Source organism: Leucopleurus acutus (genome assembly GCF_964270905.1).
Source record: "Leucopleurus acutus genome assembly, chromosome: 1".
Lineage (NCBI taxonomy): Eukaryota > Metazoa > Chordata > Mammalia > Artiodactyla > Delphinidae > Leucopleurus > Leucopleurus acutus.
The window spans coordinates 122,065,325-122,353,682 of NC_139142.1; the positions used below are offsets into that span (position 1 = coordinate 122,065,325).

The following is a 288,358-nucleotide window of genomic DNA, read 5'->3' on the forward strand; positions in this document are numbered from 1 at the left end:
TTTGTGACATCCTTGTCTGGTTTTGGTATCAAGGTGATGGTGGCCTCGTAAAAGGAGTTTGGGAGTGTTCCTCCCTCTGCTATATTTTGGAAGAGTTTTAGAAGGATAGATGTTAGCTCTTCTCTAAATGTTTGGTAGAATTCACCTGTGAAGCCGTCTGGTCCTGGGCTTTTGTTTGTTGGAAGATTTTTAATCACAGTTTCAATTTCAGTGCTTGTGATTGGTCTGTTCACATTTTCTATTTCTTCCTGATTCAGTCTCAGAAGGTTGTGCATTTCTAAGAATTTGTCCATTTCTTCCAGGTTGTCCATTTTATTGGCATAGAGTTGCTTGTAGTAATCTCTCATGATCCTTTGTATTTCTGCAGTGTTAATTGTTAGTTCTCCTTTTTCATTTCTAATTCTATTGATTTGAGTCTTCTCCCTTTTTTTCTGGATGAGTCCGGCTAATGGTTTATCAATTCTGTTTGTCTTCTCAAAGAACCAGCTTTTAGTTTTATTGATCTTTGCTATCATTTCCTTCATTTCTTTTTCATTTATTTCTGATCTGATCTTTATGATTTCTTTCCTTCTGCTAACTTTGGGGTTTTTTTCTTCTTCTTTCTCTAATTGCTTTAGGTATAAGGTTAGGTTGTTTACTTGAGATGTTTCTTATTTCTTAAGGTAGGATTGTATTGCTATAAACCACCCTCTTAGAACTGCTTTTGCTGCATCCCATAGGTTTTGGGTTGTCCTGTTTTCATTGTCATTTGTTTCTAGGTAATTTTTTATTTCCTCTTTGATTTCTTCAGTGATCTCTTGGTTATTAAGTAGTGTCGTGTTTAACCTCCATGTGTTTTTACCTTTTACGGATTTTTTCCTGTAATTGACATGTAGTCTCATAGCGTTGTGGTCGGAAAAGATACTTGATATGATTTCAATTTTCTTAAATTTACCAAGGTTTGATTTGTGACCCAAGATATGATCTATCCTGGAGAATGTTCCATGAGCACTTGAGAAGAAAGTGTATCTGTTGTTTTGGATGGAATGTCCTATAAATATAAACTAAGTCCATCTTGTTTAATGTATCATTTAAAGCTTGTGTTTCCTTATTTATTTTCATTTTGGATGATCCGTCCATTGGTGAAAGTGGGGTGTTAAAGTCCCCTACTATGTATTAAAGTCCCTTACTATGATTGTGTTACTGTCAATTTCCCCTTTTATGGCTGTTAGTATTTGCCTTACGTATAGAGGTGCTCTTATGTTGGGTGCATAAATGTTTACAATTGTTACATCTTCTTCTTGGATTGATCCCTTGATCATTATGTAGTGTCCTTCTTTGTCTCTTGTAATACTCTTTGTTTTAAAGTCTATTTTGTCTGATATGAGAATTGCTACTCCAGCTTTCTTTTGATTTCCATTTGCATGGAATATCTTTTCCATCCCCTCACTTTCAGTCTGTATGTGTCCCTAGGTCTGAAGGTGGTCTCTTGTAGACGATATATATATGGGTCTTGTCTTTGTATCCATTCAGCCAGTCCATGTCTTTTGGTTGGAGCATTTAATCTATTTACATTAAAGGTAATTATTCATATGTATGTTTATATTACCATTTTCTTAATTGTTTTGGGTTTGTTATTGTAGGTCTCTTCCTTCTCTTGTGTTTCCTGCCCAGAGGAGTTCCTTTAGCATTTGTTGTAAAGCTGGTTTGGTGGTGCTGAATTCTCTTAGCTTTTGCCTGTCTGTAAAGGTTTTAATTTCTCCATCAAATCTGAATGAGATCCTTGCTCATAGATCCTTGTAATCTTGGTTGTAAGTTTTTCCCCTTCATCACTTTAAATATGTCCTGCCAGTCCCTTTTGGCTTGCAGAGTTTCTGCTGAAAGATCAGCTGTTAACCTTATGGGGATCCCCTTGTGTGTTATTTGTTGTTTTTCCTTGCTGCTTTTAATATTTTTTCTGTGTATTTAATTTTTGATAGCTTGATTAATATGTGTCTTGGCGTGTTTCTCCTTGGATTTATCCTGTATGGGACTCTCTGTGCTTCCTGGTCTTGATTAACTATTTCCTTTCCCGTATTAGGGAAGTTTTCAACTATAATCTCTTCAAATATTTTCTCAGTCCCTTTCTTTTTCTCTTCTTCTTCTGGGACCCCTATAATTCGAATGTTGGTGTGTTCAATGTTTCCCCAGAGGTCTCTGAGACTGTCCTCAATTATTTTTACTCTTTTTTCTTTATTCTGCTCTGCAGTAGTTATTTCCACTCTTTTATCTTCCAGGTCACTTATCCGTTCTTCTGCCTCAGTTACTCTGCTATTGATCCCTTCTAGAGAATTTTTAATTTCATTTATTGTGTTGTTCATCACTGTTTGTTTGCTCTTTAGTTCTTCTAGGTCCTTGTTAAACGTTTCTTTTATTTTCTCCATTCTATTTCCAAGATTTTGGATCATCTTTACTAACATTATTCTGAATTCTTTTTCAGGTAGACTGCCTATTTCCTCTTCATTTGTTAGGTCTGGTGGGCTTTTGCCTTGCTCCTTCACCTGCTGTGTGTTTCTCTGTCTTCTCATTTTGCTTAACTTACTGTGCTTGGGGTCTCCTTTTAGCAGCCTGCAGGTTCACAGTTTCCATTGTTTTTGGTGCCTGTCCCTAGTGGCTAAGGTTGGTTCAGTGGGTTGTTTGGCTTCCTGGTGGAGGGGACTAGTGCCTGTGTTCTGGTGGATGAGGCTAGATCTTGTCTTTCTGGTGGGCAGGTCCACGTCTGGTGGTATGTTTTGGGGTGTCTATGACCTTATTATGATTTTAGGCAGCTTCTCTGCTAATGGATGGGGTTGTGTTCCTGTCTTGCTAGTTGTTTGGCATAGGGTGTCCAGCACTGTAGTTTGCTGGTCTTTGAGTGGAGCTGGGTCTTGGTGTTGAGATGGAGATCTCTGGGAGATTTTCACCGTTTGATATTACATGGAGCTGGGAGGTCTCTTGTGGACCAACTTCCTGAACTTGGCTCTCCCACCTCAGAGGCACAGCCCTGACGCCTGGCTGGAGCACCAAGAGCCTGTCATCCACATGGCTCAGGATAAAAGGGAGAAAAAGAAAGAAAGAAACAAGAAGATAAAATAAAATAAAGTTATTAAAATAAAAAATAATTATTAAAAAAATTTTTAAGTAATAAAAAAAAAGAAAGAGAGCAACCAAACCGAAAAACAAATCCACCAATGATAACAAGTGCTAAAAACTATACTAGAAAAACCCAAAAAAACGGACAGACAGAACCCTAGGACAAATGGCAAAAGCAAAGCTATATAGACAAAATCACACACGGAAGCATACACATACACACTCACAAAAAAAGGGGAAAAAAATTATATATCGTTGTTTCCAAAGTCCACCTCCACAATTTGGGATGATTTGTTGTCTATTCAGGTATTCCACAGATGCAGCGTACATCACGTTGACTGTGGAGATTTAACCTGCTGCTCCTGAGGCTGCTGGGAGAGATTTCCCTTTCTCTTTGTTCGCACAGCTCCTGGGGTTCAGCTTTGGATTGGCCCCACCTCTGCGTGTAGGTCGCCTGAGGGTGTCTGTCCTTTCCTCAGACAGGACGGGGTTAAAGGAGCAGCTGATTCGGGGGCTCTGGCTCACTCAGGCTGGGGGGAGGGAGGGGTATGGAGTGCAGGGCGAGCCTGCGGTGGCAGAGGCCAGTGTCACGTTGCACCAGCCTGAGGCGCACTGTGTGTTCTCCTGGGGAAGTTGTCCCTGGATCACGGGACCCTGGCAGCGCCTGGCTGCACAGGCTTCCGGGAGGGGAGGTGTGGATAGTGACCTGTGCTTGCACACAGGCTTCTTGCTGGCTGCAGCAGCAGCCTTAGTGTCCCATGCTCGTCTCTGGGGTCTGCGCTGATAGCCGCGGCTTGCACCCATCTCTGGAGTTCCTTTAAGCGGCGCTCTTAATCTGCTCTCCTCGTGCACCAGGAAACAAAGAGGCAAGAAAAAGTCTCTTGCCTCTTCAGCAGCTCCAGACTTTTTCCCGGACTACCTCCCGGCCAGCCGTGGTGCACTAGCCCCCTTCAGTCTGTGTTCATGCAGCCAACCCCAGTCCTCTCCCTGGGATCCGACCTCCAAAGCCCGAGCCTCAGCTACCAGCCCCCACCCGTCCCAACGGGTGAGCAGACAAGCCTCTCGAGCTGGTGAGTGGTGGTCGGCACTGATCCTCTATGCGGGAATCTCTCTGCCTTGCCCTCTGCAGCCCTGTTGCTGCTCTCCTCCGTGGCTCCAAAGCTTCCCCCCTCTGCCACCTGTAGTCTCCGCCCGCGAAGGGCCTTCCCAATGTGTGGATACCTTTCCTTCTTCACAGCTCCCTCCCACTGGTGCAGGTCCCGTCCCTGTCTCTGTTTTTTCTTTTTTCTTTTGCCCTACCCAGGTATGTGGGGGAGTTTCTTGCCTTTTGGGAGGTCTGAGGTCTTCTGCCAGCATTCAGGAGGTGTTCTGTAGGAATTGTTCCACATGTAAATGTATTTCTGATGTATCTGTCAGGAGGAAGGTGATCTCTGTGTCTTACTCTTCCGCCATCTTGAAGCTCCCCCCTTCTGCCCATTTTTAAGTGGATTGTTTTTTTGATATTGAGTTATGTGAGCTGCTTGTATATTTTAGATATTGACCCCTTGTTGGTTATAGCATTTGCAAATATTTTGTCCCATTCCATAGGTGTCTTTTTGTTTTGATGATGGTTTCCTTTGCTGTGAAAAAGCTTTCAAGTCTGATTAGGCCTCATTTGTTTATTTTTGCTTTTATTTCTTTTGCCTTGGGAAACTGAGCTAAGAAAATTTTGCTATGATTTATGTCCAAGGATGTTTTGCCTATGTTCTCTTTTGGGAGTTTTATGGTGTCATGTCTTATATTTAGGTCTTTAAACCATTTGGAGTTTATTTTTGCATATGGTGTGAGAGAGTGTTCTGATTTCATTGATTTACATGTAGCTGTCCAGCTTTCCCAATACCAACTGTTGAAGAGGCTTTCTCCATTGTATGTTCTTGCCCCCTTTTTTGTAGGTAGGTGTGTGGGTTTATTTCTGGGCCTTCTATTCTGTTCCACTGAGCTATATATCTGTTTTTGTGCCAGTGCCACACTGTTTTGATTACTGTAGCTTTGTAGTATTGTCTGAAGTCTGGGAGGGTTATGCTTCCAGCTTTGTTCTTTTTCCTCAGGATTGCTTTGGCAGTTCTGGGTCTTCGTGGTTCCATATAAACTTTAGGATTATTTGTCCTAGTTCTTTGAAAAATGTCATAAGTATTTTGATAGGGATTGTTATCTAAGTCTGTAGATTGCTCTGGATAGTATGGCCATTTTAACAATATTAATTCTTCCAACCCAAGAGCATGGGATATCTTTCCATTTCTTTGAATCATCTTCAATTTCCTTTATCAATGTTTTATAGTTTTCAGCATATGGGTTTTTCATCTCCTTGGTTTTTTTTTTTAAAATAAATTTATTTATTTACTTATTTTTGGCTGCATTGGGTCTTCGTTTCTGTGCACGGGCTTTCTCTAGTTATGGCGAGTAGGGGCTACTCTTTGTTGAAGTGCACGGGCTTCTCACTGCAGTGGTTTCTCTTTGCTGCAGAGCATGGGCCCTAGAGTGCGCGGGCTTCAGTAGTTGTAGCACTTGGGCTCAGTAGTTGTGGCTCACGGGCTCTAGAGCACAGGATCAGTAGTTGTGGCACACGGGCTTAGCTGCTCTGCAGCATGTGGGATCTTCCTGGACCAGGGCTCGAACCCATGTCCCATGCACTGGCAGGTGGATTCTTAACCACTGCACCACCAGGGAAGCCCCTGTCCTTGCTTTTTTGAGGGGAGAATTTGCTGAGCTCTTCAGTCTGCCATATTAGAGGTCACAAGTTTACTCAAAAATAGTTTTATTGAGATACAATTCTCATAGCATACACTTCACCCATTTAAAGTATATAACTCAGTGTTTTTTAATATATTCACAGATATGTTAAACTATCAGCACAATTTTAAAACATTTTCATCATCTCAAAAAGAAACTCCTTGCTCTTTAGTTATTGCTCCCTATCCCCTCACTTCCTCTCTTCCTCCCAGCCCTGAGCAACCACCAATCTACTACATGTCATCTCTTTCCTTTTCTTAGTAAGCCTGGTTAGAGGCTTATCAATTTTATTGATCTTTAAAAAGAACCAGCTTTTGGTTTCACTGATTTTCTCTATTAATTTCCTGTCCTCAATTTCATTGATTTATGCTCTAATTTTTATTCTTTCTTTTCTTCTGCTTACTTTGTATTTAATTTTCTCTTCTTTTCTTAGTTTCCTAAAGTGGAAACTTAGAAGATTGATTTTAGGTCTTTCTTGTTTTCTAATACATGCATTCAATGCTATAAATTTCTCTTTAAGTACTGCTTTCCCTGCGTCCCAGAAATTTTAAGCTGTATATTCATTTATATTTACTTCAAAATATTTTAAAATTTCTCTAGCAATTTCTTCTTTGATACATGTGTTATTTAGAAGTGTGTTGTTTAATCTCCAAGTATTCTGGGATTTTCCAGCTATTTTTGTGTCACTGATTTCTAGTTTAATTCTATTCTTTTAAATTTTAAAGGTGTGTTTTATAGTCCCAAATGTGATCTACGTTGGTGTATGTGCTGTGGGTTTATTTATAAGACACTAACAAAAATCCTTTATATCCATATCTTTATTTGAACAATTTTCTATAATATCTAGGAGAATACAGCATTAGTGATGCACATTTACTAAGTACAACATTAGACAACTACAAATTTAGAGCATAAATGTCAATCTGATATTGTTTTGGTTTTCGTCTTAGCACTAGGTGATATCTGGTAAAAACCCATGTTTCAAAGGCTTTTGTTGATATGAGGTGTATTATTAACTTATTCTTTAAAATTCCATGTGAGATATGCTGGGGTAGGTTTAGTTTAAAAGTAGTATTGGTTGATAATGCGTTTCACTTCTCAGTACTTTTGCTTTGTTTTTTTTTTTTTTTTTTTTTTTTTTTTTTGGCAGTACGTGGGCCTCTCACTGTTGTGGACTCTCCCGTTGCGGAGCACAGGCTCCGGACGCGCAGGCTCAGCGGCCATGGCTCACGGGCCCAGCCGCTCCGCGGCATGTGGGATCTTCCCGGACCGGGACACAAACCCGCGTCCCCTGCATTGGCAGGTGGACTCTCAACCACTGCACCACCAGGGAAGCCCTACTTTTGATTTTTAATGGATGACTATTTTACCTAAGAACTTTTCAAGCATTAACTATATCATGTTTTTCTATGTAGATCAGAGTAGAATTTCTTTTCCAGATCCAACAAGGGAAAACATTTGAAAACTGCAATGGGCAATGTTCAATGTCATTGTAGTTAAAAGGCGTATCCATTTCACAGTAAGTTAACAATTAAAGTTAGTAATCAAAATACAATATATTAAATGTCATAAGCTCATTTCTGTGCAACACTGTTAGAGCAATTTAAATTTTCCAAGGACACATGAAAATCAACCTAACTCCAGTGTTCCACAAAAATACATAACTAGGAATCATAAATTATAACACACATACCCACATTTAAAGGAAAAATTCAGCATATGTTGGATAAAATTAAATGGCTCATGTAGAGAGCCTGAAATGTCGACCAAGTTTTTATAACATATAATGACAATATTTAAAACTACTGACTCTGAAAAATGCCATGAAAATGTACTGACCTACCAAGCACTGAATTGCACATACCAGATTCAACTCAAAAAACATTTTTCTTTCAAATACTTCAAGAAACATTACAATACTAAGGAAATGTTAGTCATTTTCAGACATCTTAATGAATCTAATAACACCCATTAAATTGAGCTAATGAACATTTTAGCTAAACCAAATTATAAAATTAAAAAAAATGTATAAAATGCATTTTGGCAGATATTTTACATAGTGCTTTTCAGTTCCTGATCTATTGAGAAATCTACTGTAACCTCAGGTTCACTTAATTTAGGGTAATACTGAATACAATGAATTAGAATTTATAGCACTCTTTCCTGTTTTCACTCCATCTTTGATATGGGTAAAGGGTTCTCAAAATTTTTTTTTAATGAATGTCCATGAAAGATTTTACAGTTATACCTTTTAGCTTTACTAAGCACAGGTCAGTTCAGTGGAAAACAAGCCATTTAAATATTACCAAGAATCTAACTTATCTCTATATTTCTTCCATATATTCATTTGCTTAAGTGTAACACAGAGCCCCCTAACCTCAGGAAACACTCTCTCAGACCACATTTCATTGGCTCTGAGATTGCTGCTGCCTCACAGTTCTAATACCTGTTTGGAAATGAGAGAAAAGAAAGGAAGGAGAAGTAACAGGAGGGGAGGGTCATGCAGAAAGGGAACGAAGGAAGAAAGGAGGCCACACCCACCCAAACCCTCACAACACCTTGAGAAACAGGGCAAGATATCCTTTCCAGGCAAGACATCCCCTTATAGAGGAGAAGTTCCAGAGAACTTAAGGCAGCTCTAGGAGGGAAGGGAGCAGGGGTTAAGGCGGCCCTCACAGCACAGCCTGAGAAGAAATCACAATGCACTTACCCATACACTGAGCCTCTCTAACACACATGCACACAGCACACCTCTTGGCTCCAAAGCCAACACTGGAAGCATGCACACACCGTCATGTTCAACTACACACTGACTTATGTATGGCCTGCCTGGGAGACAGCCCTCAGAAGGGACCCAGGGGCTTGGCCTGCAGCTGCAGGTTCTCTGCAGGCTGCACAGCTCACCTGGTGGCTCTGACAGTGACTCTGAGGTCTGTGTGTTGAGAGCGACCTTCCTCTTTCCTTTTGGGAGGCTCTCACCGCTTCTTGTCAGGCTGGGAGAGCTTGCTACTAATTAATGACCAAAACAGAGTACTGTACCCTCCAGGGGGGCACTGATTCATTACAAAAGCCAAACCTAGTTATAGCAGGTAACTACAACAAAGAGGAAACCACAAGGCACCCCAACTGATTAGCACCAAGAACTTGGTACCCATCATTTCCTCACCTCCCATATGCCAGTTGCCAACTGTGATAAGGAAAAGGAGCACCTCTTGCTGGACTGGGGCACCCCACAGGTACCAGGAGGAACAGAATGGAACCTCAGGACTTTCTAAAGTCTCCTGCCCCGCATGTGCCCTCAGTGCCACTGCTGCATATGGGAAGACAGCACAGCTGGAGGGCTGAGTGACCTCAGGCAAGTCACTGCCCTTATCTCTCTCTCAAATTATCATCAGCTAAGGACTGTAGTAGCTGCCCTTCTACCTTCTAGGGCTGCTGTGAGGACACAATGAGGTAACAGAGAAAGGCTGAAGTGAAGCATAGCCAGACACGAGGTACTGTCTCTACATTACCTTTCACCAGGAGAACTGAAGGGCCACACATGACATTTTGCTTTCTGTTTTATTCTAAATAGTTGAAGATACTGAAGACTCCGTGTGTGTGTGTAAGAAAGAGAGAGAGAGAGAGAGAGAGAGAGAGAGAGAGAGAGAGAGAGAGAATATGAGGACATCTCAGGATGGTGCCAGATGCCCTTTTACCTAGGGTTACCAGGGAAGTCATTTCTCACAACAATCACCATACTGAAATTCTAATAAAATATTTTCACGGCCTCTGCCACTGTTATTAAAAGATTTGATCTATATTATACATAATCACTTACTCAGAAAGAGACAACTCTCAATTATCCATTAAAATGAAGGAAATAATAAAGTAAATGAAACAAACTGGCCCGAATCCCCAAATCTCCTATCAGTTGGCTTTGGAATATATATTATTGTACTTTTGCAATTGATGAAAGAAGTGTCAGGTGCATTTTCACAACTTCCAAAGGAATAATGAAGCTACACTTCATGGAGTTTACCCCATACTCATCTTTCCCCTTCATTATAGTTACTCTCAGGCAGAGCAAAGCCTTAACCTAAGAAAAGCTACAAGAAGGAAAACTGCTTCTAAGTTTTCAGCTTTGCTTTCCAAGGTGTGAGCTGAGTTTCTCTGTACAGTGAGTGGGGAGGAGACTATTGAGAAGGGGCTATTAAAACAATGAACTGTTGCTTTCTCAAATAATTCTTTCTTTGAATTCCTATTGTATGTCATAGAGGAATTATGAAAAAGCAAATTAGTGATAATGCTAAAGATCGTACTGCAGAGAAGTGAGAACAGCAAGAACTCATGCAAAGAGTGGCCTGAAGGGAAGCCCCCAGGCAGGCCAGTGGGGCAACTGAGGACTGCCTTCACCCACAGCCTTCAAAAGAGTCAGAGCAGGTGAGTGGACAGGCGATGGGACACAGGATGTGGCTGAAGGAAGGGACAGAGTGAGCAGATAAATGAGTGGGTGGACGGACTGGAGGGCTGGTGCAGGTGTGTTTGAAGCTGGGTGAGAAAGTGTGGATGGACAAAGGGAAAGGTGAGCAGTCCTCAGAGGCCAAGGATACCCACAGTCAGCAGAATATTTCTGCATCCTCAAGAAAGTAGGACACAGAATGACTTACCAGGACTTGGGGTTCCCTGGTTGTAAGGTATTTCTGTTATGACTAAAGATCTTCAGACCACTAAGAGAAATTAATTCAGATCCGCTTCTGGGGTTCTAGATAGGCCTTGGAGGAAGTTGGAGCCCTGAAATATCATAATCTTTGTGTGGCCATCCCTGAACAGGAAAGACTCTGGCCCAGGTGTGGAACAGAGGCTCCAGCACTTAGCAGCAGAAAGATGGAAGACAGGAGAGAGAGAAAGGCCCAGACAAGACATGCTTCGGGATATGAGCTGTCTGCAGGAAAGATAAAGGGCTGCAGTGGCAGTGGAAGCTAGAGCGTGATCCTGAAGACCTGACAAGACTCAGGGTGTGTACGGGACATGCTACACAGGACTGAGCTGGGAAAGGGCCTGGGAGGATTTCTAGGTCTGACGGGGAGAGCCTACAATCATGGTGGCATTTTTTTGGAGCATCTCTCCCATCCAAGTCCCATCTATGTTCTTAAGACTCTGACAGATTCAGTACTAACCACGTGGTTTCAACAGTTCATTGAAAACCACATTGACAACCAGGGAAAATAGAGAAAATCGGATTGAGTTAGTATTTTTCTTGGTTTTGCAAATGAATAAATGTATCCAAACTGAATACAGCAGTGCACAATTCAATAAAAACTACCTAAACTCATTAACTTTGAAAAAGTATGTACATAAATCATGTACATTTAAGAAAGATTACAGCTACACAAACCTGGGATTTTACATTTTATTAATCCCTCAAAATTAACAGGCACCAAACACTAGTCTTTCCATTAGAGGGTAACCTTACTGAGTACCTGCATCTCATTTCTCTGTGGTTCAGGTACGGCGAGGAGAGAACTTCAGATGTGGAAGGGACCTTAAGAACCAGCTGTCTAACACTCTCACTGAATAAATGAGGAATTTGAGGCCCAAATAAGTTAACAGACAGAATTTATCTTTTAATAGCAATATTTATCACTGATTTGAAAATGTTTTACTTGCATTTATAATATTGCACATATTTTAATAAGATGTCTTTTTTATAGATCTAATAGTTAATTTATATAAATCTATGATTGTAATTCAGAACCAAAGTTTCTAAAGAAAGCTAAGAATTTGCTTTTGCACAACCTGAAACATTTATTGTATAAGATTTGTAGGAAAAATGGAGACTACGTTTAATTAGAATTTCAGAATGAAAACATATAGAATCTGGGTCTTATTAAACCAAATCCTCTGTAAAATTCAGCAATCTCCTTATACTTTTATATAGGTCAATGTATTTCTAATATGATGCTCTTTAAAGTATCTAGTGGCATTGAGAACATTTATAGAAGTTGCAAAGCCTAAAAAATGGAATCATAATTATTTATTATATACTTTCTTTTGCATAATTTATAAAATAATTAAGATTTCAAGACCTAAATCATGAATATTCTGACAATCCTCTCTAGATATTGACTGACATTAATTCTTAATAAATTAAGAAGAAAGAAAACCTGTCGAGGTTGAAAATATGCACTGCAGGAAGCAGATCTGATAACTAAAAATAGGTCACCTCACAGAACACTGTACCCTGATGTGATATGCGCCCAGGGAAAATCAATGAGCACATCAATGTAACACATCCTGAATAAAGGACATCAACATCAATAGCCACTTTGCCTAATCCTATCCCTAAATGTCAAACATTGTGTCATATTACTACATGACTTCCCAGTGTCTGCTACTTGTGCAGGTGAATCTGTAGCTATGTGCACATAATCCAGTTAAAACTGATCTGATTGAACTGTAAACAGAGTTGATAAAAGAGAAGCTTATTATTGTAGTGCCTAATATGAATATCGCTTACATTTTAAAGAACATAGTATGTAGCAGCAATTTAAAATGCTCAGTAAACTATGGTACAAACGGACTTCCATGCTCTATAGCAAACCAACATTCTCTTAGTATCTCTACATCATAGTGACACATAGAAGGGAGCTACTTGGCCAGTTACTTTACATATTGCCAGTTTATTTCTTTGTTCCAGTTGGACAGTAGCAACATAATTGATTCCTAAACTGGTATGATATGTACTCAGTGATGATTTTTCTTTCAATTCTTCTGGTTAGCACACAGGAGGTTCCTTATTGGTATCTTTCTAACAACAGCTCATATTCATATCTGGAATTTAGGTTTTTGATATCATTTAGATGCAGTGATAAGGATTTAAAATAAATGCTGGCAGCTGAAGACACATTTTTTTCCTTCCTTCCATCATTCACCTGCACGTCAACTGCAGATACCTAACTGATCAAGGATGAGTGTTGTTAAAAGGTAACACAGCACAAAGGAGCCTATCTTTCTTTCCAAGATGATGAAAAGTATTCTAGGGGGAGTTCCAGTCAATAACCCCTTGTTTGGGAGATAATAAGTACTATCTCTTTTAAAATGTGTTTTCAGTACCTCACTTGAAATAATGGGTTATTTCAGGCAAGTATTGTATTGTCAATATTTTCCTTGATATCACTTTCAGACCCGTGATATGAATCCCAGGCCCAGGCTGGCTGGAATCTGGATGGTTTCTAGTGCAAGGGAAGATGGGTTAAAAGGAAAGGTGACAGGAAAGATGTGTTTAGCATCCATGAGCAGCTGAGGAGAGTCTTTCCTGTCTCGTAAACGCATCTGAGAAGATTAAAAAAAGAAAAACAAAAAAACAGAGCATCAATTCTTTGAATCTATAAAGATTTTTTTTGACAAAATTCTACCCCAAATCCTCAACTAATGAAGAATATTTATATTTGTTTTAAAATCACTTCATTTTTCCAATAAGGTGTTATCAAGAAAGTTAATGCACTATAAAAATGAGATAAAATAATTATAATAAAAACTGCATTACCCTTCAATAAATTATAAAATTTCCATTCAAACAACTGTGTTGGTGAATCACAGCAAAAGAAAGCCTGGGAGATCTTACCTGTATAGTACGAATAAATGACACAGAGACTCTTTCTTCAAACTCGTTAACTGGAGTATACAAATTCAACACTTTGACAATCTGGGAGAAATAAAATGATCAAAGTCTTTAGCATATTATCAAATACATACATGCTGGGTACCTGTTATCTGGAAAACTAAAAGGATCTCTGCATACAGTTTTCAGTTCTACTCAGGGCTTGGTTAGGGCAAGAGGGGAGAGGGAGTGGTTCTGAAGGCACATTTACCTTTATTAGCTGAATTTTTAAAATAAGAATGTATTAATGTAATATTTTACACTTTAAGAAGCAACATAAATTTGAAAAAACATGAAAAATAAAAGTGCTCCCACCTGCATGCTCTCAATCTCTCAAAGTAACAATAGTTAACAGTGTCCTGTGTATTCAGCTAGTTACTTTCTATATGTATTCTATGTGTAATCTATGTAAGATTTCTATGTTTTGAGATAAGTGATGAACATTAAAAAATCCAAGAGTCAGCACAGAAATAACTAGGCAAAAGAAAAGTGGGTATGTTTATGCCTATGCCTTGCCTCATGCTGTGGCCATTGTTCTCAAATGCCCCTCCCATCTTTTCATTTCCTTAAATTCAATGCACAGCTAAATAAGACTTTCTCTGAATGATCAGTTATTGCCCCTCAGCACCATTTTGGAATCCTCCCTCTAGCTAATTAGTGCTGAGGGCTTAACTATCTCCCAATGGGCCAGCACCAGCCCTGGCCTCCCCTGAGCCCTGTGGCCAGCCGTGCTATAAGCTGGCCCTGCCAAAAAATGGGCAGCAGAAACCAAAGGAAACAGGGTGGGGCAGCCAACCACGCCAGGGGCCAGCCCCACCCACCACTAAGCCAACAGTAGTTCAGCCCTGCCACAACAGAAGGGCCTACACAGCCCACATAGGGGGTACCCCTAGACATACAGCTCTGGTGACCAGAGGGCAGCATGCTTCTGAGCCCCATAGGATGTTTCCTGCATAAGGCCACTTCTTTAAGATCGGGAAATGTATATGACCTACTTAATACACAGAAAAAAGACAGCAAACTGGAAAAATGAGAAGACAGAGCAATATGTTCCAAACAAAGGAACGAGACATACCTCAGAAAAAGTACTAATAAAAGTGGAGTTGAGCAATCTACAAGGTTATGATTATAAAGATGCTCAGTGAACTCAGGAGAAGAAGGGATGAACATAGTGAACTTCAACAAAGAGTTAGAAAATATAAAGAAGAACCAAAAGAGCTGAAGAATACAACAGTAGACTAAATTATACAGAGGAACGGATCAGTGAGCTGGAAGACAATAGTGGAAATCACTGAAACTAAACAACAAAAAAAGAATGAAAAAAAAATGAGGATGGTTTAAGAGACCTCTGGGACAACTTAAGTGCACTAATACTCACATTGTAGGGGTTCCAGAAGGAGAAGACAGAGAGAAAGGGACAGAGAACTTATTTGAAGAAATAATAGCTGGGAAAGGAAACAGACATCCAGATCCAGTAAGCACAGAGTCTCAAACAAGGTCAACCCAAAGAGGTCCACACCAAGACAGATTATAATTAAAATGGCAAAAATTTAAGATAAAGAGAAAATCTTAAAAGCATCAAGAGAAAAGCAACTAGTTACATAAAAAGGAACTCCCATAACAACATCAGCAGAAATTTTGCAGGCCAGAAGGGTGTGGGGTGATATATTCAAAGTAATGAAAGGAAAAAACCTATAACCAAGAATATTCTACCTGGCAAGGTTATCATTCATATTTGAAGGAGAGATAAAGAGTTTTACAGACAAGCAAAAGCTAAAGGAGTTCAGCACCATCAAACTAGCTTTATGTTTATATTTTTATTTTTTTAATGGGACTTCTCTAAGTGGAAAAGAAAAGGCCACAACTAGAAATATGAAAAGGGAGGGAAGAGGAAAGTTTAAGAGATAAAAGCCTACGTCAAGAAACAAGAAAAATCTCAAATAAACAATTTAACCTTATACCTAAAGGAACTAGAAAAAGAAGAACAAACAAAATCCAAAGTTAGTAGAAGGAAAAAAAATCAGAATGGACATGAATGAAATAGAGACTACAAAAACAACAGAATAAAAATCAATGAAACTAAGAGCTGGTCCTTTGAAAAGATAAACAAAATTGATAAACTATTAGCCACATTTATCAAGACAAAAAGAGAGAGGGCCCAAATACATAAAATCAGAAATGAAAGAGAGAAGTTACAACTGACATCACAGAAATACAAACGATCGTAAGACATTATTATGAATAATTATATGCCAATAAAATGGACAACCTAGAAGAAATGGATAAGTTCCTAGAAATGTACAGTCTCCCAAGACTGAATCAGGAAGAAATAGAAAATATGGACAAATTACAAGTAATTAAATCAAATCAGTAATCAAAAAACTCCCAACAAACAAATGTCTAGGACTAGATGGCTTCACAGGGGAATTCTGCCAAATATAAGAGTTAACACCTGAATCTACCCATCTCAATCTATTCCAAAAGAACAGAAGAGAAAGGAAAACTTCTGAACTCATTCTGCGAGTCCACATCACCCTGATACCAAAACCAGACAAAAATACCACAAAAAAGGAAATTATAGGTCAGTATCACTGATGAACATAGTTGTAGAAATCCTCAACAAAATATCTGCCAGTTGAATTTAACAGAACATTAAAAGAATCATACATCATGATCAAGTGGGAATTATCTCAGGGATGCAAGGATTTTACAATAACTACAAAACAATCAATGTGATACACCCCATTAGCAAATTGAAGACTGAAAATCATATGATCATCTCAATAGATGCAGAAAAAGCTTCTGACAAAACTCAACATCCATTTATGATAAAAACTCTCAACAAAGTGGGTATAGAGGGAACATACCTCAACATAATAAAACACATATATGACAAACCCACAGTCAACATCATACTCATGGTAAAATGGTGAAAGCATTTCCTCTAACAAAACAAGGATGCCCATTCTCACCACTTTTATTCAAAGTGGTATTGAAAATCCTAGCCACAGAAATTAGACAGGAAAAAAAAAGTAAAAGGAATCCAAATTGAAATGGAAGAAGTAAAACTGTCACTGTTTGCAGATGACAGGAAACTGTATATAGAAAATCCTAAAGATGCCACCAAGAAACTATTAGAACCAATAAATGAATTCAGTAAAGTTGCAGGATACAAAATTAATATACAGACAACTTTTGCATTTCTATACACTAATAATAAATTATCAGAACACAATCCCATTTATAATTGTACCAAAAAGAATAAAATACCTAGGAATAAATCTAAACAAGGAAGTGAAAGACCTGAACTTGGAAAACTATAAGACATTGATAAAAGAAAGTACAGGTGACACAAACCAATAGAAAGATATACCGGGTTCATAAAGTGGAAGAATTAATATGGTTAAAATGACCATATTACCCAAGGCAACTACATATTCAATGTAATCTCTATCAAAATACCAAAAGCATTTTTCAAAGAACAAATAATTCTAAAATTTGTATGGAAACACAAAAAACTGAGTAGCCAAAGCAATCTTGAGAAAGAAGTGCTAATACAAAGCTAGAGGTATCATGCTTCCTGATTTCAAACCATACTAAAAAGCTACAGTAATCAAAATAGTATGGTACTGGCACAAAAACTGACACATAGATTGATGGAAAAGGAAAGAGAACCCAGAAATAAACCTACTCTTTTACGGTCAATTAATCTACAGTAAGGGAGGCAAGAATATACAATGTGGAAAAGACAGTTTCTTCAGTAAACGGTGTTGTGAAAACTGGACAGCTATATGCAAAAGAATCAAACGAGACCATTTTTTCATACCACTTAGAAAAATAAACTCAAAATGGATTAAGGACTTAAATTTAAGACCTTAAACTCTTAGAAGAAAATACAAGCAGTACATTTTTGACACTGGTCTTAGCAATATTTTTTTGATCTGTCTCCTCAGGCAAGAGAAACAAAAGCAAAAATAAACAAATGGGACCACATCAAACTAAAAAACTTTTGCACAGTGAAAGAAATTATCCACAAAATGAAAAAGCAGCCTACTGAATGGAAGAACATATTTGCAAACAATATATCTAATAAGGGGTTAATATCCAAAATATACAAAGAATTCATATAACTCAAATCAAAAAAACAAATGACCTGATTAAAAAATGGGCAGAGGACCTCAACAGACATTTTTCCGAAGAAGACATACTGATGGGCAACAGGCAAATGAAAAAATGCTCAACATCACTAATCACCAGAGAAATACGAATCAAAACCACAATGAAGTACTACCTCATACTAGTCAGAATGGCTATTATCTAAAAGACAACAAATAGTAAGTGTCGGTGAGGAGGTGGAGAAAAGGGAATCCTCATGCACTGCTGGTGGGAATGTAAATTGGTGCAGCCACTATGGAAAACAGTATGGAGGTTGCTCAAAAAATTAAAAATACAACTATGATACAACCCAGCAATTCCACTTCTGGGTATTTTTCCAAAGACAACAAAAACACTAGTTTGAAAAGATATATGCACCCCTCTGTTCATTGCAGCATTATTTACAATAGCCAAGATATGGAAGCAATCTAAGTGTCTGTAGACAGACAAATGGATAAAGAAGACTGGTGTACACACACACACACACACACACACACACACACACACACACACACAAAGAATATCACTTAGTCATAAAAAAGAATGAAATATTGCCATTTGCAACACTATGAATGGACTTTGCAGACATTATGCTAAGTGAAATAAGTCAGACAATGACAAATACTATAAGAGCTCACTTATATGTGGAATCCAAAAAACAAAACAAAGAAACCAAAAAAATGAAAATATACTCACAGATACAGAGAACAAATGGGTGGTTGCCAGAGGGGAGGGGCATGGGGTATTAAAATAGGTGAAGGGGGTTAAGAGGTACAAACCTCCAGTTATAAAATAAATAAATAAAGCATGTGGATATAATCTACAATATAAGGAATATGGTTAATAATAGTGTAATAACTTTGTATGGGGACATATGATTGCTAGACTTATCTTGGTTATCATTTTATAATGTATGGAAATGTCAAATCACTGTGTAGTATACCTGAAACTAACATCATATTATACATCAGCTATATTTCAATTAAAAAAACACAATTATTTGTCTTAAAATAGAGAAGTCTAAAGAATCATTCAATTATTAAATAATATGGAAAATTCTTTTATGGAGTACAAACTCCATAGAATGTGTAGAATGTACACCCCCATGAAAACAGGGACTTTGTTTTGTTCATGGTTTTATCTTAGTGGCTAGAACATTATACAGAACAGTGTAGAGAGTGGATAAATAAGTACTGAATGTTGAATGTGCAGGACTGTGACTAGTACTGAAATATACTTTGTGGTAAAATCTCCCTTCTTCAAGATCTACAATGTTGATATATATCATCTCTGACACAGATGAAGTCAGCTCAGAGACAAAAGCAATAGCTAGAAGCCTTCTTTACTTCCCTAAATGTCACCGTTGATGAATGTTAACTTGTTTTTTAATAGGGAAAATCGCCTTACCTGGGCAGTAGTTAAAGCATTGCACATGGAACAAATGGCTTCTGCATCATCATCTGTTTTCTTTTTCACTTGCAAAAGCTGAGCAGCCTGAATGAGAGGTTCCAGGGTTTCCTTAGCCCCACTGTTCATCAGATTCTTGTCACGCAGCCATTCTTCTAGTTGACTGACATTGTACCTATGCCAGAAAAAGGGAGGTGATGCAAATTTACTGAATGTTATCATAAATGTCTTAATTTTTCTGTGCACGGCTTTGTCAGGAATTTCAGTGAAATTCTGTTTTTTAAATCATTAGCTGTGCTTAAAAATTTATTACTATACATAATCAGGAGGTTTATAATCATAATTATATAAGAGTAGGTATAATTCTAGAGACTATAATTCTCTTTAATGGGAGATAGAAATGTAGCCATTACAGCAAGTTATGAAATAAGATGTGCTAAAAACCAAAATAGAACACATAATATGGCTGTGTCCTTATTAAAGAGCCAAGCAGAAAACATTTTATAGCTTCTTACAACTTGAGAGGTGAGAATTGATAATCCTTTAAGTACTCTCTCTTCCTTAAGTCAGACTCCAAGCTAGTAGACATAATAACAAGACCCCCACATAGACCCTGTGCTCCGGCCCTCTTTAGGGAAGAGTCTGGGTGATGGAGGTAGTGGTCTGAGGAAGCTCAGGGATGAAGGCGAGAAGGGCAAGTGGGGGCCATGGGAAGAGACAAAGACCCAAAATATGAAGAGAGACATAGAAACTACACAGATGCGAGGTTTTAAGAGGTGGCCAACCAAGTGATAGTGGTTCGCAAATGAGATAAATGGACCCACAGTCAGGACTTAGTAATCAGGCAAAGAGGGGCTTCATAGGTATGAACAGAACTTGCAGAAAAATAAATTCTACGACCTGAGTAGAAAGCATTATCTTCTTACCACTACCTACAGTGGATGTGAGTAATGGAAAATTTGAAAAGAAAGCCAATGCTTCCTGAGATTAACTACAGGCTTTCATAGGAGAAATCCTTTTTCCCCCTCTTGGTGAATTTTCTAGCTGTTTTAAAATAAATTATTTGAAAAAAAATTCCATTATGCTAATAAGGTTATGCTGAGGAGCAGCTGGACAAAATTGAGCACAGCTTTCCTTAAAATAGAGAGGGGCGTATTTCAAACATCAGTAAAAGATCTATTAGACATGTTCTTGTTGCCATAGGTACAAAACAGTATTTTGTCAAAATAAATTTATAAGAGCAATCAAACATTAGCAATCTTCATTATAGTTTGATATTTTGTTATTGTACAATTAAAGCACACACAAAAGGAGAAGAAGCAGCTATCTCATCTTTATGTAGTTTTCATCATCTCCCCACTCCCTCAGATGAGTTATCAGGGCTTTCCTGGTGGCGTAGTGGTTAAGAATCCACCTGCCAATGCAGGGGACACGAGTTTGAGCCCTGGTCCGGGAAGATCCCACATGCCGCGGGGCAACTAAGCCTGTGCGTCACAACTACTGAGCCTGCGCTCTAGAGACCACGAGCCACAACTACTGAGCCCACGTGCCACAACTACTGAGCCTGTGCTCTAGAGCCCGCGAGCCATAACTACTGAGCCCACGTGCCACAACTACTGAAGCCCGCATGCCTAGTGCTCGTGCTCCACAAGAGAATCCACCACAATGAGAAGCCCACGCACCACAATGAAGAACAGCCCCCACAGCAACGAAGACCCAACACAGCCAAAAATAAATAAATAAAAATAAATAAAGTTCCCTTTAAAAAAACAAAAAACAAAAACGAGTTATCTTCACATGGAGCAGGGTTCCTAACAAGCAGTGGGTTGCAAGGCACAGCCAGGAGCAATCACGAATGAGAGTGGAGGGTCCAGCCAGAAAAGAGGAAGCAGCTCTGTGCCCAGTCTGCCCTTGCTGCTCGCCTGGCGGGGAGTGGGGGTGGGGGCAGTGGACATCAGGTACACTAGCCTCACACGAGCCCCGGCAAGCGGTTGGGCAGCATGAAAAGGCCATGGCAGCTGTTGGCATTCGCTCACCTGATCTGCATGCCTTTACTCCAGGAGCACATGTCCTTCCGGAGGAGGAGGTTGTTCAGTGTGACGGCCCCCACGATGTAGAACATCTGCTTGACCACCTGCTTGATCAGTTCGGGGTCCATGCCGTGCTGACACATGACTGAGTGGAAGGAGTTGAGCTGCCGCAGGATGGAGTCCAGTGTGTAGGTACCCTCATCAGCAATGCTGGAGGTTCGCTTTCTTAGCCCTGTGGGCTTCACCCCAGACACACCCTGAATGGTTTCATGCTCTAGCATTCCGGAGACTGCAAGAGAAGTTCAAGTGTCAGAAAAGAAGATCTGGAAGTAAACGTGTGCACACACACACAAAGACACAGACATACACACATTCAGTTTATGAAAATGATTTGAGTATCAATATAGAGGGAAAAAGAACTCAATAAAAGGGCTTCTGGATTTTAAACTTTAATGAAGGAATAATTCTTAAATTCAAAAAAATAGTAATAATTCTTAAATTCAAAAATTTACCATGAAATTAAGAACTCTTAATGGCCCATTTTCTGAAATATGAAGCCTTGTAATAGCACGTGTGAGGTATCTTGGGAGGGTTTTTGAGAGAGATGTACGGAGCAGTTAGGGAGAAGATAAAAATTCTCCAATAGGGCTTCCCTGGTGGCGCAGTGGTTGAGAGTCTGCCTGCTGATGCAGGGGACGCAGGTTCGTGCCCCGGTCCGGGAAGATCCCACATGCCGCGGAGCGGCTGGGCCCGTGAGCCATGGCCGCTGAGCCTGTGCATCCGGAGCCCGTGCTCCACAATGGGAGAGGCCACAACAGTGAGAGGCCCGCATACCACAAAAAAAAAGAAAAAGAAAAAAAAAATTCTCCAGTAATATCGAGCCCCAGAGGCAAACAAATCAAGTAGCAAGAAAGGCAGGAGACCAGGCAGTGGGCTTGGAGAAGACTTGGGAGAGGGCAGTTGTGTGGAGCTAGAGAGCTGGGCCCTTCCTTGCCCTGAGCTTCCCACGACAGTAGGGAGACCTCGGGCTGGCCTTAGCCTCCCAGGACTCAGTCTTCTCATCTGGGGCACTGCTGCTCCCTCTATTACGCTCTTGCAGCGTTTGGCTTATGCCTCCTCTAGGATGGTTTTGGGATGCCCACTCCCTGGACTGGAAGCCCCCTTGAGAGCAGGGGCCATTCCTGATTCATTGTCCTAGAGCTAAATGCAGCTTCCAAAGAACCTCATACTGACTCAAAACATTTGTTGTTGTAAAATCATTGGGAGATGCAGCTAGTGGCACATCTAAAGGTAAAATTTCTTATTTAGCCAATGAAACCAGGCAAAAGTAGAAGAGAATGAACTGAAGCTGACCTCTGCATCTGTGTTACCTCAAGCATTTTTGCTGACCTAGGTTGCTTTAAATTCATGACCTTTTAGGCATCAGCTGAAGAAACCACTGCCATCCCCCATGGCTTCCTCAGCCTTCTATGTTTCTAGTTGGTTAAAGGGGGGCCTGCAATAAAACATGGGACACTAGGAGCCCACAGAGGTGAGATGAAGTTGTAGAAATGTGGAAAACACATAGATGGGGAAAGAAAGGGTAACTGGTAGTAGCCTTAAGAGGCTGTTGATAATTTGCTTGACGATAATACAGTTTGGTAACTTAAAAAATTAAAAAAAAAAGTTCAATGCATTCAAAATTAGCAGCCTGCAATTTGTACATGCCTTCTAATTCCTATTACACACCTGCTACACATTCCAAAGGAATACAGGTAGAATGATACATAAATACACACCCAGAGTGAGTATACATATATAAAGATAGGTACATGAAATCACACATACGTAGAAACACACACACACACACACACACACACACATCAGTTTCTCATCCAATGAGAAACTGCTACTTTAAACCAAATTGCCTTTAACAATTCCATAGGGGTCATGAGATGTTCCACTCAGCATGGAGTGTCTGAGACCTGTTCTTGTTGCCATGGTACCTTCCCAGCCCTCTTACTGTAGCCTAATAGGCAAAGTACATACCCTCCCAAGCCTCCTTCATTTTAGATGGGTCCCTAGGAAGCTCAGTGTAGTAGTACGCTAGACCAAAGTTTAAAGTGTTTTTGAAAACTGGATGAGGTCTGAGGTCTACTGCTGGGTATAAAGCATGACCCAATCATAAGAGAGAGGCATTACACATTACACATTAGGAAGAACTATATACTGCCATTTCCATCATGTGGAAGCAGTGATTTTGAGGTACCCCAGTTCATCATGGCTGGGGTTCTGAGATTCCTCAGCTAATTTTGGGACTGAGTCTTACTACTTTCTGTTCTCCATATGAATACATGCTCCAACACATGTGCCACTGGTGGTCATCTATTGGCGGGCACATGAGGTAGACAGACCTGGATGTCATCAATATGCCCTGGCCTTACCGATCATTGGCTGAAGGATGTTCTCTAACACCCGCACGAGCTGCTGGTAGATCTGAATGGCCAAGTCACTTAGCACCTGTCGGTACTCGGCCAGGTCAAAATTGGTGAGGCAGTGTTCATTCTGGCGAGATGTGTTGTGTTTCATAAAGCCCTAGAGCCATAATGGAGAGTTAATGATACAGATGAAGTAAAATGTCTCCTGTTTAACTCTCTCATTTGATCGGCATCCTCATGCTCTTTTTTCCTTTCTCCAAAGAGTTCCCATTCCAACCTACACATAAATGCCAGGATACTCCTTCTCAAATTCTGTGTGTTTGTTTCCATCACGTCTCCCCTTCCACTTCTTACTAGCGTTTGAATAATCTAAACTTGGCAACCTAGCATTTAAGCTTTTCCACCAGCAATGTCAATGAAACAAGATGGGGGAACTTGATTTGAAAAAAAAACTAATGAGTGTTTTCACTTATGAAACAGCTGGTTCACTGCCAAGCACTTAATTATCTAAAGTAGTAATCTCTTAACTTCAGTTCATTAAATACAGCCCTGTTTATAAATACTACACTGGAAGGACGTAAGTAATCTTCTTAAAATTGATCAATTTCTACAGAGACTGGTGAATAAATAAAAAAATTCTCTTTACTATATTTTACTGTATCCACACATGATTCTCAGTCTGAGCTTAGAATGGAATCTTTTGGTGGTATTTGTTAAAATGGAAAGCCAACTGTACAGGCAGGTACTTCGTCAGGCACTGCCTGACAAAGACAATTGCCTACTTGATGGATTCTGCCCACACTCAAGCATCTGCCTCCCTGCAACCTACTTAACAACATGGTCTAGAACTGGGGACTGGAAGGACAGTTAATAGGCCTTCTGGAGGATTCTGTTCTGCTAGTCCCATCTGCTCAAGGACCATGTCTTGCTCATATTGCATTTCCCATCATCTGCCAGGACAGTCCTCTGCCCCTAGCCTGTGGGTGCTCAGAAAGTACTACTGCTCAGCTTCTCTGCCTGCCCTCCCGGCAAAGGATGCGGAGGTACGAAGGGCAGTGGTTATGGGCAGAGGCTCTTGGAGGTGGGCAGACCCAGAATCCTAGCTAAGCTCCTTATGACTGAGAGCACCTGGGCAAAGTGATGAACTTCTTTGAGCTTTAGTTTCCTCATCTGTAAAACTGGGTTATAATTCCTACCTCACTGAGATGTTAAACAAGAATTAAACAATATAATGTACAATAAATGCTGTCTGATACATACTAAGCAGCCCTTAATAAATGATAATTATTAATATATTACATAGTTTTGAAATATGAAGTCTATCAACCAACTGATGACCACATCACTATAAGCAAAAGCAAAAATATCTGTGGACGAATCTAAAGAGACATGTTTTACCTTGATCACCTTTAATGTATTACACAAGCCAAAACTGATTAATTTCTTTAAATAGCTCAATATTCATACATCAGTCCTTGAAAAGCCCATTTTCACATCTTAACAAAAAGTTTCAGTGCGATAACCATTCAATGACCAATGCTCATTTTATTTCTGCTGTGCTTTCTCATAATACAAACTCTCAGAGGGAAGAAACTATGTCACTTCCCAAGTCAGTTTTGTAAATAATGAACATCAAACAAAGCTATGAACTTCCAAGCCTCCTCTGAATTCAGGTTTCTAAATTAACAAATGGCTAAATAGTTTGTGCTTTAAATTTTTTTCCTTAAAAAGGTCAGAGAAAGTATAGCATGCTGGTTTTGTGATCAAGGCTTTCTCACCTCTTCTCCACTGTACTGCTTCAAACAGTGCAAAAATCGGCATGTGTTAGAAAGCCAGAAGGAGACAGTTTCAAAATCATCACCTCTTTTCTGAAAGAGAGAATAAGCCTAAATTAGCTTTTTCCTTAGGGAAATAATAGCCTGAAAAAACCAAACAGATACCAGAAGGCCCATTTCCTTCACTTACCATTAACAACAGTTATAAAAATAAATCACATTGCAGTTGTAAAGCCTCATATCGTTGCTAGAGAATTTCAACCACTGAGTTCACTGGTTGTTTGTTACTTTGCTTGGCAATTAGAAAATGCCATTAGAAAATGATGCCTGGTCATGCAATTGATATTTGCTTAGCAGTCCCTTTAAGCAGAAAACAATTCACCAAGGCACAGCTTACCCGAACTCACTTCCCTGAGGGTTACTGAAGGGAATCAGAAAGGACTAAAGGCACAAAAGGGAATTACAAATATTGTGAAGCACTGAAACCCAGATTAGGTTAAAAATCTTGTCAATGATAAGATAAAATTTCTGGCGAGCTAATGAGAAATGGAATGGAGGAAGCCCTGTGCAGAGCAGTGGAGAGTTTGGCTCTTCATCAGGTCTGCGCCACATGTCAAACCACCTCTGCAAAATCAAACCAGGGACACATGACAAATACACTTCAGTTTAAAAAGGGATGTGAAACAAATGCACATCCATTTAAAATGGTATCAAAAGGGTGCTGTGTTCAAGTATCTATTCCTTTTTAATCTTTAAACAATTTGGTACAATAATTAGTCAAATTAGATAAATTTGGAAGAATTTATCCAAATTTTCTCATCTTGCAAGTAAGATGAGAGGGAGAAAACTTTACGATTTGGCTTTGTTGTCTTTGTAGGAGTTGACTTAAGAAGTAGTAAAACTCGTAGTCTATCTAAATGTAATACAGCATCAATACACCAAAAATTAAATGAGTTACATTCAGAGGACATTCATCAGTTTTTGAATGTTAAATATTCAGAAACTCCACACTTTAGTAAGCACTGTAGAAAGTAACCACATAGACTATCTGTGCAGGAGGGACTGAGAACCGGCATTAAAAGTTATGACCAGGGGCTGGGGGAGGGTGTGTTTAATGGGTACAGAGTTTCAGATGGGGAAGATGAAAAAGTTCTGGGGAAGATGAAAAAGTTCTGGAGATGATGGTGGTGATGGTTATGCAACAGTATGAATGTACTTAATGCCAAAGAACTGAAAAATGGTTAAAACTAAGAATAATGTTCACTGTTTTTCTAGATTGTCAAGAGGATGATCATGCAAGTGACTCAGTGATTACTGAGTTATGCAGGGCTTTCTGTTCTATTATGTAACTTTGCTGCCTTTTCCAAGTCTTTCCTCTCTGATTAGTATCTGTGTGTTGCTTCTCACATGGAACCAGGCATTTAAGGTAACAAGGAAAATTATGAGATGAGCTGGAGAATAATGGGAAGAAAAGTCAGAAGAGAATTTTAAATGTTTTATCAAACATCTTTTTATATGAATGGGCTAGGTATTACTAAACTTACTTAATACCTATTTTAACTATAGCATCATATTCCCTGTATATATGAACTTCACTAGGTATTTTTAATTTAGTTCTAAGACCTCAAAGCAGAAAACTTCTATGACAAAACTGAATTTGCTTCACAATCAAATGCAAGTATATTGACTTAATTTTGATTACTGTTCAACCTGAGCCCTGTTTTGAAAGAAGGCACATAGACACTTTACAGAATGAATGTTTCCTACAATGGAAGGTATAGATTGAGACTAGAAAGTGGTCATAACTGGAAACTTAGCTCAAGTCTAAGGAAGGAAAAATACCTCTGTGCAGACTCTGTCATCATTAATATTCATTATGAGAATTTTGTTGCACATGAACTGACCTTTAATACTTTTTTGATGCTGTTTATTGTTGATGTTAGCAACGACCTTACTTTCTGATCATCATTCAGGTAGTCAGCGTGTCGAACACACATAAACAGGATATACGCTGGTAACCCTGGAATCAAATTGACTGCTACACCACGTGGCTTCAGTTCTAAAAAAGAAAAGAGGAAAAATAATCTTATATAACTTTGAAAGTCTTCACGAGGAATGCTTTTTGAGATACAAAAGCACAGCTCTCATGTAAGAGTTCAATCATTCAGGGTAAATAGGTCGTGTTTTTAGAAAAGCATATTTTAAAGGCTGACTAAGCGGAGAAATTCTTGAGGGTAGGAACATGTGAATCTTAGCTGCTTATACAACAACTCCCAAATGTCTATCTCCTGCCCTGACTTTTCCTTTGAATTCTAGGCTCATGTATCAAGTGGCTTTTGACATCTCTGCTCAGGCATGTCAAACTAAGCCCATCCCAAACTAAACTCTTCATTCCCTATGGAACCTGCTCTTCCAGGAGTTAGGTGGGTCCTAGCAAGTGTCCCTGCAGTGTGACTGACATCCATGATGTGGTCAGGATGCTGCTACAGCACTATACGCACAGCAGTCAAGGATGACTAAAGAAACCAGTGTGAATATTTAATAAATGAGTGACTAGCCTTTCCCACCACCGACATGTGTACCAGAAAGACCTTTTATCTCACGCAGGAAATACTTGCCCAGAATCAAGTTCTTAACAAGTTTTTGCTCATCCTCCTTCTTGTATTCCAGCATTCCTTGGAAATCCTTTTCTTTTCTGGGAATGTTGACTGGACGAATGGGCTCATCAATGATCTGTCCTGGGGATATGTTCTCCATTTGGCCCACTTCATCAGAAACAAAAAGAAGAAAAATGTCTTCCAGGTAGAAAAGATGAGAGGTTTCCATGTTCCTATAATTTTAAGTAAACTCTATAACAACAGAAGCTTGCCATATTTACCACTTAATTGTCCCTTCTTTCAGTATTTTTTCTGGTAAAACTGGGTGGATAGATTATAAAATTATATGGTAATGTCACTCTAACAACCACTAGTGCTTGGCTACTATGAACACCAAAGAATCTTACTAGATTCAAAAGCATTTTTTTTTGTAATAAGGTTTACTTTGTAATAAGATTAAATGTATCCAAAGTAAGTGGTTTAACTTCTTAGTTAACTAATCAGTATCAATCATAAATGTCTAAATATATTTCGACTTTAATTTACAGAAGGAAAAAACAATATTCTACAAAGAGGCAGCCAGACTATAAAAGATTCCCCTTTACCTTTAGCTCTATGAATCTGGTCATTAAAGAGAAAGAACATTTACTTTAAATGTATCATTGCAATCAGTTCAAACCACATCAAGATAGCTGGTAGAACCGAGTTTCTTCACACTAGTTGATGTGAAATGTATTATTTCTCACAAAGCCTTCATAAGGAAAAGGCTTGATGTTCTCCTGTCACCCCTCACTCCCAAAGAAATCATGAGCAGATAAAACAACCTGTATTTAATATGATTTCCTAAATATTATTCAGTTTTTTGTTTGTCTGTTTTTAGTAAAGTGCTAAAAGTCCCACCACAAAGCTGCAACCAGTAAAGTACAACTGCTGGCTAACAACCCTTTCAGATGTTAAAAATGATCACCACTGTTGATGGCAGCTGCCAGAGAAGAACTGAGGGTTAAGAAAAAGTCTCCAATTCCATCTCAAAATTGAGAATTGAGTGGGAAATTCAAGGGAAGGTAAAGGGAAACTTGAGTTATGATGGTGTTTGTGGAGCTATATGCTAGTAAGATTTTTAATTCTCTTATCTACAGGAAGGGGGGCAGTTAAGGAATCTATTTAGTGTTATACAGCAGAAACCAACACAACATTGTAAAGCAATTATACTCCAATAAGGATGTTAAAAAAAAAAAAGAAATCTATTTGGGTGTAGTTTAAGTTTGAGTTCAGAGACTGCTGGCAAACAAACAAAACGCAGATCAGATGCATTAGAAAGTTTAATCTTGCTGACTCCACAAGGTATCAGCCATGCTTCTCCTGTCACTCTGGGCAACTTCCGGTGTTAGTTCTGGGAAGCCAGTTCCACAGCATGAGGTTATCACAGAGAACACCAATACCTGCCAGTGCTCTTGCTCATGTGGCACAGAGCCTGGTGACACCTCGTCCACCTTATGCCGCAGCATCACACACCGGGACTATCAGCGCTGAAAATCACCACCATCCACCAACGTTATGATATCTAAAGAGCGATCACACTGTGATTGGACAAATCAGGGCTGTGGCCACCTCCCATAACCTAGCATTTCATATGCATGATGCAGTCCGGAACCGCAGGACTAACTGAATGCCTTGTATGCCTCTCTACAAGAGATAGGAGATTCAAACTATTTAGTTTTACATAAGTTATTTCTGGAGTTAGTTTAAACATGACAGCATGAGGATCTCAGGATCAGTACACAGCTGTGACCTTCACAGCTCCTGTATATATTCTGCATGTAAAACAAAATAATAAGATCCCTGCCATCTATGTTACTGGTTGCTTTAAGCTACAGAAACAATTCAACGAGGGGAAACTGGGAGAAAACAGATTCAACATACTAAGTTTATCAACAAATGCACACATTTGGACTCTGTATAACTCAAAAAGAATGTTTTAAACCTACTGATTTTATCATATCTAAGGTGCCACTGATTATGACATATAGTATTATTTTATATAACACTAAAGAAGGAAAAATATTGCCAGTTAAACTAAAACCCATCAACTTCTGTAAGATACATCCTAATTTCAGAGATGTTAAAATATGAAAAATTGTGCACCACAGAATTTATGAAATATGGTGAATATTTTAACTAAGAGATATTACGTTTTAAAAGAAAGCTTCACTTTTCTTTTGCAAAATCTCTAACGAAGATATTTTTGGTTCTGTACAAAAATGTCAGAGATAAAATTTGCCATACTTTCATTAAAATTTTACTCTGTCTTTGAATTCTTCCCAGAGATTAGAGTCTTCACAAAAACTCACAGGTAAAATATAGATGTCAGCTCAACATGACCTTGATTTATTTAACAAATCATATAATTAAAATAATCATATAATTAAAATGTCAACCCTTACATAGTATCAGGAAAATATAAAGCCTGAAAGAGAGAAGTCAGAATACCACCCAGTTTTTAAGAGACTCAGGGGACCTTGGGGGTCATTTAGTCGAATGCTCCATCTAATACAGCAATCTTCTAGGAAGATCTGAAGCAACATCTATTTCCATTTTCAAGTATAATAGATTCTTTATGCTTGAGAGAAAAACATTCCTGAACCTTTTTGTCCTAGAAATAGAAAGGAAATTGGAAAATTTTTTTTCCTCCCCTCACTTTGGTACAGGGAAGATCTTGATCTCAGGTTTAATTGAGAGTCAAATGAATTATTATAAGTAGAGAGGGTCTGTCGGAAAATATGACACAAAGAAGTCAGTGCTCTTCAGAAGGCTTGGGTTCTAGTCCCATTTTGGCCACTAAGTGGCTGAGACTTTGGAAGTCCCTTATGGTTTCTGGGCCTCAGCTCTGTTCTCCTATGAAATAATTAACTGATTTCTAGAATTCTTTCAGGTCTAAATTCCCCGACTCTATGAAAATTGAGATGGAACACCCACTCCTGGATTAAAATACAGCATAAAGCATATCAAATTTTGAAACACTCTCCATTTAGCCATATAATTTCTGCTAAAAATTATGTATGTTGACATTTAAAAAGCCTTCACTGGCTTCTAAAAATGTCTCCTTAATTAAGTGTAGCCCATAGGAGGAGGTAAGAGTCTTGCTATTTTAAACCAGAAGCATTTAAGTATATTATATTTAGAAAAGTATAAGAAAACTTTTAGATATTAGAAGGTGCTTTGCTGTACAAGGTTATCAGTGTTTTCTGTACACTGTGGGGATAAGGGGACAGGAGAAAAAGGTGTTGGAAAAGCGTGTTGTCTTTCTTCTCTGCCTTGGGGAGGGGAGGTACACTGCACTCAGCAAACGTTCAAGTCACATAAATCTATTTCATCTTATTCTGTAGATATGTATTATGTAACTCAACTTTTCTTAAGAATATCATAATGACTTTTTTGTTTAATCTATGAATTGCCTTCTCAAATGTACTTATAGATTTAAGAATATAGCTGGCAGGATAGTTTAACTGATGAGGTTGAATTCTGATTGATAATGGCTTAAAATTGCTCTAAGCTTTCTCTTTGAGTAAAATATACATATCAAAGAAAGCTAAGTAAAAATGTAAAATAATAAATGGCTTTTCTATTTATCAAAAGTTACTAACATATGGTAAAGAAACGATTAGGAGCTTAAAAAATAATCTTACAAGTTAATACCCTTAAAATCAGTTTCATTCAAGCGGATACTCTGCTGTCTAATTATCATCTCATGATATAATTAATGCAGAGTTAAGTGCAGAAAGGTTCTCTGAATAAAGATTTTTTTTTTTTTTGCAGTATGCGGGCCTCTCACTGCTGTGGCCTCTCCCGTTGCGGAGCACAGGCTCCGGACGTGCAGGCACAGCGGCCATGGCTCACGGGCCCAGCCGCTCCGTGGCATGTGGGATCTTCCCAGACCGGGGCACGAACCCGCGTCCCCTGCATCAGCAGGTGGACTCTCAACCACTGCGCCACCAGGGAAGCCCTGAATAAAGATTTTTAAAGTTCCACCAACAGACATATAGTCTGGGTCTGTGATTCAGAGGTTCAAAATTTTAATAAATGGAATGATTATGACAGGTCAGACAATATACTAGGTGCTGTGAAAACAAGAGGAAATAAGAGGTGGTCACCATGCTCAGGAAGTTCATAGTCCATTGAGGAAGGCAGTAATTCAAACAGAAAAACTGCTAAAAATATGACAGTGAAAACCACAAAAGATGGGAGGCAAATTGCAGTACACAGAGGGTAGAGCTGTAGGGTCTATCTGTGTGATCAGGAAAGGCTGCTCTTGAGCATGTGACATATAACTCTGGTCTCAAAGGATAAGCAGGACTTGACTAAGAGAAGCAAAAAGATCAAACAGATGGAACAGTTACGACAGGCCTGGCACGTTGGAGGAATGAGAGCCACACAGTTAATCATGGTAGATTCTTTTGAACATTCCCAGTGATGGGGAATCTTCACCCTTTGAGCAGAGCAAAAATTATTCAGAGTGACAATGACAAATAGACGGGCAGGCTGCACAGTATCATCTTTGGTCAAAATGGTAATAGCCTGCATAGGTCTGAAGGCAATTCCAAAGAGGGTCTCAGAATCTCTTGAACAATGAGATCATTGCTGGACTAAGCTGAGAATGTGGCTTTAGCCCTGTTCACTGCTATATCCCTGGCACCTACTTACTGAAGGAACAAACACTAACCCACAAGACAAGAATCATTTGTATATAATCATAACCGATATTTGATCACTTCTCAAGGTGTTTTCCCATCATCATATATAAATCATGAGATGTTTTCTAAAATCTTATTTCTTTATAATCATAATTCATTTTTTTCTTATTTACTTCTCTTTTTGTTCTCCATTAGATGTAAGTTCTTTGAGGACACAGACTCTGTCTTACTCATCTTAGTATCCCTAATACTAAGAATAACAGTAATAAAAATAAGTTGTATATAGGATTTACTGTGTGTCAGGAAATATACCAAATGCACTCCACAAATTAATTAATTTAACCCTTACAAACCGTGTCAGGTAGACACCATTATCATTCCCATTTAACAGGTGGGAACACTGAGGCATAGAGAGGTTCAGTAACTTGCCCAATATCAGATGACTAATAGTGGAAGAGGCAGTATTTAAACCCGAGAAGCTTAGCTACAGAATCCATGCTTTTAACCACTATGCAATACTGCCTAGCATAGTGCCTGGTCTATAGAAGACGGTCATTAGATGTTTGCTGAATGAATTCTCTCTTTGTAAATTATTACTACCACGAAAAGAACATTTTCCCCCACCTAGTAATGAAAATTTCCACTCCACGGAGGCCAGGTTTGCTGAACGTCATTTTTGTTATTGTCCCTAATATTCACACAAAAACCTTTTAAGCCACTAGTATTGCATATAAAACCAAGGTTCAGCAACTGTCATAGAAACATGTTTAAATACCTTCTAGTTCACCAATTTTTTTGGCAAATACTTTCAGTTGTTTTTTCAGTTTCCGGACAGTCTTATCTTGTTTTTCGAGTTGTTCCATCAAATCCTAAAGATCAAAATGAGAAATATAACAGAAAGACCAAAATAAACCTTCTAAAATGCACAGAAGGAGAGCAGACACAAAATTACAGAAACAGCACTTGTTAGTTTTACATAAAAGCTCCATGAAAGCTCATGGGTGGAGCCCCACCTGGCTAAAACTGGCAGGCAATGGGAAATGCAGCTATAATAAAAGCCAAATGTTAAAATATACAAGGCAGTAAACTCCTTTACAGCGTGATGGACAGCAGGTTCACTGTTGAGTCTTTTCCAGTAGACTCCACAACAATTAAAATGCTCGTAAAATGTACTGCTATTCCAGTAGCAAGTTTTTCTTTTAAAGGGGGAACAGGCAAAGTAAATTCTGATGAATGCACACAGTTTTTTGGGAAGTTTTAAGGATGGTTGAACTTAGGGGCTTTTGATTAACACCTATGTGTGTGAAGCACTGTCTCTATGAGTCCCACCCTTTGGAGAGGCTAAAACTAGTCCTGTAACTTAAGAAAAGTTAAGAAGTTTTGGGAATTAAAAGGTAAGTTAAAAAATAACGACAGTGGGGTGGGATAGGGAGGGTGGGAGGGAGATGCAAGAGGGAGGAGATATGGGGATGTATGTATATGTATAGCTGATTCACTTTGCTATAAAGCACAAACTAACACACCATTGTGAAGCAATTATACTCCAATAAAGGTGTTTTAAAAAAATAAATAACGACAGAAAACAGGACAGAGTGGTCTGCAACCCAAGTGGCAGGTTGGATAACATTCCCATAAAAATCTCCCAGGTGATATGAGTTTGTTTATAGAGAAAAAGGGATAATTCCACATGGTTTATGCAAAAAGAGAAAACAAAAGCAGTTCGTTCAAAGGTGGGGGGTTAAAAAAACTGTGATAATTGGCTCTCTAATCAAGAATTCTTTCAAATGACTGGCATAATTAAAAAATCGATAATTAAGAAGAAAAGTGGATAACAGCAGACTAGGAGCTTGGAAGGGAAATAAATCAGTGATTTAATAAGTGTGGTTGTTATTCAGGTTATGGATTAGAAAAGTTTTTATAAATACAAATATTCATTCATTTTCCAGTTTAGTTTAGACAAGGCTGATTTAGATACTAGACCAATGTTTCAAAAGGAACAGTTGCTAACATTTCAAAGCGTTCAGTTGTTTCTTGGATTTTACTTTATCTTTCAAATTTTGCTTCCATCACACTGTAAGCCTAGTGTTAATAACAAACTGAAGGTGACAATAGACGCAGGACATTGATAGAGGCGACATCACTGGCTAAAAGACAGCTGTGGGGAGAAAGGTTTTGTGACAGTTTTTGAAGAGACTTCCTGGGGCGGGGCAGGCAGCGGTGTGCTCTTCAGTTACAGAGGGCTAGAATTAGCAGGGAAGACGACAGAGAAGCACTCTGAGTTTACATACAATCATCCGTTTGTAAAGTGAAATCCGATATGATTGATACTTCTTAGGATCATCTGCATATAATTCCTCAAAATACTGAAAAAACAGGCACAATGGACATTTGTTTTTCTCTGCGAGGGGAATGCTACCTCTCAGCAAAATCAATTTTAAAATATTTTAAAACACAAATAATGAAACCACGTATACTCAAAAGGCTCTGATTTGTCACCTGCCATTGCCCTCTAATTTTTCTAATACAGATGATTCTGATTATATATACACAAATATATTTTCACATGCTCAGAGGAAACAGTCTATGTTAGCAGGTAAACAGAGCTGTGGTCCATATTCCCCAGATAAGGCTGTTATTTCAATTCTCAGACCTGCTCACAAGTTGCTGCACTTTCTTTGCTGCCAGTAGCAGTGGCAAGAGTGGGGAATTCCCTTAAAACAAAAGTGAGAATAATGGCAAAGTTGGAGCTCTTGTTTGAAGTTGGAAAGGCTGATGAGAAGCTGTGTGCCTTCCTTCCCTGAAAGGCAGCTTGCGGGTGGCCTGTGACGCTTGTCCACTAGAGGAGGGAGAAAAACCATTTCTGTGATTGTGTTGGGAGGTAGGTGGGTGGGAAGGATTTGCAGGGTAGTTTCTCAGAACACTAAGCCTAGGCCCACCGCTGCTTTAATATCTGCCCAAGTGTTTCCTAAAGAAATGCACAATTAAGATTGAGACACTATAATGACTGTGAAAAAGTACATCATCCCCTATCTGTAAGTTTGAATCCACTCTCCTGAGTAAGTAGTCAGCGAGGCAGAAGCAGCTGACCTACGAAGGGTTTTCCTAAAATTCAAACTCGTTAACTAGATTCTACCAGTTGAGAATTTGGGGGCTTAGTTTATGTTTGTATTAGCTATTAAAAATTGAGAAGAAAAGTAATACTGTGCATAAGGTTGAAAGGGAAATGCTTAACCAGCTTAGTGAAAAAACTCTGAGAATCTACCACCCAGAATCATCTTTATTTCATGGTTTCACCTTGTATTTTAAGATAATCATTTAAAAAGCACAGAATTTATATGCTGATCAATTATTATTATATTATTTAGTATATCAATTCTTAGACAATAAAGCATTGTTAGTTTAATTTAAGCAACAATATACTTGTGAGTAATAAAATGACATCTCAGAAATATTCCATGATTCAGAAGCACTTCCCCCACAAATTAGTGATATTTCAGGCCCTTTGAAAAGAGTCCAAACTCTGCCCTCACCCACCTTTCCCATTCCTACAATGTAGCCTCACCAGCAAGCTGTCCTCAGACGGAAGGACAGACTGGAAAAAGAATACCTTTGAGCTTTTTTTTTTTTTTTAGATTAATTAATTAGGCTGCATTGGGTCTTCCTTGCTGTGCGCGGGCTTTCTCTAGTTGCAGTGAGGGGGGCTACTCTTCACTGCGGTGTGCTGGCTTCTCATTGTGGTGGCTTCTCTTGTTGCGAAGCACAGGCTCTAGGTGCGCGGGCTTCAGTACCTGTGGCACGCAGGCTCAGGAGTTGTGGCTCTTGGGTTCTAGAGCACAGGCTCAGTAGTTGTGGCACACGGGCTTAGTTGCTCTGCGACATGTGGGATTTTCCCGGACCAGGGCTTGAGCCCGTGTCCCCTGCATTGGCAGGTGGATTCTTAACCACTGCGCCACCAGGGAAGTCCCATACCTTTAAGTTTTGCTTCAAATAATATAAAAGATGGTTGAATAGATGACACCAGAAAACTATTTGTAATGTAAATGATCACTAATGAAATAATGGAGGGATAATTCAGATTGTTAAATCTTCAGAGAAAATCCAAACTATTTTAGTACAGCTCATTAAAACCCTGAATTGAAGAAACAGAAACAGCGCTTCCCTGGTGGCGAAGTGGCTGGGAATCTGCCTGCCAATGCAGGGGACACAGGTTCGAGCCCTGGTCCGGGAAGATCCCACATGCCACAAAGCAACTAAGCCCATGCGCCACAACTACTAAGCCTGTGCTCTAGAGCCCGTGAACCACAACTACTGAGCCCATGTGCCATAACTACTGAAACCCTCACGCCTAGAGCCCATGCTCCATAACGGGAGAAGCCACCACCACAACGAGAAGCCTGCACACCGCAACGAAGACCCAACACAGCCAAAAATAAATAAATAAATAAACAAACAAACAAATTAATTAAAAATAACCCAAAACAGAAACAAATTACCACTAGCCCTAAACAGCTTTTCTCAAAACCAGACTGACACTACAATATAGATTTTATATAGAAGTATGGCATTGGGAGTTCCCTGGTCGGGTAACTGAGGAACTGAGATCCCACAAACCATGTGGTACAGCCAAAAATAAAAAAAAAAAAAAGTGGAATTATACTTTTTCAATGACTTTTACTTTAATAAATATGTTTATCAAACTTAAGTATAAATCTGTAATAAAAGTTATTTTGTGACTGAGAAACATTCTAGAAAATATTTTCTATAAAAGAAAGACGAACAGAAAGAAAAAAAGAGAAAAAGAACAAACTTGGACTCTGTGCCAGCACTCAGAATCTGGCAAGGGGAAAAAATCTCCTCATTCACTGCCCAAGTTCTGCTACAAAAGAATCACGAATGTATAAACTTGAATCCTGACGTTCCTCCTCCCTGACCTTGGAGCTCCAACCAAGGTCAACCTACAGCCCCACGTTGGTTCTGCCAACTGCCTTCCCTGACCCTAACTCTAACCCCGCTGTCTGCTAGAGACAGGGGCTGGGATGGCCACAGTGGTGCTTGGGGACCAAAGGTTGTGACAACTATATAACCTCCTCGATGGCAGAGAAGCTGCAGCTGACGTGGAGGAAGCTGAGTTCCTGAGGATATCAAAAGCCCAGCACACAGTCGGCCGATATCTTCCAGACCCTCCAAGTGAGGGCTGAGGACGCTGAGATGCACCAGAGCCTTCTGTGAGAAACAATCCGAGTACACGCCTTTTTCACTTCTACCAACACAGTCCTATTTTCCTTACTCTGTCCCTGATAGGGAAAGAGGGTAACAAGTGTGGGGCAGTGAGTGCTTCCCAGTCAGGAAAGACGTTTTGCTCAAAAAGCAAGGAAGGCTGCCCTGCAGGGCTAGGGCCTGCGTGCTGAGGAGTGTGGCCTGGCACCTCCCTTACCAGGTTCTCGTTGGTGAGCCGGGTGATCTCGTGCTGCAGGCTGGCCTCGATGCGGGCCTCTGGGGGCAGCTGCAGGTTCTGGGCCAGCAGCTGCTGCTGCCGGTTGTTCTCCTCCTTCAGGCTCTGGATCTCCCCGCGGAGGGCTTCGGCCTCATTCTCATGGCTCCTCTTCTGCGACTGCAGCTGGGATTCCAGGAGCCTGCGGAGAAGTCACACGAGTAGGAAAGGGAGGTGACACCAGAGTCCCTGCTTGAAGGGTACAAGACTCCACGCTCACTTGCAAGGGCAGAAAAGCAGGGATTCTGTAGTGACTGTGTAGCTTCTGACTTGATTAGAGTCTAGGAACTCAACCAAGGGCCAGAAATGGAAACAAATGTGCTCACATTTGTGTCTTTCTGAACTGTGGACCCTGCTACAAAGTTCTCAAAGGCCCCTAGAAACAGGAAAATTTTAGCTCTTTTAAAAGGTTCATGGGAAATGATGATCAATCAATCAATTAAAAATTGATCAATCAATTAAAAGACATAGGTTAAAGAACCTGGCTTACTACATTCACAAACTAGTATTAAAGTTGGCAAAGCTCGTACCTTCGTCACAAAATCACCGCACTATGGAGGGCAAGATTACAAATGCCCCGTCTAATTAAATATGTCTTGAAGACTTTCAGCATTACTAATTCCAGGCAGAGGGTGTGACCAGGGTCCCATTTTTACTTTCTACTTTTATCTCTGAAGGGCAGAAAGGCTGGAGTGCTGCTCTGAAATACATACAGATTTACCCAAATCCAGACAGATAGCTCTGAAATTTCATATATATATATATATAAAATTTGTCATTTTCTCTTTCCCCATACACTTCCTTATCAGTAACAGAATCCTAACAAGATATGGTTTTAGAACATCAATATTAGTGGGACCAACAAAGCAGCTACTGCTTCTCTGAGCAAACATACAAGTCAGCTGCACCGTGAGTAGTCTAGGGCAGGAGGATACTAGAGCGAACTGGCATCCTCCCTTCACCAGGCACCCCCATTTCTACATTCACCCCCTTTTCCAAAGCAAAGACAAAGTTATGGATAGGAATTAACTAACATGAAGAAAGAAAAGATGTTCTTTTATTCAAACCCCTTAGTTATCAAATGCTGGGAAACACTGATGCCATTGCAAGCAAACGGTTAGCAGCAGACTAAAAATATTTTAATGATTATAAAATTTCAAAAGGATTTGAACCAATAACACCACAAAGTTAATGACAATCGTTTGTGATTAGAACAAAGCAGAATAAGTAGAAGCCCCTCGAACAAAGAGTCTAAATATTTTAAAATTAAATATTTATATATTAATATTTAATATAAATATTAAAAATTAAATATTTCTAAATATTTAAAAAAATTCATCACTAAAATGGCATTTTTAAGAGATTTTAAGACACAAATCTCACTAGAGGAGATGAGTGTCTGTGTCAGAAAGGTGCTGCTGTTTCAATTTCATTTGCTTTCCCCTAAACATATTTAACATGTTGAGTTAGGGTGATTACTTTGAACTGTAGCAATGCAGGAAACCCTCTTTGTTTGCGGTTTCACAAATTGGAATTTCACAATAACCACACAGAATGCCAAATCGTGCACTTAACACTGCTTAACACTGCTGTTAGGCAGCATGATCATAATATATGAGAATGTAGACACATTGCCCAGGCACATATATCCTTTAAATTGATCATTATTCCAAACAAGAAACCACTAAGTAATAGGTATTAATCTCTCCTGCAGTAGTAGCTTGGGCTCCAGTTGAGAGGTTTGGAATTTCTTCCACTTTTAGTGAGATATTCACAAATTTTAGTGTCTGAAATTTACCCAGGAAGACACTTAATATAAGAAATACAGAAGTTAAAGTCCGGAGGCCACTGTTAGTAAGAAAAACAACAAATTAATAACATTCCATTTTGAGGAGACAAATATAACCTGTTGGCTTGTTTCAACCCTTCATAAACCAGCAGCAGCTCTCCATCCTCATTCAACTCATGGCCATCCATAGCAGATGATCTTCCATGCAAAAGGAACAATAATGCAAAACACAAAGCGATGGTAATGAGATGATGATGGTCAAGAGCAGCATGTGATATTTCAATATTTTGTTAAGTCAACAGGACTGTTTTTATTAATTACAGATGACTTTAAGATGTTACCACAAAAATCATTTTTGGTTAATTTTTTTAAAAAAATGGGTAACGTGTAACATCACACGTAAATGTGTAGAAATTAAAACAAAATAATCAACATCTAGAGCTACTTTTCCTGCAAAATAATAAATGACTGAAGAGGTAAGAAGGAGGTTCTATTTTTAACATTTTATTCAGCTAACAGAGTGATCTTTTTTTTTTTAACATCTTTATTGGGGTATAATTGCTTTACAATAGTGTGTTATTTTCTGCTTTATAACAAAGTGAATCAGCTATACATATACATATATCCCCATTATCTCCTCCCTCTTGCGGCTCCCTCCCACCCTCCCCCATCTCACCTCTCTAGGTGGTCACAAAGCACCGAGCTGATCTCCCTGTGCTATGTGGCTGCTTCCCACTTCAGCTAGCGGAGTGATCTTATATGTCACATATTATGTTAGAGACTAACCAAAATAGTCATATACATATAGAATGAAAATTTCAGCTACTGTCTTCATGTGGCAATTTTCATAATTCATTTCAAAATGAAGTTTTAAGTCTTCTGGGTAGGAATTTGTTTTAGCGTAATAAAATCTGATTTTGTATTTTTAAAATTATTTTTTAAAATTCTTATAGGAGTACCTTATAAGCCAGTATATGTCCAAAGTTCCCAGCTTTTATGACACAACTTTTAAAAGGTTTGTTGTGTCAAAAATTAATTTTAAGACCTGGGGAAACTTCTTTTTTACTAGAAGTGTGACACATTTTATTAAAAGTATGTAGAATTAACAAAACTGACAGAGTTGGTTATAGTTTTTTTTCTACTGAGGGTATAAAAATAATATTTTTGACTGTTTGTCAAGTGTCAGACACCATTCTACAACCTTCCACATGTATCATTTCATTTAGTTCTCCCAGTAACCCAATATATATCATTTGCCACACTGCAGAAGAAGACACTGAGGCTTAGATGTAAGATACCTGCAGGGGTTGCACAGTTGGCAAGTGGTGAAGGCCAGGGCTATGTGACTCCAGAGCCCAGGTTCTTACTTCTCCTACTAGACTTCTGTTTTGTTTGTTTGTTTGTTTATTTATGGCTGTGTTGGGTCTTTGTTGCTGCGCGCGGGCTTTCCCTAGTTGCGGCGAGCAGGGGCTACCCTTCGTTGCGGTGCGCGGGCTTCTCATTGTGGTGGCCTCTCCCATTTCAGAGCACGGGCTCTAGGCGCGTGGGCTTCAGCTGTTGTGGCTCACAGGCTCTAGAGCACAGGCTCCGTAGTTGTGGCACACGGGGTTAGTTGCTGCGCGGCATGTGGGGTCTTCCCAGACCAGGGCTGGAACCCATGTCCCCTCCATTGGCAGGCGGATTCTTAACCACTGTGCCACCAGGGAAGTCCCTAGACTTCTCTTGTTGATACGATGTTTACATAAAACAAATTTCAGACATTGCTCTTCTATTTTCCATCTACCATCTATCCCTAGAGAGTTGATTTATTTGCATGGTCTCAACTGTATTATTACATGCTGATGACTTCAATATTTACATCTCAGCCTACATATCTCTCCTGTTCCAGATCTATATTTTCAACTGCCTAATGAATTTCTCTCCTTGTATGTCTTCCTACCTCCTTAAATATTTGTAAATCTACTGATCATTTCCTGTACTTCCCCACATCCCAGACCCAGGATCACAAACTGGCATCACTATATCCAACCAAGTATCCATAGCAGACACTGCAAAGTTACCCTTCACGGTCCCCATCCCACACAGCCAACAAACTGCAAGGCTACACACCCCATCTTCTTATGTATCTTTCAAAGTGTCCCATTTTCTTCAATCCCAACTGTTACCAACTAAGTCAAAGTCACTATAATCAGTCATTCAATGATGGTGATAACCTCTTAACTGGTCTTTATGCTCTCAATCTTGTTCCACTACAATCTATTCTCTAACATAAAAGCCAGGGCTAGCTTTCTAAAATTCCAATCTCATCATATCATTCTCCTACTTAAAATCTTTCAGCAGCTTCCCTGGTGGTGCAGTGGTTAAGAATCCGCCTGCCAATGCAGGGGACACGGGTTCGAGCCCTGGTCCAGGAAGATCCCACATGCCACAGAGCAACTAAGCCCGCGAGCCACAACTACTGAAGCCTGCGCGCCTAGAGCCCGTGCTCCGCAACAAGAGAAGCCACCGCAATGAGAAGCCCATGCACGGCAACGAAGAGTAGCCCCTGCTCGCCATAACTAGAGAAAAGTCAGCGGGCAGCAACAAAGACCCAACGCAGACAAAAATAAAAATAAATAAATTTATTTTTTTAAAAAAATGACTTCCTTCCTGTCACTGGAGGGAAGTCCAAATTATCTTGGCTGTCTCCCCAACAGCCTATAAACTCTGTGAAAGGAAGGACTGTATTTATCTTGCTTACTGCTATATTCCCAGTGTGTGGCACAGGGCCTGGGATGAAGCAGGCATGCAATACATATCTGGTGACTGAATAGCTGAGTGGATGGATGAACAATGTAATATAGCTCTTTTTATACTAACACATCCTTAGCTATAAGATATGCTTACAACCTACATACATAAATTAAAATTTAAGTTTAACCAAATACTTTTATAAGCATTCTCCACTCTTGCCCATAAAAGAAGGTAATAAGTACCTTACATTTTGCATGGTAATATTCTTTAGTTTGTGAAGTATTTCTGTATACCAATCCTGACATTACGCATCAGGAGACCTAGATGTACACTGGTAAATCTCTGTTATCATCACTGGCTGTGTTCTTTTAAGCATGTAGTCTTTTAAGTTCAGAGTTCAATAGCATGAAGGCTCTTTGGGAAGCAGGAATCGTAGGAAGGCTGAGGAATTCCAGAAGTGAGCTGTGATACTCTAAGCTATAGGGAAAACTTTTAGGAAAGTTTGGTCATTTAGTGACTGCAAATCTATACTCTCAGCCCACCCAAGGCTCTTAAGACTGAGCTAAATGCCATCTACAACTTCACTCATGAGTAAATGAGATGAAACCAAGGTTAGAATTTTCTCAGAACACCTTAGGAAACGTGACAAAAACTTGGTCTCATATATCAGGGTCCCATCCTAGAAGTCATGGTACCCTTCTAGAATTACATGGCCAACACAGATGTGATTCCGCTACTTCATCACTTCTCTTCACACTAAATTTCAATTATTGAAAGCTGCAGCTGTCCCTACAAATTTTCACCATAACCATCCTGAATAACAAATGGAAGTGACTACCCAAGATAGTCCAAGCTGTATAGTAAGCAACTGGTTTTCTTCTCAAGGCTAAGACCCTAAATATACAGAAATATATTCCCTTAATGTAAAGAATATTTTCCTTTCCATCTCTCACCTCTTATAATAATATAAGGTAATGCTACCTTATATTATTATAAATGAGATTTTAACTGGGAATATATTGGAAACCTTGGATCCCCTTTGAAGGTCAGCTGATGTCTAACAAAACAACGCATAAATACTTGGACTTACTGTATAAGAGGCTGGCTTGAAGATTAAAGATCAATATGATTAAACCAAAATGAATAAAAGAAACATCAACTTACCTGTTTGTTTCTTTCAAACCGATATATGCTTGTGCTATTTCACCTTTATCTTTCATTTTTTGTACATCTTCTAAAAGTATTGTGGAATCTGTCATTGTATTCTGAAGGGGGAAAAGACACATTTCCACATTAAGTGTTAACTCTAAAGCTTTGGACCTCATACAACATTTTCTTTCCTCCAGAATAGGGGGTGTTCTACAACACCTCTGCCCCACCAGAGCGTCTGCCCTAGCCCCGGTACAACTACAGAGAGTGGGGCACAGGCAGTTAAGAGGAAGAGGCACCTCCAGTCCCTCTCTTGAGAATCCCTAACACTCTACTACAAAGGTGGTGTGATTCTAGAGTAAATAAAATCACTGATGGGCCACGTGTGTTTTACACTGTGTGTGTGTGTATACACACACACACACACACACACAGACACACACACACACACACACACAGTGTAAATATATATATATTCAGTGCCCTTGCCTGGTTATTATTCTAATGTTGTATATATACTTTAAAAAATATACATATAGATATAAACTATATAGAGCATTAAAACAATAACCAGGCAAGAACACCAAGTATTCAATGCAATGTACAAAGCTGTTCTTTCTTCTACTTCTGGACCAGTTATAACAAAACAGATACCCTAATAAACACGAAAAGTTTGACATAAAGCTCATTTTCCCATTAACAACTCAGTACAAAACAAGTGGTATTCAGATCATGTGTTTCAGCAAAATTAAATGTTTTTTTCCTCACATCTTTAGATATATATAAATGGGAAGGATTTAGCTCCTTGGAAGTATCTACCATCTGCTGTTACTCAATTCTTTTTTCCTCTGTTACAGTATAGCATGGTTCATAAGCTTTTGAAATAAACATCTGGCAGGTCAGAATTACTAACGATTTTGCATAGAAAGGACTTTTCTGCTAACATTTTTACTTCCTTTTTTATTTTTCTTTTTTGGTGTAATCTGTCTGACAACCAATGTAATTTCAAAATCTTGCTTCTACTCAGCCTCTCTCTCTCTCTCTCCTAAACCAGGGCAAGAATAGACAATAAGAACAACTGCTCTATAGCCTCTAAAGAATAATACTCTTTAGAACCCAAGAGCCTATTCTATTTGTCTAAATAGTATATGTCTGATGCTTTAGTCAACGTTTGCTCTAAAGCCAGATCTCACAGTGAAGTGGAGATTATAGAATACACTTCAAATATCATGATCTTAGAGACCAAGATAACTTTAATGTCAACTAGAGGCCTACAAATACTCGCTTTTGAATTCCAGTGTTTATAATAAAAAAAATCCTTTTTAAAAAAAAATCCCACTTTTATCCTAATGCTGTCCTTTTGTGAGTCTATAAATGCACACTTAGAGAAGACCAAATATAACCTGATAAGAGCTATTAACAAGAGCTTATGCTTTACTGATTTTAAAAATCTTTCCCATAAGCACCATATAGCATTTTTATAAATATTCTAGGTATGTTTCATAAATATTTTAGTACATATTTCATAGAAAATTTCTTTTTCTCTTTTATTGAAAGGCAGAAAATCTTTCTACTCTATAAAGGGCCATACTCAGATTTTTAAGTTTTAGACAGTAACTCAAAGAACCAGTTTCTATGTTAAATAACGCTGCATGTATTCTTTGACATCTGAGGACCTACATGATCTGGTTTTTAACTTTTAGTAAATTAGGTAAGTAGATCTAATGAACTCATCCAAAGGAAAGATAGTAGAAAGTAGCCAGTCCTTCCCTTATCCGGCCTATCATAGCTAAGAAGCAGGGGTTGGGCATGGGGTCAGACTTGGACTGCCAGCGCTAGGAAGTTCCTGACTCATTGCTCAAAGAGTCCCTGCCAAGACAGGACCAGAAGTTCTGAAAGGGTTGCGCCATGTAGGAAAATCCCACTCTTCCCAAGGGCATGCTCAGCTCCTCAGGCCCCTCCTCACCCTTGGCCAACAAACCCACAGCTGGTAGAAATGAGAGTATGGGAACGCTTGCACTTTGGAGTGTGCTCCGAGTTAAGGGCTTCCCTCCCCCGCTTGTGGATGGCCTGCCATAACTACCACTATGAGTCACAGACCTGACTACGAATTCAAAGGTCATGGAGGCCTCTCTGCGATCCAGACTGGAGCCTATGACATCCATTATTTTCCCACTGACTTCTCAAATAGCAGGGGGTCAAATAGGAAATTAATTTGTAAATATCAAAATAGACTTGTTGGCCAGAAAATATCAACTGCAAAACTGCGGGATACTTGTAAAAATCAGGATTAAATAGAAGTGTTTACTAAAAATTTAAAAAAATATATAATTACCTTGTCATCCTGAAAATCACAAGTCAGCAAGCACAAAAAACAAATGGAGAAAACAACAAACCCTTAGTTCCATAAATAAATTCCATCTTGAGTCCTCATCAAAACAGATAAAAGCTAACTGTGAAAACAACCAAGTTTGTTTCTCCTAAAACTAACTCTGTATGTAAATTACTATCCATGGAACTGGCATGAAGTGGACATTAATATATATTTATGTAATGGCAACTCTTAATTCTCAGGAACAGACTCTTGAAATTCTTTTGAGTTGGTTTGATTTTTCTAATTATAAAGTATTTGTGAGGGTATGAGGAAAATGAACCTCCTGTTAATGTATTATGGTAAAATTCTTATCCCAGGTCTGTGAGAGTTAACAGTAACGCCTTGGTAGGAGGTCATTTGTCCAAGTGAAGCCTCCCGGAACACTTGTGGAGGTGGAGCACATAAACTAGATGTGGCTGGCTGGGCTGGATCATCACCTGGCCCACGGGATATCACTTACCACTTGCTTGCAAAGGAGTTGTGAACTGATGTGTCCCTTGACTAGAAACGGAGTGGGATAAACAGTCCTGGGTTTGAAAGGGCTTAGTCAGTGTCCTGGGCATTTCTCCTAAGAGAAAACAAGCTGATGCTATGTGTAGGCTTGGAGCCTGGAGAGCAGGGACCTTGGTTAGACAGGGCCAGCCCATTAGGCGCTGGAGATAAGTTGTCACATGGGGTATGTGAGCTGGGTAGGTGACAGTGTGAGGTACCAGAGCTATGTGCTCTTGTGAGCTGGATTGTTTTTATACCCCTTGGTTCATTTTTCTTTTTCTTTCTATTGACTTTTACTAAAGTTTCTTGTTAGAATATTAGTTCATCACAGGGAACCAGGGAAAGGAATTCTAATTTTGGACTCTGTTCCAGCTAGCATGCAGAGGGAGGCTTGTTTCTTGAGGCCCAGTCCCAGGTGTGAGTTGTCGTTATCAAATACAAACGTTATGTGCCAGGTATGGTATCTTAACCACATGCAGAACTACCATTTCTTTTGTTCTTTTCTTTTTTTTTTAGAATTTGGAGGCTTTCAATATTCTTTTATTTTTATTTATTTATTTTTGGCTGTGTTGAGTCTTCGTTGCTGCAGGCGGGCTTTCTCTAATTGCCGCGAGCAGGGGCTACTCTTCGTTGCAGTGCACGGGCTTCTCATTACAGTGGCTTCTCTTGTTGTGGAGCTCGGGCTCTAGGTACGCAGGCTCAGTAGTTGTGGCACACGGGATTAGTTGCTCTGCGGCATGAGGGGTCTTCCTGGACCAGGGCTCGAACCCATGTCCCCTGCACTGGCAGGAGGATTCTTAACCACTGCACCACCAGGGAAGCCCCAGAACTACCATTTCTAAGAGAAGTGCTCTCAGATCTTTCAGGCATCCCATTCACTATATGTTATAGTCTTTTAAAAATGGAATTATATTGACATACAGTATCAGTTTCATTTGTACAACATAGTGATTTGATATTTTTATACATTATGAAATGATCACCAGGATAAGTCTAGTTACCATCTGTCACCATACGAGTTATTACAATATCATTGACTATATTCCCTATGATGTACATTACATCCCTGTGACTTATTTATTTTATAACTGGAAGTTTGTAACTCTAAATCCCCTTTATCTATGTCACCCAACCCTCTAACCCCCTCCCTTCTGGCAAACACTAGTTTGTTCTAGCTATGAGTCTGTTTCTGTTTTGTTTTTCAGATTTCACACATACTAAGTGAAATCATATGGTATGTGTCATTCTCTCTTTTTTTTTTCTTCATTCTCTGTCTTATAGTCATTTTTTATGTGGCAGGTCATGCAGCTGGGATACTTGATTGCCTAATTCTTGGTAACACTTTGCTTCATGAACATGGGCAGGGACAAAAACCAGGTTTTAAGATGATTATTCAGATTCCCCCCGATGTCAAATGACTAAAAGGTCCATTTCTCACCAACACATGGCAGTTGGATCTCAAGTTATCTGAGGTCAGGGAAGGCGTTCAAAGGGCCATCTATATGCTTCAGCCTGGGTCCCTTCTGTGGAATCACTAAACACAGCCCCTCCTAGCTGGGACAACTCCCACCATTAAACAGAACTAAGAGCAGAAATCACCTCCATGTCACTTCTACTCACTGATCTCATTTCTAACCTTTTCATGTGTTATCTTTCCTATCTTTAAACAGGCTATTTTCAACAAATAATTTAAAATTGTATTTAATGCCTTCCCACAGCAAGACAACTTATGGATTTTTGTATTTAATAGAATTGTATTTTTGATCAAAATTTATCATGACCAGATTACTAAAAAATGATTAATTTTAAAAGCCCTTTGCTCATGAGTGAGTGGTGAAACTTTGAAGAGCATTTGGGATATCATTTGCTTCTTGTTCACTCCAACTGGTATTTGCAACAGTTTTAAAACAACATTGAGATTTTTCCCCCAAAATGATGATATCCTCAATTAGACTAAAAATGCTCTTAAATGTTTGCTTTGTTATAAATTGGAGAGAGGGCTTCTCTGGTGGCACAGTGGTTGAGAGTCTGCCTGCCGATGCAGGGGACACGGGTTTGTGCCCCGGTCCGGGAGGATCCCGCATGCCGTGGGGCAGCTGGGCCCGTGGGCCATGGCCGCTGAGCCCGTGCATCCGGAGCCTGTGATCCGCAACAGGAGAGGCCACAGCAGTCAGAGGCCCGCGTACCGCAAAAATAAATAAATAAATAAATAAATAAGTTGGAGGGAAAGGGTATGAAGAAAGAGGCCAGTCCCCAAACACCCACCTGAGCCACTTGCTCATGCTTACCTTGGGTTGGATGGCCTCTTTCTGGCTCACCAGTTGAGACCTCAAGATGAGGACTTCCTCCTTGCGGACATCGAGCTCCTCACTCACAGAGGTCAGCTGCTCCATGAGGACACGGTAGGCTGGTGCACCTGGAGCGGTCACCTCGGGGGCACTTTTCTCACTAAGGGCCTTGCGTAACTCATTCAGCTCATTTTTCAGTTTTTTGTTTTCTGATTCTAGTTCTTGACGCTGTATGAATAGACAAAGAATAGTTCATCACTGTCATCCTCAACTTTACATTGCAATACCCATCCTTCCCTAAGATAGTAGAAGAATTCTGCTGGAAAAGATCGCCAGAGCTCCCATAGTGAATGGCTCCCCTGGTTCTACTGGGAACTCAGCTCTTAAAATTAAGAAAGTCAGCGTCAAGTGGAATTGAGCAAGGTGAATGGTAGTTTGCTTCATCAACCTAAATTCCAGAATCAAATTTATTCCAGGCCGCCCAGGGTGTGGTCACAGGCCTGAAGAGAAGGCTGAGTCCTAAGGGGTGAGTTTATCTCAGTACTAAGAAGCCCAGGTTTTCTTTATGGGCTAAATGGGTATGGGTAAATACAAGCACAAATATGAAGGTCCAAACGGTCAGGTTATTTCCAATGAATTGTTCAGCGAGCAGATCCCTGAAGTGTTGAGTAGTACCCTCTTATTTCTTTTGTAAAGGAGAGGGGAAAGACCACTGAAATTTTAGGCTTTTAACTTCTAATTTAAAAATTACATAGTATTTAAACTAATAAAATTCTCTATAGTGTTTCAATAACAACAAACAATATATTTTTGAAACTTCTTTCCTGTGTGACATGCTTGTGAAGCTGCTGGCGGAAGCCTTGAGAAGCAGGAGGAGAGGATGGGCGACCTCTTCCTTCAGTCATCTAGATGGACATACACATCCTTTACCATCTCCATACTATCACATACTACCAGCCATCCTCCCATCACCAGTTAGTGCTGCCCTTTGTAGGCTCTGCTCAACCAACGGCAGTGGAACCCAGAATAGAGATCTGCCGCTACACTCTATTTACTGACCCTAAAATACAAATGTCACAGGATACTGGTTGGGAAATAGTGAAGCAGACGGGCATTTAAAAGCACCATGCTGATTTATTTAGCACATGACATTAAGGCTTTATGATAGTGGAAGTGAGACACTTCCACACAAAGATAAAATATTTTACCATTTCTTCCAGAGAAGCAATCTTAGGTTTATATCACCATATTAGACCTTTCAACATGTTATAGTAAGACTAATTAAAGTCCTTTTTTTCCGCTAGTTTAAGAATGTATAACACTTTCTTTCATGAATTAGTCCATTCAAACGTGAAAATGAATGCTCCTTCCTATCCCCAGTCTCCTACCAACTGGTAATCAGATTTGTATTGCTATTTCTGAAAACGTATGAATGTCTTTACTTCGACACCTAAGCTCTGATGCCATGTTTCCCAAACTTTAATGTGCATCAGAATCACCCGGAGGATGGATGGCTTGGTGCCACCCCCACGGTTTCTGATTCAATAGGTTTGGTGTGAGGCCCGTAAATTTGCATTTCCATCAAATTACCAGGTCATGTTGATGCAGATGGCCCAGGGACCACATTTCGAGAAACACTGAGCTAATACTTGGGAACTGTCTTTCTCTACAAACACATAGTTTCAGTGGGGTCTGATGGTTAGAGCATGGGGTTTGGAGCTAGAGATACCAATGTTCAAATTCCATTCCTGTCAGTTTCTAGTGGGGTCATCTTAGGGAAGTTACTTATACTTCTTAGTGTCAATTGCTTCATCTATAAAATGGGAATTAAAATGCTTACTTGCAGGATGGTTGTTAAAAATTAAGGCTGATGTGTAAAGTGCTTGTATTTTAAAATGATGAAGATAATGACAGCAGCCAACATTTGTTGGGTCCTTATGATGTGCCAGGCACTATTCTAAGCAGTTTACATGAATTACTTCATATAATCCTCATGACAGTCCTATAAGATACACATTATCATTATTCATGCTTTATAGATGAGAAAACCAAGGCACAGAAAGGAGAATTTGCACACAGTCATACAGTGGCAGATCTAGCATTTGAACCCAGGCAGTCTGTTACCTGGGTCCGTGTCCTTTACTACCTTCTACAGCCTCAAATGGCAGCTACTGCTCCTGCTTCTGCTTAGACTGAACTCTAGCTTATATGAAAGAGAATTTTAAAAAGGGAATGACACAGGGCTACAACTAATGCCTGAATAAGCTTTAAGCTAGGGCCTCAGGTACCCTTAAGGATGTTCTCTGAGAGACAGAAGCTCCAAGCAGGTCTCTTGCCACAAGATATTCAAAGTCTTGGGCTGAAACTTCCCATTACCTTGAGTGACTCATATTCCAGTTCTGCACCTCTAATTTGTGGTCTTTCTTCTTCCTAGGGAAACACACAAAGTTAAAAACTTTATAAGTAAGTAGTTATATTTTAATTGTCACATTTTTACTCTTAGAATATTTCCTAACTCAGCAGAAAAGAGTGAGGAGAGTTAAGCCCTCACTACTTGAACCAAAACCTACTTGGTTAAAGTTAAAGTACTTCTGGGCTGAGTTGCCATTAAAGAAGAGACTGCAGAACTCAGTTTGCCATGGACCTAGGGTGGGAGAGCACTGCGCACCTTTGCCTTACTTCGGAGCACCTGCTCCTCCTTGCGGTCCAGCTCATCCTGCATCACCTGCTTCTCCTGCTCCAGCTCTGTGACCCGCTTCTGGAGCTTGAGGAACAATGACATGTCCAGAGGCACCTTCTTCTCGCTTGGCTCCTAAACCCCAGAAATCAGAAGATGGTCAAGATGGTTCGGAAGATGTACAAACCAATGAGAAAATGATGAACAGCTCAACAGAGAAACAGGCAAACTTATAGGAGAAATATAAATGGCCAAAGAATATACAACTAACACATCCAACCAGCTAATAAATGGAGAAATGCGAATTAAACAACAGCACGGTACCACTTTCCCCCTATCATACTGGCAAAGACTAGTAAGATTAATAAGGCCATGTGTTAGTAACAGTGTCTTATAAGATATTGGTGGAAGTTATAAGTAGGCCCTTTGGAAGGGCAAGTTAGCTGTGTTTATTAAAATTTAAGTCTGTATATTCTTTAACATAGGACAAACATAGCAATATATGTTTAAGAATTAATCCTGCACAAATACACAAGTACACAAAAATATATGGGGAAGATGTTCACTGTAATATTTTTTGTAACTGCAAAAAACTAAAAAGAACTCAAATGTTGGTCAATAGGAGAGTTGCTTAAATAAATTATGGTATAGCCAAACTATGAAGTATTTTATAGCTGTTAAAAATAATGAAGTAGATCTACATGAGTAGATAAATATGTTCTAGTTAAAAGTATTAAGTGAAATGAACAAGTTGCAGGATAGTGTCTCATTTTTCTTAAAAAAAACCAAAACCCAATACATGTGACTTTTAAGTATACCTAGCACATGGCATACAAATATCTAGAAGGCCATGGAGGTTATCTTAGAGAATGGGAGGTACTGTGGGAAAGTTTCATTTTCTACTTCACACATTTCTATATTTGAATTGTTTACAATGAGCATGTACTACTTTTGTAATTAGGAAAAATGATTTTTGAAAAGGTGAGATGCTGGCATAAATATATTGAGGTCAGAGAGAAAACTAAAAAACCAAAATATATACAGCCCCTAATAAACTGAAAGATAACCTAGTAGCATTTAAAATCATGTCAATTGGTTCTAAAACAGAGTCACAGGGAGAACTAGTAGGATAAATAAAGATACACTAACTAAAGCTAAGCAAAAGGAAATAACTAACCCCTATCCACCATCATAGAAATTCTGGAGGCTCCATAATTATTTTACTTTCTTTACTTTGGGTTTGAATTTTTAATGAGGTAAGAAGAGAAACAATTGTATCATTAGATTTTGAGAGGATAAAGGTCCTCTTTTTGTTAGAGAGAAAGAGAATGGTAACAACAACTTATTTAATTAAATGATGGAAGTATAATTCTTAACTGATCAGCAAATCTTATATTTCCAATTGTCAATTTTTAAAAAAATGTTTTTTCCTCATATAAAAGCAAAATAAGTTTAGGAAATAAGAAAAGTACAAAGAAGAGAACTGTAAGCATAATCTCATATCCAGAGAAAACCCACAATTTTTGTCCAGTCTTTTTTTTTAAATAAATTTAAAGAACTGGAATAATACTTTCATTATAATTTTGTACTGTCTTTAAAACTTAGCATTGTATTATAATCGTTTTCCAAATTTATAATATGATACTTGAAAGCACAATTTTTAATGGCTGTATTGACATGTGTACCATCATTTGCTTAGCTATTACCTTACTGGTGACCACTGGGGTTATTTCTAATTGTTTGCTATTGAAATATACTAAAATAAACAACCTAGTACATAAATATCTAAACATTAATGTTTTTAAGTCTATTAAATTGGTTGAGCCTGTTTATACTTCCATCAGCAGCCACCAGTTTGCCTGGAACAGCAATGACTGTTATTAAAAAAAATTGGCTCAGCTGGTAGACCAATAGTGGTTTTTCATTATTGTTTTAATTTATATTTCTTTGTTTTTTGATGAGGTGGAATAATTTTTATATTCATGAGCAATCTTTGATTTTTTGTGAATTCTTGGTAGTGCTAAGTTCAGTATTATTCCAGTTCTAAAAAGACACCTAAGAAGAATCAACTAAACTAAGAAGTGGGGCATTTATAGGCTGTCAGGGTCATTTATCTACAAACTAGTTAGACCTGGTCTTTTTCTTTCTGTCCACTTTAAAAAAAAAAAAAATTATTTATTTTTATTTATTTATTTATTTATTTATTTATTTTTGACTGTGTTGGGTCTTTGTTGCTGCATGAGGGCTTTCTCTAGTTGCAGCAAGCAGGGGCTACTCTTTGTTGTGGTGCATGGGCTTCTCATTGTGCTGGCTTCTCTTCTTGTGGAGCACAGGCTCTAGGTGCACAGGCTTCAGTAGTTGTGGCACACGGGCTCAGCAGTTGTGGCTCTCGGGCTCTAGAGCGCAGGCTCAGTAGTTGTGGCATACGGGCTCAGTGGCATGTGGGATCTTCCCAGACCAGGGCTCAAACCTGTGTCCCCTGCATTGGCAGGCATATTCTTAATCACTGAGCCACCAGGGAAGTCCATCTATCCACTTTTGCACTGCTCAGCGTAACGAAAAGTTTAGGTATATGACCTTCACCATAAAGTCTGTCCCGACTTAGTAGAACAGAGGTAGCATCTTCCCTGAGCATGAAATTACTACAGAATTTCATTCATACAAAAATTCATTTCTGGGGCTTCCCTGGTGGCGCAGTGGTTGAGAGTCCACCTGCCGATGCAGGGGACGTGGGTTCATGCCCCGGTCTGGGAGGATCCCACATGCCACGGAGCGGCTGGGCCCGTGAGCCATGGCTGCTGAGCCTGCGCGTCCGGAGCCTGTGCTCCGCAACAGGAGAGGCCGCAACAGTGAGAGGCCCGCGTACCACAAAAAAACCCCACAAAAAACAAACAACAACAACAAAAAAATTCATTTCTATACATCCCACAAATACTTATATTTTAGCTTATTTATAATGTAAACATTCTATCTTATGTAGTTTAATGTTTGTTCCTCTATTAATGGTGTATGTATTCCTGAAAACTTTTAACTATTTAAGCCTTTTTTCACACTATGATAGAAACCTTCATTCTATGAATGAATATAATATTTCATCATTGTACCTATAGATAGGAACATTTGACAACTGCAAAAATTGAGGCATAATGATAAGTAATTAAGAGAGCTCCAAATGGTGCCCATTCTTATCCCTAATGACACGTATAATCAAAGAGATATACCACATAAGCAAGAAGGAAGTTTGGGCCATCTGGCTCAGGGAAGTGTCTGGGGTTTTGTTTTGCTTTCTTTCCTTTGTTAGGACTTTGTCATCTAGGGCTTTTCCAAGAAAGTGAAGCTTTAAAACTAATCTAAAAAATAGCAACAGTCTCTCATTAGAGGAAAATCAGGAAGATAACAGAATTTGTTCACAAAATTACCACGACAGGCCTGGCAGTCATTCTGGAATTACTGCTGACAATAGCTGAGAAAGTTATGGTGACGCTTTCCCTGGATTTGACAGGTATGAGAAAGCTCGACAGCAATAGCAGAAGTGAGATAATTAGTTAATGGCTACTAAGAAAGGGGCATTACAGAGCGTGGAGAAGCAATGGTTCCAAAAAATAACCCCAAACCACGAAGATGCTGGAAGTGTGGGAGGGCTGCAAGGCAAGTGGAGCTGGCAGGTGAGTTCTTCAGAGAGAAACAGCAATGGAGGTGTCATTGTGTCTTGTGAACAAACAATCACAGGTTTCTGATTTGTGACTAGAGAGACATTAATCTTTTATTTTTACATCAAATTTTGCTATTATTACATGACTAAGGTCAGAATTCTGTTTCAAAACAATTTATTTGTTTTAATTTTTAAAAAATCAATTCATAAACAAGAGTGATCCCATTATTTTCCTTGCACTGGATTCTAAAAGAGCTACTTGGGAATATTACACATAGGAGTTGAAAGTTTTCCTTTAGTTTGAAAGGGGCAATTTGTAAACCTGGCCATTACAGAGGTAGTTGCAGGAAGAAATGCAAACCTGCAAGTCATAAGTAATTCGAAGTACAAAGTTATGTCCTGCACAATTTCCCTTCTGATAATCAATCTCTCTTTTTCTATTACTAGTGTAGATTTCCATCTTTCTGATCCTGGCCACACACAGTCAGAATTGTAGGGTGGTCACTGGAAGCCTGTTTATTAGAGCAAAAACCTCTGTTTATTGAACACTTACTATGTATCAACACTGCTACAAGTGTTTTATAAAAATTAACTCATTTAATCTTCAAAATATCACTATAAAGTAAGATAATAATAGCATTGCCACTTCACAGATGAGGAAACTGAAACACAGAGAGATTGAGGCTAAGGTTATAGACTCAGTCCCAAGGAGGAGAGTTACTGTAGTCTGTCCCATGGTAAAGACAACACTAACCAAAGCCAGCCACATCTCAGATGCATGCACTTAGTCACAAGAAACAAGCATGACTACTTGTCAACAGCCTTCCTCATTACTGAGAGAAGACTTCCAGTGTATGACCTACTGTTGGTGGTCAGTGCACATGACAGACACTAACAATAATCCAAGATCTGTAGGTGATTTCTGGAGCACAATTCACACTTCATTTTTCAAAAAAGATGAAAAATGTACCAAATCCCACTCTAATCTATCTCTTAACTTGAGAAAAGACTTGACAGAAAACAAGTGAGAATAGAAATGAAAAGGTTACCCCTCCCCTCAAATCTGTAAGAATCTGGAGAAAACTTGAAAAGAATAGAGACCCTGACAAAAACTGTTATTAGTAAAAATTAGGTAAAGCATATAAGAGTTTTGAGTTTAAAAATGTAATGCCCACTACTGGGCATATACCCAGAGAAAACCATAATTCAAAAAGACACAGGCACCCCAATGTTCATTGCAGCACTATTTACAATAGCCAGGTCATGGAATCAACCTAAATGCCCATCTACAGACAAACGGATAAAGAAGACGAATGGTACATATACACAATGGAATATTACTCAGCCATAAAAAGGAATGCAATCGGGTCATTTATAGAGATGTGGATGGACCTAGAGACTGTCATACAGAGTGAAGTAAGTCAGAAAGAGAAAAACAAATACTGTATATTAATGTATATACGTGGAATCTAGAAAAATGGTACAGATGAACCAGTTTGCAAGGCAGAAATAGAGACACAGATGTAGAGAACAAACATATGGACACGAAGACCAAGGGGGGAAAGCGCGGTGCGGGGGAGCGGGGGATGAATTGGGAGATTGGGATTGACATATATACACTAATATGTATAAAATGGATAACTAATAAGAACCTGCTGTATAAAAAAATAAATAAAATTCAAGAAAAAACAAAACAAAACAAAAAAAAAACCCAAAGAACTGTGAGCAATAATGAATTGCTGTAGTTTGAAACCACTAAAGTCAGGGATGGTTTGTTGCACAACAACAGGTAACTTGAACAACCTCTGTCCTGCTATATACAGGCCATACTGCTGTATCAATGTCCCCAGCCTAACGTTATCTGTAGACAGAAATGGGACTGGAGAACCGCAGTGTAGAACCCCTGAGTGCAAGGAGGTAGAGTGTGGAGCTCTGAACAGACAGGCCTCAGTTAGAATACTGGCTCTGCCACTTACAAGCTGTGACCTTGGGCCAGCAACTTAGCCCTCTCCTATGTATGAGTCCAATTATATGACACTTTTCTTTAAAAGGAACAGAATGAGATGGAGAAACTTTTCATCCCAAGTGGAACTAAGACAAGAAAGGAAAGAATTATTCAATTTTTTTCAGCTGTTCTGCCAGAAGCAGTCTATTTCTGACTTGGCCATTCTCACAGAATATGATACAAAAATAGAAGAGTTGTGCCTGAATTACCCATTACAGAAACTAATGTCATATTTGAAGAAGATCTGAGAATTGGTTTGGGAACGATCTAACTTAAAGTCACTGTACTCTTGGAGTTACAGTAACATGTCATTTTGATTTCAAACCATGTAACACAAAACACTAAGGCAGATTTATAAGCTGTTTTTCATGCATTTTTGTGGGAGAGAATTACATTGGTACAAACTATCAACCAACAGGCAGCAATTTTGCTAAACTCTTGGGCATTGGTATTTATAATATTCTAGGACAGAGGGCTTACCTTTCAAATAATTTACCTCAGTCTGAAATAAATTCATGATAGGCTATGTTTTTTGCACATAGAACACGTTAAGGTGTAAAAGGGAATTACAGAAGGGAAAATCTGATCCTCAAAATTACATTAAAAATGAAAATTAAAATGTTTATTGACAAAAAAATATATGCAATAAGTATGTATGTACACAGCTAATTAAGCACCTTTAAGTCACTTATGAAGAATAAACAGCATAAAACAAATGTTACATTTATGGACAAATGGGGTCCTCTCTGCAAAGAAAATGTTCTCTGTTAGTAACAGCATGGGCACATCTTACTTTTACTGATAGGTGTCTAAAATGTACCTCTGTCCTTGATGGAATGTCTTCAGTTTCTGCAATTTCAGAGCTAAAGGTGTATTCGGACTCATTGCTGCTGTGGGTGGAGTCTGTTCTCTTGTGTCCAGGCTTAGGTACATTCTGCAAGACAAATAAGCAGTTATAGTTAACACAACATAATTAAATAATTGAACTAGGCATAGTCAAGACAGCATCCACCTTAACTCAGTTCTAATCCTCACTCGCTGACTTAATGTTCTCATGCCCAAACGATCTGTTCCATGTTGTATTAACAAACTCTTACAAAAGGGTCACCTTCGGAGCTCCTCAAAGAATGAGAAAGATGCACCAGGAGGGCATGACAAGCACAGTCACAAAGCCAAATACTCAAACAAAAATCATCTGTGATTACTGGCAGAGTCCGCTTTTTAAAGTTGTGAGTGGCTAGTCGCACTGGGTGAAGCATAGGTATGATGCCTCAGCATCTAAGGACTGTAACTGACTTCCATGTTGCAATCAAATAAAACCTACCAAAAAGTTCATAGGATATATTTAATGATAGCATAATCATTTTACTGCACCGTATTTGGGCATAAATGGTAAAAAGAAAAAAAAAAAAGTCAGGGGAGGGGGGTTTCCACTTAGGCGACTACAATTTCTGTTAGTTTTATGCCTGAAGCTGAATCTCTGGAGTCAGCAGTGGGAAGGATGAATGTGCAGAAGAGGCAAGGAAGCTGCTCGAAGAATCCTGGGAAGATCCTTGGGTTATTAATTCAGGGAGTCCAGGTGACACTTTTATGGCATGTGGTACCTATGAACTAGTGTTCAGAAAGTTTGTGGGGAACAGAAAAGTTAAGCAATTGTAGTCCCTTCCTTTCTGTAGGAAAAGGGGTTAGAGAATGACTTGAAGGAAGAAGAGATAAAAAGGCTGGGTTTGGGCCCCTCACTCCTAGGGTGCCCCCAGCAGAAGACATGGAAATGTTCAGTGGCCTGGATTTTCTAGGGTTACAAATCCTGAGAGCTTCAGAAAGGCCTCCAAGAGCTTTGGGATCTGTCCAATTTCCTTTACTCCTTCCCAGGTGCAAGAAAAGAGCCAGAAGCCACAAAGGGCTTTTTGCCTCTTTCCTTCCAACATCCAGGCGTATAGAGAGCAGACCCATCTGTGCAACCACAAGGAAGCCAGCCCCCAGGGGCAGTTGAAAGCCCCTCAGCCCCGCCCAACCTGTATGTTCTATGTTCATTAGTGTAATTTTCTTCTTTTGTGTGTGTGATATCTTTGTCTGGTTTTGGTATCAGTGTGATGCTGGCCTCACAGAATGAGTTGGGAAACTGCTCCCTCTTCAATTTTTTGGAATAGTTTGAGAAGCATAGGTGTTAACTCTTCTTTAAATGTTTTTTGTTGGGAGTTTTTGACTGCTGATTCAATTTCATTTCTGATATTTGATCTGTTCATATTTTCTATTTCTTCCTGATTCAGTATTGGGATATTGTATGTTTCTAGGAATTTGTCCATTTCTTCGAGGTTGTTCATTTTATTGCCATGTAATTGTTTGTAGTAATCTCTTATGATACTGTGTATTTCTGTGGTGTTGCCTGTAACCGCTCCTCTTTCATTTCTGATTTTATTTATTTGGGTTCTCTCTTTTTGTCTTGATGAGTGTGGCTAAAAGTTTATCAATTTTTCTTATTTTTTTCAAAAGACCAGCTCTTAGTTTTGTTCATCTTTTAAACTGATTTTTAGTCTCTTTCATTTCCACTCTGATCTTTTTTTTTCTCCTTCTACTAATGTTGAGCTTTGTTTGCACTTTTTCTAGTTCCTTTAGGTGTAAGGTTAGATTGTCTATTTGAGACTTTTCTTGTTACCTGAGGTAGCATGTATTGCCATTAAACTTCCCTCTTAGAACTGTTTTTGCTGCAGTCCATAGATTTTAATCATTTTGTTTCCACTTTCATTTGTCTCCGGCTATTTTAAAAATTTCTTCTTTGGTTTCTTCAGTGACCTATTTGCTGTTTAGTAGTGGTTTGCTTAGCCTCCATGTGTTTGCTTTTTCAAGTTTTTTTTCTTGTAGTTGATTTCTAGTCTCACGGCATTGTGGTGGAAAAAGATGCTTGATATGATTTCAATCTTCTGGATGATCTGTCCTTTGATATGAGTGGGGTGTTAAAGTCCCCTACTATTATTGTGTCACTGTCAATCTCTTCCTTTATGTTTGTTAATATTTGCTGTATGTATTCAGGTGCTCCTATGTTGGGTGAACATATGTTTACAACTGTTATATTTTCTTGTTGGACTGATCCCTTTGTCATTATGTAATGTCCTTTTTTGTCTCTTGTTACAGTGTTTGTCTTAAAGTCTATTTTGTCTGACTCTTGCTACCCCAGCTGTGTTTCCATTTCCATGGAATACATTTTTCCATCCCCTCACTCTCAGTCTGTGTGTCTTTAGAACTGAAGTCTCTCACAGGTGTGTGTGTGTGTGTGTGTGTGTGTGTATTTGTCTTGTTTCTATCATCCATTCTGCCACTCTATGTCTTTTGATTAGAGCACTTAGTCCATTTACATTGAAAGTAATTATTGATAGGTATGTACTTACTGCCGTTTTGTTAGTTGTTTTCTGGTTGTTGTAGTTCTTTTTTGTTCCTTTCTTCTTTTGCTTTCTTCCCTTGTGATTTGATGACTTTCTTTAGTGTTATATTTGGATTACTTTCTTTTTGTGTGTGTGTGTGTGTGTGTGTATCTATAATATGTTTGTGGTTACAATGAAGTTCATAAAAACAACAATAAATGAGGTTCAATCACACATATATACATATACAAATATATTTAATTATTTAAATATGATGATCTCAAGTTCAAACGCATTTTAACAACCATGCATTCTCAGTCCCCTCCCCACGACTAGTGTTTTTGTCATCATATTTTACATCTTTTTGTTTTGTGTATCCCTTAACTACATACTGTGGATATAGGTTATTTTACTACTTTTTTGTCTTTCAGCCTTCCTACTAGATTTATATGTGATTGATCTACTACCAAAACTGTATGTTTACCTTTATCAGTGAGAGTTTCCCTTTCTAGTTGTGGCCTTTTCTCTCCTGCCTAGAGAAGTCCTTTTAACATTTCTTGTTAAAAGGTTTAGTGGTCCTGAATTCTTTAGCTTTTGCTTGTTTTATCTTTTTATCTTCCCTTCACATTGGAATGATAGCTTTGCTGGGTAGAGTATTCTTGGTTGTAGGTTTTTCCTTTTATCACTTTGAATATATCATGCCACTCCCTTCTGTTCTGCAAAGTTTCTGCTGAAAAGTCAGCTTACGGTCTCAAGGAAATTCTTTCTATGTAATTAGTTGCTTTTCTCTTGCTGCTTTTAAGATTCTCTCTTTATCTTTAATTTTTACCATTTAAATTATAATGTGTCTTGGTGTTGACCTCTTTGGGTTGACCTTGTTTGGGACTCTCTGTGCTTCCTGAACCTGGATGTCTGTTTTCTTTCCCAGGTTAGCGAAGTTTTCAGCTATTATTTCTTCAGATAACTTCTCTGCCCCCTTCTCTCTCTTCCCCTTCTGGGACCCCTATGAGAATGTTATTATGCTTGATGTTGTCCAAGAGGCCTCTCTCAAACTATCCTCATTTTTTAAAATTCTTTTTTCTCTTAGCTGTTCTGAATTGTTGATTTCTACTACTCTGTCTTGCCGTTCACCAATCCATTCCTCTGTATCATCTAACCTACTGTTGATTCCTTCTAGTGTATTTTTAAATTTCAGTTATTGTATTCCTTAATTCTGTTTGGTTCTTCTTTATATTTTCTCTTTGTTAAACTTATCACCATGTTCATTCGTTCTTTTCCCGAGTGCACTGAACACCTTTATGATCATTACCTTGAACTCTTTATTGGGTAGATTGCTTATCGCCACTTCGTTTAGTTCTTCTTCTGGGGTTTTGTCTTGTTCCTTTGTTTGGAATATATTCCTCTACCTACTCGTGTTGCTTACTGTTTGTGTTTATTTCTGTGCATTAGGTAGGTTGTTTAGGATTCCCAGTCTTGGAGAAGTGGCCTTATGAAGGAGACATCCTATGGGCCCCAGCAGCCCATCCTTTTAGTCACAAGATCTATATGCTCTGTGGGTGCCCCTATGGGGGCTGCATGGGCCCTTCTGCTGTGGTGGGGATCACTGCTTGGATGCACTGGTACATTGGGATGGCCCTCGGCCTGCTTGGCTTCCAGGTCCTACCTAGTGCAAAAACTGCCAGCCGGCTGGTGGTGGCTTTGGGTGCTGGTGTGGCAGAGGCTGCATGCATAGCCTGGGGGGTGTCTCAAGGCTGGTCCCAGGTTACTGATGGATGGGTCAGTGACCAGGGTGGCTGGATGGGGGGCTCATGGGGCTGGTGCCAGCTCACGTGTGAGCAGGTAAACCTCTGGCCCTAATAGGCTAGAGGGAGGACTCCAAAATGAAACTTGTCTGCAGCAGTGTCCTCATGGTTGGAGCTCCCCAAAATGCCTGCAGCCAATGTCTATGTCCCCAGGGTGAGCTCCAGTGGCCTCATGCCCTCTGGAAGGCTCTCCAAGGTTAGCAAGTGGGTCTGAACCAGGCTCCTTTCAAATTATTGCTTCTGCACTGGGTCTTGGACATGTGAGATTTTGTATATGCCCTTTAAGAGTGGAGTCTCTGTTTCCCACAGCCCTGTGGCTCTCTTGTACACAAGCCCCACTGCTTTCAAGTCCAGATGCCTGGGGACTTGTTTTCCTGGTGCAGGAACCCCAGGCTGGGGAGCCCGATGTGGGGCTCAGACCCCTTGTGCCTTGGGGAGAACCTCTGCAATTGTGTTTATCTTCCTGTTTGTGGGTCATTTATATGGGGTGTGGGTCTTGACTATACCGTGTCTCCACCCCTCCTACCCATCTTGTTGAGGTTCCCTTTTATATCTTTAGTTTCATAAAATAGTTTCTGCTAGTCTTCAGGTCATTCTTATATACAGCTGCTCTGTAAATAGTTATAATCTTGGCGTGCCTGTGGGAGGAGGTGAGCTCAGGGTCTTCCTACTCTGCCGTCTTGGCCACTCCCCTCCAAATTACCTTGTGCTTTATAACAGATATTTCAGAGCATTTCTGGCCATCTGTGCCATTAGGTTACGTTTAAAGCTGATAGCTGTAGGAACAAGATTGCTAGGGAACTCTTTGTTTCCTGATAGCAGGATAAGTAGAACAGGGAGGGTGCGCAGAACTATTAAAAGTTCAAAATGTACTTTGGCAGATGCAGAAGAGTCCTTGAAATAGATAAGACAATTTATTACAAATAGAGGCTGAATTTTCTTTTCTAGGACTATATCTTTGAAACTACAAAAACTATATAATACTTGATTATATAAATATTTGCTTTATAAGCAAATTTTATTTTAAGTCATTCAACACATAAAACAAAGTCCACCTACACTGACTTTATACTATCTTATAATCCAGTCTTCAAAGTGTTTGACTTTACAAAATATTTATGAAAAAAGTGATATGATTTCTGGGATGTGCTTTAAAACAATCCAATCCACTGGATGGAGTGGGATGGAGGGTAGAATGGGGGATAGAAATGTGTTGACCATTTTGGATTGAGTGATGGGTACATGGAGTACAGGGGGGTTCATTCTACTTTTCTATCTAGTTTTGCATATGTTTCAATTTTTTTTTTTTTTTTGCGGTACATGGGCCTCTCACTGTTGTGGCCTCTCCCGTTGTGGAGCACAGGCTCAGCGGCCATGGCTCACGGGCCTAGCCGCTCCGCGGCATGTGGGATCTTCCCGGACCGGGGCACGAACCTGTGTCCCCTGCATCGGCAGGCGGACTCTCAACCACTGCACCACCAGGGAAGCCCTCAAATTTTTATATATATAAAAAAATCAGAAGTATTTGACTCACAATCATCAAAGTCATCTCTTCCTTGAGGTCATCATATCGTTCTTCCAAGCGACTGAACTCATTCAGAAGGTTCTGATATCTCAGCCTTTCATCATTAAGATCGAGTTCCAGTTGTTTTGTTTCTTCTATTAACTTCTTTTCCATCGTCTCTGAAAGAAAGGAGAGGGAAAAGCATACCAAAGATGGCTCCACAGAATTCAAGAATACAAAGATGGACACTGACTTCCAGTTTCTTTGGGAGGGGTTCTACTTTTAGCACCACTATGATCTATGAAGAGTATTTTAGTGGAGGTAGGGAAAGAGAAAATACCATGACCAAAGAATAATTTATTAATAACAACAACCATCATCTATTGCATTGTTCCATGAACAGAACTAGTTCATTCATTGGTTACAGCACATCCTTCATAAACTTCCACTAGCCATCATCTAGTAACTAGAGTATACATTTTTTTATTATTCTGTTTCAGGCTATTCATAAAATTCTTTTGTCCCAAAAGTCAGAGACATTCCTCAAGCCTCTGGGGGAACGGCAACTTCTCAGCGGACCCAGCTGTACTGCTCTACAGAGTGTCTCCATTCATCTCAGTCCCCAGGTTCTGTCTTACAATTTCCCAACGCTGTGAGCTCCCTTGTCCTATTACTCCCACGATTCTAATCAGGTAAGATCCCCACACCTGGTCCTCTGTTGTTACCACTCCTATGTGCTGCTGGGGGACCTGACCTTTCCATTTACTCACCTCACTCTACTCTCTCTGTTGCCAGGGGCTGGCACTTAGATAGGACATCATCTGGAGGTCGGAGATTAGCCCTTGATTGCAAATCAAGCGCAGTAAAAAAGCCTTAAATCTCAGCTGCACGTTTTATCTCAATGAGCTGACCCAGTCACATTTATAAACATTAAGCTTCCTACCATTATGGCCCATTTTACCCTCATATTTTGTGGCTATATCTTAATCTGCCCTGCCTGCTTCTATTGCGTCACCATTTCTTTCTCTGTCAGCTCCATGAGGGCAAGGGCTGCCAAATGTCTTGTTACAACTGCCTCCCTGGTGTCCAATACAGTGTTTCCCTACCCTAGGGCTTTAATAATTTGTAAATAAATGAATGAAAGGACTTCTTCTCTTCTGTAAATTGCTTTTTATTCTCACAAGTTTGTGGAAGCTGCCCAAGGCTATCAACAAATTTTCCTTAGGCAAATCCACTGTTATTGTCTTTGTTCTTATCTTTCAGTATCAAATAACATTTTCTATTTTCCTTCAAGAATTCTCATCATTCTGGATTTTTCCACTGCATTCTGCATCCTAGCCTCCTTTTTTCCATGTTTTCAATGACTTTTCTCCTTCCCTCTTAATTTTCTTTTCTGGCTCCTTTTCTTCACCTTATCCCTTATTTATGGTTATCCTGTAAGGCTTAATTCCAGATTTTCTTCTCTTTTCTCTATAGTATTCCCTTTAACTGGGAGGAATGGGGCAGTATGGGGAAAACCACAGACAGCTCTCTCTTTCATCTCAATTTGCTTTCACATCATCTCTATCTGGAGGCCCCAGCTGACATCCAAATTTTAATACTCAAACAACTGACCTCGTTAATCTGCCTCATAAACAGAGACTTGTTCCCCTCAATTTCCTCATTACTAATAACACATTATTATTTTGATGACTCATCTCAAAACTTTAGAAAATTTTCAGAAACTTTAGAAAATTTTTACTCCTTTTTTGAATACCACATCAAAAATGATTATATATGATATACAATTCTTTTCATATATTTTCACTCTAATCAAATCTCTTCCTTTCTATTTCTATCACCAATTACTGTAGTTTAGATATATATTTTCTTAGCTCATGTTTATGTACCTGTGGATTCCTTGTAAATTATCACCATTTTAATTTATCTTACAAACAGCAAATGAAATAAATGTCCACATCTAGTGCCTTTTTTTTTTAAGGTGGCAAAAAGTGGTTGATCTTAGGAAAATAATATCCATTGGTTTAGCAAAATAAATAATATACACAGATGCATATACTCATATACATATTAGCTCAAGAATTGGTCCTAAAACAACAGGACTCCTATAAGCCATAAATCATACATATAGAACAATTTTTTAAAAAGTTACATGATACTGACTAATACGAATTGGTATTTGTACCTAGGGAGACCAGATTTACAAGTTCACCAACTAATTCAACCAAATATTTAGAGTGCCTGCCTCCAGAACTCTGCAAATTTACTGATGACAGTCTAAGCAAAGTTGTAACTTATAAACCTTTGGTCTGAGGTTGGTTGGAGTGCAGTAGGCTGGGCCCACATGAGGCTTACCTGTCATCTCCTTAGCCTGCTCCACGATAAGGTGATTGAGGGCCTCTTTTTCCTGCTTCAGCAGAGTATTTTCTTCCTTCAGATTTGATACCAACTATAAAATGAAACAATAAACTGAGATGGCTGCCACAGACAGAGGCAGCCGGATACTGAATACAAAGACCATACATACAGCAGTCACCGGGAGGCACTCCTTACTTCCACATCTCACTGCCTCACTTCTTTGCCGAGTTATATCTGGTCATCCTTCAAACTTGTTTTTAGCACTACCCTCCAGAAAGCTTTCCCAGAAACTCCCTCCAATTATATGTCTCTCCTTTGGGCTACTACAGGACCCTGAATATGCCTCTTTATAGCCCTTATAAATGATTTACTTTTACTTTCCTGATTGACTAGAAATTCTTGGAGGACAAAACTGACTTGCTGTTATTGTTTTACTTTGTACCTTGAGCATTTAGCAATTGCCTGGCACCTAGTAAGCATTTGCGCTTGAAGCAATGATAATGCCTTTTCACACCAACAACCTAATGCAACGTTTATGTGTACTCATGATTCAAGCAGAGAGATTACAGAGGTTAAGAAAAATATGAAAGTCATTTTGGTTTTGGAAATTCACTGAAGACCTTCCGAAGCTCCCTGCTCTCTGTCTTGAGAAAGAGAATTTCATTTTCATCTCCTTTCAAGAGTTTTGCAAGGTTGTAAACTTTTATTCCACATTTAAGCATTGACCTTACAACACTGTGAATACACTTAATGCCACAGAACTGTACACTTAAAACGATTAAAATGGTAAATTTTATGTTACATATAAGCATATTTTACCACAATAAAAAAATATTGACCTTTAACTTTCTATTTCCTGGTTGGATAAGGATTCTCAGGAAGCAAAAATCAAAACCAAAGGAAACTTTGCTAAGTTCATAATTTATACAGTTCACCTTTGGAATAGAATGTGTGCTTGTTATAAGTGAAATTTGAATTCCTTTCTCTAAGCATAAGTTCAAGGCACTCTTAAAGCAACAGCTTTACTAATAAAGAGAAAGTTTAGGAGTTCAGAGACAGAGAAAGCGGGCTCTCTGACTAAGGATCCCTGAAGAACAGGGAACTGAGATTACAGCACTGTGCCACTGCACAAGTCAGGCCAGAAGGTGTTCCTTCTGATGGTCCAGTGTCTTCCCTCTGTGCTGATAAGGTCTTAACGTCTGCTCTCAGTAGAAAGGTTGAGTTCTCTATGTGCTCTTGAGAGAGGCTGCTCTTTGTCAGAGTATGCAACCAATCACCTGTGGTGCTTTTTCAAAATACATGTGCCTGGTCCACACTCCCAGACCTTGGGCAGGTATCTTTTTAAAAACTCTCCAGCATATTCTGAAATACACTCCTGGTTAAGAACCACAGTTCTGCTGGACCTTCTAGTCTCCTTGGTCAGGCTAACTGGCAATGTAGCTTTGCAGACCACAAAGCTAGCTCTCACAGGGAAATTTTTTCATTCTTCCTCATTATCACACTCCATCTAAAAGAATTAATGGTAGTGCCTACAGCTATCCTTGTGAAGGCAGCAGATAATAAAACGAAAGGAGAAATCTGAATATGTTCAGGTATACTATTCTATCAGACGAGAAAGGTATGAACTTGACTTTGAAAAGGAAACGAGAATACTCCTACCAAGCTTAATTCTCTATAGTTTTGGAGGAATTTGGAAAGCTTCCAGGGACTCAGGAAATGGGGAAAAAAAGAGAGAGAGAGCACAAGAAAGAGAGATCTTAAACCTCAACAGTATCCCATTGGATACATATTTGAATTCTGAGAGAACAAGCTTGCTATGTCAAAGTAACATATTAATAGCACTGCTGTTTCCAGATCAGAGCCCAGATCTGCTATAGATATAGAAGGGATTATTTTATCAGGACCCTGAATACCATGGAAGGATTGCAACTTTATTAGCTACACTATCCTACCTGAATTGTGTCTAAGCTCCTTCGAGGTTCTTACTGTATAAGCTGCTGTTAAGGTTCAGAAGTCAGTAAGGAAAAAGCATATTGGGATTCTTGCCATAGTTACAGCCATCAGTCAACTCTGTTTTCATTTAAAGATGGTAATAATAGTGGAATCTCTGAAAACCTATTACTTTTTTCCAGTAAGCCTTATGTTGAGGTATCTTTACTTTGTTTAACCAATACATCTCATTACTGCTTGAGAACCTTAGTGTTTTCTGTATTTAATAAAGTTTTGATATAAGTTAATACAAATTTGTAGTGTGGAAGCACTGGTCAATCTGTAAGCATTTTCATTGTTGTTCTATCTGCATAGCAGCTCTTGGCTACGATCAGTGCGTAGACATTTGGATTTTTTCCTGTTGGACTTCTCAAAACAGTCTTAATGCAGGTTTCCATAAAGATCCCTACTATCAGCTACTGACAGTTCACTGTGATTTACTTCTTAATCATCTTTAACCTGCTGAAGAAAAAAGAGTCTACACTCCGCACAGATCTATTCATTCAAAGAAAAAGCGTGTATAGTAGGTTCTTGGCCATCACTTCTCTTCTTATAACACTGCTTTGCCTCTGTTCTTAGGAGAGTAAAAGGTTTTACTAAAAGACCAATAGGTACTCATCCAGCATATGGAACAGCTGCTTGGGGGAAACACTAATAATGAACAGTAAACCAACTGAAATGTGTGTTTACCTTCAATTGAAACCAATATTGAGCCACAAGGGCTGGGTCAAGATGACAGCACAACTCCTTTGTGGAAGGAGTAGATGGGGATATGAACATTAGCTCCTACCTGCTCAGTTTCTTGTTTGTATCTATCAGCACACTCTTCGATGGATTTTTTCTCACACTGAGTTTGTTCCAGGTCTTTCCGGAGCTTGGCAATTTCTTCCTGCAGACTGAGGACACGTCCAGTAGCAATCTTAGCTTCTTCCTCACTTAGTTGAAGACGTTCTAAGTCACTTCGTAGTTTCTCGGTCTCAGAGTTGTATATTCCTTCCAGATTGGTCAGTTTCTCCATGAGGCATTTGTAGTCTTTGTTCTTTAAACACACACATAAGTGACAAAAAGTAAATATACACACCACAAATGCATTTAGTGAGAAAACCATGCCTATTCATCGTATTCACGCTATATCATCATAGTGCTGATATAGTATCTAACCAAAATTACTAATGACAATATTTAAAATAACACCATCAGCACCCTCTTAGTGATACAAAGAGAGAATGGGCACAATTATTTCTGTTTTACATGATGAGCAACATAGATGTGATTTTCTCATAGTCACAAGGTGAGTTCCCACAGTAAATTCTCTTTCTTGATTCTTAATCCAGGAATAGGAAAATCTATACTTGCTTTTGAAAACAAATCAGTGTGCTACTGAAAGCCATGTGCCGGCTAGTGATGCATAAGAATGATAAAATGGCCTCAAAAATCACAAGTTTCTTACAAATCCCTTTGTTTACCATCTGGAAACTCCTCTTCCCACTCAGAAAACCTTTCTGATGAATCCTATTTCATTCTCTTTTCTGTTTTTCTTTGTCATCCTTAGTATTTATGTATTACTAACTACCTTTATATCATTTGCATGTGCTAAAATATTACTTGCTAACTATCTCTAAGAAATCAAACTTTTATCTCTGCAAATAGACTGCAGATTTCTCAGAAGCATGGACATTTTCCTGCTTCTTTTGCCATCTCAATGCTAAACAACTCATCTGTAAAAGGAACCATACACTATACACAAATGAATGATAATGATGAAAGAGCTTTGTAAAATATAAAGTACAATATGACTCTCGGTCCTAACTGTTTGGAGTGCTAGTAAACCTGTCTGTGTTCTCGAAAATAATTTCCTGCCTTGGTCCTTGCAATTATAATCTTACCTATGAGCTTGTCACTATTTCCACATTCATTAATGCCATTATTATTTTACTTTTTTTGCGAAGACTGAAAGGTAAAGTCAAGAGGGGACAATGCTGAAGATGACCCCAGTGGATTTTGTTAGGCATGCTGCACTTTCAGGACTCCTGTTTAAAACACACCTGTTCGTCAACTTTGCGCTGCAGCTGCATGATCTTGTTCTCCATGCCAATGTGGAGCTTCTTATAGCGCTCCACGGAGCGGGCCTCGATCTTGAGCTTCTTCAGCTCGCGCTTGGCCATCATCCGCCGGAAGCAGCACTGAAGGTAGATGATGGCGTGCGTACTCCTCTTGTAGTAGGTGCGAGCCAGCCAGCCCCGGACCCACTTCTGAATGATGACTGCTTTGTGCTCACGGAGTATCTGCAGAAGAGGGTAAGTGCAAGTAACGTCAGACCCTGGACTAGACTCAATACTCAACTCTATCAACCTATGGATGTCAGGCTGAGAACCCACACATTACCTAAAGGGAAAGACATAAAAGTTGAAGCAACAATGTATTATGTGGATTGTATTTATCACAAATATATGGAAGCACAAAATTATTTTGAAAGGTGATTGAAATGTAGTCTTTAAAAGGCAATTTGAGGGCTTCCCTGGTGGCGCAGTGGATAAGAATCTGCCTGCCAATGTGGGGGACACAGGTTTGATCCCTGGTCTGGGAAGATACCACATGCTGCAGAGCAACTAAGCCTGTGAGCCACAAATACTGAAGCGCGCGCGCCTAGAGCCCGTGCTCTGCAACGAGAGAAGCCACTGCAATGAGAAGTCTGCGGACCGCAACAAAGAGTAGCCCCCGCTCGCCGCAACTAGAGAAAGCCTGCATGCAGCAACGAAGACCCAACACAGCCAAAAACAAATAAATAAGATAAAGGTAAATTTTTAAAAAACTCAACTCATTTTATAAAAAAAGAGGAAATTTGAGAGACATATATAAAAATATGTATTATATCCACATGTCATATGTATGATTATATGTATATGTATGATGATAAATGGAGTATACAGATAGAAGCTGTCTAAATAAAAGGTACCAGATTACTAAATAGAAAACTAGTCTACAAAGAAAGAAAAAATGCATTAGGTTTCTTATTGCTATATGATTTCTATAAGCAACAGGTGATCCTTTAGAAAATAAGTAGAACTTGGTACCCTGTGAACTACGTGCTAGTAAAATAAGAGATTTACCCACTACCCTTACTGCTGATACCATGTCACTGTGCATTAGGTCTCTGCTTGAGGACATGGGGTATGGCCAGTAAGCAGGCTGTAGAAGACGACACTTGGGGTACTGCAAAGTTTATTACTGATTTATTGATTTTTTTCCCCAGCAACAAAAAAATGCCACTCTTGTTTGCCATATTTGAGGAATACCATTCTAGTGAGGATTTCCCATTGCTATTATAAATGCAGCACAAATCCATTTATGGGATTCAAAGGTAGTAGGGAGAGAACTTTAAAAGGAAAGCTAAAAAGAAGATAAACTAAAGTAAACAAATCTTAATTTTATATTGTATTTTCTTAAAAAAAAAGATATTGCCCTAAACTTATAAACAACTTATAACAATAAGATTGCCTTGCATTTCCCTGGTGGCACAGTGGCTAAGAATCCGCCTGCCAATGAGGGGGACACGGGTTTGATTTCTGCTCTGGGAAGATCCCACACGCCACGGAGCATCTAAGCCTGTGTGCCACAACTACTGAGCCTGTGCTCTAGAGCCCTCAGGCCACAACTACTGAAGCCTGTGTGCCCTGAAGCCCACGCGCTGCAAGTACTGAGCCCGCGTCCCACAACTACTGCAGCCCACTTGCCTAGAGCCCGTGCACCACAACGAAGAGTAGCTCCCGCTCGCTGCAACTAGAGAAAGCCCTCAGGCAGCAATGAAGACCCAATGTAGCCAAAAAAATAATAATAATAAAAATAAAATTTAAAAAATAAGATTGCCTTATGAGATGAATTTCTTGTCACTAATGACCATCAAGCAGAGATTGTGTAAACAGTTTCCAGGAATGATGGGGAAGAAGTTCTTAAATTTTAAGAACGGTTGAACTAGCAAACTAGCAAAACTTTGATGTCCTTTCAAGTCTACGATATTACAAAATAAGTCTTGTGTGATATAAATGTTTAAATGTATGCACTTGATTAAGTACTTATTAGTGATTATTATAAATGGAAACAATGTATCTTTTATGAAACTTTTTAAATGTAAAAAATCTCTGAAACAATCTATTCAGATAGGTAGCAGTTTAGTAAGATCATTAAAAGAACAGTTCCTATTTTTAGGTTATGTAGCTGAGAAAAACCATGAAAAACATATGCCATGCTAGAGGATACAATTAAGAAATAAGTCGTTGTGTTTAAAGCCAACAAATACAAAATAAACATAGGTGTTTAGGAGACCTTCATAGTATCTTCAGCCAACTCAAGGCTGTCCCTTTGGGATGTTTTCCTAATGCTAAGGCAGCCTTCAGTTCCCACTAAGTGCAGTCACCGTGCATCATGCCGCAGTGAGGCAGGGCATCCTGAGCTCTCACTCAACAACACAATCCCAAGGGAGCCACCTATCTTATCTGGATGACTAGTGACAAACTGGATAAGACTCAGTGATGGCAAAATGAAGGCTTTCAGACTTTAAAACTCAAGCAGCACACAGTGGCAAAGGTATTAATGCCAATATTCCTGTTCCATTTCCTTCTCCCCATGTAACTTCAGATACTGGTCCATTTCTCTAATTTCAGTCAAATGGAAACAGTATATAATTAGAGCTTCCATTCTCAATCTCATTTCCATCGGTGAGTCAGAGACATTAAATAACACTTGCTCTCACTTTAAGACCCCCAAAGCTTGGGGGAAGCTTGGATTGGAATCACAGCTAGAAGGATCACTAAGGGGGTACTACTGGCCTACACACGAGCCTGTCTCTAACCTGCCTCCCCTACTATGTCCAGTCACACTGGGAGCTAAGCTAGCTAGAGACTGCTACTGCTAAACCAAAGGCCTCACACGCCAGTTCAGATGTTCCTGAGGAGAGTAGTGAGGAAAACAGGAGGGTAACTGGTTTGGTATATCTAAAAGGTCAAGTTTAATAAGGCTTTTCCCTCCCTTGAAAGCTCATGCTTGAAGAGAAAGAACATCTGACTATAAACCAGGCGTGGGCAGAAAGACCTGGAGTAGCTAAGTCTTCAAATTTTCTTCAAAACACAGCTATTAAATATGCTCATTCAAACCTCATTAGCGTTCCATTTTTCTTTGTTATATAAAATTAATTCAAAATAAGAAAATAAAATAAATACATGAATAGGGCCTAGGGCACGCCCACATAATCACTGCCTGTGATTAGAGAAATGTTCTTCACATCACTCTACTAACAGTGATGCCCAGAGAGCTCCAAGATCCAGACTGTACTTTTGGCTTATTAGGGCTATATTCTAAAGAACAGACTCAAAACCTTGCCAAAATGAAAGAGGAAAAACTTTCATCGACTAGATCATATATTGTTAGAGGTGAGGACTAAGACTAATCTGGTGATCCACTATCTATAGCCATGATGATTATTGCTAGACATAAAGATTATTTGTCAAAAATTTCTAGAGCATAATACTCCAGTCAATACAACTTTGACCACATCGATGTTATATTTGATTTCATTTTTACCATGGTAAATTGTTCCAAGGTAGTTTCATTCTTAATCTGTTCATCTGCCATATACTGGGTCGGCCAAAAAGTTCGTTCGGGGCTTCCCTGGTGGCGCAGTGCTTGGGAGTCCGCCTGCCGATGCGGGGGCCGCGGGTTCGTGCCCCGGTCCGGGAGGATCCCACATGCCATGGAGCAGCTGGGCCCGTGGGCCATGGCCGCTGAGCCTGCACATCCGGAGCCTGCGCTCCACAACGGGAGAGGCCACAGCAGTGAGAGGCCCACGTACCGCAAAAAAAAAAAAAAAAAAAAAAAAATTCGTTTGGGTTTTCTGTAAGATGTTACAGAAAAACCCGAACGAACTTTTTGGTCTATCCAATATTTTTACCTATTCAAAGCTCACCATAGTCAGCTGAATAAAGGCCCCCAATACTAAGAATCTGTAAATATTACCTTATTTGGGAAAAGGGCCTTTGCAGATATGATTAAGATAAGGATCTCTAGATGGAGAGATTATCCTGGATTATCTGGGTGGGCCCTAAATCCATCACAAGTGTTCTCATAAGAGACAGACAAAAGAAGTGAAGTTAGACACAGAGAAGATGATGTGAAGATGGAATCAGAGACTGGAGTGATATGGCCACAATTATTAGGAATACTGGTGGCCACCAGCACTAGAAGAGGCAGGGAATGGGTTCTCCCCCATAGCTTCTGGAGGGAGAGCAGCCCTGCTGACACCTTAATTTCACAGTTCTTGCCTCCAGAACTGTGAGAAAATAAACTTCTGTTGTTTTAAGCTACCAAGTTGGTGGTAATTTATGACAGCAGCCACAGGAAACTAATATACTCACTTTTTTTTCAAATTACAGACAGGGGAAGAAAAAAGTAAATTTTCTTTTTCAACATCATGTTAATAAATATATGTGGCTTATTTAATATTTAAAAATGTATTTCAATTGTTGGTTGTCTCCATATGACTCCTACATCCATAGGAGCCCCTGTGGCACTTTGTACAGACGTGGAATTTGATTAACATTAATGGAATGAACAAACAAAGTTGAAAACAAGGCCTCACCTTGCGATACCTATTTCTGGCCAAGTAGCCTCGAAGGTAAGACTGAAGGACGATCGTGGCAGTCCGCCAGATCTTGTACCTCCGGCGGATTACATACATGCGCCAGTACTTCTGAATGATGGTTGCTGCCTTGGTTCTGCGCAGGAACTTAGCATAACTGGCCAGAGAAAGAGTGGTGCGTAGTCAGTAATCAGAAAAACCCATGAATACATTTTGTAGAGGCTGAAAGCACCAGTACCTTTGGCAGAATAAGTAGCACCTCCATTGTATTATTCTAATAACATACACGTTAAATCAACATTTATATTTCTTATATTTGTATAGTTATTTGATGATCCCCCAAATATCTGTGCATCCATTATCTCATTTGAGACTTACCTAACCCTGAAAAGTGGGATGTCCCATATTACTTGATTTTACAATACAGAAAGCGAAGGTCATAAAGGCTTATTCCTTCTAGGACTGTGCTCATTACCCCAGGCTATGTCCCCTTTACATAGCAGACGAGCTTACACAGTAATCCTGTGCTTACTTATCACCCAGCCTTCTTAGCTCTATCCATTGCTAATGCATGGATGTTTTTCCTTAATCTATCCATTTGGGCACAAGTTCTTTACCATTAATTCATGTCTTTTGATATCTCTAAATTAAAATTATCCTAATATGTAATCACACGTAAGTGTAACTAACTCTCTTCTACACCTTCTCAGCTAGCTGCTCCCCCAAACTCCTAAACAGAGTCATTATTAACTAGTTATATTCATGACTGTTCTAATTTACAGATGATTTCTTCAAGCCCATATAAATGTATAAAAAATAAATACTGAGGACATGAGTAGGCAGTAATTTGTAATTATTTTTTTGAGGTTCAATCTGAATCATTCACAAAGGTGAGTGAAATTGTATTCTATTTAACTGTCTTATGAGTTAATTCCTTGGACCTAAGAAGAGGTAAGGTGCTGTCTTCTCAGGTAGGGTGACCACTCAAAACTGTCCTAGTTTGGACAATCAATCAGATGAGCCCGCCAATCTTCGCTGCCCGTGAGCCAGAGTGGACATGCTGCCAGGAGACCTACCATCGGGCCTGGTGGCCTCGCACGTATCTCTGCACGGTGATGGCAGCCTTGCGCATGCGCAGGAACTTCTTCCGCAGCAGCCACCCTCGGATCGTCTTCTGGATCCGGATGCAGGCAGCCCTCAATTTGTCTGCCCTCAATTTTTCCAGATAGGCCACTTGACCGGCACGGAAAAAGATCTTTGTCTTCCCAAACTGGTATTTGTCCTTGTCCTATTTTTGGAAGAAACTGTATACTCAGAAGTAGAAATGATGACTAGATAAATGAATTTTAAAGAGAAAATATATGTCTAAAAGCAGAATCAGTAAAGGGATAAAACTATTAGCTAAAACTTGGGCTACATCACAATTAACTAATGGAGCCAGCTTTTTGATCCTATGCAAGTGGAGCAAATAGAAGGGACTTTAAGGAAAACTGCAGGTTAAGAGTTATTTTCCAGAATTATTCTACCTGGAATTATTATCTGAGGCCCAAAACTTGGTTGTGGGTTATAGGCAGCTACTATTTGCTTGTCTGTATTTTAAATATCTCAAGGAAATGGAGATGCTGACACTCCCTCTGACTGACCCAGGCTGTAAGAATTACATCGGGCTGTGTGTTCCATGAGAAAGCTGAAGGGACAAAAACACCAATATGAAGAAAAAGGCAGGAAGTAATGCACACAAAATAAAAACTAAAAGATAAAAAATCTTGCATATTCATGTTAAGAGTTAAGTTTCTCAACAGTTATCTCTTGGTTTTATCAACAGTAAATCTTCCTACAAATTTCAAAACTCCTTTTACAAAAATGTAATCATTTATGATGCTCATTGACTTCTGATTATAAACAAAGCTGAGCAGTAAACACAGATATATATGCATGCTATTTTTGGTCTATTATATTCCGATCCAGCTTATCTAGAAGCATGCAAGTTATTAACCATCTTATATCAAAAGAAGAGTAGAATTTATTTATAATAATCAATACTGTGATCTGAAATTCTAAGTGAAAACAGAGAAAAATCACTTTTCACTGTAAGCAAATATTTCCTATCTTGTACGTGAAAACAGAAAATCAGAAATCTCCACATATATCTAAAACTGTTTCAGTTTAAATCAATAAAGTTTGCAAAGGAGGCTAGCTGGAAGAGCTAGAAAGTGGTTCCCTCTCCCTGTCTCCTTCTCCCTGCCCCATTTCATCTCAGCTCTCTCTCCCTCGCCCCCAAGCCTACACTCCTTTACCTTGCGGCCCCAAGCGCAGGGGGGAGCAGTCTGGGGGAGGAGGCTTTCCCTACTTTCTGCTCTCCATTCCCTAGAAAGGACTTAGGCCAGATTCAAAATGTATCAGATTCTTTTACACATTACCAGGAAAGTGGCCTAAGTGCTTTCAAGAAAAATAAAGTTATTATCACCAAAGAAGAGATATTACATCTAGTTAATAGCTAATAATTATGACTAATTACTTCAAAGTGAGGTAATCCATCCAACCTAGTGTCAAATAAGTGAAAATATTCTTTAAACAGCATCTCATGAGTCTTAAATTCTCTACAACCTACATCAGTGGTTGTCAAAATGTAGTCCTCAAACCAGCATCGGCATCACCTGGGAACTTGTTAGAAATGCACATTATTGGACACGTGACACGTCCCAGACCTACCAAATCAGATGTTCTAGGGGTGGGGCCCAGCACTCTGAAGTTTAACAAGCCCTGAAGGTGACTCTGGTGCATTCTAAAGTCTGTGAACGCCTTAGCTTGGTATGCAAGTCTCTTCAAACACCAACCCACATTTCCTAACCAATTCCCTACTGTCCCATGCACCATTTTTTTTTTACTGCAAAAGCAAAAACAAAAATCCGACTCTAACTGCTTTTTGAGAAAACTATGCTTTTCTGCTCCTTGCTCCCTATTAGGATAGTCTCTTTCCACTTTATACAATCTTACCCACTCTTCAGGGCCTGACTCAAAATACATGTCTTCCATGAAATAGTTCCTCCTTCCCACAGCGGATGTGGCTTTGTCTTCCGTTGATTTCTTGTCTCACTCACTCAGCATTTGACAGACACTAAGGTATATTATACTTATCTTTAAAATGCATTAATTTCCAAGACACACTATGTCACCTGAGAACAAGACTTATTTTTCTTAATCACACAGCATCTGGCCTGGTGTCTGTCATAAGTAATTTTCAATAAAAATTTAGTACTTGGGGGCTTCCCTGGTGGCGCAGTGGTTGAGAGTCCGCCTGCCGATGCAGGGGACACAGGTTTGTGTTCCGGTCCGGGAAGACCCCACATGCCGCGGAGCGGCTGGGCCCGTGAGCCATGGTCGCTGAGCCTGCCGCGTCCAGAGCCTGTGCTCCGCAACGGGAGAGGCCACAACAGTGAGAGGCCCGCGTACCGCAAAAAAAATAAATGAATAAATAAAAAGAATGTGTCTCAAGTCTGGGTCCAGGCCTCACCATCCTGTATCTTGATACTGGACCATCATCTTTACTAGTCCTTCCATCGTAAAGACAGGGAGCCTTGACCTCCAAGACAGTGTGCCTCTCCACCTTTCCACCCCTGAATAACCCAGATTAGTAGTATATGGATATTCCTAGGACATTCACAGGTTACAATCACAAGGCCTTTGGCAAACATCTGTTCCGATAAAGGTAAGTGAAAAATCTTTCTTACCTTTATCAGTTTCTCTAAAACATTCTTGCATGTTTGTTTTCTCTCACTTAGCACATCTTTCTGCTTCATTAGGACACGGTAGCGGCTGAAAAATTCTTGGTAAGTCCACCTATAAAAAGAAACTCATGTCAGCTTATTTAAAGAAGCAGGAACCTCCCCCTTTAGGATCCCTTATATTTGAAAAATGTCAAGCCCACCGAGAGGGGAAACCTGCTGCGCTGATTCGGATGGTTTCCAGGACACCGCACGCTCTCAGCTGCTGTACTGCCCTCTTCTCATCAAACCTATGTGTAAAAATGGAAATCATTAATACACAAAGAAGCGTGGCTCTAGCCACAAACTACTTTCCTCAGTCCAGAGACTGGATTCTTTTGTAAAGAGCCAAATGGATAAATTAGAAAAAAAAAATTCAAAAGTTGGAACAGTGATCAGAATGGAAAACTCCATGTAAGAGAGGGGAACAGACCATTAGCAGTAAAAATACATACCACAAACTTATAAGAAATGCCATTAAACATATTAAAAAGCCCAAACTCCCCTGCACTGTGCCATGCTCATTACATGCCTTGGCCTGACTAGCTGTTCTCATAACTCTTTAGTTCACCATGCAGAGCTCCCCTGGAATAAAGACTGGCCAGCCCTGGAGATTTCTCTAACAAGAAGAACAAATTAAATATGCCCCATTCAGGTATTTTAAAAAAATTATTCGTGTTCTAAAAGCTATTCAACTCAGTGTATACATACTAAGCATTAATAGTGTCCATGTCAGTGAAAAATATTTTATATTATATCTTATGTGTATTTCACTCTAGATAAACGGCACCTTAATGTTAAATTGACACTAAAAGAAGAAGTAGCAAGGCCTGCTTCTTACGGGATGATGATTCCTCTTACTCCCCAGTTAAGCCCTGAGTAACCTATCTGAGGCTTCTGCTGCGCTATCTTCTCAAGTGTTTTATTGGTGATGGGAGATGCGGTTGGCTGACAGAAGGCAATGGCCCCTAGGGCTGTCCAGGAAAGTCACCCAGGGCGTGGCAGCTTCTTCCAGCTTCTCACTTCCTCCAGAAAGGGCTTCTTGGCAATGAGAAGAATACAACAGTCTTTGAGAAGTGCCCTGCAGTCTAAGGCCGACTCTCCAAGGGCAAGACTGGCATGGGTGTAGGTAAAGGAGCACGCACACACTGCGGAGTGGGAGTTATTACAGCCTTTGGTAAGTGTGCCTAATCTCTGACCCACAAATTCCACTTCTAGAAATACATTATTCTAAGGAGATAATCAGGCAAATATATAAAAATGTTTGGCAAAAGATGTTTATCATAGCCATAGGAATAACCCAAATGGCCATCAATAGGGAATAATTTAAAAGAATGGTGTTATGTGTATATAATGGGATATGACGTAGCCATTAAAATGATGATGTGGATTTGTACTTACTAACACGGAAAACACCCGTAAGTTGAAAGCAGATACAAAACAACAATTACAGCATGATCCCTTCCATTTTATTAATCTCTCTCTCTCTCTTTCTCTCTCTCTCTCTCTCTCTCTCTCTCACACACACACACACACACACACACACACACACACATATAGCAGGGAAGGAACGATCAAGAAGGATCTATGCCAGTCAATACTTTTTATCTCTCTGGGTATAATGAAATGCTCTTTCATTTATTTTTACACCACTTTATATTTCCTGGAAATTGTTTTTATAATGTGCATGCATTACTTTCAAAATTAGAGAAATATTTCCGTTTTGGAAAAAACTTCCTCTCGCAAATGGTATTTGACACAGGACAAGATGTTTGGTAAAAGTAGACATTCTCTGATAGTTTCAACAGCTGAAAAGTAGCAGGGATGATTGTGAGCCTTTGCCAAAGCAACCTTATCTCACCCAGCTCTGGTTTTAACTAAAGTCCAAAAAGATCTTGAAATGAAGTAAATTACAAATAGAAAATAGTACTAGAAATGTGTGGTTGATCTCAACTTTTAAAATCATCAGAAGGCCAACTACTAATTTGTTCTCACATTTTTTTTTTTTGGCCACGTCGTGAGGCTTTGTGGGATCTTAGTTCCCTGATCCGACCAAGGATGGAACCCGGGTCCCTGGCAGTGGAAGCGTGGAGTCCTAACCACTGGACCACCAGGGAATTCCCCGTTTTCACGTTCTTAAAAGGGAACAAAAACGGAAAAAGTTCTATTAACTAGTTGTTTCCCTCTACAAGACATGAAGGTTTACCTAAGTATTTTTTCTCTGCTGCTGGTTTGGCAATCCTTATGAGATATGGATACTTTAAATTCAGCACTTGAGAAATACTTACGTGAATGGGAACTTGAAGTCGTTAGGCTTAATACAGCGCACGTAGTGAGGGGTAGTGGCATTCAGGGTCTCCATAAGCAGGTGAAGGGAGTTTCGGAACTGCATGAAAAAGAGCAGAAAGGGGCATCAAGGTTTTGTCAAAGATGACATAAAACAACTGAAAATTTTCTTCAAATGACACTAGCGGAGATGACTTTGCCACCTGTGAACCTGACCAGCCCTCAACAGTGGAGCTGCTAGGGCTTTTGGTTCAAATTTGCTTAAACCCTACCATTTACATGCTCACTCTGCTAAACAGATATTCTCGCTCCTCCCACCACCACCACTGCCCCTGCCTCTTTAAAACAGACTTTATTTTCTTAGAGCAGTTTGAGGTTCACAGCAAACAGAAGGTAGCTTCAAACAGAAGGTAAAGAGATGTCCCCCATACCCCCTACCCTGGCAGAGGCATGGCCTCCTCCATTATCTACATTCTCCACCACAGCGGTACATGTGTTACAGCTGATGAACCTACTTAGACACATCATTATCACACATCATTATCATCATTACATTAGAGTTCATTCTTCCACCCACCCTTTTAATATAGATTTCTGTAGCTTTCTGTTGTACACTTAAAACTTTGACTAAAAATATAAGCTTGCTTTAAAGATATTAAGGTCATTTAATCATGTACAGTAGGAATTTTGCTGTATGATACTGAAAAAAGTAGCAGATGATTTAAAAGAGTATAGGAAATGGGGGGGGGGAAGAGGATGGAAGAGTACAGCCAGGGTGGGGTTACCTTTAGGGACATGGGCTCATACTGGGGGCTGTGGACCTGTGCCAGGCCCTGCTTCCTATCTGCTCAGGAAAACAAGCTGACTAGCACTCAGCCTCCTGCCCAAAGCCCCCAGCCCTAGTTCAGGCACTAAGCACGTGTGTCATGTTTCCCAGTCCCCTGGTGCATAAAACATCAAAGGAAGCAGAAGGCACGGTTCCTGGGCTGAAGGAGCTGTACAAATCCAGAGAGGAAACAGCCAGAGAACAAAACAAAGGCAGCAGTGGTTTGTGAGGGAGGATATGTACTGGAAGAATTAAAATGTAGAGAAAATTATTTTGGGAAACGCTTAAGCAGAGTTACGGGTCTATGTTAGGAGGGGAGAAGTATGAGTGGACAGTGTTCTGTGTTCTCACAGTGAAAGCTCCAGCCTCTCCTCACCTGAGGACCCCACCTGGGAGGCTGACAAAGGAAGACCTGAGGCTCCAGCTGAGCCAGAGGGGAAGTAGCACTGCAGCAGCGGCTCCCTGAACTCACCTGGTGCCCCACCGTTTTCTTGTGCTCTTTGGCCGCCTGGCCTGGTCTGCCTTTGGTGGGCTTTGCAGGAGTGCGGGTAAGGAGCGTGCGCCCTGAAGAGGTGGCTGAGCTTGGACTGATGGCCTTCTCGTCATCTTGAAATAATTCTGGTAGCATCTTAAACTGAGTCAAAAACAGTAAAAGGAAATCACACTCTAAACCCAAACTCAATTGGAAATCTTCACAGAAACACTATGATGATTTGCAATCCATAGTGATTCCCTTCCTTAAGTAACCCCTTTCAGAGTCACATTCCAGAAATAATCAGTATCTGTGTTAGAAGCCAAAAATGTGAGAGGGAGGTGACATCAATGCTACAAAAATATAGATGGAAAAAATGCAGTAATTCTACAACCTTATTTGGGGGAAAACAAAATCAAAACTACTCCACTGAGACTTGAAATCTTAATCCACAGGAAATGGCCGCTCTAACCATTTTACTGGTTTTAAACGATAATTATTTTATGAGCAACCTACTAATTGAAAGTCTTATTACATCAGTTCCACCAAAGTTTTATCATCATGCTTCATCTGTCTACCCAATAACTCAAATGGTGAGTACCAACTAAAAACTATCACTGAAAATCTCATCAGGAAGGGTGTCATGAACTAGTTCTACAATTTAATAAGATTTTAAAAAATCATGAATTAACAGTAATTTTTAGAAAGTAATGTGCATTACTGGGAAAAAAAGTAAAAGGAAACCCTGCCCGTATCCTGTAAGCTTTGCATGACTGCATAATTCCTGCAATCAATTTTGTGTTCTACCAGGTTAAGGAAATGAAAGGCTATTAAAAGCTCTGGTAGTTAATAAATGGGTGGATAGTATAATTTAATGTGGTTGGAAGACATTTTAAGGAACAAAAGAGACTTCAAACTAATCGACAGTAACATTTTGATATATGTACATATCTTTACAATAGTGAAACAGTCCACATACATAAGATAAATCCTTCTTATAAGTCAAAGTGTAACTGCAATAGCCAATTATTTATCTAATAAACTCAGAATATCTCCAGAAGCAATAATTTTCTTAAGAGAGTTCTTTCATTTAAAAACAAAATTAATTTCATTTGGTATAATGTATCTATCAATTATAAGGGTAATTTAGGATATAATTCATGATGTATATAACAAATTGTTATACATGACATACCAATAATGGTTGCTTGCTGCACAAATGAATGTATCCCTTGCTTTACGGAATACATATAGCTTGGTTAGCTACAAAGCAGGGCAGGGGGTGGGGGTAGGGGAACGTTTTACCATTATCTTGTATCACAAAAGGGAAAAATAAGAGTTCCTAATAGATTTGATTTGAAAACTCAGCACAGAGTTAAGATGTAAGGCTATTCGATAATAGGCCAAGGACTCTAGGATCTATCTGACACACTTCTGTCATTTCCAAGTAAATTGCTAGCTCTACATTAGCGCTGCCTACCTAAACTTTGTTTTTCTCTCTTCTGTGTGAAATAGTTAATAGAGCTGGGTTGAAATATCATATTCACCACCAGTGTTAGAATTTAACTGAAGTTCTACAATACCTACCAGAAAACTACTCAGTGTTGAGAGTTCAGAACACATACACACATATAGATGCATATATATGTCTTCCTCTTCATACAAGTTATAAATTTAAAATTCTCTACATTGAGTTTTCATTAAAAAAAAAAAGAGAACATTTCACATTGTCATATTAGAAACTACTCTACAATTTCTTCTTTAGGCAGTATTTCTGCTTCCTTGTGGGCCATTTTTCTCAGACTTCTTTCCTGGTTCTTCCTCAGGCCAGTCTCTAGGAGTTGGAATGCCTTACTCTCTACTATTTTTCACCTACTTGTTCTCCCTAAGCAATCTTATCCAGTCCTATTGCTTTAAATGCCATCTAGTTCTAAAGACTACCAAATTTATATCACTGACTCTGACTTTGCCTTTGACCTGCTGACTTTCATTTACAACTTCCTATACGACATGTCCACTTGACTATCTAATTGCCATCTCAGGTAAAACGTGTCCAAGATAAAACTCTTTTTTTTTTTTAATTGAAGCATAGCTGACCCACAATGTCATGCTAATTTCCACTGAACGGCAAAGCAACTCAGTTATACATATATATACATTCTTTTTTTTCATATTCTTTTCCATTATGGTTTATCAAAGGATACTGAATATAGTTCCCTGTGCTATACAGAGCGAGACCCCACTGTCTATCCATTCTATGTATAGTAGCTTACAGCTGCTAACCCCAACCTCCCACTCCATCCTTCCCCCAACCCCCCCCCCCCCGCCTTGGCAGCCATAAGTCTGTTCTCCATATCCATGAGTCCAAGACAGAACTCTTGATTCTTTCTCTTGAAGCCTGATCTTTTACAAGTCTTCACCTCAGTAAGTGGCAGCATTATCCATCCAGCATCTCAGGCCCAAAACATAGAAGTCATCTTCAATTTCTCTCCTTCTCTCACTCTCCATACTCAAACCATCAACAAGACCAGTCAACTCTACGCACAAATCATAAGCCATTTCCACTGCTATAATTTCAGTATCTCAGTCCACTATCTGTCCCCTAGATTACTACCCCCCTATCCCCAGCCCTCCCACCATATCTCCACACAGTAGCATATCATTCCCCATATGAAAACTGTTCAGACTTTCCACAGGAACAGGAATAAAATCTATACTCTTTGCCACACTTTCCTCCAGAAAGTGGCCCCTGTCTACCCATCCTACTCAGCTACCATGCTCCAGTCGTACTGGCCTTCTTTATGGACCTCAAACACAACCATCTTATACAGTCTCAGCACTCCTCTCAGCACTTGCTCTTCCACTGACACAGTTGTCTCCTATTATTCAGGGTACAGCCCAAATGTCACATCCTCAGAGAGGCCTTTCCTGACCACTGTGGCTAGTGGAGCACCTCACCTCTGCCCAAGCTTAGTCACTCTCTAGCTTGGTACTCTGTTTTACTTTTTTTTTTTTTTGCAGTACACGGGCCTCTCACCACTGTGGCCTCTCCCGTCGCAAAGCACAGGCTCCGGACGCACAGGCCCAGCGGCCATGGCTCACGGGCCCAGCTGCTTCGCAGCATGTGGTATCTTCCCGGACCAGGGCACAAACCCGTGTCCCCTGCATCAGCAGGCGGACTCTCAACCACTGCACCACCAGGGAAGCCCTGTTTTACTTTCTTTATAGCACTTACCACTTTATGATATGATATCATCTAAATATTTGGTTAAGTGGTTATTACCTAACTCCTCTGCCTATCTCATTTACCTGTTTACCTTGCTAAATCCCCAATTTTCTTAAATCATTCATTGAAAAATTTAGCCATTCCCCACTGACTGAGGAGGCCAACTTCATTTGAAGAGAGAAAGGCAGATAAACAGAAAGTCAAATATGTAAGTAGGTAGATATGCCTGGACATTCCATCTTGTTTCTTTGATCTGTCTATGCTTAAAACAGGGCTCTGAATTGCTTCAGACTGAACTTATATGTCTAGGAAAGAGTGTTAAAGAAGACAGAAGAATCCAAGTAACTGCTTCATAAAGATGTGGGAAATCATCTCAGTAACAACAACAACAACATTATTCACTAAGAGCTTTTTACACATGAAGCACTGCTCTAAGAGATTAATACAACCTATTTAATCTTCATAACAACCTCTGAAAGTAGATACTATCATGATTCTATTTTACAGATGAGAGATTTGAGGCATAAACTCAGTAGATGAACTGTGCTTCCCTTCATCAATTAGCAACATGGAAAGTAGGGGATATAACTCTTTTTAATGACATTTAGTAGAGTTGCAATTTAGTAGTATTTCATCGAGCTGCAATTTACTTATGTGCTTCTTGTTATTTGATGTAGCAACAGATTTCTTTATGGTGGGAAAACATAAATTAAGACACCTTCTGTTAAGTTTTTTTATACCTTAATTCCTTTTAAAGTGGCTAGAAGCTGCAAAATGAAAGAAAGAAAAAAAAAAAGACAAAACACATACACACAAACAGAACCCCACACTGTATTACCACAAAAATAATTCTGTTGAAAACACATAACACAAATACTGATCTTCTAAAATTAGTACTTCCAAGAGGACAAGTCAACACTAGGTTACACTTGCTTCCTATCAGGTGTAGAAAAATTAAAACATAAAGTTCATACCCTTGGGTTGGGTTTCTGCTGACTGGGAGCAGTGTAGGCCTTTAAGCTATGTAAACCTCAACCACCTCCACCCAGCTGCAACAGTGCTATATAGACTGGCAGTCACTCCAAATGATTCCTCAGAATGCACAGCTACTTTCTGGAAATTAAGGAGCCACGAGCCAGTCAGAAAAGTTAGGTCAGAAAAAAGACACCGAAGATTATGGGTGCCTGGGGAATGAGAACCTGTGAATGTTCTGTGTCAGCTAAATTATTTAGACTAGTAACACTAGAATTCCAGGGTTTTCATCAGTATTCATAAACTAAAATGATTTATAATCTTTAACTGAATCAGGGATTGGCACTGTGAGAGAATTTTCTCTTATACATCATTCTTATAAGGTATAAAGCGTTAATGTCCAGGCTTAAGAGGATAAATGAAAAAATGATTTTTTCTACAGACATTTAAGACTATAGACTCATTCTTTTCTGAGGGTTAAAACTGGAATTTGGTCCTTACATCATCTTTCTATTATCAAAATAATTGAAAGTAAAAGTTTTTATTCCAAAAACAAGAGTCAAAATGTTCATATAGGGGCTTCCCTGGTGGCGCAGTGGTTGAGAGCCCGCCTGCCAATGCAGGGAACGCGGGTTCGTGCCCCGGTCCGGGAAGATCCCACATGCCGCGGAGCGGCTGGGCCCGTGAGCCATGGCCGCCGAGCCTGTGCGTCCGGAGCCTATGCTCCGCAACGGAGAGGCCACGACAGTGAGAGGCCCGCGTACCGCAAAAAAAAAAAAAAAAAAAAAAGGTTCATACAACATTCCATTGAAGTTAAAACGATTTTGTTAGAATAAACCAGAAAAACAAAAAGTGCTGGTCAGAAATCCAGAAGAATTCACATGAATATTTTTAGTCTTTCACTGAATATTTGAATATTTACTTTATTAAATGTAAGCAACCAGCTTTCTGGTTTGCTCCCTACAGGATGAAAGTGAGCCGTGCCCCCCTCCCCATACTTTCCTGAAGAGAGTCAAAGGGTAGAGGTTGGGATCAACCTCAGAGAGCCATCATAGTTCTTTGCAATCTGGAATATTCTGCTCCCACTAGAAAGCAGTGTTTCTGGTATCTATACCTAAGAAGAATAATTTCAAAGTGCTTTGGACCATACCTGAAAATTGCACTCAATGATCCAGAGGTCAATCTTTATTTGGATGGAATGCTTAAGGCCATGTCTCTAGCGTATCCCTTCAAAATGACACAGCCAAAAACAACAACAACAACAAAATGTTTTCTCTCATGGTCTCTCACAAAGGCACAGGAGAGCCTATAACTGCCGTGGAGGCAAAAATTTCACATAAAACACCACCGCATAGTGGTTAGGAGTGCAGACTCTGAGCTCAACAGCCTGGGTTTTATCAATAATTTGGCTTGAAAACTTACTAGCTATGAAGTTTCCGTGCCTCAGTTCCCTCATCTGTAAAATGGGAGTAATGATAATATCACCTCATCATAGGATTAGGTGGGTTAACACTTGTAAGGCATTTAAAGAACAGGACCTGACACATGTATTGATAAATAGAAAACTAACAGTAAAGCTGATTTTGTTAGAACAATTATTATTACTGTTAAAAAGCGAATGCTTAAATAAGAAACATTTTAATGAATATATCCTTATTGGAGAAAGCCTATACATGGTTACCTTGCTTGATTTAAGAACTTTAATTTGTTCTTCAAAAACAGTGTCTTTATTCTTTTCCAGAAAGCCTTCACACTGGTATTCCACCTGAAAACACATGGGAAAATCTCCTTAGCTAATAAACTTTTGAATAGATATGATTGTCATCAACAACAAAAATATTTATTAGGCTCAGGCTATGTGATGGGCTATCAGTGAAGTGTTATCATTAGTTTTATTCTAAGAAACTAGTACCATTCTTAGTAAGAAGCATGTTAACTCTAGAGTAAAACTCCCCAAATATTGTTTTTCCTAGGGAAGAGTGGCAGTGCTGATTAACTGTGATCTAAGATCATCCCAGTTCATGGGTAAGCAGACTCATAAGAAGCTGTTCTCTTCTCTCATGCAGGCCAAAGAGAACTCCTCCAAGGCTGACCCACTGTATTTCCTTCAAACCTAGCTCACCGTCCCGCAGGAGTAAGTCTCCTCTGGGAGAGAAGAGATAAAAGCTGGAGAGAGGGTCAGAAGGAACAAATGGCTGTCTGGCAGAAAGTTGAAGTGGCGACAATGGATGTAGATGGAGGCTGGGTAAACACTGTATGATCCGGTAAGTAGAACTACGTGAGAATGGACTCTCCCTGCTTCTAGAAGACGTCAGCCATCTACCACTCAGGGTCCCCAGCCTGTACCACAAAGCCGTTAGGCGGCCCTGAAGCCATTCCAAGGTCTCCAGCTAGGAGCAGGACAGACTCGGAAAACCCTCCTAAAGGGTTCCTAAAGGGGACCATGGGGAGCTTACCAGAAGGCCACCCCACAACCTCCTGGAAATATAAACTAGTGTCATAGCTCCAGATTTTCTGAGTAGACTACAGAAACTGTGAAGCAGCAAGTCTGCATGCCTCATTAGTAGGGACCCACTGAATCAATCACAGAGGGTGACACACGCCCACAGTTTCTATTCTGAAACCGTTGGGTTTCAGAACCCAGAATCTTTTAGCAGAATCTGAGGCAGCAATCTGTAATCAAACATATTAACATTTCTACATTGAAATATATAAATATCCAGCCTAACTGGGATAAATAAAGACTATAAATAACCTCATGTTAGTTCAGGTCAAAAATCAGGCTTAGCCACTAAATGAATTATGAAAAGACATGGATTTCAGAGTTTCTTGGATTTCAGAATTATAGATAGAGGACTGTAAACATGTATTTATTTCTTAATATAATCCCATTTAGGTTAAAGAAAGAGAAAACCAATAAGCCAACACTTAAGCTTACTTTTCCTAAACGGAGCTAAAGAAAGCAAGCTCAGCAAAGAAAAAAATGCTATCTATTGACTATTGATTTTTTTTCCTCTTTGAGCTTAAGTATTCAAAAAGAAAAGAGATAATAAAACTTCCTTACTTTGTCAGCAAAATGCTGGATGATGAAAGCTTTGTTTGATAGACGGGGCTTCTCAAAGAGCGCACATTTGTTCAAATGTGTGTTGTACAATTTTTGGGCCCAAGTGTCATCTGTGCCTTTAGGCATCTACATTCAGGGGGAAAAAAAGAAAGAAAACAGGTGAAAATTGTTATGAGACGCTTCTGATGCATCAACCAAGAGACCATGTTTTGGCTTTCCTAACAACTTTTACATCCAGTTTAGGAACTCATTCCTTCCACATTTCTCTCTTAGAGGCCCCAAACCAATGACTAATGAAAAGCTATGACTGACACCTTCAGCAACTCAACCTGCCTATACCAGAGGTCATCAAATAAATATTCGATATGCTTTTAAAGCAACAAAAGCCTCACAGATGAAAGATGAAATATCATGACTATCATGTATTTTTAAAAATTTGTTAAATAAAAATAACATTTGCACACAGTGGGCCATTTATATAATTCAGAAAGGTATAAAATAGAGAATAGTCTCCTCTCACCATTTCCACCAATTTCTTTATCTTTCTGTCTTTAAAGGCATGGACACAAATAGGATTATTCTATAAACTCCTTGCATTTTTTTTTCTTCTTAACAATAGCATTCTTGTATTTATGGCCACTAGGTTGATACTGATTTTTTGTTATTATGAAAACTGCCACAATGGCTCCTTTTACACAAAAAGCTTGAATACTTTTATAAGTATATTCATAGGGTAAATTCTCAGCAGTTCCACGGCTGGGTCAAAAGGTATGTGTATTTAAAATCTTCACAAATATTGTCAAATTTCCTCAAAAATACGTTGTACTAACTCATGCCCTTCATCAAGAGTATATATGCAATAAATGTCAATCTGGTGGACTTCCCTGGGGGTCCAGTGGTTGAGACTTGGCCTTCCAATGTAGGGGGTGCGGGTTCGATCCCTGGCTGGGGAGCTAAGATCCCACATGCCTTGTGGCCAAAAAATCAAAACATAAAACAGAAGCAATACTGTAACAAATTCAATAAAGACTTTAAAAATGGTCCACACCAAAAACATCGTTAAGGGGCTTCCCTGGTGGCAGAGTGCTTGAGAGTCCACCTGCCGATGCAGGGAACACGGGTTTGTGCCCCAGTCCGGGAGGATCCCACATGCCACGGAGCAGCTGGGCCCATGAGCCATGGCCGCTGAGCCTGCGCTTCCGGAGCCTGTGCTCCGCAACGGGAGAGGCCACAGCAGTGAGAGGCCCGCGTACCGCCAAAAAAAAAAAAAGTCGTTGAAAAAAATATCAATTTGGTATTATCAAATTTAAACTCATTTGATAGGTAAAAAGCAGTATCCCATTTTTGTTTTGATTTACATTTAATTTAATTTCAAGCAAGGTTGAGCACCTTTACATGCATTCTTTTTGTTTACTGAAGTACAGTTGACATATAATATTATATTAGTTTCAGTACAATATAGTGATTCAATATTTTTATAGATTATACTCCATGTGAAGTTATTATAAAATATTGGCTATATTCCCTGTGCTGTACATAACATCCTTGTATCTCTTATTTATCTTATAACTAGTAGTTTGTTCCTCTTAATCCCGCCTTCACCTATCTTGCCCTTCCCCCTAACCATCTTCGCAATGGTAACCACTAGTTTGTTCTCTAGTATCTGTGAGGCTCTTTTTGTTTTGTTACATTCACTTGTTTGTTTTATTTTTTAGATTCTACATATACGTGAAAAGATACAGTATTTGTCTTTGCATTCTTAATGTTGCAGGAAATCTGGATGCTTAGGAGGATCAACCTACGTTAAGTGGTAATTTATGGCATATAAATTAAAGAGCAACTAAGAGAGAGGATAGGTTATTTGTCTAGGATAACTCAGTTAGCAGTAAAGCTGGGGATCTGATATACTTTCCACATGCTGCATCTTCAAATATTAAAGCTAAAACTCCCTCTCCACCATATATATCAGTACTAAAGAACAACTAGTCAATTTTAAAATTATGGATATTTAGAACTGTTATTCAAAATGCCTTTTGTATAATTTCTTGCATTTCTTTAACTATACCATACCACTGAACAGAAAGTACCAAATATAAGCATATCAATAACAAAAGTGGCTAAAATTGGTAGTAGTTGTATCTAATGCCAATGAGAAGGGAGATTCTCCTGGTTTCAAATGTATTTTGAACTCTTTGGGTCTAGTGACCCTTCAGAATGCAAGTTAGGGTGACCTCCACTTGTTGCCACCATGGCACCTCATGGTGTACTAGTGAATCTCTGCTTAAACCCATTTACCATTTGACCTTGATGTATCAATTTTCATACACTAAGTACATCAGAAGATCATACTTACCCTGCATTCCTCATCCAGCAAATCTAGAATGCCCAGTTTAGATTCTATAAGATTAATGCAAGGCTGATTATCATAAAAATCTATGAGTGTCCATGGAATTTGTTCTTTCATATATTCCTCTTGTTCTAATTTGAAGACATGCTGAAATGAAAAAGAAAAAGCTGGCATTACTGCATCATTGTCATAAATAATGTTAGTCAAGAAACATTTATAAAAGGACACCAACATAATTTGAGATAGTCAATGGCTTCTAGCAACCATCTTGGAGAAGCATGATTTACATGCAGAGAACAAAATGAGAAAGCAAATATAAACCACAGACAGTAAAGCCTCAGCAATATAGGATTTTCGGCAAACAAGAAAATCTAAGTATGTGAATACTTAAATAGCTGATAAATATGGCAGTCTTTTTGATTTTTTGATATACATCCCAAACTGCACTATATACTTTTTGGTCCCTTAAATTATTGCACAGTGTTGCTGACCACATGGACACAGAAATGCCTTAGCTAGCCTTGAACGACTATGCAGAGAGGATGCCCTCCAGACTACTGAAACATTCTGGGTGATGCTTACAGCATAACAAAGTAATTCTCTTAAGGGACTGTGGTGTTGAAGTTCATGTGTCTCAGAATTAGATTAACAGTTGGTCTTTTGTGTCTGCCTTGATTATCCTCCACAGTCAGGGAATCTACGGCTCACTTTTCTGGCTTCTACATCCAAATCTGCAAGCAGCTGCAACCACTATGAATCCATTGCTATTTCTGCTAAATGCTTCTCATCTCCATTGAGAAGCAATGGCTGAAGCATTTAGCAGAAATATGTACTGACTGCCTATCCTAGGCCAGTCACTGCATACCATTAGCAAAATAGACATGGGCTCTGCCCTCATGGACTTTGAAGACTAGTGGGAGAAACAGAAATCAAGTATTCACAAGAAATGTAATTACAAACTGTAATAATGTTCCAGAGGAAAATAATGGCAAGCTATGAGAGCAGGAGTCCTTATCCAGTTTGGATACAGGGTGGCGAGGGAAGGCTTCCTTGAGGAAGGGCTGTGTGATCTGAGTTCTTCAGTGAAAGGTAGTTAAGTTGGTCCAGGAGGGAAGGGCAATCCAACCACTGCTGCAGCTCCTGCTTCAAGCTGCACAGCCAATGAAGCCAACCCATAAATTCTAGTCTCTACAGATGCTAATGACCTCTACTCATTTGTTCTTGGAGGGTTCTGCTTTCTTTCTTGTCTCCTTTGTCACCTTGGTTCATCTCACACATCTTGCAACTTTTCTGGGAAGATAAGCCCTCTGTGGCTATTACCAGACAACATATATTTCCTAGAACCCAAAACCCCATGAAACTTAGGGGTTACCAAGATTTCTGATGCTTTACTCTCCTCACGCATCTGGAACTTTTCCACTTTATTCTACACTTATTATAATACTGCTCTTGGCTCATTTACAGCATTTATAGTCTAACCAGCTGCAAAAGCTTTAGTTAAAAAAAACAATGACAACCAAACCTGTCATCCATATGAATATTTATGTCATGTTAATTAGAAAGCAAATTTCTTCTGTTCTTTTGATTAATGAGAAGGCAAATAGGGCACCATGTGTCAGCAAGATGCCCTGTCTGATGGTACCAATAATTTCCAAAACAATGAGCCCTATCTTTTTTTAAATTCATTAATTTACATGCAGTGCAGTTTCCACATTGACAACAAAAACACTGCTCCAAACTTTAGAGCCTGTTTCTCATACAAGTCTCTACGTTTAGTTTGGCAAAATCCATGGGGCCTCAAAAATTTTCAATTCTCAATTGCCAAAATGACAGGTGGGCATGAGGTTCAATATGGCAAGAGATCCTTGGTGGATAAGGTAATGCCTCCAAGCACTAAACCTGCCAATCACCACGTTTCTGCTGCCCACTGCCCTACCCACAGCCCCTGCTGAGGCAGCAGCCCTAAGCACCAAATTCTTTACTGTGAGACCCCATGCTCCTAGTCACAGCTAGTCAAGTGCCAGAGATCTCTGATGAACGAATGAACTGGGTTAATCAAATTCTGTTTCTCGGGTATAAAAACTAGGAAACAGGCAATTAACAGTGGAAGCTGATGCTGAAAGAAGTCAAGATGAATGAGAGTTAAACAAGTTAAGAGGATGGGAGCATTCCAACCACTGCTTGGTTCACAGGAAGTGTGAGGTGAGTGAGGAAGCAGAAACCTTGACAAAATATATACAGAACAGAAGAAAAATATATGCCATCTGATAAGAGGGAGTGGAGCAGTTGTGCAGAGAGAGGCTAGGATGCAGTGTGTGTGTGTGTGTGTGTGTGTGTGTGTGTGTGAGAGAGAGAGAGAGAGAGAGAGGAGAAAGAGATGGATAGAGACAGAAAGAGGGAAAGAGAAAGGAGAGAGTCAGAAACACACATGCAGAGATATGAGGTCCTTGAGAAATAAACAAATTAGCCAGTCCTTAATAAGGCTGGCACTGGTTCCTTATACTTCTAGTCACCTTGTGCCAAAAGATACTGGGAGAGAACAGAAGGCTGTACAACTGATTAAAATATTAAGAAACTCAGGAAAACCTTGAGAAAAAATAAAGCTCAATTTAGTCTCTGATAGGTTTTTATTAATGTTCCTTATGCAGAGATGCAAAATACACCAGTCATATTCTTGTAGAAACAGTCATAAGCCTAAGATTTTAAGATCACCTCTACATTATTTCACTGTACTAAGTAGCTTAATTTGCTAAATAAAGGTGGTCCAAATTTTTATCAAAGTACATGCAATATTTTTTGAAAATGAAATAGTTTAAAGGTTTTACGATGACGAGCAACAATCCTTTGTCCTATCCCTCCCCAACCCCAGTCTCATTCCCTGGAAGTGACCGTTTTTAACTCCCTCAGCTATTTCTTCTAATATTTACCTCTAAAGAATATGCTTACCAGTTATTTTTTTATTTATTCATTTGAAACAGTATCTATTGATTTATTGATATATATATATATATAGAAAAGAGAATATGTCCTGGCTTTCTTGTTCTGACCTCTTGCTAATACAGCAAGTAAGAGTTAAGACAGTCATAACTCCACATATAGATAGCCTCAGGAACGACCAACTGAAGGATATCCCTGGGATCAAAGTTTTACACCCCCTATATTACTACTTAACACACTTTCGGCTTCCCTCTCTCAATTTATTTGGACCAAGTTTTCACTATTCTCAGACAGCAATCCAAGGATGACCTTGAATCCAATCTGGACCATAAACATCTTTCCAAGGTTGCAGCATTTATTAATCCTAAATTCCTCAGCAGTTTAGCTGTTTTAAACCATAGATAATAATTGTAATTCACAACTTCATTTCCAGAACCAAACTTTAAACACATACTAGGAATTCGAGAGAATAATTTTTGGTAGAACATTATTCAAGCAAGAAAATTCTTACCATATTGAATTGCTGCTGTAGTTTTTCATTTGCATAATTTATGCAGAACTGTTCAAAACTATTTATCTCAAATGTTTCAAATCTGTAAAACCAAAAATAATATGGGAAGAGGAGAAAAAGGAAGAAATAACTTTAAAAAAATATTCAAAATGTGCAAATCAGAAAGAAAGAAAAAGGAAATTCCTCAACATTGTGAAACTTTCTTTCCACATCAGTGAAGATAAATAAGGGTTTTTAACTCAGTAACATGAAATATGTACCCAGCAGATAAGCATCAGCCAGGTGGCAGAGAGATTTTTTAAAGGCTGCAGCCTATGGACGTGTCTAACAGTATATGCTTTGGACGGCATATTCATCCTCAAGTAGGGAACAATGAGAATTACGATAAAGCCATTGCTCTTGTCAGGTCACAGATGCACAGTGTCTATATACACACAGAAAGGAACGGGGAATAGAAATTTCATACAGTCTTTTGAAAAACTGAACCAGATAATGAAAAAGGCATCGTACAGCGCAAATGTACAGGAAGGGTTTTAACATTAAAGAAAGGTACCCAGAGAAGGCAAACTAGCAAATGAAATTAGACTTTAAAAAATTCTCTTCTAATTTTCCCTTCTCCTCACCAGTAGGAAACATAATCAAATACCCACTTAGAGTTACTAAATAGTCTCTAGAAAGAAACGCTCAGACCACTAAGCCAAACACACTTACCCATAAATGTCCAGCACGCCGATAAAAGAGTGCTGTTTGACAGCAGAATGGAGAACCTGATTGACATGATCTACAATCCAGTTAAAGAGCTTGGCATAGATGTGCTTGGCCAGTGCATCGCGGGCATTCGTGGCCTGCAGCTTGGAGATGGGCTTGATGTATGTCTCTGCGGCAGTAGCCAGCTTCCGATGGCAGAGCCAGTGACACATCTCCTCAAAGTCCACAGCCATGAGGTCACAGAAGATGCTGAGAGGTTCATGCCTGGGCTGCCAAAAGAGAATGGGTTATTTCCTAGGACCAGATCAATTAAGCAAAAATTTACTAAAAAATACTAACAAAGAGGGAACAATTAAAACCCCACAATTTCTTTGTTATAACGAACACCAAGATCACCTGAAGCTGATCAATGATAATCACAATCATCCATCAAACCAGCATCTAGGCAGCACTTTGTAATCTCTTCTAGGGCTCATTTTAAAAATTACCTCTTCCTTTGTTTCCTGAGAGTACTTGTTTGGATCTCTCTTCAGGCACATTCAGTCAGTCAGTCAGTCAGTCAGTCAGAAAATGAGTCAGCTTGTCTACAAATGTTTACTGAGCGTCTATTATATTCCAGCAAACAAAAACAGACATGTACCCTGTCCTCCTAGAACTTAGAGTCACCAGGGGAAATAGGTGTTAACTAAATGATTGCTCCCTAAAATTAAAATTACTACAAAGGAGGACACTATACTAAGATGCCATGTGAAAGGAGAATGCCCTATTGAGGGAGGCAGGAGACAGGGCCTTGAGAAATGGAGTTGAGATCTGAAGGATGAGAAGGTGTTAACTCGGTGAAAGGGTCTTCCAAACTGAGGGGACATCTGGTAGAGAAGTCGTGTGGTGGGAGGGAAACCAGAGATGTGAGGGATTGAAGCTGAGTGAGGGAGAAAATATATGAGATGAAGCCAGAGGCTATACTATGGCTGGTCTTTCCGCTAAGAGCAATGGGGGCCCATGGTGGGGGTACTGAAGGGTTATAAACAGTTAACCTGATGGTTATTTGTGTGACTTCTTAGACTATAATCTCTAATCTAAGCATCCCCTGTATCACCTACAGGGATCCCTGTATCCCCTACAGCTGTCTTCCACAGGCTTTGCATGAGTAGGCATTCAATAAATACTTGTTTAATTTAACCCATGTTAGTGCATTATATTTTTCAACATCTTCACTCACACGTTTCAACTGCATCTGATAACATTCCTGGGGAATAGGTAGGGTGAACACTCTTATCTCTAATTTACAAATGAGGAAATAAGATCCAAGAGAATAGTTTGTTGAAAATCACACAACCACGGATTTCCCTGGTGGTCCAGTGGCTAAGGCTCCACGCTCCCAATGCAGGAGGCTCAGGTTTGATCCCTTGTCAGGGAACTAGACTTCGCATGCCGCAAGTACAGATCCCGCATGCCACAACTAAGACCCGGCATAGCCAAATAAATAAATAAATATTTTAAAAAAAATATCACACAACAAGTTTATGTCAGAATTGCCATTAGAACCTGGGTCTCCTGACAGCCTCATCCCCTGACCCTTCCCACTGAAGCAGTCCCTTCCTTCTTTCATCTCCCCTCCTCCCAAGTAATCACTTCAGATACAAATCACCACCATTACCAACAACATGGATCAACTCCCTTAAATAAGCAGCTTATTTCATTCATTTATATACATGAATGGTGTGACACCATTTAGAAGCGGATCAGCACTCTCTAAACATTCTATTAGATCAACGTTGTTAACTGTTTTGTTCAAATTTTCTATAACTTAACTAATTTTTGGACTTCTTTACCTATCAATAATTTAGAGAGGTCAGTAATATCCCACTATGATGGATTTGTCTTTTTTTTTAACATCTTTATTGGAGTATAATTGCTTTACAATGGTGTGTCAGTTTCTGCTTTATAACAAAGTGAATCAATTATACATATACATATGTGCCCAAATCTCTTCCCTCTTGCGTCTCCCTCCCTCCCACTCTCCCTATTCCACCCCTCTAGGTGGTCACAAAGCACTGAGCTGATCTCCCTGGGCTATGTGGGGATGTGGCATATATACAAAATGGAATATTACTCAGCCATAAAAAGGAACGGAACTGAGTTACTTGTAGTGAGGTGGATGGACCTAGAGACTGTCATACAGAGTGAAGTCAGTCAGAAAGAGAAAAACAAATACCGTATGCCAACACATACACATGGAATCTAAAAAAAAAAAAAAAGAAAGAAAATGGTCAGAAGAACCTAGGGGCAAGACGGGAAGTAAGATGCAGAGCTACTAGAGAATGGACTTGAGGATACGGGGAGGGGGAAGGGTAAGCTGTGACAAAGTGAGAGAGTGACATGGACATATATACACTACCAAATGTAAAATAGATAGGTAGTGGGAAGCAGCCGCATAGCACAGGGAGATCATCTCGGTGCTCTGTGACCACCTAGAGGGGTGGGATAGCGAGGGTGGGAGGGAGGGAGATGCAAGAGGGAAGAGATATGGGGACATATGTATATGTATAACTGATTCGCTTTGTTATAAAGCAGAAACTGACACACCATTGTAAAGCAATTATACTCTAACAAAGATGTTAAAAAATATATAAAAAAATAATGATAGTGAAGATGATCCAGGACCTCGGAAAAAGAATGGAGGCAAAGATCGAGAAGATGTAAGAAGTGTTTAACAAAGACCTAGAAGAATTAAAGAATAAACAAACAGAGATGAACAATACAATAACTGAATTGAAAACTACATTAGAAGGAATCAATAGCAGAATAACTGAGGCAGAAGAACAGATAAGTGACCTGGAAGACATAATGGTGGAATTCACTGTTGCAGAACAGAATCAAGAAAAAAGAATGAAAAGAAATGAAGACAGCCTAAGAGACATCTGAGACAACATTAAACACAACAACATTCTCATTACAGGGGTCCCAAAAGGGGAAGAGAGAGAGCAAGAACCCGAGAAAATATTTGAAGAGATTAGAGTCGAAAACTTCCCAAACATGGGAAAGGAAATAGCCACCCAAGTCCAGGAAGCACAGAGAGTCCCATACAGGATAAACCCAAGGAGAAACACGCTGAGACACATAGTAATCAAATTGGCAAAAATTAAAGACAAAGAAAAATTATTGAAAGCAGCAAGGGAAAAACGACAAATAACATACAAGGGAACTCCCATAAGGAGTTCAGAAACTCAGCAGAAACTCTACAAGCCAGAAGGGAGTGGCATGACATATTTAAAGTGATGAAACGGAAGAAACTACAACCAAGATGACTCTACCCGGCAAGGATCTCGTTCAGATTCGATGGAGAAATCAAAAGCTTTACAGACAAACATAAGGTAAGAGAATTCAGCAACCACGAAACCACCTCTACAACAAATGCTAAAGGAACTTCTCTAAGTGGGAAACACAAGAGAAGAAAAGGACCTACAAAAACAAACCCAAAACAATTAAGAAAATGGTAATAGGAACATACATATCGATAATTACCTTAAAAGTGAATGGATTAAATGCTCCAACCAAAAGACAGAGGCTTGCTGAATGAATACAAAAACAAGACCCATATATATGCTGTCTACAAGAGACCCACTTCAGACCTAGGGACACATACAGACTGAAAGTTAGGGGATGGAAAAAGATATTCCATGCAAACGGAAATCAAAAGAAAGCTGGAGTAGCAATACTTATATCAGATAAAACAGACTTTAAAATAAAGAATGTTACAAGAGACAAGGAAGGACACTACATAATGATCAAGGGATCAATCCAAGAGGAAGATATAACAATTATAAATATATATGCACCCAACATAGGAGCACCTCAATACATAAGGCAACTGCTAACAGCTATAAAAGAGGAAATTGACAGTAACACAATAATAGTGGGGGACTTTAACACCTCACTTACACCAATGGACAGATCATCCCGACCAAAAATTAATAAGGAAACAGAAGCTTTAAATGACACAATAGACCAGATAGATTTAATCGATATTTATAGGACATTCCATCCAAAACCAGCAGATTACACTTTCTTCTCAAGTGTGCACAGAATATTCTCCAGGATTGATCACATCTTGGGTCACAAGTCAAGCCTAAGTAAATTTAAGAAAACTGAAATCATATCAAGCATCTTTTCTGGCCACAACGCTATGAGATTAGAAATCAATTACAGGGAAAAAAACATCAAAAACACAAACAAGTGGAGGCTAACCAATACTTTACTAAATAACTAAGAGATCACTGAAGAAATCAAAGAGGAAATCAAAAACTACCTAGAGACAAATGACAAAGAAAACATGACGATCCAAAACCTATGGGATGCAGCAAAAGCAGTTCTAAGAGGGGAGTTTATAGCAATATAATCCTACCTCAAGAAACAACAAACATCTCAAATAAACAATCTAACCTTACACCTAAAGGAACTACAGAAAGAAGAACAAACAAAACCCAAAGTTATTAGAAGGAAAGAAATCATAAATATCAGAGCAGAAATAAATGAAATAGAAACAAAGAAAACAATAGCAAAGATCAATAAAACTAAAAACTGGTTCTTTGAGGAGATAAACCAAATTGATAAACCATTAGCCAGACTCATCAAGAAAAAGAGGGAGAGGACTCAAATCATTAAAATTAGAAATGAAAAAGGAGAAGTTACAACAGACACTACAGAGATACAAAGCATCCTAAGAGACTACTACAAGCAACTCTATGCCAATAAAATGGACAACCTGGAATAAACAGACAAATTCTGACAGAGGTATAACCTTCCAAGACTGAACCAGGAAGAAATAGAAAATATGAACAGACCAATCACAAGTAATGAAATGGAAACTGTGATTAAAAATCTTCCAACAAAGTCCAGGACCAGATGGCTTCACAGGTGTATTCTATCAAACATTTAGAGAAGAGCTAAAACTCATCCTTTTCAAACTCTTCCAAAAAATTGCAGAGGAAGGAACACTCCCAAACTCATTCTATGAGACCACCATCACCCTGATACCAAAAGCAGACAAAGATACTATAAAAAAAAAGGAAATTACAGACCAATATCACTGATGAATACAGATGCAAAAATCCTCAACAAAATACTAGCAAACAGAACCCAACAACACATTAAAAGGATCATACACCATGATCAAGTGGGACTTATCCCAGGGACGCAAGGACTCTTCAATGTACAGAAATCAATCAATGTGATACACCATATTAACAAATTGAAAACTAAAAACATGATCATCTCAACAGATGCAGAAAAAGCTTTTGACAAAATTCAACACCCATTTATGATAAAAACTCTCCAGAAAGTAGGTATAGAGGGAACCTACCTCAACATAATAAAGGCCATATAGAACAAACACACAGCAAACATCATTCTCTATGGTGAAAAACTGAAAGCATTTCCTCTCAGATCAGGAACAAGACAAGGATGTCCACTCTCACCACTATTATTCAACATAGCTTTGGAAGTCCTAGCCACAGCAATCAGAGAAGAGAAATAAATAAAAGGAATACAAACTGGAAAAGAAGAAGTAACACTGTCACTGATTGCAGATGACATGATACTATAGGTAGAGAAAAAGATGCCACCAGAAAACTACTAGAGCTAATCAATGAATTTGGTAAAGTTGCAGGATACAAAATTAATGCACAGAAATCTCTTGCATTCCTATATACTAATGATGAAAAATCTGAAAGAGAAATTAAGGAAACACTCCCATTTTTAACAAAAAGAATAGAATACCTAGGAATAAACCTACCTAGGGAGGCAAAAGACCTGTATGCAGAAAATTATACGACACTGATGAAAGAAATTAAAGATGATACCAACAGATGGAGAGATATACCGTGTTCTTGGATTGGAATAATCAACACTGTGAAAATGACTATACTACCCAAAGCGATCTACAGATTCAGTGTAATCCCCATCAAATTACCAATGGCATTTTTTACAGAACTAGAACAAAAAAATCTTAAAATTTGTATGGAGACACAAAAGACCCCGAATAGCCAAAGCAGTCTTGAGGGAAAAAAACAGAGCTGGAGGAATAAGGCTCCCAGACTTCAGACTATACTACAAAGCTACAGTAATCAAGATAATATAGTACTGGCACAAAAACAGAAATATAGATCAATGGAATAGGATAGAAAGCCCAGAGATAAACCCACGCATCTATGGTCAACTAATCTATGACAAAGGAGGCAAGGATATACAATGGAGAAAAGACAGCCTCTTCAATAAGTGGTGCTGGGAGAACTGGACAGCTACATGTAAAAGAATGATATTAGAACACTCCCTAACCCCATACACAAAAATAAACTCAAAATGGATTAGAGACCTAAATGTAAGACCTGACACTATAAACTCTTAGAGGAAAACATAGGAAGAACACTCTTTGACATAAATCACAGCAAGATCTTTTTTGGTCCACCTCCTAGAGTAATGGAAATAAAAACAAAAATAAACAAATGGGACCTAATGAAACTTAAAAGTTTTTGTACAGCAAAGGAAACTACAAACAAGACCAAAAGACAACCCTCAGAATGGAAGAAAATATTTGCAAACAAATCAACAGAGAAAGGATTAATCTCCAAAATATATAAAGAGCTCACACAGCTCAATATTAAAAAAATAAACAACCCAATCCAAAAGTGGGCAGAAGACCTAAATAGACATTTCTCCAAAGAAGACAAACAGATGGCCAAGAAGCACATAAAAAGCTGCTCAACATCACTAATTATTAGAGAAATGCAAATCAAATCTACAATGAGGTATCACCTCACACCAGTTAGAATGGGCATCATCAGAAAATCTACAAAAAACAAATGCTGGAGAGGGTGTTGAGAAAAGGGAACCCTCTTGTACTGTTGGTGGGAATGTAAATTGATACAGCTACAATGGAGAACAGTATGGAGGTTCCTTAAAAAACTAAAAATAGAATTACCATATGACCCAGCAATCCCACTACTGGGCATACACCCTGAGAAAACCATAATTCAAAAAGACACATGTACCCCAATGTTCATTGTAGCACTATTTACAATAGCCAGGACATGGAAGCAACCTAAATGCCCATCGACAGATGAATGGATAAAGAAGATGTGGTACATATATACAATGGAATATTACTCAGCCATAAAAAAGAACGAAATTGGGTCATTTGTAGAGACGTGGATGGATCTAGAGACTGTCATACAGAGTGAAGTAAGTCAGAAAGAGAAAAACAAATGTCATATATTAACACATATATGTGGAACCTAGATCAATGGTACAGATGAACCAGTATGCAAGGCAGAAATTGAGACACAGATGCAGAGAACAAATGTATGGACACCAAGGAGGCAAAGTGGCAGGTGTGTGTGTGTGTGTGTGTGTGTGTGTGTGTGTGTGTGTGTGTGATGAACTGGGAGATTGAGATTGACATGTATACACTGATATGTATAAAATGGATGACTAATAAGAACCTGCTGTGTAAATAAACAAATAAAATTCAAAATAAAAATACATAGTGACTCTATCTCCAGTATTGCTTTTGGCCTCAAAGTCTTTTTTGTCCAGTATCAATACAGGTCTGCCAGTTTTTTTCTAGCTATTATGGTGTGTGTTTTCTAAACCTTTTACTTTCGAACTATCTGTACCTTTATGTTTTAGGAATGCGTCTTTCAAAAGTACATACCTGAATTCTAAAACCAGTCTGACAGTCCATATTAGCTGAAACACTGGTTCATTTGTAATTATTTCTACCTTCTTTTGTGCCTTTACTTGTCCCACCTTTTCTAAAATTTTCTCTACCTCTCTTGCTATGTTTGGATTATTTTTTTCAGTTAATTTTTCTCTCTACTAGTTTGAAAGGTTTACCTTCTGTTTCTATTTTTATGATAGAAGCATTAAGTTACATTAGTTAACTTAGTGTACTTAACTAACACAAACTCCAAACACTCCATCCTAATCTATAAGCTTTGTTATCCAGTACTTTAGTTCCATCTTTTTGGGGGGAAGGAGGGGCTGGTGATTCACTTTATTTTTTTAAAACTTTTTATTTTGAACTAATTTCAGACTAACAGAAAAGTTGCAAGAAGAGTACTAAGAATTCCCTTCACCCAGATTCCCTAAATATTAATATTTTACCGAGTTTGCTTGCATCATTCTCTTTCTCACTCTTTCACGTACATATACATACATGTTATTTTTTCAGAAGCTTTTGAGAGCATGTTACAAACATGATGCCCTTTTGGTTCTAAATATTTCACTGTTCATTTCCTAAAATCCAAAGACATTATCTTATAAAACTATAGTATAGTGAGTAAAATCAGGAAATTAGCAATGATACAACCCTATTACCTAGCCTGCAGATCTAATTCAAATTTTGCTGATTGACCTAATAATGTCCTGTGAGGGCGGGCTTGGGGGGGGCCACATTTCTGTGGTCCAGGATCCAATCTACGTTTATACATTGAATTTAGTCATCTTGTTTCATTAATCACCTTTAATTTGAATAGCTCTTCACTCTTTTTTTTTGTCTTTTGAGAACTTGACATTTTAGAAGAATAGTATATCTCTCAGTTTGGGTCTGTATTATGTTGCCTCAGATTTGGGCCATGCCTTTTTGGCCGGAATGCTAGAGAAGTGATGTGGCACCCTCCTCAGGGTGCTGCATCAGAACTCATGTGATGCTGACTGGTTGCTTGGTTAAGGGAGTATCTGCCAGGTTTCTCCACTACCTTTCCCTCTGTAATGAATAAGTATTTTGTGGCCCAATACACTAGTCATTATTATTATTCTTTTAATTAATCAAATTTTATCTACATTTGCCCATACTTTACTAGTTTATTTATTTTTAAAAACATTTTATTTATATATGGCTGCATTGGGTCTTCGCTGCTATGTGTGGGCCCTCTCCAGTTGTGGCGAGCCGAGGCCACTCCCTGCCACAGTGCGTGGGCCTCTCATTGTGGTGCCCTCTCCCGTTGCAAAGCATGGGCTCTAGGTGCACGGGCTTCAGTAGTTGTGGCTCATGGGCCTAGCTGCTCTGTGGCATGTGGGATCTTCCCGGACCAGGGCTCAAACCTGTGTCCCCTGCATTGGCAGGCAGATTCCCAACCACTGCGCCACCAGGGAAGCCCTTTACTAGTTTATTGATTCACCATTTCTTCTGGAATTTTAGATCTTGTATCTGGATCCCTTTCCTTCTGCCTAAACTATGTCTTTTAATATTTCCTTTAGTGAGGGCCTATTGGTGACAAATTCTCACAAGTTTCTATTTGTCTGAAAACACCTCTGTTTTTTTCCTCATTGTAGAAAGGTATCTTTACTGGATATACAGTTCTAAGTTAGTAGTTATTTACTCTAGAACACTGATGATAGTCCCCTGTTTTCTGGCTCCTACTACTGCAGTTGGGAAGTGAGCTATCAGTTTAATTGCTACTTCAAGAGTAGTATGTCTTATTTCTCTCCTGTTTTAAGATTTTTCTCTTCGCCTGTGGTAGCATTACAGTGTGCCTAGGTGTGGATTTCTTTTTATTTATCCTAACTGGGATTTTTTGGCCTTTCCAAATCTGTGGTGTAGTGTCATTTTCACAAGTTCTGAAATTTGTTAGTAATTACCTCTTCAAACATTATGTCTGTCTCATTCTCTTCTTTGTCTCCCTTAGGAATTCTCATTATATTAAAATTAGATTTTATTACTCCATCCTTTGTCTCTTTTAACTATTGTTAAGGGTTCCAGCTTGGGGCCCATGCTGCATTTTGCACCATTTCTTCACTTCTGTCTTCCAGCTCATCACTTCCCTACTCAGTTGTGTCAAATATGCTGTTAATTTCTTTCAGCATTATTAGTAGGTTTGACGCCGCTCTCTGTTGTTTCACCTAACTCTATTTTGTTTTATCATGGGATTTGAGATTTTTGACTGTGAGCCAATATTTCTTGTAACTTTTCTTCTGGGACTCTGTTGAGTCCTGGATTGAAGGTGGATTTGCATTTGCTTCTGTCAGGCATCCAGGGCACTACCAATCCAGGCCCAATTTAAACTAAGTTTTGTGTATGTGGCTTTTGAGGACCATCCAGGAACTATGAAATCAGACTGGGAAGTATGTGTGAGGGTCAGTTTATTGTTATAAATTTTTAGGGAACTCTGTCTTCCCCCTCCACTTAGCTTTGAGACTTGCTTTTTCTTTGTACTCTTGGAGAGTGTGGTGAGCAAATTCCTCATTTAGGGTCTCAGCTTTAGCCAGGAGTTTTCCTTCCTGTTCCCCTGTTTATACGAGTCCTAGGCTTTGTTTTTTTTGTCTTCTGCACCCCATTTGATTATGAAAACCGAAGCTCAACGTCACTGGGTTCAGCAACGCCCTCCAAGTGAGTCTTAGTTTCAGAGTTCTGCTTCATTCCCTGAGTTCCTGTTTTCACTCAGTTTATGGCCTCTGAGAAGTTCTTATGTATTTATTAAAAATATTTTAAAATATAATTTATCCAGCATGAAGCTCAATCAGAGCAACCAGTCCAAAACTGCTAGAAAAGAAAGTCTCTTTCATTTTACAGATGAGCAAACTGAGGTTCAGAAAAGCTAAGCATCCCAAAACATAGAGAGTAAATAGTAAAGTTGGGATTGAACCCAGGCAGAGACACTGAAACACGTATTTCAAAACTGAAGTCTAATTTACCCAAATTTAAGTCACATGAATTAATCTACATGTAGATTTGCAAATATCAACTTGGGTGTCCTAAGAGTGAAACATAAATCTCAAAATTGTTTCCTATTATACTCCTTGAGGAAGCAGGATGGAAAAAGAATTATATTAAAACTGCCTCCATTTTAATAAAGTTAAAAATACCTAATAAATATATACTGTCTATGTCGTGTGTGTAAGTGTGAGTATGTGTGTGTGTGTGATCTTTGATGGTGGTGATCAGAAAATACCACAAATCACAAATGCCTAATGAGAACAATCTAAGACTGTCACGTTTTGTTACAGTTTAAACAAATGAACTGAATTTTAATTCTCAGTGTGTAGTTATCACTATGTGCGGAAGAACATATAAATCATAGTGAAGACGCCCTATCTCCCCAGCCATCTAATTCTTCTTCCCAGGAGTAACCACTTTTAACCGTTTCTTCAGTAACTTTTAAACCATATTACATTTCCACAGCTGAGGAGACAAATGAACTTACCAATTCTGCTACGTGAGCCATGGGCCAAATGAGCCCTTCTCTCTAGTCTCACCAATCCAACTTTTACATCTAATATTTCCCACTGCTGTTTATATGGCTCAGACATATATCCAAGTTCTCTCCTCCCCTCCCTCCGCGCCCCCCACCCCAATCACTGTGCACCAGGGATCTGAATCCACTTTTCTTTGTTTACAATTCAAGATTCTACTCTGCATAGTGTATCTGTCTAATAATTACCTCTGTGATAGTTACTAATGTTAGTTAATAGAGAGACTTCAAACACATTGTTTCCATAAAGAATCAACAAAACTAAAATATAAATCAACTGTCATCACAGGAAGCTTGCTCTGAACTTACAGGGATTGTGCAGCTGTCTGAATCTCGAGACATAAATCCAACATTGCCTAAGTGAAGGATGCCAGCAAGTATTCGGAAAATTCCCATCTGATAAGATTCACTAATTCCTGAAACAGCAGAGTAAATGAACAAGTGATCAATTTCAGAACAGGAACTAAACAATTATAGCACACAATTTTAAGCCCATCTTTAACCCTTGAATGATGCCAGATGTTGTACATATTATAATGTGTCATAGTTAACAACACTTTCATCTTTGTTGACATTAACACATAATGCGCTTTAGCATTATGGTTGAGAGCATGGGCTGTGGAATGAGACAGACCTCAGCTTGAGGCCTGGCTCTGCTCCTGACCTGCCATCTCACATTGGCAGGTAACTTCACCCTTCTATCCTTCTGTTTTCTCATTTCAGATACAGGGACAATAGGGACTATCTCAAAGGGAGTGTGTAAACATTAAATAAGAAAATGCACATAGTAAACTTAACACACTATGTGACACATGGTAGGTGCTAAATAAACTATCACCATCATTGTCACACACTGAATTTAAGTATCTCATTAACATTATTACCTTTTCTATTTATCTTTACTCCAAATGCAAGTTGTAGCCCAATAAGGCTGTTTTAAGTCAGATTATTTAATTACTTCTTCTAACTACAGACCAACTATAAGTCAAGGAGACCCCAAGATTAGAAGTGCTCAGGCTGGTGTTGCACCCCAGCCTGATGAGCGAGTATCTAAACACAGCATTAGAGCAGGACCTGAAGGATCAGGCAGGATGAGAAAGCCCGACAGCCCTTGGTATTTTACCAGCTCGGGCTTCATTTTTCAGTAACGTAAGATTTTTCCAGAATATTACATATAAATTATATTTGAGTAAAAATAGTAAAATGATTTCCAAATATGTAACTATATACAGAGTAAGTGACAGTTCATCTTACAAGGAATGTTTCTGCCATCTCCTGAATTATGGCTTTTTCAAATTTGCAATTTTCTATTTACAAACAGAGTTAGCCCCGGAAGTAAAGCAGTGTTTCTCAAACTATAATATGCATATGAATCACCAATGGATCTGGTTAAAATGCAGAGTCTGGTTTAGTAGGTCTGAGACAGGGTCTGAGACTCTAAATTTTTGCAAGCTCCATAGTGGTCCTGGACCATACTCTGATTAGCAATGCTTTTAAATTAAATTAACTCACCTCAGGTTACTCCTCAAAGTACCAATATATGACTTTAGAATTATTCATATTCTGAAGCTTTTAAATAAATAATTCAACACTAAAAGTTATATAAGTACATTTCTAAAGGTCAATTTATTTATATGTAGATCCAATATTTTTTTTAATCCAGAAACAAGACAGTGACATGAGCTATTTCAGAAACAGAATAAACTACATGTAATACAGTATTTTGTCACCAAGCCAGCTCAACCACATTTCCAGGCCACAAAAGACACCCAAATCGAAAAAACAAACACAAAAAAATCCTATAAAACATGAGTTTCTGTATAGAAACCCACTTCATTTGGCTCTAGCTTTCAGATTTTGTAAAAATTTAAGTAAACAGTCCCACATCCCCTGATGCCCTCAATGTATGTTTTTTTAATAAACTTATTTATTTTATTTTTGGCTGCACTGGGTCTTTGTTGCTGCGCATGGGCTTTCTCTAGTTGTGGCGAGTGGGGGCTACTCTTCGTTGCGGTGTGCGGGCTTCTCATTATGGTGGCTTCTCTTGTTGCGGAGCACGGGCTCTAGGTGTGTGGGCTTCAGTAGTTGCAGCACGCGGGCTCAGTAGTTGTGGCGCATGGGCTTAGTTGCTCCGTGGCATGTGGGATCTTTCCAGCCCAAGCCTCGAACCTGTGTCCCCAGCATTGACAGGCGGATTCTTAACCACTGCGCCACCAGGGAAGCCCCTGAATGTATGTTTTAAATAGCTTTACTGAGGAATAATTTGCATACCATAAAATTTATCCATTTTAAATATGCAATTCAATGGTTTTTAGTAAATTTACAGAGTTGTGCAACCATCACCATAACCTAATTTCAGTACAGTCCCCATCACCTCCAAGAGAACACTTTACTCATTTGCTGTCCAACTGTGTTTTATAAAGAATCTAAAAATAAATTAAAAACAAAACACCAAAAATGAATGTTAAATCTCTCAACAATTCTCACTACTTAATATGAAGCTAAGCCAATATTCCAATCAAAGGTTGCTCGAGTCAAAAAGCTATTGCTTCTAAAAATTCAAGAATAAGATTACATACCTAGCAAAGTGCAGGCCTGCCTGGTTTGTGCCATCTCCTTGGCATCATCTACTCCTTCAATCACAGGACTGCCACCTTGCTTCGTGTAATGAAAGTTATTTGCGTCTCCTGCAATTAAGGAAAATTTTTTGAAAGGTGTGCAGTCTATGAAAAGGCCTTGACTTCTACCCTTATGTCCACTCTGAATTAGAGGCAGTGACAGCACAATTAAGTGTATAGAGTCTGAAATTCAACTTCCTGTGTTTTTAGTTATATTTTAATACAAGACTCAAAATTAAATAATGGAGTGAAATGTTTGTAGAATTTGTGAAATGAATAGTCCTTTCCTAAAGGTTTTATTCCAATCTACAGGCTAGGATAATTTCTTCAAACACTTTACTCCCTTCTTCATGGAGTTCCACCTATGGAACCTCATAGATTTCCACCACGTAAACTCCTTTACATTTTTTTTCCTTTTAATCAAGGCAAATTTCAAACATATACAAAAGTACAGAAACTAGTATAATGAGCCCTTGTGTACTCATCACTCATCTTAAACAAGTATCAACTCAAGGCCAATCTTGTTCCATTTATACAGCCACTCACCACTTCCTCATCCCATGAGTTATCTTGAAGCCAACTGTAGGCCTCTGATCATTTCATCCATAAATATTTCAGTATGAGATAATCTCCTTTTTAAGAAGTAAATTTGTGAACTCAGAAATTAACGTAAGATAATACCAGCACAATAAATCTAGTGCCATATTCATACCTAATCGCAGCATTTTAAATTCAGGTAACTTTGCTGAGGCACAAAGCTGATAGAAGATATGATAGTTTCTCTCCTCTTCTGCCTTTGAAAAAAGAAGAGTTTTCAATTACAGCATTTTAATCTAAAACCCAGAAAATTCAATCATAAAAATAAAAATTTAATTATCTCATTTGATGAAATAAACTGTCCTCTCCCAAATTTCCTAATACATATCTATGATTATTAAACCTTGTGATTCATTAGCTATGTGCATCTGTGTGAGTGTGTATCTGTTGGTCACATTCAAAATAATATACCTGATAGTAATGCTTTTTGAACTAGTGAACAGCTTGCTCTATGGCACTGTCATAAGAGATCAGTGCCTCTGGGGGAAGCTAAAACCTTTTTATTTTTTTCCTGCAACACTCAATATTTTCTCACAGTATTTTCTTAGATTCATGGTCTTCCTAAGACTTTTGACTAGAAAAAAAAAATCCCATTTTTGCCATATCTACTGTAGCTGTTTGTAAGAAATCCACAAATGCACTACATCATCCATATCATTTCAGTTTATATATTTAAAAATAAATTAAAAATTTTTTAAATAGAAAATAAATCATGTACAATGCTAAGATCATTTCTTACTATTTTCTGACAGTCTTTTTCCACACATATACTTTAAAAATACAGTTGTAATCATATTGTTTATACAATATTATTATACTCTATTGTCATATCCTTGAATTCTGCAGTGTATTCAGTTAACTGAAGAATAGAGCAAGTAAGGCCAAGGTCAGGTTTGATGCCCAACAGGGGCTGGTGTCTGGTAAAGAAAACTTAGTTTTCTGTGTTTAGTGCACAGAATACACTAAACAAATTAACAATATACCAATGACCACAAGCATGAATAGGCAAGAGGTCAGGGGTTTCAGTACACAGACAACTAGAAAATCAGGGGGATCTGCAGAAGTGCTTTGGTCATCTTTGTACACGAAGGACAATATCAAGTATGCGCTTTCTGACTGTTTGACTCACTCTGATATAACCAAACACCCACAATATTATATAGCCCTGTGGGTTGGGGAACAGCTAGAATTGCTTCAATGTTTCTAGGCAAGACAATAAGGATTAGGCCTTAACACTCTGTCTTAAGCACTACTAGCCTCTGGTCACCATACCCATTTTCCCTTTAATCGTCTACCTATCAATCAAATCTGTACTGTTTAGACTCAATCTTCTCTTAGATCTACATATATTTCCCCCACTGTTTCCTCTGGCTACTAAACATTTTTTTTTGGACCTATTCAAGTATATATACATGTGTGCACAGTAACACAGCTCTGCATGTATCTAGATATTAGAACAATGGAGGAGGGTGACTATTCCTTTGCTATACAAATCAGGTATTACATTTAGGTAGCCACAAATCAGGCACACCCCCAAAGTCAAAGCCAGGGTAGCTCTAGGCTGCCCAAACTCATGACTCTCAGTATGTCCCAGACAGTTTCAAAGCCTTAAGACACTTGTGCAATGGAAATTGTAGACTCTGCTACATGGCGGTGCCAGGGCTATTTGAACCTCAATATGGTGAGCATCTAGTTAAGGGACTACAGGAACCCCATCTCAGCATGCAGTGGGTCACCAGGAGTCCTGTATGGGGAGTTTTCCAATGATAAGTCCACATTCCCTGAGTATACCTATAAACATGTAAATGCACACCTGCCAGTGCTGTAATGTGTAGTACTTCCCATTTACAAATAAAAAAGGAGTAAGTTCCCTGGTGAGGATTCTGGGCTTCCACTGCCGTGGCCTGGGTTTAGTCCTCGTTGCGGAACTGAGATCCCGCCCCCCGAAAAGGAGTAAGTGCATATGTGCAAATGCAAGTCTGGCACTGATCCATACACTTGAGTGTGTTCTCTGACAGTAGTTCACAACTGAGTTGTGAAGATCTTTTAACCCTCATTATTCTATCTAAACAGTATCACATTCTGAGAGAAGAAGGAGGGAAGAAGGACAAGGATAATTATTTTTTTCTTGAACTGAGTTTAAACTGTAACTCACTGAAGCATAGACCAATGTCTTCCCTATCAACTGGGAAATGTGACAGACGAGCCTAAACTAATAGCGTCTCTTCTTAACTAAGCTTTTCCTACAAGCATTTGGAGGAAACAGTCAAAACCATTAAACCTAAATCAGTGCCCAGTCCCAAAGACTATTAGTCTAAGGGGTACCCTCTGATAGGCACTGTTTTACATGTTCCAGTCCAAGTGTGGTTTGCAGTAATATTGCAGTAATATTGTCATAACATGCTCAAGAACATCTGGGAATAAAATGCACACCAACAAACACGAGCTCTGGAATTTTATGGCAATCTATATGTATACCTGCCCAGCTTACCTGGAACACCACTCTGGATTTCTCTAAAAGGTAAGTTCTCATATTGGCACCAATGATTCGATGTCTCTTATCAAAACCAATCTCAATGTACTTCCCAAAACGGCTGCTATTATCATTCCTGGTTGTCTTAGCATTTCCGATTGACTAAGAGACAAAGGGAAAACAATAAGGTTTTAGAAGTGCAATTCATGCCCTGACATTTACAGATTTGTTCAGGGAGAGAAAGAATACAAGCCTTTAAAATTGATTCTTTTAAAAACAGAACCAGTTTTGCCCCTGCAGGCACAACTGTATGCTTTGCTCACTGCACAACCACACAGGTATACACTAATAGTCCGTATCGGCCTTGTTATTCTCGCACAAATTATTTTCAGAAACAGCAGACTCGAGCCCAGTGCCTGGGAGGTCTTCATCCACCATTTGTGGTATGGAACATACTCATTCATGTCAACAAAGGAAAAGAACGGATGGGACCAGGGGCTGCCTAGGCACATGCCCTCTTAGTTAAATAACAGGGTTTGGTTTCTTGAAAAACTTAGTCTGTTTTATGTAAATAAGCTGGTTAAGACAAATTAATATTTTCCTGGAAATATTGCTTTGGTGTTCAGGGTCTCTTTAGCCAGTAGGCCCAGCTGGACTGCTTATTAGTGGAGTGTTAGTAATTACCCACTTAATTCAAAGCCATTTTCAGAAACCAGAGACAGTAAAATTTGGCTTTGGATTTTGATAGTTGTATCTAACTTGCAAGACATCTGCTAAAGAATGCAGAGAATGTAACTTTCTGCTAAATTTTTCATATAATCCTAAAAATTTAAATTGAATATGCATTGCTTTCTGATTTAGGTAACATGCATCTATAAATTTTTCTTTCAAAGCAAAGCAAAAAACATGCTGTAGTTAGAAAAGCAAGTGTTAACATACTGCATAAATTAAATGCTTAATAAGATAATTTCATACAATTAATATCTTTCACTGCGCAAAGCCTGTGACTATTAGGATTAGTATATTGAAACCACAGCAGAGAGAAAGATATGAAAATGCTCTGGAGCATTAAGAAAGCAATACAAAAAAAAAAAGGCAATACAAACACAAGTGATGAAAACAGTAGTAACAGAGCCATAAAAGTCAACACATTAGATTCCCTGATCAATCAAAGAAAACATATTTTCACTCTCTGAAATATAAGACATGTATTACCCTATTCTGTTTTGGCAATCAGAACACTGCTAACTTTCAGATTAACATTATAGATTGAAAGAATAGTTGGAAGCTATTTTCCCAGCAAAACTTGATATTACAAAAAGCACAACAGAAAGTCTCCATATATTCCCATTATTTTTATTTTGTTTAGAAAATAAATGTGAAATTTTCTTTCAGCACAACATATTCTGTCAAAGAGCAGATGAAGGGTTACATGTAGTAGCAGTGGCAGCAGCAGTAATAATTACTGAGTGTTTACCAGGCACTGTCCTAAGCACTTTCCCCCAGCAACTAAGCAAGTTAGGGGAGGGTGGTCCACAGCTTCTCCTCCCTCCCAGACTCTTATCCCAACCTCCATATGTCATCCCCCTGCCCCAATCTACTTACAGTGGGGATCAGAGTGGCCAACCTGCCAAGATAATACTACACTCTGTGAGAAGAAGAAGTGAGTAGGCCAGAGTTGAAACAGACCCTTTTGTCTTTGAGTACAAGGTATATAAACATATAGCAAAGAATGGTAGAAGGAGTAAATGAAATAGAAGTCTGAAGATCTGGGTATCACACCAGGGCCTACCACTAACTTGCCATCATTTAATCCTCTAAAGAGCATTAGTGAACCCAGGTGTAAACTGACTGGAATAGATGAGCTCTAGGGTCCCTTTCAAAAATAAAACTCTATGATTCTAAGCCTTTAATCCAATATGGAAAGAAGGTTCTGTATATAAATGATGTTTATTCATTTATTTTGTTCATTCCCCCAATTGCGCCCTCTGCCTTATAAGTACTATATTTATAACAGCCTCCCTAATGCTATTTTCATTTCAATCAGCAAGAAACTGTTAAAGGAAAGAAGTTTTGTGGTCTTGATTTTACTACTGATTTCAGAGAAATGGTGAGTGAATTATTCTTCTTTACTAAATGGAGATGAAAATCTTCAACTACAGTTATTGAAGAGGAAGTAGAACTATTAAGACCCAGTGTGGGGCCTTCCCTGGTGGTGCAGAGGTTAAGAATCCGCCTGCCAATGCAGGGGACATGGGTTTGATCCCTGGTCTGGGAAGATCCCACGTGCCGCAGAGCAACTAAGCCCGTGCGCCACAACTACGGAGCCTGCGCTCTAGAGCCCGCGAGCCACAACTACTGAGCCCACGAGCCACAACTACTGAAGCCCGTGTGCCTAGAACCCGTGCCCTGCAACAAGAGAAGCCAACGCAATGAGAAGCCCGTGCACCGCAACGAAGAGTAGCCCCCACTCACTGCAACTAGAGAAAGCCCGCGCACAGGAACAAAGACCCAACACAGCCAAAAATAAATTAATTAATTAAAATTAAAAAAAAAAAAAGACCCAGTGTGCCCCCAACATCTTCCCTGTCCCCATCTTAGGATGAAAATTTCTAGGAAGAGAGGATGAAAAGGAAAATGTCATAAAATTGAGTAAAAGAGAATCATTTATTTCACTGTACATTATTCGTATTTTGCAAAAGGAGCCTATGACGAGGATGAGGAGCTTGCTTTCTAAAGGATAATGTGCAAATCCCATAAGCCACTGGGCTGTGATGTTCAAGGTGTGGGATGCTCGTGATCACTGGAGACCCAGACATTCCTTTCTTGACATCACAGTAAAGGGCTCTGATATAGAGACATAATCTTTTCTTTTTTTTTTAACATCTTTATTGGAGTATAATTGCTTTACAATGGTGTGCTAGTTTCTGCTTTATATCAAAGTGAATCTGTTATACATATACATATGTTCCCATATCTCTTCCCTCTTGCGTCTCCCTCCCTCCCACCCTCCCTATCCCACCCCTCTAGGTGGTCACAAAGCACCGAGCTGATCTCCCTGTGCTATGCGGCTGCTTCCCACTAGCTATCTACCTTACGTTTGGTAGTGTATATATGTCCATGCCTCCAGAGACATAATCTTGAGGCAGGTTTAAAAGCTACAAATTTTCTAGGCCACATATTCAATATTTTACCTATATTTTCTTCCTGTAACTGGAAACCCTTTGTCACCATTCTTCAGCCCTACATTCCATTTTAATCTTTCAAGTTGGGATGCCCTCATTTGTAGCTGTTGAAAATTAGTTCTCTCTTTAACAAATTTTCTAAATCCAAATTCCTGCAGAGAAACTAAGTAATATAGCGTGAAGTAGCTAAGTATAACTACTGTCTTTAAAAAAAATTTTTTTCTTAAATTTTTTTAAAAAGTATAACTGCTGTCTTTATCTTTTTTTGTTCATCCTAGCAAACAGGGTAAATTCCTTATAACTGCATATTAAAAAGTAGTATCTGTAGTCATTCCAAATTTTTAATATCACTCCTACTAACACAACTCAAATCTGCGTTGTAGAAAAAACAGCATAGCTAGTTTTTGAACGAGACTATAGCAAGGTCATAAAATAGTTCATTCAACTTGACGTATTCCAGAGTTATGTTATTATATGGTCTAGGCCTAGGAGAAATGGGATTTCCTGATGCGTTCATAATCAAGACTCTGGGATCTTCTAACATTAGGGACTAAGAATGGCCTAAACTACTGCCAAATACCAAGAATTTGTTGCTATGATCAAAAACAGTCAAAATAATTGTAGAAAGCCAAGCCCTGTTGTTTTCTGAACCGAAATCAGAAACTGGCTATACAGATTATATTTTCGCAATATTAACACAAGTGGGATTCACCTCTATATCTGTAGCTTAAATTCTTTCAAAATCTTAATATTTGCTTAAAATCTTTACTACTCTCTTTTGGCATAAGCATCTGTTTTCTCCTGTCTGTGTTACTTCAGAAAACATTTCCAGTTCTCTTTCCATAGGTCACCCAGCCCAGGAGGCTCTTAACTTCCCCAGCATCTCTTATTTTCTTAATCCCAAGAACAGAAGTCATGCTGCACTAGAGGGCAGCCCTGTGGGCAAGGGGTCACAGCATACTATTCTGAAGTGTCACACACAGCACTGCACACCAGGCACAATTACCTCTGGACTGATCAGTGCGAAAACCACTTGCACAACAGGTGCACCAAGCCAGTCCTAAACGCCATCTGTGTTTGGGTGACATGTAAGGCTTGACAAAGGAAAAAAACAGGAATAAAGAATGCTGACTTGGGTTTTTATTAAGAAAGGTTTGTTTCTGCATGTCCAAAGTAATTTCTCTCCATTTATTGAGACTTATTTTCTCCATTTAATGGCAATACTTACAAAAATGTAACTTTCCTAAAATCATACTAATACACAAATAATTCTCTAATTACAAATCCTAAAATACTCAAATTCTCACACAAAAAGGTCTGTTTTCTTTGGCATGAGCATGTCTACTTTGTATACATAGTCCACTTTTGAAAGGATATCCTTTCATAGATCTTCCTTTTCCAAGAATTTATATTATTGAATTTCTTTTTCTAAACTAAAGCTGTGTGATATGCTTGACAGAAACAAGCAGAAAAATGCTTTCAAGACTATGATTTAAGTTTATAGTTCATATCTGGAAAAATGTAAAAACTTATAGCTAAACAGGTTGGACTAAGTACAGAAAATGAAATGCGGGCAGAGGAATAATGAAACTCATTCATGCTTGAGCATAGTGAATCCTGTATTTTAGAAAGAGTTTAAATAAGCTCAGGATTGTGGGAAAAGGAGTAATTTATACTTCCAGTACAAGGAGCAATAGATACAAGTCAATTAACTGGGAGAAAAGAAACTTTAGGAAATGAAGTGCCATTGCCAGCTACTTGGAGGCAACGATCCAATGGTAGGTTCAAAATGCAGGTTTATGGAATAAAGTAGCTTCCTCTATAGCTAGACTTTACTCAAAATGTCTACCTTACTGAATTTTTACTTTTCCTAGATCTCTCACTAACATCCAGAAAAGTATTTTCCTACTATTACTGGTTGAGAGATCCTAGACTTTCTGACATGTGCTGTATCAATCAATTTTTTGAGCCTGTTTCTTAATGAGAGAATATAGTAAGAACGCCATGGCCTTACCTCCATGATGGGGTTGGATGCCAACACCTTTTCCTCAACATTGGCTTCACTGGCGGAACCACTTACAGTTGCAAAGTATCGCATGGCATACTTAGCTGAAACTGTTTTTCCTGCCCCAGACTCTCCACTTACGATGATGGACTGATTTCGTTCATCTCTGTAAAACAAAGAAGAGTAACTGACAGTGCTGCTCACTTTTGAATGTGATTAACATGATTTTCTCTGTATTCTCATCAATGAGCCATGGAGAGTTCCTGCTCGTTCACACATGCAAAAATGTGGGAAGGAACCTAAGAATGACATTTCCTAATAAAAACAACTACTTATAAATTAACAATGAACAGAGAGGGAGAAGAAATATCAGGCATTAAATTAGCGAGCATCACATCTAAGGATGAATCTGTAATAGTCTCTGAATTTTTTGTGTGTACATATCTGAAACACTTTATTCCTAGAGAATTATTTTTGTCTATTAGAGTACTGTTGTCAACCACCTTTAGAAGAGACAGGAGTTACAGCAAACAAATTTAGAAGAAAATACTACTTAATTGGAAAAAAAATTATCTACTAGCTAACTGTCCACAGTGTCTCCCACAAACTCCAGCTCTTACTAAAGTACCCTCATTACCAGAGAAGAAATGGTTCATTTGTTGGCTGATTCATTCAAATATGTTAGAACTCAAAGACTACCAACTGGACTTCCCTGGTGGCACAGTGGTTAAGAATCCACCTGCCAATGCAGGGAACACGGGTTCGAGCCCTGGTCCGGGAAGATCCCACATGCCACGGAGCAGCGAAGCCCATGCACCACAACTACTGAAGCCCAAGTGCCTAGAGCCCGTGCTTTGCAACAAAAGAAGCCACTGCAATGAGAAGCCCGCGCATCAAAGAGTAGCCCTGCTCGCTGCAACTAGAGAAAGCCTGCATGCAGCAATGAAGACCCAATGCAGCTAAACAAATTAATTAATTAATTAAAAAAACAAAGACTATCTACTATTACATCTTTAATTCATTCATACAATGACTCAAAACTCTAGTTGAAGAACTTGCTCATAAGACCATCATTTCCTTGAGGATGAGGACCTATGTCACCATATCGTTAATATCCAGCAACTAGTCCAGAGTCTGACACATCACAAGCGCTCAGTAAATGTGTATTGATTATAAGTAAATAAAACTTTAATAACCAACCTAGCCTAGGAATAAATCTGCTTTGGCTACGATTTCGACTGGGAAAGAAGCAGGAAACTTCCACTTCCTGAGATGAAACCAGCAGTCAGCTTCAATCCATCAAATTAACTGAACAAGTACATAAAGGTAGTAACATTTATTTTTTTTGTTTTGTGGTACGCGGGCCCCTTTCACTGTTGTGGCCTCTCCCATTGCACACGCTCCGTTCGCACAGGCTCAGCGGCCATGGCTCACGGGCCCAGCCGCTCCGCGGCATGTGGGATCCTCCCAGACCGGGGCACAAACCCGTGTCCCCTGCATCGGCAGGCAGACTCTCAACTACTGCGCCACCAGGGAAGCCCGGTAGTAACATTTTTGCCCTTAATTTATGGAGAGACAAGATGAGTTCAAAGGTTTTTAGGCCACAAGATTATGAGGTTATTTCACTATAGAAGACGATCTTTTTATCTTTTAAAAGAAATTTATTTATCCAACAAACATTTAGCAAACACCTACTACGTGGCAAACATTGTGCTAAATACTAGGGATACAAGTTTAAAAAGCCATGATCTGCATCCTCAAGTGGTTGAGGGTCTAAGAGGAAAGACAAACTAATAATTAAAGATTATAATACATGGGATGGGGTACTGAGAGAAGGAAGAGGTGATCAGGGAAGGCATCCTGGAGATGACACCTCAGCAAAGTCTAGAAAGATGAGTAAGAGAAAGCAAGCAAGGGAAAAGTAAGTTAGGAAGGAAACATTCCAGGAAAAGGAGACAACATAAATGAAGGCTCAGATGCATGAGAAATTAGGAAACATCAGATAATTTAATTTGACTAGAACATGAAGTAATGACAGATAAGGTTGCAGAGGTTAACGAGAAATGGATCATAAAGATCTTAAATGAGATGTTAAGGAATCTGAAGTTTACCTAAAGGTCACCGACTGTTACTGCAGGGTTTTAAACAGAAAATAAACAATCTAATTAGTAAAAATGCTCTGGCAGCAATGTGGATATGGGTGGCAGAGGTCCAGATGAAAAGATATGAAAGTCTGAACAAAGACTGTGGTGGCCATGACCGAGAGAGGCAGATGGGTTTAAGAGACATCAAAGTGATAGAATCAAAAGTACCTGCAATAAGTTTCCAAAGTAGAAAGATTTTTCTACGGTAAAGGCTGTTTTTTCGTTGAGAAAGTGTGGTCACTGTATTATTTTACAAACTGAAAAATACAATAGGAGTACCCAACTCAGGCCTGATTAAGTACATTCACATCACACTACCAGCACCTGTAAGCAGCCTGTTCAGATACTCTGACTCCCATACTGTGGGGAAAATCAGGAGGACCTAGGTGACACAAGGAATGTTTAATACTTATAGTAAAGGCTTGCATGTAACCCTCATTTTTATAAAACATCCTTGAACCTCATACTATCTCATTCCCTTTTTATTTGAACTTCTAGACTCAACTGGATATTCCCACTGCCTCTGTTCATATATGCCTGATTTCAAGATAAATCACTCAAAAACAAAAACAAAAAAACCCAAACAGTTCTCATTGTGGGGCCAATGTCCCTTTTTTTTTCGTCATTTAGAATATTTTAATGTTCTCAGAATTGATTTCTTTGATACATTAATCAAGGACAGTATCATCATTCTTTGGATTCCCTTCCAAAATATAACTAGAAAAATGATCTCTTCCTAATTCCTGCATGATCAGTTCTGTCACTACACCCTGTGTGATAGCTACCTTGACAAAATTCTCCCAGCATTTCTTCCAATAATAAACAAGGTGAAGAGGCTTCCGCTAGTCTGACAAAAAGGAATTATTAGTGGGAACTGCTATCCTAAACTATACTGCCTTTGAAATACCATTTCAAGTCTTTATGACAAAATATTACGTCAAAAAAACTGAAGCATTCATTATGTAGTAGCCCTATCCTATACCATGGGAAAGAAGAGAACTGTTAAAGGAGAAAAGGTTGAGGATTATTCAAATGAATCACACAGATTTGTACAAATACACACATATACACATTGATGTCAAGCACATACCAGATACATTTTCTCTTCCAGGATTTACGATCCTGGATCCATATGATCAACAATTTTTAAGGGACTTTATTATTTATTACATTTCCCTGACTTCAGCAGAGGCTTCCCTTCTTCTTGAAGCCTAGTAGAGCATTCCAATATATAAATAAGTACGACTTTTCCATTACATAAATTTCTCTGAGTCAGGCTCTGGTCTTCAATCTGTCATTTACCAATTTCATGACTTTGAGCAATTGCATGCCCTCTCTGGGTCACAGTTTCCCTCATTTTTAAGATTAAGTAGCATCTAAAGTCTTTCTCAATTCTAAAGAACTATAACTTAAAAGTTAAACTAACTCCAGAGTTGATTTTTCAGATGTTGGATGGGCCATAGCCTGTAGTCTAAGCCAGGTAAACTCAAGTACAATTGGAATAGGACACGCTTACAGATGCTCAGATGGGCTTGAAGGGCTGGACTTGAAATGGGCAAACATTTCTTCTCCGTAGGACCCCTGAATCTGAGATGGCCAAAATCAATAAAGGGCTACAAAGAGAAAAAATGTAAATTCCATCCCCCTGCTTTTAAATTAAGAACAGGAAACAGAAATCTTTATAAAGTAAGTACAGTAGTCTTTAAAACGTTTTTCAGTCATATGTGGCTACAGGAAGAAATGCCAAAAAGAGACAAGAGCAGAGACAGGTAGAAGTGGGGAGCCAACTAGAGACACAGAAGGGAGAAGGGTAATACATAATAAAGACGTGCAAAGGGAAAAACAAGAAAAGTATAATAGAGATGCGGAGAAAATAGACAAAAACACCAGGGATAAAAAATTTTTTGGTTTTAACGTGAATATCAGAGTCTACCCTACTCTATTTATTTGAGCTGTAAGCTTTAGATTGTTACATCTATGTAAATAATAATTCATTATTCTTCAAAATTTTGATTAGCTGGTCAGCCACTATTCACAATTCTTCAGGTTTCTTGTCCTTATAAGAACCTTCTTTTACTTTTGGGATGTAGATATCACTTCAAGGACCTGATAAAACCAAGTGAAGGAACAGAGATTCACCACTCTTCCTCAAGGACAGATCAATCTGGAGCATCCTAAGGATGCAGGAACTGAAAATTTATGATTTCTGGCTTGGCCAGTCCTCTCAAGGGCCCCCACAATGATCCTAAATAGCCTGTGTACTGGGTGCCCCGAAGCAGAGGTGAACTCTTGTGGCCTGTTTCACTCAATGTTGCTTCCAGAGGCTATAATGTGAACGAAAAGCCACTACCTAAAAATACTGCTTCATTCATTCATGCAACAAATATGTAATGAGTAGCCACAATGTGCCAAACACTTTATGAAGATAAAAGACTCTAGGGTCATAGCTTATTGAGAGAGACTGAAAAGTACGGTTTAAATACAGTGGAGTAATTACAAGAAAAGAGGCCTATCCAGGATATTATGAAAGCATGGAGAAGGGGTATAGAACTAGTGGAAGATGTGAGGAAGAGCTGTCAGGAAATGCTTTCTAGAGAAGGTGATGCCTGAATTGACTCTTATACAATAATTAGGAGAAAACTAGGTTGTATGGGGAAAAGGCAATAGGAATTAAACTATGGAGAGGTACCTGAAACCCCAGGAAATAAATTATTCAAGGATAGACTATCTACTCTGGGTTGATGAAAGAGAGAGATGTTACACTTGAGTCTATATTCCTTCTATCTATATATGTATTTGGTTTGTCCAGCCTTTCCTTAGATTATATCTAGTAAGATTCATTTCATATCAGTTATATTATTTTATACATTTTCCTTCTGAACTTTACCCTTTAAAAATGTAATCTCTCTAGGTTATGGTGCTCATATCTTCCAAGACCATCATCTTGTCCTCTGTAAACTTAATGAGCATACCTTCCATTCACATCCAGGTTGTTAATGAGGAAACTAAGTAATGCCAGCCTCAGACCTGACTCATGCAGGACCCACTTTACTATATCCACACACCTCAATGTTGACTCTCTCATAACCATCCACTGGGTGTTGCCATGTACCTTGGTTAAGTGTACAAGCACCTAGGTCTAATTTTTAGCTTATAAGGGAACATGTTCTCATGAAACAAAATCTAGAGTTTTATTTTCTTGCAGGCACTCAATCTAATTGCTTCTCCTTTATCTGATCCCTTGCTAAAAAGGAAAATTATTAAGTTAGTGTAATATAATGCTTTCTTCCAACATTGTGTATTTACTGTGATGTGGCTTTCACTTGAGACTCTAATCCTTATTTCTCTTGTTAGAGAGGTGCTAAGTTTTTCTACATTTTTATCACTTGTCAAACCTCAAGCTGCTCAGCTCTGTTTTTCCAAGATTTCTGCTCTTGATCAAAATCCCAAGAAGAAAAGATTTACACTCTAAAGTGGATACTAGACAATGAGTTCACAAGACAATGTGCAGTATTAGTTTTTAAGTATAAATATTTACCATAAGACTGTGCTGGCACACTGATGAAAGCTGTGCTAGAGAGGTAGAGAGATTATTCAGGAAATGAAAATAAGCGTTTCCTGGAGATACACCAAATTCCTGCTGAGAAGTCTGTCACATGACTATCAGACCTTCTCATGTCAATCTGACTTTTCTGTTCCATCAGTATAGAGCCTATGAAATTAATATAAAGATTCCATAACAAAAATAGCCAATTTTTTCCAGTTATACATATTCTTTTTTTAATATTCTTTTCCATTATGGTTTATCATAGGGTATTGAATATAGTGCCCTGTGCTATACAGTAGGACCCTGTTGTTTATCTATCCTATATGTAAAAGCTTACAGCTGCTAACCTCAACCTCCCACTCACTCCCTCCCCCAACCCCTCCCCCTTGGCAACCACCAGTCTGTTCTCTATGTCTATGATTCTGTTTCTGTTTCATAGATAAGTTCATTTGTGTCATATTTTAGATTCCACATATAAGTGATATCATATGGTATTTGTCTTTCTCTCAGAAATAGCCAATTTTATTTGTTTGTAACTTTTATAGACTCATATACTTACTGTACTTTATTCCTACTACAAAATTATTGGGTAGATAGTTCTCAGTAAGTCCCAAATTCACATAGTAAAGAATTCTGAAGAGGAATCATTTATCAGGAACTGAGGTGGTCTCAAAGCAAAACTTGAGTGGGATCATGAAGAATAACTAGAAACCAGGCAGATAACGGAGCATGGAGAAGGATATTCTAGGCTAAATAAAAGGTACAGAAATAAAAGTATGCAATGTTAGTCTGAGGGAATAGATTAATATTGTGATAATATTGTGTTAGAATAGGGTCATATAGTTGGAAGTAAGAAAATTAAACAACAAAGAAGAAAGGCTCTGTAGCCTCAGAGCTTGATTCATATCTCAGCTCCCAGATACTATCTATTAGCATGATAGTCTGAAAGTTACTTTCCTCAGTCTCCTCATTTGTAAAGCAGGGGTGATGATGTCTGCTCCCAGGGGTATAATGAAGATTAGAGGTAACATGCCTGACATCATGCTTGGCACACAGTATACCTCTAAACATGCTAGCTGCTAACTAATAGAAGTTAATTCACCTTTATATATCATACATAAAATTCCTTATCAGGTAGCATGTCTACTTGCCTAAGTAGGAATACTTGGTACCACATGGCAGGTGAGTCACAATTGGCAACAGGAGAGATTTTATAATCTATAACAGCCAGCATCTACTTGGCCAATGGACCTTAGAAGAGTGAAGCATTCAGAGTCTGCCTAAACAAATGCAAGAAGGGGCCACCCTAAGGAAAGGCCTAGCAAGAGAGTCAGGAAGAATAAAACCCGATGAGAGGCTAAAATGAACAGAAAGAGAATGCAGACATGAGACTCCATGATGATGAAGACCGTGATGACAGTAACAGCTTATATTTAAACAGTGTTTCTCAAAGTGCTTTTTATGTTTATCATCTAATGTAATTTTCACCTCTGAAGTAAGCATGATAAATATTATCTTTTCTTCATTGGGGGAAACAATAACACAGAGAGGTCAGATGGCTTATCCAAGTTTAGAGTAGAGGTGGGTTGTTATACTCCACATATCTTAGTTTCCAGAGGAAAAGTCTATACTATGCTCCTTCTGCTTTACTACAAGCTCCTTATCATAGCCTGCCCTCCACTAGAGAGAGTATAAGACTTATGCATTAGTGCCCATGAAACTGAAAGGTAACAAGTGTGTACAACAGAATGCCTTAAATGTAAAGCTAGACCATCTAGTGCAAGTGTTCTATTTTATAGGTGATAAAACTGAGGCCCTGGGAGACCAGAAGATTTAAGCTTATACAGTTATTTACTGATGGAGCTGTGACTAGTATAGATATCTCTTCCATTACACTAAGGTTATGACTATAACTCTCTAATTTATTTCAAGAAAACTCATAAATGAAACTTAATCGATCAAATTTATTTGCTCTACCATTAACAAGGGAGGAAAAAAATACCAAATCAAAGCAATCAATATTACTTGGTTTTAAGGAAACAAAAAGAAAAAAAAAAAACACTGATGTTTTAAGAAATATAATATTGTGATTTAGTTAACAGAGAGCAGTGAGTTTCAGCATGAGAAAAGACTGGCAAGAATATGAGGCAAGTTTATTCCTAGATATTTTATTCATAAAGACATACATATCACCTTTTTCCCCAAGATGTGGACAAAACCATCTCATTATCTAGGCCTTTGCTCCACTGTGTATCTGGGTCACATTGTATATTTTGCTGCCATAGCTTCATTAAAAGCAATTCGGAAGAGCAATAAATAAATACAAAAATGTATATGCACAAGGTTATTTACTGTAGCACCGTTTGCAATTGCAAAATGTTGAAAACAATCTAAGTGATCATATATGGGAGAGTGGTTGAATAAATTCATTAAGTGGTGGGGAAGAAAGGAACCAACCTAAGTAACTTTGGAAACTGGCACTTTATATTACATAAGGCTAAAGACAAAATGAATTGGACGCAAATGTACTTGAGTGGTAAATTTGCTTTTCACAGGGATATGGGTTAGCGTTTCTGATACAAAGAGTATTCCAGGATTGAGCAAACAAGTAAATAAACTATGGATAATGAGAGCCAGGGTTTTCAAGGTCAAAAAAAAAGTTAAAAGAAGGAAAAAGAAATCAAGAATAAAAATTGTGGTGTTGAACTGGATTTGGAGGTATCAGTGTGAACTTATGGTTTTTAATATATATATTAAATATACAAATAGGTATGTGCGTGTGTATGTGTGTAAAAAAGTGCAAAGTCTTTCCTACTTAGAGAAAGGTAAATTAAAACAACACTAGGGGCTTCCCTGGTGGCGCAGTGGTTGAGAGTCCACCTGCCGATGCAGGGGACATGGGTTCGGGCCCCGGTCCGGGAAGATCCCACATGCCACGGAGTGGCTAGGCCCGTGAGCCATGGCCGCTGAGCCTGCGCGTCCGGAGCCTGTGCTCCGCAACGGGAGAGGCCACAACAGTGAGAGGCCCGCGTACCGCAAAAGAAAAAAAAAACAACACCAGGATGCCATTTCTCACTTGTCAGACTATTTTTCTATGCATGCACAGTTTTGCATTACATTATATTATCAAGAGTATAATCTAGTCTTGAAAATAGCTTTTTTTCTCCCATTCTCCACTCTCAAAATAGTAGGGTTCCCCGATTAACATCAAAGACATTTCCCTGATGCTGTTCAGGATCCCTGACGCCCCAGCATCTGCTAACCTTAAAACTCACACTTTCCTTGAGATTTAATTCTACCAGATACAGACAGATTTCTTTCAGCACTTAGGCCTTTTAGTTCTGGTCTGCCACTCACTAGCTGAATGACATTGGGCAAGTCACTTAATACCTACAAACCTTGATCCACTCATCTGTAAAACATAACATCTGTCCTTGCATGGTCACAGAATTACAACGAGATTCCAAAGGCAGTTTTTAAAAACTATATGTCCTTTTACAAATATTAGGTTACTTTAATAATAATGCAGGCCAGGGACTTCCCTGGCAGTCCAGTGGTTAAGACTCCGCATCTCCACTGCAAGGGGCGTGGGTTAGATCCCTGGTCAGGGAACTAAGATCCCACATGCCACACAGCATGGCCAAAAAAGAAAAATGCAGGCCATCTGAGACAAATCAATCAAAGCTGTTTAATGAATAATTTACTAGTCGTTATTCACTGTATTTTAAATATCTGTGACTCAGCAAAGAAGAAATAATCACATCTAATAAAAGTCATGAAATAATAAATAGCGCTTCCACCAACCTGGCCATTTGCTTGTAAGCTTCTTCAGCTACTGCAAAGATATGTGGATCCATATCACCCATGTTCTGACCGCTGTATGCATTGATAATATCTTCTCCATAAATAGGCAGCTGCTCATAAGGATTTATAGCTACTAGGACTATACCTGGGAGAAAGGTAAAAAAAAAGCAAAAGAAGAAGTCAGTAATATCCTCAGGGGCATATCAAACTTGGGAAAGTGAGAATCATAGTTAATATTAACTCAATTTCAGTTAATATTGAACTAACAAATTGTTAAGGGTCAAAATATATCATAGCCTTTGCCTCTGAACCCATTATACCTAGTCCTAACTAAAACACCATTTACGAACTAGACTAGGTGATTTAAAATAATAAAAACGGTGGCAATGTTGAAAGGACTTCAAATATTTTTGTAATATTTAAACCAAAAATTCCACTTCTAGAAATTTATCCAAATGAAATAATCATAGATTCACATAAAGGTTTTTTTTTTTTTGAAATAAAGATGTTTATCATAATGTTATTCATAACAGTGAAAAGTGGAAACAAAGTATATAATAAAGGGAGAGTGGTTTATGTACAGCACAGGGAACTATATTCAATATCCTGTGATAAACCTTAATGCAAAAGGATGAAAAAAATATATATATGTGTACAACTGAGTCACTTCGCTGTATAGCAAAAACTAAACACAACACTGTGAATCAACTATACATCAATAAAATTTTTTTTAAAAAGGGAGAGTGGTTTAATACGTATTATTATATCCATGTAACAGACTATTGAGCTACCACCACAAATCATGTTTATAAAAAACATTGTGTCATAGGAAAACATGACACAAAACTATATATAGACTGATTCCAATTTTATATCTATTTATACTCTCTCACATATACACACAGGATATAAGACATCATAATACTGGTTATTTTTCAGTGGTAATTACATGTAATTCTTTTTCATTTTTTATACTTTTTTTGGTATTTCCTTAAATTTTACAGCAAGTATATATTAACTTAATAAAGTCATTCATTCAACAAATATTTGACTACAGCTAGCTTTCAAGTCATTACTAAGTGCTATATTTATAACAGTAAACAAACAAAAAGACAAATCTAAATGGAGTATAACCTTTAAAAATTGTGGGGACTTCCCTGGTGGCGGCGCAGTGGTTAAGAATCCACCTGCGAATGCCGGGGACACGGGTTCCATCCCTGGTCCGGAAAGATCCCACATGCCGTGGAGCAACTAAGCCTATGGGCCACAACTACTGAGCCTGTGCTCTAGAGCCTGTAAGCCACAACAACTGAGCCCACGGGCCACAACTACTGAAGCCCTTGTGCCTCAAGTTTGTGTTCTGCAAGAAGAGAAGCCACCACAATGAGAAGCCCGCACACCACAACAAAGAGTAGCCCCTGTTTGCCACAACTGGAGAAAGCCCATGTCAGCAACAAAGACCCAATACAGCCAAAAAAAGCAAAACAAAACAAAAAGTGTATCACTGTACTGTACACCTGTAAGTTATATGACATTGTACATCAATTATATTTCAATAAAAAATTTTTTAACAAAAGGAAAAAAATTTGCTCTTATGAACCTTATATTCTAGAGGGAAATTCAGACAATAAAATAAGTAAGAAAAATATATATCATAGGTTAGACAGTAGTAAGGAAAAGGGGGGAAAATTAAACAGAGAAGGAAGATAGACAACTAGGAGAAGAAAAGATAGGGCGGACAGGAAAGGCTTCACTGAGAAGGTAGCATATGTGCAAGAAAAATGAAAATTGAGAAAAAGAAATATTCAGTTAATAGGTAGGGAAGAAAAAGCAAATATCAAGGATATAAAAGGTATAAATTCTTTTAAGAAGAAAATATACCTGTTCCTTTCCAAAACAGGAGCGTAATGAAGAAATGCTGAGTGCTGAGTTGGGTACACCAAGCAAAGAGACTTAGAAGGAAATGAATGGAAATCCCAGACCTGGGTCTCAGCAGAGAATGATTAGTGAAAGAAGGATAAGAAGTCAGTAGAGAAAGAAGAGCTGGGGACATGGGAGAAAATAAGAATTGTCCCCATGCACAATATTTCCATGGCCCTGTCCATTAGAGAAAAGAATTCACAGTTCACTCAGACAGCAACGCACACTCACCACAATATGTATAAATAAGTTTGGAATCAATAAAGCGGACTCTGAGATTGTGGAGTACAGCAGGCTCGTGAAGATAGCTGAGGGCTGTGAGGTCATTTTCACCCACAAGTATGTCAGGGTTTCTTAAGTGAGGCAGCTCCTTCGTCTTTGGATCTAGACGATATTCCAAATCCTGAAAATGCACAAGATATAGCATCTAGATAAATAATGACAATAAACCCAAAACAGGCACATACATTTTGCTTATTTCCTATTCCTGATTTGCTTCTCAACTATTAAATGCATTCTTTTCCTGGCACCTTCCAAAACCACAGAAACTGGTGGAAATGGCAAAAAAAAATGAGTCTTTGATTTCACTAGATGTATTAACTCATATTAACAATTTTTGATAATACACTTTGAAAAGTCAAAGCCTAGAATTTTTTTTACCTAGTTACTAGACCAGAGTTTTTAATCTTTAGTTAAATAAGCTTTTTATTTTTCCTCTTCACCTATTATAAGTGACAGACAGCATAAAAGAGTGGTAAGAGCTTGGCTCTAGAGCCAGATCAACCCAGGTTCAAATCCTAAAACTGGTACTTACTTCTTTTGTGGTCTTGGGTATATTATTTAACCTAAATCTTTCATTTGTAAAATGGGCATAATGGAAGTAGCTCATAGGGGTGTGGTAAAAATTAAGTGAGACAGTGCCTGGTATGTGCTAAGTACTTGGGAACTCCTGAACCCTGAGAGGTCCAAGAATCCCCTAAAATTAGGTGTTAACACTGTGTGTGTATGAACATATGTGTAAATATACACATGTATGTGTATTTTTTAAAAAACACAGTCCATAGTTTTTATTCAACTTTTAATGAGGTGCTTGGGCCCCCAAATTAAGAAGTACTACTCACTTTAAAGCCAAGGGAATATGGCTTTATGGCAAAGCCAAGCATGGAGGTTGTTACTCAACTACGTATTAAGGACAAACAACACACGACACATGAAAAGGAAAAAAAATGGCAATATAATTGCAGAGAGGGACAAGCTGATTTTGTAAAAAGACTTTTGTTAATACTAAAGAGATATATAGAGGTCAAATGTTCAAATCAGGTTGGAATGACTGCAAAATGGGGAGGAAATTTTTACAATCTGCCCCTCGACCTCTCTCTGCCTGTTTATTTGGGTATAATAATAAAACTTTTCCAAAGCAGACTGGTCCTTGCATTGGCTCCTGCCATACAAAAAAGCCACTTCTGACTGTGTGATCTCAGGTAGACTGCTTAATGTCTTGGCTTCCTTATTTGGAAAATGGTTATAATACCACCTGTGAACCCACAGGATTGCTGTGAGAATTAACATAAGAAAATATAGGGACTCCCCTGGTGGTCCAGTGGTTAAGACTCTGCCCTTCCACTGCAGGGGGCACGGGTTCAATCCCTGGTTGGGGAACTAAGATCCCACATGCACGGCCAAAAAAGAAGAAGAAAATATAGCCTAAGGTACCTAACGTCGTGCCTCACAGAGTGGATGATCAATGAATGTTGAATAAATTAATTCCTTAGTTAGCAGTCAAGGCTCTCAATTCTTCCCTGCCTTCTTTCTGAATAAACTCCTTGTCTCTGTTTTGCTCTCCTAAAATTCATCCTCCATACTGCCAACAGTGAGTCCTTTCTAAAACACAAACCTGGCACCCTTCTTCTGTTTAAAAACACTACAATCCCCATAGCATACCAGTTGAAGTCCAAGAGTTTCAGCATGAACACCAGGCCCTCTGTGATCTGGTTCCCACCTCCATCCTCTTGCCAGTCCTGTACCCTCACTTCACATCTCAACAACATGGAACTTGTGCAGTTCCCCAAACACACATCACTGTACAAGCCTCCCTGCCTTTGTCCATGCTTTTCTAGATCCCTGAAATGCACTCCTCCTTGTCTACTCATTCTTTAGACAATGCCTCTCTGACCCTTAACCTTCACCAGTCCCTCTGGCCACGACCCACTCTGTTCTATTTTTGTTTCTTGTTTATATTTATTATATCATGTGTCACACTATTCATAAGTATATGTACTTTTCCTACCTGACATTAATGTCAGACAGCATATCTTTTGCCACCTCTTAACATGGTATATAGCAGGTACCTTAACACACAAGCCTTGAATTAGTACACACACCTTTCTAAATCTCTGCTCCAGTCAACTTGTGATATTCACTATCTCCAAAATATATTCCAATCCTCACAAAGTCTACTCCCTTCTCTTTGTTAATCCAAATTCTATCTAGTCAAAATTTTTCCTTCTCTTTGAAGCCTTCCTTGAAGCAGCCCACAGTGATGCTTCCCTCTATTGGGATCCGAAAGTCCTCACTGTCTTTACAGTACAGCAGAGTGGTAATGAGCACAGACCAGAAAGGCAATCTCCTGGCTTTAAGTCCCAGCTTCATCCCTTAATGCGTGTATAACCTGGAGCAAGTCCCAAACTCTCTGAGCCTCAGGTTCTTCATCCATAAAGTGGTAAAGATAATAGCCCAACCTCACAGGACTGTTATGAGGATTAAGTGAGTTATAGCATATAAAGCACTTAGAACTATGCCTGTACATAGTAAGTGCTCAATATATATTAACAGTCAGGACAGCATTATTCACTTGGCAGTTAATCATAAGCTTATCTTTTGACATCTTAATATTGCTGTGTTGAACTACTTTTTATATCCTGTATTTTCCTGGCTAGATTATAACTTGTTTAGAGGAAATTAACGTCACAAAGGTTTTTAAGAAAAAAGTGTGACATGCCCTGTTAAATGCAGTGGAGAGATTAAAAAGGGTAGAACTAAGACTCCACTCATGCAGTGAATGCAGATGGGAAAGAGATACAACTGCTTTTAAGTTTTTCTAGCCACTAGCAAAGTATTTTATATAACAGCTTCTAAGTAAATATTTTTCTAATACCTAGTTCCAGCAAATATCATATCTCAAACTGGCTCCTTAAATGTTGCTTTCTTAGTTAATGTGAATAATTTTAATAGTATCCTAAACAAAATACAGATAAACAGGAATATCTTTGGGAGGATTAGATGTGAATCTAAACCAGGTCATAATAAATTCATGAATCAAAATAATGGATTTTTAAAAGTACCTGCTATTTTCACTAAGCCATTGGGATAGAAAATTGAGTTTGCCATTTTGCTATTTTTATCAATTAAGTAAGTGAAAATATTATATTAATTCAAAATTTAATTTCCACGTGAAGTTAAGCATGTCACAGCAAATTTACACTTTTGAATTTCCTTCACTTTATGCCAATAACAACAAATAAAAGCAAAATTCTTACCTTTCCATCCTCAAGGTGAAGCAGGAGGACTTTATCTCCTGGCTTATAATCTTTGAGCAACTCTGCTGACTTCCAAACTTCCTCGGGATCAGGTATCCAAACCCTGGCAAACTAGAAGACAAAAAGAAAAAAAAAATTTAAACCAGCAAATCAAGCATTCTTGACCTGTGCTAAACATGAGGAGATTTTCAACTAAATCTGGAAAGAAGCACCTTTGTGTTTTGTCAAAAGCAAGCTCCAGCTCAGATTTCCACAAGTATTTTGGAAACAGTAATGAGTAGGTACTTTGCCAAAGGTTAGATTTCCAAGAGCTAGGTGTTAACAACACTTACAGATAGTAGACAGAGGCTAAGGCCCTTACACTCACCAGAGACAAGATATTTAAATAGCAAACATCACTCTCACAACCAACTTCCCCTTTATCCTATCTCTATCTCTGGGGAAGGTATCCAAAGAGAAACAGGTCAGAAGTCAGTCTATTATTACCACTGTCTTTTTATGATTCTTTTCCATCTTAACCAATGAGATCGGTAGCTCTGCAGAAACAACTATACCAGAACTGGGTCAGTCTGGAAGGTATATATAACTTAGATGTTGAGACGGAGAGCAAGCTCAACTTGACAATGCCCCTTCCTATTGCCTCTATCACCTCCAACCCTACTTTCCACTCTCCCCTTAGACCCCCAGTGAAAATACACATGGCAGCCCTGAGGAAGAGGACTAAGCTTGTTCAGCCACATCCAGTGTGAAGACTGGGAAGGAAGACAAGAAGGCAAGGTCCCAAGATCCCATGAAAAACCTAGAAATGGGATGTGGCAGCAAGAGTCAGGGAGGAATCAGAAATAGGGCTGGACACACCTACCCACTGAGTCTGCTCAGGTACCTGGTGAAACGGTAGCAGTTAGCGACAGATAACCCAAGCCAAAGTGAACCAGCCGCGACAGAGCTCCCAGCAAGACAAGGGAGGGTCCAGTGTCACATAACAGCTCTGTCACCAGCTGTCTCCACTAGCTAATAGAGGGTGTGACTTTCCTGCAATGCTCCCCATTCCCTTTTTTACTCATGCTGCTCTAGTTTTACCCCTCGTTACCTTGTGAGTCCCTCAAATATCTCACTTATGATTCCTCAGACCTTATTTTAGTTATTTATGGATCTGTCCACCTCCTACACTAGGCTGCATGCTCCTTAAGCCATCTTTGAGCCCCCTAGAGGTTGGCTCAGCTCCTTGCCCACAGTTCGTGGGGCATTTGTCTTGATTTTATGTAAGACAGAGGTAGGACAAGGGAAGGAAACAAAGTCAGGAGAATGGGGATGAGAGGTAGCAAAGGCAAACATCACAGACCCACCTCAGGATTTTTCCTGAAGCCACAAAGCACAGCTGAGATGGGGTAGGAGTCAGAGACTCAGGGAAGAGATTCATGGAGTAGTAGGCAAAGAAAGGGTAAACACTGATGTAGGAACTGTAGGAGAAGGACAAACAAGGATTTGGGATCTGAGGTGACTAAAGCCACAAAAACTGTAGGAGATGAAGAAGAGAGAAAAAGGCTTAAAATAGATACACTAAAATATAAACACACATCAAAGATTTATGACAATTCAAAGGTACCCCTAATTAGAAAGGAGAGTAAGGGCAAAAATGGGGATGGGCTAAATCTTATGGAAACAGTCAAAATCTGAGAAAAGAATGCTAGCACAGATTTAAGTTGCATAGTAGCTTTCAAGGAAAATAAAAACCATCTGTTCTTCTACAATACAATTTATGATGAGGTAATTCTGACCGAGTCTAATGGGAAAGCACTGGAAAGGTGGGTTCAGGGGACATGCCTGCGCTGGTATGTGCAGAGAGGGGAACCAAACAACACTGGTTCAGCCTAACATGGCTTCTCAGGGATTACACCCATCCTGTGTGCGTAAGGAGGTAGCAGGCATTTTTCTTACTGTATCCTACCACAAGGACAACACTCAAGAGGTCCTTGATTAATGCAGATGACTCACTGGAAGTTTTGCTAACGTGCATTTTGTCAGTCAAGGAACCCTAAAGTATGGGCACCAAGAGTAATTGTTTCTGATCCCTCAGACACTTTGGGAACAAGACTGACAGCACTAACAGTAAATGACCAGTCCCTGAATCCCCAAAACTCTGACCCATGTGATTCTCTCTCCTTCCCCAAACTCCCACACACATAATTTGCTTTTCATACAGCACATGTGCACATCTTTCCTAGCTCCCCTATTAAATCATAAGCAGCTTGGCAACATGGAATCTGCTTGGTTCATTTTTGATACCCCATTGTGAATGTTCACAAAAAATGAATGCTTTATGTGACAATTCAAACAAGCCTATAATAAAAACTAAGTGTCCCTCTAGGCTATGAACTGAAGCAGAAGAAAATTCCCAAATCATCAACACCCCTTCCTCTGAACCCTGACATTAACACTGACACTCCATATGGTTACTAAGTAATTCACATAACCCTTAAGGCATGTTTTTGAGGTAGAAAATTCTATGGAATTTTCTATTCCTACTATGCTAAAGCACATAATGGGCTTCCAGAAATTACACACACACACACACACACACACACACAAATATCTGTTGAATGAAAGAGTGATATAATGAACTCCCATATACCCACCACTTAGTTCAGAAATAGAACATTACTCCTCAGTGGGATATATTCTTAAACATTTCATTTTCTCTCCATTTTCAATCACTACTGCCATTGTCTGGTCATGCCAATCTATGTGTTTGCAGTATCCTGAATAAGCCCTGCTGCCTTACATTTGCTTTGCCGATTTCCTCCTTCTGAAACACAACCCCTCCCCCTTTCAGATAGCAGACTCCTATGTATTCTTCACATCTGTGTTAAAGTACCTCCTTCTCTAAGAAGACTTTCCTGACTTATCATCATCATTTGGCACTCTGTTCTCAATGTCCTCATTACCTCATACAATCTTCCTCTAGAATCCTTATCCCACTAAATGATGACTTTGCTTGCCTATCTCACTCGGTAGACTGTAGGTTCCTTGAGAGGAGGGGTGCATCTTATTCATCTCTGTCTCTTCAGCACTTAACACAGGGCCTGCCTAATAATTTCTTAATAAACTTTTGTTATATGAATGTTCCTGGCCTTAGACATTATGCTCTAAGAGGGTAGATTAAAAGAAATATTGGCCAGAGGCTCCCAGAATCTCCTGAAAGGGTCTATAATTTCCAGAAGTAGAGAAAGATGAAGGTGACATTGGAGAGTTGAGTTATACAGGAAATCTTGGTGTGACAGAAGGAAAAAGAGCCAGACATGAAAGGAGTACAGAAGTAATGAAACATCCTTTCCTCCCCCCACCGCAAACCTCCATCCCTTCATAATTCATGTATTTAGAATAGAAGCTATACCTCACTTCCAGAACAGAGAGCCCCACTTCCAATCCCACCACAAATTCTTTACTTAGAAGGCAAAGAGGTGCTGTGACCACCACTTCTACCAGCCATCTCCTGGAGCAGCAAAGGGGAGAACAGATGGGAAGAAAGGTAGGCCAAGGGGTTAGAGCAGGGAAAGAGGGTCACACTAAAATGGCGGAAGGAGAAAAGATCGGCTGGAGTGAATACAAGGTGCGTTCTGAGTAGGGCTGGAAGTAAAGAGCAAAAGTGTCCTGTGCCCCTACTGCGGCTTTTTAACAGATACAAGCAGACCTCATTTTATTGTGCTCTGCTTTATTGTACTTTGCAGATATGGCTTTTATACAAATTGAAGGTTTGTGGCAACCCTGTTTCAGGCAAGTCTACTGGTGCCATTTTCCAACAGGATTTGCTGACTTCATCTCTGTGTCACATTTTGATAATTCTCACAATATTTGAAACTTTTTCATTATTGTTATATTTGTTATGGTGATCTGTGATCTTTGATGATACTATTGTAATTGTTTTGCGGTGTCGTGAACCACACCCACATAAGATGACGAACCTAAATGATAACGTTGTGTTGTGTTCTGACTGCTCCACCAACTACTGGCTCTTTGCCTGTCTCTTCCTCTCCTTGGGCCTCCCTATTCTCAGAGACACAACAATATTGGTATTAGGCCAATTAATAACCTTATAATGGCCTCTAAGCATTCAAGTGAAAGGAAGAGTTGCAGGCCTCTCACTTTAAGTCAAAAGCTAGAAATGATTAAGCTTAGTGAGGATGGTGCATCAAAAGCTGAGATAGGCTGAGAGCACTTACACCAAATAGTTGGCCAAGTTGTGAATGCAAAGAAAAAGTTCTTGAAGGAAATTAAAAGTGCTACTCCAATGAACACGCAAATGATAAGAAAGAGCAACAGCCTTACTGCTGATATGGAGAAAGTTTTAGTGTCTGGAAGGCAGATCAAACCAGACACATTCCCTTAAGCCAAAGCCAAATCCAGAGCAAGGCTCTAACTCTCTTCAATTACATGAAGCCTGAGAGAGGTGAGGAAGCTGAAGAAAAATGTGAAGCTAGCAGAGGCTGGTTCATGAGGTTGAAGGAAAGAAGCCGTCTCCATCACATGAGTGCAAGGTGAAGCAGCAAGGGCTGATGTAGAAGCTGCAGAAAGTTATCCTGAAGATCTAGCTAAGATAATGAAGGTGGCTACACTAAACAACAGATTTTCAGTGTAGACAAAACAGCCTTATTTTGGAAGAAGATGCCATCTAGGACTTTCATAGCTAAAGAAAAGTCAACGCTTGGCTTCAAAGCTTCAAAGGACAGGCTGACTCTCTTGTTAGAGGCCAGTGGAGATGGTGATTTGAATCTGAAGCCAGTGCTCACTTACCATTCCCCAAAACCTAGGGTCCTTAAGAATTATGCTAAAACTACTCTGCCTATGCTCTATAAATGGAACAAAGCTTGGATGACAGCACACCTGTTGACAACATGGTTTACTGAATATTTTAAGCCGACTGTTGAGACCAATTGCTCAGGAAAAAAAAAGATTCCTTTCAAAATATTATTGCTCATTGACAAGGCACCTGGCCATCCAAGACCTCTGATGGGGATGTAAAACAAGATTAATATTGTTTTCATAACTATTAACACAACATTCATTCTGCAGCTCACAGATGAGGAGTCATTTTGACTTTCAAGTCTTATTCTTTAAGAAATACTTTTTTTTTTTTTTTGCGGTATGCGGGCCACTCACTATTGTGGCCTCTCCCGTTGCGGAGCACAGGCTCCGGAAGCACAGGCTCAGTGGCCATGGCTCACGGGCCCAGCCGCTCCGCGGCATGTGGGATCCTCCCAGACCGGGGCACGAACCCATGTCCCCTGCATCAGCAGGCGGACTCTCAACCACTGCACCACCAGGGAAGCCCAAGAAATACTTTTTTTTTTTTAAAGAAATTTATTTATTTATTTATTTTTGGCTGCGTTGGGTCTTTGTTGCTGCATGCAGGCTTTGTCTACTTGTGTCAAGCAGGGGCTACTCTTTGTTGCGGTGCACGGGTACCTCATTGTGGTGGCTTCTCTTATTGTGGGGCATGGGCTCTAGGTGCACAGGCTTCAGTAGTTGTGGCACGTGGGCTCAGTAGTTGTGGCTTGTGGGCTCTAGCGCGCAGGCTCAGTATTTGTGGCACACGGGCTTAGTTGCTCCATGGCATGTGGGATCTTCCTGGACTGGGGCTCGAACCCATGTCCCCTGCATTGGCAGGTGGATTCTTAACCACTGAGTCACCAGGAAAGTCCCAAGAAATACTTTTTTTATTCTTTAAGAAATACTTTTCATTGCCATAGACAGTGATTCCTCTAATGGAACTGGGCAAAGTAACTGAACCATTATGGAAAGGAGTCACCATTCTAGATGCCATTAAGGACATTTGTGATTCATGAGAATAGGTCAAATACCAACATTAACAGGAGTTTAAAAGAAGTTGATTCCAGCCCTCATGGATGTTTTTGAGGAGTTCAAGACTTCAGTGGAGGAAGTAATTACAGATGTGGTAGAAATGGCAAGAGAACTAGCATTAGAAGTGGAGCCTGAAGTTGTGACTGAATTAGGGCAACCTCATGATATAACTTTAATGGATGAGGAGTTGCTTGCTTCCTGTGGAGAAGCAAAGAAAGTATTTTTTTTGAGAGAGAAATCTACTCCTGGTGAAGATGGCTGAAATTACAACAAAAGATTTAAACTTAGTTGATAAAGCAGCAGGGTTTGAGAGGATTGACTCCAATTTTGAAAGAAGTTCTGTGGGTAAAGCACTATAAACCAGTACTGCATGATACAGAGAAATAGTTCACGAAAGGAAGAGTCAATCGATGTGGCAGATTTCACTGTTGTCTTATGAAATTGCCACAGCCATTCCAACCTTCAATAACCATTACCCTGATCAGCAAGCAGCCATCAACATCGAGGCAAGACCCTCAACCAGCAAAAAGATTATGACCCACTGAAGGCTTAGATGATGGTTAGCATTTTTTAGCAATAAAGTAATTTTTAATTAGGTATTGTACATTGTTTTTTTTAGACATAATGCTATTGCATACTTAATAGACTACAGTATAGTGTAAACATAACTTTTATTATGCACTGGGAAACCAAAAAATTATTGTGACTCCCTTTATTGCGATATTCACTTTATTGTGGTGGTCCAGAACTGAACCCACAATATCTCCAAGGTATGCCCGTGCCAAGGCTTAGACCTTACAAGTACTAGAACTGGTGGGCTTCCCCGGTGGCGCAGTGGTTGACAGTCCGCCTGCCGATGCAGGGGACACGGGTTCGTGCCCCGGTCCAGGAAGATCCCACATGCCGCGGAGCGGCTGGGCCCGTGAGCCATGGCTGCTGAGCCTGCGCGTCCAGAGCCTGTGCTCCGCAACGGGAGAGGCCACAACAGTGAGAGGCCAGCGTACCACAAAAAAAAAAAAAAAAAAAGGTAGTAGAGCTGGGATCTAAATCTATGTCTACACTACAAGCCAAACATTCTTTCCCTTCCACCTCCCTTCTCCCTAGTAAAAACAGTAGATTTCAGAAAGAAGAAACTGCCCTCTCCCACTCCAAAATTGTTCCCTTTTGTGTTGTAATGTAAACTGCTATTAGACTGGTCCATGTCATCAGGTAAGACTTAAGACTGTCTCATCTTGGGACTTCCCTGGTGGCACAGTGGCTAAAATTCTGCCTGCCAATGCAGGGAACCTGGTCCGGGAAGATCCCACATGCCGTGGAGCAACTAAGCCCATGCGCCACAACTACTGAGCCTGCGCTCTAGAGCCTGCAAGCCACAACTACTGAGCCTGCGTGCTGCAACTACTATTGAAGCCCACACCCCTAGAGCTTGTACTCCGCAACAAGAGAAGCCACTGCATTGAGAAGCCTGCACACCACAACGAAGAGTAGCCCCCGTTCACAGCAACAAGAGAAAGCCCACACGCAGTAACAAAGACCCAACACAGCCAAAAACAAATAAATAAAATATTGAATTACTTTGAAAAATCATTTTAAATAAATTGGGATAAAACATTCACATAACTATTAAAATCCTTAATGACTTGGGATAAAACATTCACATAACCTCTAGAGCCCTGTATTATTTGGCACCTCCTCCAGAAGGTTTTGGAGAACCAGCCTCATCTCATGACAGTCCCTACGCTATCCCCTTTCTTCACCCCACCAAGGGCCATCTGCACTGGTTTTCCTTCAACCGCTTAAACAATTCATGCTACCTCAAGCCTCAAGACCTTCTCTCATGCTTTCTCTTGGCCTGGAACCCTTAGCTTCACTGGTTATGTGACTGATTCCTACTTAACCTTTCACATCTCAGCTTAAGTATCTGTTATTTGAAAAGACCCTCCCTGACCTCTCCATCTAAATTAAGCCCTGTTGCTAATGCTTTCTCACATAATCCTGTATTTTTTCTTCACTGTAAAGACCACGAAGACAGGGACTGGGTCTATTTTGCTCAAAACTGATGCCCAGAGCTAAACATATTGTCTTATCTATAACAGGTGTCTGATAAGTACCTACTGAATAAATGAATTGCCTGTTTCATCACATCTAAGACACCATCAATAATAAGATACATTCCTAATGTGAAAACCATTGTAAATGTTAGAATTCAATAAATATGACAGGTTATTATTGTACACATTGTTCTTACCCACATCTCTGACTCTATATCTCTGCATTTTTCCCCTTTTTCTGCTACTTTTTCAAATTTGTCTAAAAAAAATTTATACCCTTTCTTAAATGAGGCAGAATTTTATTTAATTTAAAAAAAAATTTTAATTTATTTATTTTTGGCTGCGTTGGGTCTTGTTGCTGCATGTGGGCTTTCTCTAGTTGCGGCAAGCGGAGGCTACTCTTAGTTGTGGTGCGCGGGCTTCTCAATGCAGTGGCTTCTCTTGTTGTGAAGCATGGGCTCTAAGAACGCGGGCTTCAGAAGTTGTGACACACGGGCTCAGTAGTTGTGACTCGCGGGCTCTAGAGTGCAGGCTCAGTAGTTGTGGGGCATAGGCTTATCTGTTCCACGTCATGTGAGATCTTCCCGAACCAGGGATGGAACCCGTGTCCCCTGCATTCGTAGGTAGATTCTTAACCACTGCGTCACCAGGGAAGTCCCAAGGCAGAATTTTAAAAATAAAACAACCCACTTAACAAAACCCAGTTTAAGTGTTCTGACCTCTAGAAAGCCTTCCTTGACCATTAAGTTAAGGTAGGGGCTCCTGCTTGGACCTTCCATAATTTCTGGGTTTTATCTCTATGCACTTTTCACATTCCACTGTAATTATCTTCCCACAGGCCTGTCTTTTTAACTAGATTGTGACCTCCTTGAGGACAGGATCTATGATATACCCATTGGCATCATACTCATACCTGGCCCAATGCTTAGCAAAGTAGATGCCAGGAGATGTCAGTTGAATGAATGAATAACTGAATAGACGAGTCTTTAGGAGTCATAGAACTTCCACAGATTTGAAATATGAGAAATGGTACACTAAAACACAAAGCCAGTCATGGCAGAAGCCATAGAACTGAAAATAATTTCATTAGCTACCAGTGCAAGCATGAGTCACTCACACTTAAAAATACAAAAGGCTGGCTTGCCCAAATGAAATACCATTTCCCAACAGGAAGTTACTTTAAAGATAAGGAACAGAACATGAAGAGCCTCTGTGTTAGTAAGAGATATTCATATTTATATCTTATGTGCTAACTATCTCTCTGTCCATAGCTTGGGTAGACTTTTGATCAACAGAATTCCCTTAAAAACTGAACAAAACTCACAGTTTCTACTTTGTAGCATTAATATTTTTAATTGCATATACAACAGGCTAGGTTAATAATACAAGGTTGCGGTGTTCGTTTGATATATTGAAAGTTCAACTAGGTGTGTGATGAGCACCAAGGAGGCAGGTGCCCCCAGAGATACCCTAAGGGAAGAGAACCACAGAAGAAGTGCTGCTGGACTCAGGCCAGCTGCTGGCCATGCTTGCACCTTGATCATGGTGAGACAATTACTAGAAAACCAAGAAGCAGAAATCATTAGATATTGAGGTTATGAAACTCTAACTCAGCAATTCCCAAACTTCTAGAGACCAAGAGTACACTCTTCTTCCCTCAACTGTGACAGCCTTAAGGTGCTAAAGAGCAGTACTGAACTGACAAGAGCATCCGAATCAGCATCAGTAGCACTGAACTGACAGGGGCTGGGGGTTCTCAACAGGACTGACAGAAATTGACTGGACAATGGGGATATGAGAAAGCTCAAATTCAACTGCTGCTCTATTTTAGGATGTAAAAATCTCCTAGTTTATGAAATAAAGGACATTGGTTCTTAAGAAAGAGTTACTCCAGCTGCATATGCTGAGAGAATATTTTGAAAGACAAATGCAGCACAAGAAGCAGAGGCTGTAAAAGAACTGAGGCCTCAGCTTTTTCCTCAGACGTCAAGCTGGGGTCCTGGCACTGATGTGACCACACCCTTCTAGCTGATCAAAATGGATTTCCCTGGAAATAAAAATTTTATTCTGTCTGTGATGACTGAGGAGGACATTACTTCTTTCTATCCCTTTATAGTGGCTTCTCACTCTTACAAAAATTTTATGAGTCTATGTGCTTCTTCTTAATACATAAAAAATTAAAATTTTTAAATATTGCAAAATTATCACACCTAAAATTGCTTTCCTTTTTTATTATTATACATAGAATTAGTTTTCCCTCACTCATTTTTCCTAATTTTCTTAGTTATTTAAGCTTCTATTACGGACAATTTCATAAGTTATTTTAGCATGCTTCATACAAAACAGATCCTGCTTTGCTATCTCACTCTACAGCCTTCATAAAAGCTACTCTAAATTTATTTCATTTTCAATCTGTATCTGGGATAATCAGCTTCTTCTATTTACTACCCACAGTATAAAAAGTACTTCCTTTTATTTGACCTAATTACTTCTTTGAGGCTTCAGAAGATGCCCCCGAGTTCTTATGTATACAGTGAATAAGTCCACGTTGCCCTCTTCTTGTGTTTCACAGCTTTCTGAGATTTCACCACATAAAAAGTTCATTCTTTATCCTTTCAGATTGAAGAGTCCAATTTTTTTGAACAGTGCCTTATTCTTGCTTATTTTTAATCTCTCTGAATTTCAATTTTCTCACTTACAAAATAAAGCAATTAGACAATAGAGAATTTAGAGTCAAGGTTAAGCACACCGGCTTTGGAGTCAGACAGATCCAGTGGCTCAATACTTCAACTGGGTTGGAAGACTTGGAGCAAATTACCCAACTTCCTTCCTCAGTGACCTCACCATATAAAACTAATTACTAATAATACTCACATCAAAAGTTGTCAGCAAAAAAATGAGCTAAAATTTAAAGACCTTTACATTATATTGTCACCATCCCTATTCCACCCCAACCCCAGATTTAAGCACCTCATTTGGCTTAACCTAAATTCCTTCACTAGAGTCTACAATGTACTGTGCAGTCTGGTCCCTGCCCTTGGGTTTCACATCACCTCATTGGGGTCTTCTCCCTTCCTCTGAGCTGACTGTGCCAGCCTTCTCTTGTTCCTAGAACACCCCAACTCTTTCTGACTTCAAGGCTGTTACTGTGCCCTCTGCTGAGAGCATCCTCCACTCAACCCCCAACTCTTCTTACAGCTGGCTCCTTAGTCTTCTGGTCTCACTTTAGATGTCTCCTTTGCAGAAAGGTCCTCCCTGGCCACCCTATAAATTGATTTGTTTACTTGATTATCTGTCTCCCCAACTAGTCTGAAAGCCCTGTAAAAGCAGGGACCACCACTAATTCTAGAACCTAGAACAACGCCTGGCAAGTAATCAATAAATATGTGTGGATAAAAGTGGTTAGCATACTGTCTATATGGCTGAAAAAATAGGTCAGGACCAGGATGTGAAAGACCTCACATCACATGTTAAGCAGTTTGGCCTTTATACTGCAGAAGATAGGGATTCATCAAAGGCCTGTAAGCAGGGTAATGAGTGACCAGATGTTTCTAATAGCCTAGTTCTAATCAGCAGTTCCTTAATCACAGTCAAAAGCATATCTTGTACCACTTCTGCTTGTTATTAGTTGTTCTTCCCCCAAGTTGTGTGTATACTACTGTCACTCACATTTTAAATGTAAACAAAGTTTATCTAATATACACAATGCTTCCAAAATGTCATTCATATTAGGCAAATGGGGTCTGCAATGGAGGGATTGGGAGTCATCTTTGCCTAAAAGCAGGGGCTGGGAGGGTGGTCCAGTTTGTATTATTTCATGAATGCTGGGAGCTAGAGGAAAAATTCTTACCCTGGAAGCAAGAGCCTTGGGAGTAAGTTCAGTGGCAGGGGCAAGGGGAGGGACACTTAAATGAGCTATAGCTTTGAGAGAGCAAATGAGCAAGACACCTTGCAGGCTGGTTGAATCACCTAAGGAAAAGAACCCTGCTAGCCTGCTTCTTAATGAAAGCACTAACCCTGGGCTCCAGGCCATTTCCCTAACCCATCCGCCCCTCTTTTTTAAAAGAAATGTCCTTTTACCTGAATTTTAGCTGGGGAAAGCAGTGGAAAAAGTTGCCCTAGGCTTTATATTTGGAAAAAAAAGGCTGGCTCAAAAGATGTTTAAGAAAAATTTAAAACTTGTGGGTGGCAAAATACATCATGAACAAAGTCAAAATACAAATTGGCTCCCCAAAAATTTTGTAGCAAACTAATTCCCTTATCATATAAAGAGCTCTTACAAATTAATAAGAAAAAGACAAATAACCCTGTAGCAAAATAGGCAAAAGAAAACAGGCAACTCTCAGAAGCATCATTAAAAAAAATTAAACGTAAGGTGTCCAATTCACTAATAGTTAAAGAAATGCAAATGCACAATTTAAAATAATGTGTACTGGATTTGAAAAGATTTAAAGAGTTGATAATAACATGTGTGGGGAAGAAAGTGGACCATTAAGCATTTTCACATATTGGTGATAGGATAAGCAGGCACAACCTTTTTGGACAGCAATTTGGTAATTTCTTTTACAATGTAAAATGTATACTTCAGGGATGCATACCAAACTGGGATGCAGGCAGACTTCTGACTTTGTATTTTATGTATTTCTATATTGTACATTTCTTGATAAGTATTAGTTTTATAATAAAACCAAAAGTTTTAAAAATATGCACATCCTTGACTCATAACATCTTTAGGAGATTTTCCCACGAAATACTAGAAAATACAAATAATTATTTCCAAAAATGTTCTGTAGCATTGTTTGCAAAAGTGAAAACTTAGAAATCAAAATGGTTAATATATATCTACATTAATATAAAGGTTAATATAACTATAGTAATATATAGTTAAAAATTTATGGTATATCTAGATAATGGAATATTAAAAAAAACAATAATAATAAGGTAGGTCTATATGTACTGATGTGGAAAGCTACTGTTGATTGGAAACGGTAAGATGCAAAATAGCATAATTTTATGATTCTATTTTTGTTTAATATATATTCATATATCCATATAATATGGTAGCTTGACAGTCAACAGGTTTTCATTTATGGTTTACACTCTTGTGAACAATGCTTAAAGTCTGTCATTAGAACATTCATCCTTCTGCCCAATCATGAATGAGTGACACCCTCTGTGAGACCTCTCTGGGGAAGGGAGACCACAGCTGGGCAGTGGGGCGGGCAGTGGGGCTGGCCGTGCCTTGGACTCCATCTCAGTGTGGCTTTCTTCCTCTCCGTTAGTCTACGTGTATCCTAAAGAGATTTAAGAAAATGTTTCTTTGTAGGAGAGAGCTGTGAAAAAAAAGCCACCTGTTTGCACGTGTGATAGAAGTGAAGCTTATGTAAAGAGGTCTCTGAAAGTGACTGTTCTAACCATATGCTATCTCCTCTATCCCAATCCTCACAACCCTGCCCAGCTTTGTTCCACAAAGTCACAGGTCCCTGCCCTCCTCTCAAGCTTTCTCTCTGACCACACCTCCCCTCACTTTTTTGTGCTCCAACTCCACTGGTCTTTTTCATTTTCTCAAAAGTTCCAGACTCTCCCTACCATGAGACTTCTCACAATCTGTGCCCTCTGCTTGGAACTCTCCTCCCCTCCCCTCATTAACAGCTTGGCTTCTTTCAAACCTCAGCTTGGCCTACACTCTTTCTGAGAAGCTCCCCTGACTGATTACCTCCTGTTGCTCTGTGTGTCTTCACAGCAATGTGAAACCTCCCCTTTTGGGTGCTTAGCACAGTTATTTGTCTCTCTCCTCCCACTAAGCTCCATCCTGTCTATTTTTACTCACTGTTGCACGTCTACCACCCAGAACAGTGCCTGGCACATGAATGAACAGTATGTGTATATGAATGTATGATTATGGATAATATATTAAACACACCATATAAAAAGTTACCACCAGCTATGAACAAGTAGAATTTGAAATTCACTTACACTGGAAGTACCATTTACACTGGAATCCTCCAAAAATGAATACTTAATGTATAAGCCTAACAATATATGCACAAGACTTACATGAGGAAAACCACAAAACTCTGATTAATGAAATCAAAGAAGAACTAAATAAGTAGAAAGATATTCCATGTTCATGATTAGGAAGACTCAATACTGTCAAGATGTCAGCTCTTCCCAACTTGACTTATAGATTCAGTGAAATCCCAATCAAAAGCCCAGCCAGTTATTTTATGGATATCTACAAAGTGATTCTAAAGTTTACAGGGAGAGGCAAAAGACCCAGAAGAGCCAACACAATACTGAAGAAGAACAAAGTTGGAGGACTGACATTATCTGACTTAAGAATTACTATAAAGCTACAGTAATAAAAAAGAGTGGGGTATTGGTGAAAGAAAAGACAAATGGATCAATGGAACAGAATAGAGAGGCCAGAAGTAGATCCACATAAATGTAGTCAACTGACCTTTGACAAAGGAACAAAGACAGTATAATGGAGCAAAAATAGTCTTGTCAATAAATGGCACTGGGGACTTCCCTGGTGGTGCAGTGGTTAAGAATCCGCCTGCCAATGTAGGGGACATGGGTTTGAGCCCTGGTCCAGGAAGATCCCACATGCCGCGGAGCAACTAAGTCCGTGTGCCACAACTACTGAGCCTGTGCTCTAGAGCCTGCGAACCACAACTACTGAGCCCACACGTCCAGAGCTGGTGCTCCACAACAAGAAAAGCCACTACAATGAGAAACCTGGGAACTTCAATGAAGAGTAGCCCCTGGGCTTCCCTGGTGGTGCAGTGGTTGAGAGTCTGCCTGCTGATGCAGGGGACACGGGTTTGTGCCCCGGTCCGGGAAGATCCCACATGCCGCGGAGCGGCTGGGCCCGTGAGCCATGGCCGCTGAGCCTGCGCATCTGGAGCCTGTGCTCCACAATGGGAGAGACCACAACAGTGAGAGGCCCGCATACTGCAAAAAAAAAAAAAAAAAAAAAGATATCAATGAGCTATCACTACACACCTATTAGAATGTCCAAAATTTGGAACACTGACAACACCAAATGTTAGCAAGGATATGGAGCAACAGGAACTCTCATTCACTGCTGGTGGGAATCAAAATGGTAGTGCAACTTTAGAAGAAAGCCTGGTGGTTTCTTACAAAACTAAATATACTCTTACCATATGATCCAGCAATTGCACTCTGTGGTATTTACCCAAATGAGCTGAAAACTTATGTCCACATAAAAACCTACACAAAGATGTTTATAGCAGCTTTATTCATAATTGCCAAAACTTGAAAGCAACCAAGATGTCCTTCAGTAGGTGAATGGGTAAATAAACTGGTATATCTCTAGATAATGGAATATTATTCAGCACTAAAAAGAAATGAGCTATCAAACCATGAAAAGGCATAAGGAATCTGAAAAGACTACATACTGTATGATTCCAACTAGATGACATTCTGGAAAAGGCAAAACTCCAGGTACACACAATAAAAAGATCTGTGGTTGCCAGGGATGGGGGTGGGGAGAGATGAACAGGCAGAGCATAGAAGATATTAAGGGCAGTTTAAGAAAAAACAACCAACCAACCAACCAAAAAACCCAAACTCTGTAATGATACCATAATGATAGCTATATGTCATTATTTACTTATCTAAATCCAAAGTATGTACAGCACTGAGAACGAACCACAGTGTAAACTGTGAACTTTGGGTTATTATAAAGTATCAGTGTAGATTCTTCAACTATAACAAATGTACCACCTTAGTGGGAGATGCTGATAATGGGGAAGGCTGTGCATGTGTGAGGGTAGGGGGTATATGAGAAATCTCTGTACCTCCCACTCAATTTTGCTATGAACCCTAACCTGCTCTAAAAAAAAAAAATGTCTTAAAAAAAAGGTTACCCACTTTGTTCAAATTTGTCATTTACATAAACGAGGTCTATCTTTTCATATCAATCACAGTGTTGGCTCTAATAGTTAATTGGGATTATGACAGGAAAAGAAATTGGTTCCTTTAATTTTCTACAGCATGTTTATTTTACTTTTCATGTGAGAAGAAATAAGAACTAAATACTAATCACCATGGAAATTTAATTGTTTAACAACTACAGAGTCTTTACCTAAAACTCAAGGAACCTCCACTATATCATCTATAATTTGATCTATTTATATTCAGCTTTTAACCTACCCAGGAAACACCTGCAGAATTTAGGAAATCCCCTCTTTCAAACCCCATAGAGAGTGTGAAATTTCAGAACCAGAAGAGAGGTTAAAGCTCATTTGGCCCAAACATCTCATTCACAAGGAAATGTAAAGTTCCAAGGGCAATATATCTAGACCGCAAAGCTGGCTCAACCCAGGCCCAGCACCAGACCCAGGAAGCCTTGAGCCCAAGTCCTAAGGCTCTTTCTGGCTCCCTCTGCCTCTCTCCCATCAACTTCCTCTCTGAGTCAGAGTTAACAGATCTGTAAGAAATTGTACAGCAGCACAGAGGGCAAGAGGAAAGCAAAATCAAGACTCAACTAAAATTCTTTCATTATTGCACAACTGGTTTCCTACACTTTTTCCCTAGTAAACAGTTATTGGAGACTGTTGTATAAGAAGTCCCACAAGAAAACTTTTTCCTTCATATCATCTCCCCTTAACTTCAACCCTCCAGCACAATGAAAATCTACACAGCTACAAAGTGACAAATCATAGCTTCCTTAACATATAACTAAATCCATTTATCCAATAGTATTTGTTTACTCAACAAGTATTTACTGAGGACCGACTTTGTACGAGGCACAGATCTAGGTCCTGGGATATAGCATCTGCACTGGTAGCTAGGCTTATGCTTGGGTTGCCTTATACCTATCCACTTGGGAGTACTGGACGGTCTGCAAGAGCCATGGCATTTGTGCTATGGACCACACTGTACACACTCATTGAATTAAGAATCTTCATAATCATGCCCACTGACTGGCTTCAGAGGTCGAGACCAGCACTAGATTTAAGAACATTTATCTTGAAAAATGGTACAGATGAACCAGTTTGCAAGGCAGAAATAGAGACACAGATGTAGAGAACAAAGGTATGGACACCAAGGGGGGAAAGGGGGGGTGGGATGAATTGGGAGATTGGGATTAACATATATACACTAATATGTATAAAATAGATAACTAAGGAGAACCTGCTGTATAGCACAGGGAACTCTACTTCACTTCGCTGTACAGTAGAAACTCACAAAACATTGCAAAACAACTATACCCCAATTGAAAAGTAAATAAATAAATAAATAAATTCACATGTAAAAAAAAAAAGCTGGTGTGCCTACAATTCATGATTGCATATTGCTGTAATGGATGCTAGGGTTATCCTTGCTGGAGATTTTGGGGAATGGTCTCTAGCAATAAAAAATAATGTTGAATGCAACTATGGATTACCTGGCGATTCTACAAGATTTTCTGTTTGGTTCCACAAATGTTTATTATGTGTATATTCTATTCCATGCACTGTTCCAAGAACTGTGGAAACAAAGATGAGTAAGATATTGGCCTTCCCCTCAAGGGTCTGCTGATGAGATGGACACAGACATGGTCACACTGATGTGGTAAGGGTGGTGGTGGAGGTATGCACAAGGTGACAACACAGGAGCCCAGTGGAGGCAAACCTCACTCATCTTGGGCAAAGGAATGGAGCACACAGAGGCTTCCTGAAGGAGGGGACACCTGAATAGGAGGCAGTAGGACAAAAAGGAATTACCTAGGCAAATGGGGGAAGCGTGTTCCAGACAGAGACAACATGAGTAAAGGCATGAAGATGTGAAGCAGAATGAAATACGTGTGAGGAATAATGAGCAGTTTAGAATCATTATAACAAGAAATGAGAGGACACCAGAGAGATACCCAGAGCTCACGCCTGGCACATAATAGGTGTTCAATAAATACCTGTTGATGAAAGAATTGGCTAGAGCTTTCATCAAAAAAAAAAAGTGGGGGGGGACTTCCCTGGTGGCGCAGTGGTTGAAAGTCTGCCTGCCGATGCAGGGGACACGGGTTCGTGCCCCGGTCTGGGAAGATCCCACATGCTGCGGAGCGGCTGGGCCTGTGAGCCATGGCCGCTGAGCCTGCGCGTCCGCAGCCTGTGCTCCGCAACGGGAGAGGCCACAACAGTGAGAGGCCCGCGTACCGCAAAAAAAACAAAAACAAACACAAACAAAAAAAAAGGTATGATTATATAGTTATGCATGTTGGGCAAATTCTGTATATTCATTTTGTTAGTAGAAACAGAATATAATGCATCAGTAGAATTATAAGAAAATGAGGCAGTCAGCAAGAATATGGCTCACTCAGCATGATACTTGGAGCTGCAGGCATAATAAAGAGAAAGTGGCTGCATAGTTGTGATATTCTTATGACCACAAGAGAGGGAAGAGCTGGGGTGGTGTCTGTACAGAAGATATGGGCTGAGATCATATGGAGAAAGATAAGAGGGGGATGCTCAGGATCTGTGAGCTTGAAAGCTTCTTGGATATGGCAACCATGTCTTTTTTCTCCCACTGGCCTAGATAAGCCCACATAAATAAATCAAGTGTCTGTAACTCTACCCGTCCTTCCTCATGGCATCACATGGAGGAAACCCTGAACTAGGAAGGAACAGAACTCATATTATTCCTGATGGTTATTTTTTTTTGTTTTTGTTTTCCTTTTTGCGGTACGCGGGCCTCTCACTGCTGTGGCCTTTCCCGTTGCGGAGCACAGGATCCGGATGCGCAGGCCCAGCGACCATGGCTCACAGGACCAGCCGCTCCGCGGTATATGGGATCTTCCCGGACCGGTGCACAAACCCGTGTCCCCTGCATCGGCAGGCGGACTCTCAACCACTGCACCACCAGGGAAGCCCTGCTGGTGGTTTTTTGAGTGGGCTTCAGGCCTTTGCTGCTGTTGAAGAGGCAAGAGAATACCCAGAGCTGGGAGAAAAGGAAGTTAACACAACCTATACTCTAACAATTCCATATCGAAAACAATAGGAACTCTGGGCCAGAACAGATTTTCTATAAGTATAAGAAAACAGAAGCAATGAGGTTAAGGGGCAGAAGATACCATAACTACTGGTCATAAGTTCTAAAAATCTTTCATCACTCTTACATCAAATACAACTCAACAGGACTTCCCTGGTGGTCCAGTGGTTAAGACTCCGTGCTCCCAATGCAGGGGATGCAGGTTTGATCCCTGGTCGGGGAACTAAGATCCCACATGCTGCATGGCATGGCCAAAAAATAAAATAAAAAATAAAAATAAAATAGAGGAAAAAAACAACTCAACAAGGTGAAATTTAACCTTTTGATATCTCTAACACTGACTTTCTGTTCACAGTATATCTTTTTTTATTTTTTGTTTTTTACTTAAAAAGGGGGCTGTGCATGTGTGTGGGGAGGGGTATATGAGAACTCTCTACTTTCTGTTCAATTTTGCTGTGAATCTAAAACTGTTCTAAAATGTAAAATCTGTTTTTTAAAAAAACATGACAGGACTTCCCTGGTGGCTGAGTGGTTAAGAATCCGCCTGCCAATGCTGGGGACATGGGTTCAAGCCCTGGTCCAGGAAGATCCCACATGCCACAGGGCAACTAAGCCCATGCACCACAACTACTGAGGCTGTGCTCTAGAGACCGCGAGCCACAACTACTGAAGCCCACGCGCCTAGTGCCTGTACTCCACAACAAAAGAAGCCACCGCAATGAGAAGCCCACACACTGCAATGAAGAGCAGACCCGGCTCTCCACAACTAGAGAAAGCCCGCGCGCAGCAACGAAAACCCAATGCAGCCAAAATTAAATAAATTTAAAATTTAAAAAAACAAAAAACAAAAACATGACACAGTCCATTAGTATAGAAGTTGAAGCAGCTCAAGGCTGGGAGCCTAAGGCCCAGGCTCCTAATCCCTGGCCCTGAATTGTGACTCTGACCCCTGACACCCTTGGACCACCTACCTGTTTTTATTCCTCCAGGTATCTAAGGGCCTATAATTGGGGTCAGATGATTACAAGAATCTGAGACTCACTTAAGCTCATTCAAGTGAAGAACAGGAAGAGCATACAGTATTAAGAATACAGGGGAAACAAAAGGATAAGGAACTAAAGAAGGGCTGAGTCTCACAGAGGCCAAAACTGACACATAGTGTTGATTCCAAGGCAGACTCAGGAAGCTCAGTGGTAGGGATTTGTTGGCCTTTCTGATGTACCACTGTTAATGGCGTCATTATTGCCCATGTGTCTACATCACTCTTGTCTAGTTTATCTTTTTTATTCTCCTCTTCAGTTGTGATTTCCAAAACAGAACATCTGAAGGGCTCAGTTAAATCCTACTGCCTCTATTTAGACTGAACTTTTGAAACTAGGCAACATCATATGACCCTAGTTGGCCTATGAATGAGCTATCCTTGGGTCAGGTCCTCCCCTGGTCTAGTCAGCTTGGCCGGAGAGGCTGGGTCATGTGTTTCCTCAGCAGGAGTCCTAGAGGGTGAGGACAGTTGCCCTTAGAAGGAACTGTGGGTATGGCAAGCACTGTGAATTCATTTATGGTACACTGATGATGGCAATGCTTTGGCAGAAGTCTCAGGCGTAGAAGATGGAAAAAGTGACACCTGGGTGGTAGTAGAGACTTAGCAATAAAAAAGTTTGTGTGTGAGGCCTTTAGCAGTCAAGACACACCTAGACATTTCTGAAAAATCCATTCCTAGCACTCAGCACTCCTTCCCCACCCATTCCAATCCCATAATTTAGAAAAACATCTGCCCCCACTCTCCAGTATCCTAGGTTCTGAAGGCATTTTAATCGAGCAAATGACCTTAAAAGACGCAATGGCAAGGATGTGAAGTTCCATTCCTAAACCAGATGAACTTTTCCTTAGTTTATGGCAGTGTCCACACCCTTATCGTAGCCCTAACTGTGGTTCTTCAACTTTTATCGTTATAGTAATTTGGAAAAACAGTCAGGTCTGTATGGCTAATGTCACACTATAGAAGTGAGTAGTTCTGACCAAAAGCCTTGCTTCTGGTGGTCCTAATCCCTTCCTAAAGTAATTACAAGCAGCCCTCTCCCAATCAGGAAGCAACCAGAGCTCCGGAAGTCTCCCTAAGAAATCAGTCGGCACTAGAGAGACCACTTTCTTTATTCCTCCTCAAAGATTTGTTAGTATACACAGGAATTTTGAGCTCTGACACACGAATAAGTGTGTCAGGTAGAAGGTAGCTAGTCTTTGAAGCTCCATTTTAAGGAAAAATAAATTGATTAGATTCATTCACTAAACGAACAAATAACTATACAAGCAGAATCAAAACTATTCTGGGACAACTGTAGAAAGTTGAACATTTTATATTTTATACCTGTGCCTTGCTTTCACACATTACATTTTTCTCAAAAGTATAGTTGAGTTAGATGCAAAGAAGTGTAACACAAGAGGCCCTGGGTATTTGGGTAGCTACAATAGAACACATGTGCACAAACACACACGCCCCTTTTAAAAAAATAATAATGTAAACCTGTTCCAACAGCCAGGGAGGGAGGAGGTAGATATTTAGGGGTAAAACACTGTACCCTTCTAATTCTTTTTATTACCAGAAAAAAAAGGGGCAGGAGATGAACTTTAACCCTGACCATTGTTTCAGTTTTCACAGGCTTTTGCAGATGTAAATATTTCAAAGTGATCATTATATGAGATGACATAGAATACAGAGTGCATTTTTATGTTCCTAAATTAATAAAACAATTTTGTAGACAGAATCAAAAATTGCAGGTATTTTCTTATTCTCCCCAATATTTTCTGATTTAATATTGTCTTTTTTAAATTGAATAAACTATTCTTTTGAGTGATCATAATAAGCAAAGAGACTGAGTTGAATAATTACAGATCTTTCATACCTAAGTACCTGTCACTAAAAATTATCCTCGTTTCTAATAGGTCTTCAGTGGACACAGAAGTTCCTAATACTTTAAATTACTCTGCCTCTACTAATGATCTGTACATGATAGTGCACTAATCTTTAAAAGAGAATAAAATATAAGAGTTTGTCATGTGAAAAACGATTGTCAGATGATGAATCATTTCATTGTCAAAAAATGTTTTGGATATTAGATTTGAACAAAGTAGAGCACATTCACAAATACTCCTGGAATAAAGGGGACTCCTGGAGACGTCAAGTTATCCATCACATGAGTTAAGTCGCCTGTTTAAGAGAAGTCAGTTGATCTCTCCATGAAACCTCTGATTAGATCATGAGATACTGAATTCTCACAAAACAAGGTCTATTTTTAGAAATTCCTACCCTGGGTTGTACTGATCAATGTTACTGAAATGAAATAAAAACATAAATTAGCATAATCTTTACACTTTTTTTTTAGATTTATTAAGTAACCTCCTCCATGGATACTAACTGTACATGTTTCTACTATACAAACAATTTTACACACTACAGCTAGGAAGTGAAGTGGATGGACTATTTTTAAAACAACAACAAAAAAACACTTTTGGTAGAAAAAGCCCCACAACTTTAATGGAGAAGAATAAAGATTTTTAAACTACCCCCCTGCTTTTTTTTTTACCATTATGGTAATGCTAAATCATCAAATTTCTTAAGTCATTCCTATAACAACAATAAAACCTATTTGTCTGCTCTGCATGTTGTCCTTGTGAAATCACTATAGCAAATCTTTTACGCTGAACTGAAGTTGGGTGAGGTAAGGTAACTAAGATGGCATGTCTAGTTAAATGGTGGAGCCAGGATTTGACCCAAGATTGTCTAGTCCCAACTTTACCTCTCTCTGTATTACACTGTGCTGTTAGGAGCTTTCTTATTCAAACCTCAGCTCAAATGTCACCATCTCAGAGAGGTCATCCTTTTACATTAGCAGTTTTATTATTTTCTTCATTTTTTTAAAGAGATTGGCTCCATTAATAAATTATGAGAGGCTTTTCCAGCTGGAAAAAAAAAAAGGTTTTTGCTATTTTTTCAAAGAGCAACTTAGGTGAAATTCTTCTAAAACAGGAGAAAAAAAAAAAAAGAAATGAAACAGAATTATACTTTCTCCTTGTCATTCACTGAAAGGCTAAGAGGAGTGGGGGCCGATTCCAAAGGTCAAGTGTGCACACCTAACCACCATCATGCTCCCTGGAGTCATCAGATGCTTACAATCAAGGCTCTGTGGAAGATTCCCCACAAATAGCCCTTTAGGCATGTGGGTGAAGCAGATATTCAGAGTTTGAAATGTCAGCATGGGGAATGTGGGCTTTCTTAAGAAAGTAATGAATTAGTATTTGTGTTACGTATGAATACTTCTTAAATATCTATTCAGAAGACTCTGTGATAGTTTTTACCTCAATATTAAAAATGCAGGGGCTCTCAGAGAGGAGAAATAGATTATACGACACAAAACTATCTATCTGAGCCATGTATGGGCCAGTGTGCTAAAATGGGTTTTACACTATGGCTTTTCTTGGTTTCAATTTTGCATTACTCTTCACCATCATTCTTGGGTTTCCAGACCCTGTATAAGGTGTTTATTCCTCTCTGATTAAAGAAATTAACTTGTACAGCAAGAGCTCTCAACACCTCTGATCCACTTCGCTCCCAACCTCCCAATTACCAAACAGCCTGATGAGATGACCTATCTGGAGTCCATCTTTGGGTTCCAGTAGCACTGGATAATCAGGCAATAAGAAAACTAAGAAGAAAACTTCTTAACCTTGGATGAGGCCTTTGAATATCTCTCAATTCAATGGTCATGTGTTTCTCAATTCTTAACTTCCAAGTAGCCCTTCTTCTAGAGCAAAAAATCCCCCACTTTACTAAATTCTCCAGTTTAAAAAAAAGTAAGGGGTTGAAAGAATAATGGATCAGGTGGCTGGACTTGTTACATGATATCTACTAGGACTCAAAACATCAAGGGAGAAAGTAAAAAAAGAGAAGCATATTTTTGTAATCTTTCCTGTGCATTCTCATATAGCAGTTTATAAATATATGTAGCTGATAACTGTAAATAATGAGTTCTCGGAAACCACATTCTACAATGGAGAGCTGTAAAGCAGTTCATATTTTCCTAAAAGAGCAATGTTACAACTGAGGTTTGGGTCCCCGAGGCTTAGGTAGCATACTAGTCGTAGATATGATCCAAGAAATGCCAAAAAGCAATATGCAAAATTATAAAACTGTGAAGCAATTTCAAATATTAAAATTATGCTGCTGGTCCGAGTCCTAGGTTTTAAAACAATACAAATTGATTATACAAATATTCTACTATAAAGCACATAGAAAAAGCATACTCTGACATAATACATATTTGATTTGAAATCTGTATGTTTACATTAAACATATAAATATGAGCGAAATGATAAAATGACTAAGGTTTGCCTTAAAATACTCCTCCAGAAAGAAAAAATGTTTGGAGAGGGAAGAGAAGAAGCAATATGTGCAAAATGCTAAGATCTGATGATGCTGTGTGCTTAGGGGTTTGTTTTACTATTCTCTTTACATTGTGTATGTTTAAAAACTTTTCATAACAAAAAGTTTAAGAATCTAACCTAAAAGTCATAAATTAATTACTACTTATAATTAGTAATATTTATTTAACAATTTCTCTTACCTTATTAAAACTTAGAAAAAATTTTCTTTGGGGAAAAATGAGATAGATCGGTAACAACTGCCCCTGGGGAGAGGCACTGACCCAAGTTTCCCACAGCAAGCAGTTGTCAACAGTGCAACTGACTTGAGAGCCCTCCCCCAACCTTTGAGATGGTGTGCTCATGCATTATTAAAACAAAGTGTAAAAGCGTAACTGCAGAGAATGAAGTTAGACTTTAACCTTACACCGCGTATAAAAATTAACTCAAAATGGATCAAAGATCTAAATGTAAAAGCTACAACTATAAAACTTTTGGAAGAAAGCATAGGGGAAAATCTTCCTGACACTAGATTTGTCAATGATTTCTTGGCTCTGACACCAAAATCACAGGCAGCAAAAGAAAAAGAACAGATAAATCGGACTACATTAAAATTAAAAATCTGTGCATCAAAGTACACAATCAAGAGTGAAAAGGCAGGGACTTCCCTAGTGGTCCAGTGGTCAAGACTCCACGCTTCCATTGCAGGGGGCACGGGTTTGATTCCTAGTCTGGGAACTAAGATCCCACATGCTGTGAGGTGTGGCCAAGCGTGAAAGGCAACCCAGAGAATGGGAGAAAATATTTGCAAATCATGTATCTGATAAGGGGCTAATATCCAGAATATATAAGGAACTCCTACAATTCAACAACAACAACAAAAACAACCAATCTGATTAAAAATGGGCAAAGGATTTTTCTCCAAAAAAGGTATACAAATGGCCAGCAACATTAATCATTAGGGAGATGCAAATGAAAACCACAATGAGATACTTGCCTAACCTCTCAAAAAAACCCAGAAAATAACAACTGTTAAAGAAGATGTAAAGAAATAGATGTTGGGAATGTAAAATGGTACAGCTGCTGTGGAAAACAAGATGGCAGTTCTTAAAAAAAACAATAGAGAATTGACATCCAATCCAGCAATTCCACTTCTTGGTATATACCCAAAAAGAATTGAAAGCAGGTTTAGAGATATATGTACACCCATACTCACAGCAGCATTATACATAACATCCAAAACGTAGAACCAATCCAAGTATCCATCAACAGATGAATGGGTAAACAAAATGCAGTAGAATAGTTCCCCCTTATCCGTGGGGGATACATTCCAAGACCCCCAGAGGATGCCTGAAACTCTGAATAGTACCAAACTCTTATACACACTATTTTTTTCCTATACATACATACTTATGATAAAGTAACTTATAATTTAGGCAAAGTAAGAGAATATCTGAATTGCCAGCATCACTATTCTTGTGCTTTGGGCCATTATTAAGTAAAATAAGGGTGACTTAAACACAAGCACTGTGATACCAGGACAGTTGATCTGAACCAAGAGGGCTACTAAGTAACTAACAGGTGGGATATGCTGGACAAAGGACATCAAATATGATTCATGTCCTGGGCAGGAAGGAGCAGGATGGTGCAAGATTTTATCACATTATTCAGAACAGTGCACAATTTAAAACTTATGAAGACTTTTCATATCCAAGAAATCTCTCCCAAATCTAATATCAGGAATTTTCCATTTAATATTTTTGGACTGTGGTTGATCACAGGCAACTGAAGCTGAAAATGAAATTACAGATAAGGGGGGACTACTATATATACATTTAGCGAAATATTATTCAGCTCTGGAAGGGAAGGAAATCCTGACACACGCTACAACAAGGATGAACCTTGAGGACATTATACTAAATGAAATAAGCCAGTCACAAAAAAGACAAATACTGTAATTCCCCTTATATGAGATACCCAGAGTAGCCAAATTCATAGACAGAAAGTAGAAGAGTGGCTGCCATGGAGCTGGAAGGAGGAGGGAATGGGGAGCTGTTGTTTAATGTGTACAGAGTTCTAGTTTTGCAAGATGAAAAGTGTTCCAAAGATTAGTTACACAATATGAATGTACGTAATACTGTTGAACTGTATACTTACAAATGGTTAAGATGGGAATCTTTATTTTATTAAAAATTTTAAAAATTAAAGTGTACACCTGTATTTTAAATGTTTATTAAATGCCCAAATACATAGTCATTTCAAAAAAGCACATCACCAAAGATGACCTGTGATACCTACATTGGATCTTTGTTGTCAGACTATTCCTATAGAGTTGAAATAAGAGGAACTTAGTAACATTAATTAGAACTTAGTTACTGAGATACTGAAGGGATCTGTTGCATAGCAAATTAATTTAATGGGTTTACAGATTTTAATAGGTTTCTGATGTTTTCTATCTTAAGTTTTAGGGTCTTCAAAACCAGTAAGATAGATTTTAAGAAAAAACTACATTTCCACTTACATCATAATATCTGGTCCCCATGGCACTGTACCAACCCTAAATCACTAAAGCCAGCTTTAGCTCAGGGAACTCTGCCAGGGGTAGCACCTTAAGACAGAGAGTGAACACTAAGTCATGTACTTTCTATTGGATTCTCTAAAGTACAATGACTCAGGCTCCAAGTGTCAGAAGATGTAGTCTCATGCTAATGAAAACAAAGCTATTTACTGTTAGAACCCCTTTTATCCAAGTACCTCAAAGTGTTTGGCAAACATTAATCAAATAGAAATTAACACATAGCCTCAAGACATGAAGGCACTGGGCTTTCAAAAACTCATACAAAAAGCCTCTAGGTTCAACTAGCAATTTACAGAGGAACACCTTAAACTACACTATGGCAACATAATCAGCAAAAACCAGACTGTAGGATATTCTATAGGACAAATGACCCAGTTTCTTCAACAAATAAATTTCAAGGAAATAAAAAAAAAAGAAAGAAAGAAAAAGAAAAGAAAAGAGAAGGAGAGGGAACATATAGATTAAGAGAGACTAAAAGAAATATCAACCAGTTGTAGTACCAGAACCTTGATTCAATTTATGATACAATTGGAAATGCAAATACCGATTTCACATTTGATGACATTAAAAAAATTTTATTAATTTTTTTGAATAATAATGATATTATGGAGATTGTATGTATGTTTGTGTGTGTGTATATATGTGTGTGTGTGTATATGTGTGTGTGTGTGTGTGTGTATATATATATATATATTTTTTTTTTTTTTAAGTGCTTGTGTTAGAGATGCTGTGTCAGGGATCCCCAAGACCGCTCCCAGGTTCAGTGATATCCTAGGATGGTTCACAGGACTCAGTCTATACCATACTCATAGCTAAGATTTATTACAACAAAAGGATACCAAGCAAAATCAGCAAAAGGAAAAGGTACATGGGGTGATGTCTACAGGAAACCAGGTGAGAGCTTCCAAGAGTTTTCTCCCAGTGGAGTCACACAGGATGCGCTGAATTTCTCCCAGGAACAAGTTGTGACAATAGGGTCTACAAGAGAAGCTCATTAGAGACTTGGTACCCAAGGTTTTATTGGGGGCTGGTTACAGAGGCCCACTCTGTCTAGCACGTTCCAAGATTCCAGTTTCCCAGAAGGAAAGCAGGTGTTCAGCATAAACGATATTATTTGTACACAAAGCTTAAGCACAGTGCACCACTATCAGTTAAGACAGTGAGAACCCTCCCAAAATCCAAGTTCCCAGTTGCTAGCCAAGGGCCAAACCTGTAAGCAAGCCTTTCAAAGAACAACAGTCAGGCCTAATATGGTAATTCTTTTCTGCACATACTGAAATATTTGGAATAAAATGACAGTACATCTGAGATTTGCTTCAAAATAATATGGAAGAGGGCTTCCCTGACGGCGCAGTGGTTGAGAGTCCACCTGCCAATGCAGGGGACACAGGTTCGTGCCCCAGTCTGGGAAGGGCCCGTGAGCCATGGCCGCTGAGCCTGCGCGTCCGGAGCCTATGCTCCGCAAAGAGAGAGGCCACAACAGTGAGAGGCCCGTGTACCCCCCCAAAAATAATAATAATAATATGGAAGAGCAGAAGTGGGTGGGGGTAGAAGACTGGCCATGAGTTGATATTGTTAAAGATGGAGGATGGGTACATGGGAACTTATTGTACTGTTTTTTCTACTTTAGTACATGTTTTAGATTTTTCCATCAATGGAAAGCTATTTTGTTTGCTTTTAATCATAGGAGAAAACTCAGAACCATCAACAGGGCTATGGGCATGTGGGGATAAGAACTGAAGCTTGTAGAACCCTTGGGCTGCTACCACGGTTTGAGGGGAGAGAGGTTGTCCCAGGCCATGTGTGAATAGGCTGTGAACCTTGGCACTCGAGAGTCATTTAACATGCTCTGGAAGAAAGGGACAGAAAGAGCAGCCTCTTGTCCAAGGCAAACTGTATCTCAAAGCCAACAGTTTGACAGTGATTTGACTGTACCCACAGATTAAGTGACCGACAAATGATCTTAAACAATTTATAGTGTTTTGCTAATCAGATTTATTATACTTTGCGTCATTAATTGCTGAACCATAAAATAAATATGTAGCCACTCTTTTCCAAAGCCCATTAACAAAGACTGGAGAATGCTTCCATTTAAAAAATGTGTTCTTTAGCACTGAAACATGCAACTCACACAACACTGTACTCAGGAAAACATTAGACTCAGAGCATCTACAACCTTGGCAAGAAGTTCCAAACACTAGACATACTGAGCATTCTGACTCACTGCTATACGGCCTCCATAGACCCCATTAAATTTTGGTTTACTTAGCTGGGTATACAGGAGGTAGGGAGAAATATGAGTAAAAGTATATACTTTTTCCTCTGAAGCTTAAAATAATCTGATTTTAATAATAAATTATTTGTAACAAAAATATAACAAAACCATGTTTTTGCTTGTCTTATATAAGGTTGGAAAGAACAACTAAAAGCCAAAGGATGAACTACCAGCATAACAAGCTTCGCTGCCTGGCCCCTTGCTCTAACACCCCACGATATGATAGCTCAACCTGTAATAGATGGAGACAAATGAGGCAGGGAGGACCAGCCCAAACCAGGAATAAAGACTCATACATTTTTCCTGTCTTATATGAAGAAAACATGTGATCATCACTGAGCAGTGCCATTCTTGGTTTCCAAACAAAAAGCATTTTCTTTTGTTTTTGGCGGTACACAGGCCTCTCACTGTTGTGGCCTCTCCCGTTGCGGAGCACAGGCTCCGGATGCGCAGGCTCAGCGGCCATGGCTAACGGGCCCAGCCGCTCCACGGCATGTGGAATCTTCCCGGACTGGGGCACAAACCCACGTCCCCTGCATCGGCAGGCGGACTCTCAACCACTGCGCCACCAGGGAAGCCTTGAAACATCTTTGTTTATACTACTTAAAGAAAGAAAAGACTTGTTTTTTTCTGATTACAAAAAAGTATGCTGATTACAAAAATCCAAATATTATAGATATAGATAAATTAGAAAGTGAAGGTCTCCCATAATCACACCTGTAGAAATAACTGCTTTCAATAATCTCAACAGTCTAGTATAAATTCTTCCAGAACGTAGGCATACACATGCACACATATGTGCACACATATATACTTCTACACTTTTTTTTGACTTAACAATGTATCCTGGACATCTATCCATATCAATACAAAATGTTAATTATCTTTTTTAATAGCAGTCATGAAAATATCTATATACATAAGCTAAAATTGAATTTTAAAAAATTCACAAGATAAATAGACTCTAATAAGATGAAAAGCACTTCAGAGTCTATTAACAACAGAGTGAGGAGGAAATGGAAAGTGGAGCCTGTGATTACACTGTATCACTTATACATAAGATCTAAATCTAATACTGCTGCTGTTGCAGCCCCTCCATATCTGCCTACAGTGCTTTTACAAATGCCTTCTCACTCTGTACCAGAAACAAGGCTGCATCTACAGAAATGTGTGATCAGTAAGGCCAGTCATGTCCCAAACGTATAGTGAGAGAAAAGAGAGACTGTCAAGCTTGATGATCAACAAATGAACATGAATAGGAGTTTGCATGTGCCAGCCTCCATTTAAATTATAATTCTCGGACTTCCCTCATGGTGCAGTGGTTAAGAATCCGCCTGCCAATGCGGGGGATGTGGGTTCGAGCCCTGGTCTGGGAAGATCCCACATGCAGCGGAGCAACTAAGCGCCACAACCACTGAGCCTGCACTCTAGAGCCCGCGAGCCACAACCACTGAGCCCACGTGCCACAACTACTGAAGCCCACGCACCTAGAGCCCGAGCTCCACAATAAGAGAAGCCACGGCAATGAGAAGCCCGCGCACCACAATGAAGAGTAGCCCCCACTCACCCCAACTAGAGAAAGCCCGCACACAGCAACGAAGACCCAACGCAGCCAAAAATCAATTAATTAATTATTTTTAATTTATTTTTAAATTAAAAAAATAAAGTATGATTCTTTGCGCCATTGGTAAAAAAATATTTTGGTTTATTTCTTTAGTTACACAAAAAATCAGTCTTCCTTTATGATTAACTTTTAAAAAGATGCTCATAAGAGGCATTCCCTTGGAAGTCTCAGCAAATGACAAAATTTAAGTAAGAGCAATTCCTCAGTGGAAAATGTTACTACCATGTTCATCTATGATATGGTCAAATTTTCTTAATTTTCTAACTACTTTTCTCCACAAGAGTTCTCTTTATTTTCTCACCTGTATTCCCTTCCTTGCCTACCTCTACTTTAAATTTTCATACCAAACGGACAGACTTACCAAACATCTTAACACCGCTGGATAATCTAAAATTTCAAGCATTGAGCTAAGCGTATGTTTGGTATGGCTTCACCATAAACTTCATATAAGAGTTGAGAGACCAAGTGAAATGAACCCCAGAGTTGAAGGAGCTTTTAATGCTTGCCAGGAATTCTTCTAGGCCTTCACCGGCTGCTGCGGCTGCTGCTGCTTGTTTGCCTTTTTGTTTTTGATTTTTTTTTTTTTTTTTTTTTGGTACGCGGGCCTCTCACTGTTGTGGCCTCTCCTGTTGTGGAGCACAGGCTCCGGATGCGCAGGCTCAGCGGCCATGGCTCACGGGCCCAGCCGCTCCGTGGCATGTGGGATCTTCCCAGACCAGGGCACGAACCCATGTCCCCTGCGCCACCAGGGAAGCCCTTCTTTGCCTTTTTAATATCTTGTTCTCCTCTTCCCCCACTGGAATTCAAGAACATGGAACTACAGGACAGCCTAGAGACAACCCTGGCTGGAAGACTGGTATGGTCTTTACACACTCATCTTTTAACTGATGTCTTCCACCCGCTCATTTTCTCTCATATCCAGCTTTTCCCTTATTATTGAAACTTCAGTCCTTGCCCCTGTCATGTTCAGGTGGCTAAGCCTGAAGAAAGCAAGACTTTAAAAAGCCATAGGTAATGTGGGAAAGGACTCACAAGGTAGCCAGAGAACCTATAAATTATGACTAAGACTAGTTTATATGACATTACTGCTGATATTGTGCAATGTCAAAAGCTTGATGAGAATTCACATTTTGCCTCTTGGATTCTGTCATATTCCCATGTTATTTATGCATAAATTTGTACAAATTTGTATTTGTACAAATTGAAAAAAATCTCCCAAATTTATATTAATTTATTCACATTAAAGCTGCTACATCTTGTTTAAGTTAGGAATGCTTTCAACTACAAGGAACAGAAAAGTCTGACTAAATAGACTTTAATAATGTATGAAGAGTCCAGAGAAGGTTACCTCAGGGTTGTTCTGACAGCTCAGTAATACCACTAAGAACCCAGACTCCATCTTTCTGTGGTTGCCACCTCCGCTTGTTAACTTTCCATTCTCAGGCTTGTTATCTCATGATTGCAATTTTGCTGCCACAAGTCCATACAGCATATTCCACACTTATGAATGGAAGAAAGAAGATGTGCAACCAAACTGTTCTCTTGCTTCTGTTCCTTTTATCTGAAAAGCAATCCCCACCTCCCCACCCCCGTAGAGGCCCTCCAGAAGATTTCTGATTATATCACATTAACCAAAGCTGAATCACACAGCTAGCTCTAACTACAACGAAAGTTAGAAAAAGGAGTATCTGTCTTTCAAACCTTTATACTGGCAAGAGAAACAGGGTTGGGACTAGCTCTTGAGATTTAACCAGTAGTTTATGACACATGTCTATATGATTCATAAAGTGCTAGTTATGCTGGCTAATTACAACTGGGTGCAGGACCTTTAAGAGCCCTGGTTTAGAATAAGTTCCTCTTTCTAGCAGGAAAAAAAGGTTGAGAATGCTGATGAAGGAGACATTAAAAAGGGCCTGGTATGAAAGCTACAGCTATGTCAGATGCTGCTGACAATGCTGAATTGTAGATGGATTATAACTGAAAGAGTATTTCTAGCCAAGTCCTATCTAGAATGAAGGGAGAATTGTATTCATGTATATAACTTAGGTCCTGAAACCTAGAAGCTTTAAAAGTACGATAAGTAGAGAACTACCTAGGGCTATGATTTCTCTTTTAACAAAATGAATTCTTACAAATCACTTGAAATACACAAGCCAATAATACCAGCTGAAGAGTTAATATTAATGGGCTCCATTATGATGTGCCAAGTACTGAGCTAAGTGCTTTACATATATACTTATATATAAAACCTCCAAGCTGCCCTGTGAGTGGGTACATTTACTATTTGCCTATAGTCACACAGGAAGAAGCTCAACATAACACTGGACACCATACTTTTAACCATGTCACGTTACTGAACAAATACTATTTGTTCTCAGTATTTCCCGTTCACTATATGTATTTGTTATTTAATTCATTCAGATTCATAAAGCTTAACTCTTGTTTATATATTTAAATAGCCTTTTCTCTACTTCCTTTTCATAATGTATCTGATTCACACAAATCCTAAAGTGGCAAAGCTGTTTCAATAACATCACATCTTTCCAAAACGCAGAGTCAAATCATCCAAACCTTTTGTAGCTAGTTTGAGAAAGCTTAGATAAAAACTACAACTAACCTGACAAAACAACCAACCAAAAAAAAAGATATCACAACACAATGTACAAACAAAAGTAGAAACATAACTATATATCTCTATTAGCCCTGTTTGTCTGACCCCTCCTCCGTTTCATCTACTCTTGAGTATGCTACCTCTATAGCACAATGGCCAATATTACTTGTAGATGAGTCATTGGTTCCCTGAGTTATTGGGCTGTTTCCTTTCCCAGACGTAATAATGCTTGCCCCGCACATACATGGTAACACATATTTGGGCAAGCATACCCAAATCTCTCAGTCTCAAACCATCCTTTCCTCAGCTTTTTTTTACATTTGTATGGTATGTATGTATGTATGTATTTTTCTTTACATCTTTGTTATTACACTACCAAAAATGAAGCTCTGGAACACACATAAAATCTTGAACATGTTTTCAGCAACACAACAAAATCTAGATCTTTTTATCTGTTAAAAAAACCCTGCAAACCACATGTTATATGTTAATTTCCTCTTATTCTCTTTTTACCTACTATTAAAATTAGAAGTGGATTAAACTTTCTAGTTTGCTCAAAGGCAGTGTCCTCAAAGGATAGGTCACAGGATGGAAGCTTCTACTGATTATAAGATGTTGGGTTGGAAAACCAAGATAATCAATCGCATGGGAAAAGGTCGTCCTACTTATCTCTCAACCTGGTTTTCCCTAACTCTGGCTTTCTCAGTCCAATAATCCCTCTTTCCTTAACTATTTGGAAGAAAAAAAAAGAAAGAACCTTATAATAGCAAGATCAGCTGATAGAAACAATGATGGGAACACACATAGCCTCTTCTTCCCTCCAATAACCTAGCAGGCAACCTGACCTGGTATTTGCCACCCTACTTGTACACACAAATGTTTGCTTGCTAGGTCAGCTGTATTTAAACTAAAATATGACAGATATAAATAAGACAATAAAATAGAGGCCATTTTTAGATTCTGACAAAGCCTAAGTTCATGAACTGCTCCCTTGAAAACTGTCACTGAAGGCAAAAAGAGAGCCTCAACAGAAAATAAGAGAAAATTACTACATGGCCTGAATGATTCATGTTGAAATCAGAACCACCAAATGAGGACTGTAAGATGATGCATCAATAGCTTAAAATGGTCTCAAGTGAACAATCTGTGCCATTCTCCTTCTCTAGTCCTTGGGGAGTGGAGGGGGGGAAGAGCAGGAAAAAAAAAGCTCTAAGGTCTTTTAATGAGACTGTATTCCATTAATTATTTGAGGCAGTTTTTGTTTCACTGGAATTAATTAACATGACCCTTCTTCTTTAAGCTCCAGCTGCATCTGATGTTACTATGCTATGACAGTGAAGAATGAAAACCAAAGGACAACTGGCTACTTACGGAATTAAAGTGGAAAGCATGCACAGAGGTAGTTCTGGCGCTCTGGCTGAGACTCTGTGTCTATGTATTGACCACATTCTGAATAAACTCAACCTATATACTTTCTTATAAAACCTTAACTGCTGCCCAAGAGGAGCAGTTTGCAAGCTGGAATCATGTGTAGTGACACTATTTTACCCATATATATTTTACAATAATTAATTTGGCCTCTACTCATTCAGACTTATTAAATTTCACCAGTCTATGATAGTTACCTTAGAAAATCCTTAAAAACAACCAATAGATACGCAACCCAAATAAGAATATAGGAGATGTTTAACCTTAAGAAAAACATTATTTCAAGAATCTAGGTTTAATGTACAAAATGGCATAGATTACAACTGACTCTTACAGATTTGTTAAATTGGTACTAACGTTCTTTTAAATGACCCCACCACATAGATTTTCATAAACTCAAATGAGACAGCCCAATCCTTACTCTAAACAGTTAAACTGCACGCTACACATTTTGTCCGGATCCTTGTTAAACACACCGTAGTGGGAGCCCTGGCTCCAAGAGACAAACTGGACCTTGAGGACTCCAGCAGGCAATGACCGAGGAGGCAACTTTGCACGGTCCGCAAATTACTCCAATTTTCCTGAGTATAAGGCACTGTTCCTGACACAGACTCAGAAAACTCTTGGACCCAAAGAGGTGCCACCTCTGCCCCCAGGGGACCGAACATCTTCTGAAGAACCAGGCCCTAAGAACCCCTGGCCAGTTTCCCAGACATATTTCAGCTGGAAGCTCATTGTAAGAAACATGTATTTACAGTATTTGTAAACCAGGGGTGCCTATTTGAAATACATTAACAAAAAGACTCCTTTTCAGGGTTTTCAAGATCTCATGTCTCATGGATTATTTCCCAAGTTACTTGGTAAATGTGTTTTTTTTTAAATAACTGCCTCTGCTATATTTCTTTCCCCTCTAGCCTAAGTCAACTTTTTCATTTCTAAAGCCAGCAGTTTCTGAGCAACCAGGCTATCCTGCCATTAAATATGGATGCAGGAGCTTGACAAATCCCAAATAGCTTTTACCAGTCAGAGATAGTCTCCTCGACTAACAAGAACAGGCAGGTATGTAAATGTGTTCATTATAATACAACTTATCCTACTGTATGGTTTCCAAAATACTAGAGAAGGAAGGGATCCAGTGTCCTCTCAGGTTGGAGCTAACCTACCGCTTGATTGCCTTGGCACTCTGATTAATAATCTTGATCTATCTAACTCTAGTCTGGAGAATTTCCTTCTAGACAGCTGTTGTGGCTGACACACTCTGAGACCAAATATGCAGTTACATTTAAGGACTTATTCCTGAGTGCTTTGATATCCCTGTATTCTTTTTAGTCCTTCTAAGCTCTAACTAGATTAATCTTCTTAATATTGATATGATAATCACCAAGTTTCTGTACCAATATTGTTATCATAGAAAAATGCGATGTTTTGTGATTATAGTCAGATTCATTAACAACTACAATTCGTTTCTTTTCAAAGGAACACACAAAGGCTTTTGGTTCTCTTCAGTTAAACTGTCAAAAAGTTGGACGTACTTATCATAGGGGATTGGTTGAATAACATATGACTAATTCATGCAATATAATACTCTGAAGCATTAAAAACACAGTGTAGAAGAGTATGTATTGGTACAGGAAAATGTTCACATATACTCCTTAGAGAAAAAATCTTGCTACAAACTAGTACGCACAAAATAAATCATTTTGCTAAAGAAAATATACACAGGAAAATGAGCAGACTTACATCAAATATTAAAAGTATCTAAGGATAGAGGTATTACATGCAATTTTTTCCTTTTGTATTTCTGAATTTCCAAAGGTTCTGCACTGAACATTATTTTTACTTTTTTTTTTTTTTTTTTGCAGCACGGTGTGGCCTGTGGTATCTTATTTCCCCGGCCCGTGATTGAACCAGGGCCCCCCGCATGGAAGCACAGAGTCTTAACCACTGAACCACCAGGGAAGTCCCTATTTTTACCGCTTTTTAAAAACTTTATTTTAAAAAAAAAAAAAGCTCCCAAAGTAATTTTGCAAGTCATTTCTTATACTATTTCACACCTATTATTAGTAAAGGTAATGGAATATCTTTCACCATAGAAGACTCTCAATTAAGTTTTAATATAAGAGAGGCAGTTTTTCCAGTTGCCTTTAAAAATAGCAAAAAGATTTACTGGGTCACTACCAAGTGCCAGGTCTTCTCACATATTCTATTAAAAGTAACACATTAAGGACAGCCAGGAAAAAAAAAGTGGCTGAAAATATGTCTACAGTAATGTCATCTTACAATTTTAAAAAGACTCACCACCACCACTCAACAAATAGTTCAATTCCATTAACTCTTATTGAGCGTTTCCTAGGTGGCAAGAGGGAAGCATGGTGAACAAAGTCCAGAGTCAAGCAACACTGGAACACAGTCTCCAGCAGCAAGGTTGCTTCAGCGTCTGAGAGTGGGCTTCCACAGACCACCTGTATCAGAATCCCTTATGGCGCACTGGTTAAAAACAGATTCGTGGGACTCTCAAAACCACTGGCTAAATTTCTGGAGGAAAGACCCAGGAATTTACATTTTAAAAAGTATTCCAGTTGATTGCTATATATAGTAAAGTCTGAGAACTCCCAGTGCTGCAAAAGATCAAGTCAAGAGATTACAGTTAGAGAGATCACAAGTCTTGAATGTCAGGCTAAGGAATAAGTTAATTCTATAGTAGACACTTGGAGGTGGCGGGCGACGGGGGGGGGGTGGGGGGGGGGGGTGGAGACTAGCCAGGGGTTTTGAGCTGGAGAGCAGCATGTTAAGATCTGTGCTTTGCCCAGAGATAAACCCACGAACCTATGGTCAACTAATCCATGACAAAGGAGGCAAAGATATACAATGGAGAAAAGTCAGTCTCTTCAGTAAGTGGTGCTGGGAAAAATGGACAGCTACATGTAAAAGAATGATTTTAGAACACTCCCTAACACCATACACAAAAATAAACTCAAAATGGATTGAAGACCACACACTATAAAACTGTAATGTAAAACTAAAAACCACACCACACACATAAAAACTAAATGTAAGGCCACACACTATAAAACTCTTAGAGGAAAACATAGGAAAAACACTCTATGACATAAATCACAACAAGATCCTTTTTGACCCACCTCCTAGACAAATGGAAATAAAAACAATAATAAACAAATGGGACCTAATGAAACTTAAAAGCTTTTGCACAGCAAAGGAAACCATAAACAAGATGAAAAGACAACCCTCAGAATGGGAGAAAATATTTGCAAACGAAGCAACTGACAAAGGATTAACCTCCAAAATATACAAACAGCTCATGCAGCTCAATATCAAAAACAAACAAACAAAAAAACCAAATCCAAAAATAGGCAGATGATCTAAATAGACATTTCTCCAAAGAAGACATACAGATTGCCAACGAACACATGAAAGGATGCTCAACATCACTAATCATTAGAGAAATGCAAATCAAAACTACAATGAGGTATCATCTCACACCAGTCAGAATGGCCATCATCAAAAAATCTACAAACAATAAATGCTGGAGAGGGTGTGGAGAAAAAGGAACCCTCTTGCACTGTTGGTGGAAATGTAAATTGATACAGCCACTGTGGAGAACAGTATGGAGGTTCCTTAAAAACCTAAAACTAGAACTACCATATGACCCAGCAATCCCACTACTGGGCATATACCCTGAGAAAACCGTAATTCAAAGAGTCATGGGCTTCCCTGGTGGCGCAGTGGTTGAGAGTCCGCCTGCCAATGCAGGGGACATGGTTCGTGCCCCGGTCTGGGAAGATCCCACATGCTGCGGAGCGGCTGGGCCCGTGAGCCATGGCCACTGAGCCTGTGCGTCCGGAGCCTGTGCTCCGCAACGGGAGAGGCCACAACAGTGAGAGGCCCGCGTACTGCCAAAAAAAAAAAAAAAGACACAGACATAGAGAATGGACTTGAGGACCTGGGAAGGGAGAAGGGTAAGCTGGGACGAAGTGACAGAGTGGCACTGACATACATACACCACCAAATGTAAAATAGCTAGCTAGTGGGAAGCGGCCGCATAGCACAGGGAGATCAGCTCGGTGCTTTGTGACCACCTAGAGGGGTGGGATAGGGAGGGTGGGAGGGAGACGCAAGAGGGAAGGGATGGCGGATATATGTACACATATAGCTGATTCACTTCGTCATAGAGCAGAAACTAACACAACATTGTAAAGCAATTATACTGCAATAAAGATGTTTAAAAAAAAAAAAAAGATCTGTGCTTTCAGTCAGTACTGCTTGTTACAGCATGAGCTGAAAAAGAGAACTGGAAGCACTGGAGAACCCAGGACAGTGATCTATAATAATGCCTCAAAACTGACCAAGGGAAGAATGAAGTGGTTACCATCTCTGGTGCCAAAAAGAGGGGTGGGAGGAGGAAGCTCATGAAGAGTTATTGATGAATAAATAAGATGATGTGAATGCCGAAATGTTAAATCCCAAAAATATAGATACGGAGCGGAAAATTTAGAGAAAACTTACCAATGGTACTTTATGTCATTTAATTAATGCATTCATTCAATCATGGACTTGTTACTAGACGAAACCCTGGTCTAGATGTTGGTTCAAAAAACAGATGAGAGGGGCTTCCCTAGTGGCGCAGTGGTTGAGAATCTGCCTGCCAATGCAGGGGACACGGGTTCGAGCCCTGGTCTGGGAGGATCCCACATGCCGCGGAGCAACTAGGCCTGTGAGCCACAACTACTGAGCCTGCACATCTGGAGCCTGTGCTCCGCAACAAGAGAGGCCGCAATAGTGAGAGGCCCATGCACCGCGATGAAGAGTGGCCCCCCGCTTGTCACAAATAGAGAAAGCCCTCACACAGAAACGAAAACCCAACACAGCAAAAATAAATTAATTAATAAACTCCTACCCCCAACATCTTCTTAAAAAAAAAACCGATGAGAACCATTAAATTACATGCTTTAAATGCATGAATTGTATTGTATGTGAAATACACATCTAAAATAAAGTTATTAAAACAAAACAAACAAGATATTTCCCCTGTCCTTAAGGGGCTCAGAGAAGCACAAGGAGATAAACAACTGCAATGCAGTGTAGTAAGTGTCAGGACACAGGGGCATCTTAGGCAGAATGGGTCTGGGGGAACTAATTCACGAACAGGAGTAGAGAAAACCAGGCAAGGGGAATGCTGCAATGTGGCAAAAAGGCACCCTGGAGAGCTTTTGACTTAAAGTGAAGACCTGAATGCCTGGAGGGAAACACAAAAGATGAGGCAGGTCCAAGGTGAAGGTAGGTCAGGAAGAGCCCTATGCATTGCAGCCTCACTGCTCGGAGGCATGGCCCTCAATCCAGCAGCACTGGCATCACCGGGAAGTTGTTAGAAATACAGTCTTGGGGCTCCATCACAGATCCCCATCAGAATCTCCACTTTAACAAGATTCCCAGGTGATTCAGATGGACACCAAAGTTTAGGAAGCACTACATTAATAAATTTATTCTCAAGACAAAATTCAATGGGGAATCACTGAGGAATTTCAAGCCAGAGAGTGACATGATCAAATATGTGCATTACATAAAGATCACTCTGGTAGCAGAACGAAAAACAGATCACAGGAGGTAAGACCAAAAATTGCTTAGGAAGCTGTTTAGGGAGCCAGGAAAGAATTAATAAGGGTCCAAATAGAGTGAAAATAATACCAGGAAATGGAAACTGATCAGTTAGGGTACAGGGGTGGGAATGCGGGAGGGGAAGTAAATCAAGAAAATTTCTAAGTTTTGGTTTGGGTTAATGCTTTAGATGTTGATGCTATTCACCAGACAAGGAAAGCAAATAAAAACAACAATCAGAATAGTGAACATTTCTTAAATATGTACCAGGCATTCTTTTTTAAAAAAAAATATTTATTTATTTATTTGTTTATTTATTTATTTGGCTAGACCAGGTCTTAGCTGCAGCAGACAGAATCTTCATTGCCGCGTGTGGGATCTTTTAGTTGCGGCATGTGGGATCTAATTCCCTGACCAGGGATCAAACCTGGGCCCTCTGCATTGGGAGCTCAGAATCTTAACCACTGGACCACTAGGGAAGTCCCTGTACCAGGCATTCTTATAAGTGCTTTGCATGAACTATCTCATTTAATCCTCAAAACAACCCTATGAAGTAGGTATTACTGTTATCCCATCATATAGATGAGAAAACTAAGACAGAGAAATTAAGTAGCACAGAGAAATTAAGTAGCATGAAGAGGGAGTAAATGACAATTTCAATTTTAATTACACTAGGTTTGAGGTGCTTGTAAAGGTGTCCATAGGCAGTTGTCTGTAAGGATCTCAGTTTGTAAGGACAGCAAGTAGGTCAGAAACAGATATGGAAATCATCAGCACAGGGTTGGTCCTGACTCATCAGGAGCAGATCAGGCCACAGTGGGAGAAAGTGTAGGTCAAGGACACAGCCTAGGAGCACCAATCTCTAAGAGGCAATAAGAGGTAGCTAAGTTTATACAGAAGACAAAGCAGCCGGACAGAACGGAGAATGATAGCCATAACTGAACAGCAACAATACTAACAGCTAACATTTATAAGTGCGTAGTATTATGTATGTTTTATATATTAAACAATTCAGTCATTATTAAAACCACATGAGGTAGATATTATTATCCCCATTATAAAAATGAGGAAATTGAGGCATAGAGAGATTAAGTGGCTTTGTTAAGGTCACAGAGAAAGTGAATAGCGAAGCCAGGATTCGAACCAGAATTCAAGTGTAGAGTTCATGCCTTGACAGCTATAATGCACTGCCTGATTTTCGGGTACTGTGAGAGGTGGAAGCCTCTCTGTTCCGGAAGGAACAATTGTAACAAAGTCCTCTGAACAGTATCTGGTCTACAGTAAGGCCTCAGTAAATATTAGCCATTATTATTTGTTAATTATACTGCCATGGAATCATGCATTTATGCTAGTCACAGCTTTTAGAAGAAAGCAAATGAAAACTAAATAAGGTAAAAAATCTTAGGTTTTAGTGGAGGAAGAAAAGCAAAGAACTACCAAGGATGCTAAGGCTTCGACTCAGTTTCCTACGTCTTCAATACCTAAACTTCCACACAATCAACGTTTAACCACATTTCTGGCTACCAGTCCTTAAGGAGGGCTGCTGTGCACAGCAATGCCTGCAGGCCTCACAAACCTCAAAACACCTTCTGGGAGCTACGAACATTCCATTCTATGGCACTGTCTTTAGCACTGGTGTGTTTTGTTCCATCTTAATTGCTTTAAAGCAGGTAGTTGATACTGAAGGTCCCTCAGGTTCTTGACTGCCCACTGAAGGAAAACTCATCCTCTGACCACTCCGGACAAATGGTAGTTTGTTCTAATTAGAAGGGTATGTTGTCTATAATGAAATAACATATTTTCAGGTAATTTTCAAGTTAAAATTATATTGTTTATATGCTTAAGCCAGTAGTTTTAGGGACTTCCCTGGAGGCGCTATGGTTAAGAATCCACCTGCCAATGGGGTCGAACCCAGGGATCATGGGTTCGATCCCTGGTTTCACTGGGTTTGACCCTCCCGGTCCAGAAAGATCCCACATGCTGCACAGCAACTAAGCCCATGCACCACAACTACTGAGCCTGCGCTCTAGAGCCCGCAAGCCACAACCACTGAGCTCGTGTGCCACAACTACTGAAGCCCGTGCATCTAGAGCCGGTGCTCCGCAACAAAGAGAAGCCACTGCAAGGGGAAGCCCACGCACTACAATGAAGACCCAACACAGACAGCCAAAATAAAATAAAATAAAATAAAAATACTAATGCTTTTAAAAAAAAAAAGACTAGCTTCACAGATTTTTTTCTCTTTTTACAAATCTTTTTAGGGCAGTCAAGATGGCAGTGTGGGAAGACACAGAGTATGTGTCTCCCCACAACTAGGGTGCCTGCCGGACGCTGGTGGGGGACCTCAACACCCAAGGAGACAAGAGGAACCCCCAAGCAAACTGGTAGGACGTGGCGGGACTGAGGAGGGAGGAGAAGTGGAGGCCGGACAGGACCAGCACCCCTGAGGGTGGCTGAGAGTGGGGAGGGGTTCCCACGCCTGGAGGGTCCCTCAGGGGCTCAGATCAGGGAGCATTTCCCCTGCGCAATCAGCCGGGTAAGTCTGCCAAGCTCTCGGGCCAGGTCCTACGCCCTCAGAGGCCCCTCCAGGCCGCGTTGGTCCTGGGGGCGTAGGAGGGAGGCCAGGGGAGAAAAGGAGAGGCACAAAGGAGGGGGCCTCCAGGACGGGAGGAGCAGGAGAGGGCTGTACTCCCAGGCGGGGTCCCCTGGCCTCTGAGACCAGAGGCAGAGGCACGCCTGGGCCCCTTCTGTTCCTTGAGCCTAAGTCCCACCCCCCACCCCTCCCAGGGCCTTTTCCAGCCCTGTGGGTCCTAAGCATATGCCCCGCCCACTGCACAAACCCCACCCCTGCTTAGGCCCCGACCTCCACAGACAAGGCCTTTTCCACCTTTTTATTTTTCTCTCCTCCTCTTTTTTACTATTGTGGTTCTGTTTTACCTTCCAGTTGTTGTTTCATCTGTATTTTTACTTTTATATTCTTTCTAAAATATCTGTTAGTTTCCTAGTCTAATTTTATTTTTTACTTTGTTGTCATTCTTTTTTTTTTGCCACCCTGTGCAACTTGTGGGATCTTGGTTCATGAGCCGAGGGTTGGGCTGAAGCGTCTGTGGTGGGAGCTCCAAGTCCGAACCACTGGACTAACAGAGAACCTCAGACTGCAGGGAATATTTATTGGACTGAGGTCTCCCAGAGGTCAGCATCTCGGCACCAAGACCCAGCTCTACTCAACAGCCTACAAACTCCAGTGCTGGTAGCCTCAGGCCAAACAACCAGTAAGACAGGAACACAATCCCACGCATAAAAAAAAAAAAAAATGAGACGGCAAAAAAATATGTCACAGATGAAGAAGCAAGGTAAAATCCTTCCTACAAGGCCAAATAAATGAAGAGGAAATAGGCAAGCTACCTGAAAAAGAATTCAGAGTAATGATAGTAAAGATGATCCAGAATCTCAGAAGTAGAATGGAGGCACGGATTAAGAAAATACAAGAAATGTTTAACAAAGATCTAGAAGAACTAAAGAACAAACCAATAACAGAATAACTGAGTAACAGAATAACTGAGGCAGAAGAACAAAGTGAGCTGGAAGACAAAATGGTGGAAACAACTGCCAAGGAGCAGAGTAAAGAAAAAAAGAATGAAAAGAATGAAGACAATATCAGAGACCTCTGGGACAACACTAAACGCAGAAGCAGAAGAGAAAAAGAAAGGGTCTGAGAAAATATTTGAAGAGATTATAGGGGAAAACTTCCCTAACATGGGAAAGGAAAGTCACCCAAGTGCAGGAAGCACAGAGTCCCATACAGGATAAACCCTAGGAGAAACACACTGAGACACATATTAATCAAATTAACAAAAATTAAATTCAAAGAAAAAATATTAAAAGCAGAAAGGGAAAAACAAAAAATAACATACAAAGGAATCCCTGTAAGGTTATCAGTTGATTTTTGCAGAAACTCTGCAGGCCACAAGGGAGTAGCAGGATACACCTGAAGTGATGAAAGAGAAAAACCTACAATGAAGATTTCTCTACCGAGCAAGAATCGCATACAGGTTTTTTTTTTTTTTTTTTTGCGGTACACGGGCCTCTCACTGTTGTGGCCTCTTCCACTGCAGAGCACAGGCTCCAGATGCGCGGGCTCAGCGGCCATGGCTCACGGGCCCAGTCGCTCCGCGGCATGTGGGATCTTCCCGGACTGGGGCACGAACCCGTGTCCCCTGCATCAGCAGGCGGACTCTCAACCACTACGCCACCAGGGAAGCCTTCTCATACAGATTTGATGGAGAAATCAAAAGCTTTTCAGACAAGCAAAAGCTAAGAGAATTCAGCCACTACAAAATCAGCTTTACAACAAACGCTAAACAAACTCCTCTAGGAGGGAAACACAAGAGAAGAAAAAGACCCACAAAAACAATCCCAAAACAATTAAGAAAATGTTAATAGGAACATACATATCAATAATAACCTTGAATGTAAATGGATTAAATGTCCCAACCAAAAGACAACAAACTGGCTGAATGGATACAAAAATAAGACCCATATATATGCTGTCTACAAGAGACCCACTTCAAACCTAGGGACACATACAGACTGAAAGTGAAGGGATGGAAAAAGATATTCCAGGCAAATGGAAATCAAAAGCTGGAGTAGCAATACTCGTATCAGATAAAATAGACTTTTATCCATTGGACAGATCATCCAAACAAAATAAATATGGAAACAAGCTTTAAATGACACAATAAACCAGACACATTTAATTGATATTTATAGAACATTCCACCTGAAAGTGGCAGAATACACTTTCTTCTCAAGTGCACATTGAACACTCTCCAGGATAGATCATATCTGGGGTCACAAATCAAGCTTTGGAAAATTTAAGAAAATTGAAATTGTATCAAGAGTTTTTTCTGACCACAATGCTATGAGACTGGATATAAATTACAGGAAAAAAAAACTGAAAAACACACAAATACATGGAGGCTAAACAGTGCACTACTAAAAAACCAAGAGATCACTGAAGAAATCAAAGAAATTTAAAATATTCATAGAAACAAATGACAATGAAAACATGACAACCCAAAACCGACGACAGACAGCAAAAGCAGTTCTAAGAGGGAAGTTTACAGCAATTCAATCTCACCTCAAGAAACAAAAAAATCTCAAATAAACAATCTAACCCTACTCCTAAAGCAAACTTGAGAAATAAGAACAAAGAAAACCCAAAGTCAGTAGAAGGAAAGAAATCATAAAAATCAGAGCAGAAATAAATGAACTAGAAATGAAGAAAACAACAGCAAAGATAATAAAACTAAAAGCCGGATCTTTGAGAAGATAAACAAATTTGACAAACCCTTAGCCAGACTCATCAAGAAAATAAGGGAGAGGATGCAAATCAATAAAATTAGATATGTAAAAGGTGAAATCACAACTGACACTGCAGAAATACAAAGGATTATAAGAGACTACTACAAACAACTATATGCCGATAAAACAGACAACCACGATGAAATGGATAAATTCTTGGAAAGGTACAATTTTCCAAGACCGAACCAGGAAGAATTAGAAAATATAAACAGACCTATCACAAGTAATGAAATTGAAACTGTAATTAGAAATCTTCCAACAAACAAAAGTCCAGGACCAGATGGCTTCACAGGTGAATTCTACCAAACATTTAGAGAAGAGCTAACTCCAATCCTTCTCAAACTCTTCCAAAAAATTGCAGAGGGAGGAACACTCCCAAATTCATTCTACGAAGCCACAATCACCCTGATACCAAAACCACAAAAAGATATCACAAAAAAAGAAAATTATAGACCAATATCACTGATGAACATAGGCGCAAAAATCCTGAACAAAATACTAGCAAACAGAATCCAATGGCACATTAAAAGGATCATACACCATGATCAAGTGGGATTTATCCCAGGGATGCAAGGATTCCTCAATATATGCAAATCAATCAATGTGATACACCACATTAACAAAGTAAGGAATAAAAACCGTATGATTATCTCAATAGATGCAGAAAAAGTTCTTGACAAAATTCAACACCCATTTATGATAAAAACTCGCCAGAAAATGGACATAGAGAGAAACTACCTCAATATAATAAAGGTCATATATGACAAACCCACAGCAAACATCATACTCAATGGTGAAAAACTGAAAGCATTTCCACTAAGATCAGGAACAAGACAAGGATGTCCACTCTCGCCACTCCTATTCAACATAGTTTTGGAAGTCCTAACCACATCAATCAGAGAAGAAAGAGAAATAAAAGGAATCCACATTGGAAAAGAAGAAGTAAAACTGTCATTGTTTGCAGATGCCATGAAATTATACATAGAAAATCCACCAGAAAACTACCAGAACTAATCAATGAATTTGGTAAGGTTGCAGGATACAAAATTAATGCACAAAAACCTCTGGCATTCCTATACACTAACAATGAAAAATCAGAAAGAGAAATTAAGGAAATAATCCCATTTATCATTGCAACAAAAAGAATAAAATACCTAGGAATAAACCTACCTAAGGAGGCAAAAGACTTGTACTCAGAAAACTATAAAACACTGATGAAAGATATCAAAGATGACATAAAGAGATGGAAAGATATATCATTTCTTGGATTGGAAGAATCAATATTGTCAAAATGACTATACTACCCAAAGCAATCTACAGATTCAATGCAATCCCTATCAAACTATCAATGGCATTTTTCACAGAATTAGGACAAAAAATTTTACAATTCATATGGAAACACAAAAGACCCCGAATAGCCAAAGCAATCTTGAGAAAGAAAAATGAAGCTGAAAGAATCAGGCTCCCCAACTTCAAACTATACTACAAAGCTACAGTAATCAAGACAGTAAGGTACTGGCACAAAAACAGAAATATAGATAATGGTACAGGATAGAAAGCCCAGAGATAAACCCACGCACGTATGGGCACCTAATTTACAACAAAGGAGGCAAGAACATACAATGGAGAAAAGACAGCCTCTTCAATAAGTGGTGCTAGGAAAACTGGACAGCTACAAATAAAAGAATGAAATTTGAACACTACCTAACACCATACACAAAAATAAACTCCAAATGGATTAAAGACCTAAATGTAAAACCAGACATTATGAAACTCTTAGAGGAAAACATAGGAAAAGCATTCTATGACATAAACCACAGCAAGATCTTTTTTGACCCACCTCCTAAAGTAATGAAAATTTAAAAATAAAATAAGTAAATGGGGCCTAATGAAACTTAAGCGCTTTTGCTCAGCAAAGGAAACCATAAATAGATGAAAAGACAACCCTTAGAATGGGAAAAATATTTGCAAATGAAACAATGGACAGAGGATTAATCTCCAAAATATACAAACAGCTCATGAAGCTCAATATCAAAAAAACAAACAATCCAATTTAAAAATGCGTGGAAGGGCTTCCCTGGTGGCGCAGTGGTTGAGTCCGCCTGCCGATGCAGGGGACACGGGTTCGTGCCCCGGTCCGGGAAGATGCCACATGCCACGGAGCAGCTAGGCCCATGAGCCACGGTCGCTGAGCCTGGACGTCCAGAGCCTGTGCTCTGCAATGAGAGAGGCCACAACAGTGAGAGGCCCGCGTACCGCAAAAAAAAAAAAAAAAAAAAAAAAAATGCATGGAAGACCTAAATAGACATTTCACCAAGGAAGACATACAGATGGCCAAGATGCACATGAAAAGATGCTCAACATCACTAATTACTACAGAAATGCAAATCAAAACTACAATGAGGTATTACCTCACACTGGTCAGAATGGCCATTAGCAAAATATCTAGAAACAATAAATGCTGGAAAGGGTGTGGTGAAAAGGGAACCCTCCTGCACTGTTGGTGGGAATGTAAATTGATATAACCACTAGGGAGAACACTATTGAGGTTCCTTAAAAATCTAAAAATAGAACTACCATATGACCCAGCAATCCCACTACTGGGCATATACCCTGAGAAAACCATAATTCAAAAAGAGACATGGGGGTTTCCCTGGTGGCGCAGTGGTTGAGAGTCTGCCTGCCGATGCAGGGGACATGGGTTCGTGCCCCGGTCCGGGAAGATCCCACATGCTGCGGAGCGGCTAGGCATGTAAGCCATTGCCGCTGAGCCTGAGCATCTGGAGCCTGTGCTCCGCAACGGGAAAGGCCACAACAGTGAAAGGCCCGTGCACCGCAAAAAAAAAAAAAAAAAAAAAAGAGACATGTACCACAATGTTCATTGCAGCTCTATTCACAATTGCCAAGACACGGAAGCAACCTAAGTGTCCATCAACAGATGAATGGATAAAGAATATGTGGCACATATATACAATGGAATATTACTCAGCCATAAAAGGAAACGAAACTGAGTTATCTGTAGTGAGATGGATGGACCTAGAGTCTGTCATACAGAGTGAAGTAAGTCAGAAAAACAAATACCGTATGCTAACGCATATATATGGAATCTAAAAAAAAAACAATGGTACTGATGAACCTAGTGGCAGCACAGGAATAAAGACGTAGACATAGAGAATGGACTTGAGGATATGGGGTGGGCAAGGGGAAGCTGGGGTAAAGTGAGAGTAGCAGCGACATACATACACTACCAAATGTAAAACAGTTAGCTAGTGGGAAGCAGCAGCATAGCACAGGCAGATCAGCTTGGTGCTTTGCAATGACCTAGAGGGGTGGGATAGGAAGGGTAGGAGGGAGGTTCAAGAGGGAGGTGATATGGGGATATATGTATGCATACAGCTGATTCACTTTGCTGTACAACAGAAACTAGCACAGTATTGTGAAGCAATTATACTCCAATAAAGATCTGTAAAAGTAAATAAATAAATTTTAAAAATAAACATAACCAAATAATGATGATGATTAAAAAAATAAAATTAAAATCTTTCTAATTCAATTATACTTTCTGGCCCAGATTCACCCAAGATCAAGGAGAAACAGTGAATAAGAGCAACAATAAGGAAAACTGTCAGAAAAAGGAAATAGTTTAGATTTCCAAAAGGTTAAGTTTTTGAAATAAACGTATATAGTTCTACTCTTATAGGATTTTTCAAAGCAGAATAAAGGTACTGGATGGCAGAATGCATCTCACAGAAGTGGGACATCTGGTCATCCTAGCCCTGAAGCAATGTACATAAAAAGTGCTATTTTTAAAATGAAATAAATGTGAATACCCTACCTTGCATAATTGTAAATGCGAACCCTTGCCAGGGAAATGTGGAATCTATAATTGACTAAAGCTGACTAATCCAAGCAAAGATTTATGTACAATAAATGCTCATCATAGTACTTTTCTTATTACAGTGAAAATGCCCAACGGTAAATAAATTATGGTACACCCAGATGATGGAATATTATGCAGCCACTAAAAACATTTTCAGTGAATATTTTATAGGACTTCCTTGGTGGTCAGTAGTTAAGACTCCGCACTCCTAATGTAGGGGGCGCAGGTTCAATCCTTGGTAGGGAACTACAATCCCACATGCCGCATGGCGCAGCCTAAAAAAAATTTTTTTCATTTAAAAAAAAAGAATATTCTATAACATAAAAATTATCACAATACATATTAAGCTTAAAAATCATAAAAATTAACATTATGAATATAGATAAAAGACTTGAAGTAAATTAATCGTTGAAAATAATCATCTCTGGATGGCAGTTTTTTTTAAATTTTCTTCCTTTACATGTTTCTTTTTTATTTTTTAAATTTTATTTATTTATTTTTGGCTGTGTTGGGTCTTTGTTGCTGCATGCAGGCTTTCTCTAGTTGTGGCGAGTGGGGGCTACTCTTTGTTGTGGTATGCAGGCTTCTCATTGCGGTGGCTTCTCTTGTGGAGCACAGGCTCTAGGTGCGTGGGCTTAGTAGTTGCAGCATGTGGGCTCAGTAGTTGTGGCTCACGGGCTCTAGAGCGCAGGCTCAGTAATTGTGGCACACAGGCTTAGTTGCCCTGCGGCATGTGGGATCTTCCCGGACCAGGGCTCAAACCTGTGTCCCCTGCATTGGCAGGCCGATTCTTAACCACTGCGCCACCAGGGAAGCCCCCTTTTTATGTTTCAGTATTCTCCAAATTGTCTACAATATATCATTCCTATAAGCAGAAGAGATATTACTGAAAAGGCAATTTAAAAAAAAATTTTTTTTTTAATTTTTTGGCTGCGTTGGGTCTTCGTTGCTGTGCGTGGGCTTTCTCTAGTTGGGGCGAGCAGGGCTACCCTTCGTTGCGGTGCGCGGGCTTCTCACTGCGGTGGCCTCTCTTGTTGTGGAGCATGGGTTCTACAGCGCGGGCTCAGTAGTTGTGGCAAACGGGCCCAGTTGCTCCGCGGCATGTGGGAACTTCCTGGATCAGGGATCGAACCCCTCTCCCCTGCATTGTCAGGTTGACCCTTAACCAATGCGCCACCAGGGAAGTTCCCTGAAAAGGCAATTTTTAAAAAGTTTTTCCAATTAATCTCCATTTTTATTTTTAACTCTTTCCCACTTTTTCTTACCCTAATCTAAGTCTTAAGGTCTAGGGTAGTGGTTCTCAAGCAGGGGCAGGGGGAAGGGGGACTGCTCCCCAGGGAACATTTGGCAGTCTGTAGACAATACGGATTGGCTGTCACAACTAGGGGTGGGGGATGCTACTGGATCTAGCAGATAAAGGTTAGAGATGAGGCTAAATATCCTACAACATGCAGGACAAGCCCCCAGAAAAAAAGAATAGTGCAGAGGTTGAGAAATCTTGGTTAGAATGAAGAAAATGAGTATAAGCAGGAAGATTGGGTTAAAATACAATATTAACTCTAGTGGGGTTTAACTTTCCATTTCTAAAATAAGATTTAACAAATACACATTCTGAATTGATGAAAGTTTAGTCCAGGTTTTGACCCAAATTTCTTATTATTAAGATATACTTTTCCTAATTTTATGGAAAGTATCTCTAGCAGTTCTGCTCCCAAACTGAGCATGATGCTTATCAAACTAGAAGATTTTTTTCAGCTTGAGCATAGAGAGACCAAATCTGTTTAAACGTTTTTTAAGTACTGCTATAATAATGTTTTAAAGTGAGCTCATATCCTTAAGGGAATAGCTGATTCTCTTATTGTAATCACTCCAGTATGATAAGATGAAAAACTAAGTTCTAACTAGTCTAGTCTAACTAGTCAAAACCAGTCTAACACAAAAGTGTTTGTTTGAAACACATACACACTCACATACACAGAAAATGATTTATGTAAACTCACACAAAATTACTTCTATTTGGTGATGTCAGATTCAGGGAATGGTAACAAAGCAAGAATACAAAGCTTTGAGGAAATGAAGTACCCTCCTCAATCTAAATTACTAAATAATTCACTCCATAAGAAATTTGGTTATAACAAAGCACAAGAGAGCATTAGGAGTGGGTACATGAACTACAGTCAGTAGTACAGGATCAAGAAGTAGATGACATGGTGGAAAGGAAGAGAGCAAAAAAAAGATTAGAACACTGTAGATGAATAATGGATGATCTGAACAGTCAAAAGGGGGAAATAAGAAATTTTGCAACTTATCCTTGGGTGAAAATGGGGTAAGAGAATAATGTTTGCATACAAGGATGTGAAGAAAATAAAGGAAAATAAAATGCTGAGGAAATATGGCAGAAAGAGATCAGAAGGAAAGGTTACATAGGGTTCAGAGCCCCCTAAATAAGACTGAATAAAAAAGACTGAATAAAAAATACTGATATGCTTTTTTTGTTTTAGTTGAAGTACAGTTGATTTACAATATTGTGCTAGTTTCAGGTGTACAGCAAAGTGATTCAGTTCTATTTTTTTTTCCAGATTATTTTCCATTATAGGTTGTTATAAATATAATTCCCGTGCTATGCAATAAATCCTTGCTGCTTACCTATTTTATATATAGTAGTGTGTATCCGTTAATCCCATACTCCTAATTTATCTGCCCCTCATATGCTTTTATCAACATTTGCACTTGATTCTCCATGGCCTTTTTTTTTTTAATTAAAAATGATTCTCTAGGGGAAAGATATCCAATGTCCTCCTAGGCAAAACCCTCCTATTCATCTTCTCAAAAATCAGAAAAGGAGAGGCAGAACTCAGTCACTTTGTCACTTTTGGTGACTGATTCATAGTGGACATTGGTTGAGGGTAGCTGTTTTGTTCTGTCTCTCTAGCACTATTCCTTCTGATGGGGAACAGCTTTCAGCCACCCTACCAGGTCTGAGTAGGCCTATCAGTCAGGATGCCCCATCCTCCCTCTGGCCTCTGAGATGAGCAAGACTGGACTGCTCACGGTCTCCCTCCCACCACCTACTCGGCACACAACCACAAGCAAGGACAACCAGAATTCCTCTACCAGGCTCTCCTCCTCCAGGCCCAGAGCTAGACCATGTGGTCTGCAGGTGCCACTGACCCTGAAAAGAGCTGTCCTGAGGATGAAAGCAATATTAAATAGCAGTCTGACACGAAAGCCAGTGACAGAGAGCCCCAGAGGTACCATGTCAGAGTCTTGAATCTAGCCATGCCTGGGCTTTCAGAGCATCTAAGCAAATAAAATGCTTTTTGGCTTTGAGTTGGGTTTCCATCACTTCCAACTAAAACAGCTCTGGCTGGTAATTGTTTAACACTGTCAAAGAGAGGTTCGGAAAGTCGGTGTATCAGAACTATGATCCATGAATTAGCCAGACCCTTTCTGTTTATCTACCACATCTTAGCTGATATCATAACTCGAGATAGTGAGTTTCATATGTGTAAAACAACAGCTAGAGTAGAAATTCATTTTAAATGACATATTTATTTATTTAAAGAACTAACAAGTATCCTTACTAAACTGGGATTTGATGTTATAAACTTCTAATCTTGGTGTTAAATAAATACTTCGCCATTTTCCCACTTCACCTTCATCTTTCTGAAGGGTCTGTCCTTTTAATCTGTCTAGCCTCTTCACTGCCCTGATCATTTTATTTCTCCCATTCTGAAATTCCTTCAGAATGTATTTATCAAGAGGAAACCCAAGACTTCTCTGGTGGCGCAGTGGTTAAGAATCTGCCTGCCAATGCAGGGGACATGGGTTTGAGCCCTGGTCCGGGAAGATCCCACATGCCGCGGAGCAACTAAGCCCGTGCACCACAACTACTGAACCTGCGCTCTAGAGCCCGCGAGCCACAACTACTGAGCCCATGTGCCACAACTACTGAGCTCATGTGCCACAACTACTACCCGTGTGGCTAGGGCCCGTGCTCCACAACAAGAGAAGCCACCAGAGTGAGAAGCCCACGCACCACAACGAAGAGTAGCCCCCACTAGTCGCAACTAGAGAAAGCCCACGTGCCGCAACGAAGACCCAAAGCAGACAAAAATAAATATACAAAAAAAAAAAAAAAAGAGGAAACTCCAACCACATACACAGGATTCCTGGCCAGGACAATGCATGTTTTTGTGTGAGTGACTAAAGAGAGACAAAACTTGTCTTTTTTTTATGTCCCATCTCCCTCCAGTCCAGCACTGTGCTCACATTTTTTTTTTTTTTAACTTTTCGGCCGTGCCGTGTGGCATGTGGGATCTTAGTTCCCCGACCAGGGATCGAACCCCCGCTCCCTGCAGTGGAAGGGCAGAGTCTTAATCATAATCACTGGACCGCCAGGGAAGTCCCTGTGCTCACATTTTTGAACACGGCCCGACATTGGGCCAAAGGAGGTAGATAGACGATCTTCATGAACACTTAGGAGTGGATAACGCACTTTTTCCTTGATTTCAACCAAGTTTGCAGCCATTATTTTGAAACTAAAGCATAATTACATCATCCCTAAGTTCTATAATTGGCAAAAAGCCTCTTTGGTACATGGAGATGTTTAAGGCAAATGGCAGCTGGTTAAGGAGACTTTCAACTGAGAAGGGCTTTGAAGCGAAGTGGAGACTGTCTGAGGCATGAAGAAACCGGGGATAAGTTTCTGCAAAGTTTTAAAATCTCTATCAGCACGAACCCAGATGGACATTACTACCAAGGTAGATGAGGCAGGAGAACTGTTAAAGGGCAGAATTGACTAAAGGGCATTTTAGCACACTAAGGACCTAAGGAAACAAGGCATCAAAAGCAGACACCATTAGTAAAGGTAAGGTGGTAAGTGTGTGAAGAAAAGATTAAATAAATCACTTAAACTCCTTTCCAACTACTCCCACTTCCCACTGTCAGTGAAACTCCATGGGAGTCACACCCAAGGTCAAGTCTCTATATTCAGTTATCAATATTGGTTGAGCTAAGGTGGAATCATAACATACACTTTTGAAAACAAACAACTCTTTCCTCTGCCCCAGCGGGCAAGCCAACTCCAGTAAACTCTCTGAATAAGCTGGGGAAGAGAAGGAGCTAAGCACCAACGAACTTTTGAGTGTGATAGAAATGTTCTATATCTTGTTTGTGATGGTGATTACATGACAGAATATATTTATCAAAATTCATTAAACTGTACACTTAAAATTAGTGATTTTTAAAAATATTTATTTATTTGGCTGCACCAGGTCTTAGTTGTGGCATATGGGGTTTTGGCTGTGGTACACGGGATCTAGTTCCCTGACCAGGGATCGAACCCAGGCCCCCTGCATTGGGAGCATGGAGTCTTAACCACTGGACCACCAGGGAAGTCCCAAAATGAGTGAATTTTATTAAATGTAAATTATACCTCAATAAAGTTGATTAGAGAGAGACAGAGATACAGAGGCAGGAGCCAGAGGGAAGGGAGAGGACAACCTCCCCAGGTAGACAAATGGAGAAAGTCTGCGAAAACTACTGTAGGACAGGACACTCCTGGTGGGGTGGAGTGGTGTCGCCCACACATTATTTCACCTAGGGCCAGACCTCATTCCATAGATCAGCCAGGAGTTTATACTTCTGATAATACCTCACAGTTTGTTAGGAATTACCTAAAGTGGAGACAGATAAATCCAATCCATCCTCTAGTGGGCCATGTGCCCCTAGATTCTCCTGACGGAGGCAAAATTCATGATAAAGTGAAGAACACAAAAGCTAAATTACCCTCCTCTCCCACAGTCTCCTATAGGAAAGTTATCCCCCCCACTCCACCTCAACCTTTTGGAGGTTGAAGTTAAATCCCCGGAACCCCATTCAGACCTTCCTCCAGTATCCCCTTACTTCAAAAAGCTAAAAGCACCAGGAAGAATTAACCTGTTTATGTGGCAGTAGCAACTCTCATTAAAATTATAACTTTTTTGTAATCTTTTAGCCACTGGGCAATACACCGAACTGTCACACTTCAAGAAACAGTAACAAATTTCAAGAGGAGATCACAACCATTCTGCTTTGCTCAAACAGTCTAAAGAAGTATTTCTGAGCCACTTACAAATTCCAGAGTCAGCAAAAATTCATGATATAATGAGAATTAACTTCCAGTTTCCAAAGCTAGAGCCACTGGTGTTAACTTACACTATTCCCTCTCCTTCTCTTCCTGTATCTACTCCATCACAGAGACCTGTCTCTCACACTTTCTGCCTGCACTTCAATCTGCCAGACTTTCATCACTTTCCATTTTGTTTCCTACAACATTTTCCTTGGTCTCCCTGGCTCCCAGCTCTCTTCTCTATTACTCACCCTGTTCATCATGCCTGAAAATGTGCTTACTTGTTTAACCACTCCATTACACCCTGCTTCATTCCTACAAGTGGACTAATCATCCCAAACCATTATTTTCTGTTTCTCTCCTGTTTAAATATTTTTTAATCCATCCAACAAATATTTAATGAACAGCTACTATGTGGAAGACATTGTGATAGGCTCTACAGGAGGTAAACAAACCCTGACCAGCATCTCAAGGGGCTTACAGTATTGTGGGAGTGGCTTACATATATACAGATAACTATAATAAGATAGAAATGTGTACAGGTCATTAAGACAGAACTGTCAGCTGGATGTCAAGTAAAATCAGAATTGGTAAAGAAAAAGTAGAATATGAGACAAAGAAAAAGCTACAGAGGTTTCCAGCATGAGGGACTAGGAAAATAGCAGAGCCATTAACAGGCCAAAGGACATCAGGAAGAAATACAGATAGAAGGAGCATGACAGGAGATTTAAGAAAAGTGAATGTACTTGCCAAAGCCCAAATCAGGGAACATGATCAGAGATTTCTGTTCTGCTTTAAGAGGCTGGAAGCAGTCTAAGAAATGCAATTTCAACACCAAAATATTAGAATTTCCAGGATTGATGATTTAAAGGGACAATGGCATAGAATATAAAATTGGGACTATCCCAGAAAAAATCTAGTCCATGCAGCTTCAGTAGGTATGAGGAAATATGGTGGGAAAGGAAGATTACAGATATACAATCTACTGGCCTAATAGTTGTTTCATCTAAGGAAAGTGTACTTGGCTTCTGGAGTGAGGGTTTTAGACTGTTTCTGTACTGTTAGAAAATTCAGCATCCTGACATACTATGGGACTCCTAATTAAACTTCAGGTAATCTTGGCCATTCTACAGCATTTATGTGGTACCCATGGTGTCTGGGAACTTCATGTGAGGATGACTAGGATGCCATTTTATTGCTATTGGTGATCCATCCAGGTCTAATTAATAAACCCTGCTCCACAAATGTTGAATCCTTTGAAGGTGCTGAAAGTAGCTACAAGTGATGTCATCATTCAGACACCCACTGGAAAGTCAAGACCAGCAAATATTTTCAAAACCAGAAACAATAAGATGTCACAACCACCTTCAATTCTTTCAGGAACGAGTCAGGTGGATCTAAAAATAAATCAACACACAACTCTGTGATTATACTAAAAACCTTTGAATTGTACATTTTAAATTGGTGAATTGTACATTATGTGAATTATACCTCAATAAAGCTATTATTTTAACAATCAACAAACATGTTTTAACCAAAATGTTAGTTTCCAGAAATGTTATATCCTAGTAACCCAGCTATTGCCTTTAAAATGTTTATACTGCTGGAAAAATTTACAAAAGGGAAGCCCTGCTAAATTGCTGTGACAAAACCATTATCATTTTAGCTAAAAAGAATAAACTGAATGGTCTTTTGTCTTTCACTGTAATAGGAGCTGATTTCTATCACACATCAAAATCTGCCTTTAAGCTCTGAATGACATTTTGAAAAGGGCACTTTTCAAATTTAACCACTATGTTGAATACCATAATCATGGCATGTCACTATTATATCTTTCCTTGTAGTCTACCCCCAGAACTTCCTTCCCTATAATCCTCTGCAAGGGGAAAATCCTTGTGTTTATATACAATTTTTTTAAAATTTTATTTATTTATTTTATTTTTGGCTGTGCTGAGTCTTCGTTGCTGCATGCGGGCTTTCTCTAGTTGTGGCGAGCGGGGACTACTCTTCATTGCAGTGTGTGGGCTTTTCATTGCGGTGGCTTCTCTTGTTGCGGAGCACGGGCTCTAGGTGCACGGGCTTCAGTAGTTGTGGCACACGGGTTCAGTAGTTGTGGCACGTGGGCTCACTAGTTGTGGCACGTGGGCTCAGTAGTTGTGGCACACAGGCTTAGTTGCTCCACCATGTGGGATCTTCCTAGACCAGGGCTCAAACCTGTGTCCCTTGCATTGGTAGGCGGATTCTTAACCACTGCACCACCAGGAAAGTCTAATCCTTGTGTTTAATATCCATTTATATTACCTCTAATGATTTCCCTCGTCCTCTAAAAATCACTACCCAAGCTTTTATCTCTAGAATCATTCCAACCTTCTCATGTCCCAACCTCTTCCCTAACTTCTACAAATAAATACCATACCAGCTGTCTGCCTGCTGCTGAGGTAACAGCAGGTTATTTATGCCCTTGAAGATTCAAAGTGGGCCAAGAATATAAGAAGCAGGCTGTAAACCCTTCGAGGGAAAGGAATGTGTCTTGTTTACGTTAGAACCTCTCAACATTAAGCAGAGTACCTGGCACCCAGGAGGTGCTCAATAAATATTTTTGTCCGCCATTAAGCTAAGGTCCATTCACAAAAAGAATGAGCCAACAAACAAACCAAGTAACCAGATTATCCTTAGGTATAAATGCATTTAGGAGAAGGCGACTTAAGCTCAACTTCCCTACTGATGTCTAAACCAGTTTGTCTTTACAATGACTAGAGGGTGAATTTTAAAACAGATTGTGATTATGACCAAAGCCCACCCCAAACCTTACAATTTTAAAAATCACAGAATTTTTTAAATTTTTTTCTTGCCAATTATTTTGGGAGAAAAAAGCAGACCCAAAACCCAAGAGCAACGTATTATCCAACCAGTGTCTAGTTAAGCAGCCTACAATTAGTCAGGCAGCTGAAGGATGGACTCCTTAGGCAGTGAAGAATGGGGTCTATACAAAGTAACTAAGGAATATTTACAGACCATATCTCTTCTTGTGAAAATGACTCTGATATTTCTTAGTACCCACCTCATATGTTTATTATGAGGATTAAATGAGTTAATATTTGTAAAGCACTTAAAACTGTACCTGGCACATAGTTAACTTTATATAAATGTTTGTTTATAAAGTAACTTTGGATCAATTTCCAATTGCATTCAATCATACATTAGGTATCTACAATGCCTAAAGAATTACCAGGTTTAGAGAGAAGTTTCATTGTGCAGTCCTCAAATCTGAAGCTGGAAAGAGAGAGGTCCCAGGAAATGTTTCATGCAAACTCATTTCATGGTTGAAGAAATATACCTCATATTTGTAGAGAAATTCACAGGTTACGAAAAGCATTCCCATGTATTATTGTTTGATCCTCACAACAACAACCTTGTAAGAGATGTAGGGCAGGTATAATTAACTCCATTTACAGATGAGGAAACTAAAGCACAGAGAGGTTAAGTGATTTGCCCAAGGTCACACAGTAAGTGAAAAGGCCCCGGCTAGAATCAAGGGCTAGACTCCAGTTCTCTTGATGGCGGGTCCAGACCTCTTCCTTCTATAACATGCTGCAACTTGAGCCCTGGGCTTACTTGGGTCATATTTGGAAGCAGTGATTCTGAGACCATAAATGTAGACTTGGCCTCAGATGCAAACTCAAAAAGTTAAGGTTAATTCTGTTAACTGGAATTAGAGGTAATTAATAGCTGGCAAAACATCTACCTACACAGGAGTGATAGTATAAAATGCCATGACTACACACAGTCACAAAGGGCACCACACACTGTCTTGAAGGGACAGTTCTCCAAAATATGCCATTCAGAGATTACCAGCCCCAGAGAATACTGCTGTCAGTATAAGAAGGAAAGGCTGCCACTTCCCTTAAACAAAACCCAGAAGGAAAAGGCTCACCCCAGAGGATGGTGAAGACATGGAGCCTAACAAGGCTCTAAGGGATTACATGCAGATTGCAAACTCCCAGCGACAAATGAGTACCGACCACCCCAGTGAGTCAGCTCGCATTTATTCGTCTGCATCTTCCCCAGGGGCTCTCCACCCCAGGGTAGCAATCTGAAACCGGGCACCTAAAGGTGAAAATCGACTGGCGACCTTTTGCAAGATTCCATACCTCACAGAAAGGTTGGGTGGCGGTAGAAGTGGCACCGCATACCAACACCAGACGTTATTTTAAGTGCGTGTCCCCAGGGGAGGGACCGACCATCTAATCTGTCAGATCTAGGATCTCCCACCAGCCAGGATTTTTCCTAAAGCAAGACGGAGGGCTGAGCAATCCTGCCCCAGGCTCGCCCTACTAAAGCCACACAGACCCGCTTTCCACTTAGAAACCCGCACTGCTCCCAGGCCAAGAAGGGTGGCAGGGGCCACAGAGGCACCCCGAGGCAGGCCTCCCTCCGCCGCCTTAACCATCAACGCCCGAACAAGGAAGGTGCCTCTGCGGGCGACCGGCGGGCAAGGCAGAGGATTTCAAAATGCCCGGAAAGGGGGTGGTGCCGGAGGGGCCGGACTGGGTCCCCGCGCCCCGGCCCCTCCCCGGCCTGACAGCTGGCGGCGCCGGGCCGCGCGGCCCCCTCCCCAAGGCGCGGCTCCTGGGGCGCCTTACCTTTGTGTAGAGCTCCGACGCGGCCATGGCGGGCCCCGCGGCGCCGACGCCCCCCGCCTGTGCGGAGGCCGCACCTCTTCTGGGCGGCTGCCCGCGCCGACTAGGAAACGCCGGGGCTGCAGCCGGCAGGGAGCAGGGCAGGGCCAGGCAGGGCGGGCCGCTCCGGGCGGGGCGGGGTGGGGTGGGGCGTCTCAGCCGCGGGCGGCCAGCGGGGGCCTCGCCATCACTCCCGGGCTCGCCGCGAGCAGTGTCGCGCGCTCGGCGTGCCCGGGGTCCTCGGGGTCGCCGCCGCTGCCAACCCTACAGCCCGTGATGCTGCTGCCGCCGCCGCCGCCGCCGCCGCCGCCCTCACCCTGTGCATTGTGGGAGCGGGAGGAGGCTGCGCTCCAGCGCTGCAACCGCGGCTGCTCCGGGTTCTCTCGGGCTCACGCTGCCTCCCATCGGCTGCGGGCACCGGGCATCATCAGCCTGTCAGCCAGCGTTGCCGCTGCCTCCTCCCGCGCTGCCGAGACCCAGAAGCCCGCCCCAGGACACCCACTGGCCGCACACCGCCCCCGGGATGCCCCAGGCCCCAAGCGAGCCCTGGACCGTGCAGAATAGCCCAGCCCCCGAGAGGGGCAGCGATAGCGGTGTCACTCAGGGTGTCCAGGTAAATGGGAGTCTGCAGGCTGCTTTTCCTGTGCTTCCAAACATTGGTAGGGAAAGGATAGGGGGAGAAGCTTCTTGGAAGGCCATGGAATAACCTAGAATTCCAGAAGAGCCTTATTAGCAGTACACGTCTGGGAGTGAGCGAGGACGGATAATCTGAAAGAATCACCAAGGTCACCCTGAACACCTCGGCATCTGCCGTAGGGTCGTTTCGTGAAGCCAGAGCGTAGGGGCCTGTTTTAAGCTACAGAAATTTAAGTGCACCTGGTAACAAGATGCCCCCAGGGGGCGGCCCTAGAGCCTCCTTCTATCCTAGGCCTGCGCCTTCGGAACGGTGCCACTCACCTTCTGCCCCAGCCCTCTTTCTCTATCTAATCGCTGTTATCCTTGCACTTCAAGCCCAAGAATGTGATCTTTCCACCCCACCCTGATGCCGTCTTCACCCTCTACCTCTTCCCCACCCACACTTTCATTCCAGTTTAGCTAATCTCCATTTTTTCATCCCAGCCTCTTTAGTGTGCTCATCTTTCCTTATTTCTTTGAACTCTAAGTGGTGCCCAGTGCCAGTCATGGGACTCTGGGATGGTTTTTATCAAAACTGTCTCTCAAGGCTGGCCCCCTTCGTAGTGTGTGTATCCTGCGTGTATATTTGAAGGAAGATCATTGATGAGGGGGACACTTGGGGCCAGTCCTCACTCCCTGGAACTCAGGCCTCTCCTCCCCTTGCTCACTGCCCACAGTCTCCTCAGACATGCCAGAGGTAATAGCTACAGAGTCCTGCATAATGCTCTGTACCTTCCAATTCTGAAAGTAAATCTCTTTCATCTTTTTGGATACCACCCTTTCTTTAAAAGAGAAACCTGTGCAGCTATCAGCAGTACACCAGAAAAGGCACTGGATTGAGATTTAAGAGCTTCTTTGTGCCTTGTGTAAGGTGGTAACCACTCTGTTTTCTCACCCTCCAGCTAGTACCTACCTCCTAGGACTGTTGAGAAATGCTGAGTATGCCGATGAAGCGGTGCAGGGTGTATCACCCCAGGGGACGCTGCTTTGGTATATTGACTATTTTGAGTTGGGGGCACTTGGAAAACATCAAATACAAGAAAAATAATGACCTTCCTTCTTTTTCTTAAAAGCAGAAGATGAAATTCCTATATGAAAGATGTCCTCCCTAATATCAGAAGGAAAGTACCGTTCTTATCATCAAGGAGAGAAGTTAAGACCAAGAGAATTCTAAACAAACAGACCTTGTTAAAATAGTTCTTATCTTCCTTTAGCCTCGCCACATTGTTAAGTCACTTGTCCACAATTGCTTCTCTTTGTTCAACCCAATATAAAAGCTAATAAGTTTTGCCATTTATTTGGGTCTTCATTTCCTTATGAAGGCTCCTGTATCATGTAAAACAATATGAATTAGTATGCTTTTCTTGCATTAATCTATTTTTGTCAGTTTAATTTTTAGGCCCAACCAGGGACCCTAGGAGGGTGGAGGAAAACATTTTCTTCCCCTAAACTGAGAAAAAATTAAAACGGTATTGTGTTACAGGTGTCAGCAAAGTTTTTTGGTTTGGTTTGTTTTGTTTTCCCTAGTGACAGAGGGAAGAAAAGACACTAGAATTATTCTCTTCTAATACCTGAACACATGCATTCAACCACTCAAATATTTGGCCCATGGTAGGAGGAAGGTAATAAGGATGAGGAAAGGGAGAAGGGTTTTCTGCCCTGGACTTTACGTTATCTCCTTCAGAAGAGCAGACTTAAAAGCTAGAAGAGGGCTTCCCTGGTGGCGCAGTGGTTGGGAGTCCGCCTGCCGATGCAGGGGACGTGGGTTCGTGCCCTCCGGGAGGATCCCACATGCCGCAGAGCGGCTGGGCCCGTGAGCCATGGCCACTGTGCCTGCGCGTCCGGAGCCTGTGCTGCGCAACAGGAGAGGCCACAGCAGTGAGAGGCCCATGTACAGCAAAAAAAAAAGCTGGAAGAAACAACTAGGAAGCCCTGATGGCTGACCTCCCTACCTTAACCATGTATATTCACAGTCCCAAGCACTCTGTCATTGGTAAACTGGGGAAACCAGCAATAGGACCAACTTCTGAGGGTTTAAGATTTCCCCCTCCGAAAAAGTAGCCAGAGTATATTGTATATTATTTTAAATTGATAATGTTTTCAATTATTGCTTTATAAGTGGGAATATTTTCATGTAGGTTGTTTTCCAAATAAAAACAGTGTCCAAATTATTGTGAACAATCCCTTTCCTCTAAAGTATTCATGGATATTACTTTTTTCAACAAATATTGAGAGCTACATTGTACCAGAAACTCTTCTACATGTTGAGGATTCGAGAGTAAACAAAACAAATAAAATCCCTGACCCCACGAAGCTTACATTTTAGTCTGGAAGATAGACAATTATAAAGTTAGAAGGTGAAGGTGATAAGTGTATTAATTTGCTAGGGCCGCAATAAAGTACCATGACCTGGGTGTTTTAGACAGTAATGTACTAGGTGATCTGGAGGCTAGAAGTCCCAGAACAAAGTGTTGGGAGGGTTAGTTCCTTTTGGGAGCTGGAAGGGGGAATCTGCTCCATGCCTCTCTCCTACATCGTAAAGGTTTGCTAGCAATCTTTGGCGTTCCTTGGCTTCGGCTGCATCACCCCAATCTCTGTCTTCATCTTCACGTGGTGTTCTCCCTGTGTGCATGTGTGCTTCTGTGTCCAAATTTCCCCTTTTTCTAAGGACACAGTCATATTGGATTAGGGTCCACCCTAGTGCCTTGATCTTAACTTGATCATCTACACAGACCCTATTTCCAAATAAAGTCTCATTCACAGGTAGTGGAGGTTAGGACTTCAACATGTTTTAGGGGGACACAATTCAACACATAACAATGTACAATGGAGAAAAACTAAATAGGGAAGAGAGAGAAAAACTAAAAAGCAATTTTTAGTAGGGTGGTTATTGCTTTATTCAAATTGAAGAAAAAATCTATTGAGGGTCTATCATGTGGTAGCACTGAAGACAATAAAGATGGAGATGAATGAAATATGGTCCTTGGCCTGGGGGAACTCACTGCAAGGAGTGGCTGCAAGGGTAGGAGAAGGGGCAGTCCATGCTGCATGGTCATATAAAGCAGTAATTCTAATTCTGTAAGACTGGCGTAATTCTAGAGGCCAGAGGCAAAGTACTGTGTTACTGGTTATAGTACATTCATTGGCATTTGCGTATCCCAATATTTAACGTTTCGGAGGACTAGCCATGGGCATAGGCGACATTTGGGTGGGAACCCCAAATAGCTCATCAGGAGATCCAAATGATGATATGGAGTTGAGGAGGGGTCATTTATCATTGCAAGATATATAAAGGAACAGCCAGAGGGAACTAGGCTCTGAAGCAGAAAAAGCAGAGTGAAGAAGAGAGGAAGACTGACCTAAAATACTTGAAATTTGGAAGGCAGACAGGTACTCCCAGATCCCCACCCCTTCAATTCCCTAGCTCCAGCCAGTTATCCTCACTCCCTCTCACTTGGGAGCTTAGGCCTAGCCACACTTTATGTCTCCCCAGGCAAGGAGGATAAAAAGGACAGTACTTAACTCAAACGGTACAATTATTTTTATTCCCAGTACCTATTACTCTAATTCTAGATTCTAATCTTGGGTTTCCTAAAATATCTCTCATCTCTGGCCCTTTGTTCCCAGTTTTCTAGCTTGTGTGCTGACCACCTGCTATTGGAGCAGCCTCTGCACCTAGCTCCTTCTATCAGTTGATTGTTCTAGATCGTGAAATACTTTCTGCTCAAATCCATAGCACTCATGTGCTTTATACTGCCTCGATCTTCCAGAATTACTGGATTGTAAGTACTTATTAGCTACTCTCATCCCATACCTCCCGCAACCACTGACACACAGCTCCCTTCCATGAGGTAGTGGTGGAAGCCCCTCAGTAGTGAAAATGACTTAGAATCAAATGACCTAGATGCTAGTCCCAGTGCTAACCTGGGGCAAGCCTCTTAGCCAATATGAGCCTTGCTTTTTGTTTTTTTTTTTCTTTTGGCCACGCCACAGGGCTTGTTGGATCTCAGTTCCCCGACCAGGGATTGAATCTGGGCCACAGCAGTGAAAACCTGGAATCCTAACCACTAGGCCACCAGGGAACCCCCTGTTTTGTCTTTTAATAAATTTTGTTTTAGACAGTTTTAGATTTATAGAAAAACTGCAAAGATACTACAGAGTTTCCATATACCCTGTGCAATGGCCTGAATGTTTATGCCGCCACCCCCAAATTCATATGTTGAAACCCTAACCCTAAGGGAATGATAGTAGGAGGTGGGGCCTTTGGGAGGTGATTAAGTCATGAGGGTGGAGCCCTCATGAATGAGATTAGTGCCTTTTATAAAAGAGACCCCCCAAAGATCTCACACCCCTCTGCCATGTAACGATACAGTGAGAAAACAGTCATGTATGAGGAAGTCAGCTCTCACCAGACACTGAATATGTTGGCACCTTAATCTTGGGCTTCCTAGCCTCCACAACTGTAAGAAATTCTATTGTTTATAAGCCACTCGGTAGTTTATGGTATTTTTTTACAGCAGCCTGAACAGATTAAAACACCCAGAAATCAGTTTGCCTTATTGGCTTCTTACATTCGTATGGTAGGTTTGTTACAATTACTGAACTGATGTTGATATAGTATCATTAACTAAAACCTATGTTTATTCAGGTTTCCTTAGTTTTCTTTAGTTTTTACCTCATGTCCTTTTTTGTTCCAGGATCCCTCCAGGATGCCACATTACATTTAGTCATTATGTCTCATTCAGATCTTCTTGGCTGACAGTTTCTGCCTTTCCTAGTTTTTGATGACAAGGATATTTTTCATGAATTTTGAGTAGTACCAGTCATGTATTTTGTAGAATGTCCCTCAGTTGGGATTTGTCTTGATTAGACTGGGGTTATAGGTTTTTGTGAGGAAGACCACAGAGGTAAAATGCTATTTTCACCACATTATATCAAGGGTCATAGTAGCAACATGACAACACCGTTGACGTAACATCATGATTGATATTGACCTTGATCATCTGGCTCAGGAAGTGTCAAGTTTTTTTCACTGTAAAGCTATTCTTTTCCCCTGTCGTAGGCTAAATTGTGTCCCCTCAAAATTCATATGTTGAAGTTCTAATCCCCAATAACTCAAAACATAACTGTATTTTAAGATAGTGTCTTTAAAGAGGTAGTTAAGTTAAAATGAGGTCAATTGGACCTTAATTCAATATGACTGGTTTCCTTAGGAAAACAGATTAGGATACAGACATATATACAAGGGGAAGACTGTGTGAGGACACAGGGAGTAGTTAGCCAACTGTCAGCCAAGGAGAGAGACCTCAGAAGAAACCAAAATAGATGACACATCGGTTTTGGACTTCTAGCCTCCAGAATTGTGAGAAAATAAATTTCTGTTGTTTAAGCCACCCAGTCTATGGTATTTTGTCATCGCAGCCCTAGCAAACTAATTCGGGCCCCTTTCCATACACTTGAACACAGTCACCATATGCAGCCCACACTTAAGGAGTGGAGAGTTGTTCTCCAACTCATTGAGGAGAGTACCTCCATAAACTTGGAATTCTTCTATGTGGGCAATTTGTCTCATCTCCCCCACTTATTCATTCATTCATTTATATCAGTATAGACTCATGGATATTTATTTTACACTTTGCATTATAATTGACTTTTTTTTTTGGCTGCACCATGCGGCACGTGGGATCCTAGTTTCCCGACTGGGGATCGAACTCATGTCCCCTGCATTGGAAGGTGATTCTTAACCACTGGACCACCAGGGAAGTCCCTGCATTATAATCTAATACTGCTTTATTTTGCTGCTCAAATTGTTCAAGCTTTGGCCGTTGGGAGATTTCAGTTGGTACCTGTGTCCGTTTGACATACCGCCCCATCATTTTGTGTGTTTTGTTTTTTTATTTTTCAAGCACTTTCTTTTTAGCACTACAAGATTCTATCTTGTCTATTCCTTGCCACAGTCCTAGAATCAGCCATTTCTCCAGGGAGTCCTGGTTCATTTCATTGGAGAATGATATTAGAAGCTATGATCTGGGCCTTGTTGCTACTGGGGTATCATTGCTTCTAGGCCCTCTCAGCCACAGAGCAAGCAATTATGTGTACACTAACCTGTGTATGTACACATATCTAAAAATATTTCTGATGTAGCTCTCTATATTAAATCAAACAAGAATTCATACTGATGTCTCCAACTCTGTATCTATTACCACATAGATTTCTTGCCTTGTCCCCTAGCTCACCTGTAAACTCTACCAGTGTGAGAAACCTGAGCCTTTTTTTTTTTAAACAAGCAAAAACCAGACAACATATATGTGTATTGTTGTTGAGGGGTTCAAATCAGATAAATGAGAACGTGTACTGGAAACTCGACAGTGCTCCACAATTTTAAGATATTATTAATCAAATTCTCAGTCCTATCTCTCCTCACATATTCACTCCCTGCCTTTGACTGCCTGGTTGTGCCATGTTGCAGGATCCAATGGAAGCTGAATAAAAACTGAGTGACTTCTAAAAGAGCATTTTGATGGGTCAGCCAGAAATGATGAATAGTTCAAAGAATAGCACTGTGTCAATTTATTGACTTACTTGGGTATACTACCGCTGTATAGTTTAAGATCCTCTTTTAATGCTTCCAGGCATGTCAAATCAAAATGAGTAAGGAAATCATAAGCTCCATGAAGTTCTTGCACCCTCAAGTAGACAACATTGCAATGCTGTATTGCAGAAGCACACCGGAAGGTATAATGGCCTCTATCATATTTGTGCCTGTCTGTCATCTTTTCTCTATTTGGGGGAATTTTCTACACTAGTCCTGCCTCCTGATAGTTGCAAATTCCCTCCTCTTTTGCAGCTTGGATGCAGTCATATGACCTAAGCCACAAAGATCAGATTCATCTGCACAAGACTTAGGTGACAGAAGTGAGAAACATGGAGAAACAGGCTCTGCCCAGAACTTCCATTTGCCACTGAAGGTAGTAGCAGAGGTAGCCAAGTTTGTAGGACAACAGTGGTCACATCAAAGTCGGGCTCCTGGCTTTCAGTGGTTGGTGGCAGGAGTGGTAGCAGCAGCAGCGGTAGCAGCAGCAGCATCCACATCAGGCCATTGCTGTAGCACGTTTCTGGGGTTGTTCCTAGATTTACATCAAGACTGTTTCTCCAGCCTTTCTAACAATTTTGTAAGTGACCTGATATCTTTCAGTGAATCCATTTTTGCCTAAATGAGCCAGTTATGAATTTGTGATTAAGAACCCTGACCATTATAGAGTGGTATATGGGATGAATGTGGTGAATGGGAATGGCTATATCTCAAGGGTATAGTTTCTTTCAGAAAATATTTATTGGGCACTTAAAACGGCCAGGCACTAGGCTAAGTGCTGGAGCAAAATAAGATAATTTTCCTGGAAGAAAGGATAAATGAACTCAATTAGAATGTATTGTGATTAAGTGCTAAAACAGTGTTATATGGAAATGGTTATTGTGTCTCAGAAAATGGAATAATTAACAATGATGTAGGGGAGGGGAATATTCAGTTTTCACAAAGGTATGTTTGAATTAAGTTCTAATATATAACTAGGAATGTATCAATAGATATCACGAACTAAGACAAAGCAAGCCACAGACTGGAGAAAGATGTTCATGACACATAAAACTATCCATGAAATTTTTAAAAAATAAAGAACTTCCACTTCTAGGGAAGTTCCCACTTCTGGGGAATATGACATAAGACACTGGCAAAAGGCAATGGTTGCCTTGTATGCAATCTAGAAAATAATGGATTCAGTTCAGGAGGAGCAGCTGAGTCCCAAGATGACGACTATGCATTAGGATAAGAAATCAACAAGGTCGGGCTGAAGCAAGGAGACCTGCCTACAGGGGAGTTTTCTGGAGTAAAAGGATGACTCTATAGAATACTTCATGTGATGGGAGACATTAAAATAATTGTGGTTATGATAGAGGCCAAAAGGATGAAGAGAAAAAATAATCAGAAACACCAAGAAAAACAAAAAGCGATTTAAAAAATGAAATCATAGTATACACTGTGATCTGCAGTGAACTATATCAATCTATAAAGCTAAGAGGACTATTAATAATGATTATAAAATAGAATGCAAGTGTTATCAACCTTAATAAGGTAAGAACACAGACGACAAAGGCCAAGAGAAGGGAGGAGAGTCAAAAGGAAGGATAGTGGTGTTAATATTGTCATATTACACACTAGAGAGACAAGAAATACTGTTGACAGCCAATGGGATAAGAAATAATGGTGAAAATATATTAGACATTGTAAAGGAAGCCTATAGAGGAATCAAAAGTAGTGATATGATCCTAGAAAGAGGGTGGGAGGGAAGGGAGGTGGGAAATATAAGCTTAATCCTCATTTATCAGTCTTGAAAACTATTAATTTATGTTTAAAATTAAGAAATTAAGCAACAGTGGTATAAACATACTATTGAGAGGCATGGAGGCAACTACCAGAAGAAACACCAAACAGCTTGAATGTCTCCAGTGGTAGAGGAGCTAAACTTGGTGGTAGAGGCATATTTTGTGATTCTTAGCTTTTCACCACGTCCTTCTGTACTACTTGACTTTAGAATCATTACAAGTATACTTCTACCTTTTAAAAAAGTGAAGAGGAGCAGGAAAAGAAATCTAATAATTTAATTTAGAACCAGGTTTTGGTTCTACCATTCTTTTCCACATTTTTACCCCAAGATTGATGCCCCACAGAAGGCATTTGCTCCATTCAGTTCTCCTTAAAAAAATTTAAATTTAAATTTTAAAAAACCTTGTGAATTCAAACAATGATCCCAACGAAACCACTTTTAAATTTCTAGATCCTTTCTGGATCTGTTAAGTACATACATGCTTTTACAAAGCTATAAAGGGTCCCTGGGGCTCAAAGCTCTACCCTCTTCTCTTCATACCCTCCAGGAAAATGACCTCAACCCCCCTCTCTTACAAGTAAGACTAAGGTCATTCAGTGACCACTCTACTCTAGTATCCCTTTCCCCCACCTGCACTCTAGTCATTCATCCTCTGTTTAGAAGACATGCCAAGGCTAATCTCCTCACGCATGCTCTCAACCCCAGCTCTTGCCCTCTTGCCTCTTCTATCTCTTTGGTTTTTCTCCCATGCTTTTGTTTTGCCTATCTGTAACCAAACTCAAATCTTTCCTACATTTAAAAGCAAAGCCAAAGACTGTATCTTCTTTTATGTACCTCAGAAATTCTCAAAAAATCACATCCTCTCCACTAACTCACCTTTAATCACTTATTGTTCCATTTCTGTCCCTCTGTACCAGGCCCATGCACACCTCTACTGAAACTGCTCTCTCCAAATGATCAGTGATACCAACTTCCAGTGGTCTTTTCTCAGGTGCCACTCTTCATTCTGCTGCACTCTACTCTGTAGACGACCATCCTCTTATTGAAGTTTTTCCTCCCTTTGCTTCTGTAGAACCAATCTCCCATAGGAATGTGAATATACTGCAAACAGCTGGCAATACTGTAACAGAATATACCCAGGATATTCTACTGAAGAAGTGAAAGGTTTGTGTTCTGTAACTTGTTAAGTGTGGTGTGACAGAAAGCTGCGCACTGGTGTGTCTGCTTCTGATCTTTATCCTAAAAATATGGCTGCCCTATAGTGATCATTTTTACAGTAACTCAAGCAACTGGCACCTTACATCTATAGACAAAGTCATTAGGAATGTTAGCTTGTATAGTTGCAGGAAAGTGAGAGTCTACAAGACACTAATCAGCCCAAGTTATTGGTAATGGGGCAATAAAGAGCCTCAGAAACCAGATGCAGAATGTTTGCAAGGTTGTGATCACAAGCAAGAGTAGAGAAGCAGTGAACATTTAATACATCCTTGCCATGGAAAATCAGGCGCACCAATTTCAGTGATGTGAGGTTTATGAGAGCAAAGCTCCTTGACATTTCTCCTCATGCAGAGAAACAGAGTATAAAGGCCTACTGCAACAAAGGAAAGGTTAGACGTGACTGAATGCAGAATCATCATCTCTCTGCATCCATAACCTTAATCTGGTTTCTCACTTAATTTCCAACCCAATATTCCATTTCACTTTATTCATTCAACAAGCATGTAGTATGTATAAGCTGTTTCTAGGTGCTAGGGATGCAATAACGAATCAGACTTCATCTAAGGAAGTTAAATTTGATCCGACTTCAGAATGAAAAAGAGCTAGCCAAACTATGAAACAGGGGAAGTGTTTAATGGAAAAGAAACATGTTCAACAGGGGCAAAAGGATCTTGGATGTATGATTTCAGAATGGAAATGGGATGGGGCAGTGGGAATGGGTGGGACTGCAGCACGCACAAGGGAGCAGGAGTAGAAAGTTATGTGTTAGGGCTTCCCTGGTGGCGCAGTGGTCGAGAGTCCGCCTGCCGATGCAGGGGACACGGGTTCATGCCGCGGAGCGGCTGGGCCCGTGAGCCATGGCCGCTGAGCCTGTGCGTCCGGAGCCTGTGCTCCGCAACGGGAGAGGCCGCAACAGTGAGAGGCCCGCATACCGCAAAAAAAGAAAAAGAAAGAAAGTTACGTGTTAGAACTATAGCAGTTGTCCAGGTAAGAAATAGTGGCTTTGGGTATGGTGCCAGCAGGGAAGAGAAATGGACAAATTCAGTTTATTTTGGTGGGTGTTGGTCACAGCCTCTGAGGAATAAAGGATAACTTCTAACGTTGGCTCAAGTACTCAAGTGGGCAAGTGCACAGAGGTGTATTTACTGAGTCGAAGGCTGGAGGAAAGGACAGTGTTATGCAGGAAAATCAAGTTCCTTCGCATGCCCTGATCTCCAACCAAACTTCCTTATACAGAGCCACATTTTCCCAACTCCTTGCCTATTTGAAAATAACAGCCCTCCACCTAAAATGCTTCTTTCTCCCTTTCCCTCCACCAATGCCTACAGCAACCCATCTCTCAAAACTACCTCTAAAATTTCCCTAATTTACCACTCATCCCATTTATCCCCTAAATTTAATAATGCATTCCTCTAGACTTCCTGGAACTTTATTATTCCTATTTCTCTTAAGGAATGTAATACTTCCACCTTGCATTATCTATCCATCTATCTAAATGCACACACACACATACAGTTGACCCTTAAACAACACGGGTTTGAATTGTGCTGGACCACTTAGAGGTGGAATTTTTCACTAAATACACACTACAATATTACACGATCTGTGACTGGCCGAATCTGTGGATGCAGAACCACAGATAAGGGGGGCAGACTGTAAGTTATACACAAAATTTCAACTGCGCCCAGGGTTGGCACCCCTAACCCCCCATATTGTTCAAGGGTCAACTGTATGTATATAAAATTTCTCAGAATGTCTCATCCATCTTTCTATTTCTGACAGTATTGTACTAGAGTGTTTTATACCTGAGATGGAAAAGACTCACAATCTGCAAGCATTTCATGTAACCTAAATTACAAAGCCTTTACAAATATAAGTTAGGCTGCTAAGACCTCATAAACAAACACTATGTAAATTAAAACAAAATTTAAGACTACAATAGTCAAATTCTTTCTGCATATTGTAGTAGCTGAAATCTAAAGGGATCAACTTCAGAAAATACACTGAAAAACAATATAACACTTAAATGAGACAAAAACTGCAAATCGAATCAATAGAAATTAAGTAGATCAATTTATTTTTGTGTATTTCACAAGTATAATTTTGGAAGGGCTATTTAACAAATTTCAGCATTAACTGCCAACTCTATAGACATGTTCAACAAAAAAGGCATTTACTCTTGGCCCTTTTAATACAGGCAAGTGTCCTACTGCATCACAAATAAAAGATGCAGTAACAGATCTGAGGGTATATTAAAGAAATTAGATTTTTCTTTCAAATGCTGTTTAGTTGATAAATAACAAAATACAAACATAATTAATGGCTGTCGTGACCATCAGTGATTTCCAGAATAAAACCTATAGGCCTACATGCTTTAAAAGGCAGAAACTAGTAAAACAGTATTAAAATCAGTGTTTTTATCCTTAGATTAACAATCCCAGAATGAGACTTCTTTGATCCCAATTTTACAAGGTGTGGTGTGATGTCAGGGGGAGAAGAGATATGGGGGAAGACTAGCAGTGCATGCTGAATTGCAGTTGGGACGGTGGCTCAAACTTGTCATTATCCAGATGAGGACAGTGTTTTAGAAAATTTTAAATGGGTCCTTAATTGTGTTATATTGAGAAGGGTATTAAAGGATTGATCATTCATCAGTCCTAAATACCATTTAACAGATGCCATCAGGCGGCTTAAGAAATAAGCAGGGATGAGAGGGGGGAGAAGTGAAGTAAAATGAGGTGAAAAAGGAAAATGAAAAATGGAAGAAATGTGTCTGAATGTTGGGGAATGTAAAAAGGCCACCACAGAAACTGCTTAAGTTGCCATTCAGACATGCTCTTCCTATTGGATACTTGCCCCTGGATCACCAAACACCAAGTTTAGAGCACAATTCAAGTAGAGATCTTATTTCAGCACTGATAAAACTTCACTAATTTGGATTGAGAAAGAATACATGTCTGATTTAGTAAAAAGTATCAATAAACATCCAGAGGTATAGTTTTGTTACATTAAGTAAAAACAGCAACAAATTCCAAGTGAAGTAACAACAAGTAGAGGGCTTGATGAATAGTTAACACTTATTTTTAGGTGAGCAGCAAAGGAATATTGAATAACTTGTAAATAGACTGCAAAAATGCTCCTTTCAGTTCCTCAAAACAATCCAACAGTCCTTACTATCCCAACATGCCAATAATTGTTTTAGTCAGATGTAACCTTTAAAAATGAAATGTTTCTCAGAACTGTATTATCAAATAGGAGCTACTGGACATAAAACAGATAACTGAGTTCAGACTTCAGCATTTTCATGAAGTATTTATCTCCAACTTGTTTACTCCAACATTCATTTATAATAAGAAAGACAATGATTAAAACTGGCCATTTCTCAAACCACAATTCTGAAACCACAGAAATGTTTGATTAAGCCCACCTTGGTCAAAAATCTTCATTCAAGCAATGGTGAAACAGCCTGCAAATATGTCTTCAATTAACTGAGCTTTGAAGCAGAACAAAAACAGAAAAATGTAAAACCTCTATCCCAAGCACCAATAATGGAGGCTAAGCAATTATACCTACAAGTCCTAAATGACAGGTCTTTTCTGATGGAAAATCCTGAGATTTCTATTACTGTGACTTTACAGAAGGCAGGTTGGTTTAATGAGGAAATTTACTTTTAATAAAAAGACAATCAACAATGTTTTATTTTGGGCACTTACTCAGTATTTCACAGATCCTCAACAAGTTTTGAGGTAGGTTAATACTAGCATTGTATTTTACAAATGAAAACTCAGGCAGAGATTACATCACTTGTCACAAACCATAGCAGGAGTCCTACCATAATCAGTAACATGGTCTGATCTTTGAGATTAATCTCTGATGTGTGTGTGTGAATTTAATGGTGATAGCTTGCAAATAGTCATAAAAACAAAACAAAACAAAACCACTAGATATTCTACTTTGGGCTATTTTGTAATTCTTAAATAATCCTACAATGATTATATATACTTTGGAATAACCTACATACTCCTGTTAGAAATCTATTTATATATAACTAATCCTTATAATAACCAATTAACACATTATCGATTTTGTTGTTTTCTGTCTTTTGGGGTGGGTGAAGCACGAAGATAATCAGCAAGTTTTCCTCAGAGAGCTAGGCAGCCTTTAAGTGCAGGTACTATGCTCAAGGCACCATCTATGGTGATTTGGGGTCATAGGAAAGCAGGTATACAAATGGAGCCAAGATCCAGAAAAGATGCCTGGATCCAAAAGAGGGGAAGGCCCTGCACGAGTCAAAGATGAAGAAAAATATACTGTCATCTCAGGCTACATATCCTCAGCATCATGGGAAGAGCTCCTAAAATACCAGCAAATTTGTCCCAGTTAAGTCTGTTAATTAAAGTTCTTACTAACTAGATAAACCATAAGTATTGTATTTTATTAAAGTGACATCTATAGAAACAAAATATCTAAGTATTTATTATGAATATGTTCCACCTATCATGTAAATTCCTCTAATTGTCACAAGCCTAATTCACCTAGCTCATTATATTACTTAAAATTCAGCTCATCCTGACTAGGTTCCTGGGCCAATCTTCTCAAATATTTGTTTCATTATAAATTTCCTTTTATTTAAACAATTGTCAATTCTTAACAATACAGGATTAAGAGTGGTTAATTAACTACTGAGAAATATTATAAGGAAAATATCATTATTGTGTTAGAATATACAGCATTCAATAGAGCAAATTTCAAGAGTAAAGATATAGACACCTATGTTTCTGAAGAGACTGAACGGCACAGCCCAACACAATTTGAGTCAAAGAAGCAAGAAAAAAAGAAGGGAGGGGCCACAGGAGGCAAAGTATTTTATTCTAGTGTCCCCAAAATTGACTATGGAAGTAAAAAGTTTCTACATTAAAAAAGTTTATATAAATTACATGAATTGTAATTTTCATAAAAGTCAAAATGAAATGTTCTGCATAGGACAAAAGATATGCCTAAGCAACATATCATATTTGCACAAGGCCACTGAATGTCATGGATATGAGGAACAAATGAAAAAGCTTAAGTCTATGGCAGACTGAGCAAAGATTTCAGTTTGGTATTCTATAACCCCAAGACTGTAAACTACTCTTACTATGCAAAAGCTCTAATGACACACAGGGTTTTGTGTAGGAACTCTTGTGCTTCTGGTTGGCACATCATCTACTCTTTAATATGTGAAATTAATACAGACAGTTGTGAGAGGTTGTGCAAAACTACTGTATTTACAAAAATGGCACAAAAGTGAATTCAACAGTCGATGCACATGCACACTTCATTCACATCTTCAACAACAAAAGGTATTCTAACACTACAGAACTGAATAAGAATACTCTTCAACAGCAGCTGTTAAGAACTAGAGTCACATAAGTTACACCAGAATGGGCAAATATTGCCCAAGTAAAATTCTATTGTTAAAGCTGAGACAGATTTAAGGCCATTCAAGTTCAAGCACAGGATACAAATCTTTTGAAGCCCCATCTATTTATGTTTGAAATATGTGACCTTTCTTCTAACTTGTGGTCTTAAACTTGTTTTACAAAATTCAAAAGGAAAATACAGAAGAAATCAATACAATAAAGGTTACATTAAATAAGAGTAACATACAAAGCTATAATTAAGATGAATTAAAGAAAGCCAAAACATTAAAACTGTAAAACTTGCTTGTTACTTGTTGGAACCAGTCCTACACTAGGAGTTAGGTAATATATACAATTATTTTCAAGTAGATTACTTTACATTGCTCTAACATGTTCTTTTCATCAGTGCACTGTTAAACTAATCAAAACTCTACACATGTATATTCCCTTACACACACACTACCACTACCTGCAAAGCCATAACTCTCCAACGACTTAGTGAGTGAAAGGAAATAAAAAGTGGAGAAGTAACATATTAAGGAGAAATAATGGGAATTAGAAGATTCATGCAGTTCAGCTCTTTTAATCAGCCAGCCAGCTTGCTAGCAACAAGAGATGGTTTCCGTTGAGGAAGGTCCTGTGGAGTGGGAATGTGGTCACCAGTGACGTCTGTCTTATCCGGAGCTGCAGTAGGAAGTTGCTTGTTCTTCATTTTTGCTTTAGCCATGTTGTAATCCCCAGAATCAAAATATTTTTGCTACAAGAAAAAAAAAAAATTCAGACTAGAGTTTAAAAAGCTTTCATATGCAATTACACTGGTTTAAGATATAGATGTGACCCTGTACTGTCAAAATAAAATAAACCTAAAAGTTTTTAAACAAAAACATCAACTACACGAAATAGTTATGACTCTACAGTGAGTTCTATCACAAGTCAACAGCTGAGAAGTCAGGCAAGAACCCTTTCTTCAGGCTTACATATATCATTCTAGTTCCAGTATGGAACCCTCAATATTGACATCAACTTCCATATCAATCTATCTGGGAGCTAATAGCCCTGGACTTAAAGAGTGGGACACAAGCCTTTCACTTACTAATGGAAAAACCAGCATGAATTTCTTGTTTAAATGATTTTGAAAATAAAAACACACATTCCACCAACTTGCATTTGGGATGTTACCCACCTCCAATCAAGCTTACAATTATTAAAACTATTATTTATAGTTGCTGGTACTCTGTCATCTAAGATGAACTGTTCTGTAAGGATTTAAACCATTTATTTGAATTAGAGCAGTTCACTAACATAAAAATTAAGGTTAAAATATAAATGCTTAGGGTAATAAAAGAAATGAACTAATTAGAAATTAATTATCACTTAAAATACACAACCCTATCCTATACCACCATTTTTCACCTAAGACACTTAAGTACAACAATCGCTCTTATTAGTTGGAGATGGATGCAGTAACAACCACACCATTTATCACTGAAATATAAATTGTGGAGCTAAAGATCAACCTTAATATAGACAACCTACATGAGTTAGTCTGTTCCGAGGTAAAAACAGATGAATTTGCCTGGGTTATAACTTTCACCTATCATGTTTAGCCTACCTTTAGTGAGTGCCTGCAATACTACACGAGGCACTGTGTGAACCATGAAGAGAGATATAAAGATGGACAACAGTCAAGTAAATCCACTGTTACAGTTTTAAATACATGAGGTGCTATGGTTACTCAAAGGAGGGGAACCTAACCTTTGCCTATAGCATAGACAAGAATCCAGATACGAGATGAGGGCTTGGACAAAGGATGGAGGAAATATAAATATTCTCTTTGAGACTTCAGGGGTAACTCAAGTGGTAAATCAAGGAGCTAGGCACTCACAGCTTAGTTTAAGATTGCTGAATGGCCTGAAAAAAAAGGTCTCACTGGCTGCCTCCCTCCAGTGACTATTCTTTTATAAGCATCTGGCCTTAGGCCAGAGTCTAAAGTTAGAAATTGCTTTTCATGTGTCACTATACATAGAGTAGGAAACTTGGACCAGGCCTTTCTAAGACTTGCTGCAGCTTCATTTCTGCATGTTTTAAAATAAGTGTAGTGAAAAAAAAACACCTCAGAACTTCTGATGTACTATATTATATTAGAGAGCTACTTCTGAAGTTTAGTAGCCTCTAAAAGAGAAAGTAGACTGCCAAATTTCTTAGAGTCAAAAGCACAAAATGAGAACTTTAACACATAGTGCAAATTTTAGGCAGAGTTTCCCCAATGTAATAAAGTCTGTTTCTAATGTTACCTATTTTATAGTAAACAAAGGTTCATCACAAGGGGATCACACTTATCTGTAGATTAGGCTACTATGCTTGAGGAAAAGGAATTAAATTTATTTAGTGTGGTGAGAGGAAAACTAAACTCAATGCTTAATAATTATAACTGCTCTAGGTAGAGGAATGAACTAGATCAATGTTTCTCATATTGGAAAAGATACAGTTCAAGAAGGCAATATTACTTGTCTTTAACAATTTTTAAATTTTGTATAAGTGAAAATTTTAAAAATTAACATATTCTGTACCATCTAGATGATACTCTTATGAGAGCCTTTTCCCACTTCAATTTAAGGGCCACACTTACATCCATATTTATAATTGCATTGACAGTAATGGATCACCAAAGTGACAATACTTAATTTTAAGGTCATGTTTCTTAAAACTGGACCCTCAGTTTTCTTGGGACTTCACAAACTCCACAAATATGAAAAAACGTGGGCCAGACTGCTGCTTGATATCCCTCACACGTCATATTGTTAAAAGCCTAAAAATAGGTATCCGAATAAATAACATTAACAAGTACAATAAAACAGAAAGGGACCTAAAATACATGATATCTAACCAACCCTCTCAAATGAACAAGAAACTGTTTAAAGATACTAAGATAACTTGTCAGTTTGCTATTACGACAGAGGAAAACTAAAACCCTGTGATCCAGACATTTTTTTTTAAAAAAACTCTTTTAACATAGTAAGAAATTATATAGTTGAATATAACATTTCATTTCCCTAATATAAAAGTGCTTATTCACTGACATTTTGGTAAAATACAGAATCATTCAAGAGCTCCCATCTCAAATTCTATATAAATTTCTTGATTCAAGTGGCATATTCTTATTGACAACTATTTACATCTATAACACCAACGCCAAGATACAATGTATATAAATTCTAACTTGAAGATACTTAGTCATAAATCGTTGAAGCTAGAAAAATGACAAAGTCAACAGCCCAAATGTTGGAGGAAAGGCTGTTAGCATAAGTTATACTGAAGATTAGCAAAGGAAAAAAAGTTTCCTAAACACTAACAGTCAAATCCCAAATCCAAATAATAATAATCAAAGAAAATTACATAATTCCATACTAAAACCACATCTGATGGGATGACTTCAAAATGAGACTTGGTACAGATACATTTTACACAGAATGCATAACATGTTTCTCAATGCTGCTTTTTTCTATTTATCCTGTATATTATGGTCTTTGCTTTTCAAATGACCACATAATGTTCTACTTTGTTGACTTATCACAATTTATTTACTATATCTCTGCTGTTGAATAATGATGCTGCTTTTTATTATAGTTAAAGCTACAATAAAATAATTGTTCTAATTCATACTCCATTGATTTCTATCCTGGATAAACATTTTTTTGTGTTTCATAACAATATTTCCTCTGCTAAAATCCTTTATCTAGGGCACCTTAATGTTTTCCTTGTGTATTTGAAAAACCATTTTATGTATTACGAATATTAACTAACATTTTTATAATAATTTCCCCACCATATTACTTTTCATGGATCAAGGATTTTATTTTTATGTTTTGGTATAATCCTTCTTTGTCATTCTATTATTTCAAAGCTGTGGATGTCATTCTTTCATGCTATATAAAAACATCATTCTATATTTTGCCACTTTTAAAAGTAATCTGTTAAACTAAAATTAATGTTAAAATATTCTTTTGGTAGAAAGACAATTAGTGTATGACATCACTTATATGTGGAATCTAAAATCATCAAACTCATAGAAAACAGAGTAGAACAGTGGTTGCCAGGGGCTGAGTGGTGGGGGAAATGGGGAGATGCTGGTGAATGGGTGCAAACTTTCAATTCTAAGATAAGTTAAGTTCCAGGGATCTAATAAATGGACAACATGGTGTTAACTACAGTTAACAATATTGGACTGTATATTTGGAAGTTGCTATGAGAGTCAAGCTTTAACGTTCTCACCATAACAAGAAGAAAATGGTAATTATGTGAGGTAAAAGATGTGTTAGCTAACCTTATTATGGTAAGCATTTAGCAATATGTACATGTATCAAATCATCACACTGTACACCTTAAAGTTACATAATATTTTACATCAGTTATAACTCAATAAAGCTGAAAAAAATATTCCCTTGCAATTTGGTTTATTTGAGAAAATAATCCACATGTAACTATAGCCAACATATATACTTATCAATGCACACACATCTGGTGGTAAAGAGCTATATACACAGACACCCATTTCACAATCTCTTTCGGCACAATGAGTTCACAGGACTTAAAACATATGAAGATTTACACATGAGAACTTACCCCTTTCTGCAATCGTTTCCTTAAAAAATCTGAACCTCCAGGCTTCTGTCCCAGATGAGGATACCTTGCTTTTAATTTTGCTTCTTCAGCTTTCTCTGGACTAGTCACTTTGTCTTCCATTTCCTGAAATAATTTTAAATAAATTACTTGTCTATTACAATTCAGTTATTTTAGATAATTCCACCTTTTAAATATCTGGATTCTGGTTTTAGTTGTCAAATACCAAATAATGCAGCAACAGACTAAGAAATCAAGCACAGAGGCTTTTAAAACATCTCTGTCTTGTTTTTCAAATGATCCATGTGACAGCTCTATTATAGCTGTGATACATGTATAACACCCCACACACTGGATAAAAATATCAAGATAGCTCAGCTCTGAAGTCTTGCTTGCCATTACTTTCCAGTCATGTATAATACATTTATAGTTAGTCACCTTCTATGGAACTCATCAGCTCTTTGCCCATATTTAGAGAACCATCTTAATACTGTTAAAATAAAAAAGAGCTTTTTGACCTCCTGTTTATTCAAAATCATATTTAATTGAAAGCTGAGAATCTTTAATAGAAATTAACAGCAGCTTACTTACCATCATATTTTCCTTGAATAATGCAGAAGACCTTGTTATTTTTAAAGGAGAGAAACATCATCTCTGTCAATCTTTACATCTGTATATTTTATTGCCTAATTTCTACCCATATTTAATGGAAAACAGTTTTCATGCCAAAGATCCCATCTTTAATGCATCAAAAATATGTTTTCTGACCAAGGACTATCAATACCTTAAGCCTATTCACTTTTTTTTTTTTAACATCTTTATTGGGGTATAATTGCTTTACAATGGTGTGTTAGTTTCTGCTTTATAACAAAGTGAATCAGTCATACATAAACATATGTTCCCATATGTCTTCCCTGTTGCGTCTCCCTCCCTCCCACCCTCCCTATCCCACCCCTCCAGGCTGTCACAAAGCACCAAGCCAATATCCCTGTGCCATGCGGCTGCTTCCCACTAGCTATCTACCTTACTACGTTTGTTAGTGTGTATATGCCCATGACTCTCGCCCTGTCACAGCTCACCCTTCCCCCTCCCCATAACCTCAAGTCCGTTCTCTAGGAGGTCTGCGTCTTTATTCCTGCTTTACCCCTAGGTTCTTCATGAAGCCTATTCACTTTTAACACCAGTCTTGATATAGCTTACTTTCTTCCATATATATATATATTATATATATATATATATATATATTATATATATATATATATATAGGCTGTGCCACACGGCACGTGGGATCTTAGTTCCCCAACCAGGGATGGAACCTGTGCCCCCTGCAGTGGAAGCGGGGAGTCTTAACCACTGGACTGAGGGGAAGTCCCCAAGAGTAATATTTTATAGGGAAGCAGTGTTTACCACTTCATGGCAAGTAGTGCAGAAGAAAGAATGAATCAAGAAAAATAGAGCTGCCTTGATAGGGGAGGCTGGGCAATGGCAAGGCATACTTTTTAGCTAATGGACTCACTTCTGCACACCAGCTCAGCAAAATTACACACCTCTGCATATCTTGATTCTTCCAGGTTATTTATGCATAGTCAAAAAGCAGAAATGTTATCCATAAATGCCAAGCCTACTGTTCTTACACAGCAGCAAGTAATCATTTATTAATCTAGGAACTCAAGAAACAACTTCATATAATTTTTGCATATATCTTCCTCAAAAGTATTTTCATACATGTTTTATAATCAACTTTATTCACCCTATAGATTGTCAATATTTTTTTCCATCTTCAAAAGCTTCCTCATGTGTTGTTACCTTTTCTCATTTTTAGTCTTAGAGGATTTTGAGAAAAAAGCTGCTGCTGCTGTCAAATATACCCTTTCTATGGGGCTTCTTTTATGTGTATGCTTCCTTCTGCTTCAAGTGTTCTACTCTCTTCTTATGCTGCAGTTTCATGCGTCTACATATTTTGATTTTCATTCTTTTTACAGTGGCTGCATCATTCACTCGATGTACAAAAAACTCAACTATGTGTGCGCAGCCAGAGATAGAGACTCTAAATAGTATCGGTGATTCTGCCAGTCATTCCATTCAAAAAGGGTAGCTCAAGTGTGAGGTTTATGACGCAATCCTGCATTCCCAGGAGAGTCTCAATCCCAGAGTATGTCTCTTTCAGAGTGTAAGTGTATCAACATGCTGTTTATCATTCCAGTGTTTAAAAACTCGGCCCCTGTAACAGGAGTCAACTACCTCAGCTGGCAATCAACTGAAGAACCAGCTCGGCCATCTGTTCAAACGCTAGACAAAAAAGTGACTACCACTTGACCTACTGAGAATTGACGGGGCAGTCTCTAATGTGATCATGACTTCACTGGGTTTTTCAAGGGTGATTTCAGTTATATGTGATTTTTTGCCTTACTAACTTTAGAACCTAACCCCTATACAAGATATGACTACATTGTATTAATCAGATAAGCTGGAGAAATAATATAAATTTAAGGTTCCCAGTTTAGTATAAGACAGTGCGCTGGGTCACCACAGAGGCTTCACTTCGCTACTACAGCCCCAGGGTATCCATAGTGGTTAATTTATAAGTGGACTTGGGAGGGACCTCCTCTTGGGTTCCACTATACAAATGTTTTTTAAATTGGCTGACGTTAAATTTGGACACTGGTTGAAAAGGACTCCAACCCAATTATAGCCTTTCAGTCCCAGCACCTTCAAATTAAAGGATGTTAACAGAGTCCTACATTTCCACTAAAACCATCCAGCTTTCTTAGGCTTGGGAAATGAGACCACTCTACTTCTTTGATTTGAATTATCAGTTCTCTGTATCTAAGAAAGATTCCTTAAAATTTCTAGTATGGGGTAGCAACTTTCCCTAATTTCCAGCGTTTCTGGAGATTTCTCCATTTTATATACGAGGGGAAAAAAGTTGTGCACAATATGCCATCTTATCTGGCACTCCCCTATTTTCTTAATAAGGAACACATTTATGTATATATTTACATATAATATTGAATTAAATGAAACAGTTTAATTAAATTGCAACAGTTTACTATCGAAAAATATTTTGGGCAAAACAGCACCTACAGCTGAAAATATTATTTAGATTTACAATAAATTTGTAATATGTCCTAGAAAAACAAACCAATTCTTGGACTTCCTGGCCAAATACATAGCACAATGGCAAGTCCCTGCTAGGTGTAACTTGGCAGTTGGATTCAGGATTTCAGCTACATTTAACAACAAAAGGGTGGAAAATATGACCTAAGCTACATTTTTTAAATGTAGTCAGTACCATCAAGACACATACAATACTTTTAATGGATCATACAGAAACATTCTTAAACCTTCTGCAAATGTATACAGTTCTAGGGCTTATTGATAAGCAAGTTCAAATGCCTGGATGTTCACCAATGATCTGACACGGGTACAGTTTGCTTGTGGAGTATTAATAACATGTCAGGTGGTGGACTGTGTCCATGGGCATTCAGCCCACACTCACCCTTCTCTAAACACTCCTCTGAATCACCACAGTTAGAATAAGCCTGAAAGCACATTTCTCAGACTGAATTCCTATAAGGTTCTGCCAATGGTACCTACAACAAATTAAAAGGCATGGGAAAAAGAATCCATTTTATTCCTGGTGATGCCACACAATGTGCAGACAGCAGTAGCTCCTGTGTGTTCCTGCAGAAGGGCATCAAGCGCATGATTAGGGTCTATTGTAGCAGCTACATGAGATGGGGCAGAGGATGCTGGGTTCAGAATAGTGCTCACTCTTGCAGTGTCAAAGGTTTTTTTGCAATCCCTCACCTCTGGAAACATCATCTTCCCATTTCTGCTACTCTATCCTTTCAAATAATTTGTAACCTAACCCCCTAAATCATATCCCTTTCTGTCTGAAATACCCAAATTGATTTCTATTCTCCAGAGCAGGACATTAACTGACAAAATCAGGTAAAATAAGCAATTTACTGAAATAGTTCCTAGAAAGTATTTGTGTAATTTAAAAGAAAGGAGATAATATGTATAGCAGTATGTATATATGTAAACTGCCAATTAAAATTAAAGGAATAAACTGTTGTATAACTTTTGCTAGAACTATTACAAATAAAAAGAGATCACCAGGATGGTCCTGGCAGGATTTTGGGTGACTGGGGTGGACACAGGGCTAAGAGGGAGAAGTGACCTGAGAGTCTACTCCAGATGCCTGACTTTGGAGTTTGAAGAGGTCTTATGTTGTGAGAATTTCATTTCACAGTGATTTAAAATAAAAAGCTGCAATAGAAATTTTTTTTAAAAAAGGCAATTTATCCCTACAGTCACGTTAAAAAATGCAAAGAAGCACACAAAATTTGGTGTGATTGCATGTTTCTGAACATCCTTCAAAGGAATTTCTGAACATTTATTCCAGCTAGAATGAAAATACATCCCTCAAAAGGTCTGAGATAAAGAAGGAAAAAGCAAACAAGAAATTGGTATGTATGTATGTATACTGAACAAGTCACTTTTCTATTTTTCCCCAGCTTTATTGAAATATAATTGACACACTTTCCTAATTTTAATGTCTTAATATGTGAGGTTAAAAAAGGACAGAACAAAAATATACAACAGTTTTTTAAAGTTTAAGTGTTCTATGTTTCTGTCTCATTTACAAAAAGATTTATGATATTAATTTTACACTTTGCTTAGTTGAAGAGGCTTGATAAAATTTCAGGGGGAATCAATTTAATAACAAAATAAAGTATATAACTTCCAAACTAATAGTGGGGGTAAAATGGAAGAAGAAAATCAGTCAATTGAAAAAAACAAGGGGGGGGAGGGGGGGAGGAGGACAAGAAATGGAAAAAAAAAAAAAAGACCAAAAAGCTTTATTAGGAATGCAGAAGATCTAATGTTTATGTCTCTAATAAGAAAGCCTCAAAATAAATAAATCAACAAAATTATAGGGAGCAACTGATAGGCCTATCAGCATAGGAGAGTTCAACAGACCTTCCTCATATTGGTATGTGAAAAAGACAAAGTAGTCAACATACTTGATTTTAATTCTGCATCCAACAATTAGGGAATACATATTCTTCTCAAGGACAAATGGAAAAACTGACTAAATATTAGGCCATAAAGCAAGTCTTAACCATTTCCATCCAGGCCACAATCTATGACTGCAATTCAGAAAGTTAAAAGTCAATTATTTCAAACTGTATATATCCCTGCCATTTGGAAATTAAAGTACATTACTAAATAATTCATGGTTAAAAAAGGAATCATAGGAATAAAAAAAATTACTTGGAACTCACTAATAATAAAAATTCTACACATACCAAATTTGTGGGATACAAGTGTCCCTTAAGGGCTTATATTAAAGAAAATTAAAACTCAATGAGCTATGCATCCAACTTGAGAAGTTAGACAAAGAACGGAACCCAAAGAAAACAGGAGAAAATAAAAAGCAGAAATTAATGAAATAAAAAAGAAAGATACAATAGAAAGGATCAACAAAGATGGGAAATGACATGCTTAACCAAGAAGAAAGTATTTTTAAAAATTCAAATCTGGTTTTGAATCTTTACTCTCCAAGAGGCCTTTGTGTTACACAGAAATTTTACTAGTTTTTAGAAATAGATGCTGGAATATGAGTGACTTCATTTAGCTAAGTGGTTTCTATGCTGATAATAGCTTTGGGAAGAGGGGGGAAAAAGCATCATTAGAATTCTGGAACTTTTACTCTAGGCTACAAACTAGGAAAGCAGAAATCCAGGATACTGCAACAGAGATGTATGCTTATGATGTACAAAAAACAAAAACTTAAAAACAATATTTTAAGTGATAGGTATTCTCCTGGCAATAACATATGCCCCAAAATAATCTTCGTTGTATACTCTACAATTAGCACAGGGCCTAATATTTATTAACGTTAGGCACTTGCATTTTTGTGAATCATTCTATTGAAATATACTAGCTAAGCTTTCTGTAAGTAGGAGGAGTATAAGGTATAAAAGCATATATATACACATATATAAACATACATATATTCAAATAATTAAGGATTATTTTGTAGTCTGTCATGGAATTGATAGTAAGTTTGAATGATTAATACCACTTTTTGGTCTTCAGCAGGGAAGTTACACAACTACATCAGCAAATAAAAATCTGACCGCTCTAAGTAAATTCTCAATCTGCTCAGCAATATGTTCATTGATGCACTGATTGATGAATAAGATTAATGAAAGCCAACAAATCCTTTGGTATAGTGTCAGGAAGGGATCAATACTGTTATCAACCTCTGTGGAAAAATTCTGTAGTTCTATTAAGTCCTTGCTGCTTGCCCAGTCCCCGGCATTTAATTGGTGTTCAATAAAAGTCTACTGAATGAACAAATACAATGTACTCCAACTGTTTTTTAAAAGTTAAGAAACTTTCTAAACGCGTGATAGTTTCACCAACAGCTTATCTTTGGAATATTTCATGTTTAGTAGACACTATAAATTCAGGAATAGAAGTTGTTAAGTATTGAAGTCTTGCACAAACAACAGGCAAGCCTAAACACCGTTGCTATCTCAGCAATTTACTATACAACAAATGAAAGAGCCTTTTTTTTTTGAAAGACATTTTAAAACTTTTCTGAGGTTTACTTCTAGATTGTTAAGAATCAATGGTTGCACAACAAACCAGAGGAGCAGGTTGTGCTCCAAACTGAATATATCTTAAGCCTTTTGGTTACCAAAAGTACTGTCAAAACAGTCTCAGAAAAGGCCAATATTAACCACGATTTTTTAAAAACTGGGAAAATGGGACAGCAATTTATATCCACTCTTTACTGATGACATAATGAAGTAATTTAAACAGTAGTTCTCTTCCTCTTCCACCAGTCACAAAAGCACCAAGCATACCTTTTAAACTGACAAAGATATTTAAGTTGAAAGCTCTACTTGAGTTAGCCTTTCCCAAGACACCTTACTAACTTAATTTGATGAATTTTGTAATAAAATCTCTAGAAAACCTGTTTTCTAGAGAACCTGCTATTAAGATCTTCTCTAAGAAAAAGTTAAAAGCCATATATATGAAAAAATACATATAAACATCCTTCTACTTTCATTCAGATTTCTTAAGTGGGTCTAAGCTAAGGTTTTTTATATTACCATGGTCTATCCCTCTCTTTTTTTAACTGCAGTACTAGTATCGTCATTTGTATTGACATAGTGCTTTGGCAATAGTTTCAACTGAAAAGTTTGGAGAAAAATTCATTCAACCAACATTTTCAGAACAATGCCAGGCACTATCCTAGGTGCCATGGGAGAAAAAATAAATAAAGCAGAGTCCTGAGTTTAAGATGCTCACAATGAAAACAGAACTATGTGTTTTAAGGCTCCACATGTCCCTTTTCACCCCCAGGATCAGACTGCATGCCTGTCTCAGCTAAGTATTATTCAAAGTGGATGATGGATCCACGAGGTCTCTGCTAAAATAATGTTTACTTTTCACTTCGGTGATAATCTAAAGAAAAATATAAGCATATCTTAGGGCATCTGAATTGTCATCTTATATTTAAGCAGTCCTATGGTGCTTGGGTGTCTGAGCTTTCATTTACTACTCCATTTGTCCAAATAATGAGAAAACTACAGAGCTGAATTTAAAATGTAAATGATCTACCTAAGACTACAGTTAAATGACCATACAGCTAACTCTTAAAAAAGGGAGAACTGAGGGATCATATGGTCTAAGGGAGTGTTAACTTGCCAACCTCAAAAGGCTCCTGCACTTTAACAATTGCTACCATAGTCTCAATACACTGGAAATTCAGTTTCAGCAAAACACCATGTGACAGTGAATTAATAATTTAGAATGTTTTTGTCTGTATTTAGTTTGTTTTAGATTTAGAGTGGTGTAAGAGAGATAAGAGTTTATACTTATATTTACGTTTGTAATATTTAATTAGTATCGCAATAAAAAATAGTGGCCTATAGTTTTCTTCTCTTAACAAGGGTGCACATACTACTCAGGTAGATAAATAGTGACTTAGCTCTTACTCTATGCCAGGCTCATCATCTCTTTACCTTAGTTTTTCAGAAGCAATAGGCTGACGTACCATAAAACTATAAAGGTATTTTAGTTGACTACTTTGGCTTTAATTCAAAGGTCAATTGAGTACAAAAACAATAATCCAATTTTTTTAGGTCATCTAACTATTCTTCCAAATACAAGAAACAGGTGATTTGGCTCACAGGAACACAGAAGTGACTCTGCACATTTTCCTCATGTTTAGGGATGGTATCCATGCTACGGGCACTTAACATCTACAGCCAAACCTTAATTCAAGAAGGGACATTTTATTACTAACCTCACACAGCAGCCCTAAAACCAAAAGACCTGAATTAAAATTTTAATGTAGACACAAAAAGAACACATTGAAGATAGCCTTAAACTTGTTAAGAGACATAAATATTAGGCTCTCCCAAGTGAAAGCATTTACAATGCAGAAATCAACACTCCACGCTTTGGCAACATATTAACAAATCTCATAAAAGAAAATTACATAGCACATTATTGTGCGCCAGAAGTCAAAAGTGAGGTTGACTTTAGTGTTTAGGACAAGACAGCACAGACATGGGTTTGCTGTTTTATCTGGGCTCCTAAATCCTAAGCAATAATGAACATCACGATAAACATTTTACAACAAATATTTAATATTACTATTATGACTGTAATTCTCAAATGATATATAGCATATATACTTTTTTTTTTGCCCCCAAGCTCGATTTTTAGCAAAGTGTGAAAAATACCCAACATAGTTTACATCGGAATATTCTCGAATAAGGTAGTGACTTGGCCTATTATTTGTTATTGCTTTTTTCTCCAGTTACTTTACAAGTAATATCATAACAGAACCATCCAATTCAGGGAAAGTTAACATGGTAAACAACACATGGAATGGGTTTAAAACACTAATCCAATTTTCAGCCTGATTAGGAGCATGGTTGTAACCTAAAGCAGAAGCCCTTACAAAATCCAAGTATTAGACCAAATCTCATTTATGACAATGCCCTCTGACTCTTTAAATAATTATGGTTATTTAGAAGCAAGCACTAGCCTAGACAAATATAAAGCCTTTATATCCATAATCTGAATCACACCGATCCGTGGCCTATTTCCCTACATCAGCAAGGTATTACAAGTGAGTTTACAAAATGTTCCCATGTTTCCACGAAACACGTGATCAAGTCAGCTGGCAAAAAAAAAATTTAAATTCCAACCTTTCGAGTTTTAGTCAAGCACCATAGGCGAATCCCACTGGCACACATTTCGGAGCACACGCTGCGCCAAAGCGGTAAGTTATCCACCACATTTAAGCTTCACAACAACTGTATCCAGCAAGGACTATTATTTTACAGATGAGAAGACTGAAGCTTGAACAGTTTAGTAACTGAACAAAGTTACACGGCTAACAATGACTGGACCTGAAATTCCAACCCAGGTCTAAGTCACCGCCCCAACACGAGATACCGCCTTTAGAGTTAAGAACACGCAGACAATACGAGCAGTTGGACAGTTAGTTCTTCAAGGGAAAAATAAAGGTTCATGAGCCAAGTGTAGCCCACGGAAAAACTTAGGCTCCACGCATAAGGACCAAGTCACGGGCTCTTGTGTACAGTTGAGTATTAAGGGAAACCCCGACACACCCAGGCGCTAAAGGAACGTTTCAGCCAGGACGCTGAGAACCTCCAACTCGCACCACGCCGGCGCTAACTACCCGAGCTCCTGCGGGCGGCCGGTTCCGGAGTGTGTGGCCTTGCCAGGTGAGGAAGAGCGGCACACCGGCTCTGCACCGGCGCCGGGCTGGCTCCGGCTGCGCCCCTTCGCCCGCGGTGGCACCAGGCCGCCGCCAGGCCCGGCCCCCGGCAGCGACGGCCCCGGGCCTTGCGGGCTCCCCGGCCCGCTCCACGGGCACACTCACCTTCTGCTCCTCCGCGGAGGCTGCCTCGGGGACTTCCGCGGACATACTGCTCCCTCTGCGGACAAAACGCCGGGAAGAGAAGCAATTACCGGGTGGCCAAGGCCGCCCGCCCGCCCGCCGCGCAGCCTCAAGCCCACCCCGCTCCCCGAGCGCCCGCCCGGGCCGTCTCTGCCCGCAAAAATGGCCGCCGCCTTATGACGACACGCAGCCCCGCCGCGCCCGGAGGGCGGCCACCACTACGGCCCGCCGCCGGCCCGCCGCCCCTTCGGCCCGCCGCCCCTTCCCCGCCGCGCCCTCGCCTACCTTAGCCCGCTTCTCCCGCTCTGCGACGCCCAAGCACTTCCTTCTTTCCTTCAAAGGTCGCGGCTCGCGCCTCACCTCACATCCGTCCGCCGAACGCTTCCTGGGAATTGTAGTTTATGAGTGGAGCCGCTTCTCCCCGCCCTTACCTACCTAGTCTGGTCCCTTCGGTTCCAGGAGCGTTCCTCTTTTCACTTCCCCAGGCTCGCCTGGTTCCGCTCTTCTCCTGGCTCTCCGCGCTGCGGCCATACATACTTTCTTTTGGGCGCCCCATAGCTCTGTGCTCCACAAGTCTCTCCCCACTCTGCTTCGCCTTCTTAACCCTATTTTTCACATCTTCAATACTACGTCATCGCCTCGGGCTTTTACTGAGACCCTACTAGGTCAGATCCACCTCTTAAATGCTGTCACATCTCTGCATAGTTCGACAATGCACGCTTTATCATTAGACAGTATTTGTTGTGATTACTTTATGTCACCTTTCCTGTTTAGATAAGCCACATCAGGGCAGGGACCTCGTCCATATTTGCTTATGTTTTGTTCCCAGAGCCCAGAAATTCCTAGATAGTTAATAAATATCTGATGAAGGAATTCAGCTTCTACTCATTTGTCAACTCCCAGGGGTCCACTCCCACAAATTTACTCAAACTGCTGGCACCAAACTCCTCCAATGATTTTTTTTAATAAATTTATTTATTTTAGTTTTGGCTGCGTTGGATCTTCATTGCTGCACACAGGCTTTCTCTAGTTGCAGTGAGCGGGGGCTACTCTTTGCTGCGGTGCACAGGCTTCTCATTGCAGTGGCTTCTCTTGTTGGGGAGCACAGGCTCTAGGCACGTGAGCTTCAGCAGTTGTGGCACACGGGCTCTAGAGTGCAGGCTCCGTAGTTGTGGCACACGGGCTTAGTTGCTCCGTGGCATGTGGGATCTTCCTGGACCAGGGCTCGAACCCATGGTCCCCGCATTGGCAGGTGGATTCTTAACCACTGTGCCACCGGGGAGGTCCCTCAATGACTTTCTTAACTGCCAAATCCGTTGGCTTTACATTGAATCCTTATTCTACTTGACATCTGAATAGATACAGGCAGTATGTGGTGGTTCCAATGAAGCATCTCTCAGAAACTTGGAAATAAGATTGCCCTCTAAAAGTTAAACTAGTAAAAAGCAACAGATGATGAATGCAGTTCTGTGGGAATTTGGAAACCATAAAAACTCAACCAGGTTGTCCTACGTAGACTCTCAGGCAGGAAAAATTGCACTGGGATTGCAACTTGAAAAACAAAAAGTACACTCCTTTTGGAGAAAGAAAAGAAGGGGTTTGTCAGGCAAGGGAGCATTTAAAATACAAGGGTTCAAGAGACTGAGCTCTTTCTTTGACAAGTATATGCCTTGGGAGTGACTTAAGCTGGGCCAGCTGAGAAACTTCATAAGATCAACTAAATATTTGTTCTCATTTCATACTCACAAAGTAACCTACTGAAAATTTGCCTTTCTTTTATGCAGACCTACAGGGAGAAGGCAGAATGCACTAGTCAGGCTAACTTAAGCATCTAACAGTTTTATTTTTATTGAGTTGACATTCTGGTATATATCCTACATCAATGTATTTGTGAGCTAAAATCTGATAGATGCACATATATAGAAAATCAGTATATGTAACCTTAGATAGAGAGAATCTGTTCCTGAAAGATACTGACACTCACATGAGGGAAAGTTTGGATTTCTGGGAGGCAGATTTTGGTCAATGGAGAATCCACAAAGGCCAATGTCCCACTGTGGGGACTGTCTGAGAAGCCATCCTTCCCCAAGTAATATTCCTTTTTGCATCATCAACCATGTACCTTAATGTTTAAAATTACACAGCGATCACCAATTCCCTGTTTCTCAAAACTTTCTTCCCTTGATGTTTAGGATACCACTCCCTTATTCTCTCTTACTTCTCTGGTCATTGCTTCGCTGAGTCTTTACCTGCCTCTTAATGGGAGGATTTTAACAATTCTGTCCTTGGATCCCCTTCTCTTCCAGTTTTATACTTTCTGAGAAATCATTTCCATCCTCATAGTTTCAACTGCCATTTATATATTCTAGATCAGTGCTGTCCAAGAGAACTTTCTGTGATGATGGAAATATTCTGTATCTGTGCTAGCCAATACAGTAGCCAGTAGCCATATATGAATAATGAGCATCTGAAATGTGACTGGCACAACTAAGTGAATTTTCAATTTTATTTAATTAAATTAAATTAGCTACAAGGATTAGAATCACTGAGAGACCCTAGTGACAGAGATTCGCATTAAGTCTGGGGCAAAGTCAAAGAACTGATGTTTAGCCAAAGCTCCCCCTGGTGATTCTGGTGCATACACGCACAAAAGATTTTTCAGGCTTGGAACTAGGTAGGTATATAAAAGTTTTAAAAAGATCAGGGGTCTTTTTGAGGTTTAGGTGCCCTAGCTCAAGGGTTTGTAGGAGTGAGTAAAGGAGATGAGAAGTCACACCCCATCCATTCCTCAAACAGCTGAGTGAGGAAGTCTACCTGCATCATTGCTGATATTGTAGCAAATATCAAGAACTGAATACCTTTTTTTTAATTGAAGTATAGTTGAGTTACAATGTTGTGTTAGTTTCAGGTGTACAGCAAAGTGATGCATATATATATATATATTTTTATATATGTTCTTTTATATATATATATATATAAAAATATGTTCTTTTTCAGATTCTTTTCCATTATAGGTTATTATAAGATATTGAATATAGTTCCCTGTGGTATACAGTAGGTCCTTGTTGTTTATCTACTTTATATATAGTAGCTTGTATCTATTAATCCCAAACTCCTAATTTATCCCTATTCCCTTTCCCGTTTGGTAACAAGTTTGTTTTCTAATTCTGTGAGTCTGTTTCTGTTTTGTAAATAAGTTCATTTGTATCATTTTTTTTTAGATTCCACATATAAGTGATATCATATGATATTTGTCTTTCTAAAAACAGAATACATTTTTGATGAAAGGGAGAGACTGGAAGATCAATGCAGAGAAACCAAGTTAGATAACAGAGTGCCAAAAAACCCTGAGTATAAATGGTGATGTCTGTGAGAAAACTCAGGGAACATTACCTGAATAAGTAAGTCAGAGAACTGTAAAAAAACAAAAAAAAAGTTTTAACAACTTGAGTGTTGGAAGTGGAACTTAGAGAGTGGAGGATGCCACTTCTCTAGGGACTTAGTGAGACAAGAGAACGTTATACGAACTGGAAAGGCTGGAATAGGAAATTTTTGAATGAATTAAAAAGAATGATGAACGGTGGGGTCTGGAAGAGATGTTTAAAACTTTAAACATTTAAATCTCATAAAATATTTGCCACAATATGTTTCTAAAACTTCTCACAACTGTATTTGCATGCCTCCTGACAGTATACTAAGTTGAAGGGCCTCTGAGTTGCTTTAGGACATTCCTTCCTAAAGTCTTTTATTTTTTAATCAAAATATTTTCCCCCCTAATGATTAATAGGCATTGCCTTATTATATAATCTCATTACACAGCAAATTAACTTTTTGCCAAGAATATTGATGAAAAGTATATTTTGATGCCAGGCCACAATTAGTAGTAGAAAAAAGAAAAAAGGGGTGAAATGTCAGTGTAGTAGAGTGGAAAAGAGAAGATTTAACCTAGATTTGAATCCTGGCTCTTCAGCTTACTGACCATGGGACCTTGGGCAAGTACTTCAAGTGTCCTTTTTCTTTCATTGTAGACTATAGCCATACTCTCTCTGAATCATGGCTTTAAGTATTAAATAACATATAAATTGTTTACAATGCCTGGCACACAGTAGGCATTCATATGTTCCCCGCCTCTTCCAACAGTGTTCAAGTTTAAGACATATATCTCTCACAGATAATCCATGGTGGACTACAATGAGCTGATTCCAATGTCACACAGAGACAGTCTTAGGGATTGAGAGTGAATTCCTACCATGATGAAAAGCCTACTTCCCATCTAGACTGATACTGTGTTCCCAGGTCTAGTAGATCATGTGGAGTGTCATATACTAAAATTTTAAGAGCCACCACATCTGTAAAGTGATAGCTAGAAAGGTGGATTGAAGGAGGGACTTTCACATTTACTTTACATAACTATGTACTGTAAAAAAGTTTTATAGTAAACATGTATTGCATAAATTAAAAAATTAAAAAAATTAAATTTAAAAACAAATCATTGCTTCACTCACGAACTGACTAGGAAGAGTGGGGATCCCAAGGATGAAGTTTTTGAAGGAGAAATTGCTTCCTTTCTCTAACCCTCTGGGAATGAGAGAGAACTGGTGGGGTAAAATGACAGGAGAGGGAACCTTCTGTTGGGTGCCTTGCAGCCAGTCCCCATTGTCACCACTTCTTATTAATATTTTTCATTCTCTTCTGATAAGAAAGTCTCCAAGGACTTTCCGGAGGTTACTTGTGTCCTGGGGTTCCTTTTAAAAAGAAGTTATCACTCATTTTGTTAGTCTGCAAAACTGCCAAGTGAGCCTGCAGTAAGTGAGATCTCTATTATCTGTCACAGGTAGCAGTGTTGGTTGTCTTTACCTGCAAGCCAACTCTCAGTGTAGTGACATAATCTGTGAGTACGAAGAGGAGCCACACAGGAAGTGTGGTAAAGTCTCCGCCTATGACAAAAGAAGGGTAGAAAAAGAACCATTATGATAGAGATAGTGCCAGGGCAAGTGAGAGCAGACAGATGCTGGGTCACCATACCTCACTGGGAAAAAGAACACAGACAAAAAAGGCCTTAAGAAGTAGATGGACAAAATGTCAGCACTTGTTTCCCTTGCACAAACTTGCTAGGAAAAGCACAAGATGCATCCAGCTGCTTCACTCATTTTCTGGAAATTTTCTTTAAAATGCCCAGAAACGTGGAAAACCAGGTACTAGAAATAATTCTAGAAAGATTGCAGTGTCGTATCCACATAAAAAGACACCTGCATACACATACATCATTAATTTTTGGTTAAAGCAGCAATAACATTTTTTTAAATTAAATAAAGGCATTTTGATGTTTTAAATACTTGGTATTTTCTGAGTTTTATATAAAATTATCAATATTGACTTTTGTCAAATATATATAAAAAGTCTATTGGGATTGACATATACACACTACTATATATAAAATAACTAATAAGGACTTACTGTATAGCACAGGGAACTCTGCCATACTCTGTAATGGCCTGTATAGGAAAAGAATCTAAAAAGAGTGGATATATGTGTATGTATAACTGAATCACTTTGCTGTACACCTCAAACTAACATTGTAAATCAACCGTACGCCAATAAAACTTTTTTTAGAAGTCTAGATACATGTATTGAAATACATATTCCAATAATTAGATGACACTTTAAGAAGACACGTTAATGATACTCTCACCCCATTTTCTCAATCACACAGAGCCAGAAAGGTCAGTTCCATCAGATACCATTAGAGCTAGGACTATAATCCAAACCTTATGGGTCCTAATTCCATGTTGATACCACACACCTAAAGATTAAAAACAAACCTTTATAAATTTGTGTCACTGAAAACTTTTTTTTCGTGGAGTGTAAATAGACTTTTCTCTTTAAGCTGGTGTTTCAAAAGGACTTTATAAGAGGCTTCTTGCTGACCACCCCACAGCCTGCAGGTATACACTCTTATATGCCTTGTATAGTCTATCCATTAGCTGAGTGCCAAAGTAAAGACCTTCCCATCTCCCAAATTCCAGACTGCTCACTTGGTTCTAGACTCCCAGGTCTCCTGGGTCTGGCCTACTTGAACTGTATGTATTTTCTAAACTGCGTTCACGGCTTTGTGTGAGCATTCCCAGTATTTGTGCCTTGTTAACTGATCTGCTGTTGCCCACTGTCCCTGTACAAAGATCTAAAACCACTCCTCTTTCTGAGGGGGATGGATGGGAAGACTTTTGATGCGCTCAATCATGTTCCTTTACTCAGTGTTTTCCCAGTTGCCAAATGCCTTCCATGTGACTGTGAATGAGAAAGTGATAAATTGGTACAAGGCTCAAGATATCTCTCCCCTCTTATCAGCTGTAAAGCTAGAATAGAAACTGTCTGATCGGTACCAGAAATTCACTCAATCATATAAATGTCTCATCTAAAAATAAAAGCCAAATACACATTTCTTTGTTTCTTGCATATATTTACAATATAAATACTAATTTGTTTTCAAAGTACATATTCTTTTAACAATTTGCAAAAGTTATCTAGAATGGGACAGCAATTTAACGTAAAGCCTTTGTAGTAGTGATTAAGGAAAAAATAGAACTGTTTTGGGGATGAGGGATTCTAGAAGGAATATGAATGGGCATGATGATCTGAACTTGCTAAGGGAATGTGAAGCAGCTTACTCCGCGTTGCACTGCCGATACAGCATGTTAAAGGACTATTGTGTGAGACAGCAACCGGGATGGGGTGTTGTAAAAACTAAACCTGGGAGATATAAAAAGTACACATGCTTGCATAGTGCGTTAATCTTGAAAGAAGCTCAACATTTCATTCTCATTTTCAATAACTTAAATGAATAGTACTTAAAACACATCACACAAAATTAAAAGACTTGTGCATATATTTCAGATTTCAATATTAATGTCAAAAATACATAGTATGATTTTACATAGGATTTGTGCTACATTAGAACACTAAAGACAAACATCACTTGAGTAGTAAGGAAAACATTAAATATTAAATAACTGAGAAACGAAACGTGTAAACGCTAATCTAACTGTGGCGGGGGTGGGGGGATGGGGGGTGGTTTGCTCTTGCAACAAGTCCAGTGAAGTGGTTTCGACAGTACAAAAAGGGTTAGGACATGAGTGTTTCCAGTCTCCTTGGAATATGTGGATCTCAACCCAGGAATCCTTTCATAAAAACTGGTCCAGGATAACAGGAGAGGACCCACTCTCCTGCTTGTTAATTTGGTACACTCCCTTCTACGCTATTTTTTACTTTCAAACTTGGGTACTGAGCAAATACTTTAAATTGTCACTCTTTATCAACATCTTGGTGAAAACTGAGGGTTTGTTGGCGATTCAGTGTAAGATTTGAGTTCATATGCAGCACCGCTATCAACTTCCATCGACTTTCTAGAGAACAGGAGCCGTACATCTCTATGGAGGTAGATCTTTCCAGATTTAGAACTCTGGAACCTAAACAAAGAAACAACAAAATGATGCTTCATTTCAGGGAATTAGTGTTTAAAACAAACAAACCTGAGTAATTAAATTTTGAAAGCAGGAAGGATTAGTCTTGCTACAATATTAACAGTGCCTCTTTAACAAGATATTTAAAGTCTTATATTGCCAAAGCACTTGCTGCTATTTCAGTGCCTCTCCCTCACTATCCCTAAACATTCCATACTCCCTTTCCCCTCTTACAATGACAGAGGTGCTTCTTTTTGTAAATCTGGGTTTCACATGCAATCTGACTCTACATCCCTGACACCACAGCACATGCACCTTTCCTTACCTGTAGTATGCACTTTCAGTTCACGTCAGCCAATTACACTACATTTGGGCATCTTCTAGCTACAAAGAATGACCCATTTCACACAACTTGCCCTCCTACAATTTTGAGTACATTAAAATGGATTCCACACTTGGAAAGTCACCACAGAAAACTATCAAGTTTTGAGACAATCACAGGATGAGAAAGGACTGCTACCACCAGTAGTGGCTAGCTAAATAAAACCTAATCATCATTAGAAACCAAGAGGAAAGTTAGCAGTGAAATGAAAATGGTTACCAAAGCTGTATATGGAACTGTTTCTATCCTCTGCTAACAGCTTACAGCATAATACAGGGGGTTGGAGGCTTTAATCACATAAACTTAACTGGCAGATAGTCAAACATACCCTTTAGTGTTAATTTCTCTAGTTTTCCCTTTGCATAGCAGAAATATCTGGGTTTGTGGATTTTATTCCCAAATTAACTGAAAAATCTGGTGGTCAGTTGTATATATTAAAGCAGACCTCAGACTGGCTCACTCTTTGATTCTTTCTGCAGTTTTTCACCTTCTCAATCTGAAGAAGAACATGGTGAGCTTTGGGAATTATGCCATGCCTTCTAAAGCAGTTTCTTTACAGCATTTAAGGTATCTAATCATTATGTGGAGATGACAAAAGCTGGGATAGTTGACTTTTTGGCGAATGTTGGTTATATATGGCTAAGGCTGTTGTAACAGATTGAAGTTACCTCCTCCTGATGAATAGGGCTCCTTGGAGTAAGCAGTTAAGCTAAGATGAATTACTGTCACTGATGTGATTGAGGACTTCTTATGAACAACATCAGAAAATTATTATTAGGAATAGAGTTACAGGCAAAGGGCTACTGAGTTCTCTTCTAAGCAATACACTTGCTCATTGATCTTAAGAACTACACTAGGATTTCAGGGCTAAAAACCTTACCCTATGATGCTGGAAGCATGGACCTCAAGAGCAAACAAATGGTTTCTCACAACCTAGAGCTATTAGCTGGGTAGTAAAAGTCTGAGGAAAATATATTTCTAATGGAATCACCAGAATATAAGCTGTATAAGAACAGAGATTTTGTCCCTGCTGTTTCCAAGAGTCTAGAAGCATGCCGGACACATCAATGTTTGTTGAATAAATGAATGAATAAATGAAAGTTAAGAATTTCCCTGTCCAACTCAGCAGCCACAAGCCACATGTGGCTACTGAGCACCTGAAATGTGGCTAGTTCAAACTGAGTACAGCAAAGGAATGTAAATATCTCATTAATAATTTTTATATAGATTACATATTCCAATTATAACACTTGAATATGTTAGGTTAAATAAAATATATTAAACCTCTGCTTCTTATTACTTTTTTTAATGTGGCTACTAGAAAATATAGAACTATATATATGGCTCATATTATAATTCTATTGGACAGCATGGGTTTAGACAACTGTGTTTCATTTCCCCCAGATATATTAGCATTGTTTTGCTATAACATAGTTTCCATTACACAGCTATAAATGAAAACTCCCCTAATTCAACAAGTAGTAATGACTGAAGGAAGATATGCCATGTGTTTTCTGCATCCTGGCATATCATAAAGAGTGTCGAAGTTAAGCAAATTCCAAGGGGTACTCGTCTAGTTAGAATGACAGTTTTTAAAAATAAACTAAAAATTTTAGAGTTTTCTTCTAAAGTAACGTATTTTCATATTCATTTGAAACATTACCTCAGATGTATGAGGTAGCGTAATAACCGTTCTTCTGTATGTCGGATGTTCTCTTTATTAACACTTCTCTTCATTTCTTGTTTAACAGGTACAGAAAAAGTTCTTTGTCGTAGGAATGTCTGATGATTGGCTGGCATATCTCGTAAGTCATATATCACAACAAACATCTTCACCACAGTCTTATTAGGATTAAATAAGGTCTGAAGAAACAATATAGAAATTATTCTTTAAAAACAGTGATTTGTTCATTTGATTCAAAATGATTGTGCCAATAATAAAATAGGCTTTTCAATAATAAATTAATCCCAGTGGATATAATTCAGTTTGGGGGAATAAAGTTAATAAAATTTCAGAAGTTTATGAAATGATATTCAATATTTTTTAATGGTTCAATTAGATTTTTTATTTACAGAAATAAAAGAAACAAAAACTCCTGTAACAAATCAAAATCTTTAGTCACAAATGTCATATTAATAATAGATAATACATAACATTTACTCTTGTTCATATTTTAAGAAATGGTTCCATTAGATTAAGCAAAATACACCTTCACTGAATTAAAGCATTCCAGTTCAACTACTTCAAACACTAGCTTTATTAAAATAAGTCAACTGAAAAATGCTCAAAATAGAATTTTAGTTTTCCTCACATTTTAATAGTGAATAAATAGAATTTTTTTAAATAAAAAAATAAAATCTTGGTAAAACTAGACTTTGATATGATGTTTCAGGTACATATGGTTATTATAAAATTTAAAATATATTCTCAAAAAAGAGAATTTTTCTTGTTTGGAAATTTTTCCAAGTTTAGAAAATAAAGTTCATTATTATTAGTTACAAAGTAGGCTAAGTAATACTTCATGTTCTCACAGTTGGATTCATTTCAAACACTGCAGTGACACTAGACTTTTTTTTTAATCATCATCAATATCATAATAGACTGAAATTAAATTCAGTTGCTACTTGGCCATTAATAACTGAAGGAATATTATTTTTTAAAGTACTAATTTTTAAACAAAATTCCAAGCTGCTGATTTGACTTTAACCAAATTACCAACACATCAATAGGTAACTTGGTGCCCATGCTTTCAGAAGCTCATCCGTGGCACTGGACATCACTCACTGAATCAAAATGAGAAATATATCAATATTATGATCCAATTTTTGAAATCTAGTGAGTCTTAAGATTAAGGCTAATAATACATTTAACAACCACAACAACTAGCAAGCCAGGAGTTCAAGCCATGTTTATACATAATTAAATTTATACAAGGAATGAAAGACATATCCAAATTTCAGATTTAAAATAGCCAGTAGAGTTGGGAGTCTTCAAACAAGGGGTAAATGTGCTGCCTCTGGGTTTCTGCCTCATTATTATGACACCTGATAGCTAGCTTTCCAGTGACCCACACTTTCACAAGCACTACAGAGCCAGAGGCAAGAGATCAGAAGATGATCACTCTTTTAGTTCAAGAAATACATTCAACATAAAAATCTTACTTTAAAATGCAGTGATTTTTCCTTGGTAAAATTTATACATATGTACATACTGCAATACATACATGCATATATATTGCCTAGTACTATGTTTCATTCCTGTGTGATACGAAATAAACAAATGTACAGACTCTTCGCTATACTGGAACAACGAAGATGAGTAAAAGTGGTCCTTCGAAGCACTGATCACACTGAAGCCAAAGGTCATCAAAAGGCTTGCTGGATTAGACCAGATCCTTAGTGTGAGGAACTCAACTAGACTCTTTTTTTTTTTTTTAATTTCAGCTTTATTGAGGTACAGTTGACAAATCTCAGCTAGACTCCTTCCAAGAGTTGCAAGAGCCAACACTGTAATAGACTTGCGCGCTTACAGGATTATCCTGGGTCTGACTTGGAGATGAACTCAATCACAAACTGGCCTTGATATAAAATTACTCTTCTGAGAACCCTAGATCAAGGATGATGAAGGATTACTGCTCTGGGCTAGAAAAGTTCTCCTAAGCCAAAACTAGATCTACACCTAGACCAAAAGGAAAGAGGCATTCTTTGCCCTGACATCTGTCGGACTGCATTTCTGCTTTGTGTAACCGTCTCATTAAATCAATTTTAGAAATTATTACAGTAGGGATAATATAATTTTGCTTCCCATGTTTCCCTGACAAAGCAATACTAATATTTGGGGTCTCCTTTTACATAGGTCAATCTCAGTCCGGCTTATTATATTAAGTAGAAGGTACTGGTAATCTAAATTCTAATTATACTGAAAATAGCTCTATTTAAATTATGTTAACTGTCATACACTATTTTTCTAAAGCATTCACCTTGATTAGCTTATTAATGCTTTCCTTTTATGGAGGTCCCCAAATGGTCATTCCTGAGGCAGAGCAGGGAAACTCCAAACAAAGCTGCAGCCCCACTGTTACTTACCAAAGTTGTTGCAGCAGCAGTAGCAGGAGAAAGGGCTAAGTTCTATATGTATGTGAGAGAATGATTATTGCAATTGTAGGCTATAAAACACATACCACTTGTATTGTTCCTGAAGGAGGTACTCGATAACCCCTTTTACCAAGGGACTCTAAAGTAATCACACCCTTGAAATAAAAGAAGACAAACTGAGTACAAACTGATGCATATATATACATAAAAGACTAAAATAAGAATAATAAATCATGTAATTACTAACATTTCAGAATTGTATTTGTACGGAAAAACATTCACATTGAATTAATAGAGATACATTCTATGAATATGAAATAGTGAGGATCCCACCTCACTAGGAAACAATTTACTGTTCTTTCAAGAGATGCTTCAATAAACAATACATAACATCAATGACCATACTGCTTGAAATTAATATTAAGATATAAGATATAGAAGTGAGAAGTTCTTTAACTAAAAAGGAAATAAAGGGAGATGACAGGATTATTCTCTTGTACCATGTGGGAGCAGGGAAATGAAGCAAAACAATTTATTGGTCTTTGGACATACAGAAACTCAGGAATGAGGACTGATCCTAAGTCTTTCCCAAAAATGAAGTCAATTCTTCAGTCAGAAAGTTGAGTTGTTATATACATATATGGACTTCTGACTAGAGACAGACCAGCATCATCAGCATCACCTGTGAACTTGTTAGAAATGCATAATTTCTGGCTTCTCCCCAGACCTACCAAATCAAATCTGCATTTTAACAAGATTCCCCAGATGATATCATATGTACATTAAAGTTTGAGAGGCACTGCCATATTATATAAAATAGTTTTCTGAGAAAGATGCTGTAATCACTGCAGAAGTTGAAACAATGACGAACAGTATAAATTAAAACACGGGAAGCTAAGACTGAATGTGTGAAAGTTTCTAGATAACCAGGATGACCAAATTACTACAGGTGGTGACTGTGATACTTAATTCTTAGGTGGCTTTAAGAAACAAATGCTGATTCATTTAACTGGGTGAATAGTTTTCTTTTGAGTAGTTAAGTAGAATAATTGCATGCTCTACAACTCATATCCCATCATTTTACACTGTACCTGCCAAAATGTGTCAACCTTATGTAAAAGTAAATATAAAACAGGACTGTCCCATCAGGCAACATTTGTTGGGTTTGAAAGACAGACCAGGGGAGGCGGTGGGGGGTAGAAAGCAGTGGACAAAGGTAAAAGGGAAGGCCAGACTCTAATATGTGAATACCTAATCTCCAAGTGAACAGCAATTGACAATCAGAATATTAAATTAATACGTTAATAATGGGAAATGTTCATGGAAATGGGCACTGAAAAGACATATGTGGTTCTTAACAAATATGATTACATGGTCATTTAAAGCATGAAAACAGCATATCAACAAACTGCATCCCTAACCAACACAATAATGAAGTTTTAATAATTTTTCTCTTACAATCTTCTCTACATGAAAAAATGCTATGGTATATAATGCTCCTCTTCTTCCTAGTTCCAGAAAGAAAAAGCAGAATATATCTAAATAATAGCTACCTTTCTAATCACATTGCTCCAGGCAATATATTACTGTTTTTCCTTGCCATCCTCCGCTAAATATATATAAGAAAACTGGTGAGGGAAAATCTACTACCAAGCCTACACTTACTTCCTTTAACACAATACAACTCTAATAGATTTTAGAACATAATAACAGTAACTAAATCAATTTATAAAGAAAGAATATGGATAAAACCCCTCAAAGTTTAAGGCAACACTTTACAACAATAATTTCTAAGCAATATAAGACTAGTATTGGCAATGGCAAGTTAGGAATTTTGAAGGGATTGGGAAAGTATTTGGAATTTTATTTGTATTATTATTAAATTTATTATTTTTTTTAAATTTCATTATTTTAATTGGTTGGCATATTAATATTTCCACCTAGAAAGTTACTGTATTTAACATAAAGAAGAAAAATACATTTTCTTCTGGCATTTTAGGATGGAATAGGTAGATTAAGATGAACTAAATTTGGTCAAAATCTTACACAAAAAATTCTCAAGTGACTGGGGAATAGAGAATATGCAAAGCTAAGTAAAACTGAAGGAGGTATATCTTAATTTCGTTAATTATAAATAGAAGAAAATATATAAAATATATAGTGCTGTTAATATGATCATAAAGCAAGTCATACCATGAATTTGCCACGGGCAAAACTGCTTTAGACCTTTCTGCCTGGTTCCACCGTGCAATAGTTTCTAAACAGTGAAATGTTGCCATATTACGTAACACTTGGAGAACATTTTTACTACTGACATAGGATTGGAGAGAGACATTTGTATGGCTTTGAGCTAGTCTAAAAGGAATTATTTAATGAAAAGCCCTGTACTATCTCTACTCCACAAAGACAGAATTCTCTGTGCTAAAATTCCCTTGCAAGTCATTTGTATAATTTGTCATGAGAGGTCCCAAGGTTATTATTAGAGTAACAAATAGGGGTTTGGTGTCTCAGCTCCACTGGTCTGTGATATGTACTATCTTATCAAAACATGATCAGACCTTTGAAAACGACTAAACTACCAAAATACAAATAACACTCCCTACCGAATAAGATTAATTTGATTAATTTACAGTAGGAAAGATCCGTGGTCTAAGATTTGGACTGGGTCATTTGTAAAGGGAACCCATTCCTAATGAGTAAAAACAATTACATATTGGAAAATTTATTAAAGAATATTATCAGAGAAAAGTAAGAAAAAGATTCTTAAAGGATAGACTAACTTAACCTAATTTAGACTCTTTTCAATATTTATTCAAAATCTGTGATCATTTGTGTGTGCTTTCTGGAGACAGAGTGATAAAATCCTTTATCTCTCTTTTTTAAAATTTAATTTAATTAATTAATTTTTTATACAGCAGGTTCTTATTAGTTATCTATTTTGTATATATTAGTGTATATATGTCAATCCCAATCTCCTAGTTCATCCCACCCCCTGACCCCCACTTTCCCCCTAAATCCTTTATCTCTTAATCCTTATTTTTTTAGATGTCAACCAAGGTCAAGAATTAATGTTATTTTGCTTCTTTAAAGCATAGTTCAAATTACCTCTTGCTCATGAATTTCACTCAAAGATAGTTTTTTGAGCTGACTTTCATCCAATTCACTCTTTTACTTGTTTCTAACTCATCCTAATGGTCATCAGGGACTCTGTACACTAATGACCTCAGACCTTATCTTTCCATTCTTTATTACCATGTGCCAATAGAATATCTGAAACTAATGAGACTTCTTGATGTCCCAGTAAAGCAGAATGGCCATCTTTATAGCTATATCCTTTTTTTTTTTTTTTGCGGTACACGGGCCTCTCACTGTTGTGGCCTCTCCCGTTGTGGAGCACAGGCTCCGGACGCGCAGGCTCAGCGGCCATGGCTCACGGGCCCAGCCGCTCCGTGGCATGTGGGATCTTCCCGGACCGGGGCACGAACCCATGTCCCCTGCATCGGCAGGCGGACTCTCAACCACTGCGCCACCAGGGAAGCCCTATAGCTATATTCTAATATTGTAAGCATTCCAGTAAGATACACATTTTTTCTGGTATTGAGCTTATCTCAATGATATTTTCCATTTTATTAATTATCTAAAATTAACAGTTATTTTTTCAAAATTATACTGGAAAGTGGATACATCTTACTATGGTAAATGAGTAACAAGTGGTATATGTGATAACTGGGTAGGCTTGTGAAGAACTGGGCCTCTGTTTTTTATAACAACCACTGTTATGCACCTTTACAATTATGACCCACAAGTGTTATTATTATTGAAAAAAGAAAACTTTGAATAAATGACACCACTGTGCTTTTTAGATCAAAGTATGAAACACCAATCAGACTCTTGATTAAAATTTCACCCTTAGAATGGAATAAGGCTTAGCAACCTTCTGTGAACAAACTACATCAATAATGAGTAGACTGCATTTAGGTCCCTAAAAAACTGTAACTTCTCTTCCTCTGTTGTTTCTCAATTATGCAGAATTTGCTTTTCATAGTTTTTATTAATAACAAAAGACATTGCTGCTAATGTCCTTGAGGAACCTAGAAGGTGGGGGAGAGGGATATTAGAAAGGAAGCAACTGGGTCAGGAGATAAGTTAGGAAATTCAAGTAGCAAGACCAGAGCTGTATATTTCTATGCCTACTGCAATTTGTATTTCTCAAAGTAAGACCTAACATAAAAACCCAGATCTGACTCCGTATTTTATACCATCAATGTAAACTTCTTACAGACTTGCACTGCTAGCCACTAACTTGTCTTTTGGAAAAGGGCTGATAGTAATCACACACCAGGACTTGGTATCATTTTTGCAGTTGAGGGCTTATTTCATCCTCAAATCCACTGGAATAAAAGATGGGAAAGATAAACTTATAGGATCCTAAGGCTCAAGACAGTGCTCTTATTCCTTTTAGCTATTTTACTCTCCACTAAAACATTGGCATGGAGTCAGAAATAGCTAGTATTCTAAAGAACCCTAGGATTGGAAAAAGAATGGTCCAAAGACAAACCAAACAGGAGAAAGGGGGTGAAAGGGCATCACAAAAGCTGTACGTCACCAAATCTTTACCTAAACTCTACTGAGATGAGGATCATAGTGAAGGCAACACTGTTAGGACTAGAGTGCCCAGTAAGCACTTGAGAATCTGCGTGAACTCAGCAAGATATGGAATCACAGTGTCACTAATCAATATTTTATCATTTTTTCATATTACATAGAAACAAGTAAATTTTCAACACAATCCTCAAATGTAATAGAGGATATCTGTTATTAGAGCTTGCTCAGAAAGAAGTTGTGAGGTGTTATTTTGGCATATTCATCTCTATGCAGCCTTCAATCCCCTCTTAGGAAATGCTTTATATTTTCAAGCACCAAAGTAGTACTAAATCTCTTTAAACTTAAAGGTATTTGTCATTAAGATGGTTGATTTTAGCAGAAGAAGACAATTAAAAATACTTGCCATATAAGGAGAGGGAGCATTATCATCAGAAACACTGTAGAATGACACTTCAACTGGAAGAGTCAAATGAGTGGGGCAGAAAACACCACTTGCCCCTACCTCGGCAGTAAAGCCATCAACAATGCCGAGAGGATCTAAACGATAGTTCAAGACAGACTCCTGGAAGGCAAAATAAAAGAATTTTTAAGAAATAAAATTTAAAAGTTAACACATTCATTCCTTCTTTCTATTTAAAGAAATATGTTAGTATGCTTTCTGGCACTAGAAAAGTGGTCACTGCCATTGCCATGCCCTCATTTCAAATGTTCATCTGACCTGAAATCAACCCCCTCCCAAATCAATCTTCTACCATCTTACAAAGTTTGGCCTCCTTACTATTCCAACCCACACTGAACTATCTTTGAACTTCACCATTATTTTTTTTTCACCATTATTTTGATATAATCGTTTAATGAGTTATTCTTATCTCTGTAAAGAAAGTATGCTCTACCAGAGCAGGTATAATATCAGAAATTTTCTTATTCCTCAGAGTATATTTCTACTGTTAGCCACAGAGAAGCACTTGAAAACTTGTTAACAGGTCATATACAGAAGTTCCATCAAAACAGAAAGCCAAGTACTCATAACTTTAACTGAAAAACAACTGCCTCTTAAAAATTGTTGTTGGATGTGACATATGTTTTATTGTTTAGTTTAATTTAAAAAACAGTAAATACACATTGGGAAAAAATTTAAAAGTACATAAATACAAACAACAGAGAAGCTCCTTATCCATCTCTCCCAAGCTCATTTGCTGAGGAAACCACTTTTAACAATTTAGTGTTTATCTTTCCAGGTATGAGAAACATGTTAAACCTTTCACAAGCTCTCCTTCCTATACATATATCAACATATATATGCATACATCAAGAAATGTGAGTAACATTTCTTTGATTCAGTAATTCTTTGAAAAGAAACACTCCAAGCCCTCATGAGTCTAAATTTGAAAGTGGCATCAGCAATTCTCAAGTCCCGTGTCAAAAAGACCAGACCAAGAGACCTATGTTACAACGAGCCTTCTATATCTCCCTCCTGCCCTGCAATCAATCCAATCCATACCCTGCTGATGGGACCTCTCAGTCTCACAGCCTCAGCTCTCTCAACACCAGAAACCTAGCTCAGACCCTCATAACCTCTCCTCTGAACAAATGCAATACCCTCTAATTAGTTATTCCACCTTTAGTGTATCATCTGTATTACTGCCAGAGTTTTTCTTTAAAAAAAAAAAAAAAGTCTTACGTTACCCACCAGGTTAAAAACTTTGTGTTTCTTGATGTCCACAGGATGAAGTCAAATATTCACAGCATGGTATGTAAGGCCCACCCTACATCTCTTACCACAGCTCTCCTCACTTGCACGCAGTCTTATACTCCAGTTCTGGATGATGCTTTTCAATATCACCATGCTCTTTTACTACTTTTACACATATGCCTTTGCACATGTAGCTCCCTTTGTCTAGAATCCCTTGACACGTCTCACACAATTTACTTGGCAAATTCCTACTCAACTTTTGCAACTAAGCTCAAATGACAGCTCCTTAGTAAAACTTTCCCAGTCCCTTAGCAGAGAGAACAAATATATGGAGACTGAGAAAATTTCTATTACAGTGCTAATTACTTCGGTTTATAGATTATTTATATGTCCAACTTCTCCAGCAGACTGTAAACTTCTCTAAGGCAGGCAGTTTATTATTTAGCTTTATATTCCTAGCATATAACATGACACATAGTAGGTACTCAATGTTTCTTAAATAAGAAAAATGTTCTAAGGATGTATGAAAATTTCAGAAAAAGAGCACAAAAATGCTAATGGATAAGGCCAATGATCCAATGTAGTCTATGACTTTATTCAGATTTTTGTGACTTTAAACGAATATATTGTACTAGCATGCATGCTAGGTCCTACTGAGTGCAAAACTACAAGAAAAGGAAATAAAAGGCATACAAATTACCAAGTAAGAAATAAAACTGTCCCTATTTGTAGATGATGTGGGAATCTACATACAAAAATCCGCCCCCTCCAAATCAATAAAATTAATAAGCAAGTTGAGCAAGGTCATAGGTGATTATATATGTTTATACACACATACATATATATATATATACACACACACACACACACATACATATAAAAACACTTATATATATATGTATATTTTTAGCCCCAACTCTCAGCATGCAGGATCTTAGTTCCCCAACCAGGGATCCAACCCATGCCCCCTACAGTGGAAGCATGGAGTCCTAACCACTGGGCTGCCACGGAATTCCCTAAAATCACAGTTGGGAATGTAAATTGGTACAACCACTGTGGAGAACAGTCTGGAGGTTCCTTAAAAAACAAAAAATAGAAGTACCATGTGCCCCAGCAATCCTACTCCTAGGCATACACCCAGAGAAAACCATAATTCAAAAAGATAAGTGCACCCCAATGTTCATTGCAGCACCATTTACAATAGCCAGGACATGGAAGCAACCTAAATGTCCACTGACAGGGGAATGGATAAAAAAGATGTGGTACATATGTACAATGGACTATTACTCAGCCATTAAAAAGAATGAAATAATGCCATTTGCAGTGACATGGATGGACCTAGAGATTGTCACACTGAGTGAAGTAAGTCAGACAGAGAAAGATAAATATCATGTGATATCGCTTATGTGTGGATTCTAAAAAAAGGGTACAAATGAACTTATCTACAAAATAGAAGTACAGTTACAGACGTAGAAAACAAACTTATGGTTACTGGGGGGTAAAGCGGGGGTAGGGATAAATTGGGAGACTGGGATTGACAATATACACACTACTATATATAAAAGAGATAAAACAGATAACTAATTAGGACCTACTGTGTAACAGAGGGAATTCTACTCAATACTCTGTAATGGCCTATATGGGAAAAGTATCTAAAAAAGAGTGCATATATGTATATATATAACTGATTCATTTTGCTGTACACCTGAAACTAACACAACATTGTAAATCAACTACACTCCAATAAAAAATTTTTTTAAATGTCATTTACAGGTTCATGTTTAAGATTGTTTTCTAATTGAAGAAAACTAAACCCTTGATATACTTGATCCCAAGTAGAAGAGTCATTAAATAAAGCAGCACATGTATCAGAGATCTTTAACCATTTGATTTTTTAAAAATAATCTTATTTTATAATAAATTTAGATTTACACAGGAGTTGCAAATATAGTACAAAGAACTATTTGATTTTGAAAATCAGCCTCCTTGATCATGAATCAGCTGCTATCAGCCCACCATCATCCTTCCTGGGTCCCAGAACCAGTTTTACCAGGTAAGAAGGTGTGGTCAAGTCTACTTTCCAGCTCGAGTAACGGATACCTCCATCCAACCTGATTTCACCTAAGTCCTGCATCTCCTCCACCAGCTACCCAATTCTAAAATGTCACTGCCAACAATTCTCCCAACTTTACTTCTCATGAAAAGGAAAGGAAAAAGGGATAAGGAAAAAAGAAGAAGGGAAAGGAAAGGAAAGGAGGTGATTTCAAGGCTTTAGAAAAATATAATCCATTTATTTCCTTTTTAAGAACAAATGACATAAATGACACCATGGGTCTAGGTTAGGAAACTTCAACTCTTAAAATAGTTTCAAAAAACATTACCTCAAAATTTCCTAAGAGACTAAGACTTGTTATAGGTGGAGCACTAGAACTCAGAAATGGTTTTTCATGAATATCTGGATCATCTTCAATGTTTAAACATGGTCGAGGACTATTTAAAAAAAGAACAAATCAGCAAATGGACATATTAACAACAGTATTTTCTAATTCACTTTTGTACAAATTAAATTAGGAGGATCTGATCAATTTTACTTAAACTACCATAATAAAAAATTAATGTAACCAAATTTTAAGATATGAAATATCTCATTTTAAATTCCTGATTAGATTTTATAATTTTTGTTATAATATTTGATAAAGAATATAAATAACATCCTAGGTTTCAAGGTGGAATTTATAACATATCACATAGCAGCATCTACTGGAAATATATAATATTGTAATGCAGTCTTCTATATCAATCTTCATTTTAAGTTAAAAATTAGAATACAAAGGCAAACTTATGTGACTAAGGAATATAATGAGAGTATTATTTGTCAACATGGAACAAATTGCCAAGGCTTTTTTGCAAAGGAGTATAAGACAAAGGAGGAGGTGAATGACCAGAAACAGACAAACCCACTTAAATGTTAAAACCAATGTAAGTGTTTGTTTATCATAATGACTACTGTATAGTTAGTTACTCATCATCTTAATTTCTCCCTCACTCATCCTTAATAACTGTATGTGTGAAATCATCTTGAAAATGATAAACTGAAAAATGGGATTCCTGTTCAAAGTTTGATTTTCAGAGTCAACATTATTTACTGTGAAAGGCTAGAATTTTGTGCAAGATTATTTCATATACACTAATGAATTTTAAGATAAATACCTTCTAGATGATAAGCTTTTCAGATGCAGTAATGAAGAATCCAGATTAAAGCAACCTGATTGTGCCTTTCTTTGAGGAACCTAAGGTTAAAATAATCACTTGTTAGGTTTCAAAAGAATTTCAGAAGACTATAATTTTTTTCTTGAATTGACAGAACAATTTTCAAATGAAAGTTAAGCATATCTTAAAAGATAATAAAACTTCTCTCCTAACAGCTTATTAAAATCATGCTCTTTATTACATATTGTCCCTATGTCCTCATTTTATTAACTAGTTTGGAAAAAAAGATGATTAATAAAAGCACTTTTACTAGGTTTTTATTTTTTTCTTTTTTTGGCCAACCGCACTTCGGAAACTTAGTTCCCCAACCAGGGATTGAACCCTGGCCACAGCAGTGAAAGCGCTGAGTCTAAATCACTGGACCGCCATGGAATTCCCTCGGTTTTGATTTTTTAAGAACCAGAACCAGTTTTTTCTAAAACCAAATCTTACATGTAATCCCAACATATAATATAATAAGACTTTTACTTTTTTACTTCATATACTTCTGTATTGACGGGGTAGGAATAAATGATTAATAGCTTTACAATAAAAGGGGGAAAAAAAGAATTAAATGGCGATGGGAGTCTGGGGTCCTGACAACTCTACTGTTCTTTTAACCGTCCCTACCCGACTGCACATTTCCAAGAACCCTGGCTGGGGCTTCACAGAGAATAGGTTTGAAAAATACTACTGTGGATTTTTAACCACTATTGTATAACAAATTACATTTAAGACAAACCACCAACTAGCTAAAAATAATCTAAAAATGAAAGACCCAAGTGTAAATTAAAGGTAAAATCACATACAACATACAAGTTAGACGGATTTGTCTCTAGAATTAATGTTAAATATGTATAAAGTATCTGAGTGATTGGTCTAATTTGTGACTAAGAAACAGATGATACTGAAAGTCTAAAAAACCTCAATATTTTTGAGAGTTGTACAAGCGCACCATTCTATATTTTGGAGTTAGAACTTAATGTGAAATCTTCAATCCAAATTCTCATGTCTTCAATTCAGGAAAGTTTTCTACTTTCATTTCTTCCAATACTGCATTTTCCTCATTCCATCTAGCCTTCCTTTTGGAATTTCTACTAGGCTTATACTGAACATCTCATTTTATCCTCCAGGGCTCTTTCATATTTTACCATTTCTCTTCCCTTCTGCACTTTATTCTAGGTGCTTTCTTAATACGTGTCTATCCATTGACTAAATCTCTATTCAGCTGATTCCAGTCCACCATTTAATCCATGTGTATGTGTATGTGCACGTGTGTGTACACTTCAATTATATTTTTCATATTTTTAATTTCTATTTTTCCAATCCCACATGTTCTCTTATCTCAGTTCCCTGTCTTTATCTTCATTTATCTCTTGGAACATACATTCACTCATTCATTCATTTATTTATGTTAAAATCTTTATTGGAGTAATTGCTTTACAATGCTGTGTTAGTTTTTGCTGTATAACAAAGTGAATCAGCTATACATAAACATATAACCCCGTATCTCCTCCCTCTTGTATCTCCCTCCCTCCCACCCTCCCTATCCCACCCCTCTAGATGGACACAAAGCACCAAGATGATCTCCCTGTCTTGAAACGTTTTAAAAAGAATTATTTCTGATTCTCTTTCAAGTTGCTCTGATAACAGGATTCCTAAATATGAATTTTCCCACTTCTTCTTGCTGATTCTTTTAAGGTGCTTTGTAATTTTAATTCCCCTGAGATCATCCTCAGTAAGAGTTATCTTCCATGAAAATAAATCCTTGGTGCCATGGGTAATAGATGTGGGATAGTTTCATGTTTTCTCATAGACAGCACAAATTCAGAACCCCCTAACCATGGGTGACTTAGGCTTAGGTCCAAATTCTTTTGGGGGCTTCTTTTCCCATCTACTCTATCCCTCCTATTGCACCCCTTCAGTAAATAGGTGATTTCATTTCTCTTCTCCCATTTCTAGAATGGCAGTCCTCACCTGTTTCTGGCTTTATGGAGTTTGGTTTTAGGTCCCAGCTATGACCGGTGTAGACCTGACTCCTGATCCAGCAGGAACATTAAACCCTAGCACTATATTAGATTTAGATATCCTAGAAGGTCATAATTTGCCCCAAGTTAGTTTCGGAGATTTATCTTTCTTGCTCTTACACTATATTATGTATTTAAAAGTTGTGTTATATTTTGTCCAGGAGTTTTGTGTTTGGGAAGGAGGAAGGATCTTCTTGTATTAACTCAGTCCACCACATTGAACAGAAGTCTGTAGTGCTTTTTACACCAGCATGATGCTGTAAGTTTTTTCCTCATCACTTGGGCATTTTGAAAGCACCTCATACGTAGGTCAAACATTTGGGGTTATTTTAAATTGTTTAGAATTCAACTTCCCTAAAATAAACACCTAAGGTCCAAGTTACAAATTTAAAACTAAATCTCTTATTCAAGAATTAATTTTTGAAAATATGCTAGATATTGCATGCTTTGAGTTTACTTAAAAAAACTCACATAAAAACAAAAATTATGTCAATAGCAAAAATAAACATGTTTTTAGTTTACTAGGATATTGACTGCTTACCTCTGGTTTAACTGAAATGGCAGCTTTAGCGACTATCAAATGCTTACCAGGAATGATACTAATCATCTTCCCAACACTAAGGTAGACATTATCACCCGTTTTTCAGATGAGGAAACTGAGGCTCAGAGAGACAATATTCCTCACCTAATGTCACACAGCTAGGGTGAAGTCAGCATGATGCCAAAGCGAGGTTCTTAACCATCACACTCAGATCTATAAATTTATTGGTAAATGTAGAGTGGGGAAACGTCTCAAAATAAGACGATTAACTGCACAGGTCACAAGTCAAAGACAGCCACAAATATGATTCCCAGATGATTCAGCTGGTGGTGTCAACCAGCCACAGTACTATGATACAAATCTATTTAGAGAAAATCCACTTTACACTAAGTATTTTCTTTACATTAGTGAGAATTAATATGCTGGACAAAAGAATTTCAGAGAAATTTTATAATCCTAATACAATAAATTCATTTTTATTCATTTTTTCTGCCTTTTTCCATATTAACATTTAGCTATTAAATGTATCAAAAAATAAAACGTTTTCCCACTAGAAATTTATTTTGAAGGTATTTAAATTTTTTCAATTAAAATTTGGATAAAGTGATTTGCAAACATTTTACATGTTTTGCAAGTCTAAACATAAAATAAGAGAAAAACACTTACAGGACTGGAAAGAAGAGGCAATCCAGTTCGAGGATGAAAGGCTCTGGTTGAGGTTCCATCCAAGGAATGAAAATTATGTTTCTGCCAGACACTTGAGTGTTTAAGTGGTATAGTTCTCTGCTAGGAAAAGATTTAGATTTTAATGGCAATATTTAAAATTTTTTTGTTTCTAGATTTATTCTTAACATCTACTGAGATATTACATCCTTGGTGGTAAAGCTAACAACCTATATAACTATCTATACACACATATATATACACTTTAATCAAAAAACAGTGTTTAAGAGTTTTTTCTAAGATGATGAATAAACTCAAATATTCTAAAAAAAAGTATGTCCAAACACAATTGCCTTATCAACATATTTATCAAAACTCAGTCTGGGCTTCCCTGGTGGTGCAGTGGTTAAGAATCCGCCTGCCAATGCAGAGGACAAGGGGTTCAATCCCTGGCCCGGGAAGATCCCACATGCTGTGGAGCAACTAAGCCCGTGCACAACTACTGAGCCTGTGCTATAGAGCCCACGAGCCACAACTACTGAAGCCCGTGTGCCTAGAGCCCGTGCTCTGCAACAAGAGAAGCCACTGCAATAAGAAGCCCTTGCACCTCAACCAAGAGTAGCTCCTGCTCACCACAGCTAGGGAAAGCTCACGCACAGCAATGAAGACCCAATACAGCCAAAAATAAAAACAAATAAATAAATAAGTTTATTTAAAAAAAAAACAACTCAGTCTATCATCTAGTAAGCTAATATTCAATTCTTTTAATCTGTGAAAAAAAAACTCACAGAAAAAAATTAGTAAAATATTCTAAAATATAAAACTATGTCAGTAGCAAGAGCCATTCTCAGAAAATATAATTTGGTACAGCATGATACAAAAATTTAAATGTGAATTTTAAAATATACTTAACACAGTCACAGTATCATGTTTTTGAAGTGATATAAGAAATAGACTAATTCTTAAGAATTTAAAATGGCAAATTTATACCCAGAAATAAAAAATGCATAAAAACACATGAATAAAAATCAGAGAAGAATAATTGGGGTCCTGGCTCTACCATTTACTAGCTTTATGACCTTGGGCAAGTTACTTAACCTCTCTGGGCCTAGAGTTCTCATTTGTAAACTGGAGTTAGTAATAGCGCCTAACCTCAGAGCGTAGTGAAAGGATTTAGTAAGCCAGCATGTATAAAACATTCAGAAGAGTGCCTGGGCACCCAGTAAATGCTATATAATTATATTTAAAGTAAGTGTATGAAAAAACAAATCTTAGTGGCTTGAAAAATACCATGGTCAAAGTAAGTCTCCCTATTAGGTACCAGAAAGGATCGTGAAAAGCTAGTATTCTTAAGGCCAGGGTAGGTTTTTGTGACAATTATAGTTTTAGGAAATTGGAAACTGTCATTTGATTAAACCCATGTGTTAGAAAGAGATCGTCTGTTGAAAAATATTAATTGAAAACATGGCATACTTTTAAGACTCTAATGTCCGGCAAAACTAATTTGTATGATAAAGAAGATGAATCAAGGTCATTCAGATTTGGATCGAGGCAGTTAAGTAGTTTTCCATATAACTGAGATATAAATTTGTGATACTTCTTGGAAAAATAAAGGAAATTTAAGCCTTGTAATAATTTTCTAAAGTTAAAAAGTGATTTGGTAGACAAATAAAATGGAACTAACTTAAATATCTTTGATTTAGGTAGTGCATTAAAAGCTTACAAAATGTTTAAAGATCTATAATTTGATTATCACCACAACTATAAGCAAAAGATATTCATCGTTCTTATTTTAAAATCGAGGAGACTGAGGATTTTACAAGTTACGTGATTTATTCAGCTTCACTCAAGGACCAAATTGTCAGGACTGAAACTTGGGTATTCTGACCAACAGCCCAGTGATTTCACTATAGGTATTCCTAGGCATAACACAATGGGCAGGCACACTGCTTGTACTAGGCCAGAGCTGCTATCAAACAATACCTTAAGCTAATGATACAAGTTTCATTTCTGACTCTTATTTACTCTCCAGCAACTGTTCACAGTATTAAAATAAACAAAAAGAGGCAACAGGAAGAATTTACCTAGCATTTGCTCTGAAGTGGGTGGGTTATTTACAAGGATGTTTATTATATCAGACAGTGAGTTCTATAGATAATGGGCATCTTGGGCCTAACTAGATCTCCCGTAAACAAAGTTCAAACCATAACAAATGTTTGAGGATTACATTTGAAATGTTAGATATTACCTACCAATACCTCTTTATTTTTCAGGCGTTCACACGTAAACAAACAGTCTTTTATATTCTTCCTCTGAGAACAGTTTTGAGATTTTTCATCAACTGGATCTTCTTTCTTATCCTGTTCATTGTTTAATTGGTTTGGCTTTTTGCATTTGAAACCTTCACTATCTTTATTGAGGTAATTTTCTATACTATTAAGTTGAGTATTTTGTTCGCATGACTTAGGCTTTTTTGAGTCTTTATCTGAGCACTCATTTGCATGTTTGTTCAAATATCCAGACATTTCCAACACAGTAACATTTATTTTCGAGTCATTTTTTTTTGAATGATCAAACTGGTGATTGTTAAAAGATTCTGGATTATAATTTTCATTTATTATTATTTTGTCCTTATACTTATTTGTGCAAATCTGTTTGTCAATACTGTTACATTTTGAATACTGTTTATTGATTTCATTGTCAATTTCTTGTTCCTTAAATTGACACTCAGAAAGTGTGTTTTCCAATCTGATTGTGAAATCTAAGTTATCTTCTTTGCAAAGAGACATATTTGAAGGATTCATTAAACCAGTGGCTTTGTTCTGTGTCTCTTGAAATGTACTTTGGATTTCACTAGGATTGTTCTGATGCAGATTTCGTCTTGTTTGAGGTTTCAAAGAAGGCTTGACATTACTATTGCATTTAAAAGAACTAAAATGTTTATTAGGTGTTAAGTGTTTCCCTTCACTGATGTTATCTAACAAGGAAAATTTTGTATCAGAAATGGAAACAGAGGTGTCATCCTTGTTTTTCTTCAACAAATTTCTGTCTTCATAGGAACTCCTAAACACTTTAGAAGGAACTGAACTGGAGTCCTGAATGTTGAATGATTGCCGGGGCATGTGAGGTGCTGTTGGATCAATGTGCTCCAAGTGCTGAGCAATCCTTGCAATGACATCTTGCCGCTCCTGGAGTAAAGAGCTTATCAAAGGATTAATCTCACCAACAGACTGATCAGAATGAAGACCATTAGAAATGCAAGTGTCACTTCGAGGAGTTTCTGGTTTTACTCGAATTTTCCCTTCATTGGTGTCTTCTGAGGAGGTGAGCGCTGGATTACCAAAAGAAATGGAGAACGTTTCTTTACATTTTCTCACATTTTCATTTTCTTGTGAAACCCGGAAAAGCTTTGAATTAAGTGAACTAGATTCTTGTGTATTAAGTGGATGTCCAGAAACATGTGAAGTGCTTGGATCACAATGAATCAAATGCTGAGCTATTCTTGCAATAACTTCTTGTCGCTCCTGAATTAAAGAGCCTATTAAAGGATTAGTCTCACCAACTGACTGCCAGGAACTCTGGCGGCTAGATTCACTAGAATCAATCACTGAAAATGATTTTAAAGTTCTCACTGATGTTTCATGTGACTTTTTATCTCCTATACCACTGAAGCCCAGAATATTGCCTTGAGATGTTCCATAGTCAGATTTACCACTAGTGCCTGGATATAGTTTGACATTTTTGACAGCTGCAGTATATTCTGGAGTTGTGCCATTTTTTGCATGCAATATTATGCTTTCGGGTGCCATGGTCCAAGTTTGTTTGCTACACAGACGCTGTGAACTGTTTGTACTACATTGCTCTGCTTCAGTAGAATTTCGGTGCTGATGGGTTTTAAGTTCATGGTCTTGAACTCTTTTCTCAAAAAGGCCAATATTAGTGTGAATACTACAGGTCAAAACTGGATAATTAGATTGTCTGGGCAAGGACTGAACACTGACTTTCAAGGCCACATTGTGAGACACATTGGGAACAGGAAACACATGTTCAATTGGAGTTTGTGAAAAATTCCACTGTAGGTCTACATCAGCAGCACTGATTCTAGAATCACACACAAAAAAATGGAATCAATGGATTATAAAACATATCATTATTATATGTTATTAAAAAATGTTAAACAGTCATATACTTACCTTTGTTTGCATTAATTACTATTGAGATTTTATTTTAACCTACTTTACCATGCATGTCATTCTAACAAAACCAACATAAATAGATTATACCTGTAATAGAGACCATCTTCTTTTTAAGAACACTATTCTATTAAAGCATTAAAGCTCAAAAATACTATAATTTAAAATTAGTTGTCAAAACAGAAAAAAGGACTTTCCATTTACTACTAAATAAATGGATTCAGCTAATTCTGTTGCGCATGGTGATTAAGAGATACTCTCTATCTCACGGCCACCTGCCTAAAGAGACAGTTAAGACAGTTGTTCAGCAGCCTGTGTGTTTATAATTTTCAGAATCTAAAAATTAGGTCTACCATTATGGAAATTCAGCAAGCCAGAAAGTTTTTCCATTTTATTTATAATGGTGGTACATTCTCATTGTTAGTTCTGTAAAGTAAGCTAAAAAGTTCTCTGAAAACTATTCTACACCAGATTTAACCCAAGAAGCAAAATACATGTTGAGTCATATCTAAATTTCTCCAACTTGTTTTGAAAAACAAGTAAAGTTTTTAATTTTTAATTTCAGTAAATTTTGTCCACTTATATTTAGAAATGAAGGATATATACTGCCTAAAAGGTAAAATGTCATTCAGTAGCTAACCACTGTAGCTGAGTACACATTGTCCTTTTTCTGCCCTAGACATACCTGTAAATAATATTTCGTGGAATAGCACCATGAGAAACACTCAGCCAAGCACTTAATTGAGAAAAAAACACAAATGAGCGGACAGCCAATAGGAGAGTCTTCTCTTCAATAAATCGATCGCCACTCCTAAGGGAAGTAAAAAAGCATCATCTAAATGTCAACAAGTACAAAATGGCTAAATTTTAGAAAGATAAAAGCTGAAATAAACATATCACTCAGGACATGTGCTTTCAAGAGTATAAGAGTGCATTTACCAGTGTCACTTGAAGTCACATAAGTACTAAATATGTAAATTTTACTACATAAATAGAGGGACTCAAAGATATGATATATTATTAAAATAATTTATAGAAAGTAATAGAAAACCTGATTTACAAAGGACAACTTCAAACTCTGTTCAACTTACTGTCGAGGAACTGGCTCCAATATCCATCTTTCTAATAATAACGCATCTTGCTTAATTGCAGGATCGTTTAGATCAATCCCTTCTGTGGTGGGCCCATCGTCACTGTAGCAGCAATCTGGTAGTAGCATCACTTCCACCATGATTGGAAGGTTATTCTTCCACAACAATGCGACCTCAGACCTAGTTCTTCGGGCTTGGCGACACTTGGAGAAGATGGAGATAAGCAAAATGGCTCAAGAGCCCACCCAATTTTATATTTAAATTTGAAAAATATAATTGTAAAGCAGACATCTGTATGAAAATGAGTTGCCTATTGCAGGGCTCAGCTCAGGCTTGTCTGCCTATTTAGGTTTCCTCATTAAACAATGCATCAGCACTAGGAGCTCTAGAGTGTGGGGATTAGTAGCAAACAACAATTATGATGCAAATTTTCTCCGGGGAGGATATCTTTGCTCTATTTTGCAGAAAAAGAACTGCCATGCCCAATGTCTGACAGGTCTCAAGATGGCCCAGCCTCGCCTCATTTGTTAATTACATCATCATTAATTAGAGGAAAGATTCATTCTAAGATCAAAATATTAAAAACTCATTTTCATTAAACACTCAAAGTAGACAACATTTTTAGAAGTTTAAAATTTTGGACTACAGTTAAGAGACTAACTGGGAGGAAAATCCTTACAGCAAATTATACGCTACATATCAAAATAAATATTTTTAACAGTATTCTACAAAAACATTAATGATAGCAAAAAGTATCCTCCCAGTAAAAAGGGGAGGGATATAAGAGGGAAAGTGATTAATGTGGGGCAAATAATTATGAACATCAATCTATTAAATAAACAAGAACACAAAGTTGATGAACCAGGGCTGAGACTAAAACTAAAGAAAAGCTAATTCATAGTAACAAAGATAATCTTAAATCTGGGTGTGTGTGGAGGCAGGTATGAAACTGGCTGCCCACCTGCCTGCTGATGGAAAAGCTACCTACTGTGGCCTTTTAGAGCCTTGTTTACAGCCAAAATTATTAGCTGCACTTCAGGATTAGTACCTTTTCTTTATGTCGTGACCAATTTTATACTTAAATGTGAACATTATAATTGTGATTTAACAAAGTCAATGACAGAATTTAAACAGGTTTATATAAAAGATAAAAAGCATTCAAAACACAATTCTCACCTGGGCCAGCTTATCACTACATTCATGTTTGCTAGTTACTGGGTAACAGGACTGTGCTGGAGGGCAATGGAAACTTTCCGTCCGACCTTTAACAGAACATTCAGGTGTTCGTCCTTCTGTTATTAACAAGGCCAGAGAGACCAAGAACTCCTCTGCATCATATTCAAAATATTCATCCAGACTATCTGGTATCAAAAAAAAGAAAGAAAGAAAGATGGGTCCTTGCTTTAAGGTATTCTTGACAAGAACTCTTTTCTTTTTTTTAACATCTGTATTGGAGTATAACTGCTTTACAAGAACTCATTTTTTTATGTCTAAAATAACTAATGCCATAGCCCAAATTCAAGTATATTCACTAACAAAGAGTGAAAAGAAAATAAAAGTGAGGCAATTAAAATACAATAAACTCTTGGTACTTCCCTGGTGGCGCAGTGGTTAAGAATGCGCCTGCCAGTGCAGGGGACACGGGTTCGAGCCTTGGTGCGGGAAGATCCCACATGTCACGGAGCAACGAAGCCCGTGCGCCACAACTACTGAGCCTGTGCTCTAGAGCCCATGTGCCACAACTACTGAGACCGTGAGCCACAAGTACTGAAGCCCACGCTCCTAGAGCCCGTGCTCTGCAATAAGAGAAGCCACTGCAATGAGAAGCCCGAGCACCGCAATGAAGAGTAGCCCCCCCTCACCGCAACTACAGAAAGCCTGTACGCAGAAACGAAGACCCAACGCAGCCAAAATAAATAAATAAACAAACTTATTAAAAAAACCCAATAAACTCTTAATTCACAAGGTACAGAAGTCAGATGATGATGGATAATTCAAAATTTCATTTAAGACAAAGCCGGTTAAAATTACGGCATAAAATTGTTTTTATGTAAACTTCAATTAAAATGTTTAAGATTTAGGAGTACATTTATAATCTTTTAGATAATGATATTTTTGGACATCAAATACAATAGTTTTCACACACAAAACTTCGCCAATAGCCAAAAGGTCAAAATGTCTTATTAGGTCATATAAATATTTTCAGCTAAGACGTTTTATTACTGTTATTAAATATTAGAAAAAGAGGCAGATACAAATGTATGTTTCTCCCTTTCTCTCCCTCTCCCTTCCTTAACTAGTTCCTTGTTCTTAAAGCCCTAATTCTGTGATGTGGACACTCACAGCCACAGGGTCCTTCTCTTTCCTTGCTATGCAGTGGTAGTTGTTTCAGAGGAAGAAATTTTATAATTATCCAACAGGAGATGCAGGCCTGTATTGCAATATATGAAGTGTGATATTTTTTGGTTACTAGGCAGTTCCAAACAATCTAACCTGCAGATGTTTCACTTAGATATATTAAATTAAAATTTTTTCACAAGTCCTCCAATTTTAAAAGCACGGTTAGTCTTTAAAACTGTTAACCTGCTATGCAGGTTGGACATGCATGCATGTGTACATGCACACACGAAATTCAATTTATAGTGCAAACTTGAAAAGGTTGCTTTCTCTTATCTCTGTCAGCTAAGCAACACATATTTTAAGTGCCTAGCACACTGTAGTAGGTGACAAGGGGACACAAAGTTGTACTGCACATAGCTAATAGTTTCAAAGGATTTGATTCAGGGACGATTTTTTAAAACAATAGAACACTGAAGCATATAATAAATTCCAAAGAAGTTCAGATAACAGTGGTAAAATTTTGCCAAAGAGGTAGATGTTAAGCTGAACCATGAGAGAGAAAGTGCAACTTGAGTGGAGCATTTGTACAAAAACAGTGTAGAAAAGGCAGGACTGGAGCCTGATTGTGAATAGCCTTGAAGAGTATGACGATGAGTGCCTATTTCTAGCCTCAGGAAGGCCTTATCAGGAAAAGAAGGAGTCTTGAGAGCCAACTTGATTGAGCTGGTATTTTAAGACCATTCAGTCCCTAAAATGACCATTTGCAATATATAAAATAACAGCCAGCACTTAGTAATGTTGTTAGGCATTGCCAGTTCTCACTACTTTCTATACATTAACTCATTTACTCCTCAAAGCAGCTCTAGAAGGGACTATTACCACCATTTTTATAGATAACCGAAGCATAGAGAGGTTAAATAACTTGCCCAAGATCACTCAGCTAGGAAGTTGCAAAGTTGAAATTTGAACCTACACAAGTCTGGTTCTAGAATCTGACTCCCTAACTACCCCACGCATGCTTCCTTTCACTGTGGCTACAAATTTTGCCTTTATATACTTTAATAGACATTTGTAAAAATATAAATAATATGTATTCAACATATATTTTAACAATATATTTTGGAATATTGTGGTATAGGATTTGTTTCCAGGAAAAGGACCATAATTTATAATAATGTGCCAAACTGGGGGAAAAAAAGAGGTCTCAACTTTCAACTTTCCTCCAGGAACCAATTAGGTCATAAGCCAAGGGTCTCCTGTGGTCTCCTGGGACTCACTGAGTTAAACCATGGTGTCCTTCAGAGGGAAGCAAAAGACATAAAAAGAAATCCATTCAGACCTTTCTCTGATGGTTCTGTGGGTTTTCAAGGCTAGCTCAGGCTTGCCATGGGCTGGCTACATGGGATGATTTTAGCTCCCGGGAGATTTCTCTGGGCTCATCCTTTTCCCTCTCTCGGACTGTGGGGTAATCCTGCAGAGCTAAGAATTGTGGCAGAGCAGTGGCTCTTACACTATGGAAAGCTGAATGATGTCAAGATGTCAGTTACTCCATGTGAGTACCAAGGATGGTTCACAGCCTAAGTAATGTCTCATATATATTTGGCAGTATTTTTTTTAAATTATAATTTATCTCCAAAACCCTAGCAGGATATCCATTGACAGATGAATGGATAAAGAAGACGTGGTACATATATAATACCATGGAATATTACTGAGCTATTAAAAAGAAAGAAATAATGCCACCTGCAGCAACATGGATGGACCTGGAGATATCATACTAAGTGAAGTTAAGTCAGAGAGAGAAAGACAAATATCATATGATATCACTTATATGCGGAATCTAAGAAAAAAATGATACAAATGAACTTACTTACAAAACAGAAACAGACTTAGAGAATGAATTTATGGTTACCTGGGGGAAGGGTGGGAAGGGGGAATGAATTTATGGTTACTGGGGGGAAGGGTGGGGAGGGGGATAGATTGGGAGTTTGGAATTGACATGTACACACTGTTATATTTAAAATAGATAATTAACAAGGAGCTACTGTAAAAAAATAAAAAACAACCCTATCAGGAAATGGCTTACTCATATACTAGAAATTACCAAGTTTAAAGTGATAAAAATTAAACTGTTATACACTGTAAAGCAACTATACTCCAATAAAAATTTTAAAGAACTGTTACGTGATGACAACCTTTAGGAACTTGTCAGGAAAAATTTATGAGTGTCTGAATTTTAATAAATGAGAATACTAAACACAGTAGTCATTAGAAAAGTTGCATTATTAAAATTTTGATAATTTCAATCTCTAAAACCTCTGCCATAGCACAGAGTTTACTGTAGTAAAGAATATGACTGAGGAACTGGGAAATTTTATGTCATACTAAAGAAAATTCATTAGATCCGACGATACTTTGAGGACATAGCTTACTCAAGAAATAAGGTATAATTTTTGGGTCTCTGAAAACAATTTACTCTTTACAAAAACAAAAAGTGTTGCAAATCTAGACAAATACGGGCTGCTAAGGTTTACCTACTAGCTATACATTTTAAAAGAGATAAATTATTTGATGTAAAACATAACTTTGAAAAGAACAGAAAGGATGTTATAAATTCTCACAGGCTATCAATGACAAATCATTACAGAGTGGGAATTAATCAATCAAAACATAGTCCCTCTGCCCCCAAAACCTCAATGAGGATAGTGCTTACACCACAGTCGGACTAGAAGCCATGACCAGACTAGCTCCTTTTTTGTGGCACACTCTTCTGGCTCTGGAGTTCAGCCACCTTAAAGTTCTTCATCTGTTCTCTCCAACAAAAGAGGTTAATAATTTGGCCACTGGGAAAACCTTAAATAATCAGAATGACCCATAGGTGAAACAGACTAACTTGGGAAGTAAATTCTTCATCACCAAGGCACAAACAGACTGATAAACAATTGCCAGGGGTGTGGTTGAAGGGATTTAGCTGTCAAGTGGAAACTGAATTAGACTTGCAGTGGTTCTTTCAACCTTGAGAGTCTATGAATCTCTGTTCTTCAGAAGTACTTCATAAAAAACCTAGGGGAGAGACCAGAACCACCACTTCCTTCTTGGGAGGCCCTAACCAGGAGCCCCTCTCAATCAGAACTCATCATAAACACTTAATGGTGGTGCCTCTGGATCCTTGATTTAAAACAAAAACCTAGGATACTTCAAAGCTCTGTCTCAAGGAAACAGAAGAAGGTCCTTCCTACCATTGGGCTGCTGTATATACTGTTCAATTTACTTCTAAAGCCTGCCAAGGTAGTAGATTGCACCCCCCTTATATATGGAATAAAATGGCAAGAGAAGCATGAAAACCCCTGGGGGATTGCCAAAAAGAAAGTTTCTCTAAAAATAATGTCCTTTCAAACTTATGATGGACAATCTAATAATATGAATAAAAATTATTCCATGAATTTATTCCAATGAAATAATAGAACAAGTACACAGAGATGAATGTTGAAGGATATTTATTAAAATGTTTATACCAGTCAAAAATAACTGTAATCAATCTAAATGTCCAACAAAAAGGGACTGGTTAAATATACTGTGGTACAGTTTTATCTAAAATAATGATATAGATCTACTTTTGACAAGGAAGGATTATCTACATCATAAGTGAAACACAACTCTCAAAAGAATGTTATGATCATGTGTTTGTGGAATTACACATGCATACAAAGATATACATGCAACAAAATATTATCAGTCCTATAAAGCAAACACACAAACACATAAACTAAATTTTAAATAAATTACTATTCTCTGACTGGCATTAGATAAATGATAAAGCCTATTAACTGAAAAATAATATGTAAATAAAAGAATTACATAGTGTCATATATTTTAATTAGAGTTATTGTTTTGTAAAACTCCTGCTAAGGAGATCATAGTCTGGTTACTCAGTAGAGGAATTTGTGAAGACACACGTAAGTAACAGCACACTGGTTCTGGTGTTGAAAAATTAGAACTTAGCAGTTTGAAACACTTTTCTGCTTTGCTTTGCTTTCTTTTTTTCTCTTTATAAATAATCTTTTAAAAATAATTAGGTAAGAACTAGCATCTCAAACTGATAATATGAGAAACATATGGATGAATCTGAGAAAGGGTGTTAAGAATTAGTAGAAGAGGTTATGCTCAGAGAACTGGACTCTCAGTTGATATTACCAGTATGTAGGTATGAAGATGGTGCTAAGTGCCATGCTATAATTGCAAAAATTGAGAATAATTATGTAAATGCTTTATACTAACTGTTGAGGGATGGCTTTTCTGAGCAGATAACATTTAATTAAGCCAAGGTCTGAACAAGGAACAAGCAATTCAAAAATCAGAGGAAAGAGCATTCTGAGCAGAGGGTCTAAGGTGACAATAAAGGAGTAATGTCCCAGGAACTAAAAGGTGAGTAAGGCAGTAAGTGAGTAATGGCAGTAGCAGAGAGGGAAAGTGGTAAGAACTATAGTTTAGAATGGTGGGCAGGGACTACATCACACAGGATTTTGAAGCTAGGGCAAGAAGTTCAGATTTTATCCTAAATGCAATGGGAAGTCACTGGAGGGTTTTAACTAGAGAAGTGACACGATCTGATTTACATTTTTAAATGATCGCTCTGACTGCTATGTTGATAACAGAATAGGGGAAAAAGAATCAGAGTAGGTATACTAGTTAGGAGGTTGTTGTTTTCCAGGGTTGGGGATATAGTTTTGGGAATCATTGGCATTTGGATAGTATTTAGAGTGAAGAGTTACCTAGAAGCATGTAGAGGGTATTCATGACAAAGGCCAGAGGCACTCTAAGAAGTAGAGATCTGTTAGAAGATGATGAACCAGCAAAAGGAGCTGGTATATGTCAAGTATGGTATCATGGAAGCTGCGAGAAAAAAAATGTTTCATGGAGGGCATGGCCAATGGTCTCAAACACTAGTGAGGTTTAATAAAATATAAACAAAGAAATGACCACTGTATTTGACAATAAGGAAGTCATTGGTGACTTTGACAATAGCGATCTCAGTAGGTGGTGATGATGGAAGATTAGATGTGACATACATTGTCAATTATTCTGAAGGGTACAGATGATAAATACAAAAGCCTACTTTCCTAGTCCTCTCAACACAATGGCAATTCATGTATCACAATATAAGTATTACACATGCAAAATCATCACTCATACAAAGTTGTCTCCAAATCCCAAAAGGGAATAAGAGAAGTTCCCTTCTAAGTCTATGTTACAGGGGCAGGAGATTCTCCCTCTTTATGGTCCTAAAATCCAGTGACTGAACAAGTCACTAACTTGGTCTTCAAATTTCTCTTGAAATTAAACCTTCCTTTTTAACCTCAAAACAGTTACCAAGTTAGATTCCTATTACTTTACACATAAATTACTACACCAGTCTCCTAGCTATGGTCTAGGACTCTAGGCCCTTTCTTATTCATCTTGCACCCTGATGCAGATTAATCTTCCCGAAAGCCATTCCATCACATTCCTCAAAGTTTTTCTGTTTGTTGTTTGTTTGTTTTACTGGCTCCCTAACTTCCTATTAAACCCAGTGTAAACTCTTAAGCCTGACATTAGGGCCAGCGCCACTGTACAGAGGTAGCTACTCTGGCTGGGCATTGCCAGATTCTGATGTGAACACTGCCTCTTGAAGTTATACACTGAGGTGACCCTGCTTAAGACTCCACCCACCTCTGGTTCTTAATCTCATCTTTTACTGCTCTCTGTGTTCTACCCAAACTGCTGTCTATACCACGCTCTACTCATTTCTCACCCTGTACCACTGCTTTTTCTTTCTGTACTGCTAACTTTAGCCAATCCTCTCCCAACTGCAGGCACTTCCAGAGTTACACTAACCCATCCATTTCTTTATAAAAATATTCTTAATATTTCATAGATGTTTATCTCCTAATGGGTTAAGTTCTACATACATTGAAATATTTTTGGTTTCTCATTTATATGGTCCAATCTCATAGGTATGTGTTGAGTGTTTCTGTTTTAAGTGAGAATTGTAAAGGACCTTAGAAATCATGTGGCCTAATCTACCTTACTTCCAGATGAAGAGAGTAAGGTAAAAAGACATTAACTTTCTTGCTTAAAGTTGTATGCAGTATGCATACTGGAGAAATCCAGGTTTCTTCATTCCTAGTGCAACTCGACTTATACACCATGAGAAGTCTTTAAGCAGAGAATAAAAGACAAAGTTGACTTTAATGACAAGTGCAAAAAATAGTGGCTGTGGCTATAAATGAAAGCAACTTTATATCTGTACTATTATTTTATTAATACTAGTGACACATAAATATTTCCACTGTCAGAAAAGTACCTTCAAACACAAAAATATTGTTTTTGTTAGCCAACAACAAAGCTTAAACTGAATTTAAAAAAATCCTCAGCACTCTATTATGAAAAAGGCAAGTGATCTGTAAACAAACTTATCATGGACTGACTTTAAAAGCAGCTTTCTAGACGTGTGTGGTTTAAATTCAACCAAGTATTTCTGCTGTACATCTACAGTAACCACCAAAATTCAAAATTATGATTAAAACAATGAATATTCTGAGGTTCTATCTGAAAAACAAAGTCATGTGTATGTTTTTATAATAATCTAGCTCTTTGAAAATTGGCTATAAATTTTAATTGTCACATAATACAAACATTCAGTTAAACAAAGATGATCATTATCATCTTGAGTTGTGGAGTGTTTTATCAAGTGCTTCCTCATCTTAATTCTCATGATGTAGCATAAAGTAATAGTTAAGAACATGAACTCTGAGGTCAGGCAAACAGTTCTGTTACTTGCTAGTTGTTTGGCTTTGTACAAGTTATAGCGATACAACCTCTCTTTGCCTTAGTTTTTAAAAAATCTATTAAATGGCAATAATAGTAGTATTGACCTTCAGAGGGTAGTTAATAGGTTGTTATTTGTAAAATATTTAGAATATTGCCTGGCACATAGTAAGCACCATACTGTTTCTTTTTTCTTTTATTTTCCATCTAACGTTTCTTAAATTTAAAATAAAAATAGGGACTTCCCTGGTGGTGCAGTGGTTAAGAATCCTCCTGCCAATGCAGGGGACACGAGTTCGAGCCCTGGTCCAGGAAGACCCCACTTGCTGCGAATCAACTGAGCCTGCAAGCCACAACTACTGAAGCCCACACGCCTAGAGGCCATGCTCCACAACAAGAGAAGCCACCACAATGAAAAGCCTGCACACTGCAAGGAAGACCCAACACAGCCATAAATAAATAAATAAATAAATTTATTTTACAAAATGAAATAAAACAAAAATAAATGCGAAGGCATAGGTTTTTCTCTCATTTTACAGATGAAAAAACTAAATTTGTAAAATCATTTGCCCAAGGTCACAAACAGTATCAGTAAGTAGAGAACCATCTGTAGGAGCCCACTTTCCACTACCAATAGTTCTTAATAATTCTCAATTATGAAAGTTCATTCTTATTTTTCATTTCACACAAAAAAGACTCATTTTTAGGGTAGAGGTTACCCTACCAACTCAGGGCATAGATTCTAGAAATCTCCTCAGATAGACATATCTTCAAGGATTCCTGGTATTAAAAGAATTTGGACAGCTATTCCTTTCTCTCCTTATGTCTCCCAAGTTTAAAGGTTTCTCAATTTAGATATCATGGAAAAGGTTTGGATCATGCAGTTGCAGAAAGAGCAAGAGGATATCCCACTTAAAAACATTATCCTTATAATGCTTGGCAAAACTGTACAATTACATTTGCTTATAAATAAAATGTTTCAATGTTCTGTTTTGTGCATTCAAAACCACTTAGAGTTAATTAAAACCAAACTTGGTCCCTCTGTCATCAAAGAAAAATAAGCAGCTTCTGTGGGCAAAACTACAGGGGATAAGTTAAAAAGTGGGGCGAGGTGGGGGGAGTCTTGGCTTTTGTATAGAATTCAGGAGTAAGAACTCAAAGGAACCTTCAAGAGTATGTATTTTCATTAATCTATAGATGAAGAAATTGGACTTCAGAGAGTAAAGTGACAGCTCAGACACACAGAGCAATATAATGGTAACGTGAGGCCTTAAATCAAGATCTCCTATGTATATAAAATGTTAAAAATCTGAGGACTTATTTCCAAGTCTCATCCAGTGTGCCTACCTAAACTCTACTCCCCAATTAGTCCAATTCCAATTCTGGCTCAGGAAAGAATAATGGATGGAGACTCAGCCTCAGGTATTTGTTGGCTTAGCATCAAGATCATTCTTACAGCTCATTCTGTATTGGTTATCCAGCCTGTGAATGCTGATTCTGGTCCTTACTGTAAAACATCTTGATGTTTAATTCCCAATCTCTGTTTTCCTTTGAATTCTAACTGGACTTTCCAGTTTACACGGTTACTATTCTGCAATCTTGACAGAATTTTCTTTGTTTCTCTGCTCATGCAACCACTCTGAACCCTGTCTTTTACCACTGAGACATGAGGTGCTTACCTATCTCAGGACTGTTTCCTCAATATCTATTATATCTGATAGGGATTCCTATATGCCATGGCTACCCAAACTAAACCTGACACTTTGAAAGCTGCAAAAGAAGAGTTGTGAATGAGTTGGAAAACCAAAGGGGGAAGGGCAACAGGGGTTAAAAACCTTAACTAAGGAGTACACTGTTACAAACTGTGTATTTTCCAATGGAGAAACTGAAAATCTGCCAACTTTTTTCTAGTCCCTGATTTCAGTTAAATTTCAACTCAGGCGGGAAGCAGACACAGAGGGAAATCCTCTCATAAGCTTCATGTGTTCTTACTGCAATTCTTACTCTACTCTAATGGCCGATTGTCTCTAATTAGGCATGCAGGAGCCAGGTCTAACACATCCATCATTCTATTACCAGTGCCTAGGACAGTGCCTGGCGTATAGGAGATGCTCAATGAATACATAAGCAAAATGAAAGAGTGGTTAAAGTGTAGTTATTTAACTAATTAATAAGATCTCAGTTGCAGATCAACTTGAGATATATGTTAAAGTATGACCAACTCTGAAGAATTCAGGTATTATAGGACAAGTGACCTCAGATTATTAGCCCTCTAACAAATGGCAGATTGAAGGTGCGAGGACATCAGGCAATGCACAAGAAGTTCTTTTAGCTTTTATTTTACTACGTTTTTTTAAAAACAGAATTTAACTTATTCACACTGACATTTTAATAAAGAGTTGTTAAAACACACACACACACACACACACACACACCACTAAAATGATTATATTCATGTATGTTCCTGGGCCTCAATCATCAGTATCTCAAGAGAATTTGTTTCCTACATTCCAATTTGACAGCCAGTTCTGCCATCTGATAGTGTATTCTCTAAAATGTTGAAAGCAGGTAATTTTTGAGGGTCAGATCTTACAGATATCTTCACACTAAATCTCAGAGAAACCAAAGGAAAAGCCTTGGCTAATTCTCTAATCACTAATTCTCTATCGTTAACAATTAGCACAACTAGTATAACCAATGGAAATGGACTAAAGGAAGGCAGGCTTAGTGATCTGACGGGTGAGAATTAGGACTTTCAATTATTTTCAACGCTCCAAAATGTTTCTTAAATTTTTCTAAAACTGCTCATGTTTGTAGACATTCTAACAGGCTCAGAACTGGTGTTTTGAAATTTTCATATATATACACAAAAATTTAATTATTGTGAACAAAATCAATACAAAATATTCATTCCATCATTCTTAGATATTTTAAGATTAATAGCATTTTCTAAAGCACTTTGAACTTCCTGAAACAAGGATCTAAATAACGTTAAAAGATAAACAGTTCTAGTTCTAAAACTAAAAAAGAACATAAGAGAATTCTGGAAGCATAGAAGGTGCTCCTTTGATATGAGCTATGACAAGCCTGTGTACTCAGAACTCAGCCCATACTGAGTTCCTATGTTCCCTAAATTACTTACAGTCAAGTAATAAGTACTAACCCTTTTCCCACCTTTGCAAATATTGCATAATAAAAAACAGCAATCACCTACCAATTTGAATTTGTTTACCACAACTATTAAATAAATTACAGTAACAAAAAACACAATGCTATGTAGTTTTTTAAAACACTATCGTAGACTATATTAAAACTTTAAAAAAGGCATATATTTTATGCCATTTAAACTGCTCAGATGATTATATTATAGGTTAAAAGCTTGCATAACAAAGAAATATGGCATTTATGATTAGTATTTACATATCTTCCATCAAAATAATTTTTAACTAAAAGTGCTACATAGGCATAACACAAAAGAAACAACTCTTTATAGTAGTAAAACAATTGGTGAGTTCATTAAAAAAAAATTCAATCTAATTTATGCAATACTTACTACTGAATTTTTCACCCAATTGTTAGCAGATAGATATTGTCTAGGCACAGAAGAGTAAATAGAGTTCACCAGAAGCCAAGGAAGGTAAAGCTTGTACTTCACACAATTCTGCAAGGCGACTCTCTTCCCAGAGGACTGTAATTGGCTGCCGTAACAGACATCTCCTTTTCCTCTACAATCCGAATTCCCAACTACACAAAGCCTCTAATATGTAAGTGCCATCCACATTCCCCTCCTGGCTCCTTACCAATTCAACCACAGTAATTTGTGTGGAGATAAGGAAAGTTTCAAAGAAAACAATCAGAAAAGAATAGAAGGATAAGTAACTAAGAATTGTGATCAAAATAAACAGAAAAAAAGGAGGAAAGGGACAGGGAGAAACAAAATAGACAAAGAAGAAAGAATAAACAAGAAAATAAGATGGGGCGGGGGGGGGAATATAAAAGGAAAAATAAAGTATACAGAATAAGAGTAGAGTTAGAGGAAGCTGAACAGATGAGGGAGGGAAAAACTTTTCAGGGGAGCCATCACTTTCTGTCCTAATTGTTCCTTAGACTCTTTTCCTAAACTCCCATCTTTCAAACATTGCAAAGTAGGCCTCCCTGTCTTCTCACACATGTTCTACTAGCACCCCTAAAAGGAGCCCCAAATTTGTTAGGTAGTTGTATACCCATTGATTAAAAACATTTTAAAGTAAAAAAGGCCAATTCAATCTGGATTTCAGTTCACAATAGTGTTCAAAAGGTACAGAGCTTCAATTTAGTGAGCATAAAATATTAACTGTAACCTAGGCAAGCTGCTCTCTTAATTATTTCTCTGGTAACTAAGAGATGATTTATTGTTTGATAACCATATTGCTTATAATAATTTTTCTGTTGGTTTTAGATAAATGATCTTAAAGATTAATTTTTCTAAAGGACACATAATAAGCCAAAATTATAACTGTGAATTTTAAACCTGAAATATTAAAATTTTATGTTCTTCTATAGAACTGTGATGGTTCTAAACTGTGGCCTAACTTCGAGGAAAAAATTGGCTTTATGATCAAGTAGATGTAAATTCAAATACTGAGTGAATCTAGGCAAATTAAAATAATTCTTTGAGAAATTTCTGAGGAAAAAAAAGACTCTGCCCTTTGATCTCTGGCATACACTGCTATGGTAGGAATTATCAAATTAAATTTCAGTTATTATTTAACCTTAAACAGCAAACCTCATGTAGTTGACAAATATTTATTTATTTATTGACAAATATTTAAAAACCCACTATAAATTCACTGCTCTTTATGGTCAGAAGACATTCTTAGTAAAGTTTTCATACAAAGAGCCAGAATATAAATTAATTATTGATTTCAGGCTGTATTTCCTTCATAATGTATTTGATCCAAGGAATGCTATGAAGCATAAAACCTTCCCATCTCCAGAAATGAAATGAGGTTATATACAACATAACTGATGGTCAAAGTGAAAATTAAAATTCATGTAAAGATCTAAAAATAAAATTAACCTTTAATAACGATTTCGTAACTGCAATACGTAAAACATTCACTGCAGAATTTGATTTTACTGTTTTCACAAAGACAGTAGGATCCAGTGAGGACAGTCCTGGGCAAGTTCAGGCATGTCACTTAATTTCTTCATTTATACAATGATAATGGTAAGTTTCAGGGGAGAAAGGAACTTCTTCCCTTTACCTGGGTTGGGTCTCTGTACACAGGGAGAGCAGGACTTTACCACAACTCTTATCTTCCACCAAGGAACATACTGGGGAAAAACGCATGATTTCTATATTCATCCATTTTATGAATTCTTCCACAAGGCCAGTAGGATGGCTGACATGACTGGTTTGATTTTGGTAGTCACTGTGCTATTTCCAGTCAAAATGGAGTATCAGGGACTTGATTTACCCACACACCTAAACCACAACAAAATACAAACAACTGTTTCCAGACACTGGACAACAGACAGTGTAAGACAGTGATCTCTGAGAGAAAAATAAACAGGTGAGCTCTAAACTGCCCAACTTTAATGCCTGGAGAACGTTTCCAGGCCGAAGGACAGGGAAGGAGAAGGCAGATGGAATCCAGCAGTCTCCCTGAATCAAGCACAAAAGAACTAAGTGAAAGGGAAGTTAGGTGGCTAGCGTCACAGGGCAGAGTACCAGACAAGGGAGAGTAGCACAAAGAAGGTGAGCTCAGGAGAAATAGAGAAGGAGTGAAAGAAGGAAACTGTCAACCTGGAATTCCTGAAAAACAAACAAACAAACAAAAACCTTAGACCCAGAAAAGCTGAAACAAGTTTATCACCAACAGACCCTCACTACCAAAAATGGTAAAGGAAATCCTTCTGTCAGAAAGAAAATTAAACCATTTGGAAATCTGGATCTACACAAAGAACTGGAAATCATAAATATGTAGGTAAATAAAAAATAATTTATTATTTGTTTTTAAATCACTTTTAAATAGAACTATTTAAAGGAAATGTTGAAGTATTTGAAGGTAAATACTTCAAAGTATTTGAAGGTAAACTGTGACAAGTTAATTATTGCATACTTTAAAGTAACTACTGAAAAAACAAACAAAACATACCCCCATAAAACTAATTATAATTAATAAGTTAACAAAGGAGATAAAATGAAATTATTAAAAAAAAAACCCATACTGTCAATCCAAAAGAAGACAGAAAAAGAAGGATAAAGGAACAAAGACCAGATGGGACAAATAGAAAGCAAATAATAAGATGACAGATTTAATCCCATCCATATCAACAATAACCTAAAATGTGAATGGTCTAATTAAAAAGCAAGGATTGGGCTTCCCTGGTGGCGCAGTGGTTGAGAGTCCACCTGCTGATGCAGGGGACACGGGTTCGTGCCCTGGTCCGAGAGGATCCCACATGCCACAGAGCGGCTGGGCCCGTGAGCCATGGCTGCTGAGCCTGCGCGTCCGGAGTCTGTGCTCCACAGCGGGAGAGGACACAGCAGTGAGAGGCCCGTGTACCGCAAAAAAAAAAAAAAAAAAAAAAAAAAAAAAAAAAAAAAAAAGCAAGGATTATCAGATTGGTTAAAAAAGCAAGACACAACTGCATACTACCTATAAGAAATCCATTTTGAATATAAAGACACAAATAAGCTAAAAGTGAGTGCTAACACTAGCCAAAAGAAAGCTGGAGTGGCTACAGTAATCAGATGAAACAGATTCCAGAGCAAATGAACTTGCAAATGATAATGGTGGCCATTTCATAATGATAATGAGGCCAATCCATCAAGAAAGCATAGCAGCCCTAAACATTTACGTACCTAAGACAATAGCTTCAACAAGTATAAAGTAAAAATGATAGAACTGTAAAAAGAAACAGACACATCCACAATTATATTTGAGATTTCAACACCCGCTTTTTCAATAATCAATAGAACAAGTAACAGAAAATCAGTAAGAACATAAAAATCTTGAACAGTACCATCAATTTGACCTAACTGGCATTTACATTACACTCCACTCAACAAAAGAAGAATATACATCTTTACTAGGTACACATACAACATTTACCAAGACAGACCATATTCTGGGCCACAAAACAAGTCTCAATAAATTTAAATAGTTTTAAATCATCCAAAGTGTATTCTCCAACCATAACGGAATTAAATTAGAAGTCAGTAAGAGAAAGATAGCTGGAAAATCTCTAAATATTTTGGAAGTAAATAACTGGTGTGATTTCAATAGTCACTGGACCACCTCTTTACTCTGAAGTGAGGTTTCCAAGTTTATGGACTGAAATGTGTCCCACCACACCTCCCCCAACCCCCAAACTCATATGTTGAAGCCCTAACCTCCAATGTGACTGTATTAAGAGACACGGCTTTTAGAAGGCAATTAATGTTAAATGAGGTTATCAGGGTGGGGCCGTAAACCAATAGGATTGGTGGTCTTACAGGAAGCGGAAAAGAGAAATCTCTCTACCTCTCTTCCTTCCCCTCCCACCTCCCCCCTTTCCAAGCACATGCACCAAGGAAAGACCATAAGGGCTTCCCTGGTGGCGCAGTGGTTAAGAATCCGCCTGCCAATGCAGGGGACACGGGTTCAAGCCCTGGTCCGGGAAGATCCCATATGCTGTGGAGCAACTAAGCCTGCACTGCACAACTACTGAGCCTGCACTCCAGAGCCCAAGAGCCAGAACTACTGAAGCCTGTGCGCCTAAAGCCTATGCTCTTCAACAAGAGAAGCCACCACAATGAGAAGCCCGTGCACCACAACGAAGGGTAGCCCCCACTCTCTGCAACTAGAGAAAGCCTGCGTGCAACAACAAAGACCCAATGCAGCCAAAAATAAATAAATTAATTAATTTTAAAAAAAGGGGAGACCATATGACCACACATCAAGAAGGCATCCATCTACAAGCCAGGAAGAGAACACTTACCAGAAACCAAATCAGCTGGCACCTTGATCTTAATACTTCCCAGCCTCCTTAACTGTGTGAAAATGAAATTCTGTTGATTAAGCCACTCAGTCTATGGTATATTGTTATGGCAGCCCAACCTGACTAATACATCAAGGATAAAAGCCAGGAATTTGCCTCTATATTTCCTGTTCTTTGCTGAAACTCAGAGGGTGTAGTCCTGCACCTTGTTCCAGATTTCTAGATAAGGCATGCTGGAGCCAGTGCCTAAAGCCTACATGTTCTCAATTAATAAAAGAGGGAGTAAAAATACCAGGCATAAATGGGTTTCCAGAATCCTTGTACTTGGAGAACCACAGGGTGCATGCCTGGTTTAATAAAGTGATACTCTATTTCTCATTCTATTGATACCATCAATCATGTGTGTATATACTTGCAGTTGGAAAGGAGAAATGGTAATGAATCCCTAGCAATTACAACTATCCAACCATCTTACATAATTGTCGTGATGATCAGAAGTGAGGTATGCCAAACACTGATTCACTAAATTAATCTTACTCAAGATTACTCATGCCCCTTCTGTTCGAGGGCATGGCTACTTAATGAAGTCAAGGTGGGGTCAAGAGGAGAAAACTGAGAAAAGAGTGAGGAATAAGGGGAAAAGAAAAACAAAAGTAATGATAAATACATGTAGAATTCACTAAGTCCAACATCATATTCTACTCCCCCCTACTACCTATACATCTCCAAACCCAAATATGCTCTTTCTCTTGAGTTCCCTATATAGTCTAACATTATCGATGCTTAACTGCCCAAGCCAAAAACTTGGCAATGCAGTCCTATAAACGGCACCACCTAAACAGCTCTAGCCACTTTTCTTCCTCACTCTATGGCCCCTACCTATACTACCAATGGCCATATGGGGACTTCCCTGGTGGTCCAGTGGTTAAGACTCTGCGTTTCCACTGCAAGGAGCATGGGTTAGAACCCTGGTCAGGGAACTAAGATCCTGCATGCTGCATGGTGTGCCCCAAAAAATTAATAAATAAAAAAATAAAATAAAGAAACCATTAAAAAATACATACTTTAAAAAATGTCCATATGTTACACACTAGTGTGTATAAAATAGATAACCAACAAGGACCTACTGTACAGCACAGGGAACTATACCCAATATTATGTAATAACCTATAAGGGAAAAGAATCTGAAAAAGACTATACATATATATATATATGTATATCTGAATCACTGTGCTGTACACCTGAAACTTATATGATATTGTAAACTATACTTCAATAAAAAATTAAAAAAAAATAGCCATATGTTAAAAAATACCTCCTGTAAAATGCTATAAAAAATATATATATGTATTTCACCAAGAGTGAACCCTAATGTAAACTATAGACTTTTGGTGATGATGTGTCGATATAGATTCATCGACTGTAACAAATGTACCACTGTGTCATGGGGTATTGATAGTGGGGGAAGTTGTGCATGTGTGGGGAACAGGGTGTATATGGCACTCTGTACTTTGTGCTCAGTCTTGCTGTGAATCTAAAACTTCTCTCTAGGGACTTCCCTGGTGGTCCAGTGGGTAAGACTCTGAGCTCCCGATTCAGGGGTCCTGGGTTCGATCCCTGGTCTGGGAACTAGATCCCACATGCATGCCGCAACTAAGAAGTCTGCATGCCACAACTAAGAAGTCTGCATGCCGCCACTAAGAAGTCCACATGCTGCAACTAAAAAAGATCCCGCATGCCGCAACTAAGACCCAGGGCAGCCAAAATAAATAAATAAATATTTTAAAAAAATAAAACTTCTCTCTAAAAAAAGTTTATTAATTAAAAAATATTTCCCTTCTATAAAATGCCAGAAAAATATTCTTGGTGTTTTTTTTTTACTTTCTGCAGATTTAAAAAAATAAAAATCAATACTGAAAATAATCTATTCACTTATCCCAAAATTATACTTAAGAAGTTTCCCTCAGGAAGCATGAATTATGAAGACAAAAACAAAAATTACAGGGGCTTCCCTGGTGGCGCAGTGGTTGAGAGTCCACCTGCTGAAGCAGGGGACGTGGGTTCGTGCCCCTGTCTGGGAAGATCCCACATGCCGCGGAGAGGCTGGGCCCGTGAGCCATGGCCACTGAGCCTGCGCGTCCGGAGCTTGTGCTCCACAATGGGAGAGGCCACAACAGTGAGAGGCCTGCATACCGCAAAATAATAATAATAATAATAATTATAGTAGAAAGCAACAAAAGAAGCATAAAAGAAAATTATCAAAGCTCAGATGAGCTATCACTGTCCCAGGATCAAAAAAAAAAAAAGACGTTCTGTACAAACTTAAATTAACATAGTTCATGTTTTATATTAAAGCATTTTAATGCCTGATAAGGATAAGTATGAATATACTTAAAAGTCTTCAGGGTCTGAAAAAAATGTGTAAGTTACTGAAAGAAGGGAGAAACACTACTTCTGCAACATTATTTGCTATTTAACTTGTATTACAGGTAAAAAGTTAAGTGACTGAGGGAAGCACAGTTCTTATTATAACTGATATTCTCAAAGTCTACTGACAATAATATTGTTTCTCATATAACCTCTGGTGCTGAGCTTCTTGGACAAAATTCCCCTAGACTAGACTATTGAATACCTATGTTAAATTCTGTATTTTGAAAATATGCCAGAGTAAGAGTCCTTAATGAGCAGTACAGTGCAGTATATTGTATAATGATGGCTTTCAGCATTCTATAAATACAGCAGTCTTGGAAATAGCAATTTAATGCCAGTCAGATTTGTTTATAAAAGAACCCACCTACAGGAAATAACTTAAATAAGTTTCACTTACAAACTGAAGACTGCTTGGACACCTTTCTCTGGTCTCTGGTTGTGGATCCATCATGCAATTATAACACTAGTATTTACAATGCTGTAATAACAGCTGACACTTCCTAAGCTCTTACTATGTGCCAGATACTGTGATGATTATTTTATCTTATTTAATCTTCACAACGATACTGAGAATACATCACACTGTTTTACCTCCAAAAATAGCCTGATTATATATGGAATGGTCATTCATATATAACCACTATTGTTAATTCATCAAATCTAAGATGTCATTAATTTTAAGATACATGACTATTTTATCTTTCATTAAGAAAGAAAAATCTGCCAATTTAACTACTGTGTGCATCAGAGTGTAAGAAACAAATTTCTTTCTGATTTCAAAGATTTAAAATATAGAAAATGTGCATGCTAAAAATCAACCAAATATGGTAATCCTAAAATTATAAGTTTAATCAGAATCTGATTTAAATGCAGTATTTCTTAATAGACCTGAAAACAAAGTGAGCTAACTAACTGAATGCTTTTCAGCCTCTTTTGAGAAGAAATCCAACCTTGGAGAATGAAATCATTTCGCCAACAAACTTCTTAACTGAATGGGAAAAAAAGAGAGAGAGCTACAGCTGCAGGTGTTCATATGAACTGCATTCATACTTTATGCTTATATATTTTTAGCCTAACTATGTACATTCATTATTCAAAGTAAAAACACCTTCATCAAAGTGTGTGTTTAACAGCGACTGGTTAATCTATATTGTAATAAAAGGGTGAAATAAGACTGGATATTTATAGTTTCGTGGTTAAGATCATGATTAACAGACAATCTGAATCCTGGTTCTGCTGCTAATAACGATGTAGCCCAAAGGAACTTATTTAGTCTCTCTAAACTTTACTTTCCTGAAAAATGGAGGTAATACCTATTTTATAGCATCAATGATTTCATGAGGTAACAGTATGTTGTGTTGGACAACATGGCATACAGTAAGCAGTTTTATATAATACATAGTCTTACTGTTCCTTAATAAGCCAAAGTATCTGGAGAGAAATTTTCAATAGTTCTAGAATCTTGTGGTTTGGAATCCCAGCTGCACATTGAACAAACTGGAGAGCTTTAAAAACAAAGTATAAGACAAAACAGAAAAACAGAAACAAAACCCAGGGACACATCCAAGACTGGATATTATATTTTTATAAAAGCTTCCTAGGTAATTATAATGTAATTTTAATGCAACAAGGATTGAGAACCACTGCTCTAATTGGAAGCTTGAGGCTAAGCAAGGGGAGAAAATGAGGATATTAGGCAAGGTGGTACATGGAGAAAATAGTGGTGACATTCAAAAAGCAAGAGACCCGCTTTAACATATGTACACTGGAGTTACATTTTCAGTTATAGCTGTGAATTTTCAAATATCCATTTATAATGTGTAACTGAGGTAGAAGTGGTTCTCAGACTGGGGTCTGTGGACATTCTGGGGATCTGACAGCTCTTTCTCCAAATTTAACACGTGATTTATTTTCAATGAAAATCTCAAAAAATGAGCAAAAACCTAGCCTTGAACATCGTGGACAATGATAATCAAGGATTGCCTTATAATGTCAGTGCTATATTCATATGTACTATTATGATTTATATTTACAGTTTTGCTGGTGTTTAAATAACACGACTTTAACAGCTCTAGGCTAGTGAGAGAGGTGGACTTAACACAGATGATGTTTTTATATTGTGTGCAAAATGGTGGCCTGGGGTACCAACAAAAGTTGACAATGAGTCAAATGGGACAAGCAAATATCAAGCCATAGTACGGTAGGCACGTTCGTCTCAGAAGGACTTGGCCCATAATACCAATCATGATAGTCACATTTTGACCAGTAACTTTGTAACACATCATAATGATTTAAAGTTTACTGGTTCTACAGTTTTATTTGCACTTAGTTTTTAATTTTTAAAAACTTTTTTAATATTTTAATTTTATTGGAGTTGATTTACAATGTTGTGTTAGTTTCAGGTGTACAGCAAAGTGATTCTGTTATACAGATACATATATTCATTGTTTTCTAGATTCTTTTCTCATATAGGTTATCACAGAATATTGGATAGAGTTCCCTGTGCTCTACAGTAGGTCCTTGTTGGTTATCTATCTTATATATAGTAGTGTGCATGTGTTCATCCCAAGCTCCTGATTTAACCCTCTCCCCCATGTTTCCCCTCTGGTAACCATAAGTTGTTTTCGATATCTATAAGTCAGCTTCTGTTTTGTAAATAAGTTCATTTGTATCTTTTTAAAATTAAATTCCATATATGAGCGATATTGTAGGATATTTGTCTTTCTCTGACTTACTACACTTAGTATGATAATCTCTATGTTGCTGCAAATGGCATTATTTCCTTCTTTTTTATGGCTAAGTAATATTCCATTATATATATGTACCACACCTTTTTTATCCATCCCTCTGTTGATGGACATTTAGGTTGCTTCCATGTCTTGGCTATTGTAAAAAGTGCTGCAATGAACATCGGGGTGCATGTATCCTTTCGGATTATGGCTTTCTCCGGATATATGCCCAGGAGTGGGATTGCTGGATCACGTGGTAGCTATTTTAAGTTTTTTAAGGAACCTCCATACTGTTCTCCATAGTGGTTGTACCAATCTACATTCCCAACAACAGTGTAGGGAGATTCCCTTTTCTCCACATCCTCTCCAGCATTTATTGTTTGTAGACTTTTTGATGATGGTCTGCATTTAGGTTTTAAAAATCATTTTGGTTTTACAGTTGTACGAGGTCTATAAGAAAATTATACTGAGTTCAGTTTTCTACAATGTAATTAAAAAATAACTTATGTCAGCTGGTTCAAAAATTTTTTTTCCCTTAAATAGTTGTGGGGAGTCCTGGAAGAAAGACTGAATGGATTCAAATCTCAGTTCCATTATATAAGGAAGAGGCTTTCAACTTTTCATAAAATCTTTAAGATCTCTTTCTCTCTCTCAGGTATTATTCTGAAGTTGGCAAAAAGTCATACTTGGCACACCTGTCAGAATGGCTATTATCAAAAAGACAACAAATAACAAGTGTTGGTGAGGATATGGAGAAAAGGGGACCCTCGGGCACTGTTGGTGGGAATGTAAATTGGTGCAGCCACTATGAAAAACAGTATGGAGGTTCCTTAGAAAACTAAAAATAGAACTACCATAGGATCCAACAACTCCACTCCTGAGTATTTATCCAAAGAAAACAAACACACTAATTGGAAAAGATATATGCACCCCTATGTTCACTGCAGCATTATTTACAATAAACTAGATATGGAAGCAACCCAAGTGCCCAGATGAATGGATAAAGAAGCTATGGTTTATATATACAATGCAATATTACTCACAAAAAAGAATGAAATTTTGCCATTGCAACAACATGGATGGACCTAGAGGGTATCATGCTAAATGAAATAAATCAGACAGAGAAGGACAAATACTGTATGATCTCAGTTACATATAGAATCTAAAAAACAAATGAACGAACATAACAAAACAGGGTCATAGATATAGCGAACAAATTGCCAGAGTGGAAGGGGGTTGGTTGCCAAAGTGGAAGGGGGTGGGGGGAGAAAAGAAATAGGTCATGGGTATGAAATGTACAGTGTGGGGAATATAGCCAGTAACTATGTAATATCTTTGGTATGGTGACATATCATAGCTACACTTATCATGGTGATTATTTTGAAATGTATAAATACCAAATCACTATGCTGGTGCAACAGGAACTAATATAGTGTTGGATGTCAACTGTACTTCAAAAACAAAAAACTAATGCACTCATAGAAAAAGAGATCATTGTGGTTACCAGAGACAAGGGGTGGGTGAAGGGGGAATTGGAAGAAGGTGGTCAAAAGGTACAAACTTCCAGTTATAAGATAAATAAGTACTAGGGATGTAATGTACAACATGATAAATATAATTAACACTGCTGTATGTTACATATGAAAGTTGTTAAGACAGTAAATCCTAAGAGTTCTCATCACACAAAAAAAGGTTTTTTTCCCTGTTCTTTAATTTTGAGATGATGGATATTCACTAAAGTTATTGTGATAATCATTTCATGATGCAGGTAAGTCAAATTATTATGCTGTACACCTTAAACTTATACAGTGCTGTGTGTCAATTATATAGAGAGAGTATGATCCTATTTTTGTTTAAAAAGAGTTTTAAGGGCTTCCCTGGTGGCGCAGTGGTTGAGAGTCCGCCTGCCGATGCAGGGGACATGGGTTCGTGCCCTGGTCTGGGAAGATCCCACATGCTGCGGAGCGATTGGGCCCGTGAGCCATGGCTGCTGAGCCTGGCGAGAGTTTTAAGACATCTAATATTATATATACTTATATGAGGACAGGAGAAAGAGTAAAGATACAAGCACAAAACTATAGATACTGTTTATCCCTGGGAAAGTAGGCATAGGAAGAGGTAAGGAGTTTTCCCTATTTGCTTATACACTTTTTGTTTGTTTGAATTTTTTGTCAAACACCATGTACTATTACTGTAATTTTTAATCAAATTTTTCAAAACTGGGGGAGGGGGCAGTGAGAATCAAATAAAGATACATGCCTTTAAAGGCTTTTAAAATCAAAGATAAGAAATACCTACCATAAAAACTAGAGCATTACCAACTTTTTACTTTGCTAGATATTTTTTAAAAGACTACTGAAATAGAGAACTCCTAAAATGACTAATTATATATAAAACTTTAAGACCTCTATCTTATATAAACTTTCCAAGACAGAACAATATTATTTAATAACAGTTCAAATATATATACAGTGATTAAGGGAAAAATATTGAGTATCTACCATACACCAGTGTTTCTCAAATTTTAATTTTTCTAAATATTATGGTAGACAGAGTAATGACCCCCCCAAAAATGTCCATATCCCAATCTCTGGAACCTGTGTATATGTAACTTTACATTGAAAAGGAACTTTGAGGATGTGATTAAGTTAATCTTGAGATGGTGGGGGAGGGGTCCCTGGATTATCCTGGTACGCCCAACATAATCACAAATCCTTATAAAAAAGAGGCAAGAGGTAGAGGTGAAAGTTGATGCAACATTGCTACCTCTGAAGACTGGTGAAGGGGCCATGAGCCAAGGAAAATAGGAGGCCTCTAGAAAGCTATAAAAGTCAAAGAGACAGACTTTCCCCTAAAGCCTCCAGAAGGAGGAAGACAGCCCTCTGGACCCATTGTAAACTTCTGACCCCAGAACTGTGAGACCATGAATGTATGTTGTTTTAAGCCATAAAGTTGTGGCAATTTCTTACAGCAGAAATAGGATCCTAATACAAGTATCATCTTAGGAGCTTGCAGAAAATGTATATTCCCAGGTCCTACTCCCAGAGATTCTGACTCAGGAGATCTGCATGTTTAATAAGAAAGCTCTAAGCCTCTGATGCAGGTAATCTCTGAATCATACTTTGAGAAATAGCACTTTAGATCATACATCAAAATAAATACCTCACAGGTAAAAAGCATCACATCTAAATTTTAATGGGGAAAACTAGCAGAATATTCAATATGTATTTATTTGACCTGTGGAATAATGAGACCTTTCTCAGCTTGGCAAGAGAAAAATACACACAAAGGAAAATATTGACAGATTAAAATGTTTTAAATCTAAATTTTATATATTTCTTTTTATATTTCTTAAAGGTAAAAGGTAGAAGGGGACTTCCCTGGTGGTACAGTGGTTAAGAATCCACCTGCCAACGCAGGGGACACGGGTTCGAGCCCTGGTCCGGGAAGATCCCACATGCCATGGAGCAACTAAGCCTGCAAGTCACAACTACTGAGCCTGCGTGCCACAACTACTGAGCCTGCGTGCCACAACTACTGAAGCCCATGCACCTAGAGCGCGTGCTCTGCAACAAGAGAAGCCACCGCAATGAGAAGCCTGCGCACCGCAACAAAGAGTAGCCCCCACTCGCCGCAACCAGAGAAAGCCCGTGCACAGCAACAAAGACCCAATGCAGCCAAAAATTAATAAATAAAATAAATTTATAAAAAAGGGAAAATATTTCTATACTATATGGTTGACAAAGTGTTCCTATTTATATTATTATTCTATATGCTATTTTAATTAAACTTACTATTTCAAAAGTTGAAAAGAGAAAGAATTCACATAAGGTGAAATAAAAAGAGTAAACACATAGAGAGGAATGTTTACTCTCTCTAGCAAAGAAATACCAATTAAAACCATGTTGAAAATCCATGTTTTATCTACTATAATAGTAAAGTTAAAAATAATTTTTTTAATTATCTATGAAAAATGGTTTGAGTGATGTTATGTCAACATGATGGAATATCCAACAGCCATTAAAATAATTATATTATTTAGAAAAATGCACTCAAAATCCATTAAGTTAAACAGCAATACATACAATTTTACATTTAAGACTTTTTTCAATAATGTATAAACTGATATAAAGATGATCTGAAACAATGACAATATAAAAAACTATAATAAGTTTGCTAAAGTTTGCTAAAATAAGCTCTCTAAAGCTTCTGAAGATTTTTAAATACTTTACTTCTTAAAAGCAAAATTAGAAAGAAAAACAGTACTATCTATCTATCTTTTTACTTTCACCATCATTTCATAAAAGAAATAACAAAAATTTAACAGTCATGATCCAGAAAAAGGAGTCTCTCTTGAGAAAGGCTGCCATCTTTGCCATGGACAAATGAAAAGCTTATGTTAGACTAGCACAGGTCTGAGGACCGGTCTTTGGGAACCACTACTACTACCCTGAAAACTACTGGACTTTAGGCCCTGTGTGAATAGTAACCAAGAGCCCAACTACAGTTCTCTGGGGGTTCTTCCTCTTTCTCTCTCTACTGCTCCCACTTCAATCAGCCTGAGAAGCTTATCTATCATTTGAAGGAGCAATGATAGGGAGGGTAGAGACCATGTTCCACAAAAGTGGAAAACTGCCAATTCTAAAAAAAAGGGGGCAATGGACCAGAAGTCAATGAGAAAGATAGCTTGCCAAAAAGAAAATGAGATGATGTAATAGCACCAAGAAAGAATACCCACTGGTTCCTTCAGTGATCCAACCAGTTGAAGCAGGGAGACAATGCCACCCTTTTAACCATTTGTTTGTTCAAGTGGATTCATTCATTAACCTCTGTGCAAATGTGGGGAGATCAATTATTTTGAATGGAAGTTGCAGTTTAGCTGTAAATGGCTATTGTAAAGATATCACCTTGCTATATACAAGGTTGGTAAGAAAAGAAACAATACTTTTTTCTCTCTAATTTTTTTCCTCAAAGGCAGTTTCATATTGCTCTATTTCCCCTTTAAAATGGGTAACTCTGCCAAAGATAGTATCCTTTGATAAAGATAATGATCAAGCAGGGGGATTTAATGCTAATGTAATGCTTTTAATTAACGTTTTATTGGATAACTCTGTGGTCATTATCGTCAACTTCAATCAGCCAAGTACAGGATATTTCCTAGAACCAGATTAAACTGGTTTTAGTTCAGCCAGTATACACACAATTAGAACTATCGTCAGTCGAGCATAGTTATTATCATCAAGCAATTATTTATTGTTATTTTAAAATCATCTGTTTAGAAGATAAACTTGCCAACATGCTTTAATTCCATATTTAACTTAGATCTTTTACCTAAATTTTGATAGCTAAATAAATCTTAACACTAACATTTATACTTGTAACAGATCTTGAAATTGACAGATCTCTCAATAAAACAGAGAACAAATGAAAAAAATTTTATAATAACTTGCAGAAAGTATGAAAATGCTATACTAGAAGTCAGAAGATCTGGATTCTAATTTCAGCTTTGTCATGAACTGGTTCCAAGACTTTGGGAAAGGTCAGTTAAACACAAACTCACTTGTAAAATGAAGGAATGTGAAACTAGATGGCCCCTTCCAATTTAAATAATATCTGATTCTACATGTGCCAATTTTTGGAGTTATAAAATACTATCATCCCATTTACTGTCAGTACCACTTTGTCCACAAGCATAGACTGATCCTGGTACATCTAGCCTACCACAAACTAAAAATAATCATGGGGGGTGCTGGTCAGAGTACAAAACTTGCCCCAACTACAGCTGTTTTTGTTTTCTGTGACTCAAAATCTTAGAATTATCTATGCCTCCTCCCTTTCTCCCGCCTCCAATAAGTAAAGTCTGACTGCTTCTATTAACAATCTCCCATATCTGATCCCTCACCATTCCCAGTTTGGCCAAAGCGTTGGTTGCATAAAGAGAAGCAATGAGAGACGAGGTAAAATAAGGACGCTATCTGTCATTAATGCCCTTTATGCATCCAATGGTCTGGCTCACCTGATCTTATTCTCTCCCAGAGCCACCTCAAGATATCCCACCCCTCCGTATTCCACTGAATCACTATAATTTTCTTGTTTCCAGCACTCCCCTCCTGGCAAGCCTCATAGCCCCACCTCGGTTGTTTTAATCATTCTCTCCAACTATTCCAGTATTCTTAAAGCCACACCATGGAAAAACTTTGTGGTAAGGAGGTGATTCATCCTTTGCGCTCCAACTCTCCTAATACTCTTACTGCTTTTCCATTCTTGATACCCCACTAATTTACCAATGAGTCCCAAAAATTACAGCTAGTGACTCAAAAATCACTTCAACTAACTTTTTTTTTTTTTGCGGAGCACAGGCTCCAGACACACAGGCTCAGCAGCCATGGCTCATGGGCCCAGCTGCTCTGCGGCATGTGGGATCTTCCCAGACCGGGGCACAAACCCGCGTCCCCTGCATCGGCAGGCGGACTCTCAACCACTGTGCCACCAGGGAAGCCCTCAACTAACTTTTTTAAAACTGCATTTTAAAGGTTCAAATCTCACCATTTATACAAGCCTTCTAAAATATTCTTTGGAAGAGTTTTAAAATTTTCTTCATAAAGAATTTGCTATTAAGTTCATTCAAAATTAGATTTGTTTGTTACACTTGTGCATGGGTTTTTAAAATTACATTTTCTAACAATCTCTACTCTCATGAAGTTAAAAATTTAACTTTACCACTTGATCAAAGTTCTACAGATTAAAAGAACAGGGTATGATATGATCCGGCAATCCCACTACTGGGCATATACCCTGAGAAAACCATAATTCAAAAAGAGTCATGTACCACAATGTTCATTGCAGCTCTATTTACAATAGCCAGGACACGGAAGCAACCTAAGTGTCCATCGAGAGATGAATGGCTAAAGAAGATGTGGCACATATATACAATAGAATATTACTCAGCCATAAAAAGAAACGAAATTGAGTTATTTGTACTGAGGTGGATGGACCCAGAGTCTGTCATACAGAGTGAAGTAAGTCAGAAAGAGGAAAACAAATACCATATGCTAACTCATATAGATGGAATCTAAAAAAAAAAATGGTTCTGAAGAACGTAGGGGCAGGACAGCAATAAAGATGCAGATGGAGAGAATGGACTTGAGGACATGCAGAGGGGGAAGGGTAAGCTGGGACAAAGTGAAAGAGTGGCATGGACTTATAAATACTACCAAATGTAAAACAGATAGCTAGTGGGAAGCAGCCGAATAGCACAGCAAGATCAGCTCGGTGCTTTTTGACCACCTAGAGGGGTGGGATAGGAAGGGTGGGAGGGAGATGCAAGAGAGAGGAGATATGAGGATATATGTATATGTATGGCTGATTCACTTTGTTATAAAGCAGAAACTAACACACTACTGCAAATCAATTATACTCCAGTAAAGATGTTTAAAAAAAAAAAAGAACAGGGTATGAAATAATGCAATGAGCTCTAGTTCAGCTTAAATACACAATTCTTCCCTAGGTCTTATCTCAGCTCATCTGGTCCTATTATACCTTCCCATGATGTTTTATTGTTTTTAGGAGAAGAGCTCATTGTACCTTATGCTTTTCCTTCCTAAAACTTAGCACAGATAAAAATAAATCACTATTTGCCTCTCTTCTCTAACCCACTAAGCTACATGAGAACAAGGACCAACTCTCTTACAGTTACCCAGCACAGCACTTAGCATGAAGAAGCTCTCAAATACTTGTTGAAATACTGAATGGTTAATGTTCCATCATATTTTGTTTTCTGCCTATTTCAGCTTATTTCTGGTTAAAGTGATAAAGGCTTGCTGTTACCCTTTCCAGATAATTATCATTTTATTCTTCTCTTGGATTTGACATTTTGCACTGAAATAGTTTTTGTGAGTTTTTTTTTTAATGCCCTTATCTATATAATTTTCTTAAACGGGACAAGGAAATATTTGTTTTTAAAATAAAGAAATTGCATTAGGTAATCACCACATCTCTAGCCCAGGACAAAAACATTTTCATTTTAAAAAATAAAAAAGAGAGGGGCTTCCCTGGTGGCACAGTGGTTGGGAGTCCACCTGCCGATGTGGGGGATGCAGGTTTGTGCCCCGATCTGGGAGGAACCCGCGTGCCGCGGAGAGGCTGGGCCCGTAAGCCATGGCCGCTGAGCTTGCATGTCCGGAGCCTGTGCTCCACGACGGGAGAGGCCACAGCAGTGATAGGCCCACGTACCACACACAAAAAATAATAATAATAAAATAAAATAAAAAAGAGAGAGTACTTTCTGAGTTCTAATTTCCATATTGGTTATTGGAATTTCTAGGCCTCAACAGTCTTTTAAGGGATAACAGAGAATTCATCATACCAACCTATTGATTGCTTATGTGATGAGTTGGGGGCAACTTAAGCTCTAGAAAGAAAACTGTATTTTAAGTAATTTAAAGACTGGCTATAAGGTAAGAGTGGAAAAAAGAGGTATCTGCATGTCAAAAAATTCAAGTGAAATCCAGCTCTTCTCCAGAAGGCAATGGGAGAATGCCTTCAAGTAGAGGACAGTCTTATGGAGCACATTCAGATAGTCTAATTCAGGGTGATGCCTGATAGATAATAAAGGTGTTACTAGAATGCTTAGGTGGGAACTCAATCTCAGATATCAGAAAAAGCTCCCAGAAGGCCTGATATTTAACATGAAAGAATTAGGGAATTCCTTGGTGTTCCAGTGGTTAGGGCTCGGCGCTTCTATTGCAGGGGGCACAGGTTCGATCCCTGGTGGGGGAACTAAGATCCCGCATGCTGTGTGGCACGGCCAAAAAATAAAAAAAGAAAGAAAGAATTAGACATAGTCAGTGTTACTGAGGTGTTCTTTTGTTTTGCCTCCTTAAGTTCAGGCTGCCAGAACTGTGCTTTTAGCCACGTATCATAGATGCACAGGCACAAACTTAGAGCTACATAGATTTTATTCATTTCCTTTTTACTTGCACTGACCCTATTTTTTAATTTCTCTGTGCTCTGTGTAAACCATTAAGCCTCATTCACCACTTTTTCAGGGCCTGAAAATCCTCAAGTAGAAAATATTGTCCTTTCCACTTTTGTAGGAATATTCCTGATTATATGGGTGTTATCACTCCATACCACATGCAGAAAGAACCATGGGACAAAAAAGCTGAGAAAATACTGCCACAAAAGGAAACAAAGTCCTGGGCTTCCCTGGTGGCGCAGTGGTTAGGAATCTGCCTGCCAAGGCAGGGGGTCATGGGTTCGAGACCTGATCCAGGAAGATCCCACATGCCACTGAGCAACTAAGCTAGTGTGCCACAACTACTGAGCCTGTGTGCCACAACTATGAAGCCCGTGTGCCTAGAGCCCGTGCTGCACAACTACAGAAGCCACCGCAATGAGAAGCCTGCACACTGCAACGAAGAGTAGCCCCTGCTCGCTGCAACCAGAGAAAAGCCCACACACAGCAACGAAGACCCAACGCAGCCAAAAATAAAATAAATAAATTTATTTTTTTTTAAAAAAAAGGAAACAAAGTCCTGTCTCTCAAAACCACAAGTTCTAGATTTAGCTATACACTCAAAAGATGACCCTGTGCTAAAAAAGCAACAATCCACTATTCTAGTTCTGTTTTGTTTTGTTCCAGCTTTCCTAATCCCAGATAACTGGCACATAACTTTCCAAAATTACTCTCAAGCTTAACCTAATTTAGTCTTTCTTACATTTTTATCTCGTGGGAATATGGTTACAACATAGGCTGGTCCCCAAAAATACATCCTGTCCTTTCAACCTCCTTCCCTCTACCACATGCATGATTCCTACTTTTAAGTACTCTTAACACTCATATTTTCCACTGACTGTGTGTTGGTATGTGTGAACCCTAAAACTCCAGCACAAATAAAAAGTGGATAGAGAGTTGTTTTTAGTTAAGAGTTGAAAACTTGCACATACACACTAAGATCAGTTCTGCTCAGTTCTCTTGAACAAAGATGGAATTAGGTAACATCCGTTGCAGTGGACCTGTCATCTCTAGGGCAGAGCTATTTCTGGAAGAGCATCCAGGTAAAAGCCTAAGGCCATAGGAGGTGTCTTCTAGGTCTCCTCTTATCTCAGTCTGCAACTCAGAGATGATATGTAGGTGCTGGGGACCTAGATATTACATTCCAGGCCTGGTCCTTTTGTACTAGGTTCTTTACCAGAAGCCCATCCAGAATATAGGAGTCAGCGCAGGAATATGGGGTATTCCCTAGGACAAATCCATTTACAAGAGTATTAATGTACAGAGTATATGTTAGAACATTTTCCCCCTCCTCAGAAGTTACAAAACAGCATCCCATGTTCACTACTTAACACTTTGCTCGTATACATATCCTGAAGTTCTTATCCACTTTGTTTTAAACCTCAGTTCTCTAAAATTAATGCCTTTATTCTCTGACTAAAGGCAAATTATTTTTAACAAGATTTCTTAACTTAAGAGAATTTATGAACCTCTGGATATTTTCCACAAAATTATGTATGTATATACACAGATGCATTTTTTTTCCTAGCAAGAGGGTTGATACTTTTCAGCAGATTCTCAAAAGGGTTAGTACCCTAAATGAGAAACAATGACATAGAGCAATCTTTTTTTTCTTTTTCTGTGTGGACATTTTTCAGAAAAAAATGATTTAAGGTAAACAAATATACCAATGCAATGCAATCAGGTAAAATCAGGATACTTATTTCTAAAAAGGTTCTCCTACCCTTTTTGTTAGATGTGAAATAGTCTCTGGACCCAATGCAGAAGCCACTTGGGCAGTACCACTGAATGCATTGACAGTGAAAAAACGGAGTACACTTGCAAGAGACTGTCTTTTCTTTACATTTGCTTGTTCTCTAATCCTCAGTAAGCTAAACTTTATCTTCAGCAAATTGGAAGACTAAATATGTTTGTGTTGGCTTCCCTGGTGGCGCAGTGGTTAAGAATCCGCCTGCTAATGCAGGGGACACGGGTTCGAGCCCTGGTCCGGGAAGATCCCACATGCCGCGGAGCAACTAAGAGCCTGTGTTGCGCACCTACAGCCGTTTCTCCGCAACAAGAGAAGCCACCGCAATGAGAAGCTTGCGCACCGCAACAAAGAGTAGCCCCCGCTCGCTGCAGCTAGAGAAAGCCCGTGTGCAGCAACAAAAACCCAACAGAGCCAAAAATAAATAAATAAAATAAATAAATTTATAAAAAAACAATAGTTTACATAAGAATCACAAAATCTTAGCATTTGATGAAAATATGAAAACCAGGATGGGAACCCAGATTAACCCTCTCTCCCAAAATAACTTAAAATTATCACCACCCAAAGCAATGAAAATACTGTGCTCAGCTGAAAAGAATCTGAAATTTTGTGTACTTATTAAAATGACAAAAGAGCATTTTCTGAACATTTTGGCTTAGAAGTTTGAGTTTTCAAATTTTAGCCCTACACCACCAGATTTTTATTCTGTAAGTTCTTATATTTCAAAACTGTTACATTCATCACGTATGTGACAATATTTAATTTCTGGCTTCCAGACAGCTGGCTTGTCCCTTGTCATCAATGAGTGGTAAATACAAGGTCACCCTTAGCCCAATCCTAGTTGAGGAATTCAAAAGAAAAGTTAGAAATGAGTTACTTCCCGGTAAACAAATCCCCAGTGGATTTACCAACTCTAGTCAGTCAGCCCAGCACTTGTGGGCACTTGTATGCACACACAGGTGTGCACACACACACACACGCACACCAAAAATAACACTACATCAAACAAATTTTTTTCTGCCTTCTCTTCTTCATTTATCTTCCCATTTACTCATTATTTCCTTGCCATTATTGACTATTATCTTTCTTCAGAGGTTTAGTCGCATACTTCCCTATCAGCCTTGCCCTTTCTTCTACCCAAATCCCCAAACTTCCACAACTTTCTGGGTCATAAAGTAAATTGAGACATCTGCATAAAAGTATATCTGCATATGTGAAATTTAGAGGGAAAAATATAAAAAACTATACTTAAAATTCTCAGAATTTAAAAATGTAGAATAATTTTAAAGAAAAGAGAATGGTTAATATTTAGCAAAAAAAATTATATAAATAACAATGATTGTAAATAACTGGCGGAGTTCCCCTTTCATACTCTGGATGACAAGATGCCTACAGCAAAATCTGAGGCCCAACTATGTATGACCCTTAGGGCCCGGCTATTTTTTCTACCCTATCTTTACTTCCTGTAATTTATAATTTTAATGTCCCTGTGCTTATCATAAACCTTATAATTCA

The 288,358-nt window shown here is 38.7% G+C and overlaps 4 protein-coding genes across 11 annotated transcripts in view; 1 reads left to right on the plus strand and 3 right to left on the minus strand.

Moving 5' to 3' along the window:
• Positions 1-13,020: 13,020 nt before the first annotated feature.
• MYO5A (myosin VA) lies at positions 13,021-193,588 on the minus strand (the record flags this gene model as incomplete). The annotated part of the gene is made up of 42 exons (XM_082847112.1): positions 193,506-193,588; positions 133,058-133,168; positions 129,753-129,924; positions 127,602-127,746; positions 118,116-118,272; positions 112,935-113,078; positions 110,559-110,640; positions 109,808-109,915; positions 107,538-107,644; positions 95,983-96,248; positions 95,272-95,353; positions 91,830-91,970; positions 89,477-89,602; positions 88,094-88,177; positions 82,215-82,376; positions 80,919-81,016; positions 78,795-78,881; positions 78,598-78,706; positions 75,943-76,154; positions 74,867-75,023; positions 70,281-70,520; positions 69,026-69,274; positions 66,244-66,337; positions 63,919-64,067; positions 58,044-58,157; positions 51,558-51,701; positions 51,266-51,319; positions 48,890-49,117; positions 46,071-46,079; positions 43,751-43,851; positions 39,971-40,051; positions 38,008-38,206; positions 34,862-34,936; positions 33,349-33,442; positions 27,904-28,050; positions 27,190-27,344; positions 25,289-25,378; positions 23,517-23,667; positions 21,100-21,382; positions 19,064-19,238; positions 13,466-13,546; positions 13,021-13,173 (listed from the first exon to the last, which is right to left on the minus strand). Exons 1-42 carry the CDS (start codon positions 193,530-193,532, stop codon positions 13,021-13,023), a joined length of 5,643 nt encoding a protein of 1,880 aa, XP_082703238.1. The 5' UTR covers positions 193,533-193,588.
• A 12,295-nt stretch (positions 193,589-205,883) lies between these two features.
• ARPP19 (cAMP regulated phosphoprotein 19) lies at positions 205,884-224,122 on the minus strand. The gene is made up of 4 exons (XM_082845860.1): positions 224,090-224,122; positions 223,787-223,841; positions 213,841-213,963; positions 205,884-209,974 (listed from the first exon to the last, which is right to left on the minus strand). Exons 2-4 carry the CDS (start codon positions 223,829-223,831, stop codon positions 209,804-209,806), a joined length of 339 nt encoding a protein of 112 aa, XP_082701986.1. The 5' UTR covers positions 223,832-223,841; positions 224,090-224,122; the 3' UTR covers positions 205,884-209,803.
• Positions 224,123-230,260: 6,138 nt separating this feature from the next.
• Positions 230,261-288,358, minus strand: part of ATOSA (atos homolog A) — a 114,852-nt gene continuing 56,754 nt past the window's right edge. For 5 of the 8 annotated variants that reach the window (XM_082848760.1, XM_082848758.1, XM_082848761.1 and 2 more), the window contains exons 3-13: positions 254,980-255,164; positions 253,804-254,006; positions 253,398-253,523; positions 250,772-252,620; positions 248,523-248,642; positions 245,250-245,329; positions 244,421-244,529; positions 240,750-240,908; positions 235,828-235,896; positions 233,310-233,509; positions 230,261-231,270 (exon numbers count right to left, since the gene is read on the minus strand). In XM_082848760.1, the coding sequence (XP_082704886.1) occupies positions 231,117-231,270; positions 233,310-233,509; positions 235,828-235,896; positions 240,750-240,908; positions 244,421-244,529; positions 245,250-245,329; positions 248,523-248,642; positions 250,772-252,620; positions 253,398-253,523; positions 253,804-254,006; positions 254,980-255,164 (3,254 nt within the window). In that variant the 3' untranslated portion in view covers positions 230,261-231,116. The remainder of the gene's footprint in view (positions 231,271-233,309; positions 233,510-235,827; positions 235,897-240,749; positions 240,909-244,420; positions 244,530-245,249; positions 245,330-248,522; positions 248,643-250,771; positions 252,621-253,397; positions 253,524-253,803; positions 254,007-254,979; positions 255,165-288,358) is intronic. The other 3 variants (XM_082848764.1, XM_082848763.1, XM_082848762.1) reach the window with 3 other exon arrangements.
• Positions 271,406-288,358, plus strand: part of LOC309960453 (translation machinery-associated protein 7B-like) — a gene marked incomplete at its 5' end in the record, with an annotated part of 25,454 nt that continues 8,501 nt past the window's right edge. The window contains one exon of the mRNA XM_082837247.1: positions 271,406-271,420. Coding sequence (XP_082693373.1) covers positions 271,406-271,420 — 15 coding nt within the window. The remainder of the gene's footprint in view (positions 271,421-288,358) is intronic.

Excerpts from the sequence above, each read along its gene's own strand:
- ARPP19 (XM_082845860.1), bottom strand. The coding sequence starts at position 223,831 with ATGTCCGCGGAAGTCCCCGAGGCAGCCTCCGCGGAGGAGCAGAAG. Across the intron at positions 213,964-223,786 it reads CCTCCGCGGAGGAGCAGAAG|GAAATGGAAGACAAAGTGAC; the intron begins GTGAGTGTGCCC and ends AAATTATTTCAG. Across the intron at positions 209,975-213,840 it reads GGAAACGATTGCAGAAAGGG|CAAAAATATTTTGATTCTGG; the intron begins GTAAGTTCTCAT and ends TTTTTCTTGTAG.